General features: G+C 57.7%; 14 protein-coding genes across 26 annotated transcripts; 6 read left to right on the forward strand and 8 right to left on the reverse strand.

The window, feature by feature from the left end:
- Positions 1-22451: 22451 nt before the first annotated feature.
- On the reverse strand, positions 22452-29710 carry OVOL1 (ovo like transcriptional repressor 1). Its single transcript, XM_004596667.2, has 4 exons — positions 29467-29710; positions 24315-24532; positions 23274-23463; positions 22452-23056 (listed from the first exon to the last, which is right to left on the reverse strand). The coding sequence occupies exons 1-4, from the start codon at positions 29564-29566 to the stop codon at positions 22761-22763; spliced, it is 804 nt and encodes a 267-aa protein (XP_004596724.1). The 5' UTR covers positions 29567-29710; the 3' UTR covers positions 22452-22760.
- Positions 29711-36284: 6574 nt separating this feature from the next.
- Positions 36285-39307, forward strand: AP5B1 (adaptor related protein complex 5 subunit beta 1). The gene is made up of 2 exons (XM_004596848.2): positions 36285-36531; positions 36627-39307. Exons 1-2 carry the CDS (start codon positions 36382-36384, stop codon positions 39135-39137), a joined length of 2661 nt encoding a protein of 886 aa, XP_004596905.2. The 5' UTR covers positions 36285-36381; the 3' UTR covers positions 39138-39307.
- A 4901-nt stretch (positions 39308-44208) lies between these two features.
- On the forward strand, positions 44209-45109 carry RNASEH2C (ribonuclease H2 subunit C). Its single transcript, XM_058662779.1, has 4 exons — positions 44209-44423; positions 44596-44750; positions 44822-44941; positions 45023-45109. Exons 1-4 carry the CDS (start codon positions 44252-44254, stop codon positions 45047-45049), a joined length of 474 nt encoding a protein of 157 aa, XP_058518762.1. The 5' UTR covers positions 44209-44251; the 3' UTR covers positions 45050-45109.
- A 238-nt stretch (positions 45110-45347) lies between these two features.
- On the reverse strand, positions 45348-50976 carry KAT5 (lysine acetyltransferase 5). 5 transcript variants are annotated; one of them, XM_058662780.1, is made up of 14 exons: positions 50745-50895; positions 50579-50645; positions 50311-50379; positions 50073-50209; positions 49684-49791; positions 49520-49594; positions 49339-49413; positions 48605-48853; positions 48441-48530; positions 47194-47334; positions 47017-47110; positions 45843-46002; positions 45630-45711; positions 45348-45550 (listed from the first exon to the last, which is right to left on the reverse strand). In XM_058662780.1, exons 1-14 carry the CDS (start codon positions 50754-50756, stop codon positions 45416-45418), a joined length of 1494 nt encoding a protein of 497 aa, XP_058518763.1. In that variant the 5' UTR covers positions 50757-50895; the 3' UTR covers positions 45348-45415. The 5 variants fall into 5 exon arrangements, with proteins under 5 accessions (XP_058518763.1, XP_004596726.1, XP_004596725.1 ...); XM_004596669.2 differs by having other exon boundaries at positions 49684-49839; XM_004596668.4 differs by having other exon boundaries at positions 49684-49839; positions 50579-50976.
- Positions 50977-89230: 38254 nt separating this feature from the next.
- RELA (RELA proto-oncogene, NF-kB subunit) lies at positions 89231-95731 on the forward strand. Of its 3 annotated transcripts, XM_058662782.1 has the most exons (11): positions 89231-89491; positions 89844-89870; positions 89985-90136; positions 90233-90381; positions 90589-90680; positions 90918-91049; positions 91525-91629; positions 91801-92013; positions 93721-93801; positions 93916-93990; positions 94586-95731. In XM_058662782.1, exons 1-11 carry the CDS (start codon positions 89485-89487, stop codon positions 95212-95214), a joined length of 1662 nt encoding a protein of 553 aa, XP_058518765.1. In that variant the 5' UTR covers positions 89231-89484; the 3' UTR covers positions 95215-95731. The 3 variants fall into 3 exon arrangements, with proteins under 3 accessions (XP_058518765.1, XP_058518764.1, XP_058518766.1); XM_058662781.1 differs by having other exon boundaries at positions 89985-90381; XM_058662783.1 differs by lacking the exon at positions 89844-89870.
- A 3738-nt stretch (positions 95732-99469) lies between these two features.
- On the reverse strand, positions 99470-108923 carry SIPA1 (signal-induced proliferation-associated 1). Its single transcript, XM_004596673.2, has 16 exons — positions 108812-108923; positions 105904-106686; positions 105350-105477; positions 105070-105246; positions 103544-103718; positions 103088-103191; positions 102774-102931; positions 102059-102668; positions 101613-101887; positions 100668-100886; positions 100468-100582; positions 100285-100393; positions 100095-100196; positions 99947-100001; positions 99727-99805; positions 99470-99645 (listed from the first exon to the last, which is right to left on the reverse strand). Exons 2-16 carry the CDS (start codon positions 106580-106582, stop codon positions 99499-99501), a joined length of 3132 nt encoding a protein of 1043 aa, XP_004596730.2. The 5' UTR covers positions 106583-106686; positions 108812-108923; the 3' UTR covers positions 99470-99498.
- Positions 108924-109873: 950 nt separating this feature from the next.
- Positions 109874-125372, reverse strand: PCNX3 (pecanex 3). Of its 3 annotated transcripts, none has more exons than XM_058662785.1 (35): positions 124682-125372; positions 124290-124477; positions 124078-124177; positions 123957-123996; positions 123765-123860; positions 122471-123607; positions 122007-122127; positions 121746-121921; positions 121326-121416; positions 120896-121031; positions 119817-119977; positions 119148-119301; positions 118804-118836; positions 118419-118590; positions 118217-118327; positions 117990-118081; positions 117719-117828; positions 117323-117428; positions 117124-117216; positions 116838-116988; positions 116170-116314; positions 115752-115929; positions 115158-115266; positions 114913-115042; positions 114617-114675; positions 114306-114521; positions 113578-113831; positions 112212-112442; positions 112024-112127; positions 111668-111815; positions 111350-111580; positions 110994-111268; positions 110585-110718; positions 110191-110501; positions 109874-110115 (listed from the first exon to the last, which is right to left on the reverse strand). In XM_058662785.1, exons 1-35 carry the CDS (start codon positions 124832-124834, stop codon positions 109921-109923), a joined length of 6141 nt encoding a protein of 2046 aa, XP_058518768.1. In that variant the 5' UTR covers positions 124835-125372; the 3' UTR covers positions 109874-109920. The 3 variants fall into 3 exon arrangements, with proteins under 3 accessions (XP_058518768.1, XP_058518767.1, XP_004596731.2); XM_058662784.1 differs by having other exon boundaries at positions 121746-121924; positions 124682-125370; XM_004596674.2 differs by having other exon boundaries at positions 119817-119938; positions 121746-121924; positions 124682-125369.
- Positions 125373-125820: 448 nt separating this feature from the next.
- On the forward strand, positions 125821-136219 carry MAP3K11 (mitogen-activated protein kinase kinase kinase 11). Of its 2 annotated transcripts, XM_058662787.1 has the most exons (11): positions 125821-125944; positions 126156-127396; positions 130209-130389; positions 130489-130637; positions 130747-130922; positions 131029-131272; positions 131603-131716; positions 132415-132550; positions 132641-132732; positions 134473-134844; positions 135452-136219. In XM_058662787.1, the coding sequence occupies exons 2-11, from the start codon at positions 126646-126648 to the stop codon at positions 135787-135789; spliced, it is 2553 nt and encodes an 850-aa protein (XP_058518770.1). In that variant the 5' UTR covers positions 125821-125944; positions 126156-126645; the 3' UTR covers positions 135790-136219. The 2 variants fall into 2 exon arrangements, with proteins under 2 accessions (XP_058518770.1, XP_058518769.1); XM_058662786.1 differs by lacking the exon at positions 125821-125944 and having other exon boundaries at positions 125973-127396.
- A 434-nt stretch (positions 136220-136653) lies between these two features.
- On the forward strand, positions 136654-139888 carry KCNK7 (potassium two pore domain channel subfamily K member 7). Its single transcript, XM_004596849.2, has 3 exons — positions 136654-137340; positions 138955-139353; positions 139486-139888. The coding sequence occupies exons 1-3, from the start codon at positions 137022-137024 to the stop codon at positions 139722-139724; spliced, it is 957 nt and encodes a 318-aa protein (XP_004596906.2). The 5' UTR covers positions 136654-137021; the 3' UTR covers positions 139725-139888.
- Positions 139889-140027: 139 nt separating this feature from the next.
- Positions 140028-154706, reverse strand: EHBP1L1 (EH domain binding protein 1 like 1). 2 transcript variants are annotated; one of them, XM_058662788.1, is made up of 19 exons: positions 154314-154706; positions 152423-152480; positions 152148-152243; positions 151446-151499; positions 151183-151361; positions 150965-151110; positions 150432-150500; positions 150220-150349; positions 149859-150126; positions 147297-147454; positions 147173-147221; positions 146272-146856; positions 142689-142767; positions 142550-142605; positions 142318-142441; positions 142077-142176; positions 140455-140528; positions 140270-140384; positions 140028-140179 (listed from the first exon to the last, which is right to left on the reverse strand). In XM_058662788.1, the coding sequence occupies exons 1-19, from the start codon at positions 154415-154417 to the stop codon at positions 140080-140082; spliced, it is 2544 nt and encodes an 847-aa protein (XP_058518771.1). In that variant the 5' UTR covers positions 154418-154706; the 3' UTR covers positions 140028-140079. The 2 variants fall into 2 exon arrangements, with proteins under 2 accessions (XP_058518771.1, XP_058518772.1); XM_058662789.1 differs by lacking the exon at positions 149859-150126 and having other exon boundaries at positions 147297-147490; positions 150267-150349.
- A 1318-nt stretch (positions 154707-156024) lies between these two features.
- Positions 156025-157522, reverse strand: FAM89B (family with sequence similarity 89 member B). The gene is made up of 2 exons (XM_058662388.1): positions 157043-157522; positions 156025-156708 (listed from the first exon to the last, which is right to left on the reverse strand). The coding sequence occupies exons 1-2, from the start codon at positions 157337-157339 to the stop codon at positions 156430-156432; spliced, it is 576 nt and encodes a 191-aa protein (XP_058518371.1). The 5' UTR covers positions 157340-157522; the 3' UTR covers positions 156025-156429.
- Positions 157523-157947: 425 nt separating this feature from the next.
- On the reverse strand, positions 157948-159327 carry ZNRD2 (zinc ribbon domain containing 2). The gene is made up of 4 exons (XM_004596851.2): positions 158930-159327; positions 158684-158835; positions 158520-158604; positions 157948-158383 (listed from the first exon to the last, which is right to left on the reverse strand). Exons 1-4 carry the CDS (start codon positions 159069-159071, stop codon positions 158016-158018), a joined length of 747 nt encoding a protein of 248 aa, XP_004596908.2. The 5' UTR covers positions 159072-159327; the 3' UTR covers positions 157948-158015.
- An 11098-nt stretch (positions 159328-170425) lies between these two features.
- LTBP3 (latent transforming growth factor beta binding protein 3) lies at positions 170426-182668 on the forward strand. 2 transcript variants are annotated; one of them, XM_004596676.3, is made up of 27 exons: positions 170426-170802; positions 173292-173621; positions 173741-173943; positions 174061-174166; positions 174286-174378; positions 174517-174639; positions 174864-175022; positions 175120-175305; positions 175501-175517; positions 175602-175674; positions 175761-175859; positions 176477-176602; positions 176715-176846; positions 176958-177086; positions 177266-177388; positions 177496-177621; positions 179222-179344; positions 179498-179617; positions 180309-180437; positions 180666-180833; positions 180965-181048; positions 181133-181261; positions 181362-181499; positions 181797-181961; positions 182046-182126; positions 182231-182362; positions 182455-182668. In XM_004596676.3, the coding sequence occupies exons 1-27, from the start codon at positions 170472-170474 to the stop codon at positions 182604-182606; spliced, it is 3777 nt and encodes a 1258-aa protein (XP_004596733.2). In that variant the 5' UTR covers positions 170426-170471; the 3' UTR covers positions 182607-182668. The 2 variants fall into 2 exon arrangements, with proteins under 2 accessions (XP_004596733.2, XP_058518773.1); XM_058662790.1 differs by lacking the exon at positions 175761-175859.
- A 288-nt stretch (positions 182669-182956) lies between these two features.
- On the reverse strand, positions 182957-195064 carry SCYL1 (SCY1 like pseudokinase 1). Of its 2 annotated transcripts, none has more exons than XM_036494215.2 (18): positions 194870-195064; positions 194447-194587; positions 194192-194314; positions 193893-194119; positions 193456-193546; positions 193039-193194; positions 188241-188399; positions 187695-187802; positions 187118-187231; positions 186256-186411; positions 185625-185813; positions 185472-185547; positions 185108-185272; positions 184748-184890; positions 183710-183781; positions 183416-183619; positions 183245-183299; positions 182957-183150 (listed from the first exon to the last, which is right to left on the reverse strand). In XM_036494215.2, exons 1-18 carry the CDS (start codon positions 194978-194980, stop codon positions 183026-183028), a joined length of 2415 nt encoding a protein of 804 aa, XP_036350108.2. In that variant the 5' UTR covers positions 194981-195064; the 3' UTR covers positions 182957-183025. The 2 variants fall into 2 exon arrangements, with proteins under 2 accessions (XP_036350108.2, XP_004596737.2); XM_004596680.2 differs by having other exon boundaries at positions 183710-183784.
- Between the last annotated feature and the right edge of the window lie 77435 nt (positions 195065-272499).

Genomic DNA, 272499 nt, shown 5'->3' on the forward strand with positions numbered 1-272499 from the left:
TAACTTATCAATCAGGCTTGGCTGGTGTACTGAGCCTGCCTCTGGCCGGGGAGGTGTGGGGAGTCAGCCAGTACCTGAAGCAGGAGAGTGGCTCCAACTCGATGGCACCAGCTCACCTCTCTCATCAAATGCTTTCATCTCATTTAATGTGGAAAGATCTCTCATTCACTGGTTCACTCCCCAAGTTAGCGACAGGGCTGGGCCATGCTGAAGTTGGAGACTCCCAAGTCAGGGCTCATCTTCAGTCCCGCCGGAGCCCTTGGGGCTGGGCTGGGTTGTTACCCGCAGGCTGTGGGCAAGGAAGTTGAAGCCAGGGTGGTCACTCTTTTTATTTATTTTTGTTGGAAAGGAAGAGATAGAGAAAGATCTTCCATCTGGTAGTTCACTCCCCAAGTGACCACAGTGGCCAGAGCTCAGCTGATCCAAAGCCAGCAGCCTCTTCGGGGTCTGCCACATCAGTGCAGCGTCCCAAGGCTTTGGCCCATCCTCCCATCCTCTTTGCTTTCCCAGGCCACAAGCAGGGAGCTGGATGGGAAACAGGGCATTCAGGACCCAAACCAGCACTCATACAGGATGCCATGCTTGGAGGTGGAGAATTAGCCAGTTGGGCCAATGACACTGGCCCCTTGTCAGTCCTCTGGGATGGTGGTAAGTGCAGGAGCCAGGATTTGGACCCAAAGGATCTACACGCTCACTCGCTGTGCAGCAGCTTCACCAGCCACCCGAGCCATGTCAGGAAACAGGAAGGCGAGTGACTGCCCAGGAAAGCAGTTGCTCAGGCCTGAGCCTGTTGGAATCGCCTGTAGCTCAGCAGGGCCACCATCAGGCACCATATCGGGCTATAAATGTGTTGTTTTTACCCGACAGGGCATTTTAAAGCCATTTTCAGAATTAATTATTACGGGCCCGGCGGCATGGCCTAGCAGCTAAAGTCCTTGCCTTGAACGTGCCAGGATCCCATGTGGATGCCGGTTCTGGTCCCGGCAGCTCCACTTCCCATCCAGCTCCCTGCTTGTGGCCTGGGAAAGCAGTCGAGGATGGCCCAAAGCCTTGGGACCCTGCACCCGTGTGGGAGACTGGAAGAGGTTCCTGGTTCCCGGCTTCGGATTGGCTCAGAACCGGCTGTTGCGCTCACTTGGGGAGTGAATTATCAGGCAGAAGATCTTCCTCTCTGTCTCTCCTCCTTTGTGTATATCTGACTGTAATAAAAAAAAATAAATCTTTTAAAAAAGAATTAATTATTACTTAAGAATCTAGATATTCACATTTTTTAAAAGCTAGATTTCTGGGTCCAGCGCAATGGCTCAGTGGTTCACCTTGTGTGCGCTGGGATCCCATGTGGGCAGAGTGGGGGCAGGGCCAAGGGGAGGCTCTGGCCAATGGGGAAGCGGCATGAACTGCCCTGGAAGGATGCCAGACCAGGTGCAGGACCCCACACCTACATAGGAGACCTGGAAGAGGGTGCAGATCAGTTTACTGCTGGCCATGGAAGATTTTATTTTTATTGGAAAATCAGATTTACAGTGAGAAGGAGAAACAGAAAGACCGTCCATCCGCTGATTCACTCCCCAGGTGACCATAACGGCTGGAACTGAGCCAAACTGAAGCCAGGAGTCAGGAGGGTTTTCCAGGTCTCCCATGCAGGTGCAGGGTCCCAAGGCTTCGGGCTATCCTCGACTGCTTTCCCAGGCCACAAGCCTGGGAACTGAAGCAGCAGGGACATGAACTGGCGCCCATATGGATCGTAGTGCATGCAAGGCGAGGACTTTGGCTACTAGGCTACTGCGCCAGGCCCCCAAAAAGTGAATCTTAAAAAAAAAAGCTGGATTTCTGTTTTTCTGGAAAAATTAGAAGATCCCTCCCCCCACCTTGTGACAGCCAAAGCTGGTTTGGCATCCTTCCATTGCAGCCTGTGTCGCTTCCCCTTTGGCCAGAGCCTCCCCTCGGCCCCACCTCCAGCCTGCCTGGCCCTGCCTACTGCCACAGGTGCCTCAGTTTGTGTCTTCACTGGTCTTGGCCACCGAGTGGTCACTGGGTGCCCAATCCCATTCAAGCCCAAGTCTCCAGTGATGGCTCGGGAGTTTTAGAGGGTAGCAGCTTTCCCCTCATGCCACAGCACTGGTCCTTGGTGTGTGTGTGTGTGTGTGTGTGTGTAGCAATGGGTTACAGCTTACATAGCCTGGGGTTTTCAATAGGAGTTGAGTTGCAGAACATTGCTAGAAAGTGTTATGACTTATTTAAGATTGAAAAATGTTTCTGTACCGTTACTTTCAAATGTCAAGTTCAGGCTGGCAAGTGAACGTTTGTCATATTAAATGTTTTATTCTAGCGGAGTTGTAAAAATTGCACCCCTTTGGCCTCAGTCAGGATGGCCAGATGACTGTGTCTGAGTCCATGTGTGTTTGCGTGCAATCTGTGCGATGTGGGCTCACAGCCGTGTTAGAAGCCGAGCAAACGGTAGAGCCGCAGGAGGTGGCTCCTGGCCCGCCCTGGCCAGTGCCACTGCTGGGTACAGGTTTCCCAGACGGTCTAGGCGCTAGTCTGCAATGACCCCTGGGTCTCCAAGGCTCACAGTTCATTTGCAAGGGCCAACCCTCCAGTCGGACCACGCTGACCCCGCTCCCGGGAGGCCAGGTCTGCGAGCTTCTCCTGGGGATGCAGATGACCCCCAAGGTGTCAGATGGAATTGTTGGCGAGAGCCAGTTCCAGCAGGACATCCTGGTTCCCAAGGCCACGGTCTGCTGCTCGCACTTCCTGGCCTCTGACTCTTGCCCTGCGCCATCTCCCCCCAGTGCTTCCCAGACGCACCCAGCTCCGGGCCCGCTCCGAGCCTGGTATCGGGTGGGTCTTGCAGCCAGTTGCTTTGTGCACTCAGAACCCCTTGTTTATCCCGGTCAAGACGGGGGCCTCCCTTGGAGTGTACAGCACCGCCCAGGAACTGGGCTTACAGCAGGCAGGTACCCTGCTCCAGTGAGCAGAGAACGCGCCAGGAGTAGACCGTAGACGCAGGAGCTCTTTGAGGCAGTCTTCCAACAGCTTGCATCTCATCTCAATCACATTAGAATTTCATTTTATTTGTAAAATAAATAAAAATTAAAAAAAAAAGAAATAAAAGGGCCCGGTGCAATAATGCAATAGTGTAGTGGCTAAAGTCCTCGCCTTCAACACTCTGGAATCCCATGTGGGTGCTGGTTCTAATCCTGGCAGCCCTGCTTCCCATCCAGCTCCCTGCTTGTGGCCTGGGAAAGCAGTCGAGGACGGCCCAAAGCCTTGGGACCCTGCACCCACATGGGAGACCTGGAGGAAGAAGCTCCTGGATCCTGGCTTCGACTTGGCTCAGATCCAGCCATTGCAGCCACCTGGGGAGTGAACCATCAGACAGAAGATCTTCCTCTTTCTCTCTCCTCCTCTCTGTATATGTGACTTTTCCAATAAAAATAAATAAAAATTAAAACCAAAAGAATTTCATTTTATTTGATGTTACTGTAAAACCCTAAATAATAGGGGCCAGCACTGTGTCTCAGTTGGTTAATTCTCTACCTTCAAGTGTTGTAGGATCCCATATGGGCACCAGTTCTTATCCCAGCTGCTCTACTTCCCTTCCAGCTCCCTGCTTGTGGCCTGGGAAAGCAATAGAGGATGGCCAAAAGCCTTAGGACGCTGCACCCGCGTGGGAGACCCAGAAGAAGCTCTTGGCTCCTGGTTTCAGATCAGCACAGCTGTAGCTGTTGAGGCCACTTGGGGAGTAAACCAGTGAAGGGAAGGTCTTTCTGTCTCTCTCTGTAACTCTGATGTTCAAGTACAATAAATAAGGATTTTTAAAAAATTAACCCCAAATGAAGCAGTCGAGGGCGTGGTGGAGTTCTGTCCCTTAGCCATTTTCTCTCTTAGCAGCACCTGTTGCCTGTCACCTCCTCTGCTAGATGGCAGAATTACAGCAGAAATCACACCTGACAAATAGCCCTGCTCTCTTGGGGCTTGATGATCGTGGGAAAGACAGCAAAAATACACATGAATTACCTGTGTGTTCCAATCTTTCTGAAGAAAAATCAAGTAGAAAAAAGGGCAAGAATGTAGAGTGGAGGCGGGAAACTGGGGCTGTTGCGGGGAGGTTTTTGTTAAAAAAAAAAATTTTTTTTTTCACCTGAAAGGCAGAGTTCCAGGGAGGGACAGACAGGAAGCAATATCTTCCATCCACTGGTTCACTCCCCACACGGCCACACTAGATGAGGCTGGCCAGGCTTAGGCCAGGAGCCAGGAGCTGCACCTGGGTCTCCCGAGCTGGTGACATGGCCCCAAGCGCTCGGGCCATTGTCTGCCAAGTCTCAATCATCCTCCGTGGCTTTCCCAGGGCATTATCAGGGAGCAGGGTTGGAAGGGAAGCAGGCAGGGTCTGGCTGGCACTGCGGTGGGACGGTGGTATTGCTGTTGCAGGCTGATCTAACCCCTCTGTTCCCAGCACTGGCCCCGCAGAAAGAGCCTTTGGATAAACTGACTTTGAGGCCATGCTTGCAGCCGGAAGGCTTGCTGGGAGAAAGAGAACTCACCCACGTGGGAATGTTGATGCAAACCATCAAGCATGGTGTAAAAGTGAGTCTCTTGAGGATGACGTCATCAGGCCTTTGTAGAGCGTCTAACCCAGCGGGAGCGTAATTATTCCCTGGCGCTTCTGCCCTTTCATGGCGTTTACTGTTGAGGTGAAGTTCACCTGATGTGTAATCAGCGGTGGCAGTCAGGCCTCCACAGTGTGGTGCAGCCCCCATGGGTCTCTCTGTCAGCTCCAGGCGTACCCATCATGCCTGCCCGCTTCCTGCTGGGTGTTGACTGGTGTCCGTCCTCCTGGAGCAGGACTCTCCCCTGGTCCTTTTCCTTCTTTCTGCCTGGCACCTGCCGGCTCCACTGATTCACCCACGTGTTTACCTAGCAGCTACTTATCAAGCACCTACTGGGAAGTAGGCGCTATTTTTAGGCGGGTACTGGGGAGACAATGGTGACAATGACAGTTGTTGGGTCCCTGCATCCTGGGAACTCACCATCTAGTGGGGGGTTGAGACATTGGATGCGTAATTGTCAGGAAATTAGCTGAAGTTATGGGGAGTGGCTCCTGGTGTAGCAGCTGACTTGTGCCCCTTCAGGTGCTGCCCCTACTCTATTCCCTGCTCCAGCCACCTGTTCGAGCGCCCCTGTGAGGCAGCAGGGGATGGCTCAGGTGGTTGGGTGCCTGCCACCCACGTGGAGGCCTGGACCCAATTCCCAGCTCCCAGCTTCAGCCGAGCCCAGCTCGCGCTACTGCAGGCATTGGGAGAGTGAACCATTACATGGGAGGTATCTTGCTTCCTTTCAAAGGCATGGGAGAATTTTTAGATTTCTTTCTTTCTTTTTTTTTTTTTTTTTAAGATTTATTCATTTTATTACAGCCAGATAGACACAGAGAGGAGAGACAGAGAGGAAGATCTTCCGTCCGATGATTCACTCCCCAAGTGAGCCGCAACGAGCCGATGCGCGCCGATCTGAAGCCGGGAACCTGGAACCTCCTCCGGGTCTCCCACGCGGGTGCAGGGTCCCAGTGCATTGGGCCGTCCTCGACTGCTTTCCCAGGCCACAAGCAGGGAGCTGGATGGGAAGTGGAGCTGCCAGGATTAGAACCAGCGCCCATATGGGATCCCGGGGCTTTCAAGGCGAGGACTTTAGCCGCTAGGCCACACCACCGGGCCCGATTTATTTCTTTGAAAGGCAGTTACAGAGAGGGGAAGGAAGAGGCAGAGAAGATCTGGGAGCTTCTTCTGGGTCTCCCACGTGGGTGCAGGGCCCAACCACTTGGACCATCCTCCACTGATTTCCCAGACCATAAACAGGGAGCCAGATGGGAAGTGGAGCAGCTAGGACCGGAATTGGCACCGAGATGGGATGCCCTCAGTGTAGCTGGTAGCCTAACCTGCTGCTCCAGCCCTGTGAATACAATTTTTAAAGGATTTTTTAATTGGAAAGGCAGATTTACACAGAGAGACATTTCTTCCACCTGCTGGTTCACTCCCCAAATGGCTGCAACAGCCAGAACTGAGCCCATCCAAAGCCAGGAGCCAGAAACGTCTTCTGGGTCTCCCTCGTGAATGCAGGGTCCCAAGGCTTTGGGCCATCCTCCACTGCTTTCCCAAGCCACAGGCAGGGAGCTGGATGGGAAGTAGAGCAGCCGGGATATGAACTGGAACCCATATGGGATTCTAACGCTTGGGGTGGAAGATTAGCTAGCTGAGCCAATGTACATGCCCCTTAAAAAGAATTTTAAATGTATGATATATACTAGTAAGAAATCGTGTCTGAAGCACGTATGGAGTTAGACTGCCAATTTCTGCCTGTTAATCTGTGAAGTTACTAGGGGCACCTTGGGAGCAATGCCACACTCAGAATGACACGGCTGTGCCGTTTTATAATTGTGCGCTTGAGAGAGCCGGAGAGGGCGCCCCCTGGGCAGGTGAAGGGTTCTTCCAGGGTTCTTCCAGGGCCGAATCAGGGAAACCGGGGTTTTCCTACTTTTTCCTTCCTTGAGCTTTGGTTGACAGTCTTGGTCTCCATTGCCTTCTGGCTTCGCTTTGGGCGGCCTTCGGCCAGCAGAGGGCAGTCACGCTCCTGGCAGGAAGTCCTGCAGGCCACGCCAGACGGGGCCAGTGTCCAGCCGGCCCATGGTGGGGTGGTGCCCCATTGGGCTCCCCCGGACCCCTGCACCCCGCGATCCTGGGAGCTCGCAGCCCTCCCCCTACCCCCAGGGCCTTTCATGCCCCTCCCCTGTCCCACACGTGCTCTGTGTTGTTAAATGAGTGAAACAGCTAACTGGGGCAGGGGAGCAGGCTGCTGTGGCTGGGCGTGGTGCCACCCTCACGTCCTTCAGGCAGGCAGAACTCTGAGTTTCCCTGGGCAAGACCTGCTGCGCCCCACCCACCCACAGCTGATTTCGCTTTCCCAATGCCCCGCTGGGCCCTCTAAGTGAGCTCGGCGGCCCAGCAGGTTCCCGCTTTGGTCCTGGTGGTCCTGGGAGATCATTAATGCATTTTGGGTTACCTCCACCCCAGGGGGATCCCACCGCCCCGACGTGCCTGTGCCGTCCTCTCTGGCACGCGTCCAAAGTCCAGGTCCTGGTGGCTCCTGACTGTGGTTTAATTTTAACCGTAAACCTTCCTTTGGGATAATTACTTTTTAATCCGGAAAAGGCCCGTTTGCTTTGTCCGGGGCAACAGGCAGGGGCTGGGGACCACAGCAGTGACCAAGCAGGGCCTCCAGGTTTGGTGACCAAAGACGCGCGGAACCTTGGTCAGCACCCCTGTCAGGTTGTGGACACTTCTCGGTTGCGAGTGTGGCCCACGAGGGTTGGCAGCAGCCCCAGAAGTCCTGAGTGTCCGGAAGCTGAACTGGCCCCCACTACTCTGCATCCCCCTTAGTGCAGCTACTTTGCTGCCAGTTGCGTGGTCACACTAACTCCTCATTGTTAAAAGTTCATGAAGTTTCCTTTTTTTTTTTTTTTTTTAAGATTTTATTTATTTCTACTGCAAAGTCAGATATACAGAGACGAGAGACAGAGGAAAATCTTCTGTCCGATGATTCACCCCCCAAGTGAGCGCAACGGCTGGTTCTGTGCCGATCCGAAGCCGGGAACCTGGAACCTCCTCCGGGTCTCCCACACGGGTGCAGGGTCCCAAAGCTTTGGGCCATCCTCGACTGCTTTCCCAGGCCACAAGCAGGGAGCTGGATGGGATCAGGGCTGCCGGGACTGGCACCCATATGGGATCCTGTAGTGTACAAGAAGAGGATTTTAGCTGCTAGGCTACCATGCCGGGCCCATGGTCATGAATTTTTCAATGTACTAGCACAGAAATGATCATTCACCTTTTTCGATGCTGGAACATTTATCTATTTTTTATTTAAAAGGTAGAGTCAAAGAGAGAAGGAGAGACAGAGATCTTCCATCTGCTGGTTCACTCCTCAGAAGGCCACAAAGGCCGGAGCTGAGCCGATCTGAAACCGGGAGCCAGGAGCCTCTTCCAGGTCTCACATGCGGGTGCAGGGTCCCAAGGCTTTGGGCTGTCCTCAACTGCTTTCCCAGGTCACAGGCAGGGAGCTGGATGGGAAGTGGAGCTGCTGGGATTAGAACTGGCGCCCATATGGGTTGTTGGTGCCACAGGTAGAGGCTTAGTGTACTATGTGCCAGTGCTGGCCCCTAATCTACCTTTCTGAGGTGCAGGTGGCAAACTTCTTCGGCAATCAAAAAGATGAGAATAAGATAGAAGAGGAATGGAGACAGATTCTGGGGGAAAAGTGATTACTTCCAGTGCTTCCGCTAGGGATGCCTCGGTGCTGTTGCAGAAATGGTCTCCCCTCTGGAGGCTCACGCAGGATCAGTTCTGGATGAGCTGTGCCGGGATGTGTGAGCTGGAGGGTGGGCTAAGAGCAGAGGGAATCAGCAGTGATACCGAGGCCGGTGCATTGGCGACACAGGTTGACCTTGTGCTTACAATGGCTCCATCCTGTATCCATGCTAGCTGGAGCCCCAGCTGCTCCACTTCTGATCCAGCTTCCTGCTCACCGGCCATTTGAGGAGGGAATTAGCCGATGAAAGATCTGGCCTTCTCGCTATGTTCCTCTTCCTGTCGCTCTGCCTTTCAAAGACTGGCAGCACAGAGCCGATCTTCAAGGATGAGCAGTAAGAAACGAGGCCTCCACTTTGCTGAGTGTGACCCTGTGCAGATCCGCCGGAGGGAGGACGCACAGCACTGCTCTATTCTCCCTTGGCTCCAACTTCAGGGTCTGTGGCTGCCACGGCTGCTGTCTGCTGCGGGGTCACTGTTAGATCCCCAGGAGCAGAGGTTCTGTATGGAGTCATGTGTGGGAGGATCTGGCACAGACCAGAACCCCATGAGCCGCACTCATCCCACTGCCAGCTGAGGACTGAAGGAGAGAGAAAGCTGAAGTTTCTCTCTCCTGGAGGAACAGAAATGGAGCCTAACCAAGAGAGGGGGTCTGCTGCGCTAACCCGGGAGTGGCTGCCTGGCTGCATCTCTTTGTTCAGTTTCCATTTCAGACGCAGGTCGCAGGCCTCTCCCAGCTCCCTCCTCTCACAGGCCTTCTCATGCTCTCTGCCCCATTTGAATCCGGGCTGCTGTGTTACGGGCACCCTCGTCCCATGCCCTCCCTCTGCACTTGCACTGAGTGTGAGCTTGGGGTGCGATGCTGGACCCCCTAGGGGGAGCCCTGAGGGTAGATGGCTCATGTGGGAGCCTATGGCACAGGGCACTGAGGCTCAGAAGGGACCTACCTGTGTCTTGCTAGACTTAGGGCTGAGGGGAGCGATGGGGGAATTCTGAGGATGCTGCAATGGGTTCCCCAAAGTTATGACCCCCCCCCACCAGGCACACCAGCATCGGCCAGGTTTTGCTCCTCACAAGTGCAGAAAAGCCAGTGAGAGAATGGCAGTTGGAGCATGGGAAGTGTGTCGGCAGCTGGGCGGGCACAGGCTGGGGGCTCTGGGAGTCCCTCCGTGGGTGTGAGGAGCATGAGAAGGGGGTTGGAGGCTCCAGGAGTCCCTCCGTGGGTGTGAGGAGCATGAGAAGGGGGTTGGAGGCTCCAGGAGTCCCTCCGTGGGTGTGAGGAGCATGAGAAGGGGGTTGGGGGCTCCAGGAGTCCACCATGGGGTGCAATCAGAGCCTTTAGAGCAGTTCCTCTCACTACTCAAATCCTGGAGAGGAAGGAGTGGCTGGGGGGGCGGCCAGTCCAAGTGTCCAGTCCAAGTGTCCATTCCAGGTGCCCATCTGTTCTACCCCCGGGGTCAGTGGGGTTTCAGGCTGCCCCAAACCTTAGCAAGCCATCCCAGCTCTCGGCTGCGGGCTGGTGCTGTCCTCGCTCCGGAATGGCATGGCCCAGAGTGGAGCTAAAATTGGAGGGACATCATCCCAAAGAGGAATCTCAAATCCAATGGAGTTGGGGCAGGGCAAGCACCTTGGGATCTGGCCACAGAGGGCAAAGCCCCAGGGCGGTGCCGTCACCAACATGCCAGGGGGCGGGGGGGCAGCCCTGTGTCAGAAAGATGTTTCCTGCATCAGTCAGCAAGACGCTGTTTACACTGTTTGCGTGCCAAACCACGCACATTAGACCTGGTCTCTTATGTTCAATCAAATCAGTGCTTAGGATACTATGGAAAGGAGGCGCGGAGGAAGCAGCGGTGGCAATCAAGGAGGGCACGCGCTGAGCTGGAGCACCGGACACGCTCGTCAGTCTGGAGGGTTTACCAGGACAGGCGCACAGCTCTTAGAAGCAGCGTGCCTTTGGAGCGGCTGAGGAGGGAAGGAACCAGAGACAGGGCCACAACCCCAGGAGCCGTCCTCTAGTCCCCCTGCCCAGCATATGGAAGAAAAACCGGAAGGGGTGATGGGGCGGCTTCCGGGATGGAGCGCAGCCCCACGCAAGAGCCGCTCCCAGTATATGAGCTCGCTAATGTCATGTCTTTGACCATCTGCACATCTCAGCCCTAGAAAAAACCTGCTGAGTGCTTCCAGCCCCGCCTAAGCCTGGTCAAGCCACCGAGCCAACAGATCTTCCTGTCCTGATTGCTCAAGGGAAGCGTCTGTCTCGGTTATTTACGAAGCACAGGACTTTCTTTCTTTTTTTTTTTTAAAGATTTATTTATTTATCTTTTTATTGGAAAGTCAGATATACAGAGAGGAGGAGAGACAGAGAGGAAGATCTTCCATCCTATGATTCATTCCCCAAGTGACCGCAATTGGCCAGTTCTGCGCTAATCTGAAGCCAGGAGCCAGGAGCCTCTTCCAGGTCTCCCACGAGGGTGCAGGGTCCTAAGGCTTTGGGCCGTCCTCGACTGCTTTCCCAGGCCACAAGCAGGGAGCTGGATGGGAAGTGAAGCTGCCAGGATTAGAATCGGCCCCCATATGGGATCCTGGCACGTTCAAGGAGAGGACTTTAGCCACTAGGCCACGCCGCCGGGCCCTTGGTAGCCTTTCTACTGCAGGGGCATCCAGTTCAGCTTGCATCTGAAGTCAGTCTGGGCTGTCAGCCCCTCAGGGACTGCTCTGTTACGGAGAGGAGTGAGTTGAGAACCAATCACATCCCTGATCAAATCAATTACCCCACCCCAGGCCGGGATCAGCTCTCTCTAACGGCCAGGGTGTGGAGTGGCTGCTGTCCGTCCAGTCTCCCACTCCAGGGCCACTGTCCTGCCACAGGCCCAGGTCCCAGTGGCCCCATTGATTGCAGCTGCCCCTGCCAAGTGTGACAGCAGTAGTCTTATCTCCAGAAGCAAGGTGAATGGCAGGTCAGCCCCTGGCGTCGTTGCCTCCTCCGCTCCAGGTGACTGTGCGTTTCCAGTCCCTGTTCCAGGGTTAATAACAGGTGGCATGGAAAGACTGTTTCCTCTGATGGGCTTTTACGAGAGCCTTTCAAAGCCGCGGCAGAGGGAAATGGTTAAACTGCTCACCGGTGCAAGGCGGTCAGTCCGGGAAGGAATGGCGCCTGGATGCACGGAATCCTGGCCTTTGGGTGGAGCCTACTCTGGCCGGCCTGGAATGTGGGACGTGCCAGTGAGCTCAAGCCCTGGGTCCCTGCGTCGTTGTGGCTGTGCCTTCCAGGTGTGGATGCCCTGACCCATGGTGGGCGGCGCGAGGATGAAGGAAGCGGTGGTTGGGGCAGGTCTATTTTCCACTCCTGCTCTTTGGGGGTCCCGGCCCCCCACTAAGCTGTCAGCCTTCTCCACATTGAATCTTGAATCCCATTTCCTGGGAGTGATAGAGGAGTCAGTTTATTTATTTCAAGATTTGCTTTTTTACTTAAAAGGCAGAGTTACAGAGAGGAGAGACCAAAAGTGAGATCTTCTGTCCACTGGGTCATTCCCCAAATGACCACAGTGCCCAGAATTTGACTGTTCCAAAGCCAGGGGCCAGGAGCTTCTTTCAGCTCTGCCACGTGGGTGCGTGGACTCAAGCACTTGGCTCATCTTGCGCTGCTTTCCCCAGGCCATTAGCAGGGATCTGGATTGGAAGTGGAGCAGCCAAGACTCGAACTGGCACCCGTATAGGAGGCCAGCATCGCAAGCAGCGGCTTTGCTTGCTGTGCCACAGTGGCGGCCCCAGGAGTTTATTTATTTATCTCTTTTCTTTCTTTCTTTCTTTCTTTCTTTCTTTCTTTCTTTCTTTCTTTCTTTCTTTCTTTTCTTTCTTTCTTTCTTTCTTTCTTTCTTTCTTTCTTTCAAGATTTATCTGTGTTGGAAATACAGGGAGAAAATCTGCCATCTAGCTGGTTCACTCCCCAGATGGAGCTGACCTAAAGCCAGGAGCCAGTTGCTACCACTAGGCCCCGCCCTCGGTGTCAAGGGTCTCCGTGGGCTGAGCATGCATCTGGGTGGCACTGGGCTTGAACTTTCTGTGGAAATCTATAACCCGCAATTCCAGGAGCCTTGGTTCTGCCAGCCCCTTCCTTTCCGTGTGACCTCTCCTCCCTGTGCCCTCTCTCCCTACCCCTGCACGGTACACCACAGTGGTGGCGGTCACCACTCCCAGCCTGTGGAAGGCCTGGAGCCAAGCCCGGGTGAGGCGAGTGACAACAGCACCTCAGATTGTAGGAGTGGGAGACAGGCTTGGTTGTAGCCCCCCAACCTAAGGTGCCAGGGGCCAGTGTCGCCCTCCAGGGTGCTCTGGGTCGGTACCCACACTGATGCTTTGGACGGGGATTGGCCCCCTGAGGGCTGAATGTTGACCGAAGGATCTCCAGTGATCTGCATTTTTAAAGTAAAAAAAATGGATTAGCGAGGCAGAAGGATAGACAGAGGAAGCCTCCATCCAAGGCTTCAGTCCTCAGAGACTGGCTAAGGGAGGTCTGGGGCAGGCCGTGGCCAGGAGCTTAACAGCTTGAACTGCCACCTGGTGCCTCCTAAGGTGTGGGGTAACAGGAAGCTGGGGCTGGGTGAGCAAGAAAAGCCCGCATTTGGATGTGGCGGTGGGGTCTCGTTGCATAGATTTGTAGAATGCACCCACAGGTGGAGTTATGACCTGGTGCAGAGACTGGGGGCTGCCACCCGCCCTCCAGTGCCTGCTCCCAGTGAGCGCAGCGGAAGGGAGGGTGGGGTGGGGTGGACCCGTCCCTGGGGTATGCTCAAAAGTGGCTCCGGGTCAGGGTTCCTGCCTCCGCAGTCTGTCCAACAAGACGCCGGTGGAGGAGAGAAGGCAGACAGCAGTGGAATGGGCCCACCGGAAGGGGTTTTCACTGAGACCCAGCTGGGAAGGACGCTGGCCGGCTTGGGGCCCACCTCAGGTCAGTCCTGGCTCTGGACGTACGGCCTGCTCAGTGATGCCCTCATAGGGCAGGGGGTCTGGGGGCCGTCCTATGGATGGCTGTGCTGGACACAGGAGTGTCTGGGGCGCCAGGCCCACTCCGCGTCCCTCCCAGGGACTGCTGCAATCAGCAGATTGACTCAGAGCTGGGGAGGTGTTGGGAAACCCCTTGGGCGGGAGATTTCGAAATGAGATCTGAATCAGAAAATACACAGTGGGCAGGGTTAGGAGGAACTAAGCAGACAGGCCAAACTCCTGTGCTGGCACCCCGCTGGATAGCGGGGACCAGGCTGGGTAGGCAGGGGGGCAACGGGCACATGCAGAGTAGCCTGGCAATGGTGTCGGGGGCAGCTAAGCAAACAGAGCCCAGCCACAGGCTGGTGCCCGACTGCCTGTGCCACCCTGACAGCAGGTGGCCGCGCCTCTCCTGATACCAGGCAGGCGGGCAGACAGCTGCTGCCACACCTGCAGGGTGCTTGCCACCCAGGGCATGTCAGCACCAGCAGGGAGCTCCAGGCTCCCACAGGACAGGGCGTGGGGGCCCAGCAGGAAGGGGAGGCAAGAACCCTGGTTAGGAAGATTCTGCAAGGCTCGTGGGGACCACTGGGAGAAGGACTCCCCAGGAGACAGCGGCTAGGTCGGGGGGAGGGGGCTACTCCCTCTACTGCTGGAGTTCAGGACATCTGCTGTGGGGGTGAGGCTCTTGGGGACAGGGCCCTGTGACAGGAAGGGCACAGGCTGAACCCTGAGCTAGAAAGGGGTGGACACTCAGCAAGGCAGAGGGAAATGGGGTCTCAGAGAGTCCCAGACTAAGTCCCAAGTGGGAAAGGATTTGCGGTGGAAGGGGAGGCAGGATGGGCCTCCTAGAAGGGTCGAGCAGGGCTGGGAGCAGCCATACTCCCCACAGGTCAGCCTTCCAGAGAGGAGCCCATTTCCTGTCCCGATGGACCCAGGGTGGCGTGCCCTGAGGCGCCTGGTCCACACTGTGTGTAAGCTGAGTGCTGTTCTGAGGCGCAAACAAGGGGTCTGTGATTCACCAGCACGTGTGCCTGCCCTGTGCAGGGCGGGGACTCATCCGACCGGAACCCCCAGCCAGTCCACCCCTCCCCGGCTCCTTGGATGACCAGCTGTGGCATCTGTGGCCTGCCTGGCTCAGCCTCAGCGCTGCGCCGCGACATAGGTAAACAGGTGCAGATGATGGAGGGCACAGGGGTTGATGCCGTGTACTGCTCGCAGCTCCTGGCCAGTACCCAGCATGCGACCCATAGGGCTTTGCCATAGGGGTAGGACGTTCATGCCAACATGCTCGCTGTGGGCCGGGAAGCTGTGTGTCTGACTGCAGCGGCTGGCCACCTTGCTCTCCCAAGTTAAACCCGCCACAGCCGAGGCTCAGTCTCACGTGGGAGACAGTGAGAGTCTCAGACAGTGAGACTCGTGTGGGACTTTACACTTCAGACAGCAGCTCGTTATCTTATTTAATCCTCCGAACAGCCCTGCCTGCCTGTTACTTCTACCTTGCAGATGCCAAGTCTCAGAAGAGGTCAAGGTCTTCCTTAAAGGAAGCTGCCAGACCTGGACTTTGAACTTGACCTCTGTGAACCCAAGCCCTGCATGGTTTCTGTAGAATTGCAGACCTCTCTCCTGTTCCGGAGCAGTGTTGGCCCCCAGCTCACTCCCGTTCACCCTACTCCCTGGCCAGCAAGTGGGAGACAGATCGTCCAGGTCCCTGTGAGGACCTGCGTGTCAGGCCAGTTGTTCACCAGGAAGCCGGCTGTTTCTTAGGAAAACAGAAGAAAATGGAGACGGTGGTTCCATGACTCAGTGCTGGCAGTCGCGTGGCATTCCTCCTATAGCTCGTGTGATGGCAGCGTGGCCTGACTCAGGCCTTGGCACGGTGGCAGAGATGCCTCCTGGGATGGCTGCATCTCCTAGCAGAGTGTCCTTGGCTCCGGCTTCCTGGGACAAGTGCCCTAGGGGGAAGCAGGTGATGTTTCAAGCCCATAGGCCCTGGTCACCTCTGTGGGAGGCCCAGGTGGAGCTCCCGGCTCCTGGCTTCAGCCTGGCCCAGCCCTGGCTGCCGTGGCATGTGGGGGTAAACGGGAAGATGAAAGCTCTGTAACTGCCTGTCAAATGCACAGTCTGGGTCAAACTGATGCATCCACCCTCATAATAGCACTTTGGAGCCTACTTTTTTTTTTAAAAAGATTTATTTTTGGGCCCGGCGGCATGGCCTAGCGGCTAAAGTCCTCGCCTTGAACGCCCCGGGATCCCATATGGGCGCCGGTTCTAATCCCAGCAGCTCCACTTCCTCTCTATCTCTCCTGCTGTCAGTATATCTGACTTTGTAATAAAAATAAAATAAATCTTTAAAAAAAATAAAGATTTATTTTTATTGGAAAGGCGGATATACAGAGAGGAGGAGAGACAGAGAGGAAGATCCTTCGTCCAGTGGTTCACGCCCCAAGCGATTGCAACGGCCAGAGCTGCACTGATCCGAATCCAGGAGCCAGCAGCCAGGAACCTCTTCCAGGTCTCCCACGTAGGTGCAGGGTCCCAAAGCTTTGGGCCGTCCTCTACTGCTTTCCCAGGCCATAGGCAGGGAGCTGGATGGGAAGCAGGGCCGCCGGGATTAGGACCGGCGCCCGTATGGGATCCCGGTGTGTTCAAGGCAAAGACTTTCACCGCTACCTTTTAAAAATTTTTCTTGGAAACATTCCATTTATTGGGCTCGGCAGTGTAGCCTAGTGGCTAAGGTCCTCGCCTTGATCCCATGTGGCTGCTGGTTCTAATCCCGGCAGCTCCACTTCCTCTCTATCTCTCCTCCTCTCAGTATATCTGACTTTGTAATAAAAAAAATAAAATAAATCTTTAAAAAAAAAAAAACAAAAAACAAACAAAAAAACCCCATTCCATTTATTTGAGAGAGAGAATCTTCCATCTGCTGGTTCACTCCCCGAATGGTCACAACAGCCAGGCCTGGGCCAGACTGAAGCTGGGGGCTCGGAGCTTCTTTGGTGTCACCCATGTGGGTGCAGCGGCCACACACTCAAGCCGCTTTGTACTGCTTCCTAGTTGCATCCTCAGGGAGCTGGATTAAAAGTGGAACAGCAGGGACTCAAACTGACGTCCTTATGGGATTACCATATTGCAGACAGCAGCTTTATCTGCTTCGTGCTGGCCCCCTGGAACCTAGTTGAACTCAATGTATAGCAAACATCCTCCTGAAATATTTTTATAATATCTTGTACAGTGGGCACATATATTTCATTTTGATTTTTAGCACTAATATTTAGATTGTTTCTAAGTTTTATGACTATTGATCTTTATGATGGACTTTGCTTTTTCAATAGAATGTGTCATTTTCATTTTTAAGAGCAACAGAGAGGGAAAGACTCTTCCATCTGCTGGTTCACTCCCCAAATGGCTGTAACAGGCTGGGCCAGGCCAAAGCCGGGGGCCAGGCCCTCCATCCTGCTCTCCCCATGGGTGGCAGGAGCCAGGCCTTCCATCCTGCTCTCCCCATGGGTGGCAGCAGCCAGGCCCTCCATCCTGCTCTCCCCATGGGTGGCAGGAGCCAGGCCTTCCATCCTGCTCTCCCCATGGGTGGCAGGAGCCAGGCCTTCCATCCTGCTCTCCCCATGGGTGGCAGGAGCCAGGCCTTCCATCCTGCTCTCCCCATGGGTGGCAGCAGCCCCTTCTACCATCCTCTGCCAGCTCCCCAGGTGCGTATGCAGGGAGCTGCATCTGAAGCAACTGGGGTCAAGCCAGCACTTGGCAGTGGGGCACCAACATCACAAGCAGCAGCTTAACGTGCTGAAGCAGCACACCGGGCCCTCTAGTCTTCACTGTGGTCCCTCTGATTATGAATGGACGTGGCGTTCGTTGCATCATTTTTGTCATCTTTGTCATCTGAACCTTCTTTTTTTCTTTTTTTTTTCCGAGAGTACCTTGCCCATGCTATTGACAGTTTTCCATGGATGTCAGGCTTGGCTTTTCTTTTTTAGCCTCATATCCTTATCCCAGCTCAGCCTCTGACTGAGAGATCACCCCAGGCCCTGCCTGTTAATTGACCTTCCCAGCCTGTCCCCTCAGAGGGGCAAGGACTCTTTGCAGGGGTGTGGGGCCTTCTCTGGGCTACCCCTGGAGAAGCCTTTCCTCCCCACCCCGGGGTAGGGGGGCGAGTGGCTCCCCATGTGCCCTGTTCTGACTTCAGGACCTCTTACCTCCTGGCCTGCATGCTGGCTGCCACCCCCAAGATCCCTGCTGGAGAGGACCCAGGCATACACATCTCGAGAAGGGGTGGAAGGCCCCTTGAGAAAAGGGGTAGGCAAAGTATTGGTGGGGCATGGCAGCAAGGGGACCTGCCTCGCAGGGCCCCTCTTGCCCTTAAGCAGCAGGTGCACTGACCTGGCTGTGGACCAGCACGTCCTCCTCCTGCTTTCCCTCCTGTCTGAGTCCCTGCTCTGTCATTCCCACTGGCAGCCTCGTGGGTGCCCGTCCAGTTCTCCCGCTGCAGTGCCCTGGTGGCGGAGGCCAGGAGCCAGCTGAACCAGCCAGGCCCACGTGCTCATCACAGGCCCAGCTTCTGACTGGAAAATTAGGCCTGTGGAGAGGAGGTCAGGGCCCAGTGGGGGCGGGAGCTCAAGCCGAGCTGGGGCCTCTGCTGCCAGCGTGGGAACAGCAGCAGAAAGAGCTGCCTCCTGGGATGGCTGTGGGCCCTGGAGGTGATGTCTGAGGGGAACCCAGCTTCTATGTGCTGACCAGGAATGGGTCAGGAATCTGAGCCACAGGCACAAACTGGCCCCGGGAACCATGGGGTTGGCAGGAAGTGACACCTGTCCTCTCTGGTGGTTCCCAGGGCCAGGATCCTCTGTCCTAACGGACATGCCTCAAAGCTGTGACGCTGGCTGGCAGACAGTGTGGCAGATCCCCAGACTCCTCTCCCGGTTGGCAGGGATGGAGGGGGTGCAGAGGGCAGGGAAGTAGGCCGCACTGGAACCCAGGTGGACCAGCAGTGCCCTCACGTCTCTGTGCACATGTTTGGGATGGGTGATTTATGTTTACTTTAACACCCCCAGGGCAGCCAGGGAAGGGCAGATGTGACCTCTTCCCCCTCCCCATGGCTCCAGTCACACAGTTATGGTCTGCAGACAGGAGTGCAATTGTCCACAATTGAGGGAGAATGTTTTTGCAGAACTTTTACTACGAGATTTGGCTGCAAGTGCTCTAGTTCCATAACGGTTGTTGTCAACCCCTTTACTGTGCCTAACTTATAAATGAAACGATTATGGGTGTGGGTGTGCATGTATAGGAAAAATCAAGAGCTGTAGGGTCTGGTCCAGGGACCCACCAGGGGGGTCTTGGGAAATGTTCCCAGAGGACAGGGCGGGAGGGACTGTGCAGAGGAAAAGCCAGGAGCAGAGGAAACCAGCTCTTCAAGACTTTAGGTTAATTTATCTGTTTATCTTTGTTTGAAAGGCAAGTGTGACGGAGACAGAGAGGTGGAGCTCCTCCACCTGCCAGTTCGTTGCTCCTGCACCTGTGCCAGCCAGGGCAGGGCCAGGCCAACCCCGGAGCCAGGGACTCCACTGGGGTCTCTTGTCTGGGTGCCAGGGACTCAAGGATCTGGACTGGTTCCATCTGCCTCTTCCCAGGAGACTGAATCACTAACAGCACGCAGGACCAGACCTGGCTCCTGCGATGCGAGCTGCGTGTTCAGGCTGGAAGCTACACACTCTGAGTACCACTCCCACCCTGGAAGCTGCAAGGCCTCCTGGCTGGCCAGGCGGCTCCCTTGCACCCCACCCCCCTTGCACTGGGAGCTCACACCTAACCTGCTGTCCCCTATTCCGGTCCTGCAGCCCTGGGTAGGTGGGTGGATGGGCGCTGGGCTGAGGCTGGGGCCAGCAGATGCCCAAGGGAGGGCACATTGGCTCCAGACATGAAGGTGACAGCCCAGGTGACTGCCCTGCCCTGGCAGGTGGGGCAAGGGTCACCATGTCCCCATCACTCCTGCCAACAAACTGACCACTGTCAGCTTGCACCTTCTTCTGCCCATACCTCCCTGAGCAGTGCCCAGGGCTGGTCCCCTCTCGCTGGGCAAGCCACGTCCCATGCCGTTGTGGGCCCCTGTCCGGCCTTTCATGCCCTTGGGTCTGCCATAGCCTGGGAGTCGAGCAGGTTCCGTGGAAATGGGGCCCGGACACATACAGTCTGCAGTGGACAGGGCCTGTGGGACTCTGGCCTTACTGTTTTCTAGAGGAGGAAACTAAGGCTGCGTGGCCTGGGGTCCCATGGGGCAATGGGCAGTGGAGGTGGGGGAAGCAGCTGGCCCCAGAAACAGCTTGATGGCCTTTCACGTCTTGGTGGTGGCTATCACATTTCAGAGTTCTGCTGGCATGGGGCGGAGGCAGCCCTGGGCCCCAGTAACTGACACGATGAACTGCCCATCTGCTAAGCCTTGAAATTGTTTTATAACTGAGGGCACTCCGATTGTAAAAGTAATATATGCTTACGGGAAAAAGAGATGACAAATGCCTCCAGAGAATAAGCCTAAACAGCCTGCTGTCGGGTGTGAATGCACCTTTTCCTTTCATTTCTTTTTCAATATTTGCTTATTTTTATTTGAAAGCCAGGGTCGCAGAAAGAAAGAAAGAGAGAGAGAGAGAAAGATCTTCTATCTGCTGGTTCACTCCTCAAATGACCACAACAACCAATTGACCACGTCAGTCTGAAGCCAGGAGCCAGGAGCTTCTTCTGGGTCTCCCACGCGAGTGCAGGGTCCCACAGCTTTGGGCCGTCCTCCACTGGTTTCTCAGACCACAAGCAGGGAGCTGGATGGGAAGTGGAACAGCCGGGTCACGAACTGGCACCTATATGGCATGCCAGTGCTTGCAGGCAGAGGATTAGCCAATTGAGTCACAACCCCAGCCCCATCACTTCGATTTGGGGTCTGGCGGTCAGACCTCTTGTCCTCTCTGTTCATGCCCTGCTGCCTGGTGGGCAGTTTGAGGCTACCTGGAAAAGCCCTGTCTACCTTGTCGCCTGCCCTGGAACCTCCAGGGTCCTTTACTATCTGGAATCTGCCTCCTCCAGGAAGCATCTTCCTTCTTTCCTCCCTCTCTCCTTCCTTACATTTTTTATTTGAAAGGCAAAGTTACAGAGGAGAGACAAAGGTTTTTCATCCTCTGTTTCACTCCCCAAATGGCTGCAATTGGCAGGAGCAGGGCTACTCTGAAACCGGGAGCTTCTTCTGGGTCTCCCACATGGGTGTAGGGACCCAAGGCACTTGAACCATCCTCCACTACTTTGCCAAGCACATTATCATGGAGCTGGATGGGAAGTGAACCAGCACCCATATGGGATGCAGGCATTGCAGGTGGAGGCTCATCCTGCTATACTACAGCACGGTTCCCATGAAAACATTATTCCTTTCAAATGAAAGTTTCCTTTTGGGGTTCCCTGGGCTTGGAGTCTGACCAGGTCATTGTCCATGGCCATGGGATGAGTTGGCCCTTTGTGTGCCCCCTAGCACTAGGGTACTCGCCCCCTAGCACTGGGGTACTGGCCCTCAAATCTGGAGACCTTTTGGGGTCCTGCAAATGTGACCATTGAGCCCCTTACTAACACCATAGAAGTCTTAACCTGAGCTCATCTGAGGAATGGGAGGGAGCAGAGGCCGAGGGGACACTGGACCCACTACCCTAACATGGCCCCTGCACCCTGAAAGCCGCACTCCGGGCTGGGCCCGTTTGCCATTGGGAACGTGGGCCACAGCTATTGCTCCACCGCCTCTCCAGGTGCTGCTTCCCAGCCAGTTGCTCTAGGAAATACAGCAGGGGTTGGGGCGCTCCTCATGAGGAACCCCAGAACCCAGTCATGGTCCCCTGCCCCAGGCTGACTCCTCCCAGGACAGAACGCCATAAGCCAGGCCCAGTTGTCCTGTCACCTGCTACTCATCTCCTCATCCAGCTGGCCGAGCGAGATGGAAGAACACTCAGTTTGGACTCAGGGATTAGGGTCCCCCCTGTGATGCGGGGCTTGTGATGGGAAAGGCCACGTAGCCTGGCTGGGAACCCTCGCAGTGCCCAATGGAGGGCCCCCCTGGCTAATGTGTGGGCAGTGTGGGCAGCCCCTGGGCCCAGCTTGCAGCTGCTTCCCAGCAACCCCACCAGCGAGTTGTGATGTTTTGGGACACTTATAGTGTGGAGAAGCGTGGGGGGATCAGTAGTCCCTGCCATGGGGGTTGCTTTGGTGGTCAGAGAGTCTCAGGAGAGCATTTCTGACCATGCCAGGCCACGTCATCCCAAATGGCTGGGCAGGGTGCCGGCCACGTTGTCACTGCCAATGGAAGGGTGGACGGCCAAATTTGCATGGCATGGAATGCGAGTGGGTCCCAGGCTACTGGGGCAGGGGCTCCACGCTTTAGGTGGAGCCTGTGGCGGGGGAAGGCACGGCCAGGAAGACAAAAAGATCAGACACAGGAAGCCTTGGTTCTCGGACTTTAATAGCCGAGGGGGCGGCAGGGTGGGGTGGAGTGGTTATAAAATTAAGACGAAAGAGCCTCATGGCTGCCTCAGATGACAATGAACCCAGGGATACAGACATGTAAACACAAACAGAGCTTCCGGGTCAGCCGGCTTCACAGACGACGCTTTCAGAACACAGCAGCTCCCTGGAGATGTGGCTGGCAGAGGGCCGGCCCAAAGCTCCGTCCCCGGATGGGGACTCAGTATTCCCTGGAGGTACAGGAGTGAGCGGCAAAGGGCTGGGTGGCGGCCTGTCAGAGCCAAGGCACAGAGGAGGTGTGAAGTGTGTCAGGATAAATAGAAGTGCGGGGGGATGAAGAAAAGCCAGCTCCATCCCTCTCTTAAAAACAGTCGCCACTGGCACCAAAAATATATTACTATCTGTACACTTACGTCCTTACAAAAACAAACAAAAAAAAGAACCAGAACCGCCTTGGCACCTTGCAGTTGATGTCGCAAAAATGAGGTGAATTGTGGAAAGGCCTCCTGCGTGCACACGTGTGCGCAGGCACACACACGCTGACTGAGACACATGGCTTCTTCCAGCTTGAAGGCAGAGACCCTGGACGCTGAGCGTCCAAGCCCAGCCGGGCAGGGAGCACCAGCAGCCCCTCTCTCGGGGGGCTTACAGAGTCCTCCTGGCATGCTTTGGGAGATCCTCTTTGTATAGTTTAGGGATCCTTTTTGCCAAGATTCAGAAGCAAGCAAACAGGATCCCTCCTGCCCAAAATCATGTTGCCAGGGAAAACAGAAGGTGTCTTTCACCCAGGAGGTGGCCTCGGCCTCCCCGACCCATGCACACCTGCCCCAGCCCAGAGCCCACTAGACAAATCTGTGGGGAAGTGCAGAGGGCTGGGTCCCTGTGCATGTGCGCGGGCAGCATCTGCCCGTGGGGGTAGACAGCGGCTCAGAGCCGGGGGCCACCCTGCAGCAGCGAGGTGACAGTGCTCTGCAGGGCCACAGCCACCTTCTTGGAGGTCTTCCGCAGGAGTGGGCTGTCGGGGTGCTGCTCCCGCAGGTGCAGGACGTGGCCCTCCTGGCTCTCGGACGTGCAGCCGCACTCCTCACACACGTAGAGCTTGGCACGCCGCTCCTTGTAGGCGTACTGCTGCTGCACGCCGTGGATCTTTTTGAGGTGGGACTCTAGCGAGCAGCGCTGTGTGAAGGCCTTGTCGCACAGGCTGCACTTGTAGGGCCGCACCCCTGCGGGGACAGGAGGCTGCGTCAGGCCCAGGGATGGCCCGAGTCTTCCTTACCAGCCTGTCCCCATGCCCAAAGTCCTGAGAGAGGATCTGGGGTGTAGGTGGGGACCTCTGGAGAGTGATTCCCTCCCCCACCCCTTCCCGGGGCTCCCACCAGGCAGGTCTAGGCTGCCCTCTTCTGCTGCAGCAGCTGGCTGGCCGGTCCACCTGTTGCTCACCTGTGTGTGTCCGAACGTGCCGCTTGAGGTCAAAGGTGTCGTTGAAGCCCTTGCCACAGTAGGTGCACAGGTGTCTCTTGACATCATTGTGACACTTCATGTGGCGGTTCAGCATCCGCTGGTAGGTGAAGGCCTTCTGGCAGATGTGGCAGGTGAAGAGGTCCCCGCTGGCACTGTCCCCCAGGGTCACCTGTGGAGGAGAACAGTGTGAGCCGCTGGCTGCCCCTCCTGGGCGGGGAAGGACACCCTGCTGAGCCGTGGGCTCCCAGCCTGATGCAGCCCTCCCCTCCCCGCTCCCTCTCATCTAATAAAAACCCCTATGATTTTGTTTAATTATGAGAAATCTGAGCTTTCTACAAAGGCAGAGATCGAATCCCAGAGCCCAATGCCTGGTCCCTGGGGTCCTGCCTCTGTCCCCGTTCCAGGGGTCACCCCTGCCCCTGGCGACCATCGCACATCAGGTCGCCAGGGGCAGTGCTAGTGAAGCCCATGCGGATCAGGACCCCGTCCCCTGGCTGGCTCTGGGAGCAGGAGGTGGAGGGGCGCCTCCAGCATCACGGCCAGCCACCCAGCACATCTTCCCTCCTGTCCCAGCCTACACGTGCTGCCTCTATGTAAGGCTGGGGAAGGACCAGTGTTCTCTGCACCAGGAGACCCCTCCTTGCTGCTGGACACCTGCAGACCCCAGAGCTCGGGGGTGCTGACTCTGCCAGGGACTGTCCCCCTCATCCTGCAACCTGTAGCCTGAAACTTTCTTGGAAGCCAGCCTACACGTTGGGGTCATTGAGGCCAGGGGTTTGCTAGCCACGTGCCTCCAGGGAGAGGTGGCTGTTCAAGATGGAGCTGAGCCAAGCCCACTCCTCACTGCCCAGCCCAGAACTTTCCATCAAGAAACTCAACCCAGCAGCAATCCTGGACGCCCAGCCCTTTCCCCGCCCCTCCATGCCCTTGCTAAGCAGGTGGATCTCCGTCTGCAACCAACACATGCCGCATCCCCTTCTGTGCGTGCCTGGTCCTGGGGGCAGCCTGGGGTTTGCCTACCTTCATCTTGGTGCTCAGGAAGCTGTGTTCCCGGCTCTGGGCGTCTGTGAGGCGGCCCAAGTCCTCGGAGGGCAGCTGTGCCACCACGCAGGGCCCCGAAGCTACGCTGTAGCTGGAGTTGCGCATGCTCATATCCAAAGCCAGAGGACAGGAAGGGGGCTCGGCTATCGACGGCTCCGGCTCCTGGTAGGGCTGTGGTGGGCAGATGCCCAGGCTGACTGAGGAGAGAAAAGCGGCCTGGTGAGGGGCAGGAAGGAGGGATGGGGTGTGGTGTGTGTGTGAGTGCAGAGGGGTTTCAGGAGGCTCCCCCAGCCCGAGGTCCTCCCTCCGCAGGCATGCAGTCAAGTGGGGCTGCCTTCAACCCACCGCGCGTGCTCCTCCCTCCTGCCCCATTAAGGTAATGGCAGGTGACGCCAGCCAAGCGCCACTGCCCACTGAGTAATCTGTGTCTTAGCGGAACTGGGAGGCCCAAGCTGCCCTGGCGAGGACTGTCACCTGCCCCACCTGGGCCAGTCCTTCTGGATTCCAGGCCAGGCCACGCTGCTGGAAGGGCAAAGGGCATTCCCTGCCCCGCCCAGGGACGGGGCTCCTTGAGGCTCAGCAGGGTCCTGGGGTGTCTGGGTCCCTCCAGGCAGAGTCAGCTGCTGGCTGAGGGGGTGCGGTGGTCCTAGCCCCTGCCTTTCCCCCACCCCACCCCCCCGCCTGCTGTCCTCCCTGGCTCTGGACGCTCCGCTCTGCCAACAGGTGGGCCAGGAGGGTGGCACAGGCAGGAGGTCAGGCAGCAGCAGCAGCAGGTGGATGAGGCCTAACAGTCTCCGGGCGGCCTGCCCAGCGCTGACGCAACCCTCCCCCACGGGGCAGGACCGCTCCCCGGGCTTCATGGACCAGGGCCAGACAGCACGATACTGACAGCCACCTCCTCCTCCTCCAAAGGCCGCTCCCTATGCTAAACGGGGCTGGAGAGGCTGGGACAAAGAAAACGGGACAGGATTCAGCGGAGCCAAGGTCAAAGCCAATGGTGGAACTCAGGGCTGACAACACCTCCCTTGGCGTGAGAGGGGAAGTGGGAGGCCTGGAACAGATGGGGGTAGACAGGTGGGAGGGGGACCCTGAGGCGGCTCTGGGGCCAGGCCAGGGTGTGTTGGGGAGGGCTGCCGGGGGTGTTGGGGCGAGGCCCAAAGAGGAACGCAATAATGGGGGGAGGGAAGCTGAGTAGGAAAGCGCCCAGTTTCGGGAGAGGCCCCAACTCTCGCCCCCTCAAAACACAACAAAGTTCTGCTAGGAGCAGAACCCGTTGGGCTGGCACTGGCGTCCGTGTGTCCGGGGGCCCGTGGCATGAGCCACTTCATTCTGGGTGTTGAATCACCAACGCCTGGCCCCAGCCTGGCCCCTGAGCTGGCACAGCACCTCGCTCACGCCTTGGTGCTCGGGCGGGGTGGCAGACATTCAGCCAGCTGGGCTTTCTGACAGGGGACACTGCTGACACACCCAGGACCTGGGGTTGGGGACAGGCGATAGTGACTGGGAGTCACTGGGAGACCATGGCTGGGAAGAACCTGGGACAGGGCAGCGACGGCAGGTGCCCATGGGCGCACGGATGGCTGGGAGCTGAGCCAGCGTGCCCGCTGCTCCGGTACCCCCTGCACCCCCCGACACACCTGGAGAGGCTGGAGCTGGGGCCAGAGGGAGCCTGCCCAGCCTGGCTCCAGGCTGCTGTCCCTGAGCAAGGGGGCAGAGGAGGCTGCTGGGTGGGGACGTTTACCTCATCACACCCACCTAGCCAAACCTGTTGCCCTGCCACCCCTGGGAGGTGCCCCTACGCTGCGCGAGCAAAGGGAGAGGGCAAGGGCCGCTGTGCTGAGTGGCATGGTGGGAGGCAGGAAGCAGAACTGGTTGGGCCCTGCTGGGCCGCTCGAGGTCCCTTAATTAGATGTTTCCTGCAAAGCAGAGGCCACAGTGGCTACTCATCGCGGGCACGCGCCCACAGCTGCCTGTGGAGTGTGGCAATGGCGTGCCAGCCGGGCCTCCTCCCTCAGGGACACCTGTGTGCCCCTCCTGGTGGCCTACATTGTCCCCACTTGGAGTAGGCTGCTGGGCTCCAGGGTCTGGAGTATGGCATGGTGGACACATCCAGGGTGGCTTCCATCCCAGTCTGCCTCCCCACTCCCTCCTCTCTCAAATGGAAAGCCGTGGGCCCCAGTACTGGACGTGGCGCGGTTCCTCTGCCTCCCAGGCTCCAGGCCAGTATGGACCATGAGGCCTGTCCCAGCTGACCTCGTGGGGGCTGACCATGGAGGCAGGGGTTGGGGGACAGTGTGTCAGCAAAACTGAAGTTGCTTCCTTATCAGGAAAGGCAGGGGGGAGGAGGGCTGGGCTCCCTTCTCCGGTGGCCTAAGGGCTGCAGAGGACTTCTGGGCCAGCCACCTCCCTGCACAGCTCTCTAAGATGAACAGGCCGTAGGTTGTTTTGGGACCTGGGGCAGAGGGCAGGCAACAGCGCCCCAAAGGACAGGCAAGAGTCTCCGCAAGGCAACTGCCTGGAGCCAAGATGCTCTTGGATTTTCAGCCATAGTAACTGTCCCCGTTCCTAGGCTGGCTCCTGGAGAGTACGGGACACTTGCCAGGAATTGCCACAGTGGTCAGTGCATGGCTGACCTCGGCCCATGCAGGTACACACTCCCTGGGCCCCAGGCTGGCCGGCAGCAGCGTTGTCACACAGCACAGAGAGCCCAGCCCTTAGAGGAAGCCCACCCCTCCTCCATGCCCACCACCCTGGGTCCCCCATAGAGGAAGGAGCGGGCAGAGTTGGCCACGCCACACCTGGAAGGGGGGCTGGGGGCCCAAGGGCCACCCTCAAGTGCTCCTCAGCTGGACCTGTTCTCTGTAGCACCTCTAAGCAACAGGTTCCTAGGCTACTCTTCAAGTTGTAGCCTCACTTCCTTCTCTGGGAGAAACAACCTTGGGCCTGGTCATATCCCCCTCACCCCAGACCCTTTCCTCCCCCCACTGCACCCCTCAGCCTCAGGGGCTCCCCTTTCTGCTTTGAGAGGGGAAGCTTTAGGATCTGGCCTAGGGAGGAAGGTTCCAGGGCCACCCTGACAGAAGAGCCCAGCACTCCTAGACAATGCAATCCCCAGGCAAGTGGTCTCCAAGTCTCAGAGCTCCCACACGCAGGTCAGGCCTCCCACCCCCCAGTCACCATGGGGTAGGTGAGGGCAGGAAGCAGGGCCAGTGCCTAGCTGGGAGGGGAAGCTGAAACGTGCCCAGCCAGCTCCTGGGTCATGGCTGGCTGGGGATGGAATGGCCCAGCGTGGGACAGGCACCGGGGCATGCAGTCTGCGTGCACCCAGGACATTCCCGCTGACCCTCCCCGAAACGGGGTAACTCTCCCACAGACCCCACAGGCTTCACAGCCAAGGTGAGTTCTGTTAGTGGCCTCATGGGACACTCTCCTGGCCGGGGATGTAGGCAAATCCTCACCGTAGAAGGCAGGAGGGATGCCCCCGCCACCTTATGCTCCTGGCCTTGCACCTGGGACCATCCTGATCCCATGTTCCCTCACCTGGACAGCAGCGGCAGGGACAGGCAGGGACCACCCATGACGACGGGACAGTCCCTGGGACGCAGGCCTCCTCTCCTCCCCCACTCCCACCAGAGAGGGTGGCAGGAGGAGGAGGGGTCACTGGGACTGGGTAAGTCAATGATTTGAGAAAGCGGAATTTCTTTGTCCTTTGTGAAAGCCAACACATGATCTGTTACTGATTGGGATGGGAAATCAAACTAGAAGTAACAGCCCGCGCAGTCACCTTTAACACAGAGCAGGTTATCAGATCCCAGGGAGCGGCTGAGCAGCAAGGCCAGTGCAGAGCTGGGGGTGGGAGGAGGAGGAAGGGGCTCCCTGTCACTGCCACGTGGGGGAGGGGTCCCTAGAACCAGCCAGCTGGCCAGGGAAGTTGGCAGAGCAAGAGTCTGACCCCATACCCTAACACACTCCCCTGAGGAGGCCACTGCGGGGGTAGGGGTCGCCCGTGCCTCAGTTTCCCTAGAGGATGCCAGGCATATTGCCCTGTTTTTTAGGCCACAGGAGTAGAGCCTGGCCCCTTGGGATGAGGCTAAGCTGGGACCTCCACGCCCCACGCCCCAGCGCTGCAGTGTCGGCGATGCCACCTGCTGTGTCCCACACCTCACTCCAGGAGGGGCACTGAGGCAGAGACTGGCTCTGGAGTTCCCTCACCCCCCAAACGCTCACTTCCCAACCCTCCTCCGAGGAGGAGGCCGGGCGGTGCCAGGGCGCCTGTAGATCAAGGGTCAAAGTCAGTTGGTTAATTACAACTGCTGCCCCCTCCCTGGAGGCAGCGGGCCGGGTGCAGCCCCCGCTCCACCCCCTACCCCAGGCCCAGGGAGGGGGAGTTGAGATGGAAGCGGGGCCTCTCCAGCACCCACGCAGATCCGTTTGGGGGCGAGGAGGCCAGAAGGCGCACAAGTGTCTTGGGAGGGGGGTGGTCCCCCGAGAAGGATGTCACTGGAGGAAGGGACAACCCGCGTTACTCATTCCGAGTGGACGCGGACGCTGGAGAGGCGTCTTCCAAAAATAAACCGGACGCACCAGTTTCCCGGGGCTGTTCCCCCCCCCCAACTCCCTCCCCCCGACCCCACCCCCTCGCCCCTGCAGGGCCAGGGTGTGAGATCCTGCCACTCAACCCAGGTCTCTGCGAGGCTGAAGCGGGTACCGCACTCTATCCCGGGTACCGCACGCCTGTAACTTCAGAGACACTCGGGGCGCAAGGGGACCCTTCCCGAGCCGGCCACCAGCGCTGTGACGGAGCGGCGGGGGGTGGAGTGAGAGAAGGGTGTACACAGACTCCAGCTCGTTCCCTGCCCCTCGAGGTGGCACCGCTCCAGTGCCCCCTTCCCGTCTCATCAAAGTCCTGCCTTTCTGGATTTACGACGCCAGAGCCCAGGGTCGCCCGGGCAGGTGACACAGCCCGTTGCTTTCCAGGGCGGCGGGGTGGCAGCCCGCGGGCACCCCACGAGGCCGAAGAGCCGGCGCCGTCCCCGCCCGGAGCCCCGGGTGTCCGAGGGTCCTCCCCCAACAGTGCCGGGAGTTGGGGGGTCGCAGCTTCCCAGCCCCCCAGCGCGCCCGCGCCGCGCACCTGGCACGTAGATCTCGCCGCGCTCTTCGTCGGGGAGTTCACTCCAGTTCCGCTTGCACGTGGAGACGCACGGCTTCTTCACCAAGAATGCGCGGGGCATTTTCGAACCTTCCTTGCCCGGGGCGGTCCGCTTCCGTCACGAGAGAGCCGGGGCTAGGTGTAGAGGTAGCGGGGAAGGCGCCTCAACCTTCGCCGGAGTGGGCCCGAGGCGGGAGGGAGGGTAGGGCACAAGTGCGAGGAAGGAGTTGCCGCCGAGGCGCCCGCACGTCCCGCGGAAAGCCGGGCCTGACGGCGCGCGCAGCCGCCCCGGCTCGGTCCTCCCTGAGCCAAGCGGGGCTCTCTGGGGGCCAGGTGCGCCGGGCCAGCGGAGGAACGGCAGGTGAGCGTCTCCCGGCTGGGCTGCGTCCCTGCGGCCGCTGGGGAAGTCTTCAAGTGCGAGCCGGCCGGACGGGTTCACGCTTTATTAGCTCGCGGCGGTGTGTGTTGGTGGCTGGGGCGGGGTGTGTGTGTGCGTGTGTATGTGTGTGCGTGTGTGTGTGATCTGATCTAATTAGCTTGGAGTGGCCCGGGGAGCGACAGCGCATGCGTTGGGAAATAACGGTGACAACCCACCTATTTGTTACCTGTCGAACCGGTTTCCATTCCGCTGCGGGTGAGGTGGCCTCGCAGCCCCGGGCGGGGCGACCGGGCGGGGGCGGGCGCCGGGCAGCCTGCCCCCTGCACCGGCTGCGCTGCGGGCCCGGCGCCCGCCCGCCCGCCCGCCGCCTCCCGCGGGGCATGCTGGCGTCTGCAAACGGGAGTTTCGGAGGGAGCGGGCAACACAGAGGGCGGGGACGGGGCAACGTTATTTGCTCCGCGCTCGCACGCTCCGAGGGTGATGAAATGCTAAACTTGCTCGGCTGGGCCCTGCCCGACCCTGGCGCGCCCGGGGGGCGCCTGGCGGGGTCCTGGGCGGAGGGGGCGGGAACGGGCGAATCGGGCAGCCCTCCCTGGTGGAACCGGGTCTGCACCCAGCGCCTCGGGAAGGGATCACCAAAGGCGGGTTGAGCCACGGGTGGGTCAGTCTGGGTACTTGTTGCAGGGCGATGGTTTCGTGTGGGAAGGCACGCAGGGCTGTGGGCATGGAGACCAGGAGGGCCAGGGTCATAGCAAGAGCACTGGCGTGGGGAGCCCACCCTGTGTCAGGTGAAGAGTTAGTGGCTGGACGGTGGGCATCCAAGCTGGCCAAGCTGAGCCCAAGGGGGTATGGAAAAACCTTTCCATCTTGGTCCTGGGGTCTCCCACACTCAACTCCTTCCCGCCCCTGCCCCCGCCACCATTGCCCCTGAGCTGAGAGTCCGTCTTGAACCTCCCTCCACCGGCAAGTCTCAGGCTCTGCTGGGTCTCCCTGGGGTGCTGGGTGGCCAGCATTGTGCCACGTTGGCATCCCTTCCTGGCTGATCTGTCGGGGGCAGTAAGTGTCTTCTGCTCACACCCTCCCCAACATAGTACTGAAGAACCTCCCTCCCCCCGCCAGGCCGCGGGCGTCCTTCTCAGGGTGTAGGACATGTTAGCTGGAACAAGGAACAGATTGGGAGGAAATGAGGCTGATAAATGAATTCACACAGTTCAAAAGTCAGGAGAGGAGAGGCCGGCTGCTGGTGGACTTCCGGGCTGGGCTGCAGGTGGAAATTGTTTTGTGCTGTGGGGCCCCTTCCCCTCCCTCCAGCCTGTGGGGAGGGTATGCACTCTGGGGACCTCTGGGCCACCTCCTGCTCCTCATCTTCCTCCTCACTCCAAAGCCTGTTTCCAAAGGCCCCTCCTTATCTGTTACCTGGGAATCCCACCTTTGCTAGCCCCCAGCCCCTCCTGTGCTTCCCAAGGCTTTGCCTGGTGGAACCCCTTGCTCTGGGGCAGGACACTGTCCCTGACCTTCAGGGAGTACTTGCTGGGCACTTAAGCCCTGGTAGTCAACCCCTCGGCAGCGACACACACTGTCGGTCCAGGAGACAGGTGGCTTCTGGGCATGCGCTGTGGGCTGAAGTTAGCTGACTGGCTAGTATGCAGCCAGTGCTTACTGGAAACTACGTGGATGGCACGGTGGGGGCAGGAGGTGGGGAGGAATGCAAATTAGCGGGTCCAGGAGGCCCAGAGGGTGCGGGGCAGGGCAGGGGTGGACACATGAGCCTGGCCCCCCAACACCTCCATCAGGCCAGAGGGTCTGCAGCCAGGCCCCGGGCGGGCTGGTGGGTCCCTGCTGTTCACAGCCACACTCATGCATCCTCACATGCACCAGGGGATTGCTGCCCACCTGTGATCGCGGCTCTCGGGACCCACTGGCCACTGTGTGCTGCTGGTAGAGACCGGAGATGAGGAAATAAAAGCAGCCGCGGCGGGAGCCCTGGGGTGGGCCTGGGCCAGATGCCCACACCCCACACCGGAGTACTGGCTTGCCTGTCTGGTTCCGTACCGGCCTGCAGCTTCCTGCTAACACAGGAGACAGATGTCTCAGTAGCTGAGGTTCCAGCACGCCATGTGGGAAGCCCGGCCTGGCCCTGGGCCCTGTGGGCACTGGGGCAGTGAGCAAGCCACTGGAAGCCCTGTCTTTCTGCCTCATATTCCCATTTTCCGAGAGAAGCTGGAAAAACTAACTTGCATGTGAAACCTAGAGAGTTCCAAATGTTACTGCAAGATTTTGTTTTAAAAAATTTTAATGGGAGGGCCCGATGGTGTGGCCTAGCGGCTAAAGTCCTCGCCTTGAACGCCCCGGGATCCCATATGGGCGCCGGTTCTAATCCCGGCTGCTCCACTTCTCATCCAGCTCCCTGCTTGTGGCCTGGGAAAGTAGTCGAGGACGGCCCAAAGCTCTGGGACCCTGCACCCGCGTGGGAGACCCGGAGGAGGTTCCTGGTTCCCAGCTTTGATCGGCGTAGCACCGGCCGTTGCGGTCACTTGGGGAGTGAATCATCGGACAGAAGATCTTCCTCTCTGTCTCTCCTCCTCTCTGTATATCTGACTTTGTAATAAAATAAAATAAATCTTTTTTAAAAAATTTAATGGTAAAAAAATTTTAATGGGCCCAATGCTGTAGCCTAGTGGCTAAAGTCCTTGCCTTGCATGCACTAAGATCCCATATGGACACCTGTTCTAATCCCGGCGGCCCCACTTCCCATCCAGCTCCCTGCTTGTGGCCTGGGAAAGTAGTCGAGGATGGCCCAAAGCTTTGGGACCCTGTATCCACATGGGAGACCCAGAGGAAGCTCCTGACTCCTTCCTTTGGCTCAGCTCCGGCTGTTGCAGTCACTGGGGAATGAACCAGCAGATGGAAGATCTTCCTCTCTGTCTCTCCTCCTCTCTGTATATCTGACTTTCAAATAAAAAATAAATTTTTTTTAAAAGTTAATTAAAATATTTATTTGGGGCTGGCATGATGGCTTAAGTGGCTAATTCTCCACCTTCAAGTACTGGCATCCCATATAGGCACCAGTGTGTGTCCCTGCTACTTCATGTCCCATCCAGCTCCCTGCCTGTGGCCTGGGAAAGCAGTCGAGGACGGCCCAAAGCCTTGGGACCCTGTATCCACGTGGGAGACCCAAAGGAAGCTCCCGGATCCTGGCTTCAGATTAGTTCAGCTCTGGCCGCTGCGGCCATTTGGGAGAGTGAACCAGTGAATGAAAACATCTCAGTATCCTTTTCTCTGTCAATCTGCCTTTTCAATAAAAATATAAAAAGTGAGAGTGAGATTTTCCACCCACCTGTGTACTCCCCAAGTGGCAGCAATGACCATTGTTGGACCAGCTCAAAGCAGGCATTTCTTCCGGGTCTCCCAGGCACTTGGAGACCCATCTGGTGCTTTCCCAGGCACATTCGCAGGGAACCTAATGGGAAGTGGAGCAGTCGGGACTCACATGGGTGAGCAACTGGCACGGTGGAGAACCTACAGCTGGAGGTGGGGGTGGTGTTGGGCCCCTCCCTGCCTGTCCAGGAGTGAGGGCAGGACTTGTATGGAGGCAGAAGGCTTGAGCCCCTCCCCCAGTTCTGTGCCCCAGGAGGGTCTCTGGAAGGTGCCTGTGTGTGTGTGTGTGTGTGTGTGTGTGTTGGGGGAAGGCCTGGAAGTGAGCAGCAGACACACACATGGTGTTGGGGGGAGAACGAACCAGCACTTTGATTTGCTCCTCCTGGCCATGCTCCCCCAAACCCTGTGGCGTCCAGAGCAGTGGGGGACAGTGACTCACAGGGGTCAGAGGAGGCACTGCCACAGGCTGGGGCAGCTAGAGTGGGCATGCCGCTGCTGCTGGAGGGGATCCTTAGGGCCAGCCCGCCGGAGGGGGTACCCCTCCAGGCTTTCCCGCAGGCTCCCAGTTCCCACAGTGTCACCCCTGAGTATCCACCTCCCCTCTGTCTCCTGGCTCAGGATCTGCATTGCAGTCTCCTGCCAAGGTGTACCCTGCAAGGCCACAGGGACCATGGCTCAAGCCCTGGGGACCCTGCCACCCACATATGGAGTCCTTGGCTCCCAGGTTGGATCCAGAATGTGTGAACTGAGTCAGTGGACAGGAGCTCTGAAATTCTCAAATAAACAAGTGAAAATTCACACACATACATACCCTGGAAAAACAGAATAAAGGTCCAATCACAGCTCCCAGCCATGCCTACAGATGGACATTCAGTGCCTTGTCCTTGCTGACCACCCTCCCCAAGCCAGGCCTTCCCGCTGGTCCCTCTGTCCCTCTGTCCCCTGCACAGGCCAGGCCTACTCTCAGATGAGACCGGGCTGTGTGGTCAGTGGCCACCTTGGCCACGGGTCTTGGGAGTGACCCCTGCATGCCCCTGTACTTTCACCGGGGTCAGCCCTGTGGTAGCCTCATTGAGTCCAGAGTAGAAGTCCTACCGATGAGGGGCCCTGTTTCCAACACCATTTTCCAGCGCCTTTAAAAGATGTGATTCAAAAAGCTTAAAATTCACCAATAGAGGAAGGGCCCTGGTCTGCAGTGTTCTGGCCACTGCCAAGGTGCCAAAGCTGTCATTCTGTTTTATGGCATTCTGCACACACCCCACAGACCTGCCTACTCCTTCCTCTGCGTTCCCACTCCCGTGCCTTGAAGACAGGCTAACTGTGGGTGGATGGGGAGCCAGACTTGCCACCTGGAGGGATACTCCCCTAGCTGTGTGCCCCGTCTGGGCTGCATGGGGGAGCACAGAGATGGGGCTGGGCTGCGGTAGGGGGGGCATGAAGCTCCCAGCCTGGTCACGAGGGGAGCAGACCCTGGCCGTGTGCAGCAGCAGGATGGGTGCCACTCCTCTGTCATGGAGTGACCAGCTATCTGGGCATCCTCTCGGATCCCTAAGAGCAGGTGCCTGCTGGAAGCCGGTGGCCTCCTGCTCCAGGCAGCATGCCTGCCCCAGCGCTGCTCTCATACCGGCCTCTTTCATCTTAGGTTTAATTAGTCAGTCCACCCAGCCCCGGAGCCTCCTGGGGCATCATCAGCCCCATTTTATGGATGGGGAAACTGAGGTACCTAGAGGGAAGTGGTTTGGAGCTGCCGCCTCTGAGTCAGCGGCGACGGCGGCAGAGCAGAGCCTATCCGGGACCCAGAGGAGCCCAGACCGGGCCTTCTGGCTGGACCTGTCGCTCCGGGTGGCCGTTTCCAGCCCTGCGAGCCCAGCTCTACCTGCCCACCCCAGCTCCCGGTGGGGGCGGTGGCAAGATGGGGCGAGAAGAGAGAAGCGGCTGGCACGGTGGCGGCAGTGGCTCGGGCTTGTTTCATCTTCAAAGCGGCTAATTAGAGCCACAGGCGTCTGTCGGGGCAGTCAGCAGTACCACGGCTCTGTGCCCTGGAAACGGGCAGGCGGTCACGGGGCACCTGCAAGCCTGGGCTCCGTGCACCCCGGGGGCCCAGCTCCGGTTCCCGGCATGTGCTGGGGAGAGGGGGTGTCCCCAGGCCACTCCCCTGCTGGCCCTCTGGTTCCCGGTCCCTGCCGGCGACACGGTGCCAACCCATGCGCCCTGTCCGCATCCCGCTGTTTACAGGTTTCTGGCCACTTTCCCGCGCGTGCCTCCCACGAGCAGGACTTCCAATACCCCCACCCCGTGACTCCCGCGGAGCTTCGGGCAAAGGTCAGCAGCTTGCGCCACGCCGCGACCCCGGCGCCGGCTCCTCACCCCCAAGCCGGGCGGGTGGGGGCCGGGTTGGCGTCAGGGAAGCCACGCCAAGCCCTGCGGCGCCCGTCCAACCGGTCCAGCGCGGCCCTCGGGCCTCGAGCCTCGGTCGCCCCTCACACGCCCCCCCATCATGACGGTCCCAGAGGCCCGAGGATCTGCACCCCAAACGCCACTCGCGGAGGGAGTGCGGGTGCAGCACTGCTCCCGAAGCGGGAGGTGCGCGCCGCGCGGGCCCCTGGCTCGTGCGGCCTCCGCGTGGCGGAAAACCCCGGGCGCCCAGGCCCACCCTTCTCCTGCGTTCCTGCCCCGGCCCGCGGCGGTTTCGGGGAAGGGGGGCCCTGCGCGGCGGGACAGTTACTCAGCCCCAGCGAAACCAGCGAGTCGGCACCTGCCGGCCCGGGCAGGCGGCGGCCCCGTTACGCCCCGCCCCGCCCCGGCCGCTCTCGGCCGCCCCCGCGCGCCGCCCCGCCCTGCGTCCGCCCGTGCGCCCGGAAGCGGCCGCCAGGCCCAGGAGCGAGACGCAGCCGGCGGCCCGTTACCGCGGCTGCCCGTGTTCGCGGCAGGGCCTCTGCCCTAGCAGCCCGCTCCGGCCTCACGCACCTCCCAGCTCCCCTGCTCGTGAGCCTAAGGGTGTCATCTTGGGGTGCCTGGGCCGCTGGAGCCGCTCTCGCGGGCTGCGGTGGCCGCGAGGCCCGCGCGCCCTCTGGCGGCCTGCGCCCTGGACGCTCGCTCTCTGGTCCCTTCACCGGTGGAGGGGTGTGTGGGGGGACGACATGCGGCCCCTGAGTCGGGACGCCTGGGCCCAGCGCCTGGCGGCCTTCCGGGCCAGCCCCTCTGCCTATATGGCAGGTCCTCAGGGCGAGGATTTGGGACGCGACCTGCTGAACGACCTGAGGAATGACAAGCTGAGCGAGCAGACCAAGGTAGGCTTCCAGTGCGTCCCTGCCCCCCAGGCCTAGGCCTCATGCTTCCCCGTGTTTCCGTGTTTCTCATTTCTCCTCTGCGCTTCCCCCCTCAGCTGTCCTTGCTGTCCCTCAGCTTGGAGTACTCAGCCCAGCTGTGGCCCGACGCCCAGACGGCCGAGGCGGCCGCCACCTCCCTGTTGGACACGCTGATGCTCCTTCCGCCTCGGCCCTTGGCCCTGCGGAGGCCTCTGCTCCTGGCGGCCACTACAGCCCTGGCGGCAGGAGGTGCGCTGGGCCCGGCCTCAGGGGCCTCACTCCGGCTGCTGCCCCTGTTGCTCAGCCTGGCCTCCGGCTGCGACCTGGGCGGAAGCTTCTGCCCGGCCTTGGAACAGCGTTCCTTGCAGGCCACGGCGTGCGAGTGCCTGCGTGAGCTGGAGAGCTGCCGGCCAGGGCTGCTGCGGGACTCGCTGGGGCTGCTGCGGGGCCTGCTGGGCCGAGAGGGCCCCATCCAGCCGCTCAGCCTGCTGCTGGCCCTTGCTCTGCGCCATGTCCTGGCGCTGCCGCCGCAAGCTGGAACTTGGGCCGGCCTGCAGGGCCTGCTCACCGCTCCGGCAGCGGCTGCTGCTGCGGGTAGCTGTCCCTGGAACTGGACGCCAGTTGAAAACAGTGACTTCGCCCTGCAGCGCCATGTGCCCAATTGGCCCCCAGTGGCCGCGGAGGGTGCGCAGGGCCTGGAGCTCAGGCCTGAGGAGTCCCGGGAGCTGAGGGCTGCTGTGGCACAACTCCTGGACACGTCCTACCTGCTCTCTCCTGTGGCCCAGGCCCAGCTGCTGTGGCTGCTGGGCTGGGCCCTGCGAGGCCTGCGGGGACAGCTGCCGGCGCTCTTCAAGCCTCAGCTGGCGCGGCTCCTGGGCGCAGCGCCACCCGTTCTGCTGCATGCAGTCCTGGCGCTCAAGGCGGCCTTTGGTGAGGCCCTGTTCACGGCCCAGGATGAGGCCCTGCTGCTCCGCCGCCTCACCCTGGCCGCCCAGCACCCAGCCCTGCCCTTGCCCACCCACCTCTTCTACCTGCAGTGCCTCCTGAACTTTCCTGAAAATTGGCCGCTGGGTCCCGAGGGTGAGGAGGCGGCCCCGCTACTGCTGGGACCCCGGCTGTGCCGCGGTCTGCTCCCCAGCCCACTGCATGAACCCATGGCCCTCCTGGCCCGCCTGCACCTGCTGTGTTTGCTGTGTGCAGAAGACCAGGACGAGGAGGAAGAGGGGGGCCAGGCACAGAGCCTTCGATGCTACCTGCAAGAGCTGCTGGCTGGCCTGCAGCGGAGGGCAGCCCTGGAGGGTGGCCCCAGGGCCACAGCCACACTCTGCTTCCAGGCGTCATATGTGGCTGCCTGCTGCCTGGCTGGGCAGCCCGCCATACTGACGCCCTTGGTCCATGGTCTGGCCCAGCTGTATCGAGCCCGGCCTGTGCTTGCACCCCACTTTGTGGACCTCCTGGACCAGGTGGGCCGGGAGCTGGGGGAGCCCCTGAAGGTGGCGCTGCAGCAGGAAGTGGTATCGGCACCCGGCAGAGATGCAGCGCTCGGCTGGCACCTGCAGATGTTGGCAAAAGTGGTGGATAGGGACTCCCAGGATGCTACCCTGCGTTTCCTCTGGGCTGCAGCTGCCAACTGCCCAGACTGGCACCTGCAGCAGGCCCTGCTGAGGGTCTGCCGGGCTCTGCTAGGCACGGGCGGGGGTGGTGGCCTGGCCGACTTGCTGCAGGCACTAGCCAGGCAGCTGGATGACCCTGATGGGCGCGACCACGCCCGCCTCTACTACATCCTCCTCTCCCACCTGGCGGGACCCAAGCTGGGGGCAGCCCTGGGCCCTTCTCTTGCCACACCGGCAGCGGCAGCGGCGGCGGCGGCTACTTCTTCCCTGGTGGCTGAGAATCAGGGCTTCGCTGCCACCTTGATGGTTCAGGAGGCTGCAGCTCCCGTGCGACTGAGCGTGGGGCCGCGGGTGACACAGGGGCAGCTCCCAGTGCTGAGGCTGCAGGTAGAGGCGCTGCAACCCGTGTATTCTTTGGAGCTGCGCTTCCGTGTGGAGGGGCAGCTCTACGGACCCCTGAAGGTGGTCCATGTGCCCTGTGTGCGCCCCAGCCACCCCACCAGCCTGCTGTTCCTGCCCCTGCAGCCCAAGCGGCCGGCCCCCGCACAGCTGGACGTCCGTGCCATGTACACCACACCCAGTGGCCTCACGTGCCACGCCCACCTGCCACCCCTGCCTGTGACCTTTGCGGACCTCTTCCTGCCTTTTCCCCAGCCCCCAGTGGGGTCTGAGCGGGCCTTCTTCGAGGAGCTCTGGGATGCCTGCCTGCCCAAGGGCGCCGAGAGCCGTGTGTGGTGTGCCCTGGGGCTGCAGGGACTGGACACTGTGGTGTCCCGGCACCTGGAGCCCTTCGTGGTGGTGGCCCAGCCCCCCAGCAGCTTCTGCGTGGCCATCCGTCTGCCCCCAGACTCATGCCTGTTGCTGCGGCTGGAGGCGCCGCAGTCAGACGGAGTACCTGTGGCCTTGCGTACCAACAACTGGGCCTTGCTGCCCCTGGCTGGGGATTACGTACGTGGCCTCTCAGCTGCAGGCTGAGTGACCTGCAGGCCCATGTCTGGGTGGGGCTGTGGACTGGCCCCGGGCTCTTTTTTCCCATAAAGCATGTGTGTGCCAGTGACCCTGAGGCATCTGCTTACTTTAAGGCTGTGGTCTGGAACATACCTGTCCACTGAGCCAGAAGGGTCTAGAATAAGCCCCAGGATCACCATGGTCGGTCCATGGAAACTTGCTGCCCAAGTGGGCTAGAACCCTCCGGAGCACCTGCCCAGGAGGCATGTGGAGCTTTCCAGGCAGGGCCTGACCTTGTCCAAGGCCCCCCAGGGAGGAGGCTGGGGGACCCAGTGGTCTCCGGCCCAGGGGAGAGCCCACTGGCCTGGTTTTGCTCCCCAACAGGCTGGATGCTCAGGGCTCAGGCCTGCTGCAGCCAGGAACCCAGCCCACGCACCTTCCATCTGCGTTGCTTCATATGTCCTCATAACAGCTCTGCCATGGGAGAGGGAACCTGGGCTGGCAGTGCTGGCATGCTGACCACCCGGGCGTGCAACGTGGAACCCCAAGGCGGGCCTCTGTAACCACATTCCTGGTAGGGCCCAGCCCCATGTAGCCTGGCCTGTCAGCTGTCAGCAGTGCTGCGTAGCAGGTGACTGGCTTACAGTGACCCTTCCTGGATGGGGTCGACCGGGAGGAGAACAGGGCATCAACACCTGTGGCTACCCCCGGTCAAGTCGGGGGGGGGGGCATTAATTTGCTCTGTCACCTGGCAGGCCATGGCCAAGCGGGGTTAGACCATCTTTGCTCCGATTCCAGAAGCTGGGTGGAAGGCTGCGGAAGTGCGCCCCCTGGAGGCAACCGTGGGAGCTGCCAAGTGCCAGAAGGAGTGTTTCCTGGGGCAGTGAACCAGGGGGCTTGGCCTCCTGCCTTGGAAGGCCCCTGGATAGCTGGACCAACATCTCATGCAGAGTCTGCCAACAGAATATCCGGAGATGTGTTGGTTTTCTCTCTGTGTGCAGACGCACGGGATGTGGTGGTGACCATTGGCACCTTCATCAGTGCAGACCCCCTTCCCATTTGTCCATTGCTCCTCCAGGCTGCACACCACACCAGCGCCATGCCCACGTCCCCTTGTGGGGCCACATGACAGTGGCTCTGGGCTGTACACTGGGAGCATAGGTGAATGCTGGGGCTTGTGTGTGCTCTGCAACCTTCGAGGGAAGAGTCCACCCTGCATGAGAAGGTGTCACTCCATTCTACATGGCTGTAGTGGGGAGTCAGAGGTGCGTCCAGCTCACGGCCCCAGAGTCAGACTAGACCTGGAGGATGAGGCTGGGTCACATCAGTGGGGATCGGGGCCTTGCTGCATTGTCATGGCAGGCCAGTGGGCTCTGGCAACTGCCCCACGTTCCCCTACCTAGTCCAGCTGTCCCCTGAGCCCCTCGCCTCAGTCTGTTCTCACAGGTCCCGCCTCCAGGTTCTGCACATGCTAGGGACAGTGCAGGGCCAGGGGTCCCCTCTGCAGTGAGCAACGGGGCTACAGTGCACATCCGAGGCCCAGAGGAGCCTATGTGTGGGAGGGCACAGGCCCGCCTAAAGCCAGCTGGTTCTCTGAAACCGACACATCCTGCATTTGACTCCTCAGCCCCACTTTGGTGTGGACAACTTCTTTGTTCTATACCCATTAAGTGTCTTCCTGCCCTCAGAGAACTTCAGGGAGGTGACCCCAGCCTTGTTCCCGGACAGCCTGCGCCATCACAGCACCCGGCAGCTCCCAGTGCTGTCCTCAGCATCCCCTGGGGATAAGGGACTGCCCTCCCCCCACTGCCCCGTCGACCTTTTTAAACTTTTTAAATACAGATTTATGTGAAAGACAAAGTTAGATCTACTGATTCATTTCCCCAAATGGCTGCAACAGCCAGGCAGGCTCAGCTCAAAGCCAGGAGCTTCACCTGGGTCTCCCACATGAGTGCAGGGACCCACGCACGTGGGCCGCCCTCCACTGCTTTCCCAAGTGCATTCGCAGGGAGCTGGATGGGAAGTGGAGCAGCCGGGACTTGAACCAGCACTGCTGTGAGGCTGTCTTGCAGGTACTGCCCAGCCAGAGTAGACCCATCTTTGTCTTCCTTGTGGGGCAACAAGGGTTCCTGCCCCAGTGCTTGGTATCCACCCCGCCCCTGGAACTACTGTTTCTGTTGAGTAACGTTTGGGAGACGCTGGTTTGGGCTGAGCTCCTGCATAAGGCTCCCACTGGGCAGATGAAAATGGAGCCCCTCACACTGTGGGTCATCTGACCTGCCCAGAAGTCAGAACAGCCCCAGGCCCACACAGGCTGCCCCAGTCACGTTCCCTCCACTTTAATCCTTACAAGAAAACAGACAGCAATAGGCAGACCACTCTGCCGTTCTGTTTCTCCTCGCCTTGGCTTCCTCGTCTGTAAGATCAGCTTCTGGGACTGGTGGCATGGTATAGCAAGCTAATCCTCCGCCTACAACACTGGCATCTCATATCAGCACCAGTTCAAGTCTCAGTGGTTCCAGTTCCCATCCAGTTCCTTGCCTGTGGCCTGAGAAAGCAGTATAGGACGGCCCAAAATCTTGGGACCCTGCACTCACGTGGAAAACCCAGAAGTTCCTGCTCTAGCCGTTGCAGCTGCTTAGGGAGTGAAACAGAAGAAGGATGGAAAATCTTTCTGTCCCTCCTTCTCTCTGTAAATCTGCCTTTCAAAAAAATTTTTATAAAAAGAAAAGGGTAGTTTGCCCTAGAGAGCAGTTCAGCTATGCGTTCTAACATGTCCTAACAGGACGCCCCTCAGTTGACTGTCCATTTAGACTAAAATCCATCCTGCAACGTCCCTGGCTTGTAGACCACGGCCAGGAAACGTCAGACTGTCTCTGGATGATGTCTGCAGTGAAGACTACTGGGACATGCAATACAAAAGAAACCAAGACTCCCAGGTTCGATTCTGAATTACTGCAGAGGGCGAGAGTATGCTCGTAGCTGGAGCCTTCCCACATTCCAGCACCGACTACGGAAGGAGCTGGACTCTGGAGAGGTTACCAAAATAAAAACACACACACAAGTAATTGTGTAACCAGGGAAGAGAGCGGTGGCTCCACAGGCCAATCCGCCACCTGCCATCACTGGCATCCCAAATGGGTACTGGTTTGATCCTAGCTGTTTCACTTCCTTTGCAGTTCCCTGCTTGTGGTATGGAAAAGTGGTGATGATGGCTCAAGTCCTTGGGCCGCTGCCCCTGCGTGGGAGACCTAGAAGCTCCTGGCACCTGGCTTCAGATTGGCTCAGCTCCAGCTGTTGCAGCCAATTGGGGAGTGAATCAGTGGATGGAAGATCTTTGTCTTTCCTCTTTACAATAAAAATCAACTTTTTTTTAAAGCCCTCTTACAATTAAGTTGTAAAATGTAAGAGTAGCATGCAAAAATTAAATTCTATTTTTATATGCTAGCTGTGAACATATGGGACCCAAAATTTAAAAACACATCGCGGGATCCAGGCAACAGCCTAGTAGTTAAGATAGCAGTTAAGACATCAGCTCAAGGGCCTCACTGAGACTCCCAGCCCGGGCCCCTGACTCCAGGCCTGATCTGGAAGGGAACACCGGAAGCGAGCTCCCTGCTTCCAGCTCTGACGGCAGCCCGGCCCTGGCCACTGCAGTGTTTAGGGAGTGAACCAAGCAGAGGTGACCTCTTGCACCCTGTTTTTCTGTCTAGCCACTCACCATCACTCCAAAGAAAATGACATGCTCTGGTGGTGTGATGACAAGGCCGGCTCAGGCCAGGTGTGCTGCACATCCCACCGTGCGGGGGGACTGCCAACAGCAGGTGGGCGGTGCGGCATGGTGTATGCGTGCCCTGTGCTGTGTGAAGCCCCCACAGCAGTTAGGGAGAGCTGCCGCTGTCCCAGGCACCCGACGGGCAGCAGCACAGGCAACGTGACCCCATGGGACCTCAACCACTAAAGCTGGGACTTCACAGGACAGAAACCATCAGCGCGAGATCCAACGACCTAGCCCTAGAAACAAAACAAAACTCGGCAGTTTCATGTCAGATGATTCTGAACGTGCCACAAGAAACTGCAAGATGCCAGGAACTGGAGCAAAAGGGCCTGTCTTTGAAAGCAAGATGACTGATTTGGGGAACTCAAGAAAATAAGGAACTGTAGGGAACGGCAAAGGAATTTATTAAGTAACTGGTTAAAAAAATGAAGCATTCTTTAAAAGGTCATGGAAAATGTATATTATGAAAAAATAAAGGTGGCGGATGAAGGAAGTCCCGGTGTGGTAGCCTAGTGGCTAAAGTCCTTGCCTTGCATGTGTTAATTCCTTATTTGTTTATTTTTTATTTTTTTATTTGTTTTATTTTTATTGGAAAGTCAGATGTAGGGCCCAGCGTAATAGCCTAGTGGTTAAAGTCCTCATCTTGGTCATGCTGGGATCCCATATGGGCACTCATTCCAATCTCGGTGGCCCTGCTTCCCATCCAGCTCCCTGCCTGTGGCCTGGGAAAGCAGTCGAGGACGGCCCAAGGCTTTGGGAGCCTGCACTCACGTGGGAGACCGGGCAGAGGATCTGGGCTCCTGGGTTCAGATTGGCGCAGCACCGGCCGTTGTGGTCACTTGGGGAGTGAATCATCGGATGGAAGATAGTTCTCTCTGTCTCTCCTCTTATCTGTATTTATCTGACTTTGCAATAAAAATAAGTAAATCTTTGAAATAAACAAATAAATCTTTAAAAAAGGAGAAGGAGGTTTCAAAATATTTCCGCAGCATCAGTAACCTTCGTTTTAAAATCTCATTTCCCCACAAGCTGCTGGAAGCCCTTAGGCTGGACGGCTCTGCGTGCACTCGGTGATGTGACAACACCTGGGGGCCACATCCAGCCCCAGGGCAGAGCCGACCCGCGGGGGACGCGCTTCCAGCGCTGCCCAGCGGCCGCCCAGGGCCCACCCCCGTGGCTGCCGGCTCGCGGGGACACGGCGGCAGAGCGCGACTCGGAGACCAGCGGGGCCGGGACCCCGAGGGGAGGGGCTGGCGGCCGGCCCCGCCGGGACTACACTTCCCGTGGTGCTCTGCGCCCGCGCGGCTCCCGAGAGGCCCCGCGCGTCCCGGCGCTGCCCGCGCTCGGCGGGAAGGAGAGCGGCATGGACGACTGCGACGCGGCGACCGCGCGCGAGCCCCGCGTCCACCTGCGCCCTGGCTCCCTGCGCGACGCGGCGCCCGGCACGCTGCACCTGCTGCCCTGCGAGGTGCTGGCGACGCGGCCCGCCCCCGTGGAGCGCTTCTTCACGCCCGCCATCCGCCGCGGCCCCGACGGTGAGCGTCGCCGGCCCCCCCCGCGGTCCCGCCCCTCCCCCCCCTGCACCCTCCTCCTCCCCCCGACGACCCCCGCGCCTCCCGCGAGGGCTCCTGGGAGTTGGGGCAGTCGGGGCAGCCCGGCCCGCGGAGCGTGGCGCCCTCTGACTGCGGGTCCTGCCTCCCGCTCCAGGCCTGAGCGCGTCGTTCCGGGGACGCAGTCTGCGGGGCGAGGAGGTGGCCGTGCCGTCCGGCTTCGTGGGCTTCGTGGTGGCGACGGAGGGACCGGGAGCGGGGCTGCTGGGCCCCGAGCCGCTGGAGCGGGACGAGCCGCTGGAGCGGGGCTGGGTGAGCCGAGGGCGCCCGGGGTGGGCGGCGGGCGGCGGGGGGACCCCGGGCTGAGCCGCCTCCCTCCCCAGGACCGCCGCGCCGCCGCCACCGCCAGCTTCGGCCGCTTCACGCTGTGGGGCCTGGAGGCTGTCCCGGGGCCGGACGCCCGAGTGCGCGGGGCGCTGGGCTGGCCCAGCCTGGCCGCGGCGGTGAGTGGACACGGCGTCCCCGGGCCGGGCCTCCCCACGCGCGGGCACGTGCAGGTGCGAGGGCGGTGTCTCCTCCCGCAGATCCACGCGCCCGTGGCCGAGGGCTGAGGACCCTGCCCGACAGCCAGCCTCCCCCGTCTGCGTCCTCCCAGCGAACAGGCCCTTCCCGTCCGCGATGCCCTGACACCCCGCTGCCCGCACTGACCCCGCCAAGGACCCGAGGCGCAGCCTGTGGCGAAGCATTTATTGCCTGGGCGGGGTGCCGGGCATGTGCAGCCAGCCGCCACCCGAACTTGGCACTCCGCGGTCCTTGGCCGGCCCCCTCGGGGACCCTGCTTCTGGGCCGCCCGGGCCTGCAGCCAGCTGGGCTCCAGCAGCGAGGACGCGGCCCTGGGCTGGCCCTGCTGCCCAGCGGCCCTGTCGCCAGCCAGGCTCTCGGGCGCTGTCCTTAGCATGTCCCAGGGCAGGGCCTGGTCACCACTTGCCCCTCTTGCTCCAGTCCTTGGGGGTGAAGTGCAGACACTTGGAATCAATGCGAAGGAGCCGCTTGAGCATGGCCCGCTCGTGCCCATCCACAATGTCCTCCGACAGCGTGAGGATGTACTGGCCCTGCACAGGAGGGGCCAGCGGTCAGCCCTGCCAGGCCCAGCCCAGCCCCCACCTGCCCAGCCCCGCCCGTCTGCCCCACCTTGTAGTAGTTGATGAGGTTGAGGTACTGCAGTGTGGAGATGACGTCCTCCTTCTTGATGCTGGTGATCTCACTGATCTCGCTGAGGGAGGTAGTGGGGTGGTGAGGAGTACCCAGGCAGGCCTCGCATCCCAACCCACCCCCCCCCCCCCCCCCCCCCCGCTAGCTGGCAGGGCCACGCCATGCACCCCCCAGCGGGTGGGCTGGGCTCACTTGATGGTGATCTGCGGCCTCTCTCCGCTCTCAGACTTGAGCCCCATCAGGATCTCCAGGATGGTCTGGGACCAGTAGCTCCGGTAGGAGAGGAGGCCGAGGTCAGACAGGGGCTTCTCTGGCGTCCCCGTCTTCCCTTCCACCTTGGAGAGTTCGTAGCCTGCCGTAATGGAGAGGCCAGGCTCAGAGCCACCCATATGGACACCTGCAGGGGTGGGGGTGGCCCTGGCTGCCCAGCGTCCTGCCAGCCTGTGCAGCTGGTGGGAGGCAGGCTGAAGGGCTTGGATCCTTGCCATCTGGGGAACAGCACGTGGACAGCTCTGCCTGCTGTGGGCTGTGACCCACCACGTGGAAGGTCTCCATTTTCACTGCCTTTCAATAAAGCAGACTTTTCAAAGACTGCAGTTGCTGACAAACTGCCTCTCCCCAGGCTGGCCCTGCCACCTGCGAGTTGTGTGTGACCCTGGCCAGTGCAGCAGGTAGTGGATGCTCGGGGAAAAACATGCTTGTGGCAGCCTGTCTGGGGGGCAGGGGGATGGGGACCCCCACCCTTGAGGGTGCTTGACCTCTGTCTGCTGTGAGGAGGTCGCAGAAGGGTCTCCTGCCACCAGAAGGTGGCTCTGGGAGGCATCCCGTCTTTGGTAAGGCCTGTTTTTCTACTGTTAGAGCCCCGGGGCACCTCCTGCTGGAAGTCCCCTCCTTGCACTGGCCATAACCAACTCACAGTGGACTTGAGCCCTGCCTGCTCTCCTGCCCTTGGCATCCCTGTGGTGCAGCCTCTCATGCCCTTCAAGCAGCCTCCACAGCGAGGTGGGGAGGGCCGCTGAGGGGAACAGGCATACTGGGCTCCTGCTGACCTCTGTGGTGTTCCTGCTGCAGGCAGCACAGCCCAGTAGGGGGCCATGCTTGGTGCCACTGCTGCCCCAGACAATGGCACCCTGGGCAGCAGGTGGGCTAGATGTGGAAGAGTGGGATGATATTCAGGATCCAGCTGAGACGGGTGGAAGGTATGAGAACCTGCTCGAGGGGAGCGCAGCAGTTACCCCAAGAATGAAAGGTCCCATCTGGTTCCCTGGCCAGTTCCCTGGGTGGCCGTGCTGCACAGCCAGGGGAGGTTCTTGGGAGCCTGAAGTGTCTAGGGCAGGTGGCAGGTGCACTGGGCACGCAGACTCACTGAACTCAATCAGCAGCTTGCCATAACCCCGGCGCTGGTAGGGAGGTAGGGTCAGAATGCAGGCCACGTTGTAGTCTTCTGTTGACTCCTTTTCCTGAAAGGGGGCGGGGCAGGTAAGGGGCAGCCATGGCTTCCAGCAGGGCTGAGGGCTGCAGGCTGGCCTGGGTGGGCACTGACCTTGGAGAAGTAGCCCACAATATGGAAGCCCTTGCAGTCATACTCGGTCATGACGTAGAAGAGAAAGGGGTCTGTGTCATAGTACAGCGTCTTGTGGTCCAGGAAGCACTTGGCCAGCAGACACAGGTTCTGGGAGTAGCTCTGGAGGAGGGAGGAGGCACTGGGCTGGGGCGGGCGTCCGTCCCTGGGGCCCGCCCTTGGTGGTGGCCATCTCTACGGGAGCTCCCGTTCCCCCCAGCTGCGGCCCTGAGGAACATGCTGCAATGTGTGCCTTCAGCCTGCCTGCCACACCTGGCACTGTCCCCCCAGCTGATCACTCCTCTCTGCTGGGGTTCCACCATGAGGCAGCAAGGTCCCCAGCCCAATGATTGGGGTTTTTCCCTTCACACACAACTTCAGGAGAAACAGCGTTCATGACCCTGCAACTGGGAACAGCTACTTGGGCACCATGCGTCCACCTACTACAGAGCAGCACTTGGTCCAGCATCTCCCTGGCAAGCCTCATCCCACACCCCAGCAGCCAGTGGTCAGCAGCCTGCCTCGCCCTCCAGGCTGCATGACCAGGAGCCTCAAGGCCGGCGGAGTGGGAAAGTGTGCAGCCCTCCCCCTCTGCTGGCCCTTCTGTGCTTTTCACACACATGGCCTCTCAGAACCCCACTGTGAGTGCAGCCTTGCCCACAGCACCCTGCGTGGGTCACCTCCTTGCGAAGCTTTTGCTGACCCCAAACTCGGGGTCTCTGTGACATGACACTTAACATAACAGGTCCTCCAGTGCTGCTAGCCACTCTCTGCCTCATGGAACCTCCTGGAATATAGGCTCATCCCAGTGCTGGCTGAGTGCTGCTGCCTGCTGAAGCCTGCCCCATAGCACCGAGTCAGTGACAATGGGCCAGGCCTGGGCCTGGCAGGGTGGCATAGCAGCTTTAGCTGTTTCCTGCAACACCCTACTTCCTGCTGTACCTGGAACCCTGTACCCATGTGGGAGGCCTGCAGTATCTAGCTCCTAGCTTTGGCCTCGTCCAACCTGGGCCACTGTGGCCATCTGGGGGCTGACCAGGGGATAGAAGCTCCCTCTAACTTACAACCACCTTTCACATAAATAGCTGAATCTTAAAAAAAAAAAAAAAAAAGGTATGTGTAGAGAGCTGAACAAAGCCAGCTGCCCGTCTGGCAGCCCTGTGACGGGACAGGCCAAGGTTGCCCTGCCCGTCTGAAGCCCGCGCGCCCTGCCCCGAGATGCCACTCACTTTGTTTTTGCGCCCATCAATCTCGAAGAAGGAGATGGTGCCCTTGCGGTAGATCTCATTGCCCGGGGGATGCCGCAGGTCACACTTGGTCTGGGGGAAGAGGGGCAGCTGAGTGCAGGGCAGGGCAGGCGGCAGGGCCGGGGCTGGCCAGGACCCCCGCCTACCAAGTGGCGCTGCAGACACTTGAGGCTGCGGCCGTACTTGAGGCAGAACTCGCAGAGGTAGAGGACGGGCAGCGCAGTGAGCTCCTGCGGGTACGGGGAGAAGTACCAGGGCTTGAGGCGGTGCCGGCCCAGCTCGATGCACTCAATGTTCTTCATGCGCGTGACGATGTCGTCGTGGCTGCGGTCGGACACCAGGCTGCCGGTCATGCGCGGGGCGGATGGGATGCCGTCGGAGCTGTCCTGGGAGTCCTGCCAGGGCCAAGGAGGACAGTGAGTTACGGGAGACGGCCCACACCCGCACCGCATGAGGAGGCGCTGTCGCCCCCACTTTACAGAGACCAGTGGCCACAGCAGACCTTGACCCTGTCCCCCAGGCACCCCCTGGCCGGCCGAGCCCCAGACCCACCTCATCCAGGCCTCCCCTGGCCGGCCGAGCCCCAGATCCACCTCATCCAGGCCTCCCCTGGCCGGCCGAGCCCCAGACCCACCTCATCCAGGCCTCCCCTGGCCGGCCGAGCCCCAGACCCACCTCATCCAGGCCTCCCCTGGCCGGCCGAGCCCCAGATCCACCTCATCCAGGCCTCCCCTGGCCGGCTGAGCCCCAGACCCACCTCATCCAGGCCTCCCCTGGCCGGCCGAGCCCCAGATCCACCTCATCCAGGCCTCCCCTGGCCGGCCGAGCCCCAGACCCACCTCATCCAGGCCTCCCCTGGCCGGCCGAGCCCCAGACCCACCTCATCCGTGCCCAAGCAGTTGGACTTGCGCTTCCGCCCTGGCTGAGCAGCCACTGCCCTCCGTGCAGACCCATTCTGCAGGAGGAAGAGCAGGCAGAGGGGGGTGGGGAGGTGAGCCTGAGAGTGGCCACTGGGATGCAGGGAGAGGGCAGAGGGAGGCAGGGCGGGCCGGGGGCCTCACCTGGGGAAACACCGACGCTGGGGCTGTCTCGCTGGGCACCGGCGTCGCTGGGGACACCACCTCCACTTTCCGTTTCTGCAGAAAGAAACCGAGACAGGTGGGTGAGATGGTAGGGAAGGCGGGACCTGAGAGAAAAGTGAGGTCCCTGGAATGGCGGAGGGTACCGTTGCGCGGTGGCTGGGCAGCAGGCAGGAGCTGGAGGAGAGCGGCTGGTCGGGCTCACCGCCGGCAACGGCCTCCCGCTCCTTGGGCAGGCTGAAGCGGAGAGTGATCTGGAGCGGGATGGGCAAGGTCTTCCCGCTGGCCTGGGCCGAGGCCGGCTGCAGAGACAGGTCCAGGGTCCGCTGCGGGAGACGAGGGGCCCCTCGGCCGGCCTGGACCAAACCCGCCCTCTGCTTCTCAAGGCCACGGGCCCAGCCGCTGTACCCCAGAGCCACATCTGCCACTCGGAGCCCATCCTTGGCCGGCGGAAGTGGGGGGGGGGTGCTGCCTCCTGCCCATCCAGGAACCCCTCAGGCCAAGAGAGAAAAGGGGAGGTGGGGGGGCTACTCACCACCTCTCTCTCCGGAGACCCGGGGCGGGAGCCGGGGAGTCCGTTCTTGGTCGGCGTCTTGGCCTCCTTCTTGGGGAACTGGATCTTCTTTAAGTCCAGCCGTTCGTGGGTCACCCATTCATCCAGGCGTTTGTTAACTGCGGCAGTGGGCAGGGCTCAGGGCGCGAGGCCACAGGCTGCACCCACCCTCCACCTCCCTAACCTTGCCTGGAGAACCGGAGGGAGGCCCAGAACTCACAGTCAATGTAATGGACGTAGAAGAGCTTGCGGCCACTAATGTCCTTCACGCTCAGGATCTCGGCCAGAGCTGCAGAGAATCAGCACGGCGGGAACAGGGCTCAGACGGGCCTGGCCCGAGACGCACCCCTCAAGCCCCGGTCTGGCAGGCTCTCGCCCAGGGACCTCGCAGACACCAAGTGTCACTCAGGCCCCAAGCCCCGCCCCCGGCCCCGCAAGCCCCGCCCCGGCGGCCTTCCCCTTTGGTCCCGCCCCCCGACGTCACTCACGCCACTCATCTTCGTTGTCCTGGTTCCGCCGCAGCACGGGGAGGCGGCAGCCCTCGATGATCTCCCCCTGGGGAGACAGCGCGGAGCCAGGGTCGGCTACTGTGGGGCCGCGGGCTCCAGCCACCTCCCCTGGCTCCCTCCGCCCCGCCCCGGGCACCGGACTCACCACCTCCGCCATCTTCCCTCCCTCTTACTGCCACTTCCGGCCCCTCTGGTAGACGTCACTTCCGGGATTGACAAGGCTCCAGGGTCCGAGGTTCCCGGAGCCTCTTTAAGAAAAAAAAAGAAAACGACCCTTCGGAGTCGCCCGCCGTCCGCTCGCTGCCGGGCGCTGGCAGGGAAAGGGCGTCGTGAGCCTCGGGCCAAGTCCTCAGGGGACTCTCCACCTCGGGCACCGCGATTGGAGGAAAACGGAGCCCGTCACGTGACGCCCAGCGGGTGCGACGCCGGTCACGTGGTGGCGGCACGGGTCACGTGGACGCGTGTTTGGGCTCCCCCTGGTGGCGGGGTTTTGTCCATCGGTAAACTTCTAGAGAGTTCTCCCGCGTGCCAGGGTGGGAGTGGGAAACGAGACCCGCGTCCCATCGGCTGCGTGGCGGAGACCCTGTTGGGGAGACCGGAGAGAAGGATTCATGAACTGTTTGTGTTTTCAGTAAGTGACTTGTTTGTAAGGGAGAGATGTTAGGGTACCTTTGCCTCAAGCTGAGTGAGATGAAAGAGGGCAGGTGTTGAAAAGGAGGTATGGGGCAGCACTGACTTGAACAGTTAGTGTAAGAAGGAAAGTTTCAAAGGACAGAAGGGAAGCCATGGGGATGACCTGAAGGAAAGTTCCAGAAACACCGACTACACCAAGGGGGAGGAGAGGACAGCCATCCAGCCTGAATGTGGTGGCCGAGTGGCTTGTGAGACACAGTGCACCAGCAGCTGCCCTTGCCTTACAGGCCATGGTCTGATCCTGGTGGTTGGGGTCAGGAGAGAAGCTAAAATAATACTTCATCGCCTGAGACGTGTATGGAGTGAAAGTTTCAAATGGTTGGGCCAGTGTCATGGCTCAGCTGCTAATCCTCCTCCTGGAAGTGCAGGCATCACATATTGGCGCAGATTCGTATCCCGGCTGCTCTACTTCCCATCCAGCTCCCTGCTTGTTGCTCGGGAAAGCAGAGGGGGATGGCCCAAAGCTTTGGGACACTGCGCCCACGTGGGAGACCTGGCTTCTGGTTTGGATCAGCTCAGTCCCGGCTATGGCAGCCGATTGGGAAGTAAAACAGTGGATGTAGAGTCTTTCTCTTGGTCTCTCTTCCCCTCTGTAAATCTTTTCAAATAAAAGTAACTACATGGGCCCGGTGGCGTGGCCTAGCGGCTAAGCTCCTCGCCTTGGACGCCCCGGGATCCCATGTGGGCGCCGGTTCTGGACCCGGCAGCTCCACTTCCCATCCAGCTCCCTGCTTGTGGCCTGGGAAAGCAGTCGAGGACGGCCCAATGCATTGGGACACTGCGCCCGCGTGGGAGACCTGGTTCCTGGTTCCCAGCTTCGGATCGGCGCAGCACCGGCCCGTTGCGGCTCACTTGGGGAGTGAATCATCGGACGGAGGATCTTCCTCTCTGTCTCTCCTCCTCTCTGTATATCTGACTGTAATAAAATGAATGAATCTTTAAAAAAATATATACATTTTTTAAATTATTGATTTGAAAGTGAGAGTTACAGTGAGAAAAATCTTCCTTGTATTAGTTATTTGTTGGGCTGCGATGGTCAGGGTTGGGTCAGGATTGAGGAAGGCTGTTGTCAGAAGCTTCACCCGGGTCTCCCATTTCAATAGGAGGAGCCTGAACATGGGAGGCCAACTTCCTCCTCTGCTTCTCACAGGCTTTAACAAGAGCTGGAGGGGATGGAGCTGTGTGCGTTGAACTAGGCTTCAATGCCCATTGACAGGTATGAGAGCTAAATGGGATGTGGGATAGTCTGGACACGTCTGCTGCACATACTGGCAAGCACGGGAACTAGGGCAGGGGTGGCCCTCCGGGTTATTCTGGGTCACTCTGACTAGGCTGCAGCTCCCACTGGTTTGCGTGAAGGCCGAGTGTGAAGTGGGCAGAATCAGGTTGGACTGCAGCACCCGTTGGTTCCAGGGGAAGACAGGGCTGGAAACAGTACTGGCCCAGCAATTGCAACCACCAGCTGATTGGGCCTATGGACTGTAACTGGGCCCTGTACTTGCAAGTACACCTAAGAATCTGGTCTGGGATCACCTCAGACCAAGTTTCTTTGGGGATCTCCGCACTCAAACTGGAGACTCTAAGGTGGACTATATCAATCAGTGGATTTTGCAGTGACCTCATGGTGCTTGGAATGGCAAGATTGGCAGCAATTCAAAACTGTTGAACTGTCAAAACCACTTGAGCAAGACTCTCGGAGCATGCCCCACAATAGTTCTGAATTGGTGCCAATCTCACCATTCCAGGCACCGTGAGGTCACTGCAGAATCCACTGATGGACATAGTCCACCTTAGAGTCTCCATTTGCCCAGTTTTTCACTGCCAATATATGGCTGGGGTGGTTGATTGATTTGTTCTGTCCTCTGTTGTGGTGCCAGGTATCCCCTGTAGGTGCCGATAGACTGCCATAGCCTCCATGTGCACCTGATCATGCTGTCCAATGCTCCGTCTGAGCCTCTTAGGAGGCTTGGCTCTGGCATTTGTACTCCATGGCAGACCATGGAACCTGCACTTCTCTTCATGGTTGGGGTTCTAAGTCCGGCAGTTTGATTGGGGAGATCCCCAAAGAAACTTTGAGGTGATCCCAGACCAGATTCTTAGGTGTACTTACAAGTACAGGGCCCGGCACAGTCCATCAGCCCAATCAGCTGGTGGTTGCAATTGCTGGGCCAGTACTGTTTCCAGCCCTGTCTTCCCCTGAAACCAACGGGTGCTGCAGTCCAACCTGATTCTGCCCACTTCACACTCAGCCCTCACATAAACCAGTGGGAGCTGCAGCCTAGTCAGAGCGACCCAGAATAACCCCGAGGGCCACCCCTGCCCTAGTTCCCATGCTTACCAGTATGTACAACAGACGTGTCCAGTCTATCCCACATCCCATTTAGCTCTCATACATGTCAATGGGTATTGAAGCCTAGTTCAACCCAACCACACACATACTGGTGGGTGCCTTTCTGTCTAGCTACCACTGCCCCTGTCCTGGTTTTCTTGCTAACCCAAGAGTGGGAGTGCTAACCCAATAGGGAGGCGCCCACTCTCTCCCTTCTGGGCCCACTCCCACTTCCACATCATGCACTCTCCAGGTGGTTCTGGAGTTTAACTTGACAGATTAAGCCCCCAGTGCCAGCCTCTGCCAGCTAATGCTGCGGCAAAGCCCAGCTAACCCTCACCCACTCTGATTTATGCTTGCACCAGTTGGAACAGTCAGCCCAACCTGGCTTTTCCCTGATCTAGCTCTCATGAGGCCCCCAGGTGTTGTAGCCCTTCCTGTTCTGGTCTGCCCCCATCCCAACTCATGCTCTCCAGTGGGAATGGTGTTCCAGCAGGGGAGCCCTCCACATTCCCCCTGCCAGCTTTGCCCACTCTCTCCCTGGTTTTCTCGTGTGCTGGTTGAATGCTGCAACCCAGTCTGCCATGGCCCGCCTGGCCTCAGCATTTGCCAATGGGCATTGTAGCTTGGCTGGGACCAGCCCACCCCCAGTTCCAGCTCATGCTGGTGGGGGTTATAGCCTAGCCCAACCCAGCCAGCCAGTTCCATCCCTTATGTGTACTGATGTGTGTTGCGACTGAATCCAGTCTGACCCACACTCTATTCTGGGGCTTGGATTCTGCAGCAGGTGATGTGAACTGGTTCAGTCTGGCCCGCCCCCGATCTGCACCAAATGTATGCGATGGGCACCGTTCCCTGGCCTGGGCTGGTCTGCTCCCTGTCATGGTTCTTGGGCTCACCTGCAGGGACTGTGTTGCGACAGAGTTTTCCAAGCTGCTCCATCTGAACCAATGTCAGATCTTGTGCACATTGGTGGATCCATGGGCTGGCCACACTCAGTCCACTTCCTGTCCTAGAGGAACAGTGGCCTTTCTTGACTGGTCCTCAAGCCATTCCGGTTCTTACTGTTGGTTGTTTCAATCCAATCAAGCCTGGTCCACACCCAGACACAGCTCACATGAGTTTCCATAGGGACAGAGACCTGGGCTAGCCCGTCCTACACCTACCTTGGTCCTCGGAGCCATCGGTGCTGGCATCAAGCCCAGTTCGGTGCACCCAGTTTACACTTGTACCAAGGGACACTGAAGCCATATCCAGACCAGAACGCAGCTCCCACTCTGGCCCCTGCACTCAGCAGTGGGAGCCCCAACCCAGCCAGGTTGTCCCTTTAGCTTCCCAGCCAGGACTGTTCCCAGGCATAAATTGCACACATGCCAGTGGTTGCTATGAACTAGCTTGGCATAGCCGTTCACCTGTCTTGGTCTTTGCCTTAGATGCTGCAGCCTGGCCAGACCCAACCAACGCCAGGTTCCACCAGTCTCACTGGCAGGTGATGGAACCTGTCCCTGCTCAGTCTACTGCCACATCACTGGCTCATGTAAACCAGCAGGTGTAAGAGCCTAGCTGCGCATGACTTGTGCTTCAGCCTGATTTCTGTTCTTGCTGGTGAGGTAAGGTTTGCTCGGCCCTGCCCAGTCTGCCCCCCTCCAAAACCAACCCACACGTTAGCCATCAGTTGGAGTTACCCTGCCCAGGCTGCCCAACACCCAGGCCTGGACCACATGCTAACAGGAGCTGTGACCTCAATAGGGGAGTTTCCCAGGTTCCCCAACTTGGCCCACTCCCTGACATCTCACATGCTCCAGCAGGTACTAGGCCCTTGCCCAGCATAGCCTGCCCCTCCATTTTGGCCTTTGTATGAGCTGGAGGATGTTGTGGCCCAGCCCACCTCACAGCCTGTTTTAGGATGCACGTGTGGGTGCTGCAGCCTGGACCTGCCCAGCCTGTTTCCAGCCCCAGCACCTGTGAGTGTCATTGGGTTCCATGACCACTCAGCTCATCACTACCCAGCTCTTGAGCCAACCAGCAGGACTTGTATTTCCCCAGGGTTGGGCCCACTTATCCCCCTCAGAATCTACCCCCAGACCTGGTTCTCTCACGTGCTGGTTAGTGTCATGGTCCTGCCTGAAGTGGCCTGTCCCTGTTCCAACACTTAGGTATTGGGATCTAGCCCTGTCAGGCCCCCAGCCATAGCTTTCACGTGAGCTGCATGTGGCAGTCAGCCATGCCCTTTGCTAATAGCCCATCTCAGGACTCCCAAGTGGGCTGGTGAATCAGTCTGACCCAAACAGTTCTTACAGACTCTCCCTGCCATGGGGACAGGTCTCAGTCCCCATGCCTGCCAGCAAGCTCAGTGAGCCCATCGCTGGGAGTCACACAGGATTCATTCCTGACTGACACACACATTGTCCTTATCCATGCATGTCCCTAGGCAGTACTTACATACTCCAAAGACCCTAGAGCTCACCTCTGGGCAGCCAGTGGGTGGAGCCCAGTGCCACTTGGTGTGCTGGTCACCCAAAGCCCAGGACTCGCTCACTGCATGGTAGCAGTGGCCATGGCCAGGGCCTTAAGCATTGAGTCCGACCTGGTTCAGGTACCCCCAGCAGTGGCCACACTGCTGGAAGCTCCCTCAACCCAAGCCACTGGCCGAACGTCCCCTAAGCACCTCTCGCCACAAGGCGATACATACTATGAACTGTCTGAACGCCTCATGTATGCATGGATTCATGTTGGTATATCTGTGGAAATTGGCAAGCTGGTTCTAAAGAGTATGGACATTCAAAGAACCTGAATTCTAAGTGTAGGTTTTGGAGGCTGTAGTATAGCAAGGTAAGCCTCCGCCTATGGCAGCAGCATGCCATATGGGATATAGTTTGTGTTCTGGCTGCTCCACTTCCAATCCTGCTCCCTGCTGATGGCTTGGGAGAGTAGTGGAGGATGGCTTATGACCCTGGACCCCTGCCTCTACATGGGAAACCCAGAGGAAGCTCCTGGTTTGGGGTGAGGCCAGCTCTGGCCATTGCAGGCACTGGGGAGTGAACCAGCAGAGGGAAGCTCCTGCTCCGTCACTGTAAATCAGCCTTTCAAGTAAATATATACTAATATTTTCAAAAATTATTTATTTTATTTTTTATTGGAAATTCAGATATACAGAGAGGAGGAGAGGTAGAGAGGAAGATCTTCCATCCAATGAATCACTCTCCAAGCGGCTGCATCTGCCAGAGCTGAGGCGATTAAAGCCAGGAGTCAGGAACTTCTTCTGGGTCTCTCACAAGAGTGCATTCTCCCAAGGCTTTGGGCCATCCTTGACTGCTTTTCCAGACTGCATACAGGGAGCTGCATGGGAAGCAGAGCTGTTGGGGTTAGAACCAGCACCCACATGGGATCCCAGCATGTGCAAGGCAATTACTTTAGCTACTAGGCTATTGCGCTGGGCCCAAAATTCACATATTTTTTAAAATGCAATAAAGCTAAAATTTCTGGGGAAAGAAAATGTAGTAGCAACTTTTTTTTTATAAAAAGATTTATTTATTTTTATTGCAAAGCCAGATATTCAGAGAGGAGCAGAGACAGAGATGAAGATCCTCTGTCCATTGATTCACTCCCCAAGTGACTGTAATGGCTGGAGCTGAGCTGATCTGAAGCCAGGAGCTTCTTCCGGGTCTCCCACGTAGGTGCAGGAACCCAAGGCTTTGGGCCGTCCTCGACTGCTTTTCCAAGCCACAAGCAGGGAGCTGGATGGGAAGTGGTGCTGCTGGGATTAGAACCAGTGCCCATATAGGATCCCAGCACATGCAAGGTGAGGACTTTAGCCACTAGGCCATCGCACCGGGTCCAGGAGCAACTTTTGTGACCTTAACTTCAGCGTGTGTTTTTGATGGGACACAACACCCGTGGACACACACTTCAGGAACTGGGAGGAATACCTGCAATACACACATTGCAGGATTTAAAAACTTGAATTCAGTTTTCTCACACAGCTGCCCGGGAGCTGTGCTGTGTCCTGCTGGTGGAGCCTGCAGCCACCGCCTGCCAGGAGCATCCAGTAGCTGGTCCTCCAGCAAGCAGCATCCACGGCTGGACGGCAAGGACTTGGGTCACCCCCGGAAGTGAGGACGCTACACAACCACGGATGGTAAGAGGCCAGCAGGGGCACGTGCTTGGAAGCTCAGGACTAAACCGAGGACTACACAGCCAACACAGCACTCAGGGTCGCCTGTTTGAACACGTGGTCGCTGCTGGAGCCACGTGCTTCTTCCCAAGCCCTTGGGCGCCCTCTGCACTTCCCCAGGGCATCACAGGGAGCTGGATCAGAAGTGGAGTGGCTGAAACCTGAACTGGCGCCCACGTGGGAGGCCAGCGCATCCAGGCAGTGGCTTTACACACTAAGCTATGCCACCTGCCCTTTTCTTTCTCTCTCTCTTTTTTTTTTTAACATTTGTTTATTTTTATTGGAAAGGCAGATATACAGAGAGGAGGTGAGACAGAAAGGAAGATCTGGGCCCGGCGGCGTGGCTTAGCGGCTAAAGTCCTCGCCTTGAACGCGCCAGGATCCCCTACGGGCGCCGGTTCTAATCCCGGCAGCTGCGGTGGTATTAGGTGGTATTATGGGCGTAAATGAGGGACAGAGCCCCCCCCCCCCCCCCCGGGGGACACCCAGCCGTTCTGCTTCCTCCCAGAACTTCTGCTGCCCGGGCTCATCCTTCGTTTCCCGCTTGGTCTGGTGTAAAGTGATCTTTCCAGAACTATTGTTCCGAGACAAAAAGCCCCAACGTGACTTCCTTTGTTCCCGCTAGTGGGGAGGCTCCCGGAAGGACAACAGGAAATGAGCTTGATGTGAGTGGGTGTGGGCTTCCCAGTTGGCTGCGTTTTTTTCTCCATCTCTGCTAGACTGGGGAGAGGGGGCAGGGAGGGAATGGAAGGGGGCCCTGGGCTGTGGCTGCCGCCACGGGAGAGCTGGAGGGGAAGGAGGGTCCGGGGAGAGGACGGTGTGGAAGAACAGCCACCCACACCGGGGCTGGGGAGGAGCTCCTGGCAGGGGAAGGGCGGCCAATGAGAGAAGGGCTCCCGGGGTGTGGGAGGGGGCAGGTAGAGTAGCAGGAAGCGATGTTTTCTCCTGCAGTGCCAGGAGCCCGAGGTGACAGCTGGAATCCCAGCTGCTCCATTTCCGATCCAACTCTGATATGGCTGGGAAAGCAGCAGAAGATGGCCTGAAGGAGCCAGCATTGTGGCATAGTGCGTGAAGCCACTCGCTGCAGTGCTGGCCCAGCCCTGGCTGAAGTAACCATGTGGGTAGTGAACCAGTAGGTTGAAGATATCTCCCTCTTTCTCTGTACAGCTCTGCCTGATAGATAGACGTAAGATGGCCAAGTCTTTGGGCCCCTGTACCATCGTGGGAGACCTGATGGGATTTCTGGCTCCTGGCTTCAGCCTTGCTGAGCCCTGGTGGGTGCAGCCACTGGGGAGTGAACACTGGATAGAAGATCTCTGTTGCACACGGTGCGATAACCTAGCATCTAAAGTCCTCACTTTGCACACAATGGGATCCCTTATGGGCAGCGGTTCTAATCCTGGCTGCCCCACTTCCCATCCAGTGCCCTTCTTGTAGCCTGGGAAAGCAGTCAAGGACGGCCCAAAGCCTTGGGACCCTGCACCCATGTGGGAGACCCAGAAGAAGCTCCAGGCTGCTGGCTTCAGACTGGTTCAGCTTCAGCCCGTTGCGGCCACTTGGGGAGTGAACCATCGGACAGAAGATCTTCCTCTCTGTTTCTGCTCTGCTCTGTATATCCACCTTTCCAATAAAAATAAATCTTTAAAAAATAATAATAATAATAATAAATCTTTAAAAAAAGAAGGGGCCCAGTGCGATGGCCTAGTGTCTTAAGTCCTCACCTTGAATGCGCAGGGATCCCATATGGGCACCAGTTCTAATCCCAACTGCCCCACTTCCCTTCCAGCTACCTGCTTGTGGCCTGGGAAAGCAGTCGAGGATGGCCAAGGTCTTGGGACCCTGCACCCGTGTGGGAGACCTGAAGGGAGTTCCTGGCTCCTGGCTTTGGATTGGTATAGCACCAGCCATTGCGGTCACTTGGGAAGTGAATCAATGGACAGAAGATCTTCTTCTCTGTCTCTCCTTCTCTCTGTATATCTAACTTTGCAATAAAAATGAAATAAATATTTTAAAAGAACATCTCTCTGTAACTGCCTTTTAAGTAATCAAATATTTTTTTTTTTAATTGAGTTGAGGGCCCCATGCAGCACCCTAGTGGCTAAAGTCCTCACTTGGTATGTGCCGGGGTCCCATATGGATCCTGGTTCATATCTCGGCTGCTCTGCTTCCCATCCAGCAGATGGCCTGGGAAATCAGTGGAGGACGGCCCAAAGCCTTGGGACCCTATACCTACATGGGAGACCCAGAAGAAGCTCTTGGCTCCTGGCTCAGATCAGCTCAGCTCTGGCCATTGCAGCCACTTGGGGAGTGAACCAGTAGATGGAAGATCGTTGTCTCTCCTTCTCTCTGTAAATCTGACTTTCCAGAAAAATTAAGAAATCTTTAAAAACTGTATTTGAAAGGCAGAGTTACAGGGAGAGGGAGAAACGGATCTTGCATCCGCTGAGTCATTACCCAAGTGGCTGTGACAGCTGGGCGTGTGCCTGGCACCCCATCCAGGTCTCCCCTTGTGCCTGCAGGACCCCAAGCACCTGAGCCATCCTCCACTGTGTTCTCAGGAGCATTAGCAGGGGGCTGGGTCTGAAGTGGAACAGCTGGGACTTGAACTGGTGCTGAGATGTTGGTGCTGAAGGTGGAAGGAAGCTTTACCCGTTATACCACAGCGCCAGCCCCAAGTCGTAAAAAAAATGTATTTTGGGCCCGGCAGCGTGGCCTAGTGGCTAAAGTCCTCGCCTTGAAAGCCCCGGGATCCCATATGGGCGCCGGTTCTAATCCCGGCAGCTCCACTTCCCATCCAGCTCCCTGCTTGTGGCCTGGGAAAGCAGTCAAGGACGGCCCAAAGCTTTGGGACCCTGCACCCACGTGGGAGACCCGGAGGAGGTTCCTGGTTCCCATCATCGGATCGGCACAGCACCGGCCGTTGCAGTCACTTGGGGAGTGAATCATCAGACGGAAGATCTTCCTCTCTGTCTCTCCTCCTCTCTGTATATCCAGCTTTCCAATAATAAAAAAATCTTTAAAAAAAAATGTATTTTGGGGCCAGTGTGATGGTCCAACTGGGTAACCCTCAGCCTTGCGGTGCTGGTATCCCTGCTGGGTGTTGGTTCATGTCCTGGCTCTCCACTTCCCATGCAACACCCTGCCTGTGGCCTGGGAAAGCAGTCAAGGAGGGCCAAGCCGTGGGACCCTGCACCCGCGTGGGAGAACTGGAGGAAGTTCCTGGCTCCTGGATTCGGATTGGTTCAGCTCTGGCTGTTACAGCCACTTGGGGCAGTGAACCAGTGGATGGAAGATCTTTCTTTCTGTCTCTCCTTCTCTCTGTACATCTGCCTTGCCAAGGAAAACAAATAAATTTTTTTCTAAAAATAAATCTTAGGCCTGAAGGGTAATCCTATGGTGGGAGGAGCAGCAGGGGCTTCAGCCCCCAGGGCACAGGCTGGCTGCCCAAGCTCCCAGGACAAATGCTGAGACCTGCTGAGGAGTCCCTGGGACCTCCCTGTCCTCCCACCTGCGGTCCCCAGGGGCTCCGGTGACAATGTGGCAGTCTGCCTAGATGGCCCCCTTGGTGGAAACGCTGGGGCCCACGTGCTGCCATTGCTGCCCGTGTTGTTCTGGTCCCTGATGCTGCTCCCTCGTCAGGTGCCAGCGGAGGTTTGCTTTAGATCTCCAAGGTCCTGCTAGGCTGCTCTGAGTTCTAAATTGTCGCAGCCAGAGGCGGGAGCCTGGTTGTGTGTGTGTGTGTGTGCTGGAAAATTAGATTTAGAGAGACAAAGAGAAAGATTTTCCATCTGTTGGTTCACTCCCCAAGTGGCCACAATGGCAGAGCTGAGCCGATCCAAAGCCAAGAGCCAGGAGCTTCTTCCGGCCTCCATGAGGTGCAGGGACCCAAGGACTTTGGCCATTGTCTGCTGCCTTCCCAGGCCATAGCAGGGAGCTAGATGGGAAGTAGAACAACTGGGCCCAGCGTAGTAGCCTAGCTGCTGGGGTCCTAACCTTGAACGTGCTGGGATCCCATGTGGGTGCCAGTTCTTATCCTGGTGGCCCCGCTTCCCATCCAGTTCCCTGCTTGTGGCCTGGGAAAAATAGTGGAGGACAGTCCAAAGCCTTGGGACCCTGCACCCACATAGAAGACCGGGAGGAGACTGTGGTCTCCTGGCTTTGGATCAGCTCAGCTCCGGCAAATGTGGCCACTTAGGGTGTGAGTCAGCTGACAGAGGATCTTCCTCTCTGTCTCTTCTCCTCTCTGTATATCTGACTTTCCAATTAAAAAAAAAAAAGGTAGAACTGGGATGCCAACTGGTGCCCGTGGGCGGAGGCTTAGCCTCCTATGCACAGATAAGGAACCCATCAGACCTGCTGGTGTTGCTCTTCGATGTCAGAAAGCTCACAGCTTGTTGAATCCCTTCCTGACCAGAGCCAGCTTTGAGTCTGCTGTGACTCTGCCCTGATAAACACCTGCCTGCAGCCAAAACTGCTCCCCCGCCTGGGCCAGGCGGTGTGGCACAGCGCGGTAGGTGTCCACTGGGGAGGCCTGGCATCCCATGTCTGAGACCCGGTCAAGTCCTGGCTTCCCGGCACTTCCGATCCAGCTTCCCACGAACACCCTGGAAGGCACAGACCCAGATTCATGGGTTCCCACCACCCACAGGGTGATCTGATGGAGCTCCCAGTCCCGGCCAGCGTGGCCATGTGGGAGCAAACCAACAGATGGAAGATTCTCCCTTTCTTTCAAATAAATAAATAAGGAAAGGGGAAGAGAGGGGAGGGGCGCGTTGGCAGGGGGAGGGGCGTGTTGGCAGGGGGAGGGGCACGTTGCCCACATGCCAATATTCCACTTTTCTTAATGGCTCTTTTTTTTTAATTTACTTATTTTTATTTTAAAGTCAGATATACCTAGAAAGGAGGAGATACAGAGAGGAAGATCCTCCATTCGATGGTTCACTGCCCAAGTGGCTGCAATGACCGAAGCTGAGCCGATCCAAAGCCAGGAGCCAGGAGCTTCTTCTGGGTCTCCCACACGGGTGCAGGGTCTCAAGGCTTTGGGCCGTCCTCGGCTACTTCCCGAGGCCATAAACAGGGAGCTGGATGGGAAATGGGGCTGCCGGGATTAGAACCAGTGCCCATATGGGATCCTGGTGCGTGCAAGGCAAGGACTTTAGCTACTAGGCTACCACACCAGGCCCCCATCATTTTTTAAAGATTTGTTATTGGGCCCGGTGCAGTAGCATAGTGGTAAAGGTCCTCGCCTTGCACGTGCCGGGTTCCCATATGGGCATCAGTTCGAATCCCACATGGGCACTGTTTCATGTCCTGGTGGCCCTGCTTCCCAACCCATCCTGCTAGTGTGCCTGGGAGAATCAGCGAAGGTGACCCACGTGCTTGGGGCCTCCCCCGCCCGCTCCCCTCTCCACACGAGCAGCTCCTGGCCTGGGCTTAGCCCCGCCCTGCCCACGGCAACCATCCAGAGTGAGCTGCAGATGGAGGATCTGTCCTTGCTGTCTCTCTTCCTCAGTCCCTCTCTGTGACAGTGACTCAAACAAGTAAGGAAGTGGTTTCAGACATCTTTTTCACGTCGGGAGACACATAAACAGAAGGCCACATCAGGCTCGGTGCCACTGGGCCACATGCTGCCCGAGGCTGGGCCACATCAGGCGCCGCTGGGCCACATCAGGTGCTGCTGGGCCACATCAGGTGCCGCTGGGCCACATCAGGCGCTGCTGGGCCACATGCTGCCCGAGGCTGGGCCACATGAGGCGCTGCTGGGCCACATGCTGCCCGAGGCTGGGCCACATCAGGCGCCGCTGGGCCACATGAGGCGCTGCTGGGCCACATGCTGCCCGAGGCTGGCCACTCTTTCACTCTCCTAGCTGCACATTTTCCACACGCTCACCGTCTTTGGCTCATTCTGTTTTGTGTGCTTAGTATTGTCTTAATAAATGTAGAAAAAGCACCTGACAAAATCCAGCGATTATTCTAGAAGGTGTCAACAAACTAAAAACAGAGATTGCTTCTCAGCCTTTTGGCTAAGATCAAGTGTAAAAACAGAGAAGAAATTCCTCTATCTGGTTATAGGCTCCTGGGAGCCTGTAACAAAAGCCTTCAGGGACCCAACAGGGGAAGCCGCTGCCTGTGACACCAGCATCCTCTTTGAGCACTGGTTCAAGTCCCAGCTGCCCCACTTCCCTTCCGGCTCCCTGCTGATGCTCCTGGGAAAGCAGCCGTGGACGGCCTAAAGGCTTGGGATCCTGCACCCCAGTGAAAGACCCAGGTGAAGCTCCTGGCTCATGATTTTGGGTTGCCTCATTTCCAGCCCTTGCGGACATTTGGGAAGTGAACCAGTGGATGGAAGATCTCTCTCTGTCTCTCCTTCTCTCTGTCCTCTACCTTTAAAATAAATAAATAAATCTTAAAAAAATAAAAGCAAGAAGAAGCTGCATTATAGCACGCGCTCAGCCTGCTGGTCAGCACACTTGCACCCGGTGCCAGGGCACCTGCTCCAGCACCTGGCCTGCTGCCAGGCCCCAGGAGGCAGTGGCCATGGCCCAAGAGGCTGGTTCCTGTCACCCATCTGGAAGGCAGAATTGGAGTTTACTGCTCCCAGTTTCAGTGCAGCCCTGGCTGGTGAGGGAATTTGGGCAGTGAACCGGCAGATGGAAGACTTCTCTCTTTCTGTCTCTCTCTGTGGAGTCCACCTTTCACATTAAAAACAAACAAAGAAAAAAAAGGAAGATGGAGGAAAACATATTTCTCTATACTTGCAACATTCAGGAATTAAATTTTGCTGTTAAGATTTATTTATATTTATTGGAAAGTCAAATTTTGCAGAGAGGAGAGCCAGAGAGAAAGATCTTCCACCTGCTGGCTCACTCCCCAGGTGGCTGTAACAGCCAGAGCTGAGCTGATCCAAAGCCAGGAGCCAGGAGCTTCCTCCAAGTCTCCCATGCAGGTGCAGGGTCCCAAGGATCCAACCAGGACACGAACTGGCACCTACATGGGATCCCGGCACATGCAAGGCAAGAACTTTAGCCACTAAGCTATCGCACTGGGCCCTCAGGAATTAAATTTTTAGAATCGCTTGAAATGTGATTTAACAACAAAACAAACAAACAAACAAATTGACTACACAGGGGTAGATTGGACACAAGTAGCTAAGACCTAGTCACTGGGAACTACGGAACATTACATCAAAGAAACTCAAGTTCCGCTGACTCACTGGAACACGCTCTGTCCGTGCGTGAAAGAAGCAGAGGCAGAAAGAGAGAACTTCCACCTCCTGGCTCCCTCTCCGGAAACCTGCAGCAGCCAAGGCAGGGCCGGGGGCCAGGAACTCCATCCGGGTCTCCCAAGCAGGTAGCAGGAGCCCAAGGCTTGGGCCAGCCTCTGCTGTCCCCACCCAGGCACGTTAGCAGGGGACAGATTGGCCGTAGGAGAGCCAGGACTCGAACTCTGCACTCCAACGTCGATGGAGTTGGAGGGGTAGTGGCGTCATTGGCGGCAACTGTGCTGGCTGCTGCGTCGAGAAACTAAAGCAAACCAAGCAGGTGCAGACAGTGAGATCGCTGACGGCCATCTGCTCTGAGGGAGCCGTGTGTCTCTCGCTGATTGAATCGGGTTAGGACGCTTTACATAGGAAGTGAACAGCTGATGTTAACACTTATCGGGAAATAGAAAGGAGGAAGTGGGGGAGAAAAGTAGATGAAACTCGATTTCAAGATGGATAGGACTCAAGACTGTAGGATTGAAATAAGATAAACATAGGGTAGCTGAGGTTTGGTGAATCAGCTAAGAAACTGGGTCACCCACATCCTCTGTCCACGTGTGTCCATGGTTTCAATCCTGGCTCTGCTTGCCATCCAGTTCCCTGCTAGTGCGTGCCCTGGGAGGTGGCAGGTGACAGCTCGAGCACTTGGTCCCTGAGCCCACGTGGGACACCTGGAAGAAGCTTCGGGTTCCTGGCTTCTGCCTGTAGCAGCTCTGGCCATTATAACCATGCGAGAGGTAAACCAGCGGATGGAAAACTCTATGTAATTCTGGCAAATAAATCTCATCAAAACAACATAAATGGGGCCATGCAGCATCCGGTCTGTGATGTAGCCCACTGGGTGCTGCCGCCCCTGCGCCTCCTGTTCTGCCATGGTCAGTGCTGGCATCAGGCCCAGGGGTTTCCTTCTCAGGGAAGAGGCCCTCAACCTTGAAGCCAACACTACCCACAGATGCATCCATTTCCACGACTTTCTGGAAGACTCATGGGGCATCCTCTTCTCCCATCCCAGGACTTCACCCGGGTTTGCACCACAGAACTCGGCAGAGCCACAAAGCAGGCACCAGCATTTGCCAAGAGGAATTTTTTTTAAAGTTGGACCCCAATTCTTTTTTCTTTTATTTATTTTTTATTGGAAAGTCAGATGTACAAAGAGGAGAGAGAGAGGGAGATCTTCCATCCAATGATTCACTCCCCAAGTGAGCGCAACAGCCGGTGCTGAGCCAATCCGAAGCCAGGAGCCAGGAACCTTCTCCAGGTCTCCCATGCGGGTGCAGGGTCCCAAAGCTTTGGGTTGTCCTTGACTGCTTTCCCAGGCCTCAATCAGGGAGTGGATGGGAAGTGGAGCTGTCAGGATTAGAACTGGCGCCATATGGGATCCTGGCATGTTCAAGGCTAGGCCACCACGCTGGGCCCCGCCAAGGGGAATGTTAAGATGATTGCCCTTGCAGCACCAAGGAGCGTCTTGCCTGGAGTAAGGGCATCAGTGTTACAGTTATGATGCGCCCCCGAGGAGCTGCCTCTGCCCACCATTGGCAACAAGCATAGGGGCCTTGCCACCTGTTGGGCATGCGAGACCCAACAGAGAGGGACGAAAGGGACGTGTCTGTCACAGCTTGTGTTCATCTTGGGCCTGATAAGAAGTTATCTCTCGTCTCTAGTCACACTAGCAGGAACAAAATCTCTCCCGGGCTCCTCTTTGCATCCTCCTCATCTGCACTCTGAAACGCTTCTCTTTTAACCATATTTCAGCAGGCTTTCCTGTTGGGTAGGCTTCTTAAGAGTTCCCTTTCTCTTTCTTCCTTGTTCATACTATGAAACATTTCTTTTTTAGCTACATTTTAGCTACATTAGCTCCTCTTAGAGGAGTTTCTTGCAGATTCCCCTTCTAGAATTATAATAACAGCTTTAATTAAAGCCGATGTAATCCAAAAACTAACTTGAATATCTTCTAACTTTCGGGCCTTTTCACCATTTTTCTGGGTAAAATTCTGAAATCTAGTTTCTGGTGTCCATTCATCTGGAGACCAAGGGTTATATTCACTAACAAGCTCTAAATAAGAACGCAGTTGCTGCCTAGTTACCTTCGCTCCACTTTTCACTAAAAATTTCTGCGTAAGAGAGATAAAAGACTGTGCTCTACACTGGTTCTGGCACATTGTCCCACTCACCACTTTCTGAGGGGGTTTCCGCTGCCCTTTCTCTTCTTCTTTCAAGTCCCTGTTTGGGCGCCACTTTTTGCTGTCCCACAGCGATGGATTGGTGCACAGAGCTGATAACAACACACATGGGCTCTGGCTGAAGGTCAAAAGCCGAAGTTTACTAGTGGCATCGGACTTTATACACTGAGGGTCATATGGGATAAGGGAAGAAGTATTGAGCTTAGCAACAAAACCCATCAACTGTTTCTATATTTTTGTTTGGAACTCCTTGTTTTGTATATTCCACCAAGAGTTCTCATTCACATGCTGTCCACTCAACTGCTCTCATACAAATGACATCCAATCAGTTACACAAAGGTATCCATTCGCTTGTTATTATACAGATATTATCCAATCAGTTGTAATCTTGTGCTCACTGACCTTCTAGGGTCCCAATGTCGTCAAATATCCCATATGGGTGCTGGTTTTGATCCCAGCTCTTCACTTCCTATCCAGCTCCCTGATTATGGCCTGAAAAAGCAGTCAAGCAAGGCCCAAAGCCTTGGAACCCTGCATCATGTGGAGACCCAGAAGAAGCTCCTGGCTCCTGGCTTCGGATCAGCTCAGCTCCGGCCTTTGTGGCCACTTGGGGAGTGAACCATGGATAAAAGATATTTCTCTCTGTATCTCCTCTCTGTATATCTGCCATTGCAATAACAATGAATAAATCTTAAAAACAAAAACAAAAAACAAAACAAAACAAAAAAAACAGAAACTAGGGCTGGCGCAGTGGCCTGGCAGCTGGAGTCCTCACCTTGAATGCACCAGGATCCCATATGGCGCTGGTTCTAATCCTGGCAGTCCCACTTCCCATCCAGCTCCCTGCTTGTAGCCTGGGAAAGCAATCAAGGACGGCCCAAAGCCTTGGGACCCTGCATCTGCATGGGAGACCTGAAGGAGGTTCCTGGCTCCTGGCTTCAGATCAGCACAGCACCAGTCGTTGCGGTCACTTGTGGAGTGAATCATCAGATGGAAGATCTTTCTGTCTTTTCCCCTCTCTGCGTATCCAACTTTGCAATAAAAATTTAAGAAAAAGAACTTAGGAACTGAACCTTGAAGTTCTTTAATCATCATTTTCATCATAACTGGAGGAAAAAATAACTTTGTGCACTTTTCTAGTAGGCAACTCAAGTTGGAACGGTGAGTGGACTCCTCAAATACTTTGCTATTTCAAAAATGGGGTACATGTCTGCCACAGGGGAGAGGCCAGAAGTGTCCCAGAGGCTTGTCAGACACATGTGCCACGTGTCTTCCCCCCAGATTGTTTCGCTACGTTAGCCAGCTTCCTTTTCCCCCTTTTCTTTTAGTATTATTATTATCACTTTATGATACAGTTCCATAGGCCCTGGGATTTCCCTTACCCTCCCCCCAAGCTCCCTCCCCCTGCCACTGAGTTCCCCTGTATTATTACTATAGTAATAGTTCTTCATAAACAGTCATATGACCATCATTGCGTGCATGGACAATGGCAGAGAGTCCAGCATCCTATTGTCAAAACATAGTTAACAGTTTCATTGGGAGTCCATCTTTGTCTGGGAGTAGAGATGCATACTGCATTGTATCCTCACAGCTGGATATGACAGTCTCCATTACCCAGTACTGTACATCCCCTTAAATGAAAAGCCACAAAACAAAATCAACAGAAAGAAAAAAGAAATTAACAACACCATGAATTTAAATAACATGCTACTGAATGATTAATGTGTCGCTGAAGAAATGAAAAAGAAAATCAAGAACCTTCTTAAAGAAAATGATACTTCTGTATGACTTATGAGTCAGTGAAGAATTTAGTGAGCAAAACTGTTTTAAAGAAATGAAACTAAATATGAAAACATCAAAATCCAGGAGATATAGTTTCTTCTTTGTTAGTGAGATATGTCTTCTGTAGGCAACAAATAGATGGGTTTTGTTTTTTAATCCAGTCTACTAATCTATGATGTTTGATTGAGCTTAGGCCATTTACATTCAGGATTAATATGTATGGGCGGTACTTTGGTCCTGTCATTTTTGAAATGGATTGTCATTGATTTAGTCTTCTGTTGTCATTTTACTGGGATGTTCTTCCCATTTGCCTTTGGTTTTGTTGGGTGCTATTCCTCTACTCTGTCAAGAGAACATCTTGAAGCCTGACCTACCGCTTCTGTGCTGGCTGCTTCCTCAACCACACCAAGGTCACTGTTGGGGTGGATTTCAGAGAATGCGCAAGTGGAAATTGCTGGGGAACACATCAAGCTCCAGTGATGGGACACAGCAGGACAATGACGATTCAGAAAGAGTGTGGTACAGGGCCCGGCGGCGTGGCCTAGCAGCTTAAGTCCTCACCTTGAACGCCCCGGGATCCCATATGGGCACCGGTTCTGGTCCCGGCAGCTCCACTTCCCATCCACCTCCCTGCTCGTGGCCTGGGAAAACAGTCAAGGACGGCCCAAAGCTTTGGGACCCTGCACCTAAGTGGGAGAACTGGAAGAGGTTCCTGGTTCCTGGCTTCAGATCGGTGCAGCACCAGCTGTTGTGGCTCACTTGGGGAGTGAATCACTGGATGGAAGATCTTCCTCTCTGTCTCTCCTCCTCTCTGTATTTACTTAGCCACCAAGCCAGTTCCTCCAGAGCCTTCTGATCATTCCCCACATAAACTTTGACCTGTGATCTACCTGCCATCTCTTCCAGTTGGCCTCTTCTGTGGCCTTCATGGAAATGATATCACACCAAACTTGACCTCTTGACACTGGCTTGCTTCACTCGGCCTGGAGACTTCTTCATGCATTGATGCTGGAGCAGGCGCCGGAATTCCCTTGGCAGATACTATTCTGCTTCTCACGGTGTGTTAAGGTTCACCTGAGAAACACACAGAGCACCCATGACATCTGCAGGAGGTGCCTGCAGACGGGACCCCATGGATGCCTGAAACCAAGGGCAACGCTGACTTGTGCGATGCCCCAGCTGCAGCACAGCCCGCGAGGATCTGTCCTTCCTGCTGTGTCCATTTGCATCACTTCTCTGGCCCTCTGGGGCTGCTACGAAGTAAAGCAACAGTTCCTTGAGTGCAAGCAGTGTGATGCAGCCACAGTCCACATTTGCAGGATGCTGCAGAAGTGGGACCTGCACGCAGACGCTCCAGTGCTGAACTTGGGCATTCTCAGGTGCCTTTGCTGTTATTGTTATTAAATATTTTTTATTTTATTTTTGTTTGAAAGCCACAGAGCTGGTTCACTCTTCCGAATGACCACAGCCACATGGCCAGGCCGGTTGAAAGCCGGGAGTCATAAGCTTCCTTCAGCTCCCCCGTGTGGGTGCTCAACAGCCTTGGGTCATTATCTAGTGCTTTCCCAGGACAAAAGCAGGGAATTAGATGGCAAGTGGAGCAGCTGGGACTGGAACTGGCGCCTGTATGAGATGCTCACCTCCCTCCCATATGCAGAGGTTTAACCTGCAACTCCACGGCCCTGGTCCCATGTCATAAAGGTTTTACTCTACTTTCTTCTAACAAATTTAGCTTACAATTGAGCCCTTTAATTTTTTTTTTTTTTTTTTTTGGTATGGGGTGTTAGGTAAGGGTTAGCTTCATTTTTTTGCATGTGTATAGCCATATTTTTCCCCAGTGCCATTTGTAAGAAAGACTGTCCTCTATCCCACTGAATGGTATTGGCGATTTCCTTAAAGAAAATCATTTGACCAGGGGCTGGCATTGTGCCTCAGCAAGTTAAGCCACTGGTCAAGAGACCAGCACCCCACATTAGAGCACCAGTTCCAGTTCTGGCTGCTCTGGTTTTGACCCAGCTCCCTGCTGATGCACTTGGGAATGCAATGGAAGATGGGCAAAGTACTGGGCCCCTGCCATCCATGGGGGAGACCCCGAGGGCATTCTGAGCTCCAGGCTTCAACCTGAACCAGCCCAGGGGTTATGGCCACTTGGGGATTAAACAAGAGGCTGGGAGATGTCTTACTCCAACTGAATTCAGAAAATAAATACATCTTTTTTTAAAAAAAAAATAAATACACGTTCAAAACAAAGGGAAAGAAAAAAATCACTTGGTCACAGCTCCTTTTTCTGGATCTACTGTCGTGAGTCCGGTCTGTCTCTATGTGCCATACAGCACTGTTTGGATGACTAGAACTTTATAGCAGGTTCTAAGATCAAGTGTAGCTCTCTAATATTGTCGTTCTTTTTTTTTTTTTAAAGACTTTTTTTTAATTGGAAAGTCAGATATACAGAGAGGAGCAGAGACAGAGAGGAAGACCTTCAGCTGATGATTCACTCCCCAAGTGGCCACAGTGGCTGGAGGTGGGCTGTTCCAAAGCCAGGAACTTCTTCCAGATCTCCCATGTGGGTGCAGGGTCCCAGGACTTTGGCCCGTCCTCGACTGCTTTCCCAGGCCACAAGCAGGGAGCTGGATGGGAAGTGGAGCAGCTGAGATCAGAATTGGCGCCCATATGGGATCCCAGCATGAGCAAGACGAGGACTTTATCTACTAGACTACCACACCATCTTCTATTGTCGTTTCTTTGTAAAAGGTAACTTGGGCTTTCAAAACTAAAGGACAAGGCTTGGTGTGATAGCATAGTGGTTAAAGTCCTCGTCTTGCACACACCAGGATCCCGTATGGGTGCTGGTTCTAATCCAGGCAGCCCTGCTTCCCATCCTGCTCCCTGCTGTGGCCCGGGACAGCAGTTGAGGATGGCCCACCCAGAGCCTTGGGACCCTGCATCCGTGTGGGGGACCCAGAAGATCTCCTGGCTCCCGGCTTCGGATTGGCTCAGCTCCAGCCGTTGCGGTCACTTGGGCAGTGAACCATTAGATGGAAGATCTTCTTCTCTGTCTCTCCTCCTCTCTGTATATCCACCTTTCCAATAAAAATAAATGAATATTGGGCCCGGCGGCGTGACCTAGCGGCTAAAGTCCTCACCTTGAAAGCCCCGGGATCCCATACGGGCGCCGGTTCTAATCCCGGCAGCTCCACTTCCCATCCAGCTCCCTGCTTGTGGCCTGGGAAAGCAGTTGAGGACGGCCCAATGCATTGGGACACTGCACCCACATGGGAGACCCGGAAGATGTTCCAGGTTCCCGGCTTCGTATCGGCGCGCACCGGCCCGTTGCGGCTCACTTGGGGAGTGAATTATCAGGCAGAAGATCTTCCTCTCTGTCTCTCCTTCTCTCTGTATATCTGGCTGTAATAAAATGAATAAAAAAATCTTTAAAAAAATAAATAAATAAATAAATGAATATTTTAAAAAAAGACAAAAGGATAGAGACTTTCATTTATGCAAAACAGAATTAGACTTTTCAACATGGGAAAATATGCAAAATAGTTGAATTTAAAATCTGCTCTTACTGTCTGGGTATGGACAAGTCTTGGCTGGCTGAAACATCCAACATCAAGAACCGGAATGGATTGTGCTCCAGCCAGCAGAGCCAGTAACGTGGACAGGGAGAGGGTCTGGGAACTAGTGATGATGGAAGTCTCTGCAAAGTCTCCCTTTATTGCTCCTTAATCTCTCCTTATATACTCCTCATTTAGCAGGATAATGGATACACATGAGTCCAATTAGTCTGGGTGTTTTTAACCACAAGCCCAGTTCCTGTTCCTGCCCAGGCTAACGAGCACTGTTCAACTTCTGAGCCCACAACAGGTCCCCCTTTTTTGTTTTAAACCAGACTTGAATGCACCTGTCTTAGGTTGTGGACTCTCAGGTTATCAGCCTTACCCATCATCAGGAATCTCTGCAGCATGACAGAGCCCCTGTCTTAGGTTGGTCAGTGCCCAGTCCATCTTACCCTTCACTGGCTGCCCATTCAACATGTTGCCTGCTGCAGCTGCACAAACCATACTTGGGGAAGCTGGTAACCCTGTACCATGGCTAGGAGTATCTTTAGTTTGATAACAATGAGCAGACAGCAGTTCCCAGGCTTGGGAAACATTTTGCGCTTGCATAGGTGTTACACACAAAAAGGCATATGATGGGGAACAAGAGGCCTAGACCAAATTTCACAGCATCTGTTGCTCCTCTGCCAACAAATCAACCCTCAGTTACAACGCAAGCATGCCCACCTGCACGTGCTCATCAATAAAGTCCTGCTGTTCCATAGCTCAGGCAGTCTGTTCCGAGACCTTGTTCACTGTCACCACAGTGGCTGGTGGCAGCGGCTGCTGATGTACTGGCTACTCCGGTCGCCATTATGCCAAAGTCTCTGTTACACCTTATCTGGCCAACAGAGGCGTCTCCGTCAGTCCCAACAGGCACAGGCAGGATTCTGGGCAGCTGCAGGATAATAGCAGTTGCTATTCCAGCATATTCCAGGATATCACGATTGCCCTTCCAGCATGCTGTCAGGGTGCACTTGAACTGGGTGTCATTCACTTCAGAGGCGTTTTTTGTCCCATCAATCTTCCGTCTCAAATGCCATCTCCATGGCCAGTACCCAAGCTTTCACAAGACTCAGCAGCAGGAGCTTGCCAGAATAGCCTCTCAGGAATCCACCGTGGACCATTTTTGTTTTCTTGGAAAACACAAACTGATCCTCGCCCCCATATGAGGCCAGAATCTGGGCCTTGCCACTGACCAGTCAAGGGGTCCTTCCACATCACGTAACCCTTCTGCTTCTGAGACGGATTCCAATGACGATCTGCAGCAGACCGTCCTTCAGCATCCAAGGTTAGAAATTTTAAAATAAATTATATAAGGTTCAAATTATCTCGGGGAGTGCTATACTCCCCTTTTTTGTTTTAATAAGGTAATCATTAGTAGTATGGTTGGCATGTTCCATAATACCTTATCCTTGAGGATATTAAGCAGGGGGGCCTTAGATCTGAGGTACCAGGTTGCTTACTCTTATAGGGACAGTATAAAGTGAAAACTGTCAAATAATAGCTTTACAAAACATTTATCCCAAAGGCCTACTACCTGTTATAAATGAGACAGGAGTACAGGTTAATAATAAACTTAAATATAAATGCATCAATGATGCAACATATTTTGAAAACAGTCTATTAGTAATTTAAATCACATAAATTTAAGAAATCTGTGTTAACTAGTAATCTTATTCAAAGTAAATGAGTTTGTAGCAAAGGTTTGAAATCATTTAGATACTTTTACAATCCTATCAGAAAGCTCTGGGAGTGTCTGCAGAATTCAGAATTCAAGGCAACCTGCTTTGCTGTTGATATGCAAATTATGTGTCCTGCGTTTGCAGCTGAGGATTCAGATAGCTGATGAGACAGATGCATAAATTTACCTGCTTTTTAAAATGTTTCCTACAGGAAGTTTAAACTTCATTCACAAAAGCTAGAACATTTTCTGACCAATAAACAGACAGAAACACATTATAACAGTTTTTTTAAGATTTATTTATTTTTATTACAAAGTCAGATATACAGAGAGGAGGAGAGACAGAGAGGAAGATCTTCCATCCGATGTTTCACTCCCCAAGTGAGCGCAATGGCTGGTGCTGTGCCGATCCAAAGCCAGGAACCTGGAACCTCTTCCAGGTCTCCCACACAGTGCAGGGCCCCAAGGTTTGGGCTGTCCTCAACTGCTTTCTCAGGCAGGGAGCTAGATGGGAAGTGGAGCTGCCGGAATTAGAACCGGCACCCATATGGGATCCCGGGGCGCTCAAGGTGAGGACTTTAACCACTAGGCCACACAGTCGGGCCCCACATTATAACAGTTTTAAACAACTTTGGGCCCGGCGGCGTGGCCTAGCGGCTAAAGTCCTAGCCTTGAACGCCCCGGGATCCCATATGGGTGCCGGTTCCAATCCTGGCTGCTCCACTTCCCATCCAGCTCCCTGCTTGTAACCTGGGAAAGCAGTCGAGGACGGCCCAAAGACTTGGGACCCTGCACCTGTGTGGGAGACCCGGAAGAGGTTCCTGGTTCCCGGCTTCGGATCGAGCAGCACCGGCCCGTTGTGGCTCACTTGGGGAGTGAATCATCAGATGGAAGATCTTCCTCTCTGCCTCTCCTCCTCTCTGTATATCTGACTTTGTAATAAAATAAATAAATCTTAAAAGAAAATTTTTAAACGTGTACAAAAGACAAATGTTAAGACACACATGTGCACACACATATGCACACACACACACACACACACACACACACACTTTTGGAGACTTAAAAAATTATTCTCAATCAAACTTAGTAGTAGTAGTGTTCTCCAGAAACCAGTAGCTGAAAAGCCATCACGTAAATAGTCTTGAGCCAAGACCTTGAGACAGAAAAGTCACCACTATGAAATCCCTCCATCATTGCAAGAATGCAAATTTCAGTCTTCCCAATAATATAGCTATCCTAAGAATACGTAGTGAAAAACCAGATACAACTGTAGAGCTAAATCATTAAAAGCACCCAAACTAAAATTTAAATCTTCACAACTCATTGATGTATACAACATTTTGACATGACAGAATTTTACTACATTTAGCAATAATCTTAATCCAATCAACCTGATTAACTGTCTCCACAAAACAAGAGATTAATCCATTGGCATTCTTGAGGCCTCATAAGAATACCAAGGGAAGGGCCCGGTGGCATGGCCTAGCGGCTAAAGTCCTCGCCTTGAAAGCCCCGGGATCCCATATGGGCGCCGGTTCTAATCCCGGCAGCTCCACTTCCCATCCAGCTCCCTGCTTGTGGCCTGGGAAAGCAGTTGAGGACGGCCCAATGCATTGGGACACTGCACCTGCGTGGGAGACCCGGAAGAGGTTCCAGGTTCCCAGCTTCGGATCGGCGCGCATCGGCCCGTTGCGGCTCACTTGGGGAGTGAACCATTGGACGGAAGATCTTCCTCTCTCTCTCTCCTCCTCTCTGTATATCTGGCTGTAATAAAATGAATAAAATCTTAAAAAAAAAAAAAAAAAAAAGAAGAATACCAAGGGAAGCCCTAGAATTGGAAACTTTTGAATTCTTGGATGCCTTTTTAAGGATGGCTAAAAAATATCTGATAGAAGGTTTTTGTTGTTGTTAGTAGAACACATTATAGATTAGACTCCGTTATTCACATTAAATCATCACTCAAGTACCTTTAAAACAAACAGAAAACCTTTACTAATTTAAAGCAATGAGAAATTGATAACCAGCTGAAAACATAAGAATTATTTTAAACTATAAAAATGCTTTGTATACAATGAATACTACATTAATTTAACTTACACCTTGAAATAATTTAATAGTGTGTTAGAATTTGCTTCTATAAGATTATTTTTGATAAAATTTCACATTTTTGAAAATATCACAAATGAAACCTTAAGAATTACAAGAGATTTGTCTTGTATTACTTGTATTTCTTTGAATTCTAAATTCCCAAAAGTTGCCATGGCTATGCAGATGAAGTTAGTTTGTTAAACATTTATCACAACAAAAGACCTTCCAAAGTACAATTTTCAAGTCTAGAGGACAAGTTCTGTAAAATTGTTTTTTCCTTGACCTTTTCTTCCTGGTCATATTATAAAGATATTTAACAGGTGGACAACCAGGCAACAGAAAACTTAGGGTCAGGAAATGGAGGTCTGGATGAATCAAAAAGCGGCCAGCTGTCAGCAATAGAAGGCCTGACTAACAAAATCAGCATCCCAAGAACTGCTATCAGACAAAGCACTCAGCCAAGCTTCCAATGGGTGGGGGATCCTCGGAAGACTCACTTCCATCCTCTTCCCCTTCCTTTCTTCAGAAAAAGACTTTGAATCTACTTTGCCCAGTTGCTCCAGACTTTGTCTGGTCTGGGGTTCCTTCTCCCTTTTACCCTAGTTTGGGGTTCCAGTTTGGGGTTCCTTCTTTCTTCTTATTCTGGTTCACAACTCCTTCTTTGTTACCCTGGTTTGGAGTTCCTTCTGTCTACTTACTCTGGTTTGCAGCTCTCTCCCCCTTCTTACAGATAATTTTTTTTAAAGATTTATTCAGTTTATTACAAAGTCAGATATACAGAGAGGAGGAGAGACAGAGAGGAAGATCTTCCATCCAATGTTTCACTCCCCAAGTGAGCCTCAACGGGCCGGTGCTGCGTCGATCTGAAGCCGGGAACCTGGAACCTCCTCCAGGTCTCCCACACGGGTACAGAGTCCCAAAGCTTTGGGCCGTCCTCGACTGCTTTCCCAGGCCACAAGCAGGGAGCTGGATGGGAAGTGGAGCTGCCGGGATTAGAACCGGCGCCCATATGGGATCCTGGGGCGTCCAAGGTGAGGACCTTAGCCGCTAGGCCACTGCGCCGGGCCCTCTTACAGATAATTTTTGAAGGAAGGGCTGCACCACAACTTGACAGGATGACAAAGCAATATTTAACAAGCGCCAGAGGAAAAAGGTGGCTCCAAGGAGAGCAGACCAGGGGGTACATCTCAGACAGTTTCAGTGAGCTTCTGCGAGGCCTTAAACTTAATGTCGGTGCCTTGTGAGTGGAGCAGATCTCAGATTCCCTTAATCATCCGCACTTCAGCGAGTTCTTGCTCCAAGATAAATTTTACCTATGCCCCTGCAAAAATTTTAAACTTGCCTCTGGATTTCCAGGGTCTCTCAGATTGTCCCTTGTGCCCCAGGATGGGGAGAAGGTCGGGGGATGAAATTAATTATGCCCCTCCAGAGTTCCAGGGGTCTCTCAGATTATCCCTCATGTCCTAGGACAGGGAGAGGGTCTGGGGATGAAATCAGTTACACCTCTGCAAAATTTTTAAATTCTAAACTTACCTTCATAGGTCCAGGGGTCCCTCAGATTGTCCCTCATGCCAAGCCCCACGTTGGGCGCCGTTTGCTCCGGCCAGCAGAGCCAGTAACGTGGACAGGGAGAGGGTCTGGGGATGAAGCACCGATAGGAGACCAGTGATGGTGGAAGTCTTAGGAAGTTTCCCTTTATTGCTCCTTCACCTCTCCTTATATACTCGCCCCCGACCCCATGTCCTCATTTAGCAGGATATTGGATACACATGAGTCCAATTAGTCTGGGTGTTTTTAGCCACAAGCCCAGTTCCTGTCCTGCCCAGGCTAACGAGCACTATTCAACTCCTGAGCCCACAACAGGATTGAAAGCTAGCAAAGAGGGCTGGCCCATGAAACCAGCAGTACCCATGAGATCTGGCATAGAGAGAGGTTCAGATGGAGCAGCTTGGGCAACTCCTCTGTCAGGACACAGTCCCTACAGGTGAGCACAAGAACCATGATAGGGTGCAACCCAGACCAGGCCAGATAAAGATACCCACCGGCATACATTTGGCATAGATCAGGGGCAGACCAGGCTGAACCTTTTCACTGTTATGGGGTGCAGCCTGTGATAGCCAGCACCCATTGACAGTGGGCAAATGAAATTTGGCTGTGTCCCCCAACCTCTGTCCTGAAGGTGGATCCTAACACCAATGGAATAGTAATTGCATCCTCAACCACTTCCCCCACATCCTAAATGAGCCGGGATATTGGAAGTCCAATTAGCCTAGGTGTTTTTAGCTACAAGCCCAGTTCCTGTTCCTGCCCATCCTAACGAGCATTAATCAACTCTTCAGCCCACAACACTTGGGTATTCGCTCCTGCCCACCTGGGATTCACCTCTCAACTGAGAGGGGACGGTATTGTGTTGTGTGTAACCACTCCCCTCACAAGCCCCTTTAAAAAGGCCCAGGAAGCAGGGGCTCTCACTCTCTTTCTGGCCAGGTGCTTCCATTACTCTGACACCTCGACTCTTGGCTGACCCAGGACAGGTAATCCCCTGAGCATGGTCCCTGTGTGCTGCTTAGATGGGACAACGGTTCTAATCATGTTGTTTCTGGTCTGTGTGCTATCAGGAGTTCCAGGAGGGGTGAGGCCTAGCAGTAGTAGAATGTGGGCAGAGAAGCCAGGGAAAGGTGAATGCCTGCAGCTTTGTAAGTGTGTCCAGGTTATTTGTTGCATGTCTCTTAGGATAACATATATTGTTGAAAAAACTGGAACATAGGTCTTCAGCTTAATAAACAGACTTAAGGATAATGACCATTTGTTTCTTTTGGGATTATGATTGGTTGGATTATGATTAGATGGATTGCTGTATGGACTTGTAATTTGCTATTGTACTCTGTTGTCTTCAAGTTTGATTAATAAAGACTCCTTAATAAACCTTAGACATGTCTGGTGTGATCTCGCTCACACCCTGCAACATTCACATCACCCGCTGGTGAATCCAAGCACTAGAATAGAGTGTGATGTGGGCCAGGTTCGGCCACGACACTAAACAGTGCACCCTATGGAATGCCAAGGTGGGGTGAGCTGTACCAGACATGGCTGTAGCGCCCAAACAGCACATGTGAGAACCAGGGAGAGAGTGGGCAAAGCTGGCAGGGGGAATGTGGAGGGCTCCCCTGCTGGAACACCATTCCCACTGGAGAGCATGAGTTGGGATGGGGGCAGACCAGAACAGGAAGGGCTACAACACCTGGGGGCCTCATGAGAGCTAGATCAGGGAAAAGCCAGGTTGGGCTGACTGTTCTAACAGGTACAAGCAAAAATTAGAGTGGGTGAGGGTTGGTTGGGCTTTGCCGCAGCATTAGCTGGCAGAGGCTGGCACTGGGGGCTTAATCTGTCAAGTTAAACTCCAGAACCACCTGGAGAGTGCATGATGTGGAAGTGGGAGTGGGCCCAGAAGGGAGAGAGTGGGCGCCTCCCTATTGGGTTAGCACTCCCACTCTTGGGTTAGCAAGAAAACCAGGACAGGGGCAGTGGTAGCTAGACAGAAAGGCACCCACCAGTATGTGTGTGGGCTGGATAGTAGGGTTGGTTGGGTTGAACTAGGCTTCAATGCCCATTGACAGATATGAGAGCTAAATGGGATGTGGGATAGACTGGACACGTCTGTTGTACATACTGGCAAGCATGGGAACCAGGGCAGGGGGCGGCCCTGGTGGGGGTTACTGTGGGTTGCTCCAACTAGGCTGCAGCTCCCACTGGTTTGTGTGAGGGCCAAGTGTGAAGTGGGCAGGATCGGGCTGGACTACAACACTCATTGGTTCATGTAGAAGACAGGGCTGGAAACAGTACTGACCCAGCAATTGCAACCACCAGCATGTGCATAAGCTGACTGGGGCGACGGACTGTGCCGGACCATGTACTGGCAAGCACACACAAGAATCTGGTCTGGAAAAAAAAAAAAAAAAGAATCAGGTCTGGGATCACCTCAGATGAAGTTTCTTTGGGGATCCCTCCAACTGAACTGCTGATCTCAGAACCCCAACCATGAAGAGACTATGTCAGCCAGGGGATTCTGAGGAGATTTCATCGTGCTTACAGCGATGAGATTGGCAGCAATTCAGAACTGTTGAACTATCACAACTGCTTGAGCAGCACCCTCGGAGCATGCCCCACATCCGGGACCTGGGATGGGAGGGGCTTCTCCCTTTGTTTCTCCCCTGACCCCAGATACAGGGGGAAAAATATTAGTGTGTAAACAATGGTCTCACCCACTCCTGTCACCCCTGACCTTTTGTACCCTAAGCAACTGAGATTATTTTTAAAACATTTAATAAAACAAAAGAAAAATAGAAAAAAATCTGCTCTTAAATATCTTTTTAATGATATAGAGAAAAGATCTTCCACCCACTGGTTCGTTTCCCAGATGGTTACAGCAGCCAGAGCTGGGCTGATCCAAAGGCAGGAGCCAGGAGCTTCCGTCACATTTCCCATGTGAGTTCAGGGTCCAAGCATGTGGGCCACCTCTTGTGCTCCTCCCAGGCACATTAGACAGAGAGAGAGATTGTCTGTTCACTGATTCTTTCCTCGCATTGCTGTGACAGCTGAGACTGGGCCAGCCTTAAGCCAGGAGCCTGGACGCCATCCGGACCACCCCGCTGTGGTTCCTAGGCGCATGAGCAGGGGGCTGCATCCGAAGTGGAGCAGCCGGGATCAACCTGGTGCCCATATTGGATCCAATAAAGATAAATAAATCTTTTTTAAAATTAAATATTCTGGAGATATGAGGAAAAACATTTAAAGATACTTAATGGTGTGTCCACCATTGTGATACTTTGTAATCCAGTTCCCTGCCTACGTGTTTGGCCCTGTGACCCCATATGAATGACCTGGAGGGAACGAACCAGTGGGAGAAAGACTTTCTCTCTCCACCTACGCTTGATGCCTTGCCTTTCACATAAACATTAATAAAGCAGTGAATAGTTTTGCTGTTGGCAATGAATACATTCATTTCTAATTTCTAGACTCTTGCCCGCGTGGAGGTAAGAACATTTAGTGGAGGGCAGCCCTGCGGCATCACAGGCCCGACAGGCACCATTTCTGATCCAGCTCCCTGCTGATGAGCCCAGGAACGCAGTGGAGGATGGCCCATGTGCTTGGGCCCTGCACCCACATGGAAGGCCCGGAAGAAGCTCCTGTATACCCAGTAGACACACAGGCAAGGTAGATTTGAGAATGCACCCTTGTCCCAGAGCAACAGATGCAGCCTGGGAAGGCGGATACATTGACCTGACAGTGAAAATGATAGCATCATTTTGTAGGGATGTGAGTTTCAGGTCACTTATATTTTAACTAGTCACACTGTAGCACTTATGGAGGACAGTAGTTATAAAAATGTATTACTTGCAAAACCCAGGACACCTTCCACACCATGAAAAAACATCATCATTAAAGGATATATCAGGCCCTGAGCAGTAGCCTAGCAGCTAAAGTCCTCTTCTTGCACGTGCCAGGATCCCATATGGGCGCCGGTTCTAAGCCCAGCAGCCCTGCTTCCCATCCAGCTCCCTGCTTGTGGCCTGGGAAAGCAGTCGAGGACGGCCCAGAGCCTTGAGGCCCTGCACCTGTGTGGGAGGCCCAGAAGAGGCTCCTGGCTTCAGATCGGTCCAGCTCCAGCTGCTGTGGCCATTTGGATAGCGAATCAATGGACAGAAGATCTTTCTCTCTGTCTCTCCTCCTTAATATAATGTTAAAAACTTATCAAGAGACTGTGTCACATAATACAATGTAACTAATGAATAAATTGAAAAAATTATCAAGAGGAAGTCGCTGCATGTTCAGCATGTTGTCAGGAATGTTATTAGTAACTGCTTACAATAGTAAAACTTTGACATCCATTTCCAGGTTTATAGAACAAGCTGCTGATTGAAACGCAAATGAACCAGAAAGTGGATGAATCTTTTTTGTTGTTTGTTTACAATCTTTTTTATTTTAGTATCATTTTATGATACAGTTCCATAGGCCCTGGGATTTCCCTTACCTCTCCCCAAGTTCCCCCCACCCACAGATTTCCCCTGTATTATTACTATAGTGTAGTTCTTCATAAACAGATATTACCATCATTGAGGGCATGGACAACGGCAGAGAGTCCAGCGTCCCATTGTCAACACAGAGTAAACAGTTTTATTGGGAGTCCGTCTTTGATCTGGAAGCAGAGATGCATACTGCATTGTATCCTCACATCTGGATATGATAGTCTCCTTTACAGTTACTGTACATCCCCTTAATGAAAAGCCACAAAAGAAAATCAACAATAGAAAGAAAATAGAAATTTACAATACCATGAAGTTCGCAAGAGGTTTTGATCGTTCAACAGTCCTAAACTGCTGGCAATTCCACCACTCCAATCGCGATGAAATCTCTCCAGAATCCACTGGCTGCTATGGTCCACCTTAGAGTCTCTATCTGCCCAGATATTCATTGCCAGTGCTTGGTTGGAACAGTTGATCAGTTTGTTCTGTCCTGCATCCTCTGCCATGGTACCAGGCATCCTCTACAGGCTCCAATGTACTACTGTACCCTTCATGTGCACCTGGATATGCCGTCCACTGCTCCATCTGAGACCCTGAGGAGTCCCAGCTCTGACACATGCACTCCACGGTCAGACCAGGGAACCTGCACTTCCCTCCATGGTTGGGGTTCTGAGTCCAACAGTTCAGTTGGTAGGGAATCGCCCAAGAAACCTCATCTACGGCCATCCCAGTTCTGATACTTGTGTGTGTTTGCCAACACATGGTCAGACACAGTCCAATCGCTCAAATCAGCCTATGCACACTCTGGTAGTTGCAATTGCTGGGTCAGTTCTGTCTTCAGGCTCGTGTTTTATGCAACCCAGTGGGTGTTGTAGTCCAGCCCGATCCTACCCAACACATACTCTGCCTTCACATAAACCAGTGGGAGCTGCAGTCTAGTTGGAGTGACCCACAGTAACCCCCACCAGGGCCGCCCCCTGCCCTAGTTCCCGTGCTTGCCAGTACGTACAGCTGACTGGTCCCGTCTGTCCCACATCCCAATCGGCTCTTGTACATGTTAATAGGCATTGAAACCCAGTTCATCCCAACCAGCCCCACTATCCAGTCCACACTGCTGCCAGCGGGTGCCTTTCTGTCTAGCCATGTCTGCACATGACAGAATTTGACCCCCCCCCATGCCAGGATCTGCCAGCTGATGCTGTGGCAAAGCCCAACCCACCTATACCCACTCTGGCATATGCTTGTGCCAGAAGGTACAGTCAGCCCAGCCTGGCTTTTCCCTGATCCAGTTCATATGTAGGTCATCAGATGTCAGGGCACTGCTGGTCCTGGTCTGCCCAATCCCAGCTCTCATGTTCACCAATAGGAGTAGTGGCCCAGTAGGGGGGCCCCCGTAGCCCCTCACTGGGTCTGTCCCCAACACCCACCAGGTTTTACATGTGCTGGCTGGGTGCTGCGACCCAGTCTGGCACAGCCTGCTTCACCTCAACATTTGCCAGTGTGTGCCGTAGCCTGGCCGGGACCAGCCCACCCCCAATTCCAGCTCAGGTTGGTGGAGCTTACAACCTAGCCCAGCCCTGCCAGCCCCCAGTCCCAGTCCTAATGTGGACTGGGTGGTATTGCATCCCAACCCAGCCCAACCCACACTTCATTCTGACACTCAGATTAGCCAGCAGGTGATACGTACTCACCCAGCCTGGCCTGTCCCTGATCTTGCCAAATGTATGCTGGTGGGCACTGTTTTCTGGCCTGGTCTGGGCTGCTCCCCATCTTGGTTCTTGCGCTCACCTGCAGGGACTGTGTCCCGACAGTGGAGTTCCCCAAGCTCCTCCATTGGAATCTCTCCCAATGCCAGATCTCGCACATACCAATGGGTCCATGGGCCAGCCCTACTTAGTCCACCTCCTGTCTTAGCAGGAGCAATGGCCTTTCCTGATCAGCTTTCACTCATTGCAGTTCCTGGTTTTGGGTGCTACACCCAGACACAGCTCACGAATGGCTCAGTAGGGGCAGTGACTTAACCTAGCCTGTCCTAAACTCACCCTGGTTCTCACAAGCACCAGTGGGTGCTGGAGTCTAGCCCAACCTGACACATCCCAGACTCAGCCCACACCTGTGCCATGGGATTCTGCAGCTATATACAGACCAGACTGCAGTGCTGGAGGCCAGCTTCAGCCAAGTTTGGACTTGAGAAGGGTGCATGGAGTAGGCGTAAAGAGAAAAGAAATGGACCATTATGATTTCATGATCATAACGGACAATGTGGGAAGGCTGTCCGCTTTATTTATACAGAAGCAGTCAAACTCTGGCTCAGACTTTTTATGTCATGGTCAAGTGGGTGTTTCCAAGGATAATTCTGCCATTTGTTTCACCTTAAAGCAGGATGTTATCCATCCTGACCCTGTGGTCAGGAAGTTCTCAATAGATGGTGCATATCAATCAGTAACACATTCCTACTACAATCCTCATTCTACAATGTAATCTTGAATCAGTTAAGGGAGGAAATGCATCACAGAAGGAAGGACCTAAAGATCTAGGGTGGTCAGTGGGGGCAGCGAGACATCATGAACTGTAAAAGGCCCTCTTGCCAATCAGCAAATCAACTTCCAAGCTCACATTGACCGTAAAAACCAACTCTGCAGTGGCAAACAGTGCCTCAATAGAGTACAGACCTCTCAGCGGGGTGGTCAGACGTCCACACAAAGCGGCTGGAGTAGCCTTCAGGTGGTTGCAGAGACATTCACTGGCCTTGCCTTGCAAGCAGGGAGCTCCTTGCAGCCTTGCCAGCAGGGGAGCGGTTCTCCTCAGACCTTCGTCTCTTCCACATCCACTGCACGGACCCCAGCACCGCAGCCCCTATCCTGGCCCTTGAGCTCACCGGCCAGGGCGTCCCTTTTGCTCCGCAACCAGGCCTGTTTCCATCCACAAATCTCGCAAATGCCAGTGGTTGTTTTGACCTGCCTGGCATGGCCCCTCATCTCTCTTAGCCTTTGCTTTCTGATGCTACAGCCTGGCCTGACCTAGCCAGCCCCAAGTCCCAATCCTTGCTGGTGGGTGCTGCAACCTGGCCCTGCTCAGTCGGCTCCCATCCCCGGCTCATACAACCCAGTAGGTGTGATACCCTGGCCTGGCATGACCTGCACTCCAGCCTGATTTCTGCACTTGCCAGTGGGCTAAGGTTTGCAGGGAACCTGCCAGGTCCACACCCTTCCAAAACCAACCCATACACTTGTCAACAGATGGGGCTACCTTGTCCAGCTTGCCCAACCCCTAGGTCTGGACCATATGCTTGCCAGTAGGAGCTATGACCCCGTAGAGGAGTTTCCCAGTTTCCCCCATTCAGCTCACTCCCTGACCCAGATCTCACAGGCTCCAGCAGGTGCTAGGCTCTTGCCTGGCATAGCCTGCCCCTCCATTTTGGCCTTTGTATGAGCTGGAGGATGTTGTGGCCCGCCTGCCTCACACCCTGTTTTAGGATGCACATGCAGGTGCTGCAGCCTGGACCTGCCCGGCCTATTCTCGGCCCCAGTACCTGTGAGTGTCGGCGGGTTCCATGTTCACCTAGTTCAGTCAGTTGCCACCCCAACTCTTGAGCCAACCAGTGGGACTTGTATTTCCATAGGATTGGCCACTTATCCCCTCAGAATCTACCCCGGGGCCTGGTTCTCTCACGTGCTGGTTAGTGTCATGGCCCTGCCTGAAGTGACCTGTCCCTGTTCCAACACTTAGTCAAGTACTGGGATCTAGCTCTGCTAGTCAGGCCCCAGCCATAACTTTCATGTGGGCTGGCGTGTGGTGGTCAGTGATGCTCTATGCTAACAGCCCATCTCAGGACTCCCCTGTGGGCTGGTGAATCAGTCTGACCCAAATAGATCTTATGAACTCTCCCCTCCAAACCACCAGGTCTCAGTCCCCTCACTTAACTTGCAAGTACAGTGGCCCTGTTGTTGGGTGTTGGTCAGGATTCATTCCTCACCTACATGTACTGTGACCTTATCCACGGATGTCCCTAGGCTGTAATTCATCACCCCCAAGTCCCCAGACTTCATTGGCAGGCGGCCAGCAGGTGGAGCCCATTGCCAACTGGTACTCTGGCCACCCTTAGCCAAGATGGCCCAGGCTGCTCAGAAGCAGCCAGGCTAGGCCACGCCCCCGTCCCCCCCCCCCCCCCACCGACTCCAACCACCCAGAAGTGGCTGATGGGGTGAGGAGTCCGTTTGTGTGCTCAACCCTCCAAGCCCTCCAAGCCAGAGCCAAGATGATCCAGCCCGTGGATGAATCTTTATAATACATTAAGGGGCAGGCATTGTGGCATAGCTCATCAAGCCACTGCCTGTCATCCTACATCCCACATAGGGGTCAGCTGCTCCACCTCTGATCCAGCTTCCTGGTAATGTACAGGATGTCCCAAGTGCTTGGACTTGGGCCCCTGCACCCACATGGGAGACCTGGGCGCCTGATGTCAGCCTGACCCAGCCCTGGTCATTGCGGCCACTTGGAGAAGGAACCAATGAATGGAAGCGCTATTAACTCTTAAAGATAAATGAACTTTTTTTAAAAGATTTTTTTTTTAACTTTTATTACAAAGTCAGATATACAGAGAGAAGATCTTCCGTCCAATGATTCACTCCCCAAGTGAGCGCAACAGCTGGTGCTGTGCCGATCCGGGGCTAGGAGCCAGGAACTTCCAGGTCTCAGAATCCTGGCGGGTTCAAGGCAAGGACTTTAGCCGCTAGACCATCATGCCAGGCCCAGATAAAATGAACTTTAAAAGAGTATCTGAGGGGGTGGCATTGTGGCACAGCAGCATACTGGACTGTTGGTTGGAGTCCTGGCAGTTCCCTAGTAATGCACTTGAGAAAGCAGCAGAGGACAGCCAAGGACTTGGGCCCCTGCTTCCCATGTGGGAAACCAGGATGGAGTTCCTGGCTCCTGGCTTTGGCCAGCCCCATTCCCGACTATGGCAGCCAAAGGAGGCATAAACTGGCAGGAGGGGGAGCTCTCTTTCTTCTTCATTCCTTGCCTTTTAAGATTTTTTAAAAAGATTTACTTATTATTGAAAGTCAAATTTACAGAGAGAAGGAGAGACAGAGGAAGATCTTGCATCCACACGTTCACTCCCCAAGTGGCCTCAACGGCCAGAGCAGAACTGTTCCAAAGCCAACAGCCAGGCACTTCTCCCGGGTCTCCCACGTGGGTCCCAGGGCTTTGGGCTGTCCTCGACTGCTTTCCCAGGCCACAAGCAGGGAGCTGATTGCAAGTGGATTAGCCGGGACATGAATAGCACCAATATGGGATCCTGGCACACTCAAGGTGAGGATTTAGTCACTGAGCCATTGTGCTGGACCCCATTCCTTTTGCCTTTTAAACAAACTGACTTTTTAAAATGTTGCTTGGATTGTCCACATCCCAAGGTCCACATCCCAAGCTGGAGGGCCGAAACGCAAGTCCTGCTCTGGTCCCTAACTCTGGCTTCCTGCTAATGCGCAGACACTAGCTGGCGCTGGCTCAGGGTGTGAAGCCGGGCTCCCTGCCACTCCCATATGGGACGTCTTTGAGCCCTCTCGGCTTGACGTGCAAGCATGTGGGGAACCAGAGATCCCAGCTTCTGCCTTCCCAATATATTTTTGTACAAGTCACCAATGCATTAAAAAAGGGAGAGTGCGACCAGCGGCGGGGGAGGGGGAGGGAACGCTTTCGCTCTGTGGACTGGAAGTCGCTCCCCCTTCCCCGCCCCCCCCACCCGTAACCGGAATTTTCAATCAGGGCCTGAGCAACTGCCGCAAGTGGGCGGGGTGCAAACTCTATTTTCACTTTTCTCTTCCTGTTTTTTGAGAGCCTGGGAAAGCAAGTCAAAATTTCCAATCTTTTCCAATTCTCACATGGTTTCCTAATTTAGTATGAATTCAGAAAAGATTTTTTTAAAAAATCTTTGTCTATCTGGAGAAGACTGGGCTACCCTCGCACCGGGAGGAGGGGTCAGCGGGGGCCGGTGTGATGGTCTCCCACACTCTCCCCCCGCACCAATACACTCTCGTGGGTGGCTAACGGGTGGCAATGCTGGGCCACCCCCGGGGTGGAGGGACTCATGGGGAGTGTCACCCTGCAAGTTTAGGAGGTTCCTAGTGCCGGGGTAGGGATGGGGGTGTTGGGGGTCGTGCACCTGGTGCGACACAGGCGCCTGGCTGCAGGGATGAGGCTGGGGGGCGGGGGGAGCGGCTTATCCCCGGGCGCCCCGCCAGCCGCCAGTAGGGCGCATCCTTCCCCAGCGCCTCAGAGGGGCTGAGCGAACCCACCCTCGGACCCCAAGACCCGAGCCTGTCCTAGGGTGGGCACGCTCGCGAGGCTCCCCGATCCGGGGCAAAGTCAGGTGGGGAGGTGGGGCGCGTCCCTGTCCCCGCCGGCATCCGGATTTGGGGAGGGGGTGGTGGTGGTGAACAGGGGGCAGTTTGGTGCTTCGGGGCCGCGGCCAGCGGCAGCGGGAGGAGGCGGCGTGTGCAGCCGAGCCGTCGGTCCTCCCGCCGCCTCAGCAGGCCTGGGCCTTTCCCTGCGCGGGGCGGGTGGCCGCGGCCCAGCCGCTCTCTGGCCCTGCTCCAGACTGGTCCGGGTGACATCACCAAGCTCCTCCGAGGCGCGGGAGGGGGCCCCCGAAATCCCCTAAAAACAAAGTGAGTAATAGGCGGGTCCGCCCTCCAGGCGGGGCTGGGCCAGCACAGGAGCGAGCGGGGCCGCGCGGCGCGCCAGGCGGGCGAAACCCCGGTGCCCGGCGCGGCGGGCGTTCGTTCCAGGCTCCTCGGCAGCGGCCTCCCCATCCGCGGCGCGGCGCCCACTTGCTCCGGACCCTCCGCGCCGAGCGGACCTGAGTGGAGGCAGCGGCGACCGCGGCCCGGGAGGCGGCCCCGGCGGAGGCGGCCCCGCAGCGCGCAGGCGCGGCCGGATTCCGGGCAGTGACGCGGCGACGGGCGCGCGCGGCGCATTTCCGCCTCTGGCGAATGGCTCGTCTGTAGCGCGCGCGCCGCGGGCCCAGCTGCGACCCCGGCCCCGCCCCCGGGACCCCGGGACCCCGGCCATGGAAGGTGAGGGCGCCCCTCTCAGTCGGCGGGGTGGCCGCGCCGAGGCCTGGGGTGGGAGGGCCCGTGGCGGGAACCTCCCCGCGCCGCTTCCTGCGCCGCCGGGCGCTGCTGCGCCAGGGAGCCGTGGGCCGGATGGTGGCGCGGGGCGGGACGGGGCGGGACGAGGCGGGGAGGGAGCGCTTGACTCAGTTTCCCTTAGCAGAGCCATGGTCCCGCACCCGGTTTTTCTTCCGGAAACAGGTGTCTCTGCTTTCTCTACCCACCCACCCCTTAGTTTCACCGCAGGTCCTGACTCAGTTTCCCCGGGAGGGGAGACCTGGGTGGCCACTGACTCCTTGTCTCCTCCCCCTTTCAGAACTGTTTCCCCTCATCTTCTCTTCAGGTGAGTGGGCCGTCCTTGCCCCGGGGCGGGGATGGAGGGGTGGGACTCCTGGGGCAGGTGCAGGGAGAGGGGCAGCCCGCTCTGACGGGTGCCCGCCCACCTGCCCCGCCGCAGAGCCAGCCCAGGCCTCCGGCCCCTATGTGGAGATCATCGAACAGCCCAAGCAGCGCGGGATGCGCTTCCGCTACAAGTGTGAGGGCCGCTCAGCGGGCAGCATCCCCGGCGAGAGGAGCACTGACACTACCAAGACTCACCCCACCATCAAGGTCGGGGCGCGGGGGAGGGGTCTGGGAGGGGGTGCGCCCTCAGCGCACAGCCTTGCTCCCGCCTCCACAGTGCTGAGTGCCCTGTATTTTGCACAGATCAATGGCTACACAGGGCCAGGGACAGTTCGCATCTCCCTGGTGACCAAGGACCCCCCTCACCGGCCTCACCCCCACGAGCTGGTGGGGAAGGACTGCCGCGATGGCTTCTATGAGGCTGAGCTCTGTCCTGACCGCTGCATCCACAGGTGAGCCTCCTGATTGGTGGCTGGCGGGAGGCAGCCAGACTTGTGCAGGAGGTGCTTGTGGGCTGCTGGTGTGGCTGGGGGAGGGAGCGGGTATAGTGGCTGGCCAGCGGATGGAGCTCCTGGGAGCACGCTGTGGGGGGGCCAAGATACACAGCCTGGGCACTGCTGGAGAGGAGGGACTGATGCCTGGGGTGGGGGGCGCCTCAGCTTCCAGAACCTGGGGATCCAGTGTGTGAAAAAACGCGACCTGGAACAGGCCATCAACCAGCGCATCCAGACCAACAACAACCCCTTCCAAGGTAAGGACCCCGAGAACAACGACCCTCCCAGACCTCCTGCCCGCCTCATGTACATGCTGCTCCCACCTGCTCCATGCTCCCGCTATACCAGTGGGAGACTGGCCCTCCCAGGGGATGTGACCTTGAGGGTCCTGGAGATCTTGCTCCACTTTGGTGACGCTCTTAGGCAGTGCCCCCCCATCCGGCGCCCCCTCCCCATCCGCTCTGACTCTCACTGACGGCCCCTTATTCCCATAGTGCCCATAGAGGAGCAGCGTGGGGACTACGACCTGAACGCCGTGAGGCTCTGCTTCCAGGTCACAGTACGTGACCCCTCGGGCAGGCCCCTCCGCCTGCCGCCCGTCCTCTCACATCCCATCTTTGACAACCGTGAGTGGCCAGGGAGCCACCGGAAGAGGGCCAGGGGAGGCTGGTGGAGGGAGGGGGTGTGTGAGGAATCTCAGGGTGATGGCAGGTGGGGCAGGAGAGGGGCAGGCCCAGACCTCCGCCACCGACTGCAGGAGACGCACTGATGAGTCCAGGGTCAGGGTGGACTGTGACAGCTCTGTGCTGACAGCTCCAGTTTTTAATTCAGTAATGAGCAGAATCAATCCAAATCAAAGAATCCTGAAGCCCCAGAGATAGGAGCATGGGGTCAGTTGGGGAGGCTTCCTTGCCATGGTGGAAAGTGGCTCTGGCCAGTGGCTCCCGCTAGCTCATGAGGTCCCTGTAGGCAGAGGGGCTCCACTCCTGTGTGCCTACTGGGGTGAGGTGTCCATGGAGTGGTCTGGTTATGGCTGTGCAGGACGGAGCCCTCCCATGGGCCACCCTGAGTGACTCAGGGCTCACCCCCATCACCCCTCAGGCGCCCCCAACACTGCTGAGCTCAAGATCTGCCGAGTGAACCGCAACTCTGGGAGCTGCCTGGGTGGGGATGAGATCTTCCTGCTGTGCGACAAGGTGCAGAAAGGTACAACGAGAAGGAGGAGGTGGCGGGGCTGGGGTCCCCGGAGCCACAGGTGCAGGGCGGGGCTGGCTGCAGACCCTGCCCCAGCACTCTGAAGGCCCTGGGAGTTGGGGGATTGTCTCCTGGAAGACACTCTTGTCGGATCTGCCGTCTGAGCCCCGCCCTGCCTTGCAGAGGACATTGAGGTGTACTTCACGGGGCCGGGCTGGGAGGCCCGGGGCTCCTTCTCGCAAGCTGACGTGCACCGGCAGGTGGCCATCGTGTTCCGGACCCCTCCATACGCGGACCCCAGCCTGCAGGCACCCGTGCGCGTCTCCATGCAGTTGCGGCGGCCTTCCGACCGGGAGGTCAGCGAGCCCATGGAGTTCCAATACCTTCCCGACACAGGTGCGCGCCGAGAAGGGCTGCCTGGGGCGGGCGCCAGAGCCTGGGACCTGCCTGGCCAGTCTGCAGCAGCAACTGGCCTTGTGAGATGACACTCCCTCGGGTGTCTGAGTGCCTTCTGTGATGGCCACATGCCACTTGGTCGGCATCCTGCTGTTAGGCTCCCTGCATAGTGACAGAACCCATGTCCTGCTGTGCTCCAGGGGCTGCCGGGCTGCCTGCCTGCTCTCAGTGAACTTCCTGATCGGCATTGCTGGCGGCTGTTGACACAGAGATAGCATCTCCTGCTGGAGCTGCCAGGCCACCTGAGAGCTGGGTTCTCAGGCTTGGGGCCACTGTGTGTGTGTCAGCCCCGCCCAGTCCGGCTGCAGTATGTAGGCAGGCTCCGAGTGCCCCTCAGGCCTGGGGCAGGTGTTAAAGATACAGGGATGGGTAAGATGTGTTCCCTGCCCCTTCAGCAGCTATCATACAGCTAACAGACATACAAACGAGACCCCTAAGTCACAGGATGACATACAAACACAGATGTGGGAGCTAAGGCAGCAGCTGGACTGGTGGTGGGGCAGAGGTGGTGCTTACCTCTGAGAGGGACACCACAATGTACCCTCCAGGCAGGAAGCCCTGGACCTAGCTGGGCAGGGCTGGGACCAGGGATACAGGGAGGGACATGTGAGTGGTGGGAGCTGATGGCAGGCAGGGAGCAGGCCTGGACTGTGTCCAGGTTGTTACCCTGTTGCTGTGGGAAGCCAGCCTGTCTCTTAGCAGAGGAGTGATGTGAACACATCTGGCAGGTGCATTTGGGGTGGAAAGGGGCTACTGAGTCAGGGTCGCCCTTGGAAGATAGTACAGGAATCCAGGACAAGAGGGTCTGCCTGCCCTGTCGGCTCATGCTCCACCCGTGACACGCTAAGCCCACCAGGACCCGCATTCTCTCAGCTGCCCCTGCGCGGGACACCCGCGCCTCCAGCCTCTGCCCCCCCCCCTTGGTTCAGACCCTCCTCCCCCAGCTTTGCTCCCTCCTGTTCCTTCCTCCTCACAACTCCTGGCAGATGCTCAGGTCTGCTGGGCTGTGTGTATGGTCACGTCCCTGTGCACACACTCAGCAGCCAGGAGGTCTCTGGCACCCAGAAGGTCAAACCCAGGTCAAGAGCACGCAAGATGGGGAGCGAGAGGAAGCGTCAGCAGGAGTCTAAGGTCTCAGTGTCCTGTGGCAGGGGAGTTGACGGCCAGGGAGTGTAGGAGGAGAAAATGCGTGTGGGATTTCTGTTTTGTTTTTATCACTTGAAAGGCAGAATGAGAGACAGATCTGCCATCTGCTGGAAAAACCAAGTTTTTGAGGAAGGGTGTAAGGTTGGCCGTGCACTCGAAGGAACAGAGGTGCCGTGGAGTCCCCAGCACTGGGAGCACGAGAAAGGCCCCTGCGTTGCAGAGAGCAGGGAGGCGTTAGAGGGCAGACTCGTGCACCTGCAGGCCCGTGGGGTGCGGCCAGGACTGCTCTTCCTGCAGGGCATGGCCCCCTCCTGGGCATCAGCCCCAGGACTTCAGGGGGCACCCACACTTGCCAGAGGCCTGTGTGAGAGCTACAGGAGCTGCAGGGCCCCTCTCGCTGGTGAGGAAGGCTGGGAGGATGGGTCTGGAAGCTCTGGCTCCCTTCCCTCCTGGAGGGCCTTGAAGGCTTTGGGGGCCACTTCTAGCTGGTCACTTTTCCAGATGACCGTCACCGCATTGAGGAGAAACGCAAAAGAACATATGAGACCTTCAAGAGCATCATGAAGAAAAGCCCTTTCAATGGTAAGATGGCAGGGAGGGGCAGGGGCTGTGGAAGAAAGAGGCCAGAGATGGCAGGGAAGGGAGGGATAGCAGGGGGAGGTGGGCCCGGGCACTGACTCTGCACTCGCTCTGCAGGGCCCACCGACCCACGACCTGCTCCCCGGCGCATTGCTGTGCCTGCTCGCAGCTCGCCTTCCGTTCCCAAGCCTGGTAAGGGATCCCTTCTGCCTGGAAGGACAGGTTCAAACCTGTCCAGCCCCAGGACGAGACACCTGTGACAGGATGTGAGCCGAGGTGTCAGTGCCACTAGTAGGGGCTGGAGGCTGCTCTCGGCAGGGCCGTGTTTCTCAGGGTGACACCTGTCACCCCTGTTGGGGTCACCAGGAGAGAGGTGCAGGTGCGGGTGCCTGCACCCCATTAAAGTTCTGTTGCAATGTAAGCTGGAGGCACCGGGCCATGGCACCCCATGCGGGATACCCCAGGACACTGACAAAACCACCCCTGTGCACACAGACAGGCTAACCTCCAGTCACAAGATGTGGGTGCTGGCCTGTGGCCACGGCTCCCTGGGGATCCTCCTCCTCCCTTGGGGCATGGGTTTCAGCTGTGAGACCAGCTGACCTTGGAAAGCGTCCCTTTCTCGGAATGTCCAGGAGGGTTTGAGGAGGTTAGAGTTGAGAGAGCATTGTGGGTTTGAGTAATCAGGGAGGGCTCCCAGGAGAAGGTGTGGCCAGGTCAGATTGGGTAAGAGGAAGTGGCCATTCTCTGGGGCTTTTGCTGACGTGGGCCTGTCTCTCTCCCGCAGCCCCCCAGCCCTATCCCTTTATGACACCCCTCAGCACCATCAACTTTGAGGAATTCTCCCCCATGGCATTTCCTCCGGGGCCGATCCCGAGCCAGGCCCCAGCCTTGGCACCAGCTCCTGTGTCTGCGCCTGCCCCAGCCATGGCTTCAGCTCTGCCCCCAGCCTCCACCCCAGCCCCTGCCCCCACCCCCGCCCCCGTCTTGGTCCTGGCCCCCGGCCCTGCGCCAGCAGCAGCCCCGCCTGCCCCCAGGAGCACCCAGGCCGGGGAAGGCACACTGTCCGAGGCCCTGCTGCACCTGCAGTTTGATGCTGATGAAGACCTGGGGGCCCTGCTGGGCAACAGCACAGACTCAGGAGGGCTCACAGACCTGGCGTCCGTCGACAACTCGGAGTTCCAGCAGCTGCTGAGCCAGGGCGTGCCCATGGCCTCGCATGTGGCCGAGCCCATGCTCATGGAGTACCCAGAGGCCATCACACGCCTGGTGACCGGGTCCCAGAGACCACCCGACCCAGCGCCTGCACCCCTGGGGGCCTCGGGGCTCTCCAATGGCCTCCTGGCGGGGGACGAAGACTTCTCCTCCATCGCGGACATGGACTTCTCGGCTCTTCTGAGTCAGATCAGCTCCTAAGGGGTGCGGGGGAGTGCCTTCCCCAGGGCACTGGCTTGCCAGGGTTTCAAACCTTCCCAGAGCATTCATGGGCCTGGGGGGGTACTCGACTGCCCTGATGTCTTCCTGGGGAGGGGTACATTTATTCTCTTTCTGGCAGTTTCTCTCCTTGGAGGTGCTTAGGCAGAAGCATTAACTTCTCTAGCCAGAATGGAGCCTGCTGTCCCCTGACCTGCCAGTCAGCTCCCTTCTGTCTGTAGAGAACTAGGGGGTGGGGGGCCTGGCCCCACCCTGTAGCTTCTAGCACTCTCCTAGGGAGAAGGGCAGGCTGGAGCTAGAGCCTTGCAGGCCACAAAGCCTTATTGCCACGTGTCTTCCTCACCTCGTGGACTCCTCGATGCCTTGATACCAAATGATACCCGTGACCAGCGCCTCCGTGGCCATCCACGTGGCCCTCATGCTCATCACCAGCGTCCGAGGAGCCGTCCTGCAGAGCTCGCCGCCAGCGCGCTTGGGGGACAGTGCCAGCCTTCAGGATCCAAACCCCCTGCCCCATCTCTGCTCCCCCATTCTGGGAGGGCGGTGGGCAAGCTGGCAGCCGTCCAGCCCAGAGGCAGTTTTTACAGAAGAAAACGCAGTTGGACTCTCGCTCCTTCTACTCTGAACTAATAAATTTGTTGCCAAGCTAACCAGATTTGTCCTTTCTTGTTTAAAATATATATTGAGAAACAAAGCCATAGAGAGCCATCTGCCGGGCCCTGCATGTTGGCCTAGTGGCGAAAGTCCTCGCCTTGAACGTACCGGGATCCCATATGGGTGCCGGTTCCCATCCAACTCCCTGCTTGTGGCCTGGGAAAGCAGTAGAGGACGGCCCAAAGCCTTGGGACCCTGCACGCACGTGGGAGACCTGAAGAGGCTCCTGGCTTCAGATCAGTGCAGCACCAGCTGTTGCAGTCACTTGGGGAGTGAATCATCGGATGGAAGATTTTTCTGTTTCTCCTCTCTGTGTATCTGACTTTGCAATAAAAATGAAAAAGAGAGCCAGCCATCTTCCATGTGCTGGTTCACTTCCCAACAACTAGGGCTGGGCCAGGCTGTAGCCATGTCCCCCACATGGGTGGCTCCTGGCCCATCTTCCACTGTTCTCCCAGATGCCTGGGTGGGAAGCTGGGCAGCCAGGACTCCTATGGGGATGCTGACATTGCAAGCAGGGGATTAACCCGCTCTGTCTTTTCAAGCAAATGCTAAGTACCCTATTGGGCTGGGCATGGGCGATACAGACTGGATCAACCCCCTGGTAACCAACGCATGCAAAGGGGAAGCTAAAAGAGGGCCCCAGCGCAGAGTCCAATCCGGTGCAGACCATGAGCTGTACGGATGGAGCAGTCTGAGGTGAGGGCTCCTTAGCTCCAGGCCTTAGATGGGCGGAGGGTAGGTGGCAACGAGGGGCACCAATGTTTGTAGGTGAACCAGGGGAAGCAGACATGTTGGAAAGACTGGCGGGCCAGGCTATAAGTGCTCCAAAACGCTGGCCCAAGAAATCTGGACCTCGATGGGCGTCTGCCTCTGTTGGGGGAGAAGCGATCTGCGCCTCAAAGAATCTATAAACAAAAGCCCGGCCACAGCCACAGGCTTCCAGAACTTCCGCTCTGGCCGGCGCACGCGCACCAGCGATCGGCGCCGGCCGCGTTTGGCGCATGTGCAGAGGTGAGGGACCGCGCTCCAGGCGAGTCGCAGGCTGAGCCGGCTGTGGCCGAGGGTCAGCGGCGGGTCGCGCTGCCCGAGGGGGCGACCCCTGGGAACAGCCTCCCCAGCCCGATGGAGAAGGGAGGGGACCCGGAGCGTGTCCCTCAGGGGCGGCGTGCAGGGCAGGCCCTGAAGCCGGGGTGGCCACTCCGGACCGGGTGCGGGGAACCCCCGCCTGGCGGCCAGGTCCAGGGGTCAGGGCCCGGGAGGACCGCGGTTGCGCCTCGGGAGGCGGGGCTCGGCGGGAGGCAGCTGACGGCCGGCGGAGGAGTGAACCCCGGCCCCCCAGCACGCCTTGGCCTGCGCTTCCCACACCAGGCAGGGCGACCTCGGCATCCTTCATCTCCGGCCCACTGGACATCTCCACTCGGACACTGCTGAGGCCTCGCGCACACCCTGTTTCCAATGACCTCATCCAGGGCCTCCCCTTTCCCCGCCTGCTGCCGGCTCCCACTTTCCTCCCCGGCTCAGCCACCGCCCTGTCACTCGCAGCAGCCCCAGCCGAGGACCAGGCCACCACTGGGATGCCATCTCTCCTCTTGACTAGCGACTTCTGTGGCACACACGGCCTCCCTGCTGTCACTCACAGTCCCAGATCCCATCCTGGTCCAGTGGCCAGGCCCACTTCACACACACACCACACACACACACACACACACACCCAGAGCCTTCCCCACGGCCAGCCCCACTTCACACACACCACACACACACACACACACACACCCAGAGCCTTCCCCACGGCCAGCCCCACTTCACACACACACCACACACACACACCCAGAGCCTTCCCCACGGACCAGCCCCACTTCACACACCACACACACACACACCCAGAGCCTTCCCCACGGCCAGCCCCACTTCTCACACACACACACACACACACACACACACCCAGAGCCTTCCCCACGGCCAGCCCCACTTCTCACACACACACACACACACACACACACACACCCAGAGCCTTCCCTACGGACCAGCCCCACTTCACACACACCACACCACACACACACACCCCCAGAGCCTTCCCCACGGGCCAGCCCCACTTCACACACCACACACACACACACACACCCAGAGCCTTCCCCACAGGCCAGCCCCACTTCACACACACCACACACACACCCAGAGCCTTCCCCACAGGCCAGCCCCACTTCACACACACCACACACACACACACACACCCAGAGCCTTCCCCACGGGCCAGCCCCACTTCACACACCACACATCACACACCCAGAGCCTTCCCCACGGCCAGCCCCACTTCACACACACCACACACACACACACACACAGAGCCTTCCCCACGGGCCAGCCCCACTTCACACACCACACACACACACACACACACCCAGAGCCTTCCCCACAGGCCAGCCCCACTTCACACACCACACACACACACCCAGAGCCTTCCCCATGGGCCAGCCCCACTTCACACACACCACACACACACAGAGCCTTCCCCACGGCCAGCCCCACTTCACACACCACACACACACACACACACACACACCCAGAGCCTTCCCCACGGGCCAGCCCCACTTCACACACACCACACACACACACACACACCCAGAGCCTTCCCCACGGCCAGCCCCACTTCACACACACCACACACACACACACCCAGAGCCTTCCCCACAGGCCAGCCCCACTTCACACACACCACACACACACACCCAGAGCCTTCCCCACGGATCACTTTCTGGGCAGCAACCAGGACTGCTCAACCCAGTCCCTCCCTCTGCCCCTTGGCAGCCCTTTCTGACCCAGCTGCAGCCGGTCCACCCCTGGGTCCTTGAGCCTGACCCTACTGGGCTACGACTTTCCCTGGAGAACTTTTACTCAGCTTGTTAAGTTCCAGCCCCCTTGGGAGCTCCTCTAGGAAGACTTCCCTGCCCCGTCCTCTCTCCCACCTGCAGTTTCCTGGTTCCTTGCTCATCCTGCCAGAGCCCCAAGGAGGGACAAAGCCCGCCTGTCTGGGCCTCACGTCTGGACAACGTAGCCCGGGTGTGGTGTGATGAGCAGGGAAGTGGACTGAGAACGGACCCCGACCCCTCTGCAGGACTCGGGGACTTCGGGTTTGATGCTGAGAGTGTACTGGGCAGATGCCAAGCACGGCTGCCTGCTTCCCCACAGAACCAAGTGAATGCTTGTTGCTGGAGGGGCCAAGGGTGGCCAAACCTGAGCCCCCTCACACTGCACCGTCCCATCCCTGAGCCAATGTCCCCCAAGTTGCTCCCCATACTCCCCTTTCCCAGGGAACTGGACGGCAGCCTCTGGGGACAACACCCCCACCCCCATCACCTCTTGAATGCACAGAAGCACACAACTAGCCGTGGCTTCTTTACTCCCTGAAATCTCCCTTTTCTCCACAGAATATTTACAAACAGGAACGGGTGGGGCGGCCACCCGGGAAGGGGTCGGGGAGTGGGAGCAGTGCTGAGACGGTGCGCATGCGCGCGGGAGAGGTTCCTGAGGAGGGCTCCAGGGCAGGTGCGCACGCACAGGTGCGGGTCCGCAGTCCGTCGGCGGGCAAGGGAGGAATGTGCTGCAGGAACTTCAGGCCAGGTCGCTGGCCGGGGAGCCCAGCTGCTTGGAGGCCAGAAGCAGGCGGGTGGCTGCACTCTCTGATTCGGCCTGGAGCCTCCGGTTGTTGTGCCGCAGGCTGCGCACCTCCTCCTCCAGGGCAGCCCGATCTGCCTTCTCCTGCGGGCAAGCAGCGGTCAGCGCAGCCCCGTGCCTGGTCCCGGTCCCAAGGTTTCCCGCCAAACGCAGCCCTCCCCCCACCTTCTGCAGGTCCTCTTGCAGTTTCCTGAGCATGGACTCCAGGTGACAGACTTTCTCGGAGAGGCTCCCGGGCTCTGGCCTGAAGACGGAGGGGCAGGGCTCAGTGAGGGGTGGGGGGCTGACTCCCAGACCCCATAGAAGGAAGGGTAAAGCCCGGCCCCGCAGAGGGCGACCACACATGCGCGGGTGCAGGGCTGTGTGCAGGGGTGGCGAGCCTTACTCAGCATCAGGCTTTGGATTCCCCTTGGGGTCTCCGCTCTCTGGGATGGGCTGTCCTAGGGGACAGAGGAACCGAACCGCGTGGGTCTGAAAGGCAGAGAAGCGTGCACTCCGTCCCGACCCCTCCCACACACTCTGGGTGACCTCACCCTCCCGGGACAGAGACTCCAAAATGGTGTTGCAAGTCGAGGCGATCTCGGTGATAGACTGCCACTCATCATCCAGTGTGTCGCTGCCAGCCTCTGACATGACTGCGGCACAAGGGGCGGGCTTGGAGCAGGGTCCTGGACTGCCGCCCCCCCCACTCCCTTCCCACATGCCCCCCAGCTCCGGACTCACTCTTGCTGATGGAGTTCCTCAGAGACAAGGTGCGCGGCAGGAAGGAGGCGCTCAGCCCGGGGACCGGGTCGCCCTTGTCCTCCTGGCCATTGGAGGTGCCTGGCTCCTCCTAGGGGGCAAAAGCGGAGATGGGTATGGTGCACCTCTGAGCCACGGGGGCTGAACAAGCTTGTTTGTGCTCACCTGGGCAGAGGGTGTCTCCTGGCCAGCACCTGATGCTGATGACTTGGCCGTGGTGGTAGCCAGCAGGAGGTCTGGTGTGGTATTGGGCAGGACAGGAGCCTCATCAGACAGGGAGCTGGAGTGGGGGACGGTGGATGAGAACCAGAGCTATCTGGGAGGCCTCCCAGGACTGGCAGGCAGGGATGGCCAAGAGGCAGCACCTGCGGGATGATGGCGAGTTCTGGCTGTGCAGGAACTCCGTCCTCTCCTCGGCCAGCTCCCCGGGCCCTGGGGGGCTGCCCCCGTCCTGCAGGCACAGGCGCAGCGGCTGCAGGACGTTGGACAGCAGGGCCACAGCCGGGGCCTCGTCCTGGGCAGGCTCTGGGCCCCCTCGCCGGCTGGGCTCCTGCAGGGACAGCGTGTACAGTTCCGAAAAGCTCCTGGGGGGAGGGGCAGGCAGGGCACAGTGTCAGGCAGGAGTCCTGCATCACCTGTCCCACCCGGGCAGGCGTTCACTGCTGAAGGCAGAGCTCCCCAAACAGTTCCATTCTCCCTCCCCCCTCCCCGACAGCAATGGAAATTCTTTTCCCAAGACCCAGGTTCAAGTCCCAGTGGTGCCCTTGTGGCTCTGACTCCATCTAAGAACTGGAGGTGCTGGTACCAACCTCACAGAGTGCTGTGAGAGCTTAAACAGCACATGCAAATGGCTTAGCGTGCCCAGGCCCACCTCTGCCCTTTCCTTCTTTCCCCCTTAGCAGAGAAGCCGGGATCATCCTCCCACGAGCTGGGCAGTTTTTGCATGTGTGAACAGTTGGAAGAAATCAAGGATATTTCACAAGGAATGACAATGAGAGGGGTCCAACTTGCAGCCCATCACTTCACCCCACCCTCAAGGTGGGGGCATCTCTTATGACACTTAAGGCTTTGGTGGCACACAGCCCTCTCTCCCCACTGGGATGGCAGCGCTGAGTGGATGCGGCTGCAGCCATGCACACAGCAGGGAGCATGGGCCAGGTGGAGACGCCCTGTCACACCTGAGCGAGGTGCCCATAGGAGCGCCAGAGCCTCGTGGACTCCTCCAGGAAGGGCATCCACCCAGGAGGCTACAAGGTGGCCAGCAGCCGCCGCACCCCCCTCCTGCCCCTCCCCACACCTGAAGCTCTGACCTGCGGGGCCGGCCTCCCTCGTCCGGGGGCAGAACGGTGAGGCACACCTTGGGCGCCGAGCGCAGCAGCTGGGCGGCACCCTCGGGGCCAAGGCTGGGGAGTGTCTGGCCACACACGCGCAAGAGACGTGCCCCAGGCCTCAGTCCCTGCGTCTCGGCAAATGTGAAACGTTCCACGTGCGTGATGAAGCCCTCGGTGTCCACATCGAAGCCCAGGCGGCCTTGGCCGTCACGCGGCAGGGCCAGCTCCCGGGTCTCACAACCTCGACTCACCAGCTGTGGGGCGGGACGTGGGCAGTGTGAGTGTGGCTCCCAGGAGGCAAGGCTGTGCCAGCCCACTGAGGATTTCAGCCACCCAGGCCACAGCCCTGGCTTCGCCCAGCTCCCAAACCAGCCCTATCCCTGCCTCCAAAGCCAAGCCATAGGCGTTCTTCCTGATGGGCTCACCTGCAGGCGCGCCACGACCTCGCCCACTGCCTGCCCAGGAGCACCGTCCAGTCGTAGCGTGATGGCCTCCCCGCGGCCGTGGTACAGGTCAAGTCGGTGTTCAGAGAAGGTCCAGGCTAGCACGTCCCGGCAGGCACAGTTGAAGACCACGCGGCCATCACGCGGGGCCACCAGCACCAGCGCCTCAGCAGAGATGCCCAGCACACAGGGTGTCTCTGCCACGTCAGGGTTGCCAGCCTCCGCCCCGGCTGCCACCCGTGCACCTGGCGCCGCGCGCACTCCCCAAGCCAGCGCGCCTGCTGCTTGCAGCTCGCTGCCCAGGCCCCTGGGAGGGGCACGGCGCCTTCCGCCCAAGGAGGGCAGGCCGAAGCGCGACGCTGAGTCCAGAGACGTGGTGGTCACCTCGTTTGTGGCCAAATCCTGCAGATACTGTTGGCGTGTGCGCGTGGCCATGGCGTGAAACTGTCGTGCATGGCCGGCAGCCTGCTCACCATTGAGAGCCTTGGCCAGCAGGAAGGCACGAAAATCTGCGTTGGCCGCGAAAGGGCCTCCACCCCGGGGTAAGGCAGGCCCGAAGGCAGGGGTATCCTGGGTGCGACTCACGGCTACCCTGCAAGGGAGTGGGGAAGGGAAGTAGTGGTGCCAAGGGGAAGCAAGGGGTGGGGTCCAGAACACAGAGCCCATGGGAGACCTGGAGCCTCCACCAGGCACTCACCTGTATGAGGTGTGAGGGGTGCAGGGTTCATGGGCCCGCACCACCAGGAACACATGCTGGAAGTGTGAACGGATGGTGCTGGGGCAGAAGGGCTTGCTGCCCGGCTCCTGGAACACGATGGTCACAATGTCGTTGCCAATGTGGCGCTTCCGCAGGAGCTGGAGGCCAGATGTGGACATGACGGGGGGCTCAGCCTGCGCCTAAACCCCTCCTACCCCAGCCAGGGTATTGTTTGGGGGCTGTTGGGGAGGTCCAGGCCAAAGTTCAAACTTGACTCTGCATTGAACTTTCCCTAGCCCAGCCCCACCTCACACCTGCTGCTGGTTGTTGGGCGTGTATGGCAGCATTGTGGACACGTGGAACATGATCTCGTGGCCCTGGTACGTCGTATATAGGGAGTGCGTGCCCGTGGAGTCCGCTGTGACCAGGGAGTTGGGGGGACAAACAGAAGGGAAAGTGTGAGGGGGCAGTGTGGATGACTGCAAACCTCTAGATCCAAGTCAGCAAGGGAATGAGCCCTACATGCCACCATCCGCCGTCTGGGGGGAAGAGACAGACCCAGGACAGGATGGGGCAGGGCTCCTGGCCTGCACTCACCAGCAGGGGGGCGCCCAGGGCCTTGGGAACAGTCCCAGTCCTTCCTCCAGGCCGTGGCTTGGCCGCTGTGCCCTACCACCTCCTCAGCACTGCCACAGGAGTGGCACAGCTGGCGTGGCTCACACCAAGGCCTGGCCCTGCCCCCCACTACCCCCTCCCCAGCAGGGCCTTACTTTTGGTGTCCAGCTGGGCCCGGTAACTCTCAAAGCCTTTGAGCCGCACCACATCACCCAGCAAGGTGAGGAACTGTGTGAAGGCTGCGCCCGCCTCCTGGTTGTTGTACATCTCTTCCTCGGAGCCCTGGCCTGCCCGGCAGTACAGGATGCCCACTTTGCGCTGGAAACTCAGCTGGCAATCAGGGGGACACAGAGAGGGACAGAAGGCTAAGACCTCAGTCCTTGCCAGCCTGGGCTGCCCAAGGCAGGGCAAAGAGCTCCAGGCTTCTCTGATCACAGGTGCAGAGCGGGGTGAGGAGGGACCTGTGTGCTCAGTCCCAATAAAGGCTCCCATGGTTTCAAGGCTGGCCTAGGCTGCTTTCCCTTACCCAGGCATCAGACCCCCTCTGCCTCCCTCCTTGCCTCTCTCCTTGCTCCATTCCCACCTGCGGCTAACGGTGACCACTGCTCCAGAGTGGAAAGCAACCCCAGGTTCAGCTCCTGCTCTCGCCCCCAGCCCGTTTCATGGCCACACCTGTCTGCACACACAGTGTATTCACCGCCCCAGTTCCACCACAGCTGCTGAACGCCAGCTCCTCTGCACGCGCACAGCCCCATGAGGTGCTGGAGATCCCGGGAGCCCACCTCTACCTGGACGTCTCTACCTCCGCCCCTCCCCATCACCAGCTGTGGGGGCCACCTCCACGGGGACACCCCCATCTCTGCCCCTCTTTCCAGCTGCTGGAATGCTCTTCTAGCCCCTCCCCCTGCCCAGAATCCCCTAACTCCACAAATCCACCCCAGCAGAGGCCAAGTAACTGTTACCTCCTCTTCAACCCCAAGTCAGCTAGACACCGGGCTGCCCCCTCCTTCAACCAGAGGGTCCCACTACTCCCCAGGTCAGCTCTGGACCCTTCAGTTCAAAGCAAGCCAGATGCTTCTTCCCACAGGCCTGTTGCTCACGGCCCTGGCAGAGTCGCTGCACCTGCCACAGGACACCTGCTGCTTGTGGTCCAAGAGATGACATCCCTTCTGTGAGGCTGAGGAGGGCTCACCGTCCTTGTGCCCCCCCCCACACACACAGCCTCACAAAGTGGACACTGCTATCCTAATTCTGATTTTCCACAATTCTCGTGGGTTTTCCCCTGGTCCCAACCAGCTGTGAGCACCTCAAAACAAACAAACAAACAAAAAAAACAATAACACCCAGTCTGGACCCAGCCCTAGCCCCAGTCCAGAGCCTGGCAGGAGAGTATGAGCAATGTTTGTTGAATGACTGATGCGTTGAAATGAAGGGAGGGGAGGAGTGAGGGTCAGAGGGCCTCCAGGCTAGCCCAGGCTGGATGAGCAGCCTCAAGGTGGGACACACCTTGCGGCACATGTGTCCCCCGAGAGTGACAGACTGCATTTCTGACAAACTCCCAGGTGTCGGGGATGCAGGTCCCCTTGGAGAGCTTCTTTCTGAAAAACCAGATCTCCTGGGGTCACCTCCCCACCAAGCCATGGAGCAGGGCTGAGCGTTGCGGGAGGCCCAGGCCACTCACCACTTGCTCGTCCAGCGTGAGCAGTGTGCGCGGTACTTTGGGTGATGCGGAGCCCAGGCGCAGGCAGGTGGGGCTCAGCCTGGGTGCCACGTGCTCCAGCAGCTTCCTGGGGGAGAGGCCCCGTGGGGGCCCCGGTGGCAGTGCGTCCTCTGAGATAGTGCCACGCAGGGTCCGGAGCTGAGGGAGGGGATGCATGCGTGAGTACTCAGGATCACAGTGGGGCACGGGGCATCAAGGAGGCAACCCCAGCCCCGACCTCACCCCTGTGGTGCCAGCCCACCTTTGTGGTCCGGACAATGATGCGGTAGCTGTGCAGGGAGCCCCCTCCACCGCTCTCTTTCTCCTCCCGCCGCAGGCTCACTGCCACGGGGCCCAGCACCTCATCCAGCCCGAAGAAGTTCTGGTGTTCTGGGGGAGTTGCAGGGGGATAGCATTGATCTACCTGCCCCTGGTCCCCTCTCCAAAGGGGCAGGCCCCAGGATCAGCCCCGCCCCCTCTGCTGTCCCGCCCCTTCACAGTGGCCAGTGTCTAGAGCCAGATGTGCATTAGCCCCGCCCACCACGCCTGCATTCTCCCTTTCTTCCAGGCACTGGTGAGAACAGGGCCTCTGGCTAGGTTTTCCTATCACGGGATGTAGATGGGAATCTCCCCCCAGCAAGGGAGTTATCACAAGAATGATGAGCCAGCCAGACAAGGGACCCCCGGACCTGGCCTTAGGAGGCAGTTAAAGGTGAGGCCGGATGAGCCCCCACTCAGCCCCTGTGGCCAGCAATGGTGCAGGACAGTTCCACCTGTGCCGCAGATGACGGATGCCCGGGCCCATGCGCCCCTCACCTTTGCCGTAAAAATATTTGCGGTAGTAGCCAGCCCCAAAGTCTGCATGCTCCAGGCTATAGGCTGATGTCCGGCTCTGCGGTTCCTCCAGGACGGACACGGCCGCGTTGGGCAGTGCAGGGGGTGTGGGTGGCGACACTGTTCCACCCAGACCCAGCTCACCCTCACCCCCAAGCTCGCTCACGAAACCCGGGGCCGCGAGCAACAGGTCCGAGCTGGCGGCCTGGTCCTCTGTTGCTGCCGCCACTGTAGTTCCATGGCTGGCCTCGGTGTGGCCACCAGCTGCCCGCGACCTCGGGCTCCAGTCGAAGAGCAAGCTCTGCACATCATAGTGGGCAAACCACCGGGGCTCCAGCACAGGTGGGAAGCTGGGCTCGGGCTCCTCAGCTGGCAGCCCCAGCAGCGCCAGCGGGTCGGTGAAGAGCCGGGTGGGGGCCGCAGCAGGGCGGCTGGCATCCTCGTGGCTGTGGGCTCGGGCCCGGGGGCTGGCAGGTGTGGGCGGCCGGGCCTCACCAGCATCGCTGCCGCTGCGCAGGAGTGGACCCCGGGCTGACCTCGGCTCAAAGGTGTGTGGTGTCAGTGGGGGCCGGGCTGGCTGGCGCAGCTTGCGGGCAAAGAGGTCATCGGTGGGCGCAGGGGCCGGGCCTCGGCGAGGGCTGCCCACACCACCGGCCCACATGGCAATGCTCTGCGGGCCTGGCTCTGTGGGGGCCGAGCTGCATTTGCAGGCAAGGGTGCCCGGGGCCCGGCCGGCAGCCCGAGGTGGCAGTGGTGGCTCCTGGCCTGTAAGAGGAGGGGGTGTGAGGTGCCTGGAGAGAAAACAGGAACCCAGGCCCCCAGCCTGGTCCTCCAGCACCCGGCCTGGCTTCCGGCCCCCTCCGAGGACCATCAAAGCCGCTTCCGCTTTCCTGGCCACTTCCTTGTCCGCCCAGGGCTGAGGTTTCCAGACCCCTCTGGGGCTGCCGCTTGGGCAGGGCCAGGGGCTAGGCTCCTGAGCCTTAGCTTAGAAGGTCCCGAAGTTTAGAAGCTTAGAGGGTCCCATACACCTTGGCTTTCTCATGGACCCAAAGGGAGGGTCTCCACCTAGACACGGCCCTACTGGACAGATTGCTAAGGTCTCAGTGCTGACCTGACGGGAAGCTCAGGGGGCCACTGGGGTCTGGGTCCTGCCCGCTGGACAAAGGGAGGACGTCCTGTCCCCTGAGACCTTCCTCCCTGTCCCTCCCATTTCCGTCGGGGTCCCTGAGGAGCCGGGCACCCTCACCCAGGCTGCCTCAGGGATTCAAGGGGGTAGGGGACAGCGCCCTGAGCAGCTGGGCTGGTGGCAGGACTTCCCTGGGCGAAGGAAGTAGCCCCTGCACCCTGAGGAAGGTATGGGGATCATACCAGCTTAGTCACAAGACCTGAGCCACCTAGGCCGAAAGGACAGGCCCATCTCTTTGTGGCTACTGTGCCCACACACGCAGGGGGCAGGAGAGGGCAAGAGGGCAGGACTGGCTGGGCAACTTCTGCTTGGTAGCAGCAACACAGACTGGCTGGTCTGAACTTGACACAAGATCAAGGTGCTTTGTAGTGCGCAAACTGCCCTTGCCCAGAGCAGTTCCACGCTGGAGTCGAGATGGGGGTCTGTGGATCTCCAGGCCCTAAACAGGGCTGCACCTGCTCACTCATTCCTGCCCCTGCATGCGTGGGTAGGAGCTGGGTGGGGGCAGGGCTCACGGTCTCACAGGAAGTAAGACAGAGACAGCCAGAGGCCCCGGGGACTTGCTAAGTGAGGAAATGCGGTGAGGCCAGGGTCAGGTGCGAGGATGGTGATATGAGAACAAGAGGGGACCCCCTCCCCTGCCCACTGTCCCGTGTGCCTTGATGGGGGTGCACGCTTCTGCTGGGGTGGCTTCCTGCACCCACCAAGACCTGCGGTGTTTGGGGGGAGGGGCCATGCACCCTCCTCCAGGGGCCTCCAGAGCTGGAGGGGGGAGTTGGGGGTGCGATTTGGGGTTCTCCTGTGGCACGTGACCTCTGAGGCTGAATGTGCCTCTGTCTACTCATCTCTGAGATGGGTCAAATACTCCAGTGCCCTCCCAGAACTACTAAAGCTGATAGCTGCTTGCATGGCGGCCACAGGCCCGGGCTCCCAGCATGTGCAGGCTCAGGCCTAGACCGGGGTGTGCGTGTGGCTGGGGTGGGGGGGCCTGGGTGTCTGGCCCCTGCTCCGTGTGGGTCTGTGCGAGCGTGCGCACCCAGGCTGTGTGCTGCCTGCTGCTCTGGCCCACTGCCGAGCGCCTGCCCTGCCTCGGGTGAGAGGGGTGATCTCAGGCTCTGCCCCCCACCCCACAGCTTCACACAGGGTCCATTGAGGCCGGGACATTCCTCTCAGCCTGTGTCACTGGGGGGAAGGGGTGGCCCCGCCCCCACGGATCCGGAAGGCCTGGCTGTCCCAGGAGGAGCCGCTGGATGCTTCCCAGCACATCTGGAGGTCACGACCCCTTTTCTGTTGCCAGGGGGTGAGACAGATGTTTCCTCCAAGCCAAGCCAAGGCTGGGGGACAGTGTGGGAAGACTGAAGAGGGAAGAGGCCGCCCAAGGAGCATGGGAGCCTCAGAACAGGGGTGCCCCGGCACACAGCCAGGGCAGCTGCCAGCGGGTGCTGAGAGCCACCAGCAGCCTCGGCACCCACTCCCGGGTGCACTGGCTGGGCCAGGCCACCCTGCAGGGGACAGAGTAGAGACCTTGGGCCAGCGAGGCAGGGCACTGGACACGCCGACTCCGGACTGAGCGGGAACCCGAAGCCAGGCTGGGGAGGGTGCAGGCGGCCAACACGCCGAGGACCTCTCTCCCCCTTACACGGACACGCTGCCCGGGCCCTTGCCCGGCCCGCCGTGCCTCCCGTCCCCCGCTCCCGCCGGTACCTCTGGGGCTCCCGCCCGGCCACCTCCCGCGCTGGGGTCCAGCCGCCTGCTCCTCCGCTACCGCTCCAGGCGCCGGCTCCGCCTGGGGGCGGGACCAGCGGGAGGCGGGGCAGCAGCGGCGGGGGCGGGGCCGCAGCGGCGGGAAGGGCCATCTGGCTGGCCGGCGCGGGAGCCCAGGCCGAGCAGTGGTCAGCAGTGGTCAGCCCCTCACGGTGTCTTTAGCGGCGACCCAGGGGGTGGGGTACAGTGGCCCAACTCTCGGTCAGTTTCCTGGTACACCTCCTTCCCCAGACAGCTGAGAGGGCCACGGGGCACCTGCCAGGAGGGCCAGGCCAGCTGGGAGCAGGTGCTCAGGAAGTGGCCTTGTCTTAGGGACTCACTGTCTTAGGGAGCCAGGGGCACTGCTCCACACCCCTCCCCCTCATCTCCTTCACTTATAAACACCTCCAAAAGGTGGTGGCATCTCATTCTGGCTCAGATCACCCACATTCAGGGTAGACTCTGGCCAAGGCTCAACATCTTTAGACAGGAAACTGACCACAGGGACCCTGAGATCAAGGCTTGAAGAGGGAAGAGGACCATGGGGCGGGGGAGCCCAGGCCACCCTCAGCCTGACGGCTCACACTCCCGAGCCAGCCACCTCCTCTACCCTGGGCCCATTCCCAGCTGCAAGAAGAAACTGCCGACCAAAATCAAAAATAGTGTTATTAATTCTGGTGTCTCTGAAGCACAGGGGAAAAAAGAAAAGAAAGAAATCACCCCCAGTAACCTGACCCGCATCAAGCCCAGATTCTGGCCACAGGCCCACCTCAACAGGCAGAGCAGGCTCAGGGGCACAGTCGGTCCTGGCTGTGGGCACCCGGGCGACCAGCCCACAGACCGGGCTTGGAGGCCCTGGCAGAGCTGAGGCCTTGGAGGAGGGATGAGAGATCAGGGGTCAAGGTCAGGATCCTTGCCCATCAGTTCTGGACCTCCGGCTGACACAGCCAGAGGTCGGGGTTCAGATGTGGAGAAAAAGCCACTGAGTTCCGTGGTCCTGCAGAAGACCAGAGGCTGAGGTGGTCCGGGTCCCTGGGTCCTGGGAACGCGTCCAACAGGGACTCAGCTACTTAGTACTGGTGCTCCAGCAAGGGCTGGGCAGCCGGACTCTCACGTTCCTCGGCTGCGGCTGACCAATCGGCAGGAGCCCCCGGGGGCGTGCCACCCTCAGGGACGCTGCTGTCCGGACAGGGCCCACCCAGGGCTGCTCTGGGTGGCGAGGCCTCGGCGCTGGTGACCTGGCTGAGGCTGAGGCCTGGAGGCGCCTGCAGGAAGGCAGACAGGTGGGTGGGTGAGCAGATCCCAGCCACCTGGGCCCACCCTACCCACAGGCCCCTCACCTGAGATTTGGGGGTGCCTCCTCTGGGGCTCCCTGAGGCTGGCTCCCCGTCGGATCCCCCCAGCCCCTTCTGGCCCCCGAGGCTCCACTTCCCACTGGGTCCCTCAGAACTGACGGGGCCTGGGCCAGGGCCAGGGGGCCGCGAGGGGCGGGGGCCCTCGGTGGGGGCAGGGGAGGCAGGGGGCGGGCCAGGCAGGGGAGGGGGAGGCCACTGCAGCAGAGGGGGCGCCCGTGCGTCCCCAGAGCCAGGGGTGTTCACGACTGACTGCGGCGCCCAGCCAGGGCCCGCTGGGAGGAGCTGGTCACCACCACCTGCAGGGCACAGATAAGCACAAAGCTCTCAGCTGGGCCAGCAGGGTCAGGGTGTCACCCCCAGGCCCCATCCCGCTGCTCACCTGCTGTGTTTTCAGGCGTGGGATGTGTCAAGGGGGGGTTACTGCTGAGGGACGTCAGGCCGCCGCCCCCACCACAGTCCGAGTCGTCCACATTCCCGCCGCTGTTACAGCCAGCACCGCAGCCTTTATGCAGCCTGCGGGGCCAGGGGTGGAGAGGAGGAGGTCAGAGCCCACCGAGCAAGCAGCAAGCCCAGGTCAAGTCACCCAGCAGGCCTGGGGAGGGAGGCAGCCCTGCTGGGCCTGGAGACCACAGGTCGGGGGTTGGGGGTGCTGGCGGCTGTACTTACTCGCCTTCCAGGAGGCAGCTGCCTCAGACCTGCACCCCATTTCCTCTCTGAGCCCCAGACCACCAACCCCACCCCCAACACACACAAGGCGCCCCAGGCAGGTGGTGGTTTTCTGGGCTCACCTCTCCCAGCTGCGCAGCAGCCAGTGCGCGATGGCGCCCAGGCTGATGGGCCCACCCCACAGCGCACGCAGCTGCGGGTGGCTGCCAGCCAGCGAGGTGGTGAGTGGCGAGACGTAGATGGGGTAGCCGAGTGGCTGGTCACAGGAGGAGTTGATCATGTTGCGCAGCGCCTGCTTGGCATTCTGGATGCTGCCTCGCTCGGGATTGCGGTTGCGCAGAAACACCAGCTCCTGCTGCTGCCCTGCCCACAGGCCGCGCACACACTCCCGGTTCACCTGCCAGGAAGGGCATGGGGCTGGGTCAGGGGCCACCACAGCGGCAGCAGGAGGGTGCAGGCAGGGGCAGGGGCACCCCACCTTGATGACCCGGAAGCCAAGGTGGCGCCGGTTGAGCATGATGATCTTGTACTCGTCTGAGGCGTCGTCCATGACGTGGCGCAGTGCCAGCAAGGAGGGAGTGTTACTGAGGATGGCACTGCGCCAGGCGGGGTCACCCTCGTGGGAGATGACCAGCCGCTCTTCGTTGGCCGCAATGGCATCGTACAGGGCCGCCGGCTCTTCATACTCATCCGGGGATGTGAAATGGTCCTGGCAGGAGGATGGGGGAGAGGGTGGGTCAGTCTACCCTGCCAGCAGGGAGGATGCTCAATCCCACACCTGTCCCCGGGCTCCTACCTGGTGAAGCTTCAGAGCCATGCGGACACCAGGTGCCACCACACGGTGCAACAGGTCCATGTCGGCAAAGACCCACTCATCTCGGGGGGAGGTAATGCGGAAGTCGCCCTTGAACAGGGCGTGCAGGCCGTACAGGAAGGGCTCCAGGCTGGCGGGGGAGGGGGAGGTAAGCGAGGGTGGTGGGGAAGGGTCTCAACTGAAACCCTTCCTCACTGGGGTCCACCTGTGGCCTTCACAGAACCTGGAGGAGCAGCCTAGGCCATGGCCAGTGAGAAGTGGGAAGAGCCTCTCCAGCAGCAGGTGGCGGGCAAGGGCCCCTGGAGTTGGCAGGGTGAGCCGCACCTGTGGGCACTCACCTCGCAGACATGCTGTGGGCCGCAGTCCCCAGAGCGCGGCGGCCAAGCACACACAGGCCGAAACACAGCGTGACGAGGGGAGAGTGCCAGTCCTGCTCCACGGGCTGTGGCACAAAGACCCCCCCCAGCTCAGACTGCGGCCCAGAGAGGTGGGTGGGTGGGTGGCCCTGGGGCAGAGGCAGCCTAACCTGGCCACGCCGGGAGGCACAGTACTGGATCCACTCCAGGTGCACGGCGCAGAAAGAGGGCAGCGAGAGGCCCGAGAGGCGGAGGTCGTAGTCCTCGTCCACGCTCAGTGAGAAGGTGGGGTCCGAGTCTGCGTAGCCGGGGGCCCGCACGGGCCGCAGGGCGGTGGCGATGCCCTCGTGGCTCAGCCAGGAGTCCAGCTTCGGGGAGCGGCTCACGTAGTAGATGATGCTCTGCAGAAGAAAGGAGGTTTGGGGGTGACCCCCAGGACACAGCCACAGGGCAAGGAGGGGGAGGGGCCAGGGCAGCCCCCGCTATAGCCTGTCCAGGTCCGATGGCTCCCACCTGCCTAGGCCAGGAAGCAGTGAGGGTAAACGGGCAGCGCAAGACAGGGACAGGCCTGTCCCTTCCTGCCAGCTGCGAAGTTGGTCCAATGTGTAAAGGAACCGAGTTCCCACAGGTGCCGGATATCCCATGATAGGAATGGGGTGGGGGTTCCTAGGCAGGAATTTGAGCCCTGAACCTTCAGACTGGGTATGCTCTGGGGTGCAGATATCAAGCGGGGTGCCAAGCCTAGAGGCCAAAGTGGTCCCAGTGCCAGGTGCTAGTGGCAGCTGAAACAGGGGTAACACACAGGTCTTTCCTTAGAGAAAACCACAGGGCCACTCACAGGCCCAAAGCAATGGCTCCTGGACCCCTCATTGCTGTCACCTTTTTTAAAAGGTAGATTTACGTATATTTGAAAGGCAAGAGTGTGACCCAGCATGATGGTTCAGCTGGCTAATCCTGCCCCTGCAAGCAACAGGATCCCATTCAGGCGCCAGTTTGTTTCAGCTTCTCTACTTCCCATTCAGCTCCCTAAGTGCTCGGCTACAGGGGGCCACGGAGCAATATCAGGACCACAGGAGCTGGACAGGACCCTTGGCCGCACAGCAAAGGGCTAGGCCTGTGTGGCCCACCCTGGAGTCTGGACGGGCTCTCTGAAACTGCCCTGGGTTTATTCTTTGGCACGCCACTCCCTGCTCCCCCAAACCCCAGCCTGCTCCAGCTCTCCAGGCCAGCCTGGCTGGCTGGCTGATTCTGCTAAGCTGGGGCAAAGTGGCTGTCTCCAGGGGAACGAACCTGGCTAAGCGTTTGAAGCCTGTTGGCCAGAGTGCTACAGGAGGCCTGGAGCAGGGCTCCCATGAGGCAGGGTGACGCTGGCTTTGCTGCTGCCTCTCCTGGCCACTTGCCACATGCTCACTGCCAAGCCAGCCTTCCAGAGCAGGGAGCACCTTGACCAGTGCCCCATCACCACAGCCCTGTGGGCCAGCCTAGCAGAGCCTGTCCCTGGGCCACCCTGGCCACCAGCTCCCCGCCCGGCCATACCTTGACATAGTAGGTGATAAGGATCTTGCGGAGGTCAAAGACCTGTAGCATGGAGGCGGCGTTGTTGTCGCTGATGCTGTAGCCTTCCAGCACATACTTGCTGGCCGTCACCTCCCAAGCCAGCCAGCGCTGCCCGAAGGCCGCGTTGAAGGACAGGACCCGTGGCAGGTGGCCGGGCTCGCAGCAGCAGCAGCCCTCGTCCTCCTCCACGCCCTCGGTGATGGCCTCCACCTCCCGCTGCTGGCAATAGGTGCCTGCGGAAGGGACACGCTGCCAGGGACCACAAGGCCAAGCCCCGCCCTGCCCTGTGGCACTCCACGTAGGTCAGCATCACATGCTTGTACCCCCTGCCTTCCAGCAGCCACACCAGGACAGGGGCAAAGGGAACAAGACTCTGGCCCTCTGCTACCAGCCAGGAGACAGGTACCTGCTCAAGGTCAGAGTGCTCAGGAGTGGGGCTTGGAGCGCCTCTGCACCCCTGGGCCATTTCTGAAGCTGGCCTCCCCGATGAGTGGCCCAGAACGGAATCCTGGCTTCCTCACTGTGGGCCATGCTCAGGGCCCAACTGGGGTGAGTTGACACCACAGAGCAAGCCAGGAAGGGCTGGTACAGGCACCCAGGGCTCCGAGCCCTGGCTCTCCCTGAGCCCAAAAAGTCACTCTGAACCGTAAACCAGGGAAGGGCCAGGGCACAGTGGGATGGCTCCCCGCCTCGGCCCTGCAGCTCACCCCGGAACTCAAGGCCACGCAGCTGGAAGGTGATGAGGCCATTGCCAACCTCGATGAGATGCACCAGGGCGTTGAGATAGTCAGAGGCCAGCACGAAGCAATCGCCTGGGCCGTAGTTGCCCCAGCGGCCCAGCACCAGGTCACCACACAGTGTGTGCTGCAGCGAGCGCGTCAAGTGCTCGTAGAAGATGGAGTTGAGGTTGTTGTCATCGGCGCCTGCGGCCGGGCAAAGGAACAAGGTGACGCTGGGGAAGGCCCTGGCCCTGTGGAGGGCCCCCTCCTCCACGGCGCCCAGAGGACTGGGTACCCACCAGGGTTCCGGTCCAGCTGGGTGACAAGGCGGGTGTTGGAATGATCTACACGCTTAGTGCTGTGCCCAGAGAGAGAACAAACATTGGCTGATGGCCGACAACACAACAGTGTCTGCTGGCAGGCAGCGAGCCCTCTGCCCAGCCCTCCTCAGGTCCCGAGGCAGCCATGCAGCCCCATTACAGAGAAGGCTGCGACATTCAGGAACCCAAGGGGTCCCCGCAGCACCCACCCACGCACCGCGGCTCCTCTCCCGGCTCCATCCCGCCAGCCCCCCTGCTGCCTTTGGGTGGCTCACTTATAATCACGCTCCCAGAACTTGAGGGGCCGGGCATAGGACATGATGAAGACAGCGCTGCCCAGCAGGGGGTTGAGCGGTGTGGAGAAGAGTCCAGACAGCAGGGCCTGGACGAAGAGCATGGCCGAGTCTGGCAGCACGAGTCAAGGAGGCGGCAGCCGTGCAGGCCCCCACCTCCCCCCAGCCACCCCAGCCGAGGCCTGCCTCGCACAGTCCCAGCCAGATCATGGGCAGCAGCTGGATACGGGGCACGGCAAAGGGCTGGGCAAAGGCGTGGAAAGCCGAGCCCCAGGTGATCTGCCAGGGCGCGATGTAGGTGAGCACGAAGCGCAGCTTGTACAGTAGGTCCCACAGCTGCCGGAGGAGAAAGGACGTGCAGGGTCACTCCCAGGGGTCCTGGAGTACAGCGACCATTCCCAGCCCTGCCCGTGGGGCCACTCCAGGTCAGTCTGCACAGGGTCCCAGGCACGTGGATGGAGTATGGTCCTCAGACCTGGTCTAAGTGACCCTCAACCCTACCGGGGTACCACCTATCCTGGAAGGGCAGGCACCACGCCCAGCTTTGAAGCTGCCCAGCAGCGGGCAGTGGGCAGGAGTGGGCTGTCCTGGCTCTCGCAATGCTGTCAGGGAGGTAGGCATAGGCTCAGACAGATGTAGATTCAAATCCCAGCCAGTCCACTGCTGGGGGGACCTGAGCCACCAGTGCTAAGCCTGGGCTGCTGTCAGCAGAGCACGAGGGGGCAGCTGTTCCCTGAGACACTGCCACAATGGCCAACCAGGGCCGGGGCCACAGGGGCAGGACGGGCAGACCTCGGCCTGCTCTGGCCTCACCAGCTCACCTTGCTGCAGAGCAGGGACATGAGGAAGTAGTCGAGCAGAAAGCCCTGGGAGAGGCGCGGGTAGTCGAAGTGAAAGAGCAGCACAGTGAAGGCCAAGGTCAGGTACTGCTGGGGCGGGCAGCAGAAGGCTGAGCGCAGCAGCTTCAGCCCAGCCACAGTCATCAGCAGGGCCCGGCAGCTGTGGGCGAGCGGCAGGATGGAGGGACGTGAGAGGCAGTGCGTACTAGTGCCTTGGCCTCACCTATCCTGGCCTCGGCACAGCCGGGCCAGTACACTCAGCCTGTCCCCCCAAACCCACACAGCCAGTTTTAGACATGCATCAGCCCTCACGAAGGCAGGGGCTTCCGCGGAAGTGCCGGGAGCTGGGATCCCGCCCTGGGAAGGTGGCTGATGGGGCAGGGCCCGGGGTGGTCCTCACTCCAGGCAGAACTTGTCCGGGTGGCTGACGACAGTGTGGGCGTCCACCGTGAGGGCGTTGAGCACCACCGCAGGGTAGATGAGGTACTTCTCCACACACTGCAGGCCTGCGTACAGCTTCTCGAACCACATCACCTGGGCAGCACCTGTGGTGAGAGGTGGAACTGCAGGGCAGCTCTGGACCTTCACACGCCCCCTTCCCAGGGGCTGTATGCTGGGTCCCTGCAGACGTGGGGCGGGGCGGACAGGGGCCATCCGGGTCCCTGCAGACGTGGGGCGGGGCGGACAGGGGCCATCCGGGTCCCTGCAGACGTGGGGCAGGGGCGGACGGGGGCCATCCGGGTCCCTGCAGACGTGGGGCAGGGGCGGACGGGGGCCATCCGGGTCCCTGCAGACGTGGGGCAGGGGCGGACGGGGGCCAGCCCCCAGGACAAGTGAGAGCACTGAAACACAGGCTGGAAGCTTTCTCAGTTACACAGCCCAGCGAGATGACAAGGCAGGCAGCACGTACACAAGAGGGCCCACCACAGGCAGCCAAGGGTGGCAGTGAAAGAGTGGCACAGGCTAGGGGAGGGCATGGCAGGGCATGGTGACAGCCAGGTAGCACCAGGGCAGCACGCAGACAGGGTGTGGTGGAGGCTGCCCCCTGCTGGCCACAGGCGCACTCACCGCGCACTTCGTACTGGCTGTACTCCAGAGGCTTCAGCACTGGCTGGGAGAGGCAGAACCAGGGCAGCTGCTTGCGGAGCTGCGGCAGCAAGTAGTGTGTGAAGAAGCCCACGGCCCCTGCCAGCGCATACAGCACGAAAGCCAGCACCGACTGCAAGAAGGAGGGGCTGAGACTCAGGCCAGGGGTCCAGGCCCTGGGAGCTACAGGGGAATCACCTGGCCCAGGCTGCCCGGGGAGCTGCCCAAGCTCCCAGCATGGAACAGACCCCAGCTAGAGCCCACGCACCTTCAGGGCGATGAAGACAGTGCTGGCGCTGATGGCGAAGGTGAGGACGGCAATCAACACACACATCACCAGATCGGAGTGCAGGACCTCCCGCTGTAGGACGGGGAGACCAGCATGGCTGCCTGCACCCACCCAGGCCCTCACCACCTGCCACTGCCTCCTGGCTATGGCCTCGGAGGCTCCAACGCCTGCCCCTTACCACTGATTGGCGCATCTTGTCCGGCAGGGGGTCTGGGGGCTCAGCCCGGGCTGTCTCCAAGCTGCGCTCCTCCAGCTCCGGGAACATCTTGCTCCGGATTAGAGACCTGAGGGGAGGAAGCGGCAGGGCCGAGCTGAGGTGGGACCAAGTGAGTGCACAGTCATGCCCTGTCCCTCACCACGTGCACACACGTTAAGAGTCAGGCACAGTTCCATGGGCCCCCAGCTCCTTGCCATGTACACACAAGACCAGGCATGGATCCCTGGCCCCTCACTGTGCACACACACAGCACCAGGAATGGGCCCGCAGCCCCTCACCGAGCACACACTCAGGGCCGGGCACAGATCCAAGGATTCCCAGCCCCTCACCACATGCATACATGGGCCAGGCACCCACCAGAGCACGGTGGGGTCGCTGCTCTGCCGGCTCAGGTGGTAGGACAGCGCCACCAGGAGGCCACAGAAGACTGAGAAGAGAACGGGCACGTGCTGTTCGGGCCAAGGAGACTGGGGGAAGAACGCACGTCCGTCAGGGAACATGTGGGCAGGTGTTGGGGGTGGAAGTGCCCCCGTGGCAGAAGCTGCTGCAGGGTCTGACCCAGAGCCCAGCCCCATCGCCAGCCATGTGCCTCAACTCACCCCTGCCCACCTGCACTGGCCACTCCTACCTTAATGGCCCCAAGGCAAAAGCCATACAGCAGGGCAGCGACCAGCAGGCTGCGGGCGAGGCTGAAGACGGCCGTGAGGGGGCTGGTGGCAGCTGCAATGGGGGAGCAGTGGCTGAGCCCCAGGGCCCCAGGCCACCCCCAGCCCTCGGAGAACTAGAGAGCTCCCAGTGTTCCCAAGGAAGAGGGCTTGGGGAGGGCGCGGGAGCGCCGACCGTGGGGCCCCTTACCTGTGCCCCCAAAGCCATGCATATCTATCTGTTCCAGCAGGTACATGAGGCAGGTGTTGACCTGGGGCAGGAGGCCCAGCAGGAAAACGAACGGGAAGCACAAAGTGAACACTGGCCGGGAGGGAACCGGAGACGGTCAGCCTGCTGGCCTCCCCGCAGCCGCCCCGGCACACACACCGCCCAGGCTCTGCCCCTGCCTCACCGGTGGCCACGTCTCGGGCACAGAAGAAGAAGGAGGCAGAGAAGAGTGTGAGGCCATAGAGAGAGACAGGCGGGAAGGGCTGCGCAGAGCCCAGGGCGTCCAGCAGCCAGATGAGCAGGCAGCAGATGCAGAAGTAGACGGGCCGGCTGTACGCGATCACCCAGTTGTGGCCCTGGGGAGTCAGCTGTGAGGAGTCAGGGCTCCCCACAGACCAGCCCCAGGCTCGGACCCCTACCCCGGTCCAAACTAGAGAGCCTGGCAGAGCAGGGGAGCCAGGGTGGGGTGGGGAAAGAGCCCTGCTCCACCATCCCCTACCCCCCTCCCTTTGGCTCTCAGCCCCTCACGGGGACTCCCGGTGTGAGCACGCTGCTCGATGGGGACTCACGTGCATGGGAGATGCAGCATCAGGCTGGACACTCTACGAAAGACAGGGTGACACTGGCACTGAGGACGGGGGTCTCCAGGAGGGTCAGGGGCCATGGCACCCATTCAGGCTTCACCACAGCATGGTCCTGTGTGACTGACTGGGGCAGAGCCCTGCCCGGTCCCATCCCAAGCCCCTCCCACCGGTCTTCTCATTTTTCTCCTTTCTTTCCATCTCCCCTAGGCCCCGAGAGCGGGAGTGGGTACCCTTGCTCCTGGGGCTTGCTAACTGCGCATGTGACTGCATGGTGCAGGCCGTGTGGGGAAGTAGCCGGGCAGTGCTGGGGTCAGGGGACACAGCCTGACCTTGAGCAGGGAGTACTGGCAGGAGGCGATGACCAGGCAGAACTGGAAGACCCAGATGTCAGTGAAGAAGCCCTTGAGCAGCAGCAGGTAGCCCAGGAAGGCGACCAGGCTGCTCAGGCCCACACCAAAGATGTTCTCCACCACACCCCGAGTCCTGTGGGGATAGCCGCGTCACCAGCCTGCCCACAGCATCCAGCCTCGCAGCTGGACAGCGCCCTCCTCTGCAGGCCCTTCTGGGAGCTGGGCCAGGCAGCAGCGGCCACAGCAGCTCCCCACCCCAGGCTCTGACAGCTAACTCAGGCAACAGCCCACTGGCACAGAGAGCCAGATGGAGAGGAAGCCAGGACCCAGGCCCTCTACAAGAGAACAAGAGTCATCCGGCTTTCTGGGCCTCAGAGTCCCTCTGAGAAATGGACAGTTTGCGGGTTTGTGTGGAGTGCATGCTTGATTTCAAACCAAATCTAACGCAAGTGCAAACAGGAGCAGCCGACAGGGAACCTTCTGTCCTGCGCAAGGATGAGGGAGCTTACTGCAGCCCACCCACAGGGCCCCCACCTACAGAGAGGGAACCCACAGATGTGTCCACCAGCGCCTCCCAGCAGTTGAGTCACCTGACAATACTACCCCCGCACGGTCTGGGGGGACCAAGGCGAGTAGACGGGCACTCACCGGTCCAGCAGGGCCAGCAGGGCGAGCCGCTCATAGCGCACGGAGGTCCAGCGGCCCGGAAGCAGCCAGTACTTGTAGCTGTGCTGGGCACGGGGCGGGGCTTCCTCCATCAGCGTCTGCTCCTGGGATTCGTGCAGGCAGTCCTGGTCCAGCAGGTCCAACTGCAGTCCCCACAGCCGCGGCCATCAGCCCCGCAACCCCCCAGCACAGCGGCCTGGCAGCCTGGCCAGCCACCTCCATCTGGCAGCCCTGTGGCCTTCCCTGGCTCCATCCCAGGGGCCTACAGCTCTCAGGTTCCAGTCCTGGATGTATCACTGCCAGGGGCTGCTGCAGCTAGCTCCTATGCCCGGCTGCCCCTCCCCAAGCACACACCTTGCCCTTCAGAACCCAGGCAGGACAAACACTTCCCTCCTGCCAGGCACAGAATCAGCACCGCCTACTACTAATGCTGGTACCACACAGCCTGGGTGGACCACATCACCTGCTTGGTCAACAAGCATTTTCAGGCCCCAGCTGGGAGCCAGGCCTCAGGCCAGGCTCAGGGGCCCCAGCGGGGAGAAGTGGCCATGAGCTATAGAAAGATGCTGAAGGCCCCAAGTGATGGCTACAAAGCAGCTAACCTGGGAAGGGGCAGGGCTCCTGGTACCAGTCAGGGTCTGTGGCCAGGTCCTGGGGGGTGGGGTTCACGGGAACATTTCTGAACCCCTCGGGGCATGGCCTCCGCAGCCATCACACTTCTGGTGGTCCCAGGATGGTCAGCATGGCCTTAGCACCGCAAGAGGGCAGGGAAGACCAGAAGTGGTCATGCCAGGACCGGGACAGAGCCCGTACCAAGCATAGGGACCAGCTGGCACAACTGACCCGCACTGTGGGCACCTGTCGTCCACGTGACCTAAAACCTGCTGCACAATGAGGAATATACTCCAACCACGAGGGCAGGAGAGATGGACACCAACCCCAAGCCTGCACTTCCTGGCCTGGCCTTCAGCCATCTGCTCACCGCCAGCCGGGTACCAGGGCCTGGATCAGCCACCTGCCCGCCGCCAGCACCCTGATGGTCCTCTCCCATGCTTCCTCACCTCCGGGATCTCCAGGGGCACCCGGCGCACCTGCATGCCCTGTAAGACCACAGGCCGGGGCTGCAGCAGGTTGTGGCCACCTGTGGCCTCAGGCACGTCAGCCGAGTGGAAGCTGGAGGAGTGAGACTGACGGTCCCTGCGGAGACAACACCAGGAGAGGCAGGCCACGGGTGGGTTCCGGAGCACGTGAGGCTGAGGCCAAGCCCAGGCAAGCAGGGCAGTGTGTCCCTAGCCAGGGGTTCCAGGGATAGCCACAGTGCCCCCTGGGAAGCCAGCCCTTGGCATCCTGGAAGCTTCCTGCTAGCAAGTGTCAGGTGCCTGAACCGCCAGGGGCCCTGGTTAGGTCCGCCCTTCCCTGCACACCACCCCCCGCAAACAAAGAAACCCTGGGGCTCCCAGCATGCTGCCCACCCCCAGCCCACTGACTCACCAGGCTCCGTTTGCTGCCTGCTCTGCCTGCTGCCCCACAGGGTTTTCATAGCCGCCTCCAGCCAGGCCAAAGGTGTAAGAGCGCCGCACACCTGGGGCAGGATCACAATGAGATTACGCTAGGGAACCCAAAGCGACATGGGCAACTAAAGAGGACCCTCATGCTGTGAAGCCCCTCATGATCACCCAGGCCCCAGGGACCATGAGCTGGCCAGGAAGACCACAGGCTCGGCCACTGACTCTAGGTTGGCCCTTAGTGGCCTTGTCTGCAAAGTGGGCAGTGAGAACTCGCCATGCCTGAGAGATGCCATGCAGACGTCAGACAAGGTGGGTGACACGCTGCCTGCAGGACTGCGGGCAGGGAGCACACAAACCACTGTCCACAGGGCAGGAGGGGCGGCCGGCACGGGGCAGGGCTCACCACTCTCGTCATAGAAGTAGTGCACGGCGCCCTCAGAGGTGTCGTCGAATGTGCAGGCTTCGTGCACACTGGCCCCAGCACGGGTGAGCAGCAGCGAGGAGGCGAAGTGCAGGGCGGAGGGCAGCGTCAGTGCACGCGAGTGCGAGGCGGCCCGGCCCCGCGGAGCCTCCTGCAGGCTGCTGGGGACGGAGGGGGCCGGGTCAGCACCACGCAGCGCCTGCCCACCTGCGGCTCGCCATGGCCCAGCTGGTGGGGGCTCACCTGGGGGGCGAGCCCATGACGGAGGCTGGTGGGGTGGGGTTGCTTCCGGCATTATGGCGCCGTCGGATGGCCTGTGCCCGCCTCACGCTGCTGGAGCGGCCCCGCTTGCCACTCTCCTCAGCTGTCCAAAGACAGGGCCCCGCCCAAGGGTGAGTGACAGCTGGGGAAGTGAGGGGTGGGCATCCCAGCACTGAGCTCCAGGTTCCAAACCCCCAGTCACTCAGCTGTTTGCTCCTTAATTTCCTCTCTAGAAATGAGGCAGATGAACGCAAACAAGAGGTGCCCTGGCAGGAACAGAAGCCTGGGTGCAAACCATGGCCCCGGAGCTCAGCCAGCGGCTACGGTGGCCTGGCAGACCACAGTACCCCGTCGCAAAGCTCACGGCAGCAGCGGCCCAAGGCGGACACTGGGCCGACTGGGTCCCCTTGCCTAGCCCGCAGCTCTGCCCCCTTGCCCCCACTCACCTCCCCCCACGGCGCCTTCCTCTTGTAGCTCCCCGCGCCAACCGGGCTGGTTGGCAGCAGGGCCCCTGCGGGCCTCGGCCGGCAGCTCAGCCGGCTCGCCGGCAGACAGCTCCAGCCCTGCCTGGGACTCCAGCTCTGCCTTGGAGCTGGCCAGGGGTGCTTTGAGGACGTCACCACCAGCTCCGTCCATGCTGAGCACGCGAGCATGGGTTTTGGCGCTGGCAGTACTGGGTGTCCGCTGAGTCCCATAAGGCCGCTTGGGGGGCACCGCCGTCCCCTCCTCAGCCCCATGAGGGGCCCGCCGCTTCCGGGGTGCCCCAGCTGCGCCCTGGGAACTCTCAGGAGAGCAGCAGGATGTGGAAGAGGAGCTGTCGGTACTGTAACGGCGCTGGGAGCGCAGGCTGGAGGCTGGGCTTAACCCACTGCCCTCGCTCGTGTCTTCGTCCTCAAAGAAGCTGCCGGCCTCTAGCAGGGGGTGCCGGGGCACTCGGCCCGGCGGGGAGTGTCTCCGCAAAGGTGGCCGCCGCTTGCTGGGCCTCAGCAGGGCCAGGTCCTTCGGCCGCACAACCAGGAGTGGCTCGGCAGGGCCTGGTGGCGTCCCAGCCCCAATGACCGTGTCAAAGGAGCGCAGTGTGTCATCGGAAGGGACCCCTGCATCGGGGGAGGCGGGCAGCTCAGCCTCGGAAGGTGGGTCCGTGTCGCTGCCCTCTGGGGCCTGCCCGCCTGGCGGACTGTCCAGGTGGGTGGAATTGGTCTTCTCGCTCTTGAAGCTGCTCAACGTCTCCCGGTCAGTACCACTGAAGCAGGAGTCGGAGGAGCCAGCTTTGCGAGGCGTGGGGTCACCTGAGCCTCGGCGGTGGAGGAGTTGGTAGCCACCACTGCCAGCAGCCCCCAGGCGCAGCTCCCGGCCGCTGCTGGTCCTTGCCAGGGCCCGGTCAGAGCGGGTCAGCGTCAGGAAGCTCTTGGTCAACTCCTGGCTCAGGCTCCCTTTCAGTAAGGGGCTCATGGGGGTGTCCGCCACGCTGCTCCCGCTCCATGGGGCTCCATCATCAGCCAGAGGGGACCGCTCTGAGGAGTCCGTGCTGGGCAGCGAGGGGTGCGGGACGGTCCCCGGGGGCATGTGGGGAGGGTCGCCAACTGCCAAGAGAGAGCCAGGGAGTGAGGGAAGCGATGGATTACTCTAGAACCTGCTGGCTACCACAAGGTCCCAGCCAGAACAGGGTGAGTAAGATGAAGCAAGAGCTGGGGTGTCACGTGCGTGTAAGACCCTGGGCTCCCCACCAAACCCACTCACTGAGCTTCTCCTGCGAGTTCAACTTGAGCATCTCCCGGTCAGCTGAGGTCACGGTCACGTTGTTGTTGCCCTGCTCGCGCACCAGCTCCTTGATGTCTGAAACCAGGAGGCCCGGCGGTGCTTCAGTACCCCCCCAAGCGCGCATGCGCCATCGCCGGCCCACACCCCAGCCCTGAGCAGCGGCTACCTTACCTCTGAGTGCTCCGGCATCCTCCATCCGGGGCAGCAACTCCTGGGCAAAGAGGGCAACAAGTGAGCTCAGGACGCGAGGGGTGGGGAGGGTAAGGCTAGGCTGCTGTCACCTGTCACTCACCGACACCTGGTTGAAGCCGAAGATGGAATGCTGGGAACTGCAGCGGACCGGCGGCGTGGAACTCACTTTCCGAAACACAGTCATCTCCACTCCAGGGTCCCTGGCAGCAGCAGAGAGCTGCAGCTTTGGAACCTCCATCTCCGCCTTATACCTCACTTCCCAGCAGCCTGAGCACCGGTCCCTCCCACAGGGCCCCGTCCCGGTCCACCTACCGAGGCGGACTGCTGTCTCCCTGGGCGGCTTCCTCCTCAGGCTCCCCGGCTGTGGAGTTGTGTTTTTCCACAATCTCGCCCTGGTCGAACATGGCGTGCAGCCGGTAATTCACCGTTTTGATGGTGGCGAAGATGACACCCACCACGAGGCAGTACACGCCGGCAACGATCAGGCTGGGGGGCAGGACCTGCAGGGAGACCACGGGTCAGGTCCCTGCCAAGCAGTCCTGCCCGGGCAGGAATGCACCTGCCCGCGCCATCGACCATCACGGCCGGACTCACGGGGGGGCTGCGTTCAAGGTCAGCCCACCCAGGAGATGGGAGGGCAGGGTCCCCGCTGCACACAGCCGCCCGGGGTTACAGGTGGCGGCCGGGCCGCGGCGGCCTCTCACCATGTACAGCAGGAAGGGGAACGTGAGCAGGAAGATCCACACGTAGAGATGGAAGCAGTTGGAGAAGGTGCTCTGGTGCGGGTCGAAGAACCAGCCGCCGGTGAGTGAGGCCCACACCCCCTGGCGCAGGATCTGCAGCACCTGAGACCCCATGGCCCCGCAGCTGCTGCCCCACGCCCGGGACCCTCATGGGGGCGGCCCCCGGCCCATGCCCCGCCTGGCGCCCGAGGGCCCCGGGGCTTGGCCTGGGCGCTCACGCCATGGCCTCCCCCGTCCAAGGCGGGGGAGCAGCGGCAGCTCGGCGGGGCGAGGGTGCGGGCCCGGCTCAAGAGGACGGGGCGCGGGGCTGCGGCCGCATCAGGGGCGGGGTCCGGGCCCGCACCCCTGGCCCAGCAAGGTTCCGAGGGACCCAGTCGGCAGGCGGGCGCGGGGCACGGGCCGGCCACCCGTTGGCGGCATCCAGAGGTGGGCGTGGGGCAGTGGGAGCGACGGGGTCCCTGGGCTGCGGACCGGGGGAGGACAGTCCCGGGATCCTGAAGTCCACTTCCGGGGTCGCAGGTCACCCGCTAGGGGCTCCGTGCCGGTGCCGGCCAGGAGGAGGGAGGGGAGGCCGGAAGACGGAGCCGCGAGCCTCCAACCTGCGGCGGCGCATGCGCCCGGTGGACCTAACCAGGACCCGGAAAAGGGGGAAAAAAAAAAAAATACTGCTAGTAAGAGTGCGCAAGCGCAGAGCGCAGGCTGGAAAGGAGGGCGGGGCGCGGAGATGCGGAAGTGCCTTTTGCGCGTGCGCGGAATCCAAATCCAAGGTGTGAAAAGGGAGAGGTGTTTGTGCGCATGCGTACATCTAGCTTGGCCGCCCCGTCCCCCTGGCTCCGCCCCTCCTGAGGACCACCCCTCCACGACGTCACGAGCATCGCCTTTTCCCCCGAGCGGCCTCCCCTTCCGGGCTGGCGCTCAGACCTAGGGTGTCGAGATCGACTCTCCGGAACAGGCAGAAATAGTCGAGAGAGAGCGTCGTCGCTCTTAAAGGGACAGATGCAAAACAAGACGGGCCCAAAGTGGCCAGCGGTTGCTGACGACTCAGCCATTCTGAATGCAATCCCGGGAAGGGGCGGAGGGTTGGAGATGCAGACAGGTGTCTGGAGAGAGGACGTGAAGCGGGAACGAGGAAAGCCGAGGCCACCTTGTCCGAGATGGGTAGGCGCGGCCGGTTGCGTGCCTGCTCCCGCCTTCCCCATCTCCATCCCCGCTAGTCGTCTCTGTGTAAGGAGCGCAGCGCGGAGCGACGCAGCTCCCCAGGCGGGACCAGGCCTGGGCTCGCACGCACCCTGCGCAGCGGCCGACCACCGTGCAGCGATGGGGTCCCAGGCCGCCCCGGAGCCCGCCTCACCCCTGGGAACTCCCCAGCCCGGCCGGAGCCTCGGGGAGGGGAGCGGTGCCTCCCGCCCGCGTCATCTGATGCTGTTTCCTGCAGGAGGGAGAAGAGCGGAAAAAAGTGAAACTCCACCCTCCACCTCTGCCGCCCGCCCCCGGGCAAAGTACAAAGGGAGGAGGAAGAAGGAGCCCCGTCCGGGCCGAAAAGGAGTCAGCCGGGCCGTGAGGGACGCTGCCCGCCGCTTCCCGAAGCCGCAACAGCCACAGCCAAGTCCCCGCGCTGCGCCCGGCCGGCCCCAGCTCGCCCTCAGCGGGCGCTGGACAGGACTGCTCCGGGGACCGAGGGACGCTCCGGCGGACGGCCCCTGCCTGCAGGCCAGCCATGGTGAGGCGCCGGAGGCGCGGGGCGCCCACCCCTCCAGCCTGACCACGCCGCCCCGCGCGCCCTGGGCGCACGCAGCCCGAGATGCGGGGGGCCGGGAGGAGGCGACACTCCTGGCTCCCCAGAGAGGTGTGGGTCTGGGGCTGAGGACTAGGGCCTCGTCGGCCAGCCAGCAGGGGTGGGGACCACGGGGCACCGGCCCCCGGCCATGGAGCCCCTCAAGAACCTCTTCCTCAAGAGCCCTCTGGGGTCGTGGAACGGTGGCGGCGGGGGCGGAGGAGGGGGCGGCAGCGGCGCCGGCGGAGGTGGCCGACCCGAGGGGTCCCCGAAGCCGGCGGCCTATGCCAACCCCGTGTGGACAGCCCTGTTTGACTACGAGCCCAGCGGGCAGGACGAGCTGGCCCTACGGAAGGGCGACCGTGTGGAGGTGCTATCCCGGGACGCAGCCATCTCGGGCGACGAGGGCTGGTGGGCGGGCCAGGTGGGCGGCCAGGTGGGCATCTTCCCATCCAACTATGTGTCAAGGGGTGGCGGCCCGCCCCCTTGCGAAGTGGCCAGCTTCCAGGAGCTGCGGCTGGAGGAGGTGATTGGCATCGGCGGCTTTGGCAAGGTCTACCGCGGCAGCTGGCGGGGTGAGCTGGTGGCGGTGAAGGCGGCCCGCCAGGACCCCGACGAGGACATCAGCGTGACGGCTGAGAGCGTCCGCCAGGAGGCTCGGCTCTTCGCCATGCTGGCGCACCCCAATATCATTGCCCTCAAGGCCGTGTGCCTGGAGGAGCCCCACTTGTGCCTGGTGATGGAATACGCCGCCGGTGGGCCCCTCAGCCGCGCCCTGGCTGGCCGGCGCGTGCCCCCCCACGTGCTGGTCAACTGGGCCGTGCAGATCGCCCGCGGGATGCACTACCTGCACTGCGAGGCCCTGGTGCCTGTCATCCACCGCGACCTCAAATCCAACAACAGTGAGTTCATTGGGCTGGCGGGGGACGCTGGGCAGGGTGTATGTGTGTCTGTCAAAACTGGGGCACTCCCCTCATCCCCCCACTACCCCGTTCATGCTGGCTAGCCATCTGCAGGCCTGTGGGAGGCCTAGGTGACTGCAGGGATGCCCGTAGGCCCCAGGCAGGTGGGCAAGGCCTGCCCAGGAACCCAGTGGGATCCTTGATCCCAGCCAGTGGACTGGGCGTGTCCCCCTGCCCATGTAGGGTGCATCTGCAACATCCAGAAGGGAGAGCCCCCTCTTCCACCTGCTACGTGACCTCTAGCGGGTCAGTTCAGCTCCCGGCCCCAGTGGCAGCCTGCGTGAGAAGGGAAAGGGCACTGGCTTCATGTGCCAGCCCACAGGCCCCCTGGCTGTCCATAGGCACACCTGCCTACTGCTTCACTGAGGAAGGGCCTTACCTGGAACCTGCGTGCCGGGCAAGGGGCTGCCCATCAGGGGCCCCAGGCTCTGCAGTAACAGGTTCACAGAACCTGAGGCTGTGAGCTCCGCTGTGGGCCAGGCCACGGCCGGCAATGCTTAGGGAGGGAGCGAAGCCCTGCTGGAGCCTCAGACATGGGATGCAGAGCACTGGGAGACGCAAGGAGGCGGGGGCTGTGGAGGGTCCCTGGCAAGGGATGAGAGGCCCTGATGAGGGGTCAGCATTTATATTATGAGCTGACCGTGACCAGAGCAACAAGATCAGTGACAGCCAAGTCCCTTCCAAAATTGCTCTCATCTGTCAGGTACAGCAGCTAGCTCCTCACTTCTCTGCTTCACCCCCAGTGTCCCCCACAACCCAAGCCATCTTGGGACCCCCACTCCTAGCCCGAGGGGGATTCCCCGAAGGCCCCGGGGGAGGAGACTCCCGTCTTCTGTTTTTCCTCTGGTTTTCTTTCCAGAAAAAAATGGAACAATAGCCCAGGCCCCTGCTCCCCACCCTCCGCACTGCTTCCTGTGCTTCCTGCTGCCCCTGGGCCGGCTTCCTGCCCCTGCCCCAGCCCCAGCTCCCTCCCAGGCCCAGCTGCCTGCTGGGAGGAAAGAGCAGGGGGAGGCGGGTGGGGGTACAGGAGAGGAGGAGGCAGGGATTGCGCCCTAGTCCCCTGCTTCCTGCGTGGAATCTGGGTAGCAGTGGTGGAACAGGGCAAGCAAGGTGCCCTTGGGCCCTGGAACCCAGCAACCAGCCTCACAGACCCCAGTCCTGGGCCCGAAGTTGCTATCTGTGGGATTGGGGCGGCGGGTGGGGGGGGAGTCCCTGGGTTGGGGGGTATCACAGGCAGAAAACAATGGCGTGATTTTCCTGGACAATGGGGGCCTTGTGAGAATGCCTGGCGGGGAGAGGAGGGGGGAATTCTCCAGGCCCACGAGTCACAGGACTGACCAGCCAGCCCTGCCTGGGCCTGGCCTCCCCAAAGGATACCCCCTCCCAGCTGGAGGACCCAGCCCAGGCCTCCCCAAAAGGAGAAGTAGGGACCAGGGCCGGGAAGTAGACAGGCAGGAGCTCCCAGGCCACTCCCAAGCCCTGTAGAGGGCGGTGGTGGCAGGGAGCCCAGTGGCCGGGGTCTCTTTGAGGAGCCTAGGGGGCAAGGTGCCTCAAGACTCCCCCTGCCCCACAAGCCTGTAGCTTCTCCTGCCCTTGCTGCCTCCTCTGGCTGACCCCTTGATTTCCCGTACCAGAATGGCAACTGGGGTTGGCACAGTCCAGACCCAGGCAGGTGGGCAGTGGAGAAGTGGCACAGGATGCAGTGTGAAGCTGAGGTGTAGCAGGTGTCCAGGGGGAAGGCCACGGCCACAGAGCCAGCCTGAGCCTTCAGGGACCTCAGCATCGCTAGCTGGAAGAGAGGGAAAGCACCTCCCAGCTGTGGGGTCCCACAGGTGGTGAGAGCTGGGACTGGGAAGAGCCGCCAGTGCCTGCCGCTCCACCCAGCTGTGCCCAGCTGGGAGCCACGGTCAGCGGGAAAGGGCTGTGCAGCCATGCCAGGGCCCCCACGCGGCATGGGGGCTGAGCTGGTGGCAGGGTCAGAGGTTGACTTCAGGCCCTAGGTTGCTGCCTCCTCTGAGAAGTCCTTGATAGTGTCGCCTCTGCCGCGCCCAGCACAGCGCTGCCAGGCCAGGCAGGCGAGCCAGGGGCACTTGACTCAGAGTCCACTGTGGGCAATGCCATTGGCTCACCTTTGCCCCTTGCATTCTTCACAGAGTCTGGGGACCCCCCCCCGGGAGGCAGGGGTGTCAAAGCTGTGAGCCCCTCCTCAGTCTGGCCCTTCCTCATGGCTACTTGGGGACCCTCTGCAAAAGTGTCCCAGCATTATTCTGTTTGCCTATTGGGGAGGCAGAGAGAAATTTCCTGTTGTTCTCCCTGAAGGCCTGCAATGGAGCAAGCCAGGGCCAGGCCAAGGCCAGGAATGTGGGTGCCAGGCTGAGCTGGCTCACCTGCTGGCTCCCAGGGCCTGCCTGCTTCAGGCCTCTTCCCCGGGGCTCTCGGCATGGGATGCGGCTGCCTGGGCCTGTAGAAAAAGGCGCAGCACCATGGCTGGGGTCTGATACCACCAGGGCGAGTTCTGGGCCACACACCTCCCTGCCCGTAGCACACGTGGTGTCGTCATCGTTGCCTGGTAGGGCCACTCTGTCCTTCACTTCCCTTACTGTTCATGACGAGAATTCCAGCAGCTTTGCCTCACGGTCAGGAGTACCTGTGTGGGCCTCCGCATCGCTGGCGGCAGGTGGAGGCGCCCAGGCCTGTGGGCTTCCCCAGCCCTCCCTCCACCTGACCCTGGAGCACCGCGTCTTTCCCATAGTTCTGCTGCTGCAGCCCATTGAGGGTGATGACATGGAGCATAAGACCCTGAAGATCACCGACTTCGGCTTGGCCCGGGAGTGGCACAAAACCACACAGATGAGCGCCGCGGGCACTTACGCCTGGATGGCCCCCGAGGTTATCAAGGCCTCCACCTTTTCCAAGGGCAGCGATGTCTGGAGGTGTGGCTGGGGCTGGGGGCAGGGACCGCGGTCGCTAGGGGTAAAGCAGCAACAGGTATCAAAGCGGAGAGACACGGACCTTTTTTGTCTCCCCTACAGCTTCGGGGTGCTACTGTGGGAACTGCTGACCGGAGAAGTGCCCTACCGTGGCATCGACTGTCTGGCCGTGGCTTATGGCGTGGCAGTCAATAAACTCACCCTGCCCATCCCATCCACCTGCCCGGAGCCCTTTGCACAGCTCATGGCTGGTAAGAAAATGGGGGGTGACCAGGTGAGGGGACAGAGCTTCCTGGCCCAGGACCTTATCCACTCAAACTTTGCCTTCTGTCTGCTGCCCCATCCCCGCCATTCCCACAGACTGCTGGGCGCAGGATCCGCACCGCAGACCCGACTTCGCGTCCATCTTGCAGCAGTTAGAAGCACTGGAGGCGCAGGTCCTGCGTGAGATGCCGCGGGACTCATTCCATTCCATGCAGGAAGGCTGGAAACGCGAGATCCAGGGTCTCTTCGACGAGCTACGGGCCAAGGAAAAGGTGCGGGCGGGGGAGGTGAAGACGCCAGCATTGGGAGGAGGATGGTCGCCGGGTAGGGTGCGGGCGCCAGGCTGACCCCCAGCGCCCTGGCTCCTCCCGAGCGCAGGAACTCCTGAGCCGCGAGGAGGAGCTGACGCGCGCGGCGCGCGAGCAGCGGTCCCAGGCCGAGCAGCTGCGGCGGCGCGAGCACCTGCTGGCCCAGTGGGAGCTGGAAGTGTTCGAGCGCGAGCTGACGCTGCTGCTGCAGCAGGTGGACCGGGAGCGGCCGCACGTGCGTCGCCGCCGCGGCACCTTCAAGCGCAGCAAGCTCCGCGCGCGCGACGGCGGCGAGCGCATCAGCATGCCCCTCGGTAAGGGGAGGGACCCCGCGCGGGCCGCCCTGCGGTTGGCTGAGGCAGGCGGGGGGCGGGCCCAGGAGTGGGTTTTTCTTTTTTTTTTTCTTGTCCCTGGGTAGAAGCATTTGCCTGGCGGCCGGGGAGGGGTGGGGCTTGTGAATGTTATGGGACCCCGTAGGGGACGCGGGGCACAGGTGAGGGGAGTGGGGTCCCCGGCAGGTGGCCCGTGGGACCCTGGAAGGTCCTGCAGGGTGGGGAGCTGGCCCCAGTCACACAGCTGTCCCAGGTGGGGCACCTGACTGTCCTTCACTGCAGTCAGGCACTTATTCCCCACCCCAAATGCAGACTTCAAGCATCGCATTACTGTGCAGGCCTCGCCCGGCCTGGACCGGAGGAAAAATGTCTTCGAGGTTGGAGCTGGGGATTCTCCCACCTTCCCCCGCTTCCGGGCAATCCAGTGTAAGAACCGCCCCCTCCCCGGTCCCCTTCCCTCCCGCAGCTTCTTGTTGGCTCGGATCCCACAGCTGCCGCCGCTTGTTGCCCTGGCTTCCCATGTGGGCTGCTGATTTCAGGTTCCCAAACCACGTTTATTTTACTTAGTTTTTTTTTTTTTCAATCAGTTACTTGTATGACTCATTTTCCTGGTTTGAGTTAACATGAACTCATTTGTAGCTGTATTCTATCGGGTAGGGAGTGCTAACTTCAGTCTTCTTTATTTGCCAAACACTGAAAGCATGTCTAGATTGAGTCTCCACCCAGAACTGCAGCGGGCTTGGGCCAGGCCTGCAGCTCCATGAGCCTGTCCCGGGGATGGCAGGAACCAGCAGCCAGCACCTGCTACTTCCAGGGGACAGCAGGAAGCTGAGTCAGGAACATGAGCCAGAACTCAAACCCAGGCTCTCAGAGACGGGCTGGGGACATGCAAACTCGTGTCTTAACCGCCTGGACCTGTGCCTGCCCAGTGAGAATAAAGTTACTGGGCTTACACAGCCAAATGACGAAGCCAGAATTCCAAACCAGCCCATTGCTGCCCACATTTGTGCTAAGTTCTAAGCAGCGAAGGTCATGGTGTCCCCAGAACCCCAAATGCACCAAGAGCCCAGCCTGTCACGGTGGGGGGTCGCACTGACCTCAGCTTCCCACCCCCCCTTCCCCAGTGGAGCCTGCAGAGCCGGGCCAGGCTTGGGGCCGCCAGTCCCCCCGACGTCTAGAGGACTCCAGCAACGGTGAGAGGCGAGCCTGCTGGGCCTGGGGGCCAGGTTCTCCCAAGCCCGGAGAAGCCCAGAACGGGAGGTGAGTGCCTGAGCTGCCCCCCTCAGCCAGCCCTGTATCATCTGCCGCCCCAAGACCCCGCAGTTCACAAAGCACCGCCCCCCGCCACAGGAGGAGGTCACGCGTGGACGAAGCGACGTGGTACCTGGATTCGGACGACTCCTCTCCCTCAGGCTCTCCTTCCATACCCCCGACACCCAACGGTAAGTGGCCTGCCGTGCAGCACCTGCCCTGCAAGCGTTGGGCTGCTCCCGGATCCCAGTCCCCGTCACCTCCAGCGTAAGGCGCCTGCAGCAGCAGTACCAGCAGCTAGCGCTTGTCTCCCACCCACCAGGAAGTCTGTGAGGAGGAACTTTGGTCAAGAAGGGGGCACTGAGGCCTAGAGAGGTTCAGTGGTCAGCTGGAGGCCACCCAGAAGACAGAGCCCGCAACCCCACTGGCTGCACCCATGTGCGCTCCAGCAGTCACTCGTTTGAGGAATAGAGGGCCAAGGGAATTGGGTTCTCGCTTTCCAGAATGTTCCAGAATGCCTCAGGCCACAGAACCCATGCACAGCTTAAGGTGCTGGTCAGCAGGCCCTGTCTCGCACCCCTGGGCTTTGCCCTTCCTGGGGCCTGAGCTCCATCCTTCTCCAGCTGCCCCCATCCCTTCCCTGAAAGGATGCCATGTCCCTGCCCCAGCTCAAGCCTTGGAGAGCCACAGCCTGCTGGAGCTGTGTGTCCCCAGCCCACGCCATGCCTCGGTCACGCGGGCCCAATCACACCTGCACACCATCTGACCAGGCTCTGCCTGCCCATAAGACCCCTGTGGGTAACTCCAGGCTTGTCCCTGAGTCAAGTGCGGTGCCCACGTGACCTTGAACAAGCCACTCCTACCCGGATGCCAAGCCTCGGGCCACTGACCACACGAGTGTCCTCTCTGCCTCCCCTCCCCTCACTGGGAGTGACCAAGCCTCGGCCAGCACAGGAAGGACAGTGAGGAGCCCGTGGGGCTGTAGGAGCTTGCGTTAGATACGTACCGGTGCCTTCGGTGTATCCCCTCCTAACTTAATGAGGAGGCTGACCCTGGAAGGAAGGAAGGGAGGCAGGTGGTAGTCAGCTGAGGCCCCTGCACATCACAAGCAGGTGCAGGGAAATCTGGGACGGCTTCACGGAGGAGATGATCTCTTCGATGGCAAGTAAGAGGTGACAGGAGAGGTGAGGGCTGAGCTGCACCCAGGAGGGCAGGCCTGGCATCGCTCAGAGCCAGAGGCTCAGGGAGCGCGTGTCTGCAGAACCAATGAGTGAATTGATCCAGAAAAGCCAGGCAGGAGCCCATCCCGGGAGGGCCTAGGTGGGATGGGGAGTGTTCCGGCCAAGGCCCATTGTAGCAGGCAGGCGTCCACTGCGCCTAGCCCAGGAAGCTGGACTTGGCACCGGCGGCAGGGGACAGACAGCACGGGGGGTGGTGTCCAGAGCAGAGTGTGGGGGGCAGTGGGCAGAGCACGGGTGTGGGAAGTAGCACAGGCTTGAACCGGCCTGAGGCTGCAGCAGCTTCCCCCAACCCGAGGCTTAGAGGCAGGACACGCCGATGCCCCTTTCGCCTCATGCGGGGCTCTGGACCCCAACATCCTGCCCTCTTCCAACCCTCAGCTTCGCTCCACCACTGGAGTGAAGGGTGGGTAGGCAGTGAGCCCAGAGCAGTCGGGGGGCCCGCCTAACCCCACTAGCCTGGCAGCCTCCTCTTTATAGCCCCCCCATGCAAGGCCACCTGGCAGCTTTGCCCCTGCTGGCGCCCCCCTACCCGCCCCAAAGGATGTGTGTGTGAATGGGGGAAAACTCAGTAGTGCCAACAAGGTTAGCTGCTGGTAGCCAATGGAACGGGGCCCCAGCCCAAAACCCCTGAGGGAGGGGGTCTCCTAGGCTCGCACTGGTTCCAGCCTCATTGTGCCACCCTGCCTGCAGGTAACCCCCGGCGGCCAAGCCCAGAGCCTGAGGAGCCCCGGAGGCCCAGCCCTGGCGAGCGTAGCAGCAGCTCCGCTACGCCCAAGCTCATCCAACGTGCACTCCTGCGCGGCACGGCCCTGCTTGCCTCACTGGGCCTTGGCCGCGACCTGCAGCCGCCCACCCCAACTTCAGGGGGCATGGGCCGCGAGCGCGGGGAGACCCCGCCAGCACCCCCTGCGCCAGCGCCTGCACCCAACCCCGCCACCGAGCCACCTGCCTCCCCACTCACCCGCCTTTCCCCCAAAACACCCACCACCACACCTCTGCTGCTGGACCTGGCCATACCTGCTGGCCAGCCCTCAGCCAAAAGCCCCCGCCGTGAGGAAACACGTGGTGAGTGTCCGGGGTGGGAGAGGGGAGGCCAGTTTTCCATCCAGGTTAGCAGCAGCGGCCAGAGCCTGGGGAGCATGGGCAGTCCCTTGAGGTCTGCGGGTGCCTCAACAGCCTCCATCCTGCTGCTAGAGAGAGATCCCATCTGTTTGGCTCCCCAGATGGCAGGAGCAGCCAGGGATGGGCCCAGTGGGAGCCAGGAGCTTCATCCGGGTCTCCCATGTGGGTGCGGGAGCCCAAGCACTTGGGCCATCCTCAGATGCTTTCGCAAGCCATAAGCAGGGAGCTGGACGGGAAGTGGAACAGCCGGGACATGAACCTGCGCCCACATGGGATGCTAACACCTTGGACTGTGGCTATTTTCAATGACAGCAGTCAACAGTTCAGTGGAGGGACCCAGGGCTCCCCCACTAGTGGCAGCTGTGGGACCCCAGCCCAGGCCCTTCTGCTCCCCGGTCTTTGAGGTAGTTTAGTCAGTGTACCCCAGAGCCTACAGATCTGTAGGACCCAGGAGTGGCGTTAACTGCCGTGCAGAGAAATGGCCTGGGAGTGGGTGGCCCAAGGCCGTGGAGACCCCCTGACCCTGTGCCTCTCCCCCATCTCACAGGAGGCACCGTGTCACCTCCACCCGGGATGTCACGCTCTGCCCCTGGAACCCCGGGCACACCGCGCTCCCCGCCCCTGGGGCTCATCGGCCGACCCCGCCCATCGCCCCTTCGCAGTCGCATTGACCCCTGGAGCTTTGTGTCTGCTGGGCCACGGCCCTCACCTCTGCCCTCACCACAGCCTGCGCCCCGGCGGGCACCTTGGACCTTGTTCCCGGACTCAGACCCCTTCTGGGACTCCCCGCCTGCCAACCCCTTCCAGGGGAGACCCCAGGACTGCAGAGCACAGACCAAAGACATGGGTGCCCAGGCTCCATGGACACCTGAGGCAGGGCCCTAACCCCCAGCTGGGCTGTCTGGAAGAGCCGCCACATACACTGGAACAGGAGCCCCCACCCCGCCTCGCCCTGGGGGGCAGAAACACTACACTGCACAGGAAGCCTTCACACTGGAGGGGGGCCTGCACCCCCCACACCTGCCACCCGTCGGTCTCCCCCCACCCCACTGTCCCGACGGACCTGCCCCACTGGGGCCTGACACTGTACCCCACTGGTTGGGACGACCAGAGCCTGTCTCAGGGAATTGCCCTCAAGGGTGGTGCCAGGGAGAGGGGCCGGCCTCCGTGGGCACCAGTTCTTTGGACCAAGTCCTATAGCATGGCCCTTGCCCTGGGCACCTTCTGGGTGCCTTTCTACACCCCGGCCAGGCTAGGGCCTTCACCTCGGGATCCAATGAAGCCAAATAAACTTGGAAGCTGTCTCCCAAATGCAGCCTGGTATCCGGCCTTTGCAGAGCCCACTGGGACCTACAGCTCCGTCAGCTACCAAGGCCCCTCTCAGTCTGTGACAGCCACACACCTTGGCCTCCCCCGCCGTCTTGCTGGGCACCCACTGCCCGTCCCCTCAGTAGCTGCAGTTTCCTGCTGAGTTTCCCTGTATCGCCAGCAGACCATGCCCAGGGCTGGGAGGGGTTCCTCCTGGCCCCCAAGACCAACAGGGTGGGGATGGGTCTGGGGAAACGGTCCTTGACAGTGCCACCTGTCAGGCCCTCTGAGCCCAGGCCATAGCAACCTAGTTGGGATGCCAGGCCGTGCTGGTCCTCTAAGGCCTGTGCCCCTGCCCTCCCCACACCGTAGCCAGACATTTGCCCTGTTCCCCCACACTCCAAGTTCTCCTGGCCCCAACCAGCCTCTGCATCCCCAGACGAGCTGTCTCCTCCCTCCCAGGGAGATGTCCCTGGCTGAATCACCTGCCCCTTCCCCGGGGGCCTTCCCAAGTGTGGTTTGCCCTGTTTCACTCAGGGAAGGAGGGCCCATGCTCTCCCCCACTGTGCCCCTCACAACTGAGGCTTGTTCACCAAACAGGCGTGGCCAAGTGACTCAGGCGACCGTAGGTGTGAAGCCCTCCCAGAGCTGGCTTCCTGGCTGTGGGGAACCCGACAGCCAAGGTTTCAGGCACAGACACTGGCTGAGTCCCCTCCGCCCACACAGCATCTCCTCCTGGCCCCTCCCAGACGTGTGCACCTCCGCCAGAGCAGCCGGCTCTCACAGCGATCCCCGGCTCCTTCAGCACCATGGGCTGGCTGAGGCCCTGGGCCCGCTACTGGTTCCTGCTCGTGGCCCACCTGCTGGCCCTGGGCCTTGGGGCGCTGGTGCTGCAGGCGCTGGAGGGGCCACCAGCCCTGCGGCTGCAGACCAAGCTCAGGGCTGCACTGGCTGCCTTCCAGGCGGAACACAGGGCCTGCCTGCCACCAGGAGCCCTGGAGGAGCTGCTGGACACCGCCCTGAGAGCCCAGGCTCATGGCGTCTCCAACCTGGGTGACGGCCCGGAGGCCAGCAGCTGGGACCTGCCCTCAGCCCTGCTCTTTGTCACCAGCATCCTCACCACCACTGGTAAGGCCACCAGGCGTCCGCCAGCAGCTGGGTGTCCCCGGGTCCCTGTGGACATAGCCCTTCCTCCTGGGCTCCAGAGCCCCAGAGCAAGCCCAACCCGCAGACGGGAGGCTCCCCACACCAACACACCCCAACTGGTGCCTCCACTTCAGCTGCCAGCAGGGGTGCGGCTTTCCCAGCCCCACCCACAGACACCCTGGGAGAGGCCAAAGACAAGGAGGGAGCACAAGCAAGAGCAACTCCAGAAGGTTCCAGAAGGTTTCTGGAGGGGCAGGCGTCATGGGGGTGGCCACGTCTGGAGATGCTCGCATCCCGTGTTGGAGGGGCCAGTCGATCCGACTGCTCTGCTTCCGCTCCAGCTCCCTGCTGAGGCACCTTGGCAGCGGCAAGCAGTTGGGCCCCTGCCAGTTGTGTGGGAGACCAGGATGGTCTCCGACCCTGACTACTGGGTGGGCAGGGGGCATTTGGGCAGTCAACCAGTGGTGGGAACATCTCTCCATGTCAAATCTGCCTTTTTAAATGTTTATAGCAGACGCAATTAAAAGTTTATTTTGGTGCAAGAATATTTTAAAATGCATGTATAGGGTTTTTTTTTCCTTTTCATAGTGCACATTTCCATGAACTTTTTGAAGATCCCTGATAAGGCAGGATGGGTTCCTGGCTGGGGAGCAGCTTGGGAGTCCAAGGAGAGGGGGGGAGCACAGAGCAGGACCACCGATCTGAGAGAAGGAGGGCTCCCCAGGAGGAGCCCCCGATGAGCCGTTAGCCCAGGTAGAGGAGGGCAGAGAGAAGGGCCTACAGAAAGCTGTGCTTCCAGTTGACTTATTGATTGATTTAACAGGAAACGTTACACAGAAGCCTCTTCCATCCGCCAACTCGCTCCCTAGATGGCTGGGCCAGGCTGAAGCTGGGAGCCAGGAGCTTCCTGCAGGTCTCCCTCATAGGTGGGCAGGGGCCCAAACCCTTGGGCCATCCTCTTTCCCAGTAGCATCAGCAGGAGGCTGGATGGCAAGTGGAGCAGCCGGGGCTTGAACCAGCACCTACGTGTTCTAAATATTTGTAAAGTGGCATTTCTGTTCCAAGCTCTCCTGACCGAGCCTGAGTCCCGTTAAAGCCTGCCTTTGGCCCCGGTGCCTGCTTGCTCATCCCACTCCGGTTCATGCTACATCCTCTTGTGCCACAGCTGGCTCCTGTGGGCACTGCAGTTGGCAGCCTCCAGACCAGCCGATCCTGTTCTCCCATGCACCCTGCCTGCCCTTGCACACGCAGCTCCAGCCCCCAATGCCCTCTCTCCCATGAGGGGCTCCATCTGCCAGGATCGACCCTGCGTCCCTGGGCAGCACACAGCTGGGCATCAACACACCTTTGGGGGTTAGAAAAGAGTGTGTGACCTCTGCCCAGTTGTGGTCTCGGAAGTGCCGGTCATGGGCAGAGCTGAAGGGTCTCTCTGGAAGGTCGCACCTGCCACTGAGGCCTGGGGGTGGGGCAGTTCTTTGAATCCTTTCATTTTCCAGAATGAGTGGTCCAAGAGGTGTTTTAAACTCTGGCCACTAGGGGGCAGCCTCCCACCTGGGCCGGGAAGCAGAGACCCCACCAGCTCTCTTCCTCCTGCAGGTTATGGCAGTCTGGCTCCCCTGTCCGCGGGTGGAAAGGTCTTCTGTGTGGTCTACGCCGCCCTGGGGCTGCCAGCCTGCCTAGCCCTGGCGGCTGCCCTGCGCCGGGGCCTGCTGCCCACACTCAACCGCCTGGGGGCCTGGGTGGTGGTCCCCTGGCAGCTGGCCCAGGCCAGGGCTGCACTTCTGCGGGCAGCTGCCCTGGGCCTGCTGGTGGTGACCACCTTCGTGCTGCTGCCGGCCGTGGTGCTGTGGGCAGTGCAGGGCGACTGCAGCCTGCTAGAGGCCGTGTACTTCTGCTTCAGCTCACTCAGCACCATTGGCCTGGGGGACTTGCTGCCTGCTGGCGGCCGCAACCTGCACCCAGCCGTGTACCACCTAGGCCAGCTAGCACTCCTCGGTGAGTCCCAGGAGCCACTCACTGGGGCTGGGTGGTGTCAGATGGGCGGTCATGTGCCTGGGGGTCGGGGCGTGGACATGGTGACCAGCACCCCTACACCCAAGAGCTACCCTGGCCACCTTTCCTCCCCAGGTTACTTGCTCCTGGGGCTCCTGGCTATGCTGCTGGCCGTGGAGACCTTCTTGGAACTGCCCCAGGTCCGGGCCATGGTGGAGTTCTTTGCGTGCAGTGATTCTCGGACGCTTGAAGACCAAGGCAGCATCCTGGGCCAGGACGAACTGGCTCTGGGCACCCGGGCGGGCGCGGCCCCGCCAGCCTCAGTGCAGGCCCCAGCATGCGGACAGGTGTCCCAGGACCAGGCAGCTCCTTGAAGGCGCTGGGGGGGCGGGGTCGGGCGTCAGTCCCAGGAGGAGGGAATAAAACAGGCTAGGACTCAGAAGTGTTTTCGCAACTTCTTTGGAAAGGCGACTCCCCCAAGCCCGGCCTCGGCGGGTGTCTGCAAACCACCCAGCGGGCACAGCCGCGGCACCGCCCTGCTACGTCTGTCCACCACACCACGCTGTCCTGGGCCGGCGAGGCACTTCTACCACTTCTAGAGGTGCAACCGCTCCTCGTGCTGGGGGGGCGGAGGGCGCAAGGCCACAGTTCCTGTAGATGGAGGCTTCCCATCACACACTCAGGCAAATAAATAGGGCCCGGCTGGGCGCGCAGACCGGGGCTGCAGACTCAGCTCAGCACGCAGCGCTCACGCCGGCTCAGCTGGCGGCTCAGCTTGCGGCGCCGCTGCTCCAGGCCACGCTCCAGGCGCGCGTCTTCCTCCAGGGCGCTGGAAGGGAAAGGCTTGGAGTAAGTCCCTGCCCCGACCTCACCTTACCCTGGGCAGCCCTCCTGCGCCCGCCACCAGCACCCGACTCACATGCGCTCCTTGTGGTCCAGGTCCCGGACCAGCTCGTCGCGCTGGTTCACCAGCGACACCAACTCCTCCAGCAGCAGCTGCTCCCGATGTTGCTGCGCCGCCGTTTTCTGCCAGTCTGAAGGCAGCAGAGGCTGAGGATCAGCCGGTGCCCCACCCAGCAGTCCCACCCCAGCCCCGGCTCCCACCTTCGATGGCCAGCATGGCCCGCAGCTCCCGGCTCAGCAGCTCAAACCTCCGCTCCAAGTCCTGCTCCTCAATGCTGGAAGAGGAGAGGTGCCAGGTCAGGGAGGGAGTCCCAGTTCCTCCAAGTCTGGACCCCACCCCGGCTGCCCACCTTCCAGCAGGTTTCATGCCCAGTATAGTCATTCCTCAGCCTGAGAGGTTGTCTGCCCCATCCCTACCCTGGTTAAAATTTTCTTATTTTAGGTGCCAGCACTTTGGTATAGCCAGTTAAGCCTCTGCCTGCAGCACCAGCATCCCATGTGAGTGCTAGTTTGAGCCCCAGCTGCCCCGCTTCCCATCCAGCTCCCTGCTTGTGGCTTGGGAAGCAGCAGAGGACGGCCCAGAGCCTTGGGACCCTGCAGCTGCGTGGGAGACCCGGAAGAGGCTCAGTTCAGCTCCAGCCGTCACTGACATTTGGGGGGGTGAACCAACAGATGGAAGGTATTTCTCTCTGTTATATCTCTGCCTTTTGAATTTAAAAAAAAATTTAATTCTTGTTTTTATTTGAAAGAGTGACAGATTGGGCCCAGCATGGTAGCCTAGTGGCTAAAGCCTCCTTGCCTTGCACGCGCCAGGATCCCATATGGATACCGGTTCTAATCTTTTTGTTTTAAAGATTTATTTATTTTCATTACAAAGTCAGATGTACAGAGAGGAAGATCTTCTGTCCAATGATTCACTCCCCAAGTGAGCACAACAGCCGGTGCTGCGCCAATCTGAAGCCAGGAACCAGGAACCTCTTCCGGGTCTCCCAAGTGGGTGCAGGGTCCCAAGGCTTTGGGCTGCCCTCGACTGCTTTCCCAGGCCACAAGCAGGGAGCTGGATGGGAAGTGGAACTGCCGGGATTAGAACCGGCGCCCATATGGGATCCCGGCGTGTTCAAGGCGAGGACTTTAGCTACTAGGCCACGCCGCCGGGCCCAAAACATAAGTAAATCTTAAAAAAAGAAAAAGAAAAAGTGACAGAGAAAGGAGTGCCACCTGCTGGTTCACCCCCCCACATGACTGCTGTGGCCAGGCTGAAGCCAGGAGCCAGGAAATGCAATCCGGTCTTCCACATGGGCGGCAGAGGCCCAAGCACCTGGGCCATCTCCTGTTGCCTTCCCAGGAGAATCAGGGAGCGGGTTGGATAGGATGTTGGTGTCACAAGTGGTGGCACTGGGAGAGGTTGAGTCACCATTTGTGGTCCCTGCTTAGTTTTGAAAGGCTAAGAGACAAGGTGAGAGAGAGAGAGAGACAGACAGAGCTCCATGGGTTTGACACTCAAATGGCCCCCGCCCCAAGAACCAGCTCAAAGACACAGACGGAGTCAGGCTGGTGGCCCTCAGGCCGTGCCTTCCTGGGCCACAGCTGGGCTTTTCCTACCGGGAAAAAACAAAACAAAAAAAAACAACACCTTAGCAGGTTAAGAGGCAGCGAGGGGAGAGGCGTACACTCTTACACGGTAAGTCACAGAAGATGTCACAGGCAGTAAGACCAACGTGGCTTGAGCAACGAGCTTGCAAAAGAGCCCTTTGTGGAAATCAGCCAGCAGCTCGAGGCCTCCGGCCCGGCTGGGCTGCGTTTGGCCCGGCTCGGCCACTTACAGCAGCTGCAGCTGGTCCTGGCGCCGGATAAGCGCGTTCTTCTTGTTGACCAGCGTGAACCACTCCTGGATCAGCAGCTCCTCCTGCAGCCGGTCGGCCCCTGCATGATACCCCGGTGTCACAGCGAGCCTTGGAAGACAGCGGGCAGGGTGATGGTACTGGGGGTGCCTCCTGCCAGCCCCTCCCAGAGTGAGCAGGTCGGGGGGGCATTGGTGGAAGGGGGGACCAGCGCCCACCCCACCTGACTCCATGAGGGCCCTCAGTTGCGTCTCCACCTCGGCCGCACGGCTGTCAATCTGCCGCTGCTCCTGCTCCAGGGCCTGCAGCTCGGCACACACGTACTGACTCGTGTCCTGGAACCTTTGCTGGGGGCGGGGTGAGGGGAGGCAGGGATGGCCAAGCCTGGGGTGGGTTCAGCCCCAGCCCTGCCCACCAAATGCCCACCCTGCTCATCCACTGCCCCCCCTGCTTACCAGCCCAGCGTCCTCCCCCAGGTTTGGGGGTGCCTCTTCCTGGGGGGGACTCACAGCTGCAGACAGAGACAGGGCTAAGACACCCTGGCCAGCACCCAGCCCAGGAACCCCTCCCCCACCACAGGGCAGAAGGACTTACTGGGGGGCTGCTGAGGGGCTGGGGCTGTTGGGGGACCAGAGGGGCCAGGGGCAGCACTGGGGTCAGGGCTTGGGACTTCCTGTGGAAGAAAACGCCTTGGAAAGAGCTCCTCCCAGCAGTCCTGGCCTAGCGCCAGGGGGAACCTCACAGACACACACACGGGAGCAGAGGGGCCCAGCCCCAGACCCTGCCCACCCAGCTCCCATGCATGCTCGAAGCCCAAGCTGCCCATGTAGGAGACATGCCAAGCACACGCCAGGCCCGGAGCCCGGGGCCAGGCTAGCAGCCTTACAGATTGAGAGTCAGTGGGGAAAAGCCGTCAAGGCCACAGAGGCCTCTCCTTGTCCCAACTGGGGCCGTGTGGCCTCAGCGTGCAGCTCAGCCCATGGCTGGCCCCCTTTTGGGTTCCAGGGGACAAGTCACCCCACAGTCCTCTCAGATGGGCCTCTGGCAACCCTGGCTCTGGCACCACGCCATGTGCTGGGACTCTGTGGCCTCCACCCAGCCGCCGGCTCCTCCAGCCTGTGCTGCCTGCCGGCCAAGCCCTAGCATGTGCAGAAGGCAATGCACTTTCAGTTCCCTCAACAGCTTCCCCAGCTTGTGTGGGTCTCCATCTTTGCAACCCAGCTGAGCCGCAGTTCTCCCTTCCGCTTCCCACACCACGCTCCACTCCCACCCTGACCCCAAGTCTTCCCCCAACACCGTCTCCCTGAAAGCTTTGCCCTGAGTCCCAGGCAGGGCACAGGTGCTGTCCCCATCGGCCACTCCTATTCCAGCTCCGATCTCCCAACCCTCGGTCAGGTCTACTGGCCAGAGATAACCCCTCCAGATGGGGCTGGGCCTGTCCAGGGTACACACTGCCTGGCAAGCATTATCTCCAGAGGGTCCCTGCAGTGGGCACTGCCCTCACAGTGGGCACCAGCCCCACACTGGGTACTGCCCAACACTTCCCATGTCCTTCCAACACTCCTTCAGTGTCAAGACAAAACTTGGGGGGTCAGGGAGGAGACCCAAAAGGGACCCTGCCCACGGCTGGCTAAGCTGGAAGTTCGTTTCCAAAAGTCTGGACACCCCATGACCTTCTGTATCCTGGTGTGTCCCCTGAGGGAAAACCCCCAACCCTGTGTGACCTGGAAGGTGCCCAGCTCCCCAGACGGGCATCTGGGGGTAGAATACACAGCTATCCCTGGGGACAACAGCCTGCACTGGTCCTCTTGCAAACAACTGTCCGTCTCCTCAACCTCAGTGGCTTGCCCAGGGCTTGCCACACCGTAACAAGGCTGTGTCTCCAGCAGAGGGCACCATGGGGAGCCCAGGCTTGGCACCTGCCTCTTCCCTCCCCCACCTCAGAGAGCCCATTCTACAAGGAAGTGGTCCCTTCTCTCTGGGGGGACCGCGGTGTGTGGTCCATGAGTGCCGGCGGGGAAAGAACAGTGCAATCACAGCCTCCCTCCCCAGCCCGGATGAACACCCCATGTTTCCCGTGTCCAGCCACTCTCTATGCCCCATGTTCAGCCCACCTTCCAGGGCACTTAACTGCCTTTCTTCCCCCTCTCCATCTGGTTGCCCCGTCCCACCCCAGCGGGGTCCCTGACCTCATTCAGCTCTCCCTCGCGCTGCCCTAGGCACAGCCACACCAGGCTGCCTCTGGAAGCTCTCTGGTTTGGGGTAGCCAATAAGGAGTCATCCCTTCCAGTCCCGTGGGTTAGATATTTCCTGTGGGGCACAGGGCAAGAGGAGGGCCTGGCTTGAAAAAACCAGATGTTGGGACACTGGCCCAGACGCACGCAGGCTGCAGCCGGCCCTTTAGGATTTAAAGAGCCCCGGACATGCGTGCGTGCGCACACACAGAGGCTGGCGGGAGGGGGCAGAGCTGCATCCTGCCTGACTCCTGGGGTCGCCCAGGCCCTCCACCTCTCTCCCGCAGGCCCAACACTGACCTCTGGTCCTACCCTCAGGACACCTGCTCTTGCCAGGCTGACTGCTTACTGCTACATTCTTGTGCTGTAATTAGAAAACCACCCCCTCCCATCCCTCACCTGGAAAACATGTGTCCAGCTGGTCGACTACTTGACACCCTAACAAGCTGACCTGAGACCTGCAGGGGACAGGGCCAGAGTCTCCCATCTCCACTCTCCCCGGGGAGTGCAGGAAACTGGTCTCCAGCCACTGGGGTAAAGACCCAAGAAGGGGGGGAGGGGACAGTGCCAAGGCACAGTGAGTTAAGCCTCGGCCTGCAGCACCAGCATCACACATGGCTGCCAGTTCAAGTCTCGACTGCTCCACTTCTATCTTCCTTTTAATTTCTTTAAAGATTTATTTATTTTGATGGCAAAGTCAGATATACAGAGAGGAGGAGAGACAGAGAGGAAGATCTTCCGTCCAATGATTCACTCCCCAAGTGAGCACAACGGCCAGTGCTGTGCCAATCCGAAGCCAGGAGTCGGGAACCTCCTCCAGGTCTCCCACACGGGTGCAGGGTCCCAAGGCTTTGGGCTGTCCTCGACGGCTTTCCCAGGCCACAAGCAGGGAGCTGGATGGGAAGTGGGGCTGCCGGGATCAAAACCAGCGCCCATAAGGGGTTCCAGCGCTTTCAAGGTAAGAACGTTAGCTGCTAGGCCACGCCGCTGGGCCCAAGCTGCTCCATTTCTGATCCAGCTCCCTGCTAACAAGCCTGGGAGAGCAGCAGAGTTTGGGCCTGCACACACGTAGGGGAGCCGGAAAAAGCTCCTGACTTCACACCAGCCTAGTTCTGGCCATTGTGGCCATTTGAGAAGTGAACCAGTGGATGGCTGAAGGCTCTCTCTCCTCTCTATACTTCTGCCTTTCGCATACAAATAGATAAATATTTAAGAAAAAACACAAGAGGACCTGGCATGATAGCCTTGTGGCTTAAAGTGCTTGCCTTGCATGCGCTGGCATCCCATACGGGTGCTAGTTCGTATCCCAGCTGCTCCACTTCCCATCCAGCTCCCTGCTTGTGGCCTGAGAAAGCAGTCGAGGATGGCCCAAAGCCTTTGGACCCTGCACCCTTGTGGAAGCTCCTGGCTTCAGTTTGGCTCAGCTGAGAATATTCTGGCTACTTGAGTGAACCAGCAGATGAAAGATCTTTCTCTCCTTCTCTCTGTAAATCTGACTTTCCAATAAAAATAAATCTTAAAAAAAAAAGCTCCAAGAACAAGATTGTTGGGGGTAGACCCCGGCGAACCCCTTGGAAAGAGACACAGCCCCCACTTTTGAAGGGTCAGGGGGCCTCTATCTGACCCCTGCCACCTGCAGGCAGAACAAATTGCAACCCCACCTCTCTGTTCCTCAAAGCGCTGCCCCCAGAGCTACCAACCTGGAACCTCTGTAAACGCCCACAGCCCACGGTTCCCAAACAGCATGCCAAACCTTCAACCCATCCCCCACCCGACCCTGCTACACAAGCGCAGCCAGCACCTGTTCCGCTGCAGTTGAAACATGCGCCCTGGCATGCCCCCTTGAAACTCCCGCGCACCCAGGCACCGCCCTGTGGGTCACCCAGGTCCACCTCCTCCACTGTGCCCCGTGTGTCCCGCGCTGCTGCCGAGGGGACACTCACTGCGGGTGCGGGGACCGGGGCTCCAGGGTCAGGATCGTCCACCGAGAAGGAACTGCTATTACGCAGTCGCGAACGCCTCTTCTTCAGTAAGTCCGCATCGCGCACATGCGAGAAGGAGCCGTGGGCGCGTGGCGGGGGCACTGGCCCAGCCTCCCCGTTGACCGACGGCCTCCTCAGCCTCACACCGCCCGGGGCCCCCGCTGCAGGGCCATCGGTGGGGAGTTCAGTGGGTCTCACTTCGCGGGTGGCCTCAGCCTGGGTGTCCGCACCCTTGGCAGGAGTCACCTTGTGAGCCACGCCGGCTGCAGAGTCCTTGGGCACCTCGGCCCCGTGGCCACGCAGCCGCTGCGCCAGGCCTCCGGCGTCCAGGTCGTCTGGCGGGCTCGGCTGGACGCTGCCCACGCGGTATGTGCCCGCGCCGCCGCCGCCCTGCAGCTGCACCAGTTGCAATTCCTGGCCGGTGCAGAAGGCGCGGATCTGGCACAGGTACGTCATGACGATGAGTTTGTCCGGCACGGCCAGCAGCACCATATCCGCTGGCTCCAGCAGCCGAGACACGCCCAGCGCGGCGAAGCCGTCGAAGGCCTAGGAGGAAGAGGCTCCTGGTGGATCAGCGGCCATGGCCCCCTTGGAGTAGGGGGTGGGTGGTCCCCATGTCTGGCTAGCCTGGCCACGCCCGTCATCCCACCCTGCTACAGCTGCAGGGCCTGCCCTCACATCCCCTGGCAACAGCACTCAGTACCCCCCACACCCTGCGATGGACAGGTGGTTCAGCTAAAGCAACACCAAACCCAAGCTAAGAGACCCAGAAGGGTGGGAAGAGAACTTCCAGGTAGTGGAAACCCACAGGTAGTGGGAATTCACCCTCCCGCCCCCCAAAACAAACACAAGTGGGGCACACCTGCTTATTGTTCTGCTTGATGTTGAGGGGGTCCAGGGCGTCGTAGTCGCTGCAAGGACAGCCAGGATGAGCGGCCAGCCCACCTCATCCATCCCCACCTCACCTATCCCTGTCAGCAGCTCACATCTTATCTGGGTGAAAGTGGTGCAGGATGGCACAGAAGGCCAAGCCATTCCGCCAGGAGGTGGTGAAGTTGGTGACACGCACGCCACGGTAGCCAGTGGTGACTTCCTGGCACCACTCCAGCAGGGACTGGCTGGAGCTGACCACAGCAGGGGCAGCCTGGGAACAGCATGGAGAAGCTAAGGGGGCGTGACCCTGGCACCTGCATGCGCCCTCCACCCCGCAGCACCCAACAGCCACTGTTCTGAGTTTGTTGGGGTCACTGGGTGCCAGGAGTTCTCTGCCAAGGTCACCTCAGAGGTCACTGCCCACCCCCCACAGCAAGGTCAGAGGTTACCAGCAGCCACACTGCACAAAGTCAGCCCAATCAACTTAGGGTGTCCAGCTCCATGCGCCCCCCCCAACCCTGGGGAGAAGACGAGAGACAGCTAGGGCTTCCCAACAGAGGACGGATCCAGGAGCTCCAGGAAGCTGGGACCCCAGGTGGGTGCATGCAGAGCCGCCGCGCTCAGCCCCAGGGTGGTGGGAACCGGCTGACCCGGCCCTCGGCGGCCCCCAGCCCTACCTGGCTGCCCGGCAGCCTCCTGTCCTCTTCCGGCCCCTCTGGGGAAGGCGCCCCCGGGGGCCTCGCCACTCCAGCCTCTGCCCCACCGGCCCCCTGCACTCTGGTCACTCTGGCCCCTGGGAGGCCTCCCTCAGCCGCTGGCTCCTTCTCCTCCTCAGTCCCCGCCGTGACCCTCGCCTTGGCTTCCTGGGCCTCAAAAGCAGCAGGCTGGTCCTCGCCAGGCCCCAGAAGCCCCATCTCTGCTTGTGGGCCACCCCAGCTGGCCTCTGACACCTCCACAAGCCCTGCCTCTGCCCTGGGGACCCCCAAACTCCTCACCTTGTCCTCCTGGCCTCCCAGACCCTCGGTCACTGCCTCTAGGCACCCTGAAACGTTCTGCTGAGTGATGGGGGCTCCCCAGGCTGCAGTCTCCTCCAGAGTATCAACCTCAGACCCCATGGATTCTGCCTGCTGGGGCCTCAGCACCTCCTCCCAGGGCCCTGAGACCCCTGCAGTCCCAGCTTCTACCCCCACAGCCCCTAGGTCCCCGGATGCTGTCTGCTGGGTCCCCAAAACTTCTGCTTCTGCCATTTCAGCTTTTCTCCCTGGAACCCCTGAACCTTGCAGTACTGTGTCCTGGACCCCCGTTATCTCAGACCCTCCCGTCTCAGCTTCTGCCCCCAAGGCTCCTGAACCCATACATGTCTCCTGGATTCCCAATATGTCCCCCTCTGCTATTTGACTCTCTGTCCCCACAACTCCAGAGTCCCCTGCCTCTACCTCCTGGCTCCCCAACACCCCAGCCTCTGACCCTGGGCACCCTGCAGCCCCCACCTCTGCCACCGGGGCCCCCAATATGTCAGTGTCTGCTCTTCTAGTTTCTACACCCAGGGCCCCTGAACCTCCAGATGCTGTCTCCTGGGTCCCCAACACCTCAGCTTCTGTCATCTGAGTGTCTTTCCCCAGGACCCCTGAAGGCCCCACCTCTGTTTCCTGGGCCCTCAATACCTCTACTTCTGCCACCCCAGCTTCTCTCCCTGGAACCCCTGAATTTTTCAATGCTGTTTCCTGGGCCCCCCTTATCGCGGCCTCTACCACTTCAGCCTCTATCTCTGGGGTTGGGGAATGCCCCACCTCTGCCCCCTGGAACCCCAATACCTCAGCTTCTGCCCCCAAGGCCCCTGACCCTACAGATATCTCATGGACCCCCAATATGTCCCCTTCTGCTACATAACCCTTTGTTTCCACTACTCCGGAGCCCCCAGCCTCTACCTCATGGCTCCCCAGTACCCCGGCCTCCACTGCCCTGGCTTCTGCCGCTGGAGACCCATCCATCCCCACCTCCGTCCTGAGCACCTCGGACCGTGTCTCTGGGGCCCTGGACAGCTCCATCTCCACTGTACTGCTCTCTAGTCCCAGGAGCTCTGCTCCCCCTACTGCCCTCTCCTGGGTACCCAACACCCCCCACTCAGCCACTGCAGCCTCTGTCTCCAAAGCCCTTGGCTCCCAGGCTTCTGGGTCCCAGGCCCCCCGGTCACCTTGCAGCGTCCCCGTCCGGCATTGGCTCACCTGGGGCCTCATGCTTGTGGCTCTAGTAGCGGGGCCCTGCTCCAAGCCCGGCCTCCCCACCCCGGGGACTACACCCCTTGTCTCTGCACCCTCTCTTTCCTGGCCTGCAGTGTCCTGGGCCTGCTTGCCATCACTTGGGTGCCCCGCAGCCCTTGTAAGATTAGCTAGGGTTGGGCTTGGGCCTCGGGGAGTCGCCTCCCTGCTTCTGCCACCCACCCTCCCCTGAGAGGTGCGTGGAGGAGCTTCAGGGGTGCCCACGAGTCCCGCCTCAGGTAGCTCCGCTTTGGTCTCCCCTGGTCCCCTCGAGTCCACATGCCTGCCCTTGGACCTTGGCTCAGCCACCCCCTGACTATCCTCTGACCCTTCCTCAGCCTCTACAGCTCTGCCCCCCAACCTCTTAACATCTGCCCCCACAACAGCTGACCCCTCATCACTGCCCGCCCCACAGACCCCTGCTTCTGCTTTGCAGCTGGGTCCTCCCGAAGGGTCCCCGCAGCCTCCACCCTTGGTGACCGGAGGATGTTCCAGCCCGACTCCCTGGGCCTCTGCCCCTTCCTCAGCGCTGGCTGGGGCCTGCATCTCCCCGGAAGGGCCTGTTCCTGCTGGGGGCACCCCGGCTTCCTCCCCCTGAGGGGCCGAGGGGCGGGGGGTGTCAGAGCCTCTCCGGAGCCGGGGGGCTGGGGTGGGGGCTGCATCCCCGCCGGGCTGCCTGCAAGACCTGGGGAGAGAGATCAGAGGACGGTGCTGGGTGCTCTTGGGCTCCCCACCCAGCCTTGTCCCCACCCCTGGACAGGAGGGTTCCAGAGCTCACCTCATCTCTGCTGGTGTGGCCAGGCACCTGGGAGCCTCAGGCTGTGCCTGGCCCCGGGAGGCCCTGGCTGGGGGTGCAGGGACACTCACAGGGGCTGGGCGGGTGTCCTCAGTGCCAGGAGCACTGGCAGCTGGGGAGGAAGCGAGGGGCTACTGAGGCCTAGGCCTGCTGCAGAAGTCCAGCCTCCACCCCCATGCCAACCCGGGCCTCACCTGCCTGTCGGTTCTGCACCTGGCCCTCCTCTTCCTCCTCTGAAAGGGCCTTCAGCTCCCGAGAAGGACCTGGGGCGGGGTGGGGGTGGAGTCAGCACAAGACAGGGGCCCCCAGCTCTAACTCCTGACACACATACACACCAAAGGGCAAGCCTACCTGGGAAGCGGCCTTGCCTCAGGCCACCAGCCCGGCCTGGGAGTAGAGACAGGCCCCCAGGTGTGAGGGGTGGGGGGAGAGAGAAAGAGAGAAGCAGAGGGACAGCCAGCATGGCAGACAGATCCTGAGGACAGAGAGAGGACAAGGCCGCCGCAGGGGCCCGTGGGGGCAGCACCGAGGGGCAAGGCAGACTGCAGTCCACACTGGCCTGCCCACCCACCCACCTGCCTCAGCCCACTGTGGGGCTGGACAGGCACCTGCTGAGGGGCTGAGAGGGCCAGGGACACAGGGCCAAGGCCAGGCCGGGGCAAGCAGGGGTGGGCTCCACCCCCACCCCCACCCCCACCCCCACTCAGGGCCTTGACCTTGAGCCCACCTGGCTGGAGGCCTCGGGCTGCCCGGGACTCAGGGACCCCTGGGCCACTGCCCTCATCTTCATCACTCTCAGCAAAGTCGTCCAGGTTGCCCACATCACTGGGTTTCACGCTCAGGAGGCTGGCGAGACTCTGCATGTCATCATCCCTGGGCGGGGAGAGAAGGGTCATCAGAGGCTGCAGGCGGGGGGTGGCACGAGCAGGAAGTGGGGGCACTCACGTGGCACGGCCCTCCCGCAGCAGGACCCCCGACAGCGTGAGGCTCAGCTCAGCCTGCACCACCTTCACCGACTTGGGCTTCAACTGCAGCCGCAGCGGGACCTGCGCGGGCACAGGCCCTGCATGGCGGGCCAGGTCCACCTCGACTGTGGCCAGCACCTTCCGCTGCCCCTTGGACTCCTGGGCAGGGGTGGGAGGGAGAGAGGAGGGTGTTTCAGCACTGCGCAAGACCCTAGAAGCCCCATGCCTCCCCCCGGCACTCACATTCTCAATAACAAAGGTCCACTCTTTAGCCTCATAGTGGTCCACATGGGGGTCCTGGGGAGAAAGAGATGCAGGTGACATGGGGATGCGGGGTGGGCAGTGCAGTGCCGGGGATGCGGGATGGGCAGTGCGGTGCCGGGGCTGCGGGGTGGGCAGTGCAGTGCCAGGGATGCAGGGTGGGCAGTGCAGCGTGGGGGCTGCGGGATGGGCAGTGCGGTGCTGGGAATGCGGGGTGGGCAGTGCGGTGCTGGGAATGCGGGGTGGGCAGTGCGGTGCTGGGGACGCGGGGTGGGCAGTGCAGTGCCAGGGATACAGGGATGGGCAGTGCAGTGCCAGGGATGCAGGGATGGGCAGTGTAGCGTGGGGGCTGCGGGATGGGCAGTGCAGTGCTGGGAATGCGGGGATGGGCAGTGCAGTGCCAGGGATGCAGGGATGGGCAGTGCAGCATGGGGGCTGCGGGGTGGGCAGTGCAGCGTGGGGGCTGTGGGATGGGCAGTGAAGTGCCAGGGCTGCGGGATGGGCAGTGCAGTGCCGGGGCTGTGGGATGGGTAGTACAGGGTTGGGGCTGCAAGAAAGGCCAGCCCAGAGGTGCTGGGAGGTCTGCATCTGGGCTGGCCTCTCCCCCAGCTGCCTGGCTGGCCAAACATCTCCCCCTCCAAGGAGACCTCCAGGGCTTCTCCCACCACTCGGCCAAAAACTCACCCTGTACAGAGTCACAGAGACGTCCACATTCTCGGGCACCATCCACACCACCGTGCCCCGGTACGGGTTCTGGATGCCAGGCTGCCAGCTGTGGGGCTGGAGGCCAGCGGCCGTCAGGGCCTTTCACCAACAGGCCACCACTCTCCGCTCCACCTCTGACACTACCCTGTCATCTCCCACCTCCACCCCATCTTCCTCTCCCTTTCCCCGGATTCTCACCCAGACCCAGAACCCAGCCTCCTGCCACACACACCTGCCACCAGCCCCACGCCCACCTTGGAGCAGATACGTCGGTTCCGGCGGGTCCACACCACCACGAGCTTGTCGGGCTGCCTGGAGGAAGCATGGGGCAGTTTGTTCCCTCAGGGGCTTCCCTCTGCCCACACCCCCTCCTCACCCCCTTATCTGGGGTCACACACTGCAGGGTGGGGTTGCTGGGGCAGGGTGGGGCAGAAGAGCAGAGGCCCCAGGGTGGGGAGACAGTGCAGGGACGGTAGCCAGGGCAGCCAACCCAGGGAACAAGTCTGTCTGCTCACACATGTTGCATCAGACCCACCACCCAGTTTGGCCAACTGAGCAACGCACAGGCAGAGGAGGGACAGTGGGGCAGGGAAGGGCGGGACAAGGATGGGATCCTGGTGGGGGCACTGGAGCATTGGGGCGGGGGCGCAGGACAGAGTAAGGAACCAAAAGGAGCCAGGAAGGGAGAGGGTGAGGAGGTGGCTGCAGGGCCAGTCAGCTGACGACAGCACCTGCCAGGGCCCACTCAGCAGAGGAGAGGTGGCTGTGTGGGGCCCAGTCACAGCCACGAAGCTGACCCTGGCAGGGTTGTGTCTGACTGCTTGCTGCCTGCTCACCTGCCCAGAGGGAGCCACCCCAGGACTCCAGCTCTCGCATGAACCCCTGCAGAAGCCGAGAGGTGGGACAGGGGCATGGCCCTGGGGCTCTGCCCCCTTCCCCAAGAACCCAAGCCATGGGGCCTTCCTGGAAGGGGGAGTAGCGGGGAGGAGGGGTGCCCAGGGTGAGCGGGGCCTGCCCAGGCCGCCTGACTCACGTGGGGGACGTGCCCTCCTGGGGAGCTGTGGCCTGGGCAGGGGTGGGGGCAGCTTCCCTGCTTAGGCACCCGGCTGAGGTCAGGAGGCCCTGCCCAGAAGCAGCGACAGAGCTGTGACTCAGCCACCACCGACACCTCCCGGACCGTGTCCAGCGTCTCCCTGACTGCTAGAGCAGAACCAGAGGCCAGAGTTCAAGCGCCAGCCTAGCCTGGTGCTGTGCTACCCCAGCCGGTCCCTGCCCTCTCTGGGCATCTGGTGACTGGAATGAATGAGCCACCTGGCTAAGCGAGCAGGGAGACGGGAGGGAGGGCGGGGGGGACCAGCTGCCTGCTCATACCCTGCCCCTTGGACCCCACAGTCCCTTCCTACCCCAGCTCCTTCCCCTCGGGAACCTAAATTTAGCCCTGCCTGGTGGCTCAGGCCCCCACAGCTGTGCCCTAAGCCAGCCAAGGGAAGCTGACACCAGCCGGGCCATATATTTAGGGTGTGACGCAGGGGCCTGAGCAGCTGTGTGTATGTGTGGGGGTGCAGACAAGATGCCCTATCCCGCCACAAACACAGGGCTGTGGGTGCAGGCTGGGCTGGGGCCTGCTTCCTCCCGTGGCCGCCCACCCCCTCTTTCCAGGCCCCTTGGCCCCTCCCGCCTCCTCCTCATCCCTCCCAGCTCTCAGTTCCCCCTTTTAAGGACATGGTGGAGAATCCAGCCTCCCAGGCGCACTCGGGCTGCTGGGGGGTGGGGGTGCCGCTCGCTCAACAGGAAGGCAGTAGGGGGTGGGGGCAGGGGGCTACATCTTTGTTCCCAGTCCGACTAAGGCTCCAGGGGCTTCCACCCCTGGGGCCTGGCCACTTGCACACAGCAGAACTTGCTGCGTTTCCCAAGACCACTCAGGCCCCTCTCTGGCCAGTGGCTGACGCCAGGGAAAACATGGCCCAATCGATGCTCAGACAGGAGTCCAGTATCCCTAAAGCTGCCCACCTCCATCCCCGTCGCTACCTAGGCCCCAATCTCGGGGTCCCACAGCCGCAAAGCAGACCTCTGAGTCTCAAGCACCCCAGCAGGCTCCCCCCGCCAGATGGGGTTGCGGGTTCCGGCAAGGGTTCCCCCACTCACCATTTCTTGGTACACTCAAGCACCAGCTCATGGTAACATGCCACGAACTGGAACTTGGCAGCCCGCTTGCCCACGCGCTGCAGGCGCTTCCACACCGATGTCATGGCCCCTGCAGCGCGGCCGGCACCTTCTCAGATCCGGGTGACAGCTAGCCCGCGACCATTGGCCCGGGCCACGTCCCCATGGCCTCCGGGGTTGCTTTCCGCACTGCCCGCCCCGTCCTAGGCCGAGGTATCCAAGGTTTGGACCCGGGGCCGCGCTCCCAGCAGCCGGCCGCTAAGGGGGAACCTTCCGGGGGTTCCAGGCAGTCGGCGGAGTCTTGCGGGGCGCGCCGGCTTGGCCGGAGCTCGGGGCAGCGAGCGCGCCGTTTCCTGGAGCCGCACCCCCGTCGGAAGGCGGGCGGGGCTCCGGCACGGGGCGGGGGCCTCCACGCGGGGGCGGGGCGACCTGGCTTCCGGGGCCGCGTGCCGGGCCTGGGGGGGCCCAGGGCGGGCCCGGGAGGCCTCTGTCGGCCGGCCCTGGCTGTGCGGACACGGGAGGGAGTTCTGGGTGCGGGAGTGCAGGCGGTAGCCGTCTTGGAGAGGGCTGCTGGACGCCTCCCTTCCTGCTCGCTGCCCGGAGAGGTTACGAACGTGCTGGTGAACCCATTTCACAGGCCAGGAAAAGAGAGACCCAGGGTGGAAGAGAGAGGGACTGGCTCAGGAGTCCTAGTGCCGCGAGTCTGGGAAGCCAAGAGCCAGGTGACCTGGAGTGTGGCCACCCAAGTTTAACCACAGTGGAGGCAGGGACCGGCCTGCATGGCCCTGGCAGGACCAGTGGCTGGAGGGGCCAATACTGAGTCTGTGCAAAGTGTGCCAGTGGACAGTCCGGCGCCTCGGTATTGAAATTCACTAAATGGGGACAATTATGGCACCGAGCTGGCTTCCGCAGGTCTCACTACTCAGAATCCGTTATCAGAAGGGGAAAGCCTGTGGGATGTGTGTGTGAGCTTTCCCTACTCCGGGAAGCCTGCCCCGGGGCGGGGACGGCTGGGTTAACATCTAGATTAAAGTCCTTATCGCCATCCCCCTGTCCTGCAAGGTGTCAAGGTCAGCCTCAGAGGACTGCCCTGAGGATGCCGGGCGCACCGCCGGCTTGGGCGCGTACGGGGTTCTTCCTGCCGGGATGGGGTGACCTGACCCCCGGTCGGGGCTCCAGCACTGTGGTCGCCCCTAAAGGTCTCTGATGCTTGGGGGTTGTGTGTGGGGAAGAGGTACCTAGGGGAGACCTCAGAGCGCAGCAGCTCCAGGCCCTCCCTCCCTGCCCCTCAGGGGTCCCCATGCCTCCCCAAGGCCTGGCAGCAGCGGCTGCCCCTCCACCGCAGCGGGCCCCTCTGGCCCCGGGCCCACCCATTTCCTGCGCGCCTTGGCCGGGCCGCCCGCGAGGTGGTTAGTTTCTCTCCTCCTCAGGGGCGGCTCCTCCTTTCCTTCCCGGCGGCCTGCGAGCTGAGGGATGGACCAGAGGCGGGAAGTGGCTGGCCCGCGGCCACCCGGCGGAGCCCGGACCAGCCCCCGACCTCCGCCCCCGGACCGGGACTCCCAGCCCGCCACGCTCGGCCCGCCGTCGCGCGGGGAGGCGGCTCTCGGGCGCCACCTGCCGGCGGAGCGCAGGGTTGCAGAGCCAGACAGGCAACACGGCTGAGGCGTTTATTGATCCACGGCCCGCAGGCCGACCCCTAAGCTAAATCCCCAGCGGGGCCTTGGCCGAGGCCGTGGATGGGTGCAGGAATGGGCTCCCGCGGCCCTCGCGCGGGGCGACTGGAGTCCTGGGGCCAGAGGTGAGGTGCCCCTGGGCCAGCAGCCACTGTCGCCTTAGCAACAGCAGGTGAAGGGGGTGGGGGGCGCAGAGGCTGTGGGGCCCAGGGCCACGATGAGAACTGGCCGAGCAGGCCCAGCGCCGTGGGCAGCAGCTGCCACGGGGTACGAGCCTGTGCCCACAGTGCGGGGAGTGGGGGTGCCGAGGCACTGTCCTTGTCCTCCTGAGGGGGAGGGGAGGCGGCAGGGGTGGGGTGGGGGAGGCAGTGTCCGAGGGTACCGAGGGCACCGAGGGCGACACCCACCGGGACCAGCCCGGCCCCTCAGAGGCTGATGTGGAAGGCGTCCTGCAGCCACTGGTCGCGGGCGTTGTGCGTCTGGGGCACCGTGAGGGGCGGCGGGTCCGGGGGCAGGCTGGCGTCCGGCGGCTCCTCGTCGTCCGACAGGCCCGCGTCCGGCGGGTACGAGCTGTCCGAGTGCAGCGACGACGACAGCTCCTGGCAGAAGCTCAGGTCTTGGCACAGGTGCTTGTAGTCTTGGATGGACTCGTACAGGCCCCACAGCTGGCACAGCAGGGACATGTCCAGCTGCCGCAGCCCCACCTGCAGACCGCACCCGCAGTGGGTTAGGGGCCGGCATACCCAGACCCGCCCTCCTGGAGCCCCAGGGGTTCCCAGCCCCGGGCCGGTGACTTTTCCTGTACTTTTGCGGATAAAGTTCTAGTGGACACACGACTTAGCAACTCGGGCGACCTCAGCCAAGTGTCCGTGCCCCTCCACGGGGGAACAAATCGGACAGTCATCAAGCAGCACGGATCCATTGAAAAAGCGCACGTGACTCCCCCCTAAACCGCGATTAAGCCTGACTCGGCTGGCTTCCGCAGCAGCTCCCGGCCTCAACCGCCCTGTTTGGGGGCCCGACCTCCGCCCCACTCACCATCTCCTTGCGCAGCGCGGCTAACGCCGAGTCCAGGTTGACCGGACGCCGCGGGCCGCCGGTGCTGGCGGAGCTGGCGGCGCCCGTGGCGTGGCGGGCCCCGTCGGGCGCGCGTGCGGCGCGGCTCAGCTCGTCGTGGATGCGGCTGCGCTGGCTGTACACGCGCTCCAGCTCCCGCCACGAGCCCCCGCTGGCGTTCAGCAGGCCGCTGAGGCCGCGCGGCAGCGGGGGCAGCCCGGCCAGGGCGCAGCCCGCACCGGCCCCGCCGGGCGGCTCGGCCGAGGGCAGCCCGTTCATGGCGCGCCGGCGCGGCCCTGGCCCCCAACGCTCCGCCGCCCGGCCCCGCGGGCCCCGCCGCCCGAGCCCAGCCGCCGCCCGCAGCCGCGCTTTGTTCCTCGCCCGGCTCCTTCGACTCCGCCCCGGGCCCGCCCCCCGCGCGAGGGCGGCGCCTGTCTTAAACAGACCAGGGAGCCGCGTGGAAAGGAGGAGAGCCGGGGACCATTGGAGAGGAGAGAAGCAGGGGGAGGCTGGAGGGGAGCAGGGGAGACCAGAGGGGAGGGGACCCAATGTTCTGATATTCTGCCCAATTAACCCCCTAAGCGAAAGGATCTCAAAAGTGAGGGGTCAGGAGATGGGCCCAGGTCCACAGCTGCTGCCGGGCATTGGGCTGGGCCAGGGGGCTGGGGAGCTGGCAGCGAGGATAGGGAGTCAGCAAAGGGGGGAGCCCGAATCCCACCCCGGGGTGGGGTGGCTGAGGTGTACCCTGCTTGCTCCTGACCTCGAGTAGGTTATGGTTGCCCCATCCCTCCACCCTAAGCAGGTGGTGGGTGAGGGCAGAAGCCAAAGTTGGAACAGGGAAGAGGGCCATGCAGCTCACACAGAAAGAAGCAAGAAAAAGAGCAAACCACGCAGAGAAACAGCCTTCTTGTTTCCCCCGAGCCCCACAGGTTTTTTCTCGGGGGGGGGGGGGGTCTCAGTGCTGCAGCTGCTTGAGGCTGTGCAGGGCCTCGGCGCACGCCCGGATCAGGCCGCACAGCTGGACGCTGGCCTCCACTGACGTGCTGCAGCCCAGCTCGGCCGAGGCCCAGCTCAGCTTCTGCAGGAGGGCGGCCTGCGTGCAGGCCACGGCGGCGTCTGCGAGGGGAGGGACGGCGCTGGGGGGCCCGGGCGTGGCGATGGGCGGCGGGCCCTGGGCCGCCTTGAGCCCGGCCGCGGCTCCCTCGCAGTGCTCGGGCCGGGGCACGGGGGGCTGAGGGGCCGGCCGAGGCCCCGCGGGGGGCTCTGCGGCCGAGGCCAGCTGGTGCTCCCGGGCCTGGGACAGGGCGGCCTGGGCGTTCAGGGCTGAGGAGACAAGCGGAGGAGGCGGTGAGGGGTCAGCAGTGCGCCCTGGCCACGGCAGGTGCTGGACGCGCCTGCCCACCCCCGCACGCACACACGCACACTCGCACACTCCGCCCTACACCTGCCGGCCCCTCACCCGGATTGTCTTTATCCACGTCCGAGTCCAGCTCCTGACACGCCACGCAGTAGATTTTGCGCTGTTTGTCTTGCAGGAGGATCGTCTGGGGACGGACAGGGGTGAGGTCCGGGGCTCCGAGCCCGGCGCCCCGCACCTCCGCACCCCCAGGCCCCTCGGCTCACCCCGCACTCCGCGCACGTCTCGCCCAGCATGCGGTAACCCCGCAGCAGGTAGTCGCCCATGAGCCGAGAGATGCGATCCTGCCGCTCCCGGCGCGCCTGCAGCACCTTCGTCTCCGCCTCGCTCGGAGGCTCCCAGCAGAAGTCGTCGACTTCTGGGGAAGACAGGCACGTGGGGCCGGGGGGTCGTCCCGCAGCGGGGTGACCCCGGGCCCCGCAGCCCCAAGCCCGCGCACCCAGACTCCTCACCAGCGCCGTTCAGGGCCATGTTGCCGTGGTCGCTGCGAGTACTAGGCTCGCCGGAAGTGACGCGCACTCGGAGCGCCTCCTCCCGCGACGGCTCCGTCCCCGCCTGGCCGGCCTCCGAGCGGGGCGGAAGTGAGGCCTGCATGCGTTCTCCCTGCCCGGCTCAGGGCTTGCGTTGCCCCCAGTGACCCTGCCCCGTGCGGACCGCGGGGATGGAGGGCAGAAACGCCGATTGGCGGGGTTGGGAAGGGACAGACGTAGCCGTGGCCGCTGCCCCGTCCGCCCAACGGCGAAGCAGTTTGGCGGCCAGATCCTCCGTGGCCGACGTCTGTGCCTGCCCGCACAGCCCGAGGGGCGCCCTGGGCGCGCTTGGAGCCGCCCCCGGCCTGGGCGCTTCTCACTTAGGCCGTCCAGAAGAAGCGGGAAGGGTCTGCTTGCTTCCTACCGCCCCCCACCGCCTTTCGTTGTGGCCTTCAGTGGCCGCGGGCTGATCCTCCCCTCTCACCTCCGCCGGAGGCCTGGGGCGCGTACCCGTCAAAGCACAGCCAGCTGGGCACGCGCGGGGCCCCGGGCCTGCTGCCCCCGGAGAGGGAGGGTGGCCGGGCGCCTGTTAACGTATTATCGTGTCCGTTAGGCGCTTCTTGGGTGGGCTGCGAGTTGGGCGGGCTCCTAGGTGACTTTTTTCCCCCCTTTTCTGATACTTTTCTCTTGAGGAAGCTTGGAGGCGCCAGATGGGCGCGGGCGCTGGTCTCCAGCCTGGTCGGTGGTGGGAAATGAGCGCCAACCTCGGCTACCTAGATGCCCTTCCCCCGACCACACCTCCTGCCCCAGAACTGCAATTTCTGACTCCTGGGGGGCAGTACCCTCCTTGTCTCCCAGGGGGCTTGGGCAGGGGTACCCCTGACCCAAAGTCTGCACCCCAAGTGATGCCCTAAAAAACGTCTGTACTCGGTCTACCACCTGGTCCCTGTCCTTTATTATTCATGACAACTGTCTCCCATTTTACAAGGCAGGGAAACTTGAGCACTTCCTTTAAAAATGCCAATGGTGGGAGCAGGCACGGTAGCCTAATGGCTAAAGTCCTCACCTTGCATGCGCCAGGATCCGATATAGACATCGGTCCGTGTCCTGGCTGCTCTACTTCCCTTCCAGCTCCCTGCCTGTGGCCTGGGAAAGCAATTGAGAAAATAGTCTAAAGCCTTGGGACCCTGCACCCGCACCGGAGACCCGGGAGAAACTCCTGGCTCCTGCCTTTGGCTCAGCTCCGGACTGTTGTGGCCGCTCGGGGGGTGTGAACCAGCCCATAGGTCTTTCTGTCTCCTTCTCTTTATAAATCTGACTTTCCAATAAAAATAAATTTTTAATAAAAGGTGCTAGCCTTACACCTAAAACCTTTTCCAGTGAGGCAAAAAGCCATGTTTCCTAGGGTGAGGGAAGGTTCCACGGATCTGGTCTGCCCCACTGTGTTCTCTCAGTCACTGTTCAAGGGGATCCCTGTCTGGTTCTCCCAGAGCCCATCCTCCCTCCCCTGTTGAGTTCTGCTGTCGTGTGGCCAAAGCACAGGCCTGGAACTGGGCGGGTCTGGGTCTAATCCTCAACCGGCTACTTCCTGGCTGTGCTGGATTTCAGCTAGTACCAGGGACCTGCTGGCAGGATCACAGTTGTGTCTGCTTCTCAGCCTTTCCAATTAAAAAAAAAAAAAAACTGAACACCCCAGTGTCTCTGATATGAGATGTGGGCACAGCCCTGTGCCACAGTTATTCGCCCTCAGCCCTGGCTTCTAACACTGTGTACCCATCATGGCAGACTTTGTTCAAAGCGTGGAGGTCCCCGGAGTTGAAGGCTGCATCCCAACCAGGCAGGCAGTGCTGGGCTGGCGGCTGAGCTGGGGGAAGCCCCCCTTGTCCAAGGGAGCAGGCCACCCTGAGGCGTTGGTTGGCAGCTGACCTTGAATTACCTCCAGGATTCCTCCCATGAACAGGAAATAAGTCCAAGTGCATGTTTCTTCTGGTTGGTCAGAGCAACTTGGTGCAGGTGCTTTTTGCTTCCCTCAGCACCTGTTAGCCCAGGCCGCCTCTTCCCAGCACCCGCCTCGTTACCCACACAAGGCCTTCTGATTTTACCAATTTGGGGAGAGGTATTAACAACTATGTACTCAATTTAGGGATTGCTTGTATTTTATCTGGCTCTTCGACCGTACTATAAGATCTACAATGGCATGCAGAGATCTTTAAAAATATTTTTTTAACATTTATTTATTTTTATTACAAAGTCAGATACACAGAGAGGAGAGACAGAGAGAGGAAGATCTTCCGTCCGATGATTCACTCCCCAAGTGAGCCGCAACGGCCGGTGCTGTGCCGATCTGAAGTCGGGAACCTGGAACCTCTTCCGGGTCTCCCATGTGGGTGCAGTGTCCCAAAGCTTTGGGCCATCCTCGACTGCTTTCCCAGGCCACAAGCAGGGAGCTGGATGGGAAGTGGAGCTGCCGGGATTAGAGCCGGCGCCCATATGGGATCCCTGGGCGCGTTCAAGGCGAGGACTTTAGCCGCTAGGCCACAGCACCGGGCCCAAGATTTATTTATTTTTGTTGCAAAGTCAGATATACAGAGAGGAGGAGAGACAGAGAAAGATCTTCCATCCGATGATTCACTCCCCAAGTGACCGCAATGGCCAGTGCTGCACCGATCTGAAGCCTGAAGCCCGGAGCCAGGAACTTTTTCCAGGTCTCCCACACGGGTGCAGGGTCCCAAGGCTTTGGGCTGTCCTTGACTGCTTTCCCAGGCCACAAGCAGAGAGCTGGATGGGCAGCAGGGCCGCCAGGATTAGAACTGGCTCCCATATGGGATTCCAGTATGTTCAAGGCGAGGACTTTAGCTGCTAGGCTACCGCGCCGGGCCCTAAAATATATATATACATATATATATATATATATATTTTTTGAAAGGCAGAGATACAGAGAGAAGGAGAGACAAGTCTTCCATCCAATACTTGACTCCCCAAATGGCCACAACAGCCAGAGCTGAGCCCATCTGAAGCTGGGACCTTTTTCTGGGACTCCCACATGGGTACAGCGTCCCAAGGCTTTGGGCTGTCCTCTGGTACCTGGATGGGAAGTAGAGCAGCTGGGACACAAACCAGTGTCTGTATGAGATCCTAGTGCTTAAAGGCAGAAAAATAGCCTGTTGAACCACAGTGCCAGCCCCACAAACATTTAAAAATAAATAAATAAATTTAAATTAAAAGATAGCAAACTGATAGAAAAAAGAGCAACTAAACCTAAAGTTGGCTCTTTGAAGGGTCAGTGGAGTTACAAACCCAGGCTGGCTGAAGCATGTGAACATTGAAGTGCGTTGGGAAGCTGTGTGTCAGCTGCCGCAGTCTGGAAGTCCTCAGACATGTAGCAGATAATGTCGCTGGCAATATTCCTGCCAGCCCACGTGGGCTCCGCATGGCTACACTGTCAGCCAACTGTGCAAGCAAATCATGGCAGACGCAGACCACCCACGTCGGTGTCGCTGCTGAAGGCCGGTCCCCACGTCGGTGTCGCTGCTGAAGGCCCGGTCCCCACGTCAGTGTCCCTGCTGAAGGCCGGTCCCCACGTCGGTGTCGCTGCTGAAGGCCCAATCTCCAGTGAGACCCCGTGAAGTCGGGTGGGTGAGAGAGCCTGCCCTATCCAGATGGTCTCCATATCACCTGTCTGTCTCGCTGTGAGGGGGGCCATGGTAACTTTGGAATTGCACCTGCAGGCCCCTGACATGTATGAGGGATCCCCACCCCTCCCTGGGGCTCCTGGAGGTGCTGCCCATGTTGAGGTTAGCCAGGGCAGGGGAGGGTGCTGGTCTACACGGTCAGCTCAGACAGCGCCGCTGGGTGCTTCAGACCCATCTCAGTCATATTGGTAGCTTTCAGGGCTCTTTGGAGACTGCCAATAGTGAACCTTGAGTGCCAAAGCAACTCACCAGGGAGCAGGCCCCACACACAGGAAGGTGGTACTAGTTTTTTTCCCCTTTTATTTATAATTACATGATACAATTCAATAGGCTCTGGGATTTCTCTTGCCCTTTCCCCAAATTCACTCCCCCTGATTTCCCCCATATTATTACCACAGTATAGTCCTTAAGCAGTCATAAGTCCATCAGTCTGCTTTTCAAGTGTGTCCCGAAATTGTCCATAGACAATGGCATACAGTCCAGCATCCCACTATCAAAATACATCCCACAGTCTCACTGGGAGTCCTTTGACTTACAAGCAGAGATGCACACTGCACACATCCTCACATGTGGATATGCAAGGCAGGGTGGTGTTGTTTAGCACTGTGGTAACTTCATCAAAAAATCAACTTCAGGGCCGGTGTGATAGCCAGCGGCTAAAGTCCTCACCTTGAACATACTGGAATCCCATGTGAGCACTGGTTCTAATCCTGGCTGCTCCGCTTCTCATCCAGCTCCCTGCTTGTGGCCTGGGAAAGCAGTCGAGGATGGCCCAAAGCCTTGGGACCCTGCACCCATGTGGGGGACCTGGAAGAGGCTCCTGGCTCCTGATAAGCTCTGCCATTGCAGCTGCTTGGGGAATGAACCAGCAGATGGAGGATCTTCTCTCTGTCTCTCCTCTCTGTGTATCTGACTTTGCAATAAAAATAAATAAATCTTTAAAAAAAAGTAAACAAAAAAAATCAACTTTGGGAAAATTCCTGGCTCCTCCCCATTATCCATGCACCCCTGCGACACAACAATCAGCTCAATCAGGAATGAAACTGATGATGCTTCTATTGGCTCATCCTCCCCTGATGCGCCCCGGGATCCCATATGGGTGCTGGTTCGTATCCCGGCTGCTCTGCTTCCCATCCAGCTCCCTGCCTGTGGCCTAGGAAAACAGTGGAGGATGGTCCAAAGCTTTGGAACCCTGCACCCATGTGGGAGACCCGGAGGAGGCACCTGGCTTCTGGCTTCAGGTCGGCGCAGCTCTGGCCGTTGCAGCCACTTGGGGAGTGAATCATCGGATGGAAGATCTTCCTCTCTGTCTTTCCTCCTCTCTGTACATTTGAGTTTCCAATAAAACTTAATAAATCTTAAGCTTATTATTTTATTTTATTTTTAGATTTATTTATTTTTATTAGAAAGATGCACAGAGAAGGAGAGACAGAGAAAGGAAGTGGCGTTGCTGGACACAAACCAGCACCAATACGGGATTCTGGCACATGCAAGGCGAGGACTTTAGCCATTAGGCTATCGTGCCAAGCCCTAAGTAAAATAAAATTTTAAAAATAATTTTAAAAAGGAATGAAGCTGGGCCCGGCGCTGTGGCCTAACGGCTAAAGTCCTTGCCTTGAACGCACCCAGGGATCCCATATGGGTGCCGGTTCTAATCCTGGCAGCTCCACTTCCCATCCAGCTCCCTGCTTGTGGCCTGGGAAAGCAGTCGAAGATGGCCCAGAGCACTGGGACCCTGCACCCACGTGGGAGACCCGGAAGAAGTTCCAGGTTCCCGGCTTCAGATCGGCACAGCACCGGCCGTTGTGCTCACTTGGGGAGTGAATCATCGGACGGAAGATCTTCTTCTCTGTCTCTCTTCTGTATATCTGACTTTGTAATAAAAATAAATAAATCTTAGGGAAAAAAAGGAATGAAGCCGTCTCCAGCATAGGGCCATCTCCTCTTGGCCACATCCTGTTTTGTTTTGTTTTTCTAAATATATATTTACTTATTTTATTTGAGAGGCAGAATTCGAGAGGGAGAGACAGGGAAGGGCCTTCCATTTCTGATTCATTCCCCAACAGCCACCAGGTCCAGAGCAGAGCTGATATGAAACCAGGGGCTTCTGAGTTTCCCATGCGGGTGCATGATCCCAACTCTTTGGCCCTTTTTCTGCTACTTTTCACAGGCATATTAGTGGAGAGCTAGGAGATGAACCACCACCCTGGCGATGATGGCACAAGAGGTGGTAGCTTTGTCTGCTATACCACATGCCAGCCCCTTGGCCACATCCTTGTGGTGATCAGAAGAAGAGGAATAAAGGATACAGATAAATTTTTAAGTAATCAGAAAGTTTCCACGTGCCAAACCCCTGCAGTAGTTGGAGCCAAAGCTGGGAGTCAGTGCAGGTGTCCCTTGTGGGTGGCAGGAACCAAGCCCCAGGAGCTATCACGGACGCCCCCAGGGGCTGCGTTAGCTGGAAGATGGGCCCAGGAGCTGACCCCAGGCACTGGGCGACAGCCAGCAGGCTAGGGTGCACCCTGAGTGCTCGATAGTCTTTTGAGTTGCTTCTTCTGGGACCCAAGTGTGTACATGTTTTGCACACGAGGCATGGGCTGCCTTGGTTCTGGACTCTTCCAGGGTTGGTACAGGAAACAGTCATGGAAGACAGAGGACAGGCCTGCTTCCGGTTCCCCAGGCTAAGTGTCCTTACAGGACACATCTAAGGCCAGGGCATCCCCCTCCCAGCTCTGCTTTGCTGTAGTGGAAAGCCCGGAGCAGCCTACTTCAGCAGGAAAAGAAGTTTACTTACCCCACGATTTTGGAGGGTCCAGGAGCACTGGGTCCTCTTGATTGTGGTCCCTCAAGGCAGGTGGACATAGCTGTGGCAGGGTGAGGGCCAGCCTGACCAATAGGAAGCCAGGGAAGGCTGGGCATGGCCAGGCTCCAGAGTTTTTTCTTTCTGTCCCCCTCTGTCCTTGGGAGGTGGACAGCAGGGCTCCATGCTGGGTTCTTTTGCACTGCTCACCACAGCTGGGACTGGAGCTTGAAGCAAGCCAAGCCTGTCACATGGGTAAATGTATGCAGCTCCTTAACTCTGTTTCCACCTCTCCTAGGATCTACACTAGCAGAAAGCTAAACCCAGGAGTTAGAGGAGAGGAAAGAAAAAAAAAGTCTGGGGCCTGACGCAATAGCCTAATGGCTAAGGTCTCGCTTTGCATGCACCTGCATCCAATATGGGCACCGTTTCACTTCCCAGTTGCCCCACTGCCCTTCCAGCTCCTTGCCTGTTACCTGGAAAAGCAGTAGAGGATGGCCCAAAACCTTGGGACCGTGCACCTGTGTGGGAGACTTGGAAGAAGCTCCTGGCTCCTGGCTTCATATTGGAGCTCAGCTCCGGCCATTGCGGCCACTTGAGAAGTGAACCAGCAGACAAAAGACCTTTCTCTCTGCCTCTCCTCTCTGTAAATCTGACTTCCCAATAAAAATAAGTAAATCCTTACAAAAAAATCCTCCATTTGCTGGTTCGCTCCCCTAAGGGCCTCAAAAGCCAGGGCTACGCCCAAAGCCAGAAGCCTGGAACTCTACCCAAGGTGCCGGCCACTTCCTTCCCAGGCACAACAGCAGGGAGCCAGATCATTAGCAGAATAACCAGGAATCAAACAGTTAGTGGGTGCCCACCTGGGATCCCGGCATCTCAGGCAAGTAGCTTAACTGACTGCATCACATTGTCAGCTGTAAGTGCCGGCATCCCATATGGGTGCGGATTGAAATCAGGGCTGCTCCACTTCCCATCCAGCTCCCTGCTTCTGACCTGAGAAAGCAGTGGAGGACGGCTCAAGTGCTTGGGCCCCTGCATCCGTGTGGGAGACCGGAAGAATCTCCTAGCTCGTGACCAGTTCAGCTCTGTGGTCATCTGGGAAGTGAGCCGCCAGGTGGAAGCGCACCCTCTCTGTCTCTCCTTCTCTCTGTAACTCTGCCTTTCGAAAAATCTTCACATAAAATGAGCATCACAGCCGATGGTAGGTGTGTGCTCTCCTTGGCCCAGGCACGGTGTGTTTCCGCAAGTACCTTAGTCAGTCCTGGGGTGTCTCTGACCCGACCTCCTCATTGCCCACAGGCTGCAGGTGAGGAAGTGGAGGCTTAGAGCGGGAATAGGTGTAAGTCCCCTTGGGGCTGTGTCCTGACAGATGGGGTCTCCTCCCAGGGTCTCATCTCCTGCTTGCAAGGCAGAGGAGAGCAGCAGGCCGCAGAGTCCCCGGCTCCATCAAGCATGAAATGGGTTTTTATTTCATTTTCCTCTCCCTTCTCCAGTGCTTGGCACCTTGGCTCCCATGAAGGGCAGCATGCCACAAGGACCCGTAATTCAGACATGAGAAGGCATGTCACCGATCCTGGCCAGTTCTACTCCAAGTGGCCCCACTTCCCATCCAGCTCCCTGCTTGTGGCCTGGGAAAGCAGTGGAGGACGGCCCAAAGCCTTGGGACCCTGCACCTGCATGGGAGACCTAGAAAGTTCCTGGCTCCTGGCTTCGGATTGGCACAGCACCAGCCATTGCGGTCACTTGGGGAGTGAATCATCGGATGGAAGATCTTCTGTCTCTCCTGCTCTCTATATATCTGACTTTAACATAAATATAAATAAATTAAAAAAAAAAAAACAAAAACAAATGAACAAAAAAAAGACTGTGTTTTCAGTATCATGGTGTGGTAGGTTAAGCCTCCACCTGCAGCGCCAGCATCCATCATATGGGTGCTGGTTCCAGTCTTGGCTACTCTACTTCCCATCCTGCTCCCTGCTAATGGCCTAGGAAAGCGGCAGAAATGGCCCAAGGGCCTGGGCTCCTACTCCTGAGTTAAGCCTGGCCCAGCCCTGGCTGTTGTGGTCATCTGAGGAGTGAACCAGCCCACCTTTTTCCATGGCTGCAAATTATCCCCAGATACCAACAATCCCTAGGCCACATAGTATCCCATCTGACCTGGGTTTGGGGGGGTCTCCACAGAGGTGACCCCCAGGACTGTTTGCACACCCTGCCCCTCCACTTCAAGCTCTGGATTCCACACCCCAACACACACCTGTTCACCACCCGTTCCATGTGCTGTCGGCTCTGAGCCCTTCCAAGAAAAGAAAATCAGTTCCCAAGATAGCCTTTCCACCTCCACTGCACCCTCTGGATAGCTGCTCCTGCAACCCTAGGGGGCCCTGGAAAACAGCCCCTCCCTTTAAAAATGTTCTTAATTCCTTTTTCTTTTTAAATTCATTTTTAGGACCCGGCGGCGTGGCCTAGCGGCTAAAAGTCCTCGCCTTGAACGCCCTGGGATCCCATATGGGCGCCAGTTCTAATCCCGGCTGCTCCACTTCCCATCCAGCTCCCTGCTTGTGGCCTGGGAAAGCAGTCGAGGATGGCCCAAAGCTTTGGGACCCTGCACCCACTTGGGAGACCCCGAAGAGGTTCCAGGTTCCCGGCATCGGATCGGCACAGCACCGGCCGTTGCGGCTCACTTGGGGAGTGAATCATCGGACGGAAGATCTTCCTCTCTGTCTCTCCTCCTCTCTGTATATCCAGCTTTCCAATAAAAATGAATAAATCTTTAAAAAATGTATTTTTATTGGAAAAAGAGAATAGGGAGAGACAAAAATCTTCCATTTTTTTGTTTCATTCCTCCAGGTGGCCAGAACAGCTGGAACTGATCCAATCCAAAGCCAGGAGCCTCTTCCGGGTCTCCCATGCGGGTGCAGGGTCCCAAGGCTTTGGTCTGTCTTCAACTGCTCTCCCAGGCCACAAGCAGGGAGCTGGATGGGAAGTGGAGCTGCCGGGATACAAACACGGTGCTCATCTGGGATGCTGGTACTTGTAGGTAGAGATTAGCCAACTGAGCCATCGTGCCAGCCCCAGTCAGCTTAGTTTTTTGGCTCTCCTGCAGGATTCTCCCCGTCTCTCTCTGGCTTCCCTGCCCCTCGTCTCCCTAGTCCCCCCAATACTCCTGCTCCCAGCTCCCTACTCCCTGATGTCCCGACCCCCCACTTGAGCTGTGAGCACTTCACCTCTGACATGCCCAGAAGCCCCACTTGGCACACTTGGCCCTCTTCATTGGTGAATACTGGGTATGTTGCAGTTTCTGCTTGTGGGGTACATGGGGCCCCCATTTTACAGGCAAGAAGACCGAGGACAACCCCTCCAAACCCGGACCATTTCATTGTTCTTCCGCCCAGGGGCAGCCACAAGCCTGCTCCAGGAGGGGAGGAGCTGGGTTCCGATGAGTGTGAGGGGAAAAAATGAGCAGAAATGGCTCAGCCCACGCCTGGCAGGTGCTAAGCATCCAGTATTATTCCTGGCCTTGGTGTGTGACCAGGACCAGTGTGTGTTGGGGGGGGGGCGCGCAAGCCCCTCACAGCCCCTCCTGGATTCCAGCGAAGGCAGGGGAGCCCACCATCCCAGCCCCACAAAGGCCCCTGGGCAGGTCCAGCAGGGGAGAACAGTGGGCTCCTCACAAGCGGGACTCCAGCCAAGTCCCTGAACCCTGCCCCCAGATCCGGCTGCCTCCCCAGTGCCCTAGCAGGAGGGCTGAGCTGCCCTCAGCGGGCACCGTTCCCACCCTGGTCAGCTCATCCCCTGTCGAGCTCTGTGAGTCAGAAGACAGGTCCTGGGGGTCTCCTGGCAGGGCTCGCCGCCCCCCTCACCTCCAGGGCATGCCCTAGGCCTAGGACACTGCCTCTTCCGGAACCTCCGCTGGGCCAAGGGCCAGGCCTGCCTCCTCCTCCTTCTCGCCAGACTTACCCAAACTCAAGACCCCTGCGGTGCCCCTCCCCAGCGCCCCCCTCCTCTCGGCTGCTAGCCTGGGAAAGGGGCCAGGCCCTGAGCTCAGACCTTGGCGATTCCAGAGTGTCTGAGGGCCGCGAGCCAGCCCCGCCAGCTCGGCCAGACAGCGAGAAGGGGGCAGGGTGGGCACCAGCGAGCCGTCCGGGGCTGGTGACAGGGAGCAGAGCTGGGGGCTGGGGGTGTAGCTTTGTTCTGTCCATCGGGTGGCTACGTTTTGAGCCCTGTGTGCGCTCTTGGCAAAAGGCGACCCCCTGAGAGGGCCCTCCTCGGCCCAGATCAGAAGGTACTTGGGAGACAGTGAGACTCCCCGCCTTCAACAACGCGTGCCAGGGCAGCAGGGAGTAGCCAGGTCCCCCATCGTATGGTCCCGGGGCAAGGCTCCTCTCCCCGGCTCCGCTAGCCTCGGTTTCCCGCTCTGGCCGGGCGCGGCGCCGAGATCTCGACCGGCTCCGGCCCCGCCCGGAGGAATCCGGCGGAGCGGCCGCGGGTCCCAGGTGAGGGCCCCCCTGGAAAGCGCCCAGCACGCGGCCCGGCGGGGGCGGGCATCTGGGGTGAGGACCGCCCCCCATACACCCCCCAAAAAGTCTCCGCCTGCTCGCACCCCCTCGCCGCTCCGGGCGGCAAGGACTACGCTTTCAACAGAAAAAAAAAAAAAAAGCCGTCTCCTTGGCTTGGGGCCAGCGTCCCAGCCCCCCTCGCCGCCGCGCCGCGCTCCAGCCGGGAAAACAACTGCTCAGTGCTGCTGCCTGCGCCCGCCGCGCGCCCTGCTGCCCCGCGGCCGCGGGACCGAGCCGGCCGGGCAGGCGCGCCGCGGGCGCCGCGGGCCTCGCTCTCCGCCGCTCCGCCGCGGCCCCTCCGGCCTCCCCGCTGCGGCCTCGGCGCGCGCGGCGCCTGCCTGCGCCGCACTCCCCGGGGCGCAGCAGTTCCTGGGCTCTCCCTCTCCCCAACCCCGGGCCAGCCCGTGCTCCGGCGCGCCAGGCCGTCCCCTCCTCACCCCCGCCCCGCCAGCCCCCGGTCCCGCCGGCCCCGGATGCCCGGGCCCCGAGGGGCTGCCGGCGGCCGGGCCCCTGAGATGCGCGGGGCGGGGGCGGCGGGGCTGCTGGCGCGGCTGCTGCTGCTGCTGCTCGGGCTGCTGGGCCCGGGCGGCGGGGCGCCGGGGGGGCCGGCGGGCGAGCGCGGCGCCGGCGGGGGCGGGGCGCTGGCCCGCGAGCGCTTCAAGGTGGTCTTTGCGCCCTTGATTTGCAAGCGGACTTGTCTCAAGGGCCAGTGCCGGGACAGTTGCCAGCAGGGCTCCAACATGACGCTCATCGGAGAGAACGGCCACAGCACCGACACGCTCACGGGCTCCGGCTTCCGCGTGGGTGAGGGCCGCGGGGGCGACCTGGCTGGCTGGCGGGAGCGGGCGAGGACCTGCGGGGGCCCGAGAGCCTGCGGGGAGGCCTGGTGATGGTGGCTGGGGGTGCGGAGGAGTTGAAGTCCCGGGGGCCAGAGTTGGGGGCTGTCTGTCCGGAGGCCTGGACTTGCAAACTCAAACTAGGTTTGGGCCGAGGCCGCAGCTGCTAGATCTGTTGAGGTTATGAGCCCAGGGCAGAAGATGGGTAGCCAACCCCCCCAAAAGCTGCAGGCTTTTGACAAAGCACAGACACCTGCCCGGGCTGGGCGTGTGGGCAGCAGTGTCCTGCACGGTGGGAAAAGATGGGTGTTAAAGCCCAGCTGGGTGGTGGGGAGTGTTTTCTGGGGACAGGGTTACCTGGGGTCCTCAGTTATCCCCCGCTCCCAGGTACCTCCCCTAAGCTCCCAACTGCTCTGCTTACCCCCCCATTCCCCTCTCCCACTCCAGCTCCTTTGCCCTCCCCAGTTCGGGCAGCCCCCCACCCCCTTCCCAGCATTTCTCTTAAGAAGAGCCACGCCTGAAACTTGGCCCTCCTCCTTCTCCCACTCCTCCTCCTCCAGGGACCCTGTGGGCCAGGCCTGGGGGGAGGGGTGCGAGGGGGAGGAGGTGTCCCAGCAGTAATTACCTTCCTGGACAGGGTAATTAGGCCGAGCCCAGGATGGCACCAGCAAAACAGCCCCTGTCACACATTCCTCCTGGAATTCAGGTTCCCACGAGCCGGGGCTGGAGTGGTTGGGGGTGTGTGGGTGCCGGGGCAGGCAGAGACCATGTGTGTTGTCTGGGCTGTGCGTGTCGGCAGCCACGGTGAGGCAGAACACACGGGCGTGTTTACACCGCGAGCCCTGCTGGTGTCAGAATGTGTGTGTGCCATGCATGTGAGTGGACAGGCACCGGCCTTCCCCAGGGCCCCCACCTCAGCCCAGCCAGCCTGCCAAGGCTGCCTCCCTCCTGCCACCCACATCCCCCAGGCTCAGTGCCCAGGCCCCAGTGGGCGGGTGTCACCAGGAGGTCACCCTCACCGCTGCCAATGACTCACTTCGAGGCAGGAAGGAGAGGATTCGGCCTCCCCTGGCCCCCAGAGGCCTGGCTTCTAAAGGCTGGGCAGGATGGGCTGGGCTGCTCCTGGCTGACCCTGACGGTCATGGGTGTCAGCTGTCCCTCTGAAGCCCTGCAGGTGTCTGGGTAGGGCAACAGCCCCATCTTTCCACCCTGGGGACTGGCAGGGGAGGGGCAGGGCTGGCATGTGAGTGTGGGGTGCCAAGTGCATGAAGAACTGACAGGTCCTAAGTGAACTTTTATTTTTAAAGCTGTGTTTATTTGAAAACGAGGTCTTCCATCTCCAGCTGGGGCTGGAGCCGGGAACTCCATCCGGGTCTCCCACGAGGGGGAGGAGCTCAAGCACGGGGGTCATCCTTGACTGCTTTCCCAGGCCACAAGCAGGGAGCTGGAACGGAAGTGGAGCAGCCGGGAGTTAAGCTGGGGTTCCTGTGGGATGCCAGCATTGCAGGCAGCTGCTTAATGCCCTGCCTTGCAGTGCCAGCCCGCTCCTCGTCACTTCTTTGGGCTCCTTCTGTCCTCCCCTGAGGCCAACATGAACCCGCCCTCCCGGGCACCCTCTGTCATGGGGCTAGGGCAAGGGCGGGGTGGGATGTGAGGGGTGCTGGCAGGGAGAAATGAGCAGAGTTGGGGCTGGGGTGGGGTGCTCTTGGGAAGAGCAGGGGGCGGGGCTGGAGGAAGGCTCTGGGCCTGGAATGTTGGGCGAGGAGGCCAGCAGGGAGCAGGGCTGTGCAGTGCCAGAGCTTTGCAGAGAAAGAGAGACCACAGCCAGCAGCCTGGGGACTGAGCAGCCAGGGCCCCAGCCAGGGGAGGAAACAGAGCTGGGAGAGGCAGGGGCAGCAGGGACTGGGATTGGGCAGTTATGTAGGGGCAGGCTGGAAGGATTTGGGGACAAGCTGGAAGGATGTAGGGGCAGGCTGGAAGGATGTGGGGGACAGGCTAGTGGGGAAGGCTAGCTGGATGTGGGGGCACGCTGTTGGGGGCAGGCTGAACGGACGCGGAAGGACATGGGGGCTGGCTGGACAGACGCAGGGATGGGGGGCAGAGGACAGAGGGAAAGCTGAGACCTGGTGTAGGTTAGAGGACGCAGCATACACAGAGGTACCCCAGGTAGCCCAGGGAGCAGAAACAACCTGGGGACTGCCCCTATCACACACCAGCACTTACTTAGGGGCCCCCACTGGCTGGCACGTGGCCTGGCTAGGGCTAAACAGAGATGCCAGGCTCCAGCATCCACCAGGGAGCGGAAGGATGTGGGGGGACGCAGGCAGGATGGCTCCTTGGGAGTGATGTGTCAGCAAAGCCAGCTTCCAATGGGTGGCAAGGAAGTGGGAGCAGCGGGAAGAAGCCGGATGTGGGTGAGTGGGCTGGGACCGTGACCCCCTCCCCTCCTCTCCCCAGTGGTGTGCCCGCTGCCCTGCATGAATGGAGGCCAGTGCTCCTCCCGGAACCAATGCCTGTGCCCTCCAGACTTCACTGGCCGCTTCTGCCAGGTGCCCACCACGGGAGCCAGCGGGGCCACTGGGGGCTCAGTCCCGGCGCTGGCCCGAACCGGGGCCCTGTCCACAGGTGCACTGCCGCCCCTGGCTCCAGAGGGCGAGTCGGGGGCCAGCAAGCACGCCATCTACGCCGTCCAGGTGATCGCCGACCCCCCTGGGCCGGGAGAGGGGCCCCCTGCCCAGCATGCAGCCTTCCTGGTGCCCCTGGGGCCGGGACAGATCTCAGCAGAAGGTACCAGGCTACAAGGGATGGGGGCAAGCCCGGGGAGGCCCAAGGTGGGCGGGCATTAGGGTGGCCTGTCCAGGGAGCGGGGACAGCCCTGAGGCCGCCACGCCCCACCCCTCCCCCAGTGCAGGCCCCACCCCCCGTGGTGAATGTGCGTGTCCACCACCCTCCTGAGGCCTCAGTGCAGGTGCACCGCATCGAGGGGCCCAACGCTGAGGGCTCAGCCCCCTCCCAGCACCTGCTGCAACACCCCAAGCCCCCACACCCCCGGCCACCCACCCAGAAACCCCTGGGTCGCTGCTTCCAAGACACACTGCCCAAACAGCCAGTAAGTGACCCCACTGTCCCTGGGCCTCTCAGGATTGCATAAAACTGGAGGTTCTGCAGACTGTGGGGAGTGGGAAGAGGGCCAGCCGGCCTCTGACCACTGTACCCTCTCCCAAAGTGTGGGAGCAACCCTCTCCCCGGCCTCACCAAGCAGGAAGACTGCTGCGGCAGCATCGGCACAGCCTGGGGCCAGAATAAGTGCCACAAGTGCCCCCAGCTGCAGTGTGAGTGCCTGGGCCCAGGGCTGCCCATGGTGGGCGTCCCCAGGCCAGCGCCTGTGTGCTCTGCCCCTTCCCTTGCAGGTACCCTGCCCGCCCCACCAGCCTCTCTCCTCCCTCTGCAGACACAGGTGTCCAGAAGCCCGGACCCATCCGTGGGGAGGTGGCCACTGACTGTCCCCAGGGCTACAAGAGGCTCAACAGCACACACTGCCAGGGTAGGACCTGCAGGAGGGTCTGCGGGCCGGAGCGGGGGGCGGCAAGGGGCCCCCAGGTGTTCAAGGGAGCAACCCTGAGGTTCCCGTGAGCCTGTAGCCCCAGAAGACAGGGACCGAACACACCCCTGGTCACCGCAGACATCAATGAGTGCGCAATGCCCGGCATGTGTCGCCACGGGGACTGCCTCAACAGCCCAGGCTCCTATCGTTGCGTCTGCCCGCCCGGCCACAGCCTGGGCCCCTCTCGCACTCAGTGCATCGGTGAGCCTTGGGTTGGGGGTTACCCTGATGTGGGTGGGTAGGCTCCGGCGTCTGTGGGGTCAGGCGTTCCCTGAGGGGTTTTACTGAGTCAAGGATCTTGGGGTGGGGGGAGGAGGAGACATGTACAGCAAGTCAGGGTTCTGTAGGGTTAGGGGTCCCATGGGATCAGGAGCCAGGCTCAGCACCCCACACACCTCCCACCACCGCCCTCTGCATGCCTGCAGCGGACAAGCCGGAGGAGAAGAGCCTGTGCTTCCGCATGGTGAGCCCGGAGCACCAGTGCCAGCACCCGCTGACCACTCGGCTCACCCGTCAGCTCTGCTGCTGCAGCGTGGGCAAGGCCTGGGGCGCGCGCTGCCAGCGCTGCCCAGCAGATGGCACTGGTGAGCCAGGGGCAGGCAGGACTGGGAGTGGGCAGCACCTGGCAGGCGGGCACCGGGAGGGCGCTCACCTCTGGACTGGCCTCCGCCACCCTTGCAGCTGCCTTTAAGGAGATCTGTCCGGCGGGCAAGGGTTATCACATCCTCACCTCCCACCAGACGCTCACCATCCAGGGTGAAAGCGACTTCTCCCTCTTCCTGCACCCGGAAGGGCCGCCCAAGCCCCAGCAGCCGCCCGAGAGCCCCAGCCGGGCACCGCCGCAGGAAGGCACCGATGAAGAGAGAGGTCTGGTCTGACCCTTGCCCGTTCCCTGGGGGGGCTGACCTTTGACCTGGAAATGTGACCTTCTGTGCTCTAACCTCTGACCTTTGACCCAGAGGCGTGACCCTTGAACTCTTAGCCCCTCTGCTGATCTCCCTTGAGTCTTTCATCTCTTTTTCAACTGCTCAATGCTCACCGGCCCCTCTTTTTCCCTTCTAGAAGTGACCACGGCTTCAGTGAGTATGCCAGCCCAGGGGCCGGGGCTGGGCTGGCGGGGGGAGGCCGGGAGCCATGGAGGCCTCATGCTGTTGTCGCCACAGCCAGTAAGCGAGGAGCGCTCCCTGCAGCCGAGCCACTCCACCGCCCTCACCACTTCGGCCAGGCCCTACCCAGGTGAGCCCCCTCCCCAGCTGGGAGGAGTGCGGGCACATCCCTCGCACCTGGGGAGCTCAGGGCCCCTCCTGCACTGCTGCCCACAGAGCTCATCGCCCGCCCCTCGCCACCCACCATGCGCTTGTTCCTGCTGGAGCTGCCCCCATCCCGCAGTGCCGTGGAGATGGCCCCGACTCAAGCCACGGGTGAGCCCTGTCCCACCAGGCCACGCCCCTCTAGAAGCCACGCCCCCTAAGCTTTCTCCTCCCCTCCCCCTCCCCCAGCATCGCCTGGGGCAAGCGCCTGCTCCTGCAGGCCTGGCAGGTGCCCAGAGTCCTCTGGGGAGATATACTCACTCACTGATTGAGTCAGCTGAGATGGAGAGCGGGGCTTGGGCTCCAGGCTCCCAGGGCACAATGCCTGCGTGCCAGGCACTGTCTATGGCATTCGCCACGCAGAGCAGTGTCCCCATCAGTGCCCAGGGGTTAGCCCCAGGTCCCACGGCTGCATCAGATCCAGGCCTTCAGTATGCATGAGCTGCCCACCTGGCTGGCGTTCTGAGCTGTGATGGCTCCTGGGGTGCGGGCCCAGTGGCGTCTGGGGATCCCTGGCCAGTGTCCTGGGGGCAAGGTGTATGTCTCACCTGGGCTCCTGGTTCTGGGTGCTGATGCTGGGGCTCTCTGGAGGGGAAGTGTAGAAAATCCCAGAGCCGCTAAGGGTGCCACGGATACCTGAGGCCTTGGCGAAGCAGGGTGTAGGGGTGCGGAGCTGGGGGCGCGGCAGGCAGGCACTGCTGACCCGCTGGGCCCCCTCGTGCCCACAGAGATGAACTTGTGCCGAGAGAATCAGAACATCTGTGGCCACGGCGAGTGCGTCCCCGGCCCCTCGGACTACTCCTGCCACTGCTACCCGGGCTACCGGGCGCACCCGCAGCACCGCTACTGCGTGGGTGAGTGCGGGAGGGCGCACGCTAGCCCTGGGCGGAGAAGGGCGTGGGGCGCAGCTGGCCGGCGGTGCTGCCCCTCCGACATGGCGCCCACCTGTTGGCCCCACCTGGACAGATGTGAACGAATGTGAGGGGGAGCCGTGCGGCCCGGGGAGGGGCGTCTGCATGAACACTGGCGGCTCCTACAGCTGCAGATGCAACCGCGGCTACCGTTTGGAAACGCACAGCGAGCCGCGCTCCTGCGTGGGTAAGCACGCTCGTGCGGTGGGTGGGAGCGCGGCGTTGGGGGGCTCCCCTTAGCGCGACCGCCGCGGTAGAACCACCTCGGCTGCGCCCACCGCCCCCCCCTCATCCTCAGACACGAATGAGTGCCACAGGAGCAACCCGTGCGGCGACGGCGGCAGGTGCATCAACATCCCAGGCCATTATAAGTGCACCTGCTTCCCCGGCTACCGGCTCAAAAGCTCGCGGCAGCCCGAGTGCGAAGGTGAACACCCGGATTCGGACAAGAGGGGAGGCCCCTGGGCTGTCCCTGCATCTGGGGGCGGGGCCGGCGTCCATAGCAGGAAGGGTCGCCTTTCTTGATCCGCGGCCGCGCCGGTGGGGACCCCGGACGCCCCGGCCGGCCACGTGGTCCCCAGACGGTGCCTCCTCCCTCCGGTGCAGACATCGACGAGTGCCGGGATCCCAGCATCTGCCCTGACAGCAGATGCGAGAACAAACCCGGGAGCTACAAGTGCATTGCCTGTCAGCCCGGCTACCGCAGCCAGGGGGGCGGCCCCTGCCGCGGTGAGGGCGGGCCCCGGTGCCTCCTCGGGCGGGGAGGGCCGGGGGTCGGCCCCGTGGCGCCGAGGGGCGCGCTGAGCCCAGCCTGAAGCCCGCTCGCTCTGCTGCAGACGTTAACGAGTGCGCCGCAGAGGACAACCCCTGCTCGCCGGGCTGGTGCGACAACCTCCCGGGCTCCTACCGCTGCACCTGCGCCCAGGGCTACACACCTGCGCCCGACGGCCGCAGCTGCGTGGGTGAGCGACCGCAGCCCCAGCCCCTGCCGCCTGCGCCAAAACGCAGGAGTAGGCCAGCCTTATCTGAAAAACGTGGGTAGGGAGTGGGAGCTGGCTAGTGCCCCCCTTCCCCCCAGCCAGGTGCTGCGGAAAGCGCCTCCACGAGGGAGGGGGTCAGGATGAAGGGCTTGCTGGCAAAGTAGGCTGCTTGCATTTGGGGCAAAAGGTTTCCCGGAGTTGGAAGGTGCTGCTTGTCCCACCTCACGTGATATGGGAGCCGTGGGAAGGGGAGAGGCAAAAGGCAGGGCCCAGGCTGTCTACCTGGGCAGCCGGGGGTCCCCCAGGAAATACCAGCAGCAGGGAGGAAGGAGGGCTGAGCTGTTACCCAGGGTCAGTGGGTGCTGGCTGAGGAGGGCCAGGAGATGTGATGTCCTTAGGGAAACGTTGGATCAAGTCACTTGGGCTTGTTGGTCAGGTATCAAGGTGAATGGGAGGGGGGAGGGGCTGGTGCTAAGGCTGCGCACATCTGGGGGTCAGGGAAGACTCCGTGCTCCATGTGGGACAAGTTGGGTAAGGGTTCCCCAGGGACCTCACAGCTGGCATGGATTGGGGACCATCCACTGGGCACTGGGGCAGGGAGGGGGCTCAGCCACAAAGTGGGCTGCGGAAAGGGAATTTCCATCAGAGCCTGGTCACAGGGTGGAGGGGAGAGGAGGAGAGGGGACGGGGGACACCCTCTGAGAAGCTGGGAGGAGGTGTCAGGGCAATAGAGGTGCCTGGGAAATAGGAATTGTAGCAAGATCATGAGACCGGCCCTGGGCTGCAGTGACTATTTTGGGGACAGAGGCCAGGGTGTGCAGGGAGCAGGCAGGGGAAGCAAGGGACTTGGGTCCAACAAGAGGGGCTTGAGGGACAGAAGCCGAGGAGGAGGTGCTGGCAGAGGCGCTGAGCAGACCAGGGCTAGTGGGGCTTGGCGGGGCAGGGGGAGACGGGCCAGCGGGTGGCTGCCCACGGACAGGGGTAGGTGGATGAGGTCATGATTTTCAGATGGTTAACAGGAGTCACCTGCAGTTCTCTTACTGGTGTGGGGTTGGAAGTGATGGGTGGAGGCAGCCAGGGGCAGGAAGGGGTGCAGGTGACTGGCTGCCTGGGGAGTGTTGGAGAATTCAGGGCTGGGATGGTGAAGCCAGTTGAGCCGAAGCTCTGGTTGGGCCAGGAGCCGGGGCCTTGGAAGGAGGGGGTCCTTGAGGAGCAGCTAGGGCTTGGAAAGGGCCTGGGGTGTGGAGAAGGACCAGCTCCACACTCCTGCCAATTCTCTGGCCCCAGGGGGCATGTGCTTTCAAGGGACAAGAGAAGGGCTTGTATAAGAAGGACAGAAATTGGGGCGATCTCGAGAAGGAAGCCACGGCAGGTGGAGTGCAGGCCATGAGAGCAGCTTGGGGAGAGGAAGGTGCAGTTAATGGCTCCGGCCAGGGACCCTGGTGGGCACCCGGCCTGACCAGTGTCCAGTGTCCTCGCAGGGCAGGGCGAGGGACCCCCCGTGCATGTCCAGCTCAGCTGTGGTGCTCTGGGCAGTGGGGTCTGAGGCTGCCCCTCTCCCCCACTCTCCCCTGCTCTGCAGATGTGGACGAATGTGAGGCCGGGGATGTGTGTGACAACGGCATCTGTACCAACACGTTGGGCTCCTTCCAGTGCCAGTGCCACGCTGGCTACCATCTGTCAAGGGACCGGAGTCGCTGTGAGGGTGAGGGGGCCTGTCACCCCAGAGCCCTCACTCTCCATGCAGACCCCCGTGGGGCGTAGCGGGAGGGCGGGTGGGTAGAGGCTGACCTGGGCTCCATTCCAGGCTGCATGGGATCAGGTCTATGAGGTCCTCCACCCTTGCTGTCCCCCGCAGACATCGACGAGTGTGACTTCCCCGCGGCCTGCATCGGTGGCGACTGTGTCAACATCAACGGCTCCTACCGCTGCCTCTGCCCCCAGGGCCATCGGCTGGTGGGCGGCAGGAAGTGCCAAGGTACCAGGCAGTGGCAGGGCTGTGTGTCTTGCTGACACTCCATGTTATGGAGTAACCTATTATGGAGTTGTTATGGAAGTGTGAGTCAGCACTTCCCATGGTGGTGCCAAGCGCCCCGGGAATGCCCGAGTGTTAGTGTGTAACTGGTCCACCTGGCCAGATACCTTTTCGGCCACCTGTGCACCTGCTGTTGGCAGGCTGTGCGCCATGGAAGTCTTCAGCTGGGATATGGAGCTCCCAGTGGGAGGCCAGCATAGGGCTGGATTGGCATGGTGCAGGGCGCCCAGAGAGCAAGCTGTATTAGTCATGGACAGCTATGAGGAGGCGACTGGTGAATAGGGGCTGAAGGGTACATGATGGCACAGAGACCTGGGGGAGCAGGTGGGGTTTCTAGAGCAGCAGACATCTGTACCCTACCCAGCACAGCCTCAGGGGTGGTGCGGTTTCAAAGCTGCCCTGGAAGGTTTCCTCCGTGCCTAGCAGAGAGAGAAGGCAAGTTCTCAGGTCAGTGGGGTGACAGGGTGGAGGCCTCAACGCTGCCCGCGCGGCCAGACAACTGGGGTGGACTTCGTGTTGTGTGGAAATTCAGGGTTTGACCTCAGGTGAACCCTAGGGGAGGCCTTTGCAGTGGGCCCAGCCTCCTGCCAAGGTAGACAGCTGTCCATCGGTCCCCACCCCCCGGTCCTGCTAGACATAGATGAATGCAGCCAGGACCCGAGCCTGTGCCTGCCCCACGGCGCCTGTGAGAACCTGCAGGGCTCTTATGTCTGTGTCTGCGACGAGGGCTTCACCCCCACCCAGGACCAGCGCGGCTGTGAGGGTGCGCATCCCCCCCCACTGTCCCTGGCAGGGAGGGGTGCTCCCCTGGGTGGCAGCTGGGCAGAGATGGGTCCACATTCCACCTTCGTGGATTGGAAAACAAGTGATACTTTTTGCAGGAGGGTAGGGTGACCCCAGACCTAAACAGGGTGCAGCCTGGCGTGCGGGGGGGTCAACACCCTGCAATGTGTCCACCACCCCTCCTCCCAGCTGCCCTTGTCCCCCCTAGAGCTGGAGCAGCCTCACCACAAGAAGGAGTGCTACCTTAACTTCGACGACACCGTGTTCTGCGACAGTGTCTTGGCCACCAACGTCACCCAGCAGGAGTGCTGCTGCTCGCTGGGGGCCGGCTGGGGGGACCACTGCGAGATCTACCCCTGCCCGGTCTACAGCTCAGGTCAGCAGCAGTGCCAGGCGCGCCCATCGTGGCTACCCCGCCTGGCGGTGGGCAAGTGAGCAGCGCGCCCCTCCCAGACATGCCCCTTCTCTGACCCATGGCCACACATGTGTGCTCTCCCACCCCCGCAGCTGAGTTCCACAGCCTCTGCCCCGACGGTAAGGGTTACACCCAGGACAACAACATTATCAACTATGGCATCCCAGCGCACCGAGGTGAGCCCCGCCTGCCACGGGCAAAGGCGCCAACCCCTTACTGCTGGTGCGCACTTACACCCCCACGCCCCCTCTGCCCCGCAGACATAGATGAATGTGTGCTTTTCGGGGCTGAGATCTGCAAGGAGGGCAAGTGTGTAAATACGCAGCCGGGCTACGAGTGCTACTGCAAGCAGGGATTCTATTACGATGGGAACCTGCTGGAGTGCGTGGGTGAGCACCGTGGGCCCAAAAGACACGTGCAACCCCACTAAGGGCCTGCCCCGCGCCTTTCTGGCTACCCACCCCTACTCTCACGCCTTCTCCCTTCCAGACGTGGACGAGTGTCTGGATGAATCCAACTGCCGAAACGGCGTGTGTGAAAACACGCGCGGCGGCTACCGCTGCGCCTGCACGCCCCCGGCCGAGTACAGCCCGGCACAGCGCCAGTGTCTGAGCCCCGAGGAGCTGGGTAAAAAGGCTGGGGGCGCTCAGCCGGGCAGGCGGCGCGGGCCCCTCCTCACCCTGTCCTCGCTGTCCTTACGCATGGAGTCCAGGACCCAGCAGCCTGCCAGCCGGGCCGCTGCCTCAACTTGCTGGGCTCCTACCGCCTGCCCTGGGGGCTGGGGGCCACTGGCCGCGACTGCCAGCTCCCGGAGCCCGGCCGGGGAGGGTGAAGGTCTCCATCAGGAATGGACACGGGTGGGGTGGAGGCTGCGGGGGTCCAGCTTCGGTGCTCCCTCCCGACGGCTGCCCGCCCTGTCTGCAGAGCGCGCCCCGGAGCGGCGCGACGTGTGCTGGGGCCATCGCGGCGAGGACGGCATGTGCGCGCGCCCCCTGGCCGGGCCTGCGCTCAGCTTCGCCGACTGCTGCTGCCGCCAGGGCCGCGGCTGGGGCGCCCAGTGCCGCCCGTGCCCGCCGCGCAGCGCCGCGGGTGAGCTGCCCCGCGGGGTGTGCGTTCGGAGGGAGCGCAGGGCAGGGGCCTTGGCGTCGCTGATGGCCCTTTGTCCTCTCCCAGGGCCCCAGTGCCCCACGTCACAGAGTGAGAGCAACTCCTTCTGGGACACCAGCCCCCTGCTGCTTGGCAAGCCCCCGCGAGGTGAGCTGTACCCAGGGCTGGGTGGGGGTTCGCGGCCCCGGGCTGGGCTGGGCCGGCCCGGGCTGGGTGAGGTTCATGGCCCTGTTTTCCCGCCACCGCGGTAGATGAGGACAGCTCAGAAGAGGATTCAGACGAGTGCCGCTGTGTGAGTGGCCGCTGCGTGCTGCGGCCCGGCGGCGCCGTGTGCGAATGTCCTGGCGGCTTCCAGCTGGACGCCTCGCGGGCGCGCTGCGTGGGTGAGCGGGGCGGCCAGGCGGGCGGGGCGGGGTGGGCAGCCGAGCGGGGCTGGACCCTAAGCGAGGCCCACCGTTTGCATTTTGGCCCGCAGACATCGATGAGTGCCGGGAGCTGAACCAGCGCGGGCTGCTGTGCAAGAGCGAGCGCTGCGTGAACACGAGTGGCTCCTTCCGCTGCGTCTGCAAAGCCGGCTTCGCGCGTAGCCGCCCGCACGGCGCCTGCGTGCCCCAGCGCCGCCGCTGACACCTCGGCCCGCACCAGCCAGTGCCCGCGCCTTCCCCCCGGGGAACCCTCCCTCTTGCCCCGCCGGGGGCTCAGACCCAGGGACGCTGCAGGGCCTGCACCCAGAGATCCAAAGCTCCACCGTGGCAAGGGTGGATGCTGTGCCCTGGGCACCGTGGGCCTTCCTTCAGCAGGATATGGTTCCAGAAACTGATCAAATCAGATCGTGCCTTTTACTTTCCGCTGGGCTCCGGAAGCAGACCCGGTGCCTTCCCACAGGAGGTGTCGCCGCCGGGCGGGGGCTGCCCCGGGCCTAGGCCAGGGAGTGTGAAATAGAATTTATTGTGGCTCTGATTATGTACACGTGAGATGCACTGGGCCGGCTCACATGGTTTGTACAATAAATACAGCCGCGGGGCCGGCTTGTGCCGCCCACCCCCTCAGTCCAGCTTGCGCGCCCCCAGCTTCATAGGGCCCTTGGCCGCCTTCTTCTCGGCGCGCTTGGCCTCCATCTCCCGCCGCCGCTCCTCGCGCTTTTTCCGAGCCAGCTCGGCCTTGGTCTGCCCTGGGGGCAGGAAGGGGAGGCATGTGGAGGGGAGCCCAGGTATCACCGCCAGTGCCCCCCTCCATCAGCCCTCTAGCGGGGGTGCAGCACTCACGGCTGTCGGTCTCCAGGCCCTCCCAGTTGTCGTCGCCCCACGAGTCCGGCCTGGGCTGGAAAGGAAGTATGGGCAGCCATGGGAACAGGACCCGTGGGGACGGACCCCGTGGGGACGGACCAGCAGCCCCGGGGCTGCACCCTGCCCACCCATGGGTCTCAGGTTGAGTACCTGGGCACTGGGTCGGGACGACAGGGCAGCAAAAGGGTCACCCTTGTCATTGGCCTCCGGGCTACCCCAGTTGTACTCGCTGGCCAGGCGGGTGCCCTCGGGGGGCTCTGGGGAGCTGTGCTCCTGCCAGCCCTGCTCCCAGGAGCCCTCGGCTTCCCAGCTACTCCAGTCCGACTCGGGGGCTCTGTGGTCTGGGCTGCTGACCTAGATGAGTAGAGTCAGAGTTGCCCCAGGCAGGCCAAGGCTGGCGCTCCCCCCTCCCTGCTGCCAACACCCCCAGCTAGCCCGGCTCACCTGTCCAGTGCGGCCAAGGCTGGCCTGGTCCCTGCTCCTCCAGTGCTCCTGGGCTAACACTGTCTCGGCCTCCTGCTGTAGGACAGAGGGAGATGTGTCCACTGACCCCGGATCTGCTTAGGCCCTCCCCGCTGCCTCCACAAGGCTGCTGTCGGCCCCAGAGCAGGCCTGGCCTGGCTCCACGCCTGGCGGTGGCTTCCCCTTGCTGAGCCCAAGGGCCAAGTGGACACTGGAGCAGGGGAGGGCCAGGGCTCAGGGATGTGGGAAAGGATGGTGGGTATTCCACCCCTGTGCTGCCTTTCACTTCAGACTCTGCTCTTGGGGTGGGGTCCCTGCAGCCAAAGAGGGGCTCCAGGCCAGCTCTGCCCTCCGCTGGTCATTCCATGAGGCCCATGGCAGCGATGTTATGCAGATAACTCATGCTGGGATCCAGTCCCCATTTTTAAAAAAACTTACTATGGGGGGTCAGTGCTGTGGTATACTAGGCTAAACTGCCTGGAGTGCAAAATCCCACATAGGCGCTGGTTCAAGTCCTAACTACTCCACTTCAGATCCAGCTCCCAGATTATGGTTTGGAAAAACAGTGGAGGGTGGTCCAAGTCCTTGGGCCCCTGCACACACGTGGGAGACCTAAGGCTCCTGGCTTCAGACTGGTCTATGGCTATTATGGCGATTTGGGGAATGAAAAAACAGGTTGAAGATCTTTCTGTGTCTCCTTCTCTGTAATTCTGCCTTTCAAGTAAAAATAATAGAGCTTGAATAATGGGAAAAAATTACTAGAAGGGCAAGAAGACACTTCGTTTCCCAATGGCAGCAATAGCTGGGGGTTGAGCTAGGCAGGAACTCTATCCGGGTCACCCCCATGGGTGGCAGAAACCCAAGGACACGGCCTTACTCACTGCCTGCCAAGGCCGCTGGATGGGACACGGAGCTAGGCTCTAAGTGGGGCTGTCAGCAAGAGCTGCACATACCCCCATATCTTGGCAGCTTGCAGTGTGCAGCAGGGGTCCCCGGGAAAGACCCCCGAGTCCTACTCACCTCCAGGCTGCCCCAGTCGTCGTCATCCCATCTGTCCACAGTGCTGCTGTCCTCCACTGTGTCCCTGTCCCCCTCCTGGGCCTCCCCAGGCCTGCGGCTCGTAGGGCTGGCTGAGACAGGGGCTGGAGCCAGGCTGGGGTGACCTGGGGAGCAGGGGCGTGCTGAGCCTCCTAGGCAGTTTCAAACAGGGCAGAGATGCCAGCAGTGAAGAGGGGACAGGGGCAGGGGCAGTGAAGCAGATGGACCTTACCCCTGTCCATGTCCGCATCACCACCCCCACCTCCAGGGAGCCAAGTAAGAGCTCCTGGCTGCCAGACCTCCCTTCCCTCCCCGACCTGGTGCAGCTCGGTTGGGACTCACCCTCGGGTGGGGGTCCCTGAGGAGCAGTGGTCTCAGCCAGGGCAGCTGAGGGGTGCGCACGGATCAGCTTGGAGGTGAGCGAGGAGACCCCGGTCACAGCCCAGCCTGCCCAGCTGGCCGCGGCTCCTCCCATGCCAGGGCTGGAGGCTGCGTGGACATCTTTCTCTGGGCAGTGGTAGGAGAGAGAAGCAAGTGTGGGGACCCCAGGCTCAGTGGGGCCCCGTGGCAGCCCCCTCCCTTCTCAAGCTCCCGGATCTGCCATCTGTGAGACGGGAGGGGCATCGGGTCTGTTTACCACACCAGGGCCAGCCAGACAGCCAAGGACGCGACAGGTGAGGAGAACCCGGCTGCCATGGACACTCACCCACTTCGGCCAGCTGCGTGGGATCCTCCGACACTGACTCCAGCTTGGACAGGAAGCTCCGGATGGCTTTGAAGGCCTGTGGGGAGTGGAAGCGGGGTAGAACTGGGTACTCCAGGGTTCCCAATCCCACCAGCCAGCCCCACTGAGCCTCACCTGGTCCCGCACTGACTTCTCAGGGTCCACTGTGAGGCCGCAGAGCACAGGCAGGATCTTGTGGGCACAGTCGGTCATCGAGTAGAGGTTGTGGGTGGCAGCAAAACCCAGGACACCAGCGACCCGGGACGGGGCGAATGGGTCCTTGGTGGCACGGCTGAAGGCGGATGCGAGGACTCTGTGTCTGGTCTGGGGTGTGCCGAGGGAGGGTCAGCAGGGCTCCCACACCTGCCAGCCCTGACCTCCCTCCACAGCCCGAGCCTGAAAGCAGATGACCACTGACCGCCCACAGCGAACAACCAACCTAGAAACCAGATGGAGTCTGCCCAGGATGGCTGGGCTGCATGCTGCCCTTGGGGCAACAGAGGCCACCTGCCCTGCCCTGCTGGCCTGGGGCACTCATGCCAGTCCACCGACTGTGGGGGCGCACATGGGCCTGGGCTGGGATCTCAGACGCCCGCCTCGCGGCATGGCCTCTTCGGCCTGCTCCAACTCAGGACCCTAGACCTGGCTCCCAACGGTTCACAGCTGCTAGATCCTGAAGTGGGGTAGGGAGGCAAGGGCCCACCCAGGCAGCTTTCCCGGCCCCAGGGGTGGACAGGCTCCCATGACAGCTGCACAGGACACTCACGGAGGCGCTGAGGTAGGAGCCAATCTTGCCCAGGCAGACGGTGGTGTTGCAGCGGATGGGGCCCTGGTCATCCTTGGCCTGCAGCCGCGCAAAGTGCTTCATGAGCTCCATGTTGAGGTTGTTCTCGTTGAGCTTCGGGGCCAGGAGCAGCATGGACTGCAGGGCAGAGGGGACGCTGGGAATGGTGGACAGAGGCAGGCAATATCTCCTGGGAAGCCAAGGCAGCCCCTGGTGGCCCTGGACCCTGAACAGACCAACTGAAACCTCTCCCCCAAACCCATCTGGCAGGCCTGGCCCCACCCCACATAGCGGGGAGAGGGTGAGGGAGGGGACCAACCACCATTTCTCTGGGCCCTTTTGCACCAAAAACTAAAACTCTGCATGGCCACCTTCCCCTCCTGCCTTCTGGACCAGCTGCAGAGTCACTTCTACACTGCTGAAGCCAACAGTGCACCCCCATGCTTGTCAGATCAACTCCCAGCAGTCTGACACCCCAGATCTGCCCTCTCCTCGATCCTTGGGTCACTGCTGCTACTCTCTTTGTCCTGCAGCTAATCTTCAGGACTCGTGAGACATCCTCTAGCATGTGGCCAACCCCCGAGAGTAACCTCCACCTCACCCCAAACGCGACAGGCAGCCAGGGTGGCTGGGACGATCCAGCCACCATGTGGACCAGTGCCTCCAGGCCTCTGCTTCACCTCCCGGCAGCTTGCGCCTGAAGCCCAAAGCCGTCCCAGAGCCATGCACCTGCTGGGGGCTCCACTCTCAGGACGTGGTCCCTCCCATGATCTGCCCTTCATGTCCTGGGCTAGACCCCCTGCCGAACCCCAGGGGTGGCCCTGCTAGGCCTGGGCACACCCACCTTCACTGTCTGCTCCCGGATGGCAGGGTTGGTATCCAGGAAGCCATGGACGACGTGGGGGAAGATCTGGGTGTTGACTGTCGGCTCATCAAGGTACTGGATGAACTGCTCCATCTGTGGCCCGGTCAGGAGATGGGAGAAATGGTCAAACTCTGCCCTCACCACCACAGCCATGGGGGCCATTCCTGACCCAGGGTTTCTACCCAGCAGGCACTGGCTGGCCAGATCAGCATCTGTCCCACGTACCCTGTGGAGGAGGGTAGGGGAAGGCCTGGCTCTGACCAGACACCTGTGCTGTGCTCTCTGAGCCCCCACTGCCCTGCTGTAAGAGGGGTAGACACCCCCAACCCCCATGCCTCACCCCCACAACCCAGACTCCAGACTTGGCCTGAGAGCCCCTAGGACATCCTGGTTCATAAATGCTGCCCCTCAACAGCCCTTCTGGCCGACACCCCAGCTACCAGGAAGCTGCCAGGAGACCAGACCCCCACTCCAGGGGCAGGAGTGACCAGGGGCTGGCAGGGCATCATCAGCTCCACTCCCTGCTGGGCCGGGGCTGGGCCAGCCGAGCACCCACCTGCTGCAGCAGGCGGATGCGCATGGCGCGGTCGGTGGACGAGAACATCTTGATGAGCACCGGCACGATCTGTTGCTGATACTCGTCAGCTTTGAGGAGCTCACCCACCTGGGGAGGGGCAGGGCAGTCCTCAGCCACACCCCTAGAGTAACAGGAGGCAGGAGGGACTGCCCCCCAGCCCACCGCCCCATCAGCAGCTCCTCTGGCTGCGCTCCATCCCCGGGTCCCCAGCCATGCCCTTCATCTTTTTAGAGGAAAAGCTGAGCAAAGCAGGGTGCTGGGGGGCCAGCAGGGGAAGGAGGGGACTGACCCGTGGGATCTGAGGGCAGAGCAGACACATCCCTGAATGTTCTGGGGCCTCAGGTCTCCCTTCCTCAAGGAGTCCCCAACAGTTGGTCAGGGCCCCGCGCTGGAAACACTGGGGGGCCAGGAGGAATTCCCTCTGCCTATAGGGTGGGGTCCCTCCAGCCCAGGTTGATGGGCCCCAGGACACAACAAGGATGGTCCCCTGCCCAGCAGCTGACTGGGCCTGGCCTCCCCCATCACCTTGAAGAGGGGCGTGAGGACCACAGCGCCCGCGTTGCCAAACTCGAAGGCTGTGAGCAGCTGCGGCAGCACCTTGTGCCGGCAGAAGTCCTCGGGGAAGGAGCCCAGGCTCTCGCTCAGTTCCTGGAAGAACTTCTGCTTCTCAGCTGGCTCCTTGATCTGCAGGAGCAGAGATGGTCATCCCACTGACGCCCCCATCTGAGGAGCCACGCCAAAGCCTCGGGGCTTGGCGGTGAAGAACCTCAGTGTTTCCTGCTTTTGTGGTTCTGCCTTGCTTGTTGGCGGGGGCTGTGTGAACTCCAGGCCTGGCAGCCTACGTGGCACCTGGTGGGTCAGGTAGGCAGAGCACTCAGGAGTCAGGCCCTGGTGAGATAAGACATGCCCACTGCCCCACAGCCCACCAGTTTTGTACTATCTGCAAGTTGCTTGCTTCAAACCCACCAACAGAAGCCTGCCAACTCGGTCTTTTTAAAAGTTAACAGTTGGGGGCTTGGCAGCGTGGCCTAGTGGTGGCTAGGGTCCTTGCCTTGATCCCGTGTGGCTGCTGGTTCTGATCCCGGCGGCTCCACTTCCTCTCTGTCTCTCCTCCTCTCAGTATGTCTGACTTTGTAATAAAAATAAAATAAATCTTTAAAAAAAAAAAAAAAAGTTAACAGTTGGGCCCGGTGGCGTGGCCTAGTGGCTAAAGTCCTCGCCTTGAACGCGCCGGATCCCATATGGGCACCAGTTCTAATCCCGGCAGCTCCACTTCCCATCCAGCTCCCTGCTTGTGGCCTGGGAAAGCAGTCGAGGACGGCCCAATGCATTGGGACCCTGCACCCGCGTGGGAGACCCGGAAGAGGTTCCAGGTTCCCGGCATCGGATCGGCGTGCATCGGCCCGTTGTGGCTCACTTGGAGAGTGAATCATCGGACGGAAGATCTTCCTCTCTGTCTCTCCTCCTCTGTGTATATCTGGCTGTAATAAAATGAATAAATCTTTAAAAAAAAAAAAAAAAAGTTAACAGTTGGGCCCGGCGGCGTGGCCTAGCAGCTAAAGTCCTCGCCTTGAACGCACCCAGGATCCCATATGGGCGCCGGTTCTAATCCCGGCTGCTCCACTTCCCATCCAGCTCCCTGCTTGTGGCCTGGGAAGGCAGTCGAGGACGGCCCAATGCTTTGGGACCCTGCACCTGTGTGGGAGACCCGGAAGAGGTTCCTGGTTCCCAGCTTCAGATCGGCGTAGCACTGGCTGTTGCAGTCACTTGGGGAGTGAACCATCGGACGGAAGATCTTCCTTTCTGTCTCTCCTCCTCTCTGTATATCTGATTTTGTAATAAAAATAAATAAATCTTAAAAAAAAAAGTTAGCAGTTAACCAATCATGACTGCGGAATTGTGTGGAATTGGTCTGAAATGTACAAAAACCCTGTGCTATCCAACCTTGGCCCTTCTGCTTCTGCTGAAGCTTTGGCTACTGCCCCTCCCCCAGTCCCGCTGCATTGGGGGCGCGGCTGAGAGCCTAGGCTGGCCTGAATAAAACACCCTCATGTTTTCTGGGGACCTCAAACTCTGGGCACAACAGGGGCCCTGTCTCACAGCTGCTCACTGTATAAGCCTGGGCCACTCGACCACTCCACAGGGCCCCAGTAGGCACCTGCAGGCTACGAGTGTGGCCTGAGGGGATCAGGCCCTTCATCAGCAAGGCTACCCATAAACCTGCGCAGATGAGCAAACATGTGCAAAGCCGTGAAGGGGCATCCTTGGTGCCCTGGCCTAGCCAGGCTGGGTACACCCGGGACTCCAGGTTGGGGGATTAGGAGACAGGCAAGGTCATTGGCTCGTTTGTCTCCTGCAGCCATCCCAGCCGCCTCCTGAGGCCAGAATCCCCCCAACTCATGTTCTCTGAACACAGACAGAGCTAACTGCTAAAGCTTACACCAGATCACCTCAGATCCACCTGCTTGATGGGGCAGCTGCCAACAGAACCCACTGTACTGCCAACAGTAAAGGCAGAAATAGGGCCATGCTGTGGTATGCACACGAAGTTTCCATCTGCATCTATATGGTTTCCCATACGGGTGCCAGTTAAGTCCCAGCTGCTCTGCTTCCGATCCAGCTCCCGCTTATGGCCTGGGAAGGCGGTGCAGGATGGCTCAGTCCTGCCCCAGCATCCTGCAGCCCTGGAAGAAGCTTCTGACTTTCCAGATCAGATCAGCTCAGCTCCAGCTGTTGTGGCCATCTGGGGACTGAACCAATGGATGCAAGATTTTCCTCTGCCTTTCCAATAAAAATAAATATATCTTAAAAAAAAAAAAATTAGGGCCCAGCACAGTAGCCTAGTGGTTAGTCCTCGCCTTGCATGCCTGGGATCCCATATGGGCGCCAGTTTATATCCCAGCTGCTCCACTTTCCTCCCAGCTCCCTGCTTGTGGCCTGGGAAAGCAGTCGAGGACAGCCCAAAGCCTTGGGACCCTGCATCTGCTTGGGAGACCTGGAAGAAGATCCTGGCTCCCCGCTTCCGATCAGCTCAGCTCTAGCCATTGTGGCTATGTGAGGAGTGAACCAGCAGATGAAGATCTTTCTGTCTCTCCTTCACTCTGTACATCTGACTTGCCAATAAAATTAAATTCATCTTTTAAAAAACAAGTAAATAAATTAACTAAAAAGAAAAGGCACAGAGCTTGATCAAAGCCACACAGCACAGTGGCCAGCAGAGCAAGGCTCGGCCCAGGGGCGGGCTCCTCTGGGCAGCCCCTCTCAGAGGTGCTGTCGGTGGCCGCTCATGGAGGAGGCGGCCGAGGGGTGTGGCCAGCAGTACAGCACAGCCAGGTAGGGTTGGGACCCAGTCCTGCCTGCCCCCCCACAGCTATTGCCTGGCCTGAAGCAGGAACCTCTGGCTAGGGACAAGGGGGGCCCAGGTGGCCAGGGCGGCCCCGAGTGACACATGAGGTGGGCTTGGGGCTCTGACCACAGGGTCTGGGGCTGAGGCCCGATGGGGTCCACATGCCAAGAGTCTCAGCTGGGCTCTCTCCAGCTTCACATGACCAAAGGAGGAGGGACCTTGGGCACTGCTCCCCCACAGCTACCGGGCGCTGGCCTAGCCCACCTACTTCCTTGCAGGGCAGGCTTTAAGAAGTCAGCCCTGGGCAGCAGCCCTGTGGGGCAAGCTCCACACAGAGGGCAGTGCAGGGGCACCCTGGCCAGAGCCCATCCCCACCCTCACCCCCAGCTAAGTCAGTCATAGGGCTGTGAGGTGCCTGTCACCCTCCTCCTCGCCCTTCATGCCCCTCAGGCCTCTGGGCCAAAGTTGGTGTGCCAGCCTAGCCCTCTTCCTCCACTTCTGCCCATAGCCCACTCTCCCGGGGGCGGGGGTGTCAGGCAGGGGACCTCGCCCCTTGGGCTGTGCCTTCACCTACTCGCTCCCCACCAGGGGTCAACCCAGGGGCTCACGCTTCTGCAGCCTTCTGACTGCTCACTGTTCCCATTCTTGTCAACAGTACCTGCCTCTCCCTCGGCGACAGGCCAGGGGTGGGGACCTGGCCAGCTCACTCCCTGTGGCTCCCCCAGGCAGGGACCCAGGTTTCACCTGCCTCCCCAGCCCAGCCTGCGGCCGCCACAATAAAAAGCCAAGGCAGAGAGCCCAGTGGGCCTACGGGGCAGGGCATTCAGCCGCCTCTACAGGCAGTCAGCACTGCAGACTCAGCCACCACACACGGAAATACTCAGAAAACAACAAAGAACTTGGAGGCCAAGTCGTGTAGCGGGTGGCCTGGACACCAGCCTCCCGTCCTGGGGCGCCCACTGGAGTCCTGGCTGCCCCACTTCTGACACGGCTCCCCGCTCACACACCTGGGAAGGCAGTGGGGATGGGCCAAGGTTGGGGCTCTGCGCCTGCACGGGAAAGCCGATGAAGCTCTTGGCTCCTGGCCTTGGCCTGGTCCTGCCTCACTTGGGGAGCAGACTAGTAGAAGCAAGATCTCTTTCTAGTTATCTTTCCCTCTTTCTCTGCTACACTTTCAAATAAATAAAAATAAATACTTTTCTAAAAACAACACCCATGTTGAATACACATACAGATGAATGGGGTCACTACGGACTCATACAGGGTGAGAGCTACTGAAGAGGGGGCATTCACAGTGTGTCAAAGCACAGCGCGTGGGCCCAGCGCAGTGGCCTAGTGGCTAGTTTTCACCTTGCACATACCAGGATCCCATACAGGTGCCGGTTTTAATCCCGCCAACCATGCTTCCCATCCAGCTCCCTGCTTGTGGCCTGGGAAAGCAGTCGAGGACGGCCCAAACCTTTGGGACCCTGCACCCGCGTGGGAGACCCGGAAGAGGTTCCTGGTTCCCGGCTTTAGATCGGCGTAGCACCGGCCGTTGCGCTCACTTGGGGAGTGAACCATCGGATGGAAGATCTTCCTCTCTGTCTCTCCTCCTCTCTGTATATCTGACTTTCCAATTAAAAAAAAAAGAATAATTCTTTTAAAAAAAGTAGCACAGTGTGTGGGTGCTGCCCAAGTCCTGAGGGTTTCCACGAGGGACTTGGGCATCTGTGGACTTTGATGCTCTGTGTATATTGGGAGCTGGGGGAGGGTTGTACATCCAGTTCCCAGAGGATACGCAGGGAAGACCACGCCCAGACCCCTGTGTGTGTGTGTTCGGTTCCTGGAGAACACACAGGGAAGACTACGGCTAGGCCCGCAATAGCCACAATTCCTACCCAGGCATCTGGGAGTCAACTGGGACTGCTCTCCTGCCAGGAGGAAGTGGAGGTCAGGGCCTGCTCCTGGGGGTCTAACTGAGGTGGCTCAGCTCACCTGAATCTCCTCCAAGAAGAGGTTGGTCTCCACGAAGCTGTTGCTCATGAAACCACCGGGCGCCCGGCAGTTCTGCAGGAAGCGTGCCGGGTTGGGCCGCAGCTTGGGGTTGGCACCCACCAGCTCACAGTAGTGTGGCACCAGTGACTTGGGGATCTGGGCAAAGGGGTCCACTGTCAGGGCAGGGGTCACCCACACCGGGGCAGCCCGGCCAGCGGCCACCTCAGGGCAGGGGTCACCCACACCGGGGCAGCCCGGCCAGCGGCCACCTCAGGGCAGGGGTCACCCACACCGGGGCAGCCCGGCCAGCGGCCACCTCAGGGCAGGGGTCACCCACACCGGGGCAGCCCGGCCAGCAGCCACCTCAGGGCAGGGGTCATCCACACGGGGCAGCCCGGCCAGCGGCCACACACTTACCTTCCCTGGATTCCGCAGCGCAGCCGCCCGGGGCAGCGGCCCATTGAAGACTTCCCAGATGAGGCAGCCCAGGCGCCACATATCGGCTGACCTGGCCGGGAAGCAAAGCTGCTCAGGACCCCAGGCAGCAGGGCAGTACCCCTGCCTTGAGTTCAGGTGATCCCCCAGGCCTGAGAGACAGGTGTCAGGAGCCCCATTGGAAGGACACAGACATTGATACTTAGAATATAGGACACCTGCCCTGCATCCCCGACTCTGAAGCCCACGTCAGCCCCATCCTCCCACCCTGAGGACCCTGCGCACAGGGAAGCTGACCCCCCGACCCTCATCTTGAGGTCCCTGGGTGCAGAGGAGTGGACCCCCCACCTCCCACCCTTGGGGTCCCCGGTTCCCTCCGTGGTTAAGGTGTCCCAACAGGGACAGGCCAGGACACGCACCACTTCTCCTTGACCACTCTGCCACTGCTGTCTGCCAGCTCTGGGGGGTCATATTGCTCCAGCTCGGGGACCCCTTTGTGGGGAGGTCCCCCGCCATTGCCCTGCGCCGAGTACATGTAGTCCAGGCCCCCCAGCTTCCACTCGCCGGCGCGGTCCACGAACACGGCCGCCATGCACACGTTGTTGTGGATGAGGCTGCAGTCGTTGACGAGGAAGCTGAGGGCTTTCTGGGGGGCAGAAGGGGCCGTCACCCCCAGAACCTGCCGGTCTTGCCTCCCTCACCTAGGCTCCCCACCTACCACGATCTGGTGCAGGCCCCAGGAGAGCTCTGGCTCCTTGGGATCCCCGGCCTCGGAGCGGGCCTTGAGGTACGCCCCCAGCGGGGTCACGGTCTCCGTCACGACGTGGAGACATTTTTCTGTCTGGAGAAGGGGATAATGGGGCTATGAAGTCAGGGTGGGGAGGGAGGAGAGGACCCCAAACCTGTGGGTGCCCAGGCATGGGGGCAGCGCGAGGCCACAAGGCCAGAGCGCATCGGAGGGCCCAGCAGGTACCTCCAGCCCATCGATGTAGGCCAAGATGTTGGGGTGCCGCAGGGTTTTGAGGCGCTTGAAGGCAGCTTTCGCCACTTGAGTCTGCTCCTCCTGGCCCGGCTTCACGTCATACACGAAGATGGACACGGGGCTGCCCGTGGCCTGGGGGAGCACACAGCACACGAGTGTGAACCGGGAGGACCACAGCTCCGGGATCCTCCCGCCTCTCCCCCAGCTCAGCCCTCAGGGCCTCGGTCCCGGCCGCTGGCCGCGGCTCAGTCCTTCCGCCGGCCACGTCGGCACTGGCCGTCCCTCGCTCCGGGCCCGTGGCCCCAGAGACTCCGTCCGCCGCCACGTCAGGCCGGGCGCGACGCAGCGAGGCCAGACGCCGCCGAGCAGGCGAGGCCGAGGTCGCAGCGGCCTGCACAGCGGGGCCGCTCTCACCTTCTTCCGGCCGCGGTGCAGAACCCAGGGTCCGGGCGGGTTGCCCTCAGGGGGCTCCGGGCTGAGTTCGAAAGGGAAGTCCCGGACCGGGTCCCGGGAAAAGAACCACATCGCTCCCGCCGATGCCGCGGGGTCCCGGCGTCTCCGCTCCGGGTGCTCCGGCTGCCCGAGCCGGGGCGGGGCCTCCGGGGGCGGGGCTCCGGGGCGGGCGGGGCCTCCGGGGCGACGGCTGGGGGCGGGGCTCCGGGCTCCCGGGGGCGGGGAGTGGGCGGGACGAAGGCCTGGGGCGGGACTCCGGGGGAAGGGGCGTAGGGGCGAGGGCCTAGGGGCGGGGCCTCCGGGAGCCTCCGCGGGCGGGGCGTGGGGCAAGGGCGGGGCAGAGGCTCTCGGGGGCGGGGCCGGGGCGGGGCCAGAGGCCCCGAGGCTTGCCGACAGCGCCCCCGGCGGCCAGGTCGGGCACTGCCACTGCCCGCCGAGGCGAGCGGGCTAGGCAGAGCCGCAGGTGGGTGGACACAGGGAAGGTTGTCCGTCCCCACCGCAGCAGCTCTCGGAGTCTGAGCGGATTTCAGGCTGATGGAACGCAGGAGACAGACGGAAGAGAGTGGGACGCTGAGCAGCAGTGGGAGGCTGTGGTCCCTGCAAATGAGAGGGTGGATGGAAAGTGAATGGAAGATCGCTCTCTCAGCCTGCCACTCAAACCGGTAAAGTTTTAAGAAGCAATGAAAGGGCCCAGCGCAGTGGCCTATCGGCTGAAGTCCTCGCCTTGAACGCCCCGGGATCCCATATGGGCACCAGTTCTAATCCCAGCAGCTCCACTTCCCATCCAGCTCCCTGCTTGTGGCCTGGGAAAGCAGTCGAGGACGGCCCAATGCATTGGGACCCTGCACCCGCGTGGGAGACCTGGAAGAGGTTCCTGGTTCCCGGCTTCGGATCGGCGCAGCACCGGCCGTTGTGGCTCACTTGGGGAGTGAATCATCGGATGGAAGATCTTCCTCTCTGTCTCTCCTCCTCTCTGTATATCCGGCTTTCCAATAACAACAATAAAATCTTTAAAAAAAAAAAAGAAGCAATGAAAAAGAAAAAGAAGAAGCAATGAAAGAAGTCGTCAGAGGACGGTGACAACGGCTGGAAATGAGCAGAGGCAGGAGGGGCTAGAGGCGACCCTGCAGGGGAGTGTGCCGCAGCCTGTGCCCAGTGTGGCTGCAGAAGGATGGGATGGAGCTGCTCTGGATGGTGGTCCAATTGCAAGGGAAGCATCATCCCCTTAGCATCTGCCAGAGGCCAGGAGCCCACCTGGAGAAGCTGCTGGAAGGACTGTGAGCGGGGAGGTGAGGGGGCAGAGGCACAGGGTGGGGATGGGGTGCAGGCAGTCAGGCAGTGTGCTGTGTGCACGACCTCACCTGCTCACAGGTTGGGCGTCCCTGTAACCTGCAGGTCGTGCCTGCACCTCGTCACTGCCCCAGGAGCTGTGCCCATCTCACAGATGGGGAGACTGAGGTCAGGCGTGCTCACACAGCAGGAGACAGCAAGGCTTGGCCCCTGGCTGGCTGTGCCTCCCTGGCCAAACAGGCCTAGGCCATGCTGTCCTGCCATCCCTGCTGTTACACATCCTGGGATAGGCGGGCTAGGGGACACCACGGGGCTGGAGGAAGCAGAGTGGGCCGTCAAGGGGGTGGATTCTGGAGGCTGGTGTATTGGTACAGAATAGTGCCAGCATCCCACATGGACACAAATTTGAATCCCGGCTGCTGCACTTCTGACCCAGTTACTTCTAATGGCCTGGGCACAGCAGAGGACGGCCCAAGTCCTTGGGACCCTGCAACCATGTGGGAGGCCCAGAAGAAGCTCTTGGCTTCTGGCTTTGGACTGACCCAGCTCCAGCCGTTGGAGCTGCGCAGTGAGCCACTGGATGGAAGATCTCTCTGTGTAACTCTGTCTCTCAAGCAAACTTATTCTAAAAAATTAAAATAGGACACGTACACCTGATTGTTGGAGAGGGGGTGGCAGAAGTGCTGTCCTGGCCCCACAGAACTTGGTGGAAAAGCATTCTTTTTTTTTTTTTTTTTTTTTTTTTTTTTTTTTAAGATTTATTCATTTTATTACAGCCAGATATACAGAGAGGAGGAGAGACAGAAAGGAAGATCTTCCGTCCGATGATTCACTCCCCAAGTGAGCACAACGGCCGGTGCTACGCTGATCCGAAGCTGGGAACCTGGAACCTCTTCCAGGTCTCCCACGCAGGTGCAGGGTCCCCATGCATTGGGTCATCCGAGACTGCTTTCCCAGGCCACAAGCCGGGAGCTGCATGGGAAGTGGAGCTGCCGGGATTAGAACTGGTGCCCATATGGGATCACGGGGCTTTCAAGGCGAGGACTTTAGCCGCTAGGCCACTGCGCCGGGCCCGGAAAAGCATTCTTCAGGGTGCTGGGGGAAGCTGGTGTGGTAAGAGGTGTGGTGGGTGCTGGGAGCGGCACAACGAGCACCCTGTCCCTCCAGACACGATGCTGGCGCCCTCTGCTGGCCAAACTGCCTCCTGCGTCACCGGATTGATGTTTGCTCTTCCAGTCGGGACAGAGGCTGCACAGCCAAGAGCCTCAGATGGCCTGAGGACATCGCACAGTTGGGGCCAGGACTTGTTTTGATTCTTGAATTTGGTAAGAAAGCAGGTGGCAAGAACTGGCCTGGGTTGTGTCACGATAGAGAGCACTCCGCTAACCATGAGCGGGCACAGACCTGCTTGCACTCCTGGAAACACGTACTAACCCTGGGACAGGCCCCGCTTTGGGGAGTCCCTGCATCATGACCGGGCTAGAGTGTGAAAGTGCTGTGTTTGCAAGCCAAGAATAGAGAAATGTTGGCAATTTAACACTGTTAGGCATGTGTTTTTCATAGCATGACATATGGACCTTTCTCATGATTTAGCAGAAGTTTAGTAAACAGTATAAACAAACTTTTGCATTCATACAATGTTGTTACATAGACATTATAGACCAAGGAATCTCATGAAGGTTGAGGAAAACTGAATTAAAAGATAGGTTAGTTGGGACAGGTGTTTGACCTACGGAGACATGTACAAGAGGCTGGTGTGGTGCCAGCATCCCATATGGATAACAGTTCATGTTCCAGCGGCCCCACTTCCCATCCAGCTCCCTGCTTGTGGCCTGGGAAAGCAGTGGAGGACGACCCAAAGCCTAGGGACCCTGCACCCATGTGGGAGACCTGGAAGAAGTTCCTGGCTCCTGGTCTCCAAATAGCCCGGCTCTTGCTGGCTGCAGCCTTCTGGGAGCGTGAACCAGCAGATACAAGATCTCTGTCTTTCCTTCCCTCTGTGGATAAATCTGTGTTTCAAATAAAAAATAAGTACATATTTTTGACATTTTTTAAAAGATGTATTTATTTTTATTAGAAAGTCAGATTTACAGAGAAGAGACAGAGAGAAAGATGTTCCATCCACTGGTTCACTCCCCAAGTGCCTACAATGGCCAGAGCTTAGCTGATCCAAAGCCAGGACACAAACTGGTGCCCGTATGGGAGCCTGGTGCATGCAAGGCAAGGGTTTAGTCACTAAGCTACCATACTGGGCCCATACATACATATTTTTCTAAAATAGTTTCCACTTCTTTTTTAAAAAATATGTTTTATTTTTATTGCTAAGTCAGATATACAGAGAGGAGGAGACAGAGAGGAAGATCTTCTGTCCAATGATTCACTCCCCAAATGGCTGCAATGGCTGGCGCTGCCCCAGTCCGAAGCCAGGAGCCAGGAACCTCCTCTGGGTCTCCCATGCGGGTGCAGGGTCCCAAGGCTTTGGGCCGTCCTCGACTGCTTTCCCAGGCCACAAGCAGGGAGCTGGATGGGAAGTGGAGCTGCCGGGATTAGAACCAGCACCCATATGGGATCCCGGCGCATTCAAGGCAAGGACTTTAGCCGCTAGGCCACACCACCAGGCCCCACATTTTACATTTTATTATTATTATTATTATTATCATTTTATGATACAGTTCCATAGGCTCCTGGTATTTCCCTTATCCCAGCCTCAATGCCCCCCCCCACCTAGTTCCTCTGTATCATTACTAAAATTTAGTTCTTCATACACAGTCATATGTCCATCATTGCGGGCATGGACAATGGCAGAGAGTCCAGCATTCTATTATCAAGATATAGTAAACAGTTTCATTGGGAGTCCATCTTTGTGTGGAAGTAGAAATGCATACTACATTGTATCCTCACATCTGGATATGATAATCTCCATTTCACAGCTACTGTACATCCCCTCAAATGAAAAGTCATAATACAAAATCAACAATAGAAAGAAAAATAGAAATTTACAATGCCATGAAGTTAAATGACATGTTACTAGATATGACAGTCTCCATTACACAGCTACTATACATCCCCTTAAATGAAAAACCACAAAACAAAATTAATAACAGGAAATTAACAATACTGTGAAGTTAAATAACATGCTACTAAATGACTAACGTGTAGCTGAAGAAGTGAAAATCAAGAACCTCTTGCAGAAAATGATGCTACTGTATGATCTAGGAGTCATTGAATGATTTAATCAGAAGAAAGTGTTTTGAAGAGATGAAACTATTAGAAAACATCAAAACCCATGCAATGCAGTTTCCGCTGATTTTTGTTGGTGGAAAGTATCTCTTCTAGACAACAAATAGATGGGTTTTGTTTTTTAATCCAGTCTACTAATCTATGAAGTTTGATTGAACTTAAGCCATTTACATTCAGGGTTAATATGTATGGGTGGTACTTTGGTCCTGTCATTTTAGAAATGAGTTGTTCATTGATTTAGTCTTCTGTTGTCATTTTACTGGGATGTTCTTCCCATTTGCCTTTGGTTTTGGTGGGTGCTATTCCTCTACTCTGTCAAGAGAACATCTTGGGCCCGGCAGCGTGGCCTAGCAGCTAAAGTCCTCGCCTTGAACGCCCCGGGATCCCATATGGGCGCCGGTTCTAGTCCCGGCAGCTCCACTTCCCATCCAGCTCCCTGCTTGTGGCCTGGGAAAGCAGTCGAGGACGGCCCAATGCATTGGGACCCTGCACCCGCGTGGGAGATCTGGAAGAGGTTCCAGGTTCCCGGCTTCGGATCGGCGCGCACCGGCCTGTTGCGGCTCACTTGGGAAGTGAATCATCGGATGGAAGATCTTCCTGTCTCTCCTCCTCTGTGTATATCTGGCTGTAATAAAAAATGAATAAATCTTTAAAAAAAAAGAGAGAGAGAACATCTTGAAGTATCATTTGTAGGGCAGATTTGGAAGAGGCAAATTCTTTCAACGTTTCTTTACTGTGGAAGAATTTTATTTCATTTTCAAAGACAAAAGAAAGCTTCGCTGGATATGTTATCCTGGGCCCACAATTTTTTTCTTTTAGAATCTGGAATATGTCACTCCATTCTCTTCTTGCCTGTAGAGTTTCCTGTGAGAGATCTCCTGTGAGTTTAATTGGCATTGCTTTATATGTCAATTGATTTTTTTCACGTGCACATTTAAGGATCTTTTCCTTATGTTCGATTGAAGAGAGCTTGATGATCATGTGTCATGGTGAAGATCGCTTTTGATCAACCATGTTGGGAGTTCTGTGCCCCTCCTGGATGTTGTTTCCCAATTCTTACTCCAGATTAGGGAAAGTTTCCTTTATTATTTCATTAAATAGATTTGTAAAACCAGTTACTCTTTCTGCACCTTCTGGGACTCCCGTAACTCTTATATTTGGCCTCTTAATAGTGTCTTTCAATTCTTGAATACTTCTTTTGGCCTGATCCAACTCTGCTTCCAGCTTTTTGTTTGCTTCCCCCTAATGACAGGAAATATCTTCCAATTTCAAAATTCTTTCTTCTGCTTGCTTCATTCTATTTTGGAGACTCTCCATTGTACTTTTAATTTGCTCTACTGTGTTCTTAATTTCTGATATATCAGCCTTGATTTGCTTTATTGCTGCTATTGCTTGTGTAAAATATTCCTTAAATTCTTTGAACTCTTGTATGTGCTTCTCATTCTTGATCAGAAGCTTTAAAATGAGTTTTCTGCATTCTGTGTCCCCCATTTTCTCGATGTCTTCCTCAGTTAACTCTGAGGTTGACATAGGGTTTTGCTCCTTTGCAGGAGAGTCTTCAGTAATATTCATTGTGCCTCTGTCTCTTCTTTTGCTCTTGGTCATTGTACTTCTGGTTAGCAGAGTCTCCTCCTTGGGGCAGGTTTCTAAGATGTATCACCCACAGGTCTACAGCTTGATTTTACTTATTACAGTTGGTACACAACTCTTTGCTTGCAGCCAATTGTGCCACTCCCTCCAGTGAGTTCCAGGTCTGAGCTCTTATATTAGATTTCCACAAAGAACTCCATAGCCACAGCTCCTGGCTCACCAGTCTCCACCTCCTGTGATACCGTGCTGAAGCCGCACCGTTGTCTGTACAAACTTCTCCTGCTTCCAGTTGGAGCAGGTCTCAGGATTAGGGAGACACCAGGTGTCCTATATAGCTAGTTTTTTTTTTAAGATTTATTTACTTTTATTACAAAGTCAGATATACAGAGAGGAAGAGAGACAGAGAGAAAGATCCTCTGCCCGATGATTCACTCACCAAGTGAGCACAACGGCTGGTGCTGAGCCGATCCAAAGCCGGGAACCAGGAACCTCTTCCGGGTCTCCCATAAGGGTGCAGGGTCCCAGTGCTCTGGGCCATCCTCGACTGCTTTCCCAGGCCACAAGCAGGGAGCTGGATGGGAAGTGGAGCTGCCGGGATTAGAGCCGGCGCCCATATGGGATCCCGGGGCGTTCAAGGCGAGGACTTTAGCTGCTAGGCCATGCCACCGGGCCCACTGGCCAGGACTTGAACTAACAGGATGCAGGCATCACAATTGGGAGTTTAACGCACTGTGCCACAATGCTGGTCCCTAAGCTTTAAAATGTAGATATCCAGCCCTGGCATGGTAGCCTAGTGGCTAAATCCTCGCCTTGTATCTGCTGGGATTTCATAGTGGTGCTGGTTCATGTCCCAGCTGCTCTACTTCCCATCCAGCTCCCTGCTTGTGGCCTGGGAAAGCAGTCCAGAATGGTCCAAAGCCTTGGGACCCTGCAGCCATGTGGGAGACCGGAGGAGCTCCTGGCTCCTGCTTTCCAATTGGCTCAGTTCCAGCCATTGCGGCCACTTAGAGAGTGAACCAGCGGACCAGTGGATGGAAGATTTTTGTGTATCTCCTTCTTTTTGTATATCTGACTTTCCAATTAAAAAAAAAAAACTTTAAAAAATGCAGATATCTGACTATGCCAACACTGTTTTGGTAGTGTGAAATGGTACTATTTCACAAGTTTAGCATTTCTTTAAAAATCAGCATATACTTAAATGCGTAGGTCCGCTTAGCATTGCACACTAATATTTAGATTTATGAATAACTGCCCCAACTAAAATGCTTACACCAATGGTGCCCACATAAGCAGCAATATAGTACTTTCTCTCCCCCCGCTGCAGGCAGCTGCCTAGGTTGCCTGCAAGCATTGGAGCAAAGGTGGGCTACTCGACCACACTACCTGCCTGCGAGTGTTGGAGCAGGGGGCAGGCATCTGAGACTGAGCTACGGCAGCCACCCGAAAGCGAAGGAATTGGAGCTGAGGGCATGTTCTGTAGGAGCTTTGTAGGCTCGCCTCTGTGGGACTCCAGTACATGCTGATTTGTGCAAGAGCTAGAGGTAGTGACAGGATGAGCCATGCTGGACCAAGGAACTCAACTGACACCCGTAAGAACTGGAGTTGGGAGAAGCCCGGCCTGGGCCAGATTGAAACACCTGCAGACACATGCAAAGGCCAGGACTGAGCGTCTAAGCAGGGCCATGGCACCTGGCAGTACATATGGGATCTGGTCCTGGGAAGCAGGCCTGATAGCTGAACTTGGAAAACCCCTGTTAGGCCACAGCTCCCACTGTGGAACACAAGAGCCAGGGATAGGGGCAGGCCAGGCAAGTCTGCAGGTCTCATCAGCATTTGTGTGGACTGGGTCTGGGGGCAGGCCAGGCTGGACCAGGCTGCAGCATCTGCTGGTATGCATGAAAACCAGGGTGGGGTGTGGGTTGCACCAGTGCTGCTGGGCTAGGTTGTAGCACCCACCAGTGAGAGCTGAGACTGAGGACAGACCATGTCAGGCTGGGTTGAAGCACCAACCAGCATATTCAGAATCTTGAGCTGAGAACAAGCCAGGTAGGGGAACTCTGAGGATTCCCCTGCTAGGCTACAGCTCTGCCTGGTGAGTATGAGAACCGGGGCTGTAGATGGACTGGATTGGGCAAAGCTGCAGCATTTATCAGCATTCATGTGGGCTGGGTCTGGGGACAGGCTGGACTGGGTGAGGATCCAGCATCTGCTGGTGCTCACTATAGCCAGAACAAGTGTGGGCCAGGCAAGGTAGGCCAGAGCACCCACAGATCACATGAGAGTTGGGTTTGGGGGTGTGGATATTGAGCTAGGCTATAGCACACACTGGTGAGATCTGGAATGGGTGTGGGCCAGTCAGGCTAGGCCACAGTACTGACTGGGGGCTGCAGACCCTGGCAGCACACACAGGCTGGGAGCAGGCCTGGAGGGGAACCTGGGGAACTTACCACTAGGTTTTAGCTCCTGCTATGAGCATGAGAGCTGGGCTGGGGGCATATGTGTAGGCTGGGTCTGTGGGCAGGCTGAGTTGGGCCAGCTCACAACACACAGTGGTATGAGAGAAAGCCGGGGGTAGGGGCTGAGGCAGGACAGTTCCAGTTGGACGACAACACTTGCCAGTTCACAGAAGGGCCGGGAGTGGGCCCAGCTGGGCTAGACAGCTATACCTGCTGGTGAGAGCTAGGACTAGTGGTGGTAGGGGCTGAGCCAGGCTGTAGCACCTTATTGGCAAATGTTGAGACTGGAAATGCCTATCTCAGACTGGGCCACCATAGACACTGGCATGTGCAAAGACCTAGGGGTGGGAGTGAGCATGATACCAGAATCGCAGGGACATCCCTGCTGGGCCACTGTTTCCACTGGTAAGTGTGAGAGCTGGGAATGGGGGTGGGTTGGTCCAGGCAGGGCTGCAGCACCCATTGGCCAGCACGTGACCAGGTCTGAGAGCAGGCCAGGCTGGGCTAGGCTGCAGCACCCAATGATGTACATGAGAGCCACATGGGATGTGGGCTCGGCCAGGCTAGGGTGGCCCTGACTAGGCCGCAGCACCTGCTGGGGTATGTGAAGACCAGGCATGTAGAAGGCTGGGTTGGGCTAGGCCATATCACCCACAGGTTTCTGTGAGAGAAGAAACTGGGCAGAACTGACCAGACAGCTACATCCACCAGTAATCCCGGCGGCCCCACTTCCCAACCAGCTCCCTGCCTATGGCCTAGGAAACAGTCGAGGATGGCCCAAAGCCTTGTGATCCTGTGTGGGAGACCCAGAAGAGGCTCCTGGCTCCTGACTTTGGATTGGCTTAGCTCCGGTCGTTGCAGTCACTAAGGGAGTGAATCATTAGATGGAAGATCTTCTTCTGTCTCTCCTCCTCTCTGTATATCCGACTTTCCAACAACAACAACAAAAAATAGAAATAAATCTAAAAAAAAATTCCCCTATAACTACAGGCTCTACAACCCCATAAACAAACAATAATTAAAAGCATATCTCTATAATATTAATAAAAACATGCTTTAATTCCTCTAGCCAAAAATTATATAAGCAACTAAAATAGACACATTCCTATGCTCCAAAGAAATTGTAAAGACAGGCTAGCCTTTAAGGTCACACTAACTGTACTTATCACCATAGCAGTTTCAGCTCATACTCCCATCACTTTCATTAATATTTAGGATACGAATCAAGCCCTTTCACAATAGGCGTGCTACATGTCTGGGCCAGATTCCAGGACAATGAGCAGGCACACAATAAGGTGCCCAGAAATGGCATGGCCTTCATTGTGCTCCTGTGTAAATTGCTTTTTTTAAGGATTTATTTATTTTTATTGCAAAATCATATACAGAGAGGAGGAGAGAAAGAGAGGAAGATCTTTTATCCAATGATTTACTCCCCAAGTGGCCACAAAGGCTTGAGCTGCCAGGAGCCTCTTCTGGGTCTCCCACGCAGGTGCAGGGTCCCAAGGCTTTGGGCCGTCCTCGACTGCCTTCCCAGGCCACAGCAGGGAGCTGGATAGTAAGCAGATCCCAGCACATATAAGGCGAGGGGGCTTTAGCCTCTAGGCTATGGCGCCGGGTCCTCCTGTGTAAGTTGTTAAAGGCCCACTCACCGAGACATGATCAGCAACGTTAGCTCGCAAGCTCACATCAGTTGCACGAACCATCTCACAGGGGCAAACAGTGCCTCAATAGATCATAGAATTCTTAGCAGGGTAATTGAATGTCCATGCAAAAAGGGGTGAGACTGTGTCGAGGTGAGGAGACATCTGCCAGGCCCTGCCATAGCTGGAAGCTCCTTGCAGCCTTAGCAACAGGGGAGCTGTTCTCTTCACACCTTTGTGTCGCCCACAGCCACTGAACACCCCGCACACCAGGATCCCATATAGGCGCCGTCCCTGTGTGGGAGACCCGAGAAAAGTTGCTGGCCCCTGACTTCAGATCAGATCAGATCAGCTCCGGCCGTTGTGGCCTCTTGGGGAGTGAACTAGCAGATGAAAAAGTCTTTGTTTCTCCTTCTTTCTGTAAATCTGCATTTCCAGCAAAAATTAACATAACTGAAATCTTGAAAAAAATTTTAAACATTTGTCCCACCCATTTTTTTCCTTACCTCAACCCTCTCCACTCCACCGAGATGCTAACATGGGCATGCAGCCCAACTGCGTAAACAATATTAAAAATATTTAAAATAAAAATAAAATTAAAATAATAGCATCCTCAGCAATAAAAGCACATTTCCTTGAACGTGCAACTGGAGGACAGAGCAGGGACAGTGTGTACCGTTACCTAATTTACTCACTAGGTGACAGCAAAAACCAAGTCATTTCCAGTTCCGCCCCGCCAGGCCGAGCAGGCAGGCAGCCCGGAGGAGGCAGGCACATCTAACATGTTGTTCTGGGCCACCTAAAGCGACACATCCGGGCCAAGTCCCCGCTGCTCAGCTTTGGATCCCTGCTGGAAAGCAGCAGCAGAACCGGCATATGGGCGCCGGTTCTAAACCCGGCAGCTCCACTTCCCATCCAGCTCCCTGCTTGTGGCCTGGGAAAGCAGTCGAGGACGGCCCAAAGCCTTGGGACCCTGCACCCACGTGGGAGATAAAGACTTATTTATTTTTATTGCAAAGTCAGATATACAGAGAGGAGGACAGACAGGGAGGAAGATCTTCGGTCCGATGATTCACTCCCCAAGCCACCGCAACGGCCAGTGTTGTGCTGATCCGAAGCCAGGAGCCAGGAACTTCCTCTGGGTCTCCCACAAGGGTGCAGGGTCCCAAGGCTTTGGGTCGTTCTCGACTGCTTTCCAAGGCCACAAGCAGGGAGCTGCATGGGAAGTGGAGCTGCTGGGATTAGAACCGGAACCCATATGGGATCCTGGGATGTTCAAGGCGAGGACTTTGGCCACTATGCTACCGTGCTGGGCCCGGCCTTTAAAAAAAAGATTTATTATTATTGTTATTATTATTATTAGGAAGTCAGATTTACAGAGAGGAGAGACAGGGAGGAAATCCTCTGTCTGATTTACTCCCCAACTGGCCAAATTGGCCAGAGAGTCTCAAGGCTTCGGGCAGTCCTTGACTTCTTTCCCAGGCCACAAGCAGGGAGATGGAGGGGAAGTGGAATAGCCAGGACATGAACCGGAGTCCATATAGGATCCTGGCACATGCAAGGCGAGGACTTTAGCCACAAGGTTGCCATGCCAGGCCCAGAAGATGGTGGCATTGCAATGACCCCTGCATCCCCATGGGAAACCCACATGCAGGAACCTGGCTTCCATCATGGCCCAGTGCTGGCTGGGGAGTGAACCACCAGATAGAAAATTTCTCTCTGCCTGAATCTGTCATTTTTTCAAGTATTTTTATTTTAATTTTTTTTAAATTTTTTTTCTTTTTATTGTATTGTTGTTGACAATCTTTAGTTAATTACAGTTAAAGGAAAAAGAAGAAAAAAAAAGAAAGAAAAAAAAAGGTTCAGGGGGATAGGAAAGTGGGCAATGCTATTATGTCCATATTGTTTCCATCATGTATCTGTGGTAAAGGGGGATATTGAGGGAGAAGCCCCACCCGGTTTCCCGCCCACCCCAAGTCCCGGATGTGGGGCATACTCTGAGATATGTGCTCAAGTGGTGTTAATAGTTCTCCAGTTATGAATCGCTGCCAGTTTCGCTCGATGAGGTCGTCCACTGATTGATATGGTCCATCATAAAGTCTCCGTTTGCCTCATAATTTGCTGCCAACATATAGCTGAGATGAATGATTGTCCTGTTCTGTCTTCTGTCTTCTCCTGGTTAGAGTTCTGAGTCCAGCAGTTCGATTGGGGAGATCTCCAAAGATACTTTGAGGTATTCCCAGACCAGATTCTTGCATGTTCTAGCAAGCACAGGGCCCGGCACATTCCATCACCCCGATCAGCTGGTGGTTGCAATTGCTGTGTTGGTTCTGTTTTCAGTCCCGAGTTGCACTGGAACCAATGAGTGTTGCAGTCCAATCTGGTTCGGCCCTTACATCAACCAGTGGGAGCTGCAGCCTAGTCGGGGCGACCCACAATAACCCCCACCAAGCCCGCCCCCCACCCTAGTTTGCCAGTATGTGTAGCAGAAGACCAGTCTGACCCCCATCCCATTTGGCTCTTGTACTTGTCAATGGGTATTTTTTTTTTTTTTTTTAAAGATTTATTCATTTTATTACAGCCAGATATACACAGAGGAGGAGAGACAGAGAGGAAGATCTTCCGTCCGATGATTCACTCCCCAAGTGAGCCACAACGGCCGGTGCGCGCCGATCCGATGCCGGGAACCTGGAACCTCCTCCGGGTCTCCCACGTGGGTGCAGTGTCCCAATGCATTGGGCCATCCTCAACTGCCCTCCCAGGCCACAAGCAGGGAGCTGGATGGGAAGTGGAGCAGCTGGGACTAGAACCGGCGCCCATATGGGATCCCGGGGCTTTCAAGGCGAGGACTTTAGCCGCTAGACCATGCCGCCGGGCCCATTGTCAATGGGTATTAAAGCTTAGTTCTATCTAACCAACTCAACCATCCAGCCCTCACAGATGTTGTTGAGTGCCTCTCTATCTAGCCATCCCAGCTCCCGTCCTAGTTTTCATGCCCTCCCACGGGAATAGTGACCCAAGAAGGGAGAACCCACTTTTTCCCTCCCAGGTCTCTCTGTCCCGGTTTATGCACTCTTTAGGTGGTTCTGTGATTTGACTCGACAGAATTAGTCCCCAGTGCCAGCTTCTGCCAGCTGATGCTGCGGCCCTGATCTAGTCCACATGCAGCGCACAGGTGTTATAGCCTTGCTTAGTCGGGTCTGTCTCTATCCCAGCCAACAATCTCCAGTGGGAGTAGCTGACCGGCGAGGGGACCAGCCCCTTAATCCCCCCGCCAGCTCTGCCCCTTCCTTCCTGGATCTCACGTGTGCTGGATGGTTTTCAAGTATTTTTAAAAGATGTTTTTCTCTCTCTTTCAAATAAATCAATCTTACTTTTGACATACTTGAAAGACAGTAAGAAAGATCTACCTTCTGCTGGTTCATTGCCCAAACACCTTCAACAGCCAGGACTGGAACAGACTAAACTAGAAGCGCCAGAACTCCACCCAGGTCGCTCAAGTGGGACAGGGGCCCCAGCACAGAGGCCATCAACTGCTTCCTCCCAGAACAGATCAGGACACTCCAACACGCGATGCCAGCACCCAGGTGGTGGTGGCTTGAACACCTGTGTCTCGATGCCCATCCTAACGGCAAGCCTAGGCAGGGCTAGGCCTCAGCATTCACTGGCGAGTGCCAGGACTGTGAGTGGATCATGGCAGGCTAGGGTGCACACTTATTGGCACACACAATTCGGGGCAGACACTGGGCCCGGTAGGAAAACTTGGGGTACCTCCCCTGCTAGGCTGCAACTCCTGCTGGTGAGCAGAGGCATGCCTTGAGGCAGGCAGTACATGCCAGCACATGTAAGCCAGATTTAGTGCCAGTTGGCTGCACATGCTGGCATGAGTTAGAGCCAGGAGGGGGTGCAGGCCAGGCCAGGTTGAAGCGCAAAACCTGCCAGCTCATACAGGGCAGGAGTTAGACCTCGCTTGGCTAGGCTGCTGCATGCACTGGTGTGAGCTGGGACCAGGGGCAGGCCATACCAGACAGCTGGAGCAGGCCTAGGTGTGGAGCTTCAGATTCTGTTCCTGGGCCGCAGCTCCTATCGAGTGTGAGAGGACCTGGGGGAGACCAGGTTGGAGCACCCATGGGTGAATGAGAGCCAGGGCCAGGCTGAACAGGGTGGGATACCTGATTGTGTACAGGTATGCACAACAGCTGGAGGAGATGCAGGATGGGCTAAGCTACAGCACAGCCAGGCATGTGCAAAAACCACAGGTGGGGGTGGACCTGGTAGGAGTTACTGGAGTCTTCCCCAGCTGGGCCTTGGCATCCATTGCTCTACAAGGACAGGTTGTGGCTGTGGCAGATGAGGCCGCAGCACCATCTCTGGTTTGCCAGATAGGGCTGGGGTGGAACTGACCAGGCAGCTGTCAGGTGACGGACTGGCACACAGAAGTCTTGATTCCACCCTGACAAGATCCCTTAGGGGACTCAAACCCGAACCACAGGGAAAATCAAGATGCGTGCACCTTAGGACAGGTGCCCAAGAGGGACGTGCCAGCAAGCTCATCTAGGTCAGTGGGGATATTGGATGGAAAGCAGAACAGACCCATCTTCTTCTGGGGTCTGGTGTCTCTAGGAGTCGAGGACTGTTCCCCATCCCAGGGAGCTGATGCTCCCCATGCTCCCCATGGCCACAGCCCGACCAAAGCCTCCCAGTGCCATCAGGAGCCCACAAGGGCATGCATCCAACTATCCAAACACTGAAAGTCAAATGAAAAAATGAAAAGCACCAAACAGGGATGGGAGACCTACACCCATCTTTTCTGATCCAGTATTTTATACATAATCACACCAAGAGTGGTTCAAATTTTTATTACAGAAAACCAAATGGAGACTGCTGAGACATTGTATCTGGAAGACAGGGGATTACACTTCTCGCATAAATACAAACATACAAGCAACACAGCAGGACTCTGTGGAAAGCTGACCCAGCACCAGGGGACTGTGGCGGCTTCAAGCCCCACCTGCTCCTTCCTCGGGGTCCTCCAGCGCCTGTAAAGCACCTTGGATGACACATGCAATTTCTCACTCCTAGTTGCAGATTAGCCCAGACCTGCCTGTTGAGATTCTAAACACCCTTCAAAAAAAGCAAAGCTGGAGTGTATTCCTCAGCATCCCTGCCAGGTTCAAGTCCTGGCTGCCTCATTCCCCATCCAGCTCCCGGGGGGCCGTGGTAAGGGCAGTGGAAGCAGCCATCCATGTAGAAGACTGGGTCTAGCCCCTGGCTTTGGCCTGGCCCAGTCCCGATTGCTGTGGCCATCTGGGAGTAGCTTTGTCCCTGGCTCCAGGGTCCACAAGGACAGACAATGTAAGCAAAGACGCCGCAGGGATTTGAACCCTGTCCTGGAGACCAGGAGTGCCAACCACCAGCATCTTTTGCTTTTTTTTTTAAGCTACAAAAAGGTCAAAAAGCAAAACCTGAGAAAACAAAACTTGTTTTCTCAGGAAAAGAAAAACCTTTAACAGCCCTATTGAAGAACACTGGAGAATCTCTTCTGCTAAGAAGCTAGCTTGGCCAAGTCTGCCATGTTCACCTGCAAGAGTCTTAGCACAGTTTTGCAATCCCACCCACCACAGCCTAGCTTCAGTCACAAGTTCTGTTCCCACCCACATTACACCTCTCAAGCATGTTACTGCTTCACTTACTGGTTTACGCTGATTTTAGCCACTGGGTAAGTGCTGTATGTAAAACAAGAGCTATTCACCTGTGGTTTAATAACTGCTGATAACGTTACAAGCCAATGGCCTTTTCTAGCAGTGCGACCCACACCTCGGCACCATGTTACCTTCATCTGCATCATCCGAGCTACTGGCTGCAGCGAGGGGAGGGTGAAGGGTCAGTGCTAGGCCAAAGGCAGGGGGTGGTGCTGTGGCGGAGAAGTCGCTTGTGGGGAGACCTTGCTTAACAGGCTTCTGGAAAAGCTAGGGAAAACTGGTTGCCCACTTTCCCCCCCCCATCAAGCGGGAGACCTGGGCTTTGTTAAGCTGCTGTAAAAACAGCTGAATGAACACGTTAGGCCTCGCCCAGGAGACAGGCATTCCTCACGGAGCTGATGCCGACGGTCCTCACTGCTACTGAGAACCACGACCTTAAGCAACTGCGCTCTGTTGTCTCTCGCCACAGGGAAGGCTGCGTGCTTGTCCTACTTTAAGCCTTCAGTGCCTTTGGTGAGGGGAACCTGAAAAATCTTAAAGAAAGGCTTAGCGCCCACCTCACCCCTCCACCCCCATGCCAACGCACAACGGGGCTCACATGCCAGGACCCAGCATAAAGCTGGAATCTATTTACCAATTTTTGCCCACAACTGATCTGACTTCATACAGGAAACAGAAAAAGCTTTTTCACCTGTCATCCTCATCTTGTCCATTGGAGAATTCAACAGGAAGCTCCTTCTACAGTCTGAAGAATACCATCTGAAAGAACTAGTGGTTCCCAAGCCCCACCTTTACAATGCAATGTGCGTGTTTACGTAAGCAAATGGGCTATTTGTCCTTACTGGTCTGCTTCTCTGGCCCTTCGCAAAGCTGTGTCTGCTGTTCTGGGTGCTCCTGCATGTAAGAATTAAGACCAGGGGAGGGGGAGAGAGACCCACAGACAACGCACTGCCACCACTCAACTGTTCAACATCTTCACTTGCCAGTGACACTTCTTCAAGATTGTTGCTTGTTTGGATTAATGTCTTGTCAGATTTTAAGGTTGCATCTGGAAAAGACTAAAGGCTTCAGTGCCCCCCACCCTACCAGAAAGGAACAAAAAGCGTTTTACCTAAGGAGCACAGAAAAGGGCATTGGCTTCAATCACAAACATGACTGCTCAAAGCTCCAGAAATGCCCTCAACAGGCAGCCTGCATCCTCCTTCCACAATCACTACCCCAAGCACTGGGGCACACTGTACTCATACTCCAGTCGTTCACAAGGCATCCTAATAGCAGCGGGTCACAACAGTACCGCGTTACTTGCCAACAGAACTGACAGACCTGAGGTCAAGACAACTGCATTCTCTGTGTAGTCTGGAAAAAAGAAGCTAAAACAAGTAAGCCCCACCCCCTCCACCCAGGAACAAGTCAGAGTCCGCTGATCAACTCACTTCACTGCACGTCTCACACTCCCAACAAGGCAGAGCTAAGCACTCTATGCAAGTCAGAATCCTCAACAGCTTCGTGAGGGACTGAGACCTCTGCAAAGGAAAGCTTTTTAAACCCACACATCCCCGACCCAAACGCCTAAGTTCAGCAGTGTTGATCACCACCTAATATTTAATGAGACGATTATAAGCACTTACAGTTAACATGCAAACTTTGGAAATGTCAAGTACTTGGTTACTTTTAGCCGATGAATTTAAAGATCTGACTTTCTGGAAACAAAATGTCATTACCTTGTCCTCTGATCATTATCTCCCACCTGTCTAAGAAGTGTTTATTATTCCTTATTTAGAGCCTCTATTGCCATTTGCCTGGAATTATCAAATGCTCATCAATTTATGAAGAATAAGATGTCTTTCCTGCCTTAAGTTAAATTCGTTCTTCTGCTCAATTCCTGATCTTGTCCATTAATGTGTTCGTAGACAAAGTTTCTGAAAGATTAGAGAAGAATCCCCCCAAGATTGCCCCAACAACTAACTACAAACAGCATTTTATTTAAATAAGGAGACATCTTTCTAAAAACATACATTCGCTAACACTTTATTATTTTGACTTAAATGGTTTTCTGCACATTATACATCACAATAAATTTTAGTGAAATAAACATGTCATTGTTAACATCAAATTTGATTACCCCTTTCACAGGGTCTTCAGCAGTTAGATGCGACACAAATTTCCCTTCGCTTTGTAAGCATTAACAGGGCACAGAGAGGCCTGAGAAATTACGGTGGCCCCGAGTGAGGTGCACTGTCACACCAGGTGCCTGGGCGGCCTCCTACAAGGCCTGACATCGGAAAACCCCGCACTCCTGCATCCCTTAAGGGGTCAGGAACAAGTGCCAGGTCGAATCCTCCACTCATCCCTAACATGCAATACTGCAGATCAAGGTGACTTATCTGTTTACAGCTGCCTGCTGTGCTCTGCTCCCAGGAGACATGAAGCAGCTCTTCTGAGACCTGTCTGAGGCAAACGAGAGATTGGCAGACAGCACCAGCCTCCTCCAATCCACTTGATCCCACTCAATTACTGCTGCAGCTTCTTTTATTCCCGAATTACTGTAGTGTAACAATTTCCACTTCATTTTTTATTCTGCTTTTGTAAAAGCAGCACTGGAGATGGACATCTGATCTTCAATTTCTCATCAATTCAATTTCTTTTTTTTTGGTGGGCACAGCTTGCAAAGCCATTACTTTTAAAGTGGTAGATTCCATAACTTTACATTTGGTAGCTTGTGGATCTCATTCCTCATTTTTGCGGGTACAGCTGGATAAGCTGTAACTTTACAATGTAGTTCCGTAACTTTTTACAGTGGTAGCTCTCACTTGCTCATTTTTAATGTTTTTTTTGGCATGCGCAGACCACGCTTTCGTCAGCAGTAAGATCTCAGGATTAGGCTTACTCCCCAGTGGAGGACATGTTACGCTTTCTGCCTTTACTTATCATTCACCAACGAGCTGTTCCCTCTGCATCTAGGCCATCACTGCCAGGCTCCTTAGACTGATGAGGTTATCTGAAAAAAGTCTACAGAAAAACAAGGTTTCCCCTCCCTCATCCACAAAACCCACCCTCTTTGAAACATTCAAAGGCTGATTTACAATTCAGATACAAACTTAAAACATACAATTCCAAAAACTTTTTAAAGCATACCTTCACATCTTGTTTTGTCACTCTCAAAGGAAAAAGTTTTCCTACACTGAAACAAACTTGCTTGCACACAACTGAAAATAGTCTTACTTGGTAATATAAAAGCTACCATCAGAAGAAATCCCCTCAGGAGCTTTAATGCCACTTCCTTTGATGTTCCTAGAGTAGTATTAAGTTACATTAAAAGACCTGAAAAAAATGCCAAAAGAGAACCACACACTATCATATCAGAATTTCAGGGTTTTAAAATGCCCAAAACCTGTTTTGCCACCGAGACCATCCCACTCTACACCTTCCTTCTCCAAGCCCTGCACTGGAGTCGTCACCTTCCTGGCTCTGGAATAGCCCAGGGTGTCTTCTAGAACTTTCCCACTGCCCAATTTAAAAACTCGAAAAGTACGGCAAAAACAAAAAAACCAGAGGTTTGGGAGGAGTTTACTTGCCAACTTGAAGTTGATATTCTTTAGTTTTTCCATCTTAAGTATCTAAGTGCTCTGGCACGATTATCTGAAACCATAAACTAAACAATTACCTACACCCCCCCACCGGCCGCTGCCAACTACTGGCCAGGCGTCCCTCCCCTGCAGGCGTGGCGAGGCGTGCGCACGCAGACTTAACCTGGCCCTCGCCCAGCTCCTCGGCGGCCGCCCACGACCGAGCTGCTCTGTGCTGTCCTCAGCCACCTGGGGACGCTCCAAGGGACCGGCAGCACACACTCCGCTAAGCCCGTCTGCCAGGGCACCAGAGCAGCTGCGGGAGACCTTAGGGAGAAAAAGGGAGCGTTTTCCTCGGCCCTCGCCCGCCGAGCCCAGCCCGACGCCCGCCAAAACGCCCGGTGGGAGGAGCGCGGCCCGCAAGGCGTGCGGGAGGGCGCGCACAGGCCGCGACCTGCGAAGCGCTGCTCATCTACTCCAGCTGCCTGGGCACACCTGCGGTCACTGGCTGAGGCTACACACCTAAGGGAAAAAAACTGGAAACATTTTGCCCCTCCCCCACACGAAACCCTACCCCCGGTTCACTGCACCCGCACTCCCCTTGCAGACGAACTCGGCTCCACTCCACACTGCTCCCCAACTCGCTCAGTGTCCAGCTGCGGCCTGGCCGTCCGCCCCCCGCCCGGCCCGGGGAGTTACCGCGCCGGCCGGCCTCCCTGGCTGCCTAGCTCCGCGCCGTCCCCGCCGCCGGCTCCGTCACCCGCCCGGCACGCAGTCCTCGCACTGGGCCACTGCCACGCTACACGGCTAGCTTCCACGCGGCCGCCTAGCCCGCGTCCGCCTCGGCTCAACTTCTTTGGCTACTTGCGATCTGCACCGGCCACGCTTCAGTCCTCCGCTATCTTCTACTTCTCCCGCGGGGAACGCCGCGCCTCCTACTCGTCTACTTTCTTCAGCTTCCTATTGTTCGGCTTTAAGCTTTTTCTGTCTTCTAGAATTCTCTTCTACTTTTCCTATCTTCAATCCTTCCTTTCCTTCAAAACTTCCTGTACTTCTGTCTTCGACTTCTTCCAAGTTTTTCTAATCTTCCTCCAAATCGCTACCAGGCTAGCCATGCCCTAGTCCTAGTGTCGGCGGCTTTGAAACAGATCTAAGCAGGCTCCAGCGCAGGCGCCACTCCCTGGGCTAAGAACCTCAACACTTCGTATCTTCCGACTTAACCTCCTTCAAAATATTTTATAAGGAAATCGCCTTCAACAACTCACAGTCTCCTACCAATCAGCTTTTCAAATGGCGCTCCAGGCTCTGTTCGATTCAGCTCTCGCTTTAAGATTAAGCCTACAAGACGGCCCACTCGCTTAAGGCTTTATTCGGGACTCAGCTGTTTAGACTCCGTGAAGGAGTTCATTTCAGCCTACCTCAGAGGTTCTACGAATAAGCCTTTTCTTATCTCTCCTCTTCTTAAATAAACTTCCATTTTCTTTGAAGAAATGGCTACTCTTAAGAACTTTAAGCAGCATCTCAACCTCTAGAGATGGGCGGTTTCTGCTAAATTCTACCAAACGAGAGCCTAGATAAGCTGAGCCCTTATCCGCGGAGACCTAACACAGCCTGCCCGGGCCGCCTCTGCGCCCGCCGCCTCAATGCTGCCGACGCCCCGGCACCGCCCTTTTATAGGCCGTGGCCGCCTCACACACCGGAGCCAAGGAGCCCTCCGCCGCCTTCTTTGTGAGGCAAGCAAAATAGTCCCTGCGACAGGTTAAAAATAGCTTCTGGTCCAACTTATTATTCATAAAAGTTTACAGCACTAAGACTCGAAACTACCTACACTCACATAGTTAAGATACATTGCCTGGTTAATCCCAAGTAGAAGTTTGGAAATTTAAGCTTACCCTAGACACCCTCCCCCCCAGAAAAGAGCTGCATTTGGAGTATAAATAGGTCACAAAATCTCAGAATGACGCCTTGGGAATTTTCCAAGTAACCTTTAAAATGCCTTCTGTGTTTTTTAAGTGGTAGGTTCCATTTACTCTGGAGGAAGTTTAAGTCGTTTCGCTAAGGGCTTTAATTTCCATCGTTACTTGGGCGTCAGCCTCGCAAACTGGGCAGCCATTTGAGAAGGGACAAGATGGCGTTTTCTAGCCAACCTGATGAAAAGTCCCAGAAGTATCTGACAGCACACCCCACACACACGCCACGTTTTGGTCGCCCCTTTAGTCCAAGAAATCCGGGCAACTGGGTTTATCTGCTTGGCAAGTGAAACAGCTTTCGGAAAATGTCCCCCAAACCTCTCCCCAGGTGGTGGCCGCTGGCGCCCCGAAGCCCGCGGGCGTGGGCTCTGCCGGCTTCACACACCAGCCAGACCTCGCCATTATTGAAGCATGAACCACTTTGTGTTTAAACACGAACCATCTCAAAGCTTCCAGCCTTTCCTTACGGGGGTTCTTGGAGTTCTGTCTCCTCAGAATCCCACTTACAGCGCCTGTCCCTTCAAAAGGGTGTTCGCCCCCCCCACACACACCGCCAGCCATCTTGGGCAGGGGATTCTAGAATTGGCAAGTCTTAACTGAGGGGCTCACTTTCTGAGGGCTTTTTGTTGTGCAAATTCCGTATTCTCCCCGACGTTAACTTTATAAATTCGGTTGCAAAAGGGCAAAATGCGCGACCTGAGCACTTTTATTTCAAAACCACCTCTCCGGAGGGGACGCCTGGGACTCCCCAGGCAGCCCAGAGAACTTGCCCCGGCCAGCCTCACAGGCTTCCCGGAACCGGGTTTCCGAGCGGCTACAATGGCGGCCACGGCAGCGAGCGGGGTGAGCCTGGCGCGGGGTTGGCGCGCTCCCTGGGTCGCCTCCGTTCCCAAGACCCCGCAGAGGGGAGGCCGCGGGACGCCAACACGGGGCCCTGCGAAGCGACCCTCGGGCCCGGCCGAGCGCAGCGCGGACCGCGGGCACAGGCCGGGGGAGGGGCGCCCCGCGCCGCGCAGGGATCTGCAGGCCGTGATCCGCCGCTGCCCTTTGTCCGGCGCTGGCGCGCGCGGGCGGCGGCCGCCGGTTCTAACCGGCTCCGGCCGGTCCTGGACGCCTGCCGCCCGCGAGGGCCGTTGGCGCAGTGCATCACTACGCATGCGCGCCCTCCCCTCCCCCCCCCCCGTGCGCGGTTGCCTGTGGACAGAAAGAAGTGGGGGTGGGGAAGGGGTCTTCGCGGTCGCCCCTCCGGTTTGGGGATAGGTTTTCTTTGGGGGAACCTGGTTCTCGCTTATCGGTTTTCAGCCGGAGTCGTTTTTTCCTTCCTTCTGTCATTTCTTGTTTTGAAATTCAGCCATTATTTAACAACATCAGACCTCCTTACAGTGATTGAGTCCTGTGTATTTTGTAACCTCTTTGGGGGGAGTTATAGGTCACAGGTACTGAATGGGGGGTCTCTCAAGCAAACACTGGAGCTGCGAAGCGTGAGTATAGATTGGGGGCTCTGGGTGGCCTGAGGTGGCAGCAGGCCCTCCTTCCCCGCCCCCACCCCGCAAGGGTCTTTATTCTAGAACCTGTAAGGGGACGCAGAAGCAGCCTCTGTTGGCATGACAGAAGTTGCGGGATTCTCACAGCCTTTTGCTTTGCAGAAGACCCCTTGACTCCGGATATGATGACGGGTGTGGGGGTGAGCTAACCAGGTGGGAGTTGGGAGGCTCCCCACCAGCACGCCCCCTCCTCATTCTTGTCCTATTTTTCTGTCTGCTCTGGAGAGTGGAATATTCCGGGAGGCACACGGCTCCTCTCACAGCCGGCTCTGGAACGCTGGCTCTGGGGCTGGAATTTTTTTGGTGACGAAGGAGGCACGAGGAGTCAGTCGGTCACCTCCTCGGACAAACGGGGAGTTGGGAGTCTGGGGACCTGGCCCTTTGCCCAAGACAGAGGGCTGCTTAGGAACAGGAGCTGTTCTGGAATCCCACATTTCCCACCTCCTGCGCAGCCTGCTCTCCCCTGCTGTCAGTCTTGGAGCCACAGCTTTTCCAGGCTCTGCCCTCCCTCTCCCACATCGCGCCTTCGACATGAATGCTGAAAACCCTACAATTCTTTAGAAACTTGCTTTTAAGCCTACCCTGTTGGTTCCCTTTGCTGGTGAAGGAAGTTTTCACCCTGTTTCGAGCACAAAATGGCCGGATTGCCCCAAGCTGAGGGAAGTGAGAAAGGATTGAAAGAAGTTTCAAGCTTAGGAATCTCTTGTGCTGAGAGCTCGGCCGGGCAGCAAGAGAAATTGTTTCAGTCAGTACCTGTGAAGTATTTTTGACACTGTTCCTTAATTTCTACTATTTAGACCCAAACACATATTACTTTTCTCTCCTAGATTTTACTTCACAAAGCAGACTAGCTCCAAAACATAAGGATTGCTTCCCTCTCTGTTCCTAGTGAGTTGCTTTTTTAGAAGGTTTTTCGAAACGCAGCGGCCTAAAATGGCAGGGTATTGGGTAAGGAGATAAACAAGATGCCTCTGGGCTCCTGCAACTAAGCCTCCCTTTGAGGAGCACTCGGTGGGTGCGAGGCACGTGGTCCTCAGGCCTGTGCCCAAGCTCCCGCTGGGTCAGATACAAGAACAGGGATCTGTCTTAGCTGGGCATCTTATGCTCCCCTCAAAAAAGTACAAGCTAAAAATAGGCCTTGGGTTCTGGTTTCTGGAACTCTCCTGACAAACAGCCATGTCACCTCGGCTATGAACCCAAGTGGCCTCTGGGTGACAGCCTGCTGGCCTGCGGAAGGAGTTTACTAAAAGGAAGCTGTGATGCTGGGGCCATAAAACACAATAAACAACATCAGGGAGAAAAAGACACAGAAGATTTTGAGGCCTCTTGGGCTGTGGCTTCAGGGAGGTGTGGTTTTCAAAATGACAAAAACAGCAAAAATTTAGAACCAGGCCTCTGGTCTGTCAGCAGGGCCCTTCCCATTCTTACTAATGCATACCAGGCCAGAAAGTTCCAGAGAATGCTGTAACAGATCCTACCTATTCCCTGTTTGGGCTCAGTCAAGACAGAAATTTCGTCTCCTGTAGGTCCCAGTGTCGGGTCCTAGGGCAGATGGGGGAGTCCTCCGGGATTCCTCCCAGGCCCCCTCTCATTTTACCCGGTACTGTGATTTTTATCTAAGCTTGTATTTCCAGAATTTGCTCTGGAAATACAGGTTATGCATCAAGAAGCCAGCCCAGCTGGGTTTGTGTGCACGGACATTCAAGTTTCTTCCCAAGATTCTGGGAGTTTGTAGTTTCCAGCTCTGCTGTGGCCGCCCACCTTCCCAGAAGCCATTTCTGGAACAGTGAGAACTTGGGAAGCCTCAGCTCCCTCAGTGGCAGGAAAAGAACCCCTCCCCCCACCCACACACACAGATGACGCAGCTGAGAGCTGTGCTTGACGGAAGAGAACAATGTTGTTTTCTAGGGGATTTTGCCAAAAAGTTACCCTGGGGGAGGGCACAGAAGCAGCTGTGGAACCCCCCCTTCGCCTCCTCCAATTGTTCCCACCCAGAGAGCGAGAGTGAACCCAGCAAAGGCAGGACAGGGTGGTCAGAAGTGGCTGGGTCATGACTGTGCCCCAGGCCCAGACAGCACTGGAACAACAACAGGCTGTGAGAGAGGGGGAGGGGAGGGCATGTGAAGAGTGTCATTCCCCCTCCCCAGCCCCAAGCCCCCCGAAACTCCTCATGCCTTCTGTGGTTGATTCCCTGAATCATGTCCTTGGCCGTGAGCCCTGCAGCCTGTGCACAGATCTTTCTGGAAGCCTGGCTGCAGCACTGAGAGCTGTGGGAAGAGGGCTGACAACACAAAGCAAAACAGGCTGTCTGGAAGAGCTACTTGGGCAGAAGCATACCCCAGGTGGAATCTGTGGCAGGCTCTGCCTTGGGGGCCTCGTAGTTAAGATTTAAGGTGCCCACATGCCACTCCAGGGCCTGAGTTTGAGCCCCAGCTCTGGCTCTGCTTCCCAGCTTCCTATGAATGCTGTGGAGGGGTAGTAGTTATGCCTCAAGTCACTGGGGTCTTGCCGCCCACACAGGGGACACTTCTGGCTGTGCCCCTGGCAGAGCCTCAAGCCTCCCTGAGCACTGGGGGAGCGTAGCAGTGGACAGGAGCTCTCAGTAAGTAGTGTAAACACACCTGGCCCGCCAGGCCTGCCATGAGCTGCTGCACCCAGTGTTGATGGTGCCCAGACTTCCTCCCGGGGTGTACCTGACTCCCAGCCACTCCTCTTGGACCCAGCTGGTCTGGGATGGAGAGACTCTGAGATTTTCTCCCTTAATTTTCTCGGGTCTTCTGCCTCTACCCAGGATCCTTTTCCTTTCTCTCTAAGGTCTCATTATTTGAAAGGCAGAGACAAGGAGGGGTAAAGAGAGAGATCTTCCACCTATTGGTTCACTCTCCAAATGGCCACAAAGTCTATGGCTGGACCAGGCTCACGACAGCAGCCTTAGAGCTCCATTCACGTCTCCCGTGTGGATGGCAGGGGTGCAAACACACCACATACTGCCATCCCAGGCACATTAGCAGGGAGATGAATCAGAAGTGGAGCAGCTGGGACTTGAACCAGTATTTTGATATTAGATGCCAGTGCCTGCATTTTTAAAAACACTTATTTTTTTATTAGAAAGTCAGATATACAAAGCAGAGGAAAGACAGAGAGGAAGGCCTTCTGTCCAATGATTCACTCCCGAAGTGGCTGCAACGGCCAGAGGTGAGCTAATCCAAAGCTAGGCACCAGGAGCCTCTTCTGGGTCTCCCACACAGGTGCAGGGTCCCAAGGCTTTGGGCCGTCCTTGACTGCTTTTCCAGGCCACAAGCAGGCAGCTGGTTGGGAAATGGGGCTGCCGGGATTAGAACCAGTGCCCATATGGGATCCCAGCACATGCAAGGCGAGGATTTAACTGCTGGGTGACCGCACCAGGCCCCAGTGCCTGCATTCTAAGCAGCTTAACATGCGGTGCTACAACATCCACACACAACCTGTCCCCTTATCTTCCCTGAGCGTGTTGAGCACTGTGCTACTCCTTCCATTCATGTCGCTATTTTTGTCTGGGACAAGTGAGGAGATTGAGTCTGAGAAGGCCCCTAGGTAGAAATACAACACTGCTGTATTGAATAAGGTCTAATGGATACATTGGAATAGTATCTCCTTTGAAATGAACACACAAATACAAAGTACTAGGGTAGTAGAAACAGCCTGTGTTGAGACACACCCCCAGGAGGGCAGCCCAGAGAGGCAGGGCAAAGGGGAGTTCGGCCACACTGTACACCTATGCAGTTTCTTTTTTTAAAAGATTTATTTATTTGTATTGCAAAGTCAGATATACAGAGAAGGGCAGAGACAGAGAGGAAGATTTTCCATCCCCAAGTGGCCACAACGGCTGGAGCTGCGCCAATCCAAAGCCAGGAGCCAGGAACTTCTTCCAGGTCTCCCACATGGGTGCAGGGTCCAAAGGTTTTGTGTCATCCTTGACTGCTTTCCCAGACTACAAAAGGGAGCTGGATGGGAAGTGGAGCTGCTGGGATTAGAACCGGCGACCATACGGGATCCTGGCACATGCAAGGCAAGGAAGGGCTTTAAACCACTATGCTATCACGCTGCGCCCTGTGCAGTTTCTTATTGCTGCTGTTGACGTATTGGAGAGTGCTGATGAAGACCAAAGTGATGAAGGGCAGGGACTGGGCATAGTGGCCAAGACATTGGCTTCCATGGAAACGAGAGGGCTTAACTCCGACATAAGCATGAGGCCCTCAGGGTTGAGATGCCCTGCAGAGGAACTGAAAACTACCCCTTTTCTGAAGGCGCTGTCATCCGCAGAGGTCAGCCCAGGCTTCCATGGACTTCCAGCTGAAATTCATCCCCAGAGGAAGGGGCAGAGGCCCAAGGTTCAGTTCTTGCTGTCCTCTGGCCAGGGGTGAATCACTGCAGGAAGTCTTTCCACCCTGGACCGTGCTGGGCCTCTGGTACTCACCCTCCCTGGCCTACTGAGCAGACCTCCTGGAACAGCCTGAAGGAGAACTGAGGGCTCCTGGTGACTCACAGGCACATGCTTGGTCTGTCACTCACGTGACAGGTGTGTGTTCTGGTCCAGTGAGATGCTTATGAAACATTTCCTAATGTTTCAAACTCACATGGGGCAGGCCCATATCCCACCAAAGTAGGTGTCCTGGGAAGGGGGAACAGAAGTGGCTTGGTTCAAGGGACTGTGCTGAAGATGTCTTTCTCAACAATGCTGTACAGAAATGGAAGCCCATGGGGCAGTAAGCCAAGCTGCTGCCCGCAATCCTGGCATCCGTAGGAGCAGCAGTTGAAGTCCCAGCTGCTCACCTCCCAGTCCAGTTTGCTGGTAATGCACTTGAGAAAGCAGCAGAAGATGGCGCAAGTCCCCGGACGCCTGTGTCCACATGGGAGATCTGAGGGAGATTCAGGCTCCTGGCTTGAGCCGGGCCCAGTCCTGGCTGTTGTGGCCAGTGGGGAGTGAACCAGTGAGTGGGAGATCTCTCTGTTCCTCAATCTAACTTTGCCTTTCAGATAAGTAAATAAATAAATATGAGAATAGAGCCCATGGAGGCTGGCATGGCAGGGCAAACTGCTCCCTTTGACACTGGCATCGCATATCAGAGATTCTCAGAAATGATCCAAGCTACTCTGCTCCAATTCAGATTCCTGCCAGTGAGCTTGGGCAGGAGAAGATGGCTCCAGTATTTGGGTCCCCATCACCCACATGGGAAACCAGGAAGGATTTTCTGGCTCCTGGGATTGGCCAGATCTGGCTGTTGTGGTCTCTGGGCAGCAAGCCAGCAGAGGAAATATTCTGTTGCTCTGCCTTTCAAATAAATACATACTTCTTTTATGAAGAGCAGCAGCCCCTGGCCTGGTGGAAGCTTCCTTGGAGTATTGTAGTTGCTGAGAGCGACAAAGTGACTGTCAAGTCAGCAGGTGTGGAGTAACAGCATGGGGGAACGGGCATTCCTGCTGGACAGGAACTTCTTCTGGTCCTGACGGTCTGTTGTTTCAATTAACCCCTGCATTTTATAGCCAAGAATCCAAGACAGAAAGTCACACATGTCCACACCACTTTATTCTCAAGATTTATTTTAGGGGCCACCATGGTGGTATGGCAAGTTAATTCTCCGCCTGCAGCACCGGCACCCCATACGGGTTCCAGTTTGAGTCCTGACTGCTCCACTTCTTATCTAGCTCCCTGCTTACGGTCTGGGAAAGCAATGGAAGACGGCTCAAGGCCTTTAGCCCCTGCACCCACACAGGAGACCGAGGAAAAGGTCCTGGCTCTCAGCTTTGAACCAGCCCAGCTTTGTCCGCTGCGGCTGTTTGGAGAGAAAAGCAGCAGATGGAAAACCTGTCTGTCTCTCCCTCTCTGTAACTGTGGCAAACAAATACATCTTTAAAAAGATTTTTATGTATATTTGAAAGGCAGGGAGAGCTAGAGAGATCTTCCATCTGCTGGTTCATTCCCCAAATGGCTAAACTGACAAAGCTGGGCCAGTAGGAAGCCAGATACCAGAAGCTACTTCTGGGTCTCCCATGTGGGTGCAGAGCCCCAAGGCCTTGGACCACCCTCCACTGCGTCCCAGGAGGGAGCTGGGTCAGAAGTTGAGAAGCTGGGATTAGAGCCAGTGCCCATATGGGATGCCTGCACTGCAGGTGGAGGCTTAACTTACTACACCAAGGTGCCAGCCCCTCAACACTGACTTTTAGAGAGAGAGAGCCTCCAGGACTCTTCCCCCAACAGATCTACAAGATAGCACCAGGAATGTTCAAACACTGGCTGCCACCACTCAGCTTTCTCCTGGAAACTTAGCTGAGGGTCTGGGCTGAGTCCTGAGGGAAACGGAGATGAACTCAGGGACTGGAACCAAGGCCAGGGAAGAAGACCGTATTGGAGCTGGAAGATTCCAGAAGTGTCAGTGAAGGCCAGGATCTTGAAAGACGGGTTGGATTCATCAGGCCTTGGTGAAGGCCAGAGACCTGGGAGCATGCCAGACAGCACAATTTGAGCAGAGGTCCTGTACCTGACGCCTGTGTGAAAGAGGGAGCTGAATGTAGAGTGCAGATGTTGGCAGCAAGAAAGGGGCACTGGAGGGAGGTCCACGGTGGCTTGGGCCTCCTAGGGATGGGGCATGGGCACTGCCGCGTGGGCAGAAGGAGGACCCCCTGAACTGGGAGTTGCCCTGGCTTGCAGAATTGTCTGGTGACTACCAGGTGGCAGAGCTGGGAGTCCACTGTTGAAACAGCACAGAGGTGACAGAAGCCTGCCTGCCTTGGGGAGGCGGTGGCATGGGGACAGGGCAGGCCCCTGCGCAGATCTGCCCATAGCAGCAAGCTCACGCTGTTGCCTTCTTTGCTGTCTCCTCAGCTTCTGCAGCCCTTCCCATATTCCTATGGCCACGCTCCATGACCCATCTGACTGGAATGCTCGCAGCCAAGCTACTCATCACCCCAGAGGCGTCACTCGAGTCTCCCGCAGCACCACCAGGGACTCCTTCCTGCCCCGTCACAGCCCACATTTTACAGGACCAATACGTGCGTGTTCACATGGTCCCCTTGCTTCTTGGACCATCAAAGGAGATCCCTCCTCTCCCAGGTGTGTAGCCTGGGTGAGGCTGGAGCCTGGAGTGCAGACAGGAAGACATGAGGCTCCCAGCTGACTGGAAACTGGCTCCATCAGGTTCCACAGGGAGAGACCGCCCTCACCCGGGGCCAAAGGGAGGGGCACCTAGGGATGCGCACACTTGCTGGGCTGACCACACTGGACTGTCCTGTGGCTGGAGGACAGCCCTGCCCCTGCACACTCCGACAGAAGAGCTGAGGGGAAGGGAGCTGCCAGGGTCTGCCCAGCTCCTCTTGGAACCTTCCAGAGATACATACAGGGGGGTCTCTACAAAGCAAAAGGGTACCATGGGAATTACCACAAAGTACATTTGACAAACTGTTGACACAAACTTTCTTTCATTTCATTTCCCCCAGTCCAAGGCAACAGAGAACCCAGCTAATTTCTGGGGAGCAGAAGTGCTTACCCCCCTCCCCCCCTGCTTACTGGGGGTGTCAGGGCTTGTTCCAGCTTTACCTCCCAGGCTTCCAGGGAGGCCCAGCCCCAGGAAGCTGACGGGACAGAAGTGGCTGAGGAGGTCATCACTGCCCCTCTTTGGGGCCCCAAGCCCTGTAAGACCTTGTCGGGGTAGGGAGACTGCTCCTGTGCAGTTGTCACGTCCACTAGGTGAGGGCCTTCACCAAGACTCTGAGGCTGCCCTGACCCCTCAGCCTGCAGCCCCCTCCACATTAGGCCCAGGAGGATGTGGAGAGGTGGTGGGGCTCCAAGCTCAGTGTTGGGAGTGCCCTGGGGGACATTTCCATGATGCTTCAGAGTGTCCAGCCTGCTGCGGGTGGGGCTGTAGCTAGCCCAAGTCCCACAGGGTCACCCTTTGGCATTCTCTGGCTCTTTATACCACTTGCCGCTGGGCTTGGGGCTCAGAGCCAGGTCATTGGGTGGAGCCTGCCCCGAGTCCTCTCCTCTTCCAGCTCCTGGGTTGCCTGAGCCCCAGTTAGCTAAACACCCCTGGGCCCCGTCTCACCTGCACTGGAGACCCCTTTCCTCCTCCAGGAAGTCCTTCCTGTGAGGTCAGTCCTGCCACTGGCCCAAGTCAGTGACAGCATCCTCATCATGAGTGACTCAGCTGGTGTTACCCTTGTGCTATGCCACGTGGATGTTAACTGATGTTTACCATCGTCACAACATCCTTGAAAACAACCCTCGCCTCCTTAGGTTGTGCAGCAACCCACATATGTGTCACACATAGTCCTATTTCGCCTCTGGCTGCCTCTTGGGAGGCCCCCTTTGTTATAGCAGGTGGTCCCCAGAGTTTGTCTGGAGCCCAACAACCCAGCAGCAGTCTAGCAGGGGTGTCAGTAGGTTTGCCTCCCTCCCCATTCCCTGTGGGGACTCCAGCATGGCAGATCAGCTTTTGCCTGGACCTTCCCTGAGGTTGGCCTTCAGCTCCACTCAGCAGATAACTTCACTTCTGTGGGGCCTCCCTGCAGCAGCCCAAGGCAGGTGGCAGGTTCTGCCTCCTTCATACCCATTTCTGGCCCTTTGGCACTGGCCAGTGGTGTGCCCCATAGGGAGATTCCCCTGCCCCCAACCCTTACGGGGGCCACTCTGGCTGCGCTCTGGGAACATGGCCAGCGCTCGACCCCCCATGACAAGGGTGGAGTAGGCAGTATCCCCGTTCCTGGGCTGTGAGCCACCAGGAGTTTAGGACACTACCTCGCTCCAGCGCCGTGGCCTTGATCTGCTCCTCAGAACCAGGCCCCTGTCATGAGGGGTTAAACACAGGCGTTGGTTGACTTCACCCCACCCCCACCCTTGCCTGGGAGCTGGAGAATAGGAAAAAAAACAGGCCGGAGGCTGGGTGGAATTTTCCAGACTCTCAGAAACAGGGCCGGTCCGCGGAGCGCAGGGTGGTCACCATGGAAACGGTCACGTGCGCGGCCGCCTCCGGGTGATTCCACCCTGGCCTGGGACCAGGACTCAAGCTCCAGGCCGCCTCATTGGCTGCCGTCTTCGTCTCGCCACCGAATTCTAGCAGGAGATTGGCCGAGGGCCGTTGCTGGGCCGGAGCTAGACTTTTTCTTTCCCCCTTGCCACAGGAAGCTGCAGGAAACTGTGTTTTGAGACTAAAATAGGCTGCCAAAGACGTTGCCATGGCAACTGCCTGACTTCCAGCCTCCCTTGGAGGTTAGCAGCTGCAGTACTTTTCCAAAGGCACAAGAAGGGTGTCGGCCATCTTACAGCGAGGGGCTGGGCCTTTTTACGTCCAGCTCCCTCCTTGTTCAGGGGACTCAGAGCTTCGATTTCCATCTGCCAAATGGGATGCGCATTTCAGAACGCACGACCCCAATGCAAACCTTAAACCTCCCTGCACCTGCCACGGGTCTGACTGAGCGACAGGGCCCACCAGCCTCACAAGGGCCTCTGGTAAAGTGGAGAGTGGGGTCACAGACTGACACGGAGCCTCCGCTTGGGGAGTCCCTCGGAGTCTGATTACTGCTCTCACCAACTGCCTCTGGGACCACCAGTCATTCACAGATTCCCCCTCCTGGGGGGCCCCTTATCGCCTCTCACAGGCTTCCTCTCAAGAGACCCTTTCCAACCCGGAAAACTACCTGTTTTCCATATGAAGTCTGCAACTCGTCATTCCTGCACAGGAGGTCAGGACATAGGTGAAGACCCCCAACACACACACACACACACACACACACACACACACACACACACACACTGCGTCCCTTCTCCGTGTTGGGCAGTGACCTATGAGCTCAGTAGTCAGGGAAACCATACAAGACGACCATCGGTGTTACAACACCCTCCCATTTACAGATAGGGACTTTCTGTAAACTTTCCCAAGACTGCATAGCCAGGGAGTGGCAGTGGCAAGGTCAGGGTGTCAACCCTGGTGGCTAGGCAGCAAACACACGGCTGTCTTCCCAGACACTGACACAGGACAGGTCTGAGTTGTCCTAAAATGAATGTTGCAGGCCCGAGGCTGCACACGGAAACCAGCTGAAGTCTGTGTGTTGAGACGTGGCCTGCGTGCCCACCACACGGGCAGGGCCCCGGGCAGCAGCAGACTCCACATCCAACCTCCGAGTGCCCAGGCTCGAGTACCAGCCCCACTCCTGACCCTAGCTCCGAACCCAGGCTTCCAGACATGGGACGTGGCCTTCCACACTCTTAGGCGCTGTGTCTAAAGCTCACCCCTACTCCAGCAATTTCTTTGTGAAGAATCTAGGCTGTTTAGGAAAAAAAATTTTTTTTAGATTGTTTTATTTATTTGAAAGGCAGGATTACAAAAGAGAGGATAGACAGAATTTTCCATCTGTTGATTCACTGCCCACATGGCTGCAATGGCCAGGGCTAGCCAAGCTGAAGCCTGGAGCCAGGAGTTTGGTCAGGGTCTCCTGTGTGGGTATAGGAGCCCTGGCACTTGGGTGCCCATATGGGTTGCCAGCAACACGGGGAAGGGTTAACTTCTACATCATAGCCCCAGACCCTATCTATTATTTTTTTTGAAATTTAAGAATAATTTACAAAGAAAAAACTAATCACTATCTACACAGACCAAAGGAGCCTGCAATGAGATACGGAAGTGCGTCTGTCCACCCGTGTGGTGCAGACCTCGGCCCTGGTTCAGCGGTCCCTCCAAAGAGCTGCAGGCTGGCTCACCCCTCAAGCTGACACTGCAGGGTGGGCTTGCCTGTCAGCAGCAAGCCCTGTGGTGAGGAAGCTGCCTCAGCCCACCTCCATGGGAAAGAAAACCCACCCCAGGAATTTGTTTCACGACTAACTCCCCACAGACAGTGGGGGGACCACTTCTCCACTGGAGGGAAAAGGAAAGTCCAAAGTGCCCCGGACAGAAGACCCTCAGGGCAGGCTGGTCCCTGGAGGTGGGCTGCTTCCCCAGCTGGGGGAGGGGGAGCTGCTCCCTGGCTCAGGAGGCTGGTAGGTGCAGCTGCTGGCCCTGCCCTGCTGAGGGTTGGGGCACCTGTGTGGTGCCCTGGGCACCGAGACCAGGTGTCCCCAGGTCCTCATCTCCCTCAGGTCTGCTTACCCTGCTTTTAGGATTGCAAATAAACCTCTTACTAAAATTAAGCTGTCTCCAGGGAGTGGGGCGGCCGGCCCTACCAGGTTCCTGAGCCCTAGACATGTGAGGTCATTCAACTCTGCTATGGATAACATCTTTTCTTTTGAAAGCCAGATGGCACACAAAGAGGACAGAGACAGGGGCATCGTTGTCTATTTCTTTACTCCCCAAATGACCGCCAGGGTCACAGCCATTTGGGAAGTGAACCCAGGGGTGAAAATCTGCCTTTCCCTCTCTCTGTTAACCTTGCTTTAAAATGAATAAATAAATAAATCGGAGGTTCCATCCTGGTGTCCCCTTCCCAGCCTCTCTACCCTTAATGCCTGCTTATGGCCATACCCCAAGGAAAGAGTCAGGTTTCAACTGGGCCAGCCTTCTCTCAGGAAGACTACGGAAGCTCACGGGCAATTAAAAAAAAAAAAAAAATCCCGGCGCTACCGAAGCGCCCAGCGCAGTGGCTTCCAGAGGGGGCGGGAACGGACGCGGTGGCCAGCGTCCCCGCCGCGCCCCGGGCGCACCCATGCAGCCACCCCTACGCAGCCCTGGGCCGCACCCCAACATTGTCCCGGGGGAGACCCTCGGGGCCTGCACCCCCTTCTCTCCCCTTCCAGGGTGGTCAACGCCTGGGCACCAGGTTCCCAAGGAGGCCAAGTGCAATGTTCGGACAAGGCAAGAGGCAGGGCCTTCCCGCACGCTGGCTCCCTGCCTTCGGAGGCTGCAGATGAGGCGGCAGCCAGAGTGGAGCCAAAGACGGCAGCACCAGGCTTTCCGGAGGGGCAGCCCCGGAGCGCCCCGAGGTCCTCAGGAGAGGCCACGGGCCGGGAGGCCAGCGCCCCCTGTCGGAGCCGGCGGGAGGGCCTTGTCTTCTCTGGGCGCCCCCACCTTGTGTTTCCCAGTAGAGAGGCCAGAGCAGAGATCCTGGAGAAGGACAAGCGGGGTCTGAGGGCCTTTCACCACACCTCGCATCGAGGTCCCTGCACCCCAAAACGTTCCGGGAGCCGGCATCCCTAGGCAGACCGCTAGCCTGGATGGCCTCGGACTTTGAGCAACGGGGTGCCTCCTTGCCTACCCCCAAGTGCGGGTGATGCGGCTGCAGCGTGCCGGCCGCCCCGGCAGCCTTCCTGAGCCGACCTGGGCTCCTCTGGGTTTCCGTCGGGCTCCTCAGGATCCAGCTGCCCCCTGGGCCCAACTTCTCCTTAGGCACCAGCTTGCCCCGAAAGTGCTCTCGGCATGTGCCACTTGGAGGGAGCTGGCTTGTCCAGCTGGGTGAGGGTCCCGCTGCCACCTCCCTGACCACCTGCAAGAAACTGTTCCTCAGCTCCTGGAGGCCAGCCTGGGTTTTAGAGGACGGCAGGAGGTGGCTCCTCCCAAATCACTCGATGGTCAGTCTGCCACAGGTCCAGCTCTGACCCTCAAGACTGGTTAAGGTCCCATTTTCTGGGGTGTCCCAGAAGCTTCTAGGGAGTTAAATAATATTGCCCTGGTAAGAAGAACCAGGGACCTGCGGTTCTGACACTGGGTTAAGCCACGGCATGCCACTTGCCCGCATCAGAGTGCTGGCTTGAGTCCCCAGTTCGAGTCCTGGTTGTTCCACTTCCCGTCCAGCTCCCTACTAAAGCCTCTAGAGAGGCAGCAGAGGATGAACGGGTGCTCCAGCCCTGCTACCCCGGCAGTAGACCGAGGTGAAGCTCCTGGTTCCTGGCTTGGTCCTGGACCGGCCGTGGCTGTTGTTGGCATTTAAGGGAGTGAACCAGCAGCTGCAAGATCTGTCTCTGCATCGTTTCCTCTCCAATGTTGTGTTTCAAATAGATCTTGCAGCATTTTATATTTTAAGATAGCCAGTATTTGAAAATCGGGCAGCAGCATGGCTGCCAGTCCCAGAAGGTCTGTCACAGTTTGGTCTTCCGGACCTTCTAGAACAGTCACTGGACTTGGCGGAGCTGCGGGCAGAAGGGACAGCTGCAGGTAACGCGGAGCTGCAGGCAGGGCGTTTGCTGTTGTTCTGTCTCCAGGTCTCTTTGAACTGGCTTTCCCAAGCTGACACTCATCGGACACATACTCACTCTGTGTTTAGCAGGGGTGTGTTTTTAGTGATGATAATTACGTTTGGAGATTGTCTCACGGACATGTCCGACTAGACGCCGGCATTCATCTTGGCAGCTGAGGCACGTGGCTCCTCCCAAGCTCGCTTCTGCTTCTCTCACTGCAGGCTTCTCCCTTCAGTGATGTCTTTATTATTATTACGTAAACATCTGCTCTTTTTATTTAAAAGGCAGCTTCTTATGGAGAGAAAAGGACAGAAGAAAGAGCTTCCATCCGCTGGTTCACGCCCCAAATGGCTACAACAACAAGGCTGGGCCAGTCCGAAGCTTATTCCGGGTTTCCCACGTGGTGCAGGGGCCAAGGCCTGAGCCGTCCTCCACTGCTTCCCCAGGTTCGTTAGCAGGGAGCTGCCTGGGAAGCAGGACAGACCACATTTGAATGGTCTTGGTTCCTGGGTTTGGACTGCACCAGCCTGCCTGTGGCCATTTGAGGAATGAGCCAGAGAACAAAACAAAAAAATGGAATACAGATGTGTATACATGAATGTACACACTATTATGTATGTTTGAATGGTATGTTCATAATAGAAATGTGTTAGCATTTTAGCGGTTGGGGAGTTTTTCTTTTGTAAAAGGAGTTATACGGGGGCTGCCCTGTGGCGTAGGGGATAAAGCCATGACCTGACGTGCTGCAGTGCCATATGAGTGTCAGCTCGTGCCCCGGGCGTCACACTCGTGGTCCAGCTCCCTGCTAATGGCCTGGGAAAGCAGGGGAGGTTGGCCTCAGTACTTGGGCCCTGTACCCACGTGGGAGACCGAGTGAAGCACCTGGCTCTCGGCTTCAGCCATCTGGGCAGTGAAGTTGCAAATGGAAGATTTCTCTCTGTAATATTGCTTTTCATATATATACACACACGCGCGCGCTAAGTATTATAAGTATTATACTGGAGATAACTGGTTTATCACTTGCTTTTTTTTTTTCATTCAGAACTAGTTTTGGAGAGCTGTGGTAGCTAGAACTACTTTTTTTTTTTTTTTTTTTTTTTAAAGACTTACTCATTTACTTGAAAGGAAGAGTTACAGAGAGGGAGAGACACAGAGATCTTCCATCCATTGGTTCACTCCCCAAATGATTGTAATAGCCAGGGCTGGGGCTGGCTGAAGCCAGGAGCTTCTTCAGGCCTCCCACGTGGGTGCAGGGGACCAAGCACTTGAGCCATCCTCTGCTACTTCCCCCGGACATATCAGCAGGGAGCTGGATGGGAAGGGGGACAGTCTGGACTGGAACTGGTACCCTCTGGGAAGCTGGCACTGCAGGAGGTGGTTTTATTTGCTATGCCAGCACCCCTTACTCTTTTTTAACCACCAACATGGCAATGCAAACTGTAAATTTGGCATAAAATTTAAGAATACATTTAAGAGGGCCCGGCAGCATGGCCTAGCGGCTTAAGTCCTTGCCTTGAACGCGCCGGGATCCCGTATGGGCACTGGTTCTAATCCCAGCAGCTCCACTTCCCATCCAGCTTCCTGCTTGTGTCCTGGGAAAGCAGTCGAGGACGGCCCAATGCATTGGGACCCTGCACCCGCGTGGGAGACCTGGAAGAGGTTCCTGGTTCCCGGCTTCGGATCGGCGCAGCACCGGCCGTTGCGGCTCACTTGGGGAGTGAATCATCGGATGGAAGATCTTCCTCTCTGTCCTCCTCTCTGTATATCCGGCTTTCCAATAATAATAAATGTTAAAAAAAAAAAAAAGAATACATTTAAGAAAGTTGTGAAGTTTTTTTTTTTTTTAATGTGAGGCTTTTCTGTGGAAAGTTATTAAGGAATGTATTTTGAAATCATCTTGTATCTGCAACCTTGTGATGTTGACACATCTTACAATGAGATCTATGACGCAAACAGTGAAAGTGTGGACGCATGCTGCCCAGCGCAACAGTGGTGCTTTTCTTGGTCTTTGGCCATCATCCACACATTTCTGGAACTAGCTCTCAGGGGCTGTGTGGAGGCGCATCCCTGCAGGGAATCAGCAGGTCCGTGAATAGCTGGGCCTGGAGGAGTGCCGGCTGAGGCGGCGGTGCGTCAGGAACCTGCGTCAGCAACCACACAGTCTGGAGCGTGGGTGGCCTCCAGAGGGAGTGGGGCTCTCAGGGGGCCCGGAAGGATGAGGTGATGGAGGAATGTAGGAGGACGTTATGGGCGTTTTGAAATAGCAGAGCCCTGAGCAGGGTGACAAAATGTACTGAACAGGTGACCGAGCTGACGGGTGCGGCCTGAGCGTTCGCCAAGGATCGCAGTGGCTGGAGTCCCAGGGGACGGGAAGGGAAGGCTCCCACCGGTGGACTCCCTGTTCCCCTCAGAGTGGGGGCCGCAGAGTGGAGGTCAGCACCCTGAAGCTTCCTCTGGCAGGCCTTGGGCAGGAATGGCACCTCCCCCGCGTGGCCCTCAAAGCCCAGAAAGGGACCTGAGTGTGGAGTGGGGAGGGGGGCGCTGGCAGGAGAAGCCCGGCTGACCTCCTGGCTCCCCCACATTCCACAGCTGGCAAATGGACATCCTGGAGTGGGTGTGGTAGCACTGCCCCTTAAGCCACCACCTGGAACACACACGCCCCTGTCGAAGTGGCTCACTCAGTCCCAGGGACTCTACTTCCTGTGGCAGCCCGGGTTGGCAGGGGAGGATGCGCAGTAGGTAATGGCTCAAATATTCGTGCTTAAGCCCCGGCTGCATCCAAGGGATGAAAGATGTCTCTCTTTGTCATTTCGCTCCTGCTGGAACTCTGATTTCTGGTCCCAGTGTTGGTATGATATGTCCTTTTCCCCTCAAGAGGGACGCCCAAGCCCTGCATTCACTTTCTTAGTCACACAGCTCAGAATAATGTCAACATTTCTCTTCCCTCCCGTGGGACAGGTAGCTAGCTAGATGTGTTGGAAGCCACACCCCCAACGCACCTTAGTCCTTTCTGCCTGTCAACCAATGACCCTTGCCCCAGGATGTACTTCCCCTACCTGGGACCTGGGGATGGTTATCAGGGAACCACTCCCCATTCCAGCTCATAGGAAGTCTGGCCATAGGGAGGGGTTCTCTCTTCTGGACACAGGTGGAAATTGTCAACCATGTGTGGAACACCGAATCAAACCAGAACATGCTGGCATGGCAGGCCAGGCACACACGGGTTCCTCTGTTGCTCTGGATCCCCGCCCCCCCCACCCCCAGTGGCACCGGAGACGAGGCCACATGCGGCAGCACTTCACTCTGCAAGACCCGCCCTGGCTCCCTGCTGGAGGTCTGGGGGCAGCAGTAGAGGACAGTTGGGGTGCATGGACCCCGGCCACCCACAAGGGAGACCCAAATGGAGCACCTGGTTCCTGGCTTCGGCCTGGTACCTCCCTAGCCATTGTGGCCACCTGCAGGGTAGGACCGAAGATGGAAGATCCCACTCCCTCCCAGGCCTGTCTGTTGCCACGCCTAGCTGGGCCCAGGGTTCCCATGGCTCCCAGCCTTCCTTTCCGCTGGCTCTGGTTCAGGCTGTGCAATGTCTCTGCTTTTCGCTCTCGCCCGTTTTCCTGCTTAACCTTTCCTGTGATCCCGGATCCTTCGCACCCCTGCAGGCTACTGGAGACCTGCCTGCCAGAGTGGTAGCAACTGAGCATGCCCATGCCAGGGACCCTGCCTATGGCATGGCCATCACTGTGGGGCCTGGGGGCACACATTCTTCTCCTGGAGCTTCTCCTTGCTTGCAGGGGCAGCTGCCAGGTACCCCCTCCTGGGCATCTGTGCCCTTGTGAGGTGTCCCACAAGAGAATAGCTCCTCAGGAGCTGGGAGAAGGCATGCACTCAAGAGAAGCCATGGGGACTGTCAGGGCATCCCACAGCTGGGAGCTGCCCCTTTCCAGTGCAGAGACAGCTGGGGCAGGGAGCGAGGGAGGAGGCATGTCAGGAGCCCACTGCAGGCCCTGACTCTGCTGGAAGATTCTTTCTGCTGCTCCTGCCTCCTGAACATGAATGGCCAGAAAATGTGAACACGGCATGAAATGATTATACATTCATAGAATGTTCCAGAAATAATATGTACTCACAAATGCTCCAGAAATAGTAGAGGTTGATACCCTTTATTTTCTTCCAAGGGTAACATCCCACATAACTGTAGCTTCAAAACCAGGAAATTTGCATATAGCTCCCAGAAGGTGCTTATATTTAAAAAGAAAAAGATCTACTGAGAGGAAAGACAGCCCAGCCCTGCTTTTTTTTTTTTTTTCCCCTGAGTCACACAGTTCAGAAAAATGTCAACACTCCTTTTTCCTTTTTCCTTCCCCAGGGTTGGGTAGGTAGCCGGCCTAGTGTTGGAAGCCCACGTAATCCTTTCTGTCAGTCAAATGACCCCCGTCCCAGGATGTATTGGCTCACTCTCCAAATGGCTGCAATGACCAGAGTTGAGTCTCAACCAGGAGCCTGGAACACCATGTCCCACATGGCTGCAGGGGTCCAAGCACTTGGGCCATCCTCTGCTGCCTTCCCAGGTCCATTAGCAGGGTGCTGGTTGGGAAGCAGAGTAGCTTGAAACTGGTGTTCCAGTAGGGCCTGCTGGCAGCCCAGAGAACAACTCCGCCCCCCTGCTTGGGTTTTCACAGTTCGGAGGCACGTGTGTGAGTGTGATACCAAATACAGATCATGTGCACCTCGATGGAATTGCGTCACCATCCCAGCACACCCACCAGCCTGCTCTGGTGTCACTGCATGAGTGTGACATATGTCACAGTCCACATGACTTGGGAAAGGTGCGTTTCTTTGACGGAGTCTAGGGTTTGTCCCGTAGCTCCAGTTCCTGGCTCCTTCTTCCTGCTAACAGTGACCCTAAGAGGCAGCAGCCATGGCTCAGGTAACTGAATTCCTGCTACCAATGTGGGAGATGTGCATGGGCTCCCAGAGGAAAAGGGGTGAAGGGCAAGATCTTCCACCTCCTGGTTCACTCCTCAAATGGCCACACCCACCATGGCTGGTCCAGGCCAAAGCCAGGAGCCAGGAGGTCTCCCTCATCAGAACTCCCTCATCAGTCCAACAGGTCTCCCTCATCGGAATTTTTCTGGAGCATTTACCTTCCAAGATGGCTATGGGCAAAACTGTGTGTCCCCTGCCCCAGAGTAGGCCTTGTGGCATATGAGCTAAGCGGCTACGTGAGATGCCTGCCAATCCCAGCCCCTCTGCTTCCCATCCAGCTTCCTATAAGTGCCCCTGAATGACAGCAAGAGGTGGCTCAAGCAATTGGACCAAGATGGTGTTGTGAGGTAGGCAGCTAGTTTAGGGTCACTAGTTTAGAAGCCATTCACCCACCACCACCTAGGTGTTCCCTCCTGCCCACCTGTGACACGCACCTATCATCACCAGAAACTTGAGAGGGACGGCATTGCATTGTTGTGTAACCACCCCCTCACAAGCACCTATAAAGGCTCATGATAGGGAGGGGCCACAAAACCTTGGGCCCCTGCACCCACGTGGAAGACCTAGAAGAAGCTCCTGGCTCCTGGCTTTGGATTGGCTCAGCTTGGACTGTTGTGGACACTGGGAGAGTGAACCAGTGGATGGAAAATCTTTCTCTCTGTATCTCTTTTTCTCTGTATATTTGCCTTTCCAATAAAAATAAGTAATTTTTTTTTAAAAAAGAACTTTCTCTTAGTGGCCAATAGAATGTGGCAGACGTGATACTATGATACCTTCATGACTGAGTTATAAGGATATTTGTCTGTAGTATTTTCTCTCTCCCTCTCTCACTTGTCCCAGGGAAAGTCATCTCCCGTTTACACACAGCCCTAAGAAAAGAGCCCGGTAGCTGGATGGCCATGTGAGCCAGTGTCTGAGAGGCAGGTCTTCTGGTCCTGCTGGGAGGTGCTCACACCAGCACTGACTGTAGTCCTGTGGGAGTTTCCTCAAGGCCTTCATGTGCCAGCAAATCTTTTTCATTGATTTATTTTTATTGGAAAGTCATTTACAGAGAGGAGAGACTGAAAGATCCTCCATCGGATGGTTCACTCCCCAAATGGCTGCAACAGTTAGAGCTGAGTCAATCCGAAGCCAGGAGCCAGGAGCTTCTTCCCGGTCTCTCATGTGGGTGCAGGGTACCAAAGCTTTGGGCCATCCTCAATTGCTTTCCCAGGCCATAAGTAGGGAGCTGGATGGGAAGTAGAGCAGCCGTAACACAAACTGGTGCCCATATGGGATCCTGGCACATACAAGGCAAGGATTTAGCTACTAGACTACCACACCAGGCCCAGCCTGGAATTTTTTATATAATATATTCGTGTGTGTGTGTGTGTGTGTGTGTGTGTGTATATATATATATATGATTTATTTTATTTTTGATGATGTTTACATAGTTGAAGGATATATGCCATGTTGGAAAACTGATTACGGTGGGAAGTGTCAACGAATAGGAGACTTCCGATTTTTCTTTCCTGTATCTGGGGGAACGAGAGAAAGAAATGTAGAATGTGATCCCAGCAGCCCAACCACATCGCGGACCCGGGAATGGGGTCAGCCATCCAGTGTTGTGCCAGGGTCCCTGTTGCAAAGCATATTCCAAGGGTTCTGCTCAAGTCATTTTGATAGTTCTGAGATGCTGTTGATTCCATTGCTCCAAGGATGAGGAAATCCTTCCAAAGTCCACTGGCTGCCGTAGTCCACCTTAGAGTCTCCACTTGCCCAGACACTTGCAGTCAAAGCTTGGCTGGAACAGCTGTCCGATATGTTCTGTCCTCCATCCTCTGCTTACTAGATGTCCTCTGCGGGCCCCAGTGAACTGCCAAATCCCACATGTGCATCTGGGCATGCCGCCCACTGTACTGTCTTCGGCAACTGAGGAGGCCCAGTTCTGACACATGCACTCCATGGTCAGACCACAGATCCTGTGATTTTTCCCTGTGGTTGGAATTTTGAGTCTGGTGGTCCAGCTGTGTGTGTGGTGGGGTGTCCCCAAAGAAACCTCACCAGAGGTGATCTCAGACCTGACTCCTATGTGTGTCAGCCAGTGCAGGTTCCGGCTCAATCTGTCACCCACATCAGCCTACACACACAAGTGGTTACAGCTGCCCAGTCAGTTCTGTCCCAGCCCCATCTCTTACACAAACCAATAGATGCTGTGGCCTAGTTCTACCCTGCCCACCACATACTCGGCCCTCTCACCAGTGGGATCTACAGCCTAGTCAGAAAGACCCCCAAGTACCCTGCCAGATCCAACCCCTGCCATGGCTTCTGTGCACGCCCATATGTGCAGCCGACTGGTGTAGTCTGTCCTGCATCCCATACATTGGAGCTTAGCTCAGCTTGACTGACGCCACTATCCAGCCTATATTCATGCCAGCGGGTGCCACAACTTGTCCAGCCAGGCCTGCTCACTGGTGCGAGCTGCAGCCCATCAGAGGGTACTCACAGTTTCCCTATTAGGCCCACTCCTAGCCCTGGATCTAGCACTTTCCAGGTGGTTCTACAGTCTAGCCTGAAAGGACTTACCCCCAGTCCCAGCACTTGCCAGCTGATGCTGCAGCAAAGCCTAACCAGTCCACACTTACTCTGGCTTATGTATATACCAGTGGATATGGTCACTTAGCTCAACTAGGCTCTCCCCTCAACCCAGCTCATTTGCAGATAAATGGGTATTGTAGCCCTGCCCCAGTTCTTATGGTCACCAGTAGGAGCAGGGGAGTCCACGCTGCCCTTACCAGGCTCATCCCTTTTCCTGCCCCTGGGTCTTACATGTGTTGGTGAGTGCTGTGCCCCAGGCTGGCATGACCTGCCTCCCCTTGGCAATTGCCGGCAGGTGCTATAGCCTGGCCTGGACTACCTCCAGTTCCAGCTCATACTGGTGGGTGTTACAGCCTAGGCCAGCCTGTACTGCCCCCAGTCCCAGCCCTAATGTGAATTGGCTGGTGATGTGACCCATCCTGGCTTGGCCTGCACGCCATCCTGGTTCTCACGTTTGCCAGTGGGAGCTATGAACTGGCCCAGCCTGGCCAACCCCCAGACTGACCCACACATATGCTGGCAGGTACTGTAATCTTGCTTGGTCTGGGCTGCTCCCAGCCTTGACTCTTGCACCTACCTGCTGGACCTGTGTCCTAACAGAGGAGTTCTCCAAGCTCCTCTATCAGGTTACCTCCCAGTTGCAGATCTCATGCGCACTGGTGGGTTCTTGGTGCGAAGGACACCCACTCGCAGGTGCCTTGCTGCCCACAGGAAAGCCCAGCCTGCGGAGGTGGACAGTTCATCTTGTTGCTCTGAATCCAAATACTCTTATTTTGGGGGAATCCCAAACAGGTCAGTGACAGGGTCTGGGTTGGGTCCACACAGGGAAAAGCACACGGTCACTTAAAGCAGAGACACTAAGCGTAAAGAACTAACACAGCAGGTGTTTGAAGAGAAACCAGCTTGAAGAACTCAGCGCTGAGTTCAGACCGTGCTGGGTGAGGCCCAGGGCCACTATGGGGGAGCAGGCAGATGTACGGAGTTGGAACTGAAGCAGTGACCCGGTGGTCCTGCCGGAGGTCCCAAGAATCTGGAGCTCAGGCATGTTTTTGCTGGAGGCAGGCAGGTGCCAGTTTCCCTGCCCGGGGACAAACAGGAAAACTGCGCTAACTGCGTACTGTGAATACATGTCTGGCCTCTATTGCCACAATTGCTGCACCCAAACAAGAAGACTGCTGGTCCACAGACTAGGGGAACTGAACTAGTGACTAAAGGGTTGACACTTTAGTTTAATTTCTTCATTTTTTACAATCTTACATGGTTAATTAGGGCATGAATGTTCAAGGGCTACAGGAAAGTGGATGAGACTATTATTTCCACATTTTCTTTTTTTCTGTACCTGGGGTAAATGGGGAGCTAAAGGGAGAAGCCCCACCCAGCCTCCCACCCATCCCCAGTCCCTGATGTGGGGCGTGATCCGAGGGTCTTGCTCAAGTGGTTTTGACAGTTCAACAGTTCTGAATTGGTGCCAATCTCGCCATTCCAGGCACCATGAGGTCACTGCAGAATCCACTGATGGACATAGTCCACCTTAGAGTCTCCATTTGCCCAGTTTTTCACTGTCAACGTATGGCTGGGGTGGTTGATTGATTTGTTCTGTCCTCTGTTGTGGTGCCAGGTATCCCCAGCAGGTGCCGATAGACTGCCATAGCCTCCATGTGCACCTGATCATGCTGTCCACTGCTCCGTCTGAGCCTCTTAGGAGGCTCGGCTCTGGCATTTGTACTCCATGGCAGACCATGGAACCTGCACTTCTCTTCATGGTTGGGTTCTGAGTCCGGCAGTTCAGTTGGGGAGATCCTCAAAGAAACTTTGTCTGAGGTGATCCCAGACCAGATTCTTGTGTGTACTTGCAAGTACAGGGCCTGGCACAGTCCATCACTCCGATCAGCTGGTGGTTGCAATTGCTGGATTGGTTCTGTTTCCAGCCCTGTCTTCCACTGGAACCAATGGGTGCTGCAGTCCAGCCTGATTCTGCCCAGCATACATTCAGCCCTCACATAAACCAGTGGGAGCTACAGCCTAGTCAGAGTGACTTACAGTAACCCCCACCAGGCCCACCCCTGCCCTAGTTCCCGTGCTTGCCAGTATGTACAGCAGACTAGTCCAGTTTTTCCCATATCCCATTCAGCTCTCATACATGTCAATGGGCATTGAAGCCTAGTAGGGTTGACACTTTTTATTGCTCCATGACATTCATGGACTTACATGAAAGGCAACATTACAGAGAGGGAGACCGCTTCCATCCGCTGGTTCACTCCCCAGATGGCCACCATGTAATACCAGAGTCAGGAGCCTGGAGCTTCTTCTGAGTCTCCCACATGGGTCAGGAGGCCAAGCACTTGCTGCTCTCAGGCCATTAGCAAGGAGCTGGAAGGGAGGTGGAGCAGCTGGGACTAGAACCAGTGCCTACCACAATGCTGGTCCCTCATTCTTTATTTCTTAAAATTATTTACTTATTTGATTTTTTAAAAAGGCAGAGAGGGGCCCGGCATGATAGCGTAGTGGTTAAAGTCCTTGCCTTGCACACGCCAGAATCCCATATGGGCACTGATTCTATTCCCAGTGCCCTGCTTCCCATCCAGCTCCCTGCTTGTGGCCTGGGAAAGCAGTCGAGGACGGCCCAAAGCCTTGGGACCCTGCACCCACATGGGAGACCCGGAAGATATCTTGGCTCCTGGCTTCGGATTGACTCAGCTCCAGCCGTTGCGACCATTTGGGGAGTGATCTTCCTCTCTGTCTCTACTCCTCTCTGGACAACTGACTTTCCAATAAAAATAAATAAATCTTAAAAAAAAAAAAGCCAAGGCATGAGAGTAGTGGGGTGACCACCGGAAGGGGCAGGAGGACTGGTGTGAGAGTCCAGGGCAGAGGGTGCTGGTGGGTGGGGGAACTGTGAGGCAGAGACAGTCAGAGCCTGCAGGTGGAGGGTGTTCCCACTGTGTCTGCCGCTGCCGCCTCAGCATCCACGGGAACTGAACCTGGAGCTGTTAACCAGCTAAGATGGCGACCACCCCCACCTGGGAGCAGCCTGCTCCTTCCTGTAAGGCCTCGCCCCTCCTCAGTCTGCACATGCACTTCCCCAGACTCCCAGGCGGGGAATTCAAGGTGGTCCTGACCCTACCCAGCCCCAGTTGTGGGTTGGAAGGTGGGTGCCCTGGCCCTCTGGGGTGCGAGAGGTTCACCTGGCATTGAGAGAGAAATGACAAGGAGTGCCCGGCCCATGTCCTGGACCCTCCCGGGTGGCCAGGCTGCAGGTGCGCGACCTGGGAGAGAAGAGGCTCAGGTGGCCTCAGCGGCCACGCATGTGACACTGCCCAGGGTCCTACCAGCAGCCAAGGCTCGGAGCCTCAGACTTCAGCCCCTGTCCCAGGCTGTCCTGTAGTGCTGTATTGGTGACAAATGTTCAAAGGTTCTCTAAGGGTTGTGTCATAGCTTGTAGAGAAAATTTAAGTCTGGAGTCTGGCTCAGAATTTGCTCTCTCTGGGCCTTCCGTCCAGCAGGATAAAGATGATGACTGTTTTGCAAGATTGCATGAATAGTGTTTGACCTCAGTGAGCGCTGTGCTGGGTGTGTTCACGTGAAACCAACACGTGGGCCCCTGTGGTCATCTGGGGAGGGAACCAGCAGATGGAGGATTTTTCTGTCTCTCCTTCTCTTTGTAAATCTGTAAATCTGCCTTTCAATAAATAAAATAAATCTTAGAAGTCCCAGGTCTCTCTGACCTGGGCCAGTGTCTTACCTGAGAGTGGTCAGTGCAGCCTTCAGACTGGCCCAGCATCCACAGCACACAATGCACCTGCTCACTCGAGCCCTGAATGCCGCGGAGGCCTTTTCCTGACCTGGACTCCCACGCTGAGCCTGGGGCATCCCCATGCCAGGCCTTTGCCTCCGCCTGGCCCCTCCCCTGATGGCACCCTCTCACCTTCCTGCACCCCACTCCCCCAGTGGCCTCATCTCCCACCCTGTGTAAGCCCAGATGTGAGGTGCTGTGGGGAGCCTCCACGGGGACTGTGAAGGCACCAGCAGCCACCCCTTGGCCCCCCATGCCTCTGCACCTGTGCTGGGGGCCAGAGGCAGGACCCCGGTCTTCTGGGTGCCTAGGTACACTGTCGGATGCGAAAAAGTAAGTCAGGGAAGATCTCTGTCCCCAGATGACTCCCACAGCCTCTGCTCTGCTCCCAGGCCCGCGGGGCTTGTTGCTGTGGCTTTTTGTTGTTGTTGTTTTGTTTTATCTTTTTTTAAAAAGATGTTTTATTTTTTATTGGAAAGGTAGATATACAGAGAGGAGGAGAGACAGAGAAGATCTTCTGCACGCTGGTTCACTCCCCAAGTGGCTGCAACAGCCAGAGCTGAGCTGAAGCCAGGAGCCAAGAGCTTCTTCCGGGTCTCCCACATGAGCGGAGGGTCCCAAGGCTTTGGGTTGTCTTCCACTTCTTTCCCAGGTCATAGTCAGGGAGCTGGATGGGAAGCAGGGCCGCCAGGATTAGAATCAGTGCCCATATGGGATCCCAGTGCTTGCAAAGTGAGGACTTTAGCTGCTAGGCTACCACACTGGGCCCTTTGCCTTTTCTTCTGAAAGATTGATTTTGGGCCCAACACAATCGTTCAATTACTAAACCCTTACCTTGCAAGTGCTGAGATCGCATATGGGTGTGGCTTCATGTTTAGCTCCAGCCATTGCAGCCATGTGGGGAGTGGGCCTGCAGATGGAAGATCTTTGTGTCTCCTTCTCTCCATAAATCTGCCTTTCTAATAAAAAATGAATAATTTATTTTATTTATTGGAAAGGCAGCTTCAGAAAGGGAGAAAGAGTTTTTTTTTTTTTTTAAAAGATTATTTTTATTCCAAAGTCAGATATACAGAGAGGAGTAGAGACAGAGAGGAAGATCTTCCATCTGATGATTCACCCCATAAGTGGCCTCAACGGCCAGTGCTGAGCTGATCTGAAACCAGGATCCAGGAGCTTCTTCTGGTTCTCCCACATGGGCACAGGGTCCCTAGACCTTGGGTTGTCCTCGACGGCTTTCCCAGGCCATAAGTAGGGAGCTGAAAGTGAAGTGGGGCTGCCAGGATTAGAACTGGTGCCTATATGGGATCCTGGCGCATTTAAGGCTAGTGCTTTAGCCTCTAGACTACTACACTGGGGCCTGAGAAAGAGCATCCATCCATTGGTTCATTTCCCAAATGGCCAAAACTGGCCAGGGTAGGACCAGACCAAAGCCAGGAGTCAAGAGCTTCTTCTAGGTCTCCCACACATGTGCAGTCACCCTAACCCTTCCGCCGTTCTCTGCTGCTTCCCCAAGCACATAAGCAGGGAGCTGGATCGGAAGTGGGACTCGAACCGACATTCATATGGAATGTGGCATCACAGGCATAGGCTTTATCCGTTATGTCACAGCACTGGCCCCGGTGGTTTCTAAGTGAAGGGAAGGGCATTTTGTGCAGTGAGTGAGTGAGTCAGCAGACCTGGGTTGGAACTTGGTTCTAAGTCCACTCACGGCTTCCAACTTCAGGTCAGCCACGCAGGGACGGTACTTGGAGAGCCAACCTCAGAGGGCTGTTGAGGGTAGAAAGAAGCTGGCACTTGCGTGCTCTGGGCAGACTCACCAATTGAAGGTGGTTCAGAGGCTGCTGGGAGCAGGAGCTGCGGGAGCCCCAGCCCTGAGGACCAAGGGGCAGTCGGAGGAGGGCAGGCCTGGAGCTGGAGCTGAGAGCAAGCAGGGCGCCTCGGGGACTCGAACCCCGCCCAGCCTTGCTGGAGTGCCACCACCAGCGCCTTTTGCTTTTTCTCCTGCTCGGCTTTCACAGACTGGAAGGTGAAAAGCAAAACCCGAGGGCGGCCATGAGCCACCCTTGGTAAAAGAAACACCTGTGGCGGCTCCACGCCTCCCTGCCCCTCTCCACCTGCCTGGCTTGACACTGCTCACAGGCACAGCCAAGGGGACCCGTGTCCCCCGGCTTTGAGGCCACATCTCCCATCATGCCAGATGCATACCCAGCTGCAGGGGTGGCAGACTTGTGGATATATAACTTTCCATAACGATTCTAAGAAATTTGAAAGCCGCCTCGGGGTGGGGGTCAGGGCAGGTGGGAGGACACTGCCTGCTTTCACTGACGCCTTCTCCATGGCTTCCAGCTTTAACTCTGCAGAGGACTTAGACAGTTCAAGGCAGAAATCCAGCAATGATGGCATCCCCGCCCCACCTCCTGCCCAGACGCCCATGGTCCCAACCACCTGCTGGGCCCCAGCCACCTGAGGTCCCAGGTGCCCTATGTGGAGCCATCTGTCACCCGAGCTCTGTTCCAGATGTGGGTCCTCTGGGAGTCGAAAATGGAGTCAGAAGCCCCCGCTTCATTCAAACAGACACACATTTCATTCTTTCTCACACACTCATATACCCCATCTTATTACACACACGTAAACACCAGTTCACTGACACACACACACACACCATACTTCATTTACACTCATACATACCCCATTTACTCTCTCTCTCACACACACACACACACACACACACACACACACGTGTTCCAAGGTCTGCGAACTGCCAGGCGAGCCAGCTCTTGCTGTTTTGGTCTCCCTCACGGCCTGTCCTGCCTGCTGGTGCCCCAGCTCCCCGGTGCCCTCACAGCTGCCCTTCACCTGGGTCCTGGGCACAGCCTGGACAGGCACTTCCTTAGTGCAGCCTCAGAAAGGCCTGTGTACCACCAGCTGAGCCCCCACCTGCCTGGGCACCTTTGGGTGAGCGAGAGGGAAGGCGCATGTGCATGTAGCCCAGGGCTCCAGTGTGGCTGAGAGCCACAGCAGCTGCTCCAGGCCGTGGCATATGGAGGTGACAGCAGAAGCAAGGACAGCAGTGTGGCGGTGGGGTGGGGAGCAGCAGCCACACAACTGACCCCACGGGCATCAGGAGGGCACAGGGCAGTGAAGCAGGAGGACCAAGCAGCTGGCCCTTCTCCTAGCCCGGGGGACAGCCCCAAACCAGCCATGCAATGGCAGAGGATGCTCACCCTGGATTCCTGTGAGAGAGTTGCACGGGCCCACATGGCCTTGCAGCAGGGACAAGGCCACACCCAGAGAGGGCCAGAAGATGTCACACAGGACAGGTGGTTATTTCCACACTGGCAATTGTGCCCCAAGCAAAACCTGAGGTAGAAAAATGCAAAATAAACCAGCATTCACAACCACAAATGGTAACAGGGGCACAGGGACAGAAAACTTAGAAGCAAAGATAATTACAGGTTCAAAATCAAACAGTGGATGGTATCTCCCACAGGTGTTTCAGTCCATGAGAAACAAGACTGCAAGGTATGTGGTGTGTGTCTGTGACATGTGTGTGCGTGTGGTACATGATGTGTGGGGTGCATATGTATGTTGTATTTCCGTGTGGGGTATGTGTATGGCATGTGGATATGTGGGATGTGGGGGGGTATATACTGATATGTATGTCTGTGGTGTGTGTGTAATGTTGGTGTGTGTTTCTGTGTGTACGGTCTGTGGTATGTGGGTCTGTTGGTGTGTGTGTATACGATGTGTGCTGTGTGAGTGTGATGTGTATGTTGGTCTGTGTGTACAGCGTGTACGGCTAGGCAACGTCAATGTCAGGCACAGGACTTCCGCAGATGCACTGAGTGGAGGAAGGTTCGGTGTGTTGTCAGGAACCCACCTGGATGAGCTGAGGCTGCACCAGAACGCATGGCCCTGGGCTGTCAGCCCCTTGCTGTGGAAAGGCGGATATACAGAGGAGGAGAGACAGAGAGGAAGATCTTCTATCTGATGGTTCACTCCCCGCAACTGCTGAAGCTGAGCCAATCTGAAGCCAGGAGCCAGGAGCTGTTCCTGATCTCCTACATGGGTGCAGAGTCTCAAGGCTTTGGGCCGTCCTCGACTGCTTTCCCAGGCCAAAAGCAGGGAGCTGGATGGGAAGTGGAGCCGCCGGGATTAGAACCAGCACTTATATGGTTTCCCGGCGCATTCAAGGTGAAGACTTTAGCCACTATGCTATTGTGCCAGGCCCAATAAATCTTTTTTTAATAGTAAGACTTTTAAAAAAATATTTATTTTTTTATTGGAAATAAAAATAATGTGTAGAATCTAAACACTTTCAAAAGAGAGTGGTGGTGAACCACATTAACATATTAAACTCAGTGTCAACCTAGGATGGTGGAAACGTGGTGGCAGAGCAAGGAAGGGACAGAGCAAGTGGAGCCGACCAGCCGGTGTGCAGGCCGACTCACGTGGCCCGTGACGGACAAGCAGCGTTCAAGTCAGTGGAGAAAGTACAAAGGCTCAGTAGACCATGTCAAGGGAAACCAGTCATTAGAACAATCAGATTAGAGTCGTACCTCATGGTGCCAGCTGACCTTGGGATGGACTGCTGTGGGGAGCCATGCAGTTGGGTCGGATGGCATGGGTGTGTGATGAGCACCGCTCCTCGGTTAGCAAGGCTACGAGGAGTTTCTGGCAGCGAGGCAAGGCCCGGCAGAATGTCTCTGGTCACCTCATTGCTGCCTCACACCATTGTATGGATACTCAATCACCTCTCTGATGTTTCATAGAATTCTCTTGAGGGTGGTGTTGTTGTTTTTCTGCTAATGTGAAGTGATTCCTGTAACTGGTATGACACCTCAAATTGATCAATCATGTTACGATAAAAACATCTTTAGTGACGTAAGGCTATGACACACAGCTAAAAGTATACAACAGTACAACTGAGCCCACAATGTCTCCAAACATCCTGTTACGTGCCCACTTTTGTCCTGAAGCTTGCCCTAGTATAAGTAATGTTTTCCTTAAGAAATGGCTTGATAATGTCTTGCAACTGATGGCAGTCATGGAGGTACAAAGAGTTTGTTTACCATGCGCCTCAAACTGTTACAACACATGATATGACGCATTCTAGTTTCCCATCACAGAAAGCAAAAGTATATGGGGCATCTTCTACAGGGAAACAAATGTGAGCCCCCTCAAAATGGCTTAAAATCTCTATCTTATATTGGCACTTATGTTTAGGGAAAGAAATCAGTTTATAAGATAAAAGGAAGTTTCTTGCAAAGGCCCTCTGTAGATTGGCTGTGCTGCCTTGATCCCTTTCACTGTCTTTTAACAAAAGAACAAAAAACAATTGAATCAGCACTAGGTGAAGGTGACAGTAATTAATGCATGATTTGATTATAAGACTTAGCAAAGAATCTATGTTATATGCTTTTATAAAATCCTTTCATTTATGATCTTTTAATTCTGCATTCTTAATATTTTAAGCAATATTGTGTTTAAAATTAGTTTGTGTTTAGTGAAAACTGATTTTTGAGTATAAGTAAACCACTTGTCGCTATGTAACCGCATGTACTGCCAACCGTGGAGTTCCTGGCTTTAGCCAGGTGACTGCAGGTTTCAATGAGGAATGGTTTGTTGAAAATGTTTCCTTTAGGATTGTTTTTTGTATTCTCTTAACCATGAAGTAAAAATGAAACAATTGGATATTGTGCAAAAACTTGTGATGATTTGTATATAAATAAAGAAGGCAACTTTTCTGAGTTGTCCATTATGAGCATCAAGCCATAGTGGTTTGCGTCTTATCTCTTCTTATCGTCTCGCCGCTCCACGCATCCTTTGCAAGCTCTCAGTCAGCCGGAGCTGGTCTCTGACAGACTGCATTTCACGTGAAAAACTAAATTGTAAAGGAACCAGACTACAATACTGACACAACATCAACGCATGAACCCAAAATAATAAAAATCAACACAACTCATGACAAAAGTAGAAGCCACTGGCCAGACCCACATGAAGCTAGATGCAAATCGTGAGCTGGAAAATCATTTTGTGACCTTCGAGGGTGTGTGACCTCAACACGGAGTCCTCACACTGCGGAGAAACGGGCAGGCTCAGCCTGCCAGCACAGCCAGGACACCTGCCACCTCCCGGCAGCAGAAGGGGCACAAATGACTCCTCTCACCTCCACGTCAGCCAAGATGGAAATGCAGAGGGGCCAGCGGGGCAGTGGGCGAGGCCAAGCAGGGGTGGCTGTGCCCACCACAAGCAGGACGTTTGGCAATCAGAGTTCAAGCCTTCGACCCGTTCACAGTCTTGCTGCTATTAAAGTCTCAATAGGAGACAGCAGGACTATCTTTGGAACAGAAATTGTTTCTCATCTCAGTCAGTCAGAAAAACAAATCCTCACCAGAAGGCAAACCAGAACTTGATTAAAAGGTACATACATGTAAGTCCCTCTGATTTGGGTGTGGGGAACAAAAGGTCTTCCTCTATCCCAGTGCGTGAGGCACCTGCAATGCGAGACGGGCTGGTCGGTGGGTGACCCTCCAGGACGGCGGAGCCGGTGAGGACAGCCTTCTGCAGGACTGTTGCTGCCCGACAAGCCTGTGCTCCCAGTGGGAGCCCCAGGATGAGCCTCACCTGGGGGCGGCAGCACGAGGAGGCACAGGGGCTGTGCGTGCTTCCTCCGGCAGGCTGCCAGCAGGAGCCATGACGGGGTTGAGTGCAGGGGTCGGGGCTGGCTCCTGGAACAGATTCTGTGTGGACATTCTGGGCACGCAGGACTAACCTGTGAGAGGAGCTGGCACAGGGGCAGAGATCATTAAAGCATATCCCCCCAAGTCAAGGATGGGGACACCAGGGTCTACCGGCAGACAGGTTCAGGGAGACAGACCAAGGCCAAACAGTGCCTTTCCATGTAATGCAAAGTTAGCCAGATGTGAATAAATGGAAAGACCCACCTTATTCTTGCAAAGGAAACAATGGTGGGAGGACATCATAGAGGAGGTTAAAGTAAGGTCAGGAAAATTCTGAAGTAGAATAATGAGGCATGGCACCCCTAACTGTACATTAACTCACAGACTGTCATGTTTATAACTGCTGGGAACTGGAACACACACAGAGAGCTGAAGGGCCAGTAACCGTATTGGTCAGTAAATGGTACAGGCACAGCAGGTTAACATGCCTGATTTACTCATCACACCAAAATTCATTCTACATGGATCCAGTGAAAATCAAAGCAGTTCACCACATCAGTAACACTGCCACAGGTTTCTCAAAGAAGGGAAAATATTTGCAACATCTTAATAAACACGAGTTCCTGTCCACCAGTAAGCATACAGCCCAATAGAAGCACAAATATAAACCACAGTTAGAGACTGACTTTTGCTTTTTTCCTTGACCAATGGCCAACTTTAAGAATACGGTTCCAGGGAGGATATGGCAGGGAGGATATGGAGCCTGCAGAGGACATTTGATATCATGACAGAGGACAGAACAAATTGATCAACTACCCCAGCCAAGTGTTGGCAGTGAAAATCTGGGCAAGTGGAGACACTGAGGTGGGCTATGGCAGCCAGTGGATTCTGGAGAGATTTCCTCATGCTTAGAATGGCGAGATCGGCAGCAATTCAGAACAGGTGAACTATCGAAACCACTTGAGCAGTGCCCTCCGAGCATGCCCCACGTCAGGGACCTGGGATGGTTGGGAGGGCGGGTGTGGCTTCTCCCTGTCTCTCTCCTTCCCCCAGATACCCTTGACCCTTTGCACCCTAATCAACTATGTAAAGATGATCAAAATAAAAACAAATTAAAAGAATATGGTGCTGGTTCAGGTGTGGGGTGTGAGAGAAATGCTGAACCGGCATCCCTTGGGCCAGCTGGTGATGCCATCAGACAGAAAACTCCACGCTGTGCCTCAGAAGGCCTCCTCCAGGGCAGCTGCCCCATCCCCACCGGAAGCTGTGCCCAGTGAGCACAGCTGTTACACACTCAGCATTGCTGTCCAGGGGAGGGAGGGACCCCACATGGCCACCATGGAGGCGGGAAGGACAGGGCGGGCAGTGGCTGCAGATACAAGGCCAGACTGCACGATGGAGAATGGTTCACCCGTGCCCCCAACAGTTCTACAAACAGAATTCTCTGGAAGGAATTTCAACAACTTGCCACAACAGATGACTCTGCGGGAGGACAGGGTCGGCGACGTGACGGTATTGCCTGCAGGGCTGGAGGTGATGGCCGTCTGCTGTGCGTGAGGTGAACCGAAGGAAAGAAGCGCTGGTTGAGGGAGGGTCTGGCATTGACTCCTAGACACCACACTCAGACACTGTCTCACCAACAGTGAGGGACAGGACACCTGTCACTGCTGAGGTGGGGGAGCCTGAGGCCCCTAGCATTTCCTTCTGGAGATCATGGCCTGTCAACACAGACCAGCACCCCTTGTCCCTGCGAGTGACTCCGCGAGGTGAGCAGAGCCAGGGTGGAGCACACCTGGAGCCCGCGAGGCTCCAGGAGGAGGGAGCGAATAGGGGCTCAGACAAAGAGGCCAAGGTTGTGCTGAGTGGTGACAGCACCCCTCCACTTCGATCAGACACTAGGGTGCCAGCTGTGACTGTGACACGGTCGCACATGACGGAGGGGACTTCATGCAGGCCATTCTCTGAGTCTGGGTTTTGGTTTTCAACATCTTGGGGGCAGAGCATGGGAAGAGGCCGAGACTACAAGGTCAGGGTCCCTTGGCGTGGTGTATTCTGTCAGACACCGTCCCACGCTGAGCCTGGCAGACAGCACTGCTGCTCCTGACTGACTGGCACTGACTTCCATGTTGTCCATGGCCGGCGCTGCCCTGCTTTGGCAGCCACCCTCACCCAGGCCCCAGGCCAACAGCGGTATCCAGCCTACATGGTACAAACCCTGTGGCTACAGAAGCAAGGTGAGACCTCTCTGCCATCGACAGGTGTCGCCCTAGGCACAGGCACCCAGAGCAAGGCCATGGAGTGTGCCACCCACAGCACTGAGTGCAATGACCAGAAACATCTTCATGGGCCTGGCATCGTGGCCTAGCAGCTAAAGTCCTCGCCTTGAACGCACTGGGATCCCATATGGGCGCTGGTTCCACTTCCCATCCAGCTCCCTGCTTGTGGACTGGAAAGCAGTCGAGGACAGCCAAGGTCTTGGGACCCTGCACCCCTGTGGGAGACCTGGAAGAGCTCCAGGCTCCTGGCTTCAGATCGGCGCAGCACCAGCCGTTGCACGCACTTGGGGAGTGCATCATCGGACGAAAGAACTTTCTCTCTGTCTCTCCTCCTCTGTGTATATCTGACTTTGCAATAAAAATAAATCTTGGGCCCGGCGGCATGGCCTAGTGGCTTAAGTCCTCGCCTTGAACACGCCGGGATCCCATATGGACGCCGGTTCTAATCCCGGCAGCTCCACTTCCCATCCAGCTCCCTGCTTGTGGCCTGGGAAAGCAGTCGAGGACGGCCCAACACCTTGGGACCCTGCACCCTTGTGGGAGACCTGGAAGAGGTTCCAGGTTCCCGGCTTCGGATCGGCGCAGCACCAGCCGTTGCGGCTCACTTGGGGAGTGAATCATCGGACGGAAGATCTTCCTTTCTGTCTCTCCTCCTCTCTGTATATCCGGCTTTCCAATAAAAATGAATAAAATCTTTAAAAATAAATAATTAAATCTTAACAACAACAACAAAAAAGAAACAGCTCCATTCCATCAGAAGACATTCTCACCGCATCAGTACACAGCCCATTCATTCTCATAGAATGCTTAAAAATAGTACATGTGTTACATGACACGTAACACCTAACACATGCACTACACTTCAGAGCACACAATAACAACGGGATATGCTTTCCTGTGTTCACGGAGGGAATATGTCTGAGGAAACAAGAACCAGGCTGTCACAGTAACCATCTTGGGGTCAGGGAACCCCAGTGCTTGAGTTTCAAATACAAGACCAGCCACAGGCACACAGTAGATATAGATAACGTTAGCCGCGGACTTACCCACGACTGCCAAGTGTCTGTGCCGTTCAGGAGAGCTGCCACAGTGCAGCAACACGCAGAAGCAGAGTCATGGTGCGTGCATGCAGGACGGCCAGCTGGCTGTACACAGCCCTCACGGCTGAGAAAGGCTAAAATGAGCACTGGGAGAAAACCAGTGATTGCCACGTGTGTCTTGGACCCTGAGGCTCCTGTCAGCACTGTGCCCACAGGTGTCGAACTCACACAGAAGCAAGGGTCTGTTCTCCTCAGGGAGCCATTGGTAAGTCAAGGCAAAGAAGGAAATGGGCAGAGCTTTGAAGGCCCCTTTGCAGAGTTTGGACGAGGACACAGACAAAGAAATACTCACACCCCAGTGACGCACATGTACACAGCCATCCAGGAGGGTAACAGGGCAGAAGAGTAAAATGGGCTCGTATCCTGTGAGCTAGCCATTTTACTTCTGGGTTCCTCATGAGAAATGCTCGGACTCTGGGCATGAAAAGGGCGGTGTGCTCACACAGGGTTGCTGGGAATAGCAAAACGTTAGGAACGGCACACGTTTCTCTCAATAGCAGAACGGCTCGGTGATTCATGGCAGGGCTGGGATAAAGGATAAAGCGTTACGCACACAGCAGTGTGGTTCCTCCCACAGAGAGAAAAGCAGCATAAGGCAGCGTTAGGAGAGGTGAGACAGAAAACCCTGCCACCAGATAACACCGGGTAACCCTGCAGAGGGCGGAGCATTGGGAATGCCAACTCATAAGTCACGTTTTAACTCTGTGTAATGAGAAATCTACATGTCACTTCTATAATGATACTTGACAAGAAGACAAGCAAACCAGTCACCATCCGTGGGAGAATCAGGGGCTGACGTGTGATGCATTCACACAGGGACTCTGTCTCGTGAGCAAATCAAAGGAACTTTACAGCGGCAAGGGATGAATCCCAACATCACATTCAATGAGAACATTCTAGAAAATCATATATAACACAGTAGCTTTCATGAAACATGAAAAACAATTAAGATAAAAATATATATCTTTAAAAAGAGATATCCACAAAAGATTTTTTTAAAAGCCACAGGAAAATAAAGCAAGTGAATGATAACCCAAGATTCACCACAGGGATTGCTTTGGCCGAGAGAGAGGAGGGATTGGAGGTGGAAGTGAACGCCTCCGCTGTCCTAGACGCTCACTGGAGAGCCAATCAGAAACGCTTACCACGTTAGTAAACCCAACCACGGTCATGTACGTCACAACGCAGAGGTTAAGATCCCTCTGGCTGTACGTGCTCACGCTCCAACAGGGACGGCCAGCACCCTTAGGAGGGTCACAGCTCCCAGAACCAAGCTTGAAGCACGATGAATAGTAACAGTCCTTCGAATGTGTTGTCTTTTGAACAATAACAAAATCTAAAGGCCAGAATTTCCAGAAATAAATCCAGATAAACCATTTCCAGAAGCCACGTTGTCAGGCGTGGGGCAAAACAGCAGAGGGTGCTTATTTAACACAAGTTTTCTATTTCAACTCTCTCCGTGTAAGTAATCAATTTAAATGAAGAACATTCGTTCTTCATTGTGACTATGTGAATACGCATATGTTCAAGCTAGTAAAGAAAAAGCAACTGAAAAGAAACCCAGGTTTATCAGCTGTTATTATTAGATTATTTTTAAGGGCCCGGCGCTGTGGCCTAGTGGCTAAAGTCCTTGCCTTGATTGCGCCGGGATCCCATACGGTCGCTGGTTCTAATCCCGGCAGCCCCACTTCCCATCCAGCTCCCTGCTTGTGGTCTGGGATAGCAGTCGAGGATGGTCCAGAGAATTGGGACCCTGCACCTGCGTGGGAGACCAGGAGGAGCTTCCTGGCTCCTGGCTTTGGATCGGCGCAGTACCGGCCATTGCGGTCACTTGGGGAGTGAATAATCGGACGGACGATCTTCCTCTCTGTCTTTCCTACTCTCTGTATATCTGACTTTGCAATAAAAATAAATAAATCTTTAGAAAAAAAATATTTTTTAAGCCCTTGCATTAGGAACAAAAAGGAAAGAAGAGAATAGAGTTGATTATCGCAACTGGTACAAAGCTTATCTTTCCAACCACACAAAGAATTCATGGTCATTACAAAAGTCAATGCAGAAATGTTAAATGCTAAGCAGTCAAGGAGGAGGGATGAAGACGGTAGGTCAAGTGGTAAAGCAGACTGGTCAGTAACCACAGAACTGCATCAAGGCAGCTGAAGTACTTTCACACATAGCCATCAATTCTTTGTAACACTGGATATGGCAATGATTCCTTGGATATGACACGAACAGGCAGACACATTAAATTACATCACAACTACAAACTGCCCAGCAGAGTAGCGAACCCCACATCAAAGTAAAAAGCAATCTTGCGAAAGGGGAGGAAGTATCTGCGCACGACATGCGTGATAAGGGGACGATCTCCGGAGTACAAGGTAACAGCAGCCACACCAATGCACACACTCCTACTTTCAAAGCGGCCAAGGGACTCGAACACACATTCTTCCCAGAAAGATGCACCAATGGCCAATAAGCAGATGCAAAGATGCTCAATACATCATTAGCCACAGGGAAGTGCAAATTAATACCACAGTGAAACATCACCTCCCACCCACTAGGAAGGCTGCCACGTACCCATTACAGTGTCTTAGGCTGCCCATCCACACCCATGGTTACTCACAAACACCACACAATGCATCAAGTGTGCACTGACAGTCGCTAGAATGGGTGACCAAAACATGATCTATACAGAAATGGAACAATATGCAGCAGTTTCAAAGAGAAATAAAATCCTACCACGTTATGCCATCAGCAAACCTTGAGGTCATTGTGCTACATGAAATCTGCCAACCACAGAAGGATAAACACTGTGGGATGCCACCTGTGCTTAGTGAAAACGTTCCAAGGCTGGGGCTGCCAGGTGAGCGAAGGAGGGCACCGAGGCTGTGGCTGGTTCACAGGTACTGCGTTTGTGCTTTGCAAGGTGGTGAGGTCACTCAGCAACGTTGACCAAACTGAACACTTTGTGCTGAGCACTGGAAAATGGTCAAGATGGGAAATTGTGTATCTAGCACCGCAAGAGCTTTTTACAGCAATAAATCAATACAATGGCACAGACTTCAGGTTCGAGAAAACGCAAATCATGAAGCTATGCAAGTCATGAGGCTATGGTGCTCACGGCTGGCCAGCACCCCACCGGGGATATACAGGGGAACATGAAGTGTACAGCAGGACATTTTAACACTTAGCACTTGGTAACAATGCCACTAGTCCAATACCTAGGTGTAAGGACCCGGGCACAACTGACACTCACGCTGGTTGGTTTCTGAGCTTTGGGGGTCACAGACCTCTTGGGCAAATTCAAAGTCTGCTTCCTCAGAGCATTACACACACACAGGATCGGGGCAGGCAGATTTCTGGAAATGCCAACCATGGGATTCTTATTGCTGGAGTAACAACATCTACTTCAAATGTGTCTATGAACTGATATAGTGAAATGTAGCTAAAACCAAGTGAAATGAAAGCAAAACAGACCCAAATACATGCTGATTCCCAGGGCACAAAAGGCCCAGGGCAAGGAGGGAGGGAGGGAGGCTGGAGACAGGGAGAGGGAGGAGAGGGCTGGGCCGGATGCTGGATGCTAAAGCAGGGGCCAATGGGGGCAGAGGGGAAATTCCAGCAGCCACGGGCCAAGCATTCACTCATCCCATGTCACCCACGGGTGGCCACTTGTGCCAGGATGCCAAGTTGCCAAGTGGCAGAATCAGGTTTCAAACCCATCTCCACTGCCACAGGTCCAGAGCAGTGAAGATGGGGGATGCCAGTCAAAGAGGGGCCGGAAACCTGCGTCCCATTCAGGAGCCCACGCAGGCCTGCCCCGCCCCCTTCTCCGAGTCTCTCTGAAACACCCCCTGTGACAATTTGATGAACAGGCGCCACAAGACAGAAGCTCTGGGGACCGCCCCCACACACAGACTGACTGTGCCGGACACTGCAGCTGCAGCGAACATCCATAAGGAAGCCATGCGATGGCCACAAGAGAACACAGCTCAGTGGTTACATACGCTTGGGTCGGTTACATACGCTTATGTAGGCATAAGGTGGAGCACAAAAGCCATGGTGAGGCGATACATCTACACAGTCTCCACAGGAATGAATCACAATAAACAAGGTTACACAGGCATCCACAAACCAGAGAATGATGTGCACAGAAACAGACATGTTGATATCCGTCATAGGGCAAGTTCATAGGGCAAGTAGCCTTTACAAACCGGGAAAGGAACAATTGGCGCAAAAACATAACACACGTTCAATTTCACCACACGCACTTCCACAGGTAAAGCAGGTTGCACCTGGCCCCGGCGCGAAGCTTTTCAACATGCCGAGTCCCTCGCCAAGGTTTGCTTTGTTGCTGAGGATACTAACATGGAAACCCCTCCTGTGTGTCCTTCTAGGCGAGACTATTCACCTCGATATGGCCCTGCAATGCAGCTTCAGATGGCAAGGCAGCACCTGCCTCATACTGTAAGAGTAAAGTATAATCCCATTTTTGTACAAAATGCAAGGATCCTGTATACACAGGCAAATCACTCTGAGTATTAATAACAACTGTGAAAGGAAGATTACTCAGGATTTTTTCCCCAAATTTGCAAGCTTCCCAATAAACCCTTTTCCTCTGTGGTAACTCAGTGCTGATTTACTGAAAAGGAAGGAGGGAAGGCGGTATGCTACTGAGAGAGGTTCCTGCAGGTGGCACAACATCCCAGCAGCTGCATGGAGGTGATGGGCCGGGCGCCCCCTCAGGGAGGGTCAAGGTCACCCTTCTGGAAACTTGATCCTCACCTCTTATTTTGTTATTCTCCCGTTACCACTTCTATACTAGGTAATGATAGATGTGGACATGTAAACACACAGCTGATACCTGTGGGCCTGTCTGCTGTCTTCTCTGCTTAGCTCTAGCACACACCACAGAGGGCAGTACGTGTGGCCAGGGGTCAACACACAGAGGTCAGCTCTGTCATCAAGTGTCTACAGAGACCCTCAGTGGCCACTGTCGTAAGACAAACCAAGGTAGCTGAGGTCCCCTTCAATGACACCTCCGTTTCTGCAGTTTTCAGGGTCTCCCGCCTGGGCCCACGGAGCAGCCTCACCCACAGCTGCAACCAGCCTATGATCCTTTTTAGAAGAACTTCAAAGTCAGCTTCAGCCCTGTTCTCTTGCACAAGATCACCGCATTCCCCTACACCAACCCCCGCTCTGGGAGTTACAGGCAGGGCTGAGTCCAGACGCACGTGTGAGGACACAGCAGATGAGACAACCCCGAGCGCTGCCACTGCACCTGCAGCCCATCGTTCTCAATCTGAGGACCATCATGGACAAAGAGTGCCAGGTCCCCGCACACAGGTGTAGGGCAGCAGGGCACCGCCTATCTGCTCCTAGGCAGCCTCACTTCTGATGCCAAGTGGCTGTATCCCTTGGGAATTCCTGGCACTGGCCCGCAGCCACTGGGCACCAGCACCACGCAGGTGGAGAGGAAGGGCAGCTTCCCTCAGGGTCCACAGCATGACTGTATTCATCACAGAGGCCCTCAAGCCTGCCCACAGCAGCACCTGTTTCCGGCAGGACTTGCCAGGTGGGTAGAACACTGCCTGTCTCCTCCCCAAGTCCCTTGCCAGCTTCTGGCCAGTGTAAAGTGAAGGCCACCAAAGGACACGGCCGAGGCTGGCCCAGTAGCCAGACCTGCGGCTCTTCTGGAGTGAGGCTGTCTCGCAGCCCACACTGATGGCCCTGCTCGAGGCTTGTCCATGGGCAGCAACAGTTCAAGACTCTCCTCCTGCCCCCCTGGATGCCAGCACCTTCCTCTTTAGCAGGAGGCTGGCAGCCATGTCCATTTTGAGCCCAGGTTTGTCTCCTGTGAGTTAACGCTCTTCAGCTGGAGAAAGGTGACTCGGGGCAGTTGAACAAACCCCAGTCAGTTCCCAGCATGCGCTGCCACCACTTCCCGACCCAGCACGTGGTGGGGTCAACTTGCAGGTAGGATGTACAGACTGCATGCCAAGTTCTACCCACACCAGTGGAACAGCCCTTGCTAATGAACCACACAAAGAAGCCCGAAGGACTGAGTCACGCACAGTAAAACTTTACACCAGATCCAAACTCTATGGCAAGATGAGAATGCTGGACTTATGCCAAACCCCAGATACATCCCAGCCCCCCAAAGACACAAGGGTGGACAAGGTATCACATGCCTATTCTATTCTTAGTTTCTGCCAAACAAACGAAAGGAGAGCCATTTGGAAGTTTACCTACATAACATTCTGAATCGTGGTTAAGTTGCTCCTCTTCGCAGACGCCCACCGCCACTGGCTGTGGCTCAAACACACATTTTGCACAGTGATTATCAGTGACCCCCACCAGTGAGCAGAGCCCGGCCCGGCAGGCTGCAAACGACTCTGCATTACCAACGTTACACTCTACTGGGAGGTCTCCATTACCCAGAGCTGAATCTACAACATCAAGAGAGCAAAACCAAGGCCACCTGCCAGTGGTGGAATACGTGACATAGCGATACAACAATTTTAATGAGTTGAGAGCTCAGACCTTTATTTGTGCTGTAAGGGGGAAGGAAAGGTTAATCAGTCTGTACATGATGCAACAGGACTGGTTTCTCAGAGTACACAGCCACAAGACGTACTCTTAACCACCCACTAGTACAATTCCAATGTCACAACACCATGACTAACGCATTTTACATTTCAGTGACATCTCCCCATACATGCGTGACTAACAGTACTTCAAACTCCAATGACAGCAACTGTTCCCACCACGCCCATGTCACTGCTTAGGCACTCAACCATCACTCCAATGTATGTCTTTTTCCAATGTATTTTTCTTACACATCAACATATTTTAAGCATTTAACAAAAGGTACCCAAAACAGGAAATTCCTAATGACAAAGATACAAGCGATTTTAAAATGTTTAAACAAGATATACAGGGAGACATGATTAAAAAAAAGCTGCTACCATTACTTGATCAACTTGATAGTCGAGAAACAGCAGGCACCCACTCTGTAAACCTGCACACACCCCGGCCAGTGCCCACTGTTTCGCTATCATTTCCCACAATGCCTTTGGTTGGCAGCTTCCCTCCTGAACCACACGGTAAGTACATTCACAGTAATCGTACAATGGCTTCTCACACCATCCCAAGGTGCACGCAATCCACCTGCTTGCCAACAGGACAGCCACTGCCAGCAGCCGCTCCAGCCTCTCGGGCTCTGCTTGTTACCATGACCGGCTGCACTGTTAATGTATAAAGTCCCAAATTTTCAATTCTACAAATACGTCAACACCATTTTTATCTCCAAGTTGCCTTTGGTATGTTGATGGCTCAATAAAAGCCCTTTGATAGGAAAAAAATGAGTTACAACTGATAAAACATAGAAAAAGACAAATGTGTTTATAAGAAATGGCCTATATAAAATATTGTCAGACATAAATATATTACACCCTGGTCAGAATTTTTCAATCACAAAATATCTCAAAGACTTAATATTAATTACACACCTAGAAGAGTCCACCTCATTTTACCTTTCATGCATTCTAAAATACGTGAAAAACCCACAATTTAGGCATTTAGAACTATTTTCCAAGACTTACTACCCCCTGAAAATCACCCTTCCTGCCCCCCACGCTGGACAGCCACCAGGCAGGCCACGAATATTCACGTTTCCAGAGCCTTCCCTAACAAAGCAAAACAATTTTGCTTCTTTCCTTGCATCTAAAATCGCAAGTATTTAAAAAAGTTTTCAAGCAGCAATTTAACAACACAGCATTAACAATTTGCTATTATTCATTTTGATTTTCTTGGCCCAAAAGAGCTATTAGATTCCCAAGAACTCTGCCTACTGTTTTTTCTCCAGAGAAATCCCTCCAACCCAGGCTCCCTACCGCCCCCACCCTGGGCTGCATCCCTAATCCACCCCTCCTCTCCTTTGCTACCTGCCCGTCCCAGTACCAAACTGTGCCCCCTCCCTCCCACACAACCCCACCTCAAGGTCCCCCTCTTAGAACACCAAGAATCCCCTAAATTTGAGGGAAATATAATTAATACAAAACAAGAAGGTCAAGAGCCAAAGGTCAGGGCTGGCACTCCAGCATCCTATCAGAGCGCTGCTGGAGTCCTTGCTGCTCAGGCTGTGAGCCAGCTCCACACTAACTCAGGCGCTGGGAAGGCAGCAGAGGATGGCCCAACCGCAGGGGACCAGGAGGGAGAGTCTGGCTCCTGGCTTCAGCCTGCTTGCTGCGGCCATTTGGGGAGTGAATCAGCAGATGGAAGATTCTCTTTCCCCACCTTTGTTGCTCTGCATTTTAAATCAATGAACTAATTTTTGAGAAAATAAAGATCAGCAACTGCCCATTCTTAGTCATAACACTACAAGATGTCCAAACCAGGCTTGCCATCTCCCACACAGAAAGTGGCCTAACCGACCTGCACCCTCCCCTTGGCCTTTAGCACAACAGTAACATCCACCCCACCAGACAATTGGCTTCATCTAATACATGCCCTGTGCCTAAGGCATTTAAAATTGAGCAGCTTTCCCCAACACAGGTCATAGGACCACATTAAAAATTCCTCTGGCTAAGACACAGGAGGCAGACAGGTGGCAGGTGCAGAAGCAGATGGATAGGTGAGACCACTGGACTCCATCTACCAGGCATCACTGCATGCTGGCATGAACCAAAGTTCTATGGCTCAAGAATCTTCTTGAAGCAAGGCTGCAGGACAGAACCAGCACAACTGATGACTCAGCTTTAGAAGCCACGCATCTGGAACCCTTCCTCCCTAAAGAAAGGAGGGGTGCCCGCTGGCATTCCCAGGCCTAGAGGGTGGTACTTCCAGAACAACCATGCACTCGAAGCCGAGGGTCCCTCACTCAGGCAGGATGCACACCCCCTCAGCAGCTGATCTGACACCCTCCGGCAGGCAGGGCCTCCTGCGCAGGCCGAGACACACTCGAGCACCGCAGTTTCCTTCTGCTGCTGCTAAGCCTTCCATCTGCAGGCGTCCACTTGGCGGGTCCGTCCCTCCACGGTGGCCGCGTCCTGCACTGCCACGACTCACACTGGCCAGGGGCTCCATCGCTCCGGATGCCATCTGCTTGTTGTGACCGACACTACAGCACCAAGCCACCAGCTACGAGGCACGTCGGGGACTTCAGCTGGAACCATGGCTGTGGGCCCACCCAGACCACACGGTCAACCATCACCCTCTCCACCAGCAAGCCCTGCCCGGCCCCACCTGGCAGCCTCTTCACCAGTTACCATCAATACCGACTCCGCCAGCAGCTGGGCTGTGGCCCCAGGCTTACCAGGTTACCAGAGGCAAGGTATAAAGCAAACACAGAGTAAAAGGGAAGAGGAGGAGGGGTAGGGCGAGCTCGTAGAAGAAGCTGGCATGGGACCTAGAAGAAAGTCCAAGGGGGTTGGGGTGCAGCCACCTGGAAAATAAAGCTCCCGTCAAGATTGGCCCCAGACACACCAGGAGCCTGCCTACCCAGCCCCCCTTTGCCGGCAGCTTCGCCTCCGTGCTCTGTGTACACCACCCCTCACCTCCAACCATGGGCCGGGCCTGGCCCTTGTCCCCAGGCCAAGCCAAGACTCCATACCACCTCAGGCAGAGCTGTCAGCCTGGCGCAGCTAAGTTCAGCTTCCACAAGACCAGGCCTCCTCCCCAGGTGCGCTCACAACCCTCTGTCTGGAAAAAAACAGGGCTGCCAGCATCACCAAGTTCAAAGTCTGCCCTCTCAGCCCACCTAACAGCCCTGCACCCACTGCCCGCTTCTAGATTATTCCAGGCAGGGTTATTGACTGTCCTTCTCCTCCACTCCTTCCTTTCCTCCCCACGCGGGGTCACTCAGCCCATCGAGGAGCAGGGCCCTGGCAGAGGACCCCACCCCGGCAGCGGGGCCATCGACGGCCCTGCCTGCAGGTTATTGCAGGCCCTGGCATCGTAGCTGTCCTCAAGGCCCGTCTCCCTTTTAGCCTGCCTCTTCTTCACCCCCTCACCCACCGCACCCCCAGACTCCTCTGACTCTGTCATACCTCCTTCCGTCTCCTGAGGCCCTCAACTGGCCACCTCCTCCCTACAGCCACACGTGGCAGCAGGCCTCCCTGTCGCTGACTCCTGCTGGACTGGCCGGGCCACAACTTTTGCTTTTATAGCCCCGAGTCGCGTCACAGGGGTATTGCTCAACACAACGGATTCTTCCACTGCCACCAGAAAGGAGTCCCTCCCTGTCCCCGCCCAAGGACACGACACAGGGCATGGGTCACGGGATCCCTGAGGTGGCCACCCTCAGACTGCTCCATTTTAACCGCTCCCACCCTCAGCAGGGCTCCGCGGGACCGAGGGCAGATGGCAAGGTCACATGGACAGGGGGCTTCCTCAGCTGTACGGGAGGGCGTCACCCCGAGCGAGTTTGGCCGGCTCGAGAATCCCACCGGACCGCCTCAGGGTCGCCTCAGGTCGTCCGCCCGTCCCTAGAGACCCGAAAGAGGGGCCGGCAGAGCAGCGCCTGGAAAATTCCAGGCGGCGGAGGGATCTCTGCAGAGGGCGCGTCACCGCCGCAGGCGGCAGCGCGTGACTCTGGGCGCGGCTGCGCCGCAGGGGGCCGCTGACGTCAGCGCTGGGGCGCGGCGTGGGGGGTGCGGCGGCTCGGGGAGGAACCCCCTTTTGCGCCCCTGGGTTGGGGGGCTTCTTTGTCATTTAAGAAAAAGTGGCAGGGTGCGGAGGGGTTGAGGACTTTGAGCCCACGAAGGGGGGCACCACCCTCACGCTAAGGGTGACCCTCAAGTGAGGGTCCAGGAGGGTTGAAGTGAGGTCTGAGGCAGGCCCGGCTGTGGTGGGCGACTTAGTGTTCCCAGCCCTTACTAACTGATCAGAGGTTGGGGGCGAACTCACTCGAGTCAGAGCCTGGGGTTTTGTGTGGGAAAACACTAGATGGAATTGCGGGTAGGGCTTTGAGTGCAGGGTGAGGAAAAAGGCAATGAACAAACCAGGCGCTGCGTTTATCTGGGCAGTTAGCAAGCAGGGCGAGCCCCCGTGGCTTGGGGGCGCTGGCCACTGAGGCCCTGGATTTCGGGGTCCGGTGAGGAGAAGCCACAGCGCTAGGACCCCCTCCCTGCCCCAGGGGCCCGAGGTAGAAATGAGACGATTATCCAGCAATCAGCACCGAGAATGGCACCTCTCGGGCTGCCACCCACCCAGCCCTGACAACAGGTGCTTAGGCAATCAGCTAAGTTGTTTATCCCTAGAGACGCCATCAGCGTGCAAGGCTGGGCTCAGCAGCATCCTTCCCTGTGGTTCTCAGAAAACAAGTGACCCACTCTCGGAAGGTCAGGCTGGCCCTAGCATGGTTGCTCAGCCAAGGAGACCAGCCGGGCTCCAGCCCTACCCTTTTCCGGCTTCTGCCACCTCAGCCGGTCTAATGCTGGCAGTCATTCCAGGGGTAGGCTGCAGTGGGATAACAGCCTGAAAGAACATGGTGAGACGAGTTGCCTATTAGAAGGTTCTAGAAAGTTAGGTGTATGAAATTAAGTGACCCCCGCTGCTGCACGGTAGCAGGCTGTGGAGTCACCCCCATACTTATCTGACAACAGGTGCTATTGTGTGGCTGTCTGGCCCCTCCACGCCCCGCCATGTTTCTCCTTGCTGTTCTGGTATCAGAATCTTCCTCCCTCATTCACAAATACCAGGGGAAAAAATGTCTTCCATTGTGTTCTCCCCGGGAGTGTAAGCATCAATAAAAATGAGGCGCTTTGTGCCCTTGTGTCTGGAGCAGCTGGGACCACCCACTTGGTTTCCGAGGATAAGTTGGAAGAGTTTGGGAGAGTCCCTTGTTTGGAAGTCGTCCCCCCTCTCCCCCCCAACACTCCCAGGGGCTCTAAATTCCACACTCTAAATTCTCTCGCCTAGGCTGGTATACACTGAGCCTGCTTTCTGCCCTCTTGTACAAATAAGGATAAAAATACCTCCGCCCTGAGGATGGGGGCAGGGCAGCCAGTGAGTCAGGAGCTATTTCTCGATGAAAACATGCTGTTCCAGGAAACGGTAGAAACAGCCTTTGGAGCTCCTGGGTGGGGCTGGCTGCCTAGCAACCGGGTCCCTCCAGGGCTGTGCCACCCTCCTCCCCCAGAGCTCTAAGGTGGAGGGCTGGGGGGACAGAAAAGGGAGTCCTTAAGCCGCGCTCAGCTGGTCAAGGTCAATGGCTTCCTGATTGGGTTCTGAGGCCAGCTCAGCTCTGGTGGTTACACACACACACACACACACACACACACACACACACACACACGCCACTGCAGGACAGGTCCCTGGAAAAAGAAGAAAGGGTGACGCCCAGGTTATGCCAAGGGCACAGCTACCAGGTTTCTGCCACCTCAGAATATGTGGGAACCATGACCCCCACTCTCCGTGGGTCAAGTTCCCCAGCTGTAGAAACCCCCCTCAGCAGCTGTAGGCCCCTCAGTTCAGAGTCTCCAGCAGGGAACTGCACAGTCACCGTGAGCTGGCCTGGAACAGCCAGCCTGGCTGGCAGCCGGAAGAACAAGCCGGGGCCCCACCCCCACCCCGTCTCTGGTTGCCTCTGAAGTGCACTTATGCCAGCCTAGCCTTCCCTGAGCCCCTCCTGGTCTTAGCATTTCACAAATTGGACAGGCATCGTTCTGCCTGGAAGCTTCTTCGCCTAGTGGCTGCCTGGCATACCCCATCCTCTGCACCTACAGATCTCTGCCCAGGTCACCTCTCAGGAGCCCCTTTTCCTCCAGACTGGTTCTTCCCCAGCGGTGGGGGTGGAAGGGTGTGCTGAGTGGAGCCCGTGGCTCACTGCAGACCGGGCTTTATGTCCTCTGGGGGGTTTTGTCCTCTGGGGAGGTTTTGGTAAATATTTGTGGAACTAGCAGCTCTCACCCCCACCCCGTAGCCTCCCACCTCAGGGCCAGCCTGGGAGCTCTTGGGGTGGACAAGGGAGGGTAGCCGGGTGAGCCTGAGATGGTTCACAGTCCTGCTTCTGGAGAAGAGAGGAGCAGGGCAGGGGATCCCTCTAGATCGCTTCTGGCCATTCAGCTTTCACCTTCCCATGGCCTGAAGGGACCACCTCCTCCTGCTCAGGCCAGGCAGGCCACCAGGGAAGCAGCCTTAATGATGTCCCTTGTAACAAGAGCAGCAGCATGGCGCTCTCATCTTCTAGCTCCCCACCTCCCAGGTGTTGTGCCTCCCTGAGCCTTGTTGAAAACCTCTTCCTGGGCCCGGCGGCATGGCCTAGCAGCTAAAGTCCTCGCCTTGAACACGCCAGAATCCCATATGGGCGCTGGTTCTAATCCTGGCAGCTCAACTTCCCATCCAGCTCCCTATTTGTGGCCTGGGAAAGCAGTCAAGGATGGGACCCTGCACCTGTGTGGGAGACCTGGAGGAAGTTTCTGGCTCCTGGCTTCGGACTAGCGCAGCACCAGGCTTGCAGTCACTTGCGGAGTGAATCATCGGATGGAAGATCTTTCTCTCTGTTTCTCCTCTTCTCTGTACATCTGCCTTTGTAATAAAAATAAATAAATCTTTAAGAAAAATAAAAAAGAGGGCCCGGCGGCGTGGCCTAGCGGCTAAAGCCCTCGCCTTGAAAGCCCCGGGATCCCATATGGGCGCCGGTTCTAATCCCGGCAGCTCCACTTCCCATCCAGCTCCCTGCTTGTGGCCTGGGAAAGCAGTCGAGGACGGCCCAATGCATTGGGACCCTGCACCCGCGTGGGAGACCTGGAAGAGGTTCCTGGTTCCCGGCTTCGGATCGGCGCGCATCGGCCCGTTGCGGCTCACTTGGGGAGTGAATCATTGGACGGAAGATCTTCCTCTCTGTCTCTCCTCTGTGTATATCTGGCTGTAATAAAATGAATAAATCTTTAAAAAAAAAAAAAAGAAAAAGCCTCTTCCTAGAACTGCCTTGCTTCCTCCAGCCCCTGCCAGCCCTGGGTTCCCTCCCGTCTTTTGCAGCCCAATTTGGTCAACCATCTGTCCTGGTCCCCATCCTGGTATGCCCCCGTCCCTGGTTTTAACCTGGGCCTACCCACCCAGCACACATACAACTCTGGATAATTTCTACCATCAAAATATGTTGCCGCAGAACAGGTAGTGCAGTCTGACGTACAAGCAAAGCAAGTTCCTTCAGGTGTCACAAACACACAGGGACGGTGGGTGCATTGAGTTCATGACTCATGGGACTAAAAAGGGTAACACTGCACTTTGATTCATGAGGGGATCGTTGCAAGGGATAAGTAGATGACTCTATGCACATTCCTTGTCCTTGCAGATCCCCCAGAGTTAGGGTAGGCTGGGTGGATCCGCAGAATTTGTTATACTCAGGGTCTTGATTGTTGATGCCAAAAGCCGCAGTTGTCGCTAGTCCCACGTAATATGGAGGTTTAGGGTTTAGACAAAGCCAGCAGGCTGTAGTAATATTTGCTTGAGACTGACTGATAAACTAGTACACAGAACTAACTACATCCACCCAACACTGGGGATTTAAATCCACTTCCTCTGCCTTTGCTAATCCTGGTCAGAGAGGTTCTCTGCTCCCTCTGTTAAAGGGCTAAGGGGCTCTGGAATGCATGGGGGAGGCACCAGGATGGGCCTGAGAGTCCTGTTGGGTTTTAGGCAGTCCCTACTTGACCTGCTGAATAGTGAACAGGACTTCCAGGTCGTACCCGTCTACAAACGCTCGAAGTCCCCAGGTGAGGCCGGCATCCCACCAAGTGACAGGATAGAGAGGATACCAGTCTTGTTTGACCTTGATGGTGATGTTGTTCCATGTTTCATGGATCTTACAATCAAGATGGGGTCTATGAGTAGATAAAATGAGACTATTTATATTCACCCAAGGAGCAAAGGACACACAGACCACTGGGCACAGTAATATGCCCCGTTTCCCTGGCATTCTGGGGAACCCGAAGATGGACATCCATAAAACTGAGTCAAGGTCAAGATTTGACTTCACCAAAGATCCCTGCATGCATATTTTGCCCCTTCCCAAGTGGGGTTGAATGCATGGCCCCATAATTGACACAGGTCAAAGCTAAGAACAGGCTGGCCAATGCCTTGATAGGACCTATGTGCCAGCTTCCCCAGCAGAATAAATTATCCAAAGAAACATACAGCGAACAACCTGGACCACTTACAAAGCTGTAGACATTCACCTTTCCCCGGCTGCTGGGCCCACATTCCGCTACTGCTAGGCCTCACCTCTCCTGGAACTCCCCATAGTACACACATTAGAAATAAAAGCATCTTAGCACTAACATCTTCACTGTCCCGCCCAAGCAGTGAACAGAGGGTGAGGAACACAGACACACAGGGGCCATGCTCAGGGGACACCTGTCCTCGGAGTCGCTCTGTGGGAAGCCAGAGAGCAAGCAGGTGCTGGGGAGGCCAGGAGTGAGCGCCAGAGCCACTGAAGCACAGACCAAGAAAGCTAGCCCCTCCTTATCATGGGCCTTTACAGGGGCCTGCGAGGGGCGTGGTTATGCAATCATGCAACACCCCCGCCTCTCAGGTTCCAGGTGATGATAGGTGGGCTGCACTGATCTGATGCCAGGAGCCAGGAGCCCCACCAGGTCTCCCACACAGGTGCAGGGTCCCAAGGCTTTGGGCCGTCCTCAACTGCTTTCCTAGGCCACAAGCAGGGAGCTGGATGGGAAACGGGGCTGCCGGGATTAGAACCGGTACCCATATGGGATGCAGGCGTCTGCAAGCAAGGACTTAAGCCGCCAAGCTATTATACCAGGCCCCTGAGGTAATTTTAACAGATTTTTTTTTTTTTAATTTTTTTTTTAAAGATTTATTCATTTTATTACAGCCAGATATACACAGAGGAGGAGAGGAGGAGAGACAGAGAGGAAGATCTTCCGTCCGATGATTCACTCCCCAAGTGAGCCACAACGGGCTGGTGCGCGCCGATCCGATGCCGGGAACCTGGAACCTCCTCCGGTCTCCCACGCGGGTGCAGTGTCCCAATGCATTGGGCCGTCCTCGATTGCTTTCCCAGACCACAAGCAGGGAGCTGGATGGGAAGTGGAGCTGCCGGGATTAGAACTGGCGCCCATATGGGATCCCGGAGCATTCAAGGCGAGGACTTTAGCCGCTAGGCCACACCGCCGGGCCCCAGATTTTTTTTATGTGCACTTTTTGTATTATCCATCTTCCTGACATTCACATGCTGGGTCATAAATTCCAGGATGTGGCTCTCCTGTGGTGAAAGCATTTTATTGTGCCTGGGCTGATATCTCTCACAATGACCTATGTCATGCCCTTCTAGTTTCCAGAACATACTGCCCCAGATATTCCCAGCAACAGCAAGCAAGCTTGTTTATAGCAGCAGAAACCAGATATTAGCATGGTGCTGTAACAATCTTTCTAGTCTCAACTTTGCTCAGACCCTGCCACCCTAGCCCTCAGCCTCCCCTAGAGACTGCCAGTGAACCCCGCCTCTGGCCTCTCACTCCCAGGTGGGGACCTCACTTGTCCCCACCCCACAGGAACACCTGTTGCTTAGGCTGTCTTTGAATTTCTAAAGAGGCTTTTCTGCTGTGACTGCTGCCCTGGCCATCCCACTCAGCTGTGTCAGCAGGAGCAGCTGATCCCAGGGGACAGCTAGAACTGTTTTTGCTCCCCAGGTCGCAAGTTATGTCAAACATTTTCAGAAGAGAGCTCTGCATGCAGAGGGTGGGGGCCGGGAGATGCTGCGACACAGGAGGCCAGGAGGGCTGAGAAGGGGCAGGCACAGGCCAGACCTGCAGGAAGAGGACCTCCCCAAGGGGTCCCCGCCTCCCATGCACCCTTGGCAGAGCCCTAATTTTACTTTATTTTTTTTTAAGATTTATTTATTTTTATTGGAAAGTCATTTACAGAGAGAAGGAAAGACAAAGATCTTCCATCTGCCAGTTCACTCCCCAAGTGGCTACAACGGCTGGAGCTGAGCTGATCCGAAGCCAGAAGCCAGGAGCCAGGAACTTCTTCCGGGTCTCCCACGTGAGTGCAGGGTCCCAAGGCTTTGGGCTGTTCTCCAAAGCTTTCCCAGGCCACAAGCAGGAAGTTGGATGGCACGTGGAGTAGCTGGGACAGGAACCAGTGCCCACGTGGTACCTCGGCACATGCAAGGCAAGGATTTTAGCCACTAGGCTAACTCGCTGGGTGCAGAGCCCTAATTTGAACAATATTGACTAAGTTGCTGTCTCACAGAACAAACATATCACAGAGCCAAGTCCATGTCCAGAACATGGCTCCCATCAGCAAGCCAGGGACCCCAAGAGATACCCCATATAAATGGTGCTGAAACTCCCTCATCCCATTCCACTCTATTACAAACCCAGTGGGCAGGATGAAGGTCTGAAGGTCAGGAAGGAGCCAGGGCGTTGGCCTGGAGAACCGGTGGACACATGGTGCCAGGCCCAGGGCTGCCCAGGTGGTGCCCCCTCTGCCCCTCAGCAAGGAGTGGGCTTGGCTGTCCCCTGCTGGCCACAGAGGGAACAGCAGGTTGCGTGCAGTGTTGGCAGCTGCACCAGGGCCACACTGCTTAAAGGGATGTCTTGAGACTCCCACCTGGCTCTGCTACCTGCAAGGCAGATAAAGTTAGATAACCCATCTTCTGTCTCTGAAAGAGGGAAGTGGGTGTGGACAGAGGTGAAGAGCCAGGATCCTGAAGACCCTTCAGGCTAGCAAGGATGGATAGTGAGAATTTGTCTTTTTATTTATTTATTTTAAGGGTTTTTAAAAATTTTTATTGCAAAGTCAGATATGCAGAGAGGAGAAGATACAGAGAGGAAGATCTTCCGTCCAATGGTTCACTCCCCAAGTGAGCGCAACGGCTAGAACTGAGCCAATCTGAAGCCAGGAACCTCCTCCGGGTATCCCATGTGGGTACAGGGTCCCAAGGCTTTGGGCCGTCCTCAACTGCTTTCCCAGGCCACAGGCAGGGAGCTGGAGGGAAGCGGGGCCGCCTGGATTAGAACTGGCACCCATATGGGATCCTGGCGCGTTCAAGGCGAGAACTTTAGCTGCTAGGCCACCGCGCTGGGCCTGAATTTGTCTTTTTCAAAGATTTATTTATTTGAAAGAGTTACAAACACAAACATGGAAAGATCTCCCATCTGCTGGTTCATTCCTGAAGGAACCAAGAGCTTCCTTGAGCAAGAGGCTTATCAGGAGCCAGGGACACCTAGGGTGACATTTATCTGCAACAACCAACTCCTTCTCTCTCGTCCCCCTCTTCTGTTGTAAATTAATCAGGAAGGCCCCCAGCCTCCCACCTCCTCCTCTTTTCCTTTGTTCAGCTTCGCCATGTTGCTTTTGCCTTTTGGCTTCCTTGAAATTTAATTAACACAGGAAAACCATCCCTAGAGACTCTAAGTTCTACCCAAGATAGTGATTAACAAAAGCGTGCATACCCTGGCCTTTGTAACAAGAACCTTATCACCTTGGCTTTGTGGGATATAAGTCTATATGTTCTTCGATCATCCTAAAACGCATGGATGATGACCACAGTGCAGTTTAATAAAATCATTCCTCCATTAAGCATTTTGTCTGTTGAATTAATCCTGACACATTCCCCAAATGGACGCAGTGGCCAGGGCTGGAACCAGGAACCCAGGGGCTTCAACAGGTCTCCCACGTGTGTGTAGAGGCTTGGGCCATCTGCTGCTTTCCTCGGCACACTAGTAGGGAGCTGGATGGGAAGTGGAATAGCCAGGACATGAACCAGTACCTGATGTAGGCAGCCCTCCTATGCCACACCAGCTCCCTCTTAAAAATTGTTCCTAAGCACATTATTTCCTGTCTACTGGTTCACTACCCAGATGCCCACATAACCAGCGGAGGAGGGGACTCAACCTAGGTCTCCCACGTGGGTGGCAGCCCAACTGCCTGAGCTGTCACTGTTGCCTCCTTGGGGGTCACAGCCGTGACTCAAGCTCAGCACTTCGACGTTGGACATGGGGGTCCCAACAGGAAATCACCTGTCATCACTGACTCCCCTCACCTATTGAAGCCTCCTTTGTCTCATGTTGGTGTGGCCTATTCCTGCCAGGGGCTTGGTGTGTGCAAAGTGGCTCATTGTCCTGGCCATTTGAGATCCCACCCCATTGTCCCCCAAGAAGTTAAATGGATTGTAAGCTGACTCTTGGGCAATGAATCGAGAAATTCTATGTGCAAGCAGCAGCCACTGCTTCTGCTTGCTGGGGGCGTGAGGCTCTGAGCGCGCTCACCCAGCCCTCTGCTTCCTAAGACCTTTATCCCTTGAGCTTCTATCACTTCAGAGCGTGACATCTTCCTGGGACACTCTGCTGTCCTTTTCAGAACCCAGCAGGGTCTTTATTCTTCTGTAAGGGTCTCTCTCACTTTAAGCATTTGCATATTTTTTTAAAGATTTATTTATTTTTATTGCAAAGTCAGATATACAAAGAGAGGAGGAGAGACAGAGAGGAAGGTCTTCCATCCGACGATTCACTCCCCAAGTGAGCCACAACGGGCTGGTGCGCCAATCCAAAGCCGGGAACCTGGAACCTCCTCCGGGTCTCCCACACGGGTACAGGGTCCCAAAGCATTGGGCCGTCCTCGACTGCTTTCCCAGGCCACAAGCAGGGAGCTGGATGGGAAGTGGAGCTGCCGGGATTAGAACTGGTGCCCATATGGGATCCTGGCGCGTTCAAGGCGAGGACTTTAGCCGCTAGGCCACACCGCTGGGCCTGCATTTGCATATTTTAAAAAATATGTATTTATTCTTATTGGAAAGACATCACAGATTTACAGAGAGAAGGAGAGACAAAAAGATCTTCCATCGGCTGGTTCACTCCCTAAGTGGTCATAATGGCCAGAGCTGAGCTGATCAGAAGCCAGGATACAGGAGCTTCTTCCAGGTCTCCCACGCAGGTGCAGGGTCCCAAGGCTTTCCCAGGCCGTCCTCTACTGCTTTCCCAGGCTAGAGGCAGGGAGCTGGATGGGAAGTGGAGGAACTGGGACATAAACAGGAGTCTATATGGGATACCGGTGCTTGCAAGGAAAGGA

The sequence above is a fragment of the Ochotona princeps genome, chromosome 4, assembly GCF_030435755.1.
Source record: "Ochotona princeps isolate mOchPri1 chromosome 4, mOchPri1.hap1, whole genome shotgun sequence".
Taxonomy (NCBI): Eukaryota; Metazoa; Chordata; class Mammalia; order Lagomorpha; family Ochotonidae; genus Ochotona; species Ochotona princeps.

Excerpts from the sequence above, each read along its gene's own strand:
- OVOL1 (XM_004596667.2), bottom strand. The coding sequence starts at position 29,566 with ATGCCCCGCGCATTCTTGGTGAAGAAGCCGTGCGTCTCCACGTGCAAG. Across the intron at positions 24,533-29,466 it reads CGGCGAGATCTACGTGCCAG|TCAGCCTGGGCATCTGCCCA; the intron begins GTGCGCGGCGCG and ends TTCTCTCCTCAG. Across the intron at positions 23,464-24,314 it reads TCCTGAGCACCAAGATGAAG|GTGACCCTGGGGGACAGTGC; the intron begins GTAGGCAAACCC and ends TCTCCTCCACAG.
- AP5B1 (XM_004596848.2), top strand. The coding sequence starts at position 36,382 with ATGCGGCCCCTGAGTCGGGACGCCTGGGCCCAGCGCCTGGCGGCCTTC. Across the intron at positions 36,532-36,626 it reads AGCTGAGCGAGCAGACCAAG|CTGTCCTTGCTGTCCCTCAG; the intron begins GTAGGCTTCCAG and ends TTCCCCCCTCAG.
- RNASEH2C (XM_058662779.1), top strand. The coding sequence starts at position 44,252 with ATGGACGACTGCGACGCGGCGACCGCGCGCGAGCCCCGCGTCCACCTG. Across the intron at positions 44,424-44,595 it reads CATCCGCCGCGGCCCCGACG|GCCTGAGCGCGTCGTTCCGG; the intron begins GTGAGCGTCGCC and ends CTCCCGCTCCAG. Across the intron at positions 44,751-44,821 it reads AGCCGCTGGAGCGGGGCTGG|GACCGCCGCGCCGCCGCCAC; the intron begins GTGAGCCGAGGG and ends CTCCCTCCCCAG.
- KAT5 (XM_004596668.4), bottom strand. The coding sequence starts at position 50,756 with ATGGCGGAGGTGGTGAGTCCGGTGCCCGGGGCGGGGCGGAGGGAGCCA. Across the intron at positions 50,380-50,578 it reads GGACAACGAAGATGAGTGGC|CTCTGGCCGAGATCCTGAGC; the intron begins GTGAGTGACGTC and ends GATTCTCTGCAG. Across the intron at positions 45,712-45,842 it reads AGGCCGCAGATCACCATCAA|CGAGATCAGTGAGATCACCA; the intron begins GTGAGCCCAGCC and ends TACCTCCCTCAG.
- RELA (XM_058662781.1), top strand. Across the intron at positions 90,681-90,917 it reads CAACAACAACCCCTTCCAAG|TGCCCATAGAGGAGCAGCGT; the intron begins GTAAGGACCCCG and ends TTATTCCCATAG. Across the intron at positions 93,802-93,915 it reads GAAGAAAAGCCCTTTCAATG|GGCCCACCGACCCACGACCT; the intron begins GTAAGATGGCAG and ends CTCGCTCTGCAG.
- SIPA1 (XM_004596673.2), bottom strand. The coding sequence starts at position 106,582 with ATGTGGGCCGGTGGTGTGGGCAGCCCTCGCCGAGGCCCGGCCCCTGCG. Across the intron at positions 103,192-103,543 it reads GGCCCAGCTGGACACCAAAA|CGGACTCCACGGGCACGCAC; the intron begins GTAAGGCCCTGC and ends CCCTGGTCACAG. Across the intron at positions 99,806-99,946 it reads AATCCAAAGCCTGATGCTGA|GCCAGAGCCCGGGAGCCTCT; the intron begins GTAAGGCTCGCC and ends CTCCGTCTTCAG.
- PCNX3 (XM_058662784.1), bottom strand. The coding sequence starts at position 124,834 with ATGGGGTCTCAGGTGCTGCAGATCCTGCGCCAGGGGGTGTGGGCCTCA. Across the intron at positions 115,930-116,169 it reads CCGGACAAGTTCTGCCTGGA|CTGCCGGGCCCTGCTGATGA; the intron begins GTGAGGACCACC and ends GCTCGCCCACAG. Across the intron at positions 115,043-115,157 it reads CCAGCCCTTTGCCGTGCCCC|ACTCGGCCATGCTCTTCGTC; the intron begins GTATCCAGCTGC and ends TCGTGCTGCCAG.
- MAP3K11 (XM_058662787.1), top strand. The coding sequence starts at position 126,646 with ATGGAGCCCCTCAAGAACCTCTTCCTCAAGAGCCCTCTGGGGTCGTGG. Across the intron at positions 127,397-130,208 it reads CGACCTCAAATCCAACAACA|TTCTGCTGCTGCAGCCCATT; the intron begins GTGAGTTCATTG and ends TCTTTCCCATAG. Across the intron at positions 132,733-134,472 it reads CATACCCCCGACACCCAACG|GTAACCCCCGGCGGCCAAGC; the intron begins GTAAGTGGCCTG and ends CCCTGCCTGCAG.
- KCNK7 (XM_004596849.2), top strand. The coding sequence starts at position 137,022 with ATGGGCTGGCTGAGGCCCTGGGCCCGCTACTGGTTCCTGCTCGTGGCC. Across the intron at positions 137,341-138,954 it reads CAGCATCCTCACCACCACTG|GTTATGGCAGTCTGGCTCCC; the intron begins GTAAGGCCACCA and ends TTCCTCCTGCAG. Across the intron at positions 139,354-139,485 it reads AGGCCAGCTAGCACTCCTCG|GTTACTTGCTCCTGGGGCTC; the intron begins GTGAGTCCCAGG and ends TTTCCTCCCCAG.
- EHBP1L1 (XM_058662788.1), bottom strand. The coding sequence starts at position 154,417 with ATGACATCGGTGTGGAAGCGCCTGCAGCGCGTGGGCAAGCGGGCTGCC. Across the intron at positions 150,501-150,964 it reads AGCCCGAGGCCTCCAGCCAG|GTCCTTCTCGGGAGCTGAAG; the intron begins GTGGGCTCAAGG and ends ACCCCGCCCCAG. Across the intron at positions 142,606-142,688 it reads AGCCCCTCAGCAGCCCCCCA|CTGTGAGTCCCCCCCAGGAA; the intron begins GTAAGTCCTTCT and ends CTCTGTCTGCAG.
- FAM89B (XM_058662388.1), bottom strand. The coding sequence starts at position 157,339 with ATGAACGGGCTGCCCTCGGCCGAGCCGCCCGGCGGGGCCGGTGCGGGC. Across the intron at positions 156,709-157,042 it reads CCGCGCTGCGCAAGGAGATG|GTGGGGCTGCGGCAGCTGGA; the intron begins GTGAGTGGGGCG and ends TGCGGTCTGCAG.
- ZNRD2 (XM_004596851.2), bottom strand. The coding sequence starts at position 159,071 with ATGCAGGCCTCACTTCCGCCCCGCTCGGAGGCCGGCCAGGCGGGGACG. Across the intron at positions 158,836-158,929 it reads CATGGCCCTGAACGGCGCTG|AAGTCGACGACTTCTGCTGG; the intron begins GTGAGGAGTCTG and ends TGTCTTCCCCAG. Across the intron at positions 158,384-158,519 it reads CGTGGATAAAGACAATCCGG|CCCTGAACGCCCAGGCCGCC; the intron begins GTGAGGGGCCGG and ends TTGTCTCCTCAG.
- LTBP3 (XM_004596676.3), top strand. The coding sequence starts at position 170,472 with ATGCCCGGGCCCCGAGGGGCTGCCGGCGGCCGGGCCCCTGAGATGCGC. Across the intron at positions 174,167-174,285 it reads CAAGTGCCCCCAGCTGCAGT|ACACAGGTGTCCAGAAGCCC; the intron begins GTGAGTGCCTGG and ends CTCCCTCTGCAG. Across the intron at positions 175,023-175,119 it reads CTGCCCAGCAGATGGCACTG|CTGCCTTTAAGGAGATCTGT; the intron begins GTGAGCCAGGGG and ends CCACCCTTGCAG.
- SCYL1 (XM_004596680.2), bottom strand. The coding sequence starts at position 194,980 with ATGTGGTTCTTTTCCCGGGACCCGGTCCGGGACTTCCCTTTCGAACTC. Across the intron at positions 187,803-188,240 it reads TCCTCACGCCCCTCTTCAAG|GTGGGTGAGCTCCTCAAAGC; the intron begins GTGATGGGGGAG and ends GCCCCTCCCCAG. Across the intron at positions 184,891-185,107 it reads TCAGGGACCCCCACCCGAGG|GTCACCCCAGCCTGGCTCCA; the intron begins GTGAGTCCCAAC and ends CCTGCTCCCCAG.